This window comes from Meleagris gallopavo, chromosome 22 (genome assembly GCF_905368555.1).
Source record: "Meleagris gallopavo chromosome 22, MGAL_WU_HG_1.1, whole genome shotgun sequence".
Lineage (NCBI taxonomy): Eukaryota > Metazoa > Chordata > Aves > Galliformes > Phasianidae > Meleagris > Meleagris gallopavo.
This window is the reverse complement of record NC_139425.1, coordinates 10,616,738-10,880,503: the sequence shown is the minus strand read 5'-3', so window position 1 is coordinate 10,880,503 and position 263,766 is coordinate 10,616,738. Positions and strand designations below refer to the sequence as shown.

At 56.2% G+C, this 263,766-nt stretch overlaps 25 protein-coding genes and 1 long non-coding RNA gene across 70 annotated transcripts in view; 13 read left to right on the top strand and 13 right to left on the bottom strand.

Annotated features, from left to right (window-relative positions):
- Positions 1-44,984, top strand: part of CDH22 (cadherin 22) — a 57,778-nt gene extending 12,794 nt beyond the window's left edge. Inside the window, exons 2-12 of the mRNA XM_085241701.1 lie at positions 8,281-9,239; positions 13,361-13,655; positions 17,279-17,398; positions 23,560-23,727; positions 24,229-24,416; positions 24,882-25,135; positions 29,671-29,807; positions 35,375-35,496; positions 35,674-35,791; positions 41,533-41,784; positions 42,627-44,984. Of these exons, the coding sequence (XP_085097827.1) occupies positions 9,015-9,239; positions 13,361-13,655; positions 17,279-17,398; positions 23,560-23,727; positions 24,229-24,416; positions 24,882-25,135; positions 29,671-29,807; positions 35,375-35,496; positions 35,674-35,791; positions 41,533-41,784; positions 42,627-43,156 (2,409 nt within the window). The 5' untranslated portion in view covers positions 8,281-9,014 and the 3' untranslated portion in view covers positions 43,157-44,984. The remainder of the gene's footprint in view (positions 1-8,280; positions 9,240-13,360; positions 13,656-17,278; positions 17,399-23,559; positions 23,728-24,228; positions 24,417-24,881; positions 25,136-29,670; positions 29,808-35,374; positions 35,497-35,673; positions 35,792-41,532; positions 41,785-42,626) is intronic.
- A 14,252-nt stretch (positions 44,985-59,236) lies between these two features.
- LOC146542980 (uncharacterized) lies at positions 59,237-62,104 on the top strand. Its single transcript, XR_014887665.1, has 2 exons — positions 59,237-59,477; positions 59,562-62,104. It is a non-coding gene; the product is annotated as an uncharacterized LOC146542980 (long non-coding RNA).
- Positions 62,105-65,019: 2,915 nt separating this feature from the next.
- Positions 65,020-71,138, bottom strand: CD40 (CD40 molecule). Of its 2 annotated transcripts, XM_085241266.1 has the most exons (9): positions 70,268-70,915; positions 69,076-69,157; positions 68,754-68,879; positions 68,521-68,664; positions 68,260-68,359; positions 67,515-67,576; positions 67,340-67,438; positions 67,146-67,171; positions 65,020-66,880 (listed from the first exon to the last, which is right to left on the bottom strand). In XM_085241266.1, the coding sequence occupies exons 1-9, from the start codon at positions 70,331-70,333 to the stop codon at positions 66,737-66,739; spliced, it is 849 nt and encodes a 282-aa protein (XP_085097392.1). In that variant the 5' UTR covers positions 70,334-70,915; the 3' UTR covers positions 65,020-66,736. The 2 variants fall into 2 exon arrangements, with proteins under 2 accessions (XP_085097392.1, XP_085097393.1); XM_085241267.1 differs by lacking the exon at positions 67,146-67,171 and having other exon boundaries at positions 66,743-66,880; positions 70,268-71,138.
- A 577-nt stretch (positions 71,139-71,715) lies between these two features.
- Positions 71,716-87,932, top strand: NCOA5 (nuclear receptor coactivator 5). 2 transcript variants are annotated; one of them, XM_085241264.1, is made up of 10 exons: positions 71,742-71,877; positions 73,942-74,128; positions 74,691-74,798; positions 78,473-78,539; positions 81,872-82,258; positions 82,468-82,583; positions 82,799-82,925; positions 83,900-84,099; positions 85,224-85,553; positions 85,974-87,932. In XM_085241264.1, the coding sequence occupies exons 2-10, from the start codon at positions 73,966-73,968 to the stop codon at positions 86,627-86,629; spliced, it is 2,154 nt and encodes a 717-aa protein (XP_085097390.1). In that variant the 5' UTR covers positions 71,742-71,877; positions 73,942-73,965; the 3' UTR covers positions 86,630-87,932. The 2 variants fall into 2 exon arrangements, with proteins under 2 accessions (XP_085097391.1, XP_085097390.1); XM_085241265.1 differs by lacking the exons at positions 73,942-74,128; positions 74,691-74,798 and having other exon boundaries at positions 71,716-71,877.
- A 753-nt stretch (positions 87,933-88,685) lies between these two features.
- Positions 88,686-114,999, bottom strand: SLC12A5 (solute carrier family 12 member 5). 3 transcript variants are annotated; one of them, XM_085241262.1, is made up of 27 exons: positions 114,744-114,999; positions 103,395-103,489; positions 103,014-103,145; positions 102,565-102,711; positions 101,951-102,005; positions 100,975-101,105; positions 100,592-100,833; positions 100,308-100,519; positions 98,783-98,950; positions 97,870-97,968; positions 97,650-97,707; positions 96,964-97,138; positions 96,268-96,386; positions 96,030-96,128; positions 95,842-95,961; positions 95,590-95,694; positions 95,350-95,518; positions 94,424-94,619; positions 94,176-94,345; positions 93,956-94,087; positions 93,703-93,810; positions 93,502-93,624; positions 93,219-93,406; positions 92,964-92,978; positions 92,617-92,750; positions 92,263-92,371; positions 88,686-92,128 (listed from the first exon to the last, which is right to left on the bottom strand). In XM_085241262.1, exons 1-26 carry the CDS (start codon positions 114,850-114,852, stop codon positions 92,280-92,282), a joined length of 3,393 nt encoding a protein of 1,130 aa, XP_085097388.1. In that variant the 5' UTR covers positions 114,853-114,999; the 3' UTR covers positions 88,686-92,128; positions 92,263-92,279. The 3 variants fall into 3 exon arrangements, with proteins under 3 accessions (XP_085097388.1, XP_085097387.1, XP_085097389.1); XM_085241261.1 differs by having other exon boundaries at positions 88,686-92,371; XM_085241263.1 differs by lacking the exon at positions 114,744-114,999 and adding an exon at positions 113,955-113,973 and having other exon boundaries at positions 88,686-92,371.
- Positions 115,000-115,431: 432 nt separating this feature from the next.
- On the bottom strand, positions 115,432-119,642 carry MMP9 (matrix metallopeptidase 9). Its single transcript, XM_003214158.5, has 13 exons — positions 119,432-119,642; positions 119,000-119,238; positions 118,537-118,685; positions 118,200-118,328; positions 117,938-118,111; positions 117,692-117,865; positions 117,404-117,577; positions 117,157-117,312; positions 116,775-117,006; positions 116,508-116,647; positions 116,265-116,415; positions 116,078-116,181; positions 115,432-115,933 (listed from the first exon to the last, which is right to left on the bottom strand). The coding sequence occupies exons 1-13, from the start codon at positions 119,567-119,569 to the stop codon at positions 115,824-115,826; spliced, it is 2,070 nt and encodes a 689-aa protein (XP_003214206.3). The 5' UTR covers positions 119,570-119,642; the 3' UTR covers positions 115,432-115,823.
- A 6,969-nt stretch (positions 119,643-126,611) lies between these two features.
- ZNF335 (zinc finger protein 335) lies at positions 126,612-136,299 on the top strand. Of its 17 annotated transcripts, none has more exons than XM_085241655.1 (28): positions 126,612-126,753; positions 127,157-127,379; positions 127,629-127,902; positions 128,263-128,340; positions 128,583-128,903; positions 129,059-129,193; positions 129,276-129,434; positions 129,517-129,775; positions 129,882-130,059; positions 130,144-130,256; positions 130,454-130,472; positions 130,683-130,799; positions 130,883-130,959; positions 131,068-131,228; positions 131,322-131,551; positions 131,611-131,734; positions 131,826-131,920; positions 132,053-132,333; positions 132,446-132,581; positions 132,653-133,042; positions 133,126-133,268; positions 133,607-133,746; positions 134,199-134,302; positions 134,416-134,517; positions 134,704-134,787; positions 134,949-135,014; positions 135,096-135,177; positions 135,413-136,299. In XM_085241655.1, the coding sequence occupies exons 2-28, from the start codon at positions 127,179-127,181 to the stop codon at positions 135,616-135,618; spliced, it is 4,275 nt and encodes a 1,424-aa protein (XP_085097781.1). In that variant the 5' UTR covers positions 126,612-126,753; positions 127,157-127,178; the 3' UTR covers positions 135,619-136,299. The 17 variants fall into 17 exon arrangements, 14 of the variants coding, with proteins under 14 accessions (XP_085097781.1, XP_085097774.1, XP_085097772.1 ...); XR_014887754.1 differs by lacking the exon at positions 126,612-126,753 and adding an exon at positions 126,788-126,904 and having other exon boundaries at positions 134,936-135,014; positions 135,481-135,543; XR_014887753.1 differs by lacking the exon at positions 126,612-126,753 and adding an exon at positions 126,788-126,904 and having other exon boundaries at positions 134,936-135,014; positions 135,478-135,542.
- A 3,023-nt stretch (positions 136,300-139,322) lies between these two features.
- On the bottom strand, positions 139,323-141,689 carry LOC146542979 (E3 ubiquitin-protein ligase RNF182-like). 2 transcript variants are annotated; one of them, XM_085242036.1, is made up of 3 exons: positions 141,348-141,689; positions 141,060-141,166; positions 139,323-140,453 (listed from the first exon to the last, which is right to left on the bottom strand). In XM_085242036.1, the coding sequence occupies exons 2-3, from the start codon at positions 141,118-141,120 to the stop codon at positions 139,771-139,773; spliced, it is 744 nt and encodes a 247-aa protein (XP_085098162.1). In that variant the 5' UTR covers positions 141,121-141,166; positions 141,348-141,689; the 3' UTR covers positions 139,323-139,770. The 2 variants fall into 2 exon arrangements, with proteins under 2 accessions (XP_085098162.1, XP_085098161.1); XM_085242035.1 differs by having other exon boundaries at positions 140,781-141,689.
- Positions 141,690-141,836: 147 nt separating this feature from the next.
- Positions 141,837-153,081, bottom strand: PCIF1 (phosphorylated CTD interacting factor 1). 2 transcript variants are annotated; one of them, XM_085242023.1, is made up of 17 exons: positions 153,053-153,081; positions 152,733-152,844; positions 150,165-150,303; positions 149,845-149,969; positions 149,288-149,425; positions 148,753-148,883; positions 148,364-148,518; positions 148,010-148,157; positions 147,725-147,808; positions 146,880-146,979; positions 146,520-146,682; positions 145,671-145,843; positions 145,082-145,168; positions 144,467-144,651; positions 143,888-143,981; positions 143,502-143,677; positions 141,837-142,908 (listed from the first exon to the last, which is right to left on the bottom strand). In XM_085242023.1, exons 3-17 carry the CDS (start codon positions 150,286-150,288, stop codon positions 142,668-142,670), a joined length of 2,124 nt encoding a protein of 707 aa, XP_085098149.1. In that variant the 5' UTR covers positions 150,289-150,303; positions 152,733-152,844; positions 153,053-153,081; the 3' UTR covers positions 141,837-142,667. The 2 variants fall into 2 exon arrangements, with proteins under 2 accessions (XP_085098149.1, XP_010720884.1); XM_010722582.2 differs by lacking the exons at positions 152,733-152,844; positions 153,053-153,081 and adding an exon at positions 152,311-152,441.
- Positions 153,082-154,713: 1,632 nt separating this feature from the next.
- On the top strand, positions 154,714-158,990 carry PLTP (phospholipid transfer protein). Of its 2 annotated transcripts, XM_010722584.4 has the most exons (17): positions 154,714-154,855; positions 155,541-155,659; positions 155,796-155,895; positions 155,962-156,090; positions 156,224-156,379; positions 156,515-156,578; positions 156,715-156,778; positions 156,887-156,978; positions 157,100-157,276; positions 157,448-157,507; positions 157,602-157,766; positions 157,941-158,008; positions 158,091-158,133; positions 158,318-158,381; positions 158,460-158,536; positions 158,646-158,819; positions 158,893-158,990. In XM_010722584.4, exons 2-16 carry the CDS (start codon positions 155,548-155,550, stop codon positions 158,784-158,786), a joined length of 1,512 nt encoding a protein of 503 aa, XP_010720886.1. In that variant the 5' UTR covers positions 154,714-154,855; positions 155,541-155,547; the 3' UTR covers positions 158,787-158,819; positions 158,893-158,990. The 2 variants fall into 2 exon arrangements, with proteins under 2 accessions (XP_010720886.1, XP_031412428.1); XM_031556568.2 differs by having other exon boundaries at positions 154,715-154,855; positions 158,646-158,990.
- A 287-nt stretch (positions 158,991-159,277) lies between these two features.
- On the bottom strand, positions 159,278-172,853 carry CTSA (cathepsin A). Of its 5 annotated transcripts, none has more exons than XM_085242027.1 (15): positions 163,123-163,252; positions 162,801-162,961; positions 162,598-162,709; positions 162,447-162,497; positions 162,121-162,207; positions 161,883-162,038; positions 161,534-161,625; positions 161,346-161,430; positions 161,121-161,212; positions 160,853-160,931; positions 160,582-160,730; positions 160,434-160,509; positions 160,250-160,339; positions 160,042-160,143; positions 159,278-159,917 (listed from the first exon to the last, which is right to left on the bottom strand). In XM_085242027.1, the coding sequence occupies exons 1-15, from the start codon at positions 163,168-163,170 to the stop codon at positions 159,834-159,836; spliced, it is 1,464 nt and encodes a 487-aa protein (XP_085098153.1). In that variant the 5' UTR covers positions 163,171-163,252; the 3' UTR covers positions 159,278-159,833. The 5 variants fall into 5 exon arrangements, with proteins under 5 accessions (XP_085098153.1, XP_085098152.1, XP_085098155.1 ...); XM_085242026.1 differs by having other exon boundaries at positions 163,114-163,220; XM_085242029.1 differs by having other exon boundaries at positions 163,050-163,143.
- On the top strand, positions 163,349-166,459 carry NEURL2 (neuralized E3 ubiquitin protein ligase 2). Its single transcript, XM_003212115.5, has 2 exons — positions 163,349-164,365; positions 166,113-166,459. Exons 1-2 carry the CDS (start codon positions 163,684-163,686, stop codon positions 166,226-166,228), a joined length of 798 nt encoding a protein of 265 aa, XP_003212163.2. The 5' UTR covers positions 163,349-163,683; the 3' UTR covers positions 166,229-166,459.
- On the bottom strand, positions 167,799-169,793 carry ZSWIM1 (zinc finger SWIM-type containing 1). Its single transcript, XM_010722656.3, has one exon. The coding sequence runs from the start codon at positions 169,787-169,789 to the stop codon at positions 168,173-168,175; it is 1,617 nt and encodes a 538-aa protein (XP_010720958.2). The 5' UTR covers positions 169,790-169,793; the 3' UTR covers positions 167,799-168,172.
- Positions 172,854-173,021: 168 nt separating the features above from the next.
- On the top strand, positions 173,022-175,332 carry ACOT8 (acyl-CoA thioesterase 8). The gene is made up of 6 exons (XM_085242034.1): positions 173,022-173,226; positions 173,299-173,435; positions 173,650-173,875; positions 174,116-174,273; positions 174,642-174,833; positions 174,920-175,332. Exons 1-6 carry the CDS (start codon positions 173,081-173,083, stop codon positions 175,036-175,038), a joined length of 978 nt encoding a protein of 325 aa, XP_085098160.1. The 5' UTR covers positions 173,022-173,080; the 3' UTR covers positions 175,039-175,332.
- Positions 175,333-175,735: 403 nt separating this feature from the next.
- Positions 175,736-178,055, bottom strand: SNX21 (sorting nexin family member 21). Of its 3 annotated transcripts, XM_085242031.1 has the most exons (4): positions 177,726-178,045; positions 177,270-177,535; positions 177,052-177,200; positions 175,736-176,775 (listed from the first exon to the last, which is right to left on the bottom strand). In XM_085242031.1, the coding sequence occupies exons 1-4, from the start codon at positions 177,992-177,994 to the stop codon at positions 176,104-176,106; spliced, it is 1,356 nt and encodes a 451-aa protein (XP_085098157.1). In that variant the 5' UTR covers positions 177,995-178,045; the 3' UTR covers positions 175,736-176,103. The 3 variants fall into 3 exon arrangements, with proteins under 3 accessions (XP_085098157.1, XP_085098156.1, XP_085098158.1); XM_085242030.1 differs by having other exon boundaries at positions 177,052-177,535; positions 177,726-178,055; XM_085242032.1 differs by having other exon boundaries at positions 177,052-177,535; positions 177,736-178,055.
- A 1,055-nt stretch (positions 178,056-179,110) lies between these two features.
- Positions 179,111-180,937, top strand: TNNC2 (troponin C2, fast skeletal type). The gene is made up of 6 exons (XM_010722586.4): positions 179,111-179,214; positions 179,944-179,995; positions 180,075-180,218; positions 180,292-180,406; positions 180,482-180,618; positions 180,709-180,937. Exons 1-6 carry the CDS (start codon positions 179,203-179,205, stop codon positions 180,738-180,740), a joined length of 492 nt encoding a protein of 163 aa, XP_010720888.1. The 5' UTR covers positions 179,111-179,202; the 3' UTR covers positions 180,741-180,937.
- A 144-nt stretch (positions 180,938-181,081) lies between these two features.
- On the top strand, positions 181,082-182,415 carry LOC104914081 (regulator of G-protein signaling 9-binding protein-like). Its single transcript, XM_010722585.3, has 2 exons — positions 181,082-181,826; positions 181,902-182,415. Exons 1-2 carry the CDS (start codon positions 181,637-181,639, stop codon positions 182,309-182,311), a joined length of 600 nt encoding a protein of 199 aa, XP_010720887.2. The 5' UTR covers positions 181,082-181,636; the 3' UTR covers positions 182,312-182,415.
- A 96-nt stretch (positions 182,416-182,511) lies between these two features.
- On the bottom strand, positions 182,512-183,765 carry UBE2C (ubiquitin conjugating enzyme E2 C). Its single transcript, XM_085241748.1, has 6 exons — positions 183,454-183,765; positions 183,343-183,370; positions 183,191-183,277; positions 182,905-183,109; positions 182,779-182,838; positions 182,512-182,695 (listed from the first exon to the last, which is right to left on the bottom strand). Exons 1-6 carry the CDS (start codon positions 183,552-183,554, stop codon positions 182,637-182,639), a joined length of 540 nt encoding a protein of 179 aa, XP_085097874.1. The 5' UTR covers positions 183,555-183,765; the 3' UTR covers positions 182,512-182,636.
- A 161-nt stretch (positions 183,766-183,926) lies between these two features.
- On the bottom strand, positions 183,927-188,065 carry DNTTIP1 (deoxynucleotidyltransferase terminal interacting protein 1). Of its 4 annotated transcripts, XM_085241744.1 has the most exons (13): positions 187,889-188,063; positions 187,743-187,813; positions 187,519-187,615; positions 187,282-187,380; positions 186,969-187,037; positions 186,577-186,633; positions 186,274-186,335; positions 185,811-185,856; positions 185,314-185,372; positions 185,064-185,124; positions 184,603-184,674; positions 184,262-184,317; positions 183,927-184,144 (listed from the first exon to the last, which is right to left on the bottom strand). In XM_085241744.1, exons 1-13 carry the CDS (start codon positions 187,973-187,975, stop codon positions 183,943-183,945), a joined length of 1,038 nt encoding a protein of 345 aa, XP_085097870.1. In that variant the 5' UTR covers positions 187,976-188,063; the 3' UTR covers positions 183,927-183,942. The 4 variants fall into 4 exon arrangements, with proteins under 4 accessions (XP_085097870.1, XP_085097871.1, XP_085097872.1 ...); XM_085241745.1 differs by lacking the exon at positions 187,743-187,813 and having other exon boundaries at positions 187,889-188,065; XM_085241746.1 differs by lacking the exon at positions 186,577-186,633 and having other exon boundaries at positions 187,889-188,064.
- Positions 188,066-190,126: 2,061 nt separating this feature from the next.
- Positions 190,127-192,540, top strand: LOC146542978 (uncharacterized). Its single transcript, XM_085241490.1, has 2 exons — positions 190,127-190,293; positions 191,472-192,540. Exons 1-2 carry the CDS (start codon positions 190,221-190,223, stop codon positions 192,278-192,280), a joined length of 882 nt encoding a protein of 293 aa, XP_085097616.1. The 5' UTR covers positions 190,127-190,220; the 3' UTR covers positions 192,281-192,540.
- A 3,175-nt stretch (positions 192,541-195,715) lies between these two features.
- Positions 195,716-197,065, top strand: SPINT4 (serine peptidase inhibitor, Kunitz type 4). 2 transcript variants are annotated; one of them, XM_085241485.1, is made up of 3 exons: positions 195,716-195,854; positions 195,994-196,167; positions 196,395-197,065. In XM_085241485.1, the coding sequence occupies exons 1-3, from the start codon at positions 195,749-195,751 to the stop codon at positions 197,048-197,050; spliced, it is 936 nt and encodes a 311-aa protein (XP_085097611.1). In that variant the 5' UTR covers positions 195,716-195,748; the 3' UTR covers positions 197,051-197,065. The 2 variants fall into 2 exon arrangements, with proteins under 2 accessions (XP_085097611.1, XP_019477648.2); XM_019622103.3 differs by having other exon boundaries at positions 196,412-196,919.
- A 197-nt stretch (positions 197,066-197,262) lies between these two features.
- LOC104914082 (uncharacterized) lies at positions 197,263-202,617 on the bottom strand. 3 transcript variants are annotated; one of them, XM_085241482.1, is made up of 13 exons: positions 202,420-202,614; positions 201,324-201,539; positions 200,986-201,135; positions 200,553-200,696; positions 200,069-200,473; positions 199,459-199,602; positions 199,233-199,373; positions 198,864-199,013; positions 198,605-198,751; positions 198,405-198,524; positions 198,117-198,254; positions 197,719-197,853; positions 197,263-197,395 (listed from the first exon to the last, which is right to left on the bottom strand). In XM_085241482.1, exons 1-13 carry the CDS (start codon positions 202,514-202,516, stop codon positions 197,385-197,387), a joined length of 1,998 nt encoding a protein of 665 aa, XP_085097608.1. In that variant the 5' UTR covers positions 202,517-202,614; the 3' UTR covers positions 197,263-197,384. The 3 variants fall into 3 exon arrangements, with proteins under 3 accessions (XP_085097608.1, XP_085097609.1, XP_085097607.1); XM_085241483.1 differs by lacking the exon at positions 197,719-197,853 and having other exon boundaries at positions 197,307-197,395; positions 202,420-202,615; XM_085241481.1 differs by lacking the exon at positions 197,263-197,395 and having other exon boundaries at positions 197,463-197,853; positions 202,420-202,617.
- A 560-nt stretch (positions 202,618-203,177) lies between these two features.
- LOC104914084 (uncharacterized) lies at positions 203,178-206,093 on the bottom strand. Of its 3 annotated transcripts, XM_010722599.4 has the most exons (6): positions 204,817-206,093; positions 204,616-204,723; positions 204,318-204,458; positions 203,913-204,053; positions 203,577-203,714; positions 203,178-203,483 (listed from the first exon to the last, which is right to left on the bottom strand). In XM_010722599.4, the coding sequence occupies exons 1-6, from the start codon at positions 205,286-205,288 to the stop codon at positions 203,473-203,475; spliced, it is 1,011 nt and encodes a 336-aa protein (XP_010720901.1). In that variant the 5' UTR covers positions 205,289-206,093; the 3' UTR covers positions 203,178-203,472. The 3 variants fall into 3 exon arrangements, with proteins under 3 accessions (XP_010720901.1, XP_031412432.1, XP_085097610.1); XM_031556572.2 differs by having other exon boundaries at positions 204,616-206,093; XM_085241484.1 differs by lacking the exon at positions 204,318-204,458.
- A 137-nt stretch (positions 206,094-206,230) lies between these two features.
- On the bottom strand, positions 206,231-212,504 carry LOC100538862 (WAP four-disulfide core domain protein 2-like). 2 transcript variants are annotated; one of them, XM_085241487.1, is made up of 6 exons: positions 212,110-212,504; positions 211,694-211,849; positions 210,473-210,942; positions 207,200-207,334; positions 206,513-206,665; positions 206,231-206,434 (listed from the first exon to the last, which is right to left on the bottom strand). In XM_085241487.1, the coding sequence occupies exons 3-5, from the start codon at positions 210,555-210,557 to the stop codon at positions 206,514-206,516; spliced, it is 372 nt and encodes a 123-aa protein (XP_085097613.1). In that variant the 5' UTR covers positions 210,558-210,942; positions 211,694-211,849; positions 212,110-212,504; the 3' UTR covers positions 206,231-206,434; position 206,513. The 2 variants fall into 2 exon arrangements, with proteins under 2 accessions (XP_085097613.1, XP_010720899.4); XM_010722597.4 differs by lacking the exons at positions 210,473-210,942; positions 211,694-211,849; positions 212,110-212,504 and adding an exon at positions 207,531-207,724.
- Positions 212,505-212,638: 134 nt separating this feature from the next.
- On the top strand, positions 212,639-214,999 carry LOC104914083 (uncharacterized). Of its 4 annotated transcripts, none has more exons than XM_031556569.2 (5): positions 212,701-212,913; positions 213,317-213,427; positions 213,752-213,871; positions 213,956-214,366; positions 214,893-214,999. In XM_031556569.2, the coding sequence occupies exons 1-5, from the start codon at positions 212,793-212,795 to the stop codon at positions 214,907-214,909; spliced, it is 780 nt and encodes a 259-aa protein (XP_031412429.1). In that variant the 5' UTR covers positions 212,701-212,792; the 3' UTR covers positions 214,910-214,999. The 4 variants fall into 4 exon arrangements, with proteins under 4 accessions (XP_031412431.1, XP_085097612.1, XP_031412429.1 ...); XM_010722593.4 differs by having other exon boundaries at positions 212,724-212,913; positions 213,731-213,871; XM_031556571.2 differs by lacking the exon at positions 213,317-213,427 and having other exon boundaries at positions 212,639-212,913.
- A 7,563-nt stretch (positions 215,000-222,562) lies between these two features.
- CTNNBL1 (catenin beta like 1) lies at positions 222,563-261,683 on the top strand. Of its 4 annotated transcripts, none has more exons than XM_085241285.1 (16): positions 222,563-222,720; positions 228,783-228,971; positions 230,966-231,072; positions 231,612-231,753; positions 234,824-234,919; positions 236,758-236,851; positions 237,741-237,832; positions 240,269-240,341; positions 240,617-240,675; positions 241,427-241,575; positions 245,193-245,374; positions 248,830-248,927; positions 250,023-250,103; positions 255,962-256,099; positions 256,766-256,838; positions 261,433-261,683. In XM_085241285.1, the coding sequence occupies exons 1-16, from the start codon at positions 222,691-222,693 to the stop codon at positions 261,519-261,521; spliced, it is 1,692 nt and encodes a 563-aa protein (XP_085097411.1). In that variant the 5' UTR covers positions 222,563-222,690; the 3' UTR covers positions 261,522-261,683. The 4 variants fall into 4 exon arrangements, with proteins under 4 accessions (XP_085097411.1, XP_085097413.1, XP_085097412.1 ...); XM_085241287.1 differs by lacking the exon at positions 222,563-222,720 and adding an exon at positions 222,780-222,985; XM_085241284.1 differs by lacking the exon at positions 222,563-222,720 and adding an exon at positions 228,576-228,710.
- Positions 261,684-263,766: the final 2,083 nt, after the last annotated feature.

The window sequence follows — 263,766 nt, the reverse complement described above, 5'->3', positions numbered from 1 at the left end:
GCTGTCAGCCTTGATTCCTCTCACCCTGCACTGGGCAGCCCAGCACTGGGGCTGTTCCTTGCTTCTCTCTGCTGGTTTGCAGTGGATGGAGGGACAGTGGGCAGGGAGGTGCTGGGTTAATGTCCAGTGCTACAGGTAGGAACAGCAATGTCACCTTGTTTGCCTTCCCGTCTAGAAACAAGCATCTCCTTCATGTACTCTCTTTCAGCTTCACCTCTGCATTAAAGCCAATTTGGCACCGCCTTTCAGTCGCAGTTTGGCCGGTTCCCTTGGCTCAGTCCAACCCTTCAGAAGTTCCTTGTGATAGCCCTGACTGGGATAATCTCCTCTCCTTTATGGATTTTGCTTCCTATGTGGGCCCCCTTGGCACTTTCTGGCAGGTCATGATTGAATTCACTGCTTGTTTTTTCCCTTTCTTTGTCAGATTTGTCAGATCTTTGTCAGATTTGGACTTGTGGCAGTGGGATGTGTCTTTTTGGGTTTTTTTCTTTTGTTGTTTTTGTTTGCCCTCTTGGTTTTGTCTCCCATCTGCTGCTGAGAGCAGATTCTTCTGCTCCACAGCCTTTGGGGACCTGCAATGGGACAAGAGGGAACAGCCTCAAGTGGTGCCGGGGAAGGTGCGGGTTGGATATCAGGAAGAATTTCTTCTCAGAGCAGTGATACACTGGACGGGCTGCCCAGGGAGTGGTGGGATCCCCGTCCCTGGGGTATTTAAGGAAAAGGTGGACGTGGGACTGAGGGATATGGATAGTGGACAACACTGGTGATAGGCGGATGGTTGGACTTGGCGGCATTAGAGATCTTTCCTAACCTTAACGGTTCTGTGATTCTCCCTCTGCCAAAGCAGTTGGTGGGTCCTAGCAGACAACCAGCCATGCCCTGCCCTGAGTGCACCAGTGCCTTGTTCTGCTTTTTTTGTTAGCGCTCCAGGCAATTTGTCAGTTTCATGGGAAGGAGCAACCAGGGGCTATCAGAGCTGTGTCCAACAGGTGGGCAGCGCAGGCGCTTGCAGGAGCCGTGCTGAATGGGGAGAACAAATCTGGATATGCACAGCAATCCTCACTGGAGCCGTGGTTTCTCCCATCCGACCCTTGGCGGTCAGTGCAGGGATGTCTGTGCTGAGCTGGGACAGCAGTTTGTCCAGGAGGTGCATTGCTTGCCCAGCTGAGCAGTGCTGCTGCTGACTGCTCACCTGCAGGGCGCTGGGGGGGCACGATGCCCAGCTGTGCTGCAGGCACACAGCCTCTCCATGCTTTCCTTCTGGCATGGAGTCGGTTCCTCTCAGACGTGGGCAGAGATTGTGTATGTAGTCAGGGCCGCGGGAAGCTGCCTTTGCTTTCACCTCCTCTGAGTTTGTTTTTAAAGGCAAATTAAAAGTATTGTATTCACGTAGACAAGGCATGAAAATTCCGTTTTGGAAAAGAATTGCTGCAGAGCGAAACCGTTATGGCTGTAAAACCCTCTTCCCTAAGGCGGACTTTGAGATTTTCTTTGCAATTAAAATTTCTTTGAAACTTGGACCAAAGATGATTTGGAGGAAAAGAAAAATAGAAAAAATAAATCCAGAACTTTGAAAATACGTTTTTCCAAACACTGCTTGTGTGAGTGCTTTAACAAATAACTGTTCCTCCCAGTGTGTCTGATAGCAGAAAGTGGCTGAGCATGAGAAGCCAAGAGGTTGTGAATAGCTCCTGCTCTGACAGTTGCTGCACTCTTTTATTGGAATTTCTCAAGGCAGCATCAAAGGGGACAATAATTAAACTGAACTTAAAAAGGAGGGAAAAAATGGATGCTTAGTCACCCAGTCCCAGGCATTGTTGAAGCAGAAATTCCTTCAGAAAAACAACTTAACCTGAACTGTGTGTGTGCAGATTCACCTGAGAAGAAAAGCAGAGGCTTGAGGCAGAAGATGTGCAGAAAGGCACCTTGTCATCCAACATTGCTTTGCACAGTCCTGCCTTCGGGATCAGTTCATCTGCTTTACAAAGGCCTTTCACTGCGTAAGTGAAAAGGCTTCTATGGTTTTGAATCCCTTGGCCGCTTATCTCTGGCATTTTTACGCACATTTATGCTGTGTGCCACCCAGATCAATATCTCCAGCCTTTTCTCTATTACTTGATTGGTAAAATGCATTGAGATTCTGGAAAGGGCACCGGATTAGAGTATGCCTCATGCATGAATGTATTTCAGCCGAGGGGTGCTATGGGGCATTCGTGAGCTTGCAGTGCTGACAGCCTCTCTAGCCTGCTGTTGCTTTCTGTGACACCACATCACTGAGATATATAATGCCCAGCTTTGTTTCACCAGAACACTGGACCTTAAATGGGATCTGATATGGAATAGGGACTTGCAGTACAGTGGTTATGACCATGGCCACTCTTGGTGTGGTTTGGCATCCCCCACCTTTGCTCATACCCGTGATGATGTTCCTTGTGGACTTTGCAATGAAGTAATATATTCCAGCCAAAGACACTTGCTCATTGTGGCAGTGGTACTGTAGTGGTACGGAGGGAATGGTGGTCCCCATTGTGCTCAACGTGCAGAGCACTCGTTCCCCATAGAGCTGAGGCCGTGCTGTTGTCCAGCTCACAGAGATGCTCTTAAAAAGCCTCTTGGAAGCCAGGAAGGAACCACAGGAAGATGTGGGCACGTCGGTGGGTGCTTGGGCCTGACACGTTTGTTATGGTTGGTGTGGCACTGAGGGGATTGTCAGAGGCAGTATGTGGGATGCTGGTATGGGAGGTTCTTGCCTTTTGGCCTGCTATGGAGTTGGCAATATCTCATGTATGGTGAAGTTGCCTCCTCCCTCTTCTCTGGGTTTTGAGAAGTTCATAAAAGGAGAAAGGAGGGGGAAAAAAAAAAAAAAAAAAAAAAAAACCAAACACTATTTGCCTCATTTTGTCTTACAATATCCAGTAGAGAAAGTGAGCTCCAGAGAGCCTGAATTCATATCTTAGCCCTAGGCCTGGAGATTATGAACCTTCTTAAAGCTTTGCAGCAAGCTTGCCGCACTTGTGTTGCCTCCATATTCCAGACAGCAGTGCTAGCTGGTTCTGTGTTCCAGGAAGGGCAGCGTTAAGGGGCTTTGTATCCTGTTTAACAGGAGGAGCTGTGGTTACATGGCACAGAGCTGCAGGCAGTACGAGACAAGAACTTGCTGGTAAATAACTGCAGACTTTTTGCTGCTCCATCTCCCAGAGAAGTCTGGCTGGACCAGCATGCTGCCTGCTTGTGCTCAGGGATGCTGCCTTGCTCTGAGCTGGCACAAGTGTGGTCCCCAGAGCTGCTGTGCTCCTACTTGCACGTGGCCTCAGCTATTCCCTTGTGACTGAAGCAGCTGGTGAGTGTAGGTGGTGCTGGGCCCCATGCTGGGCTCCTGTTCTCTGTTGTCATCTCTGCATGCAAGAAGAGATGGCAGAGCTGTCCCACCCAGCTCCTGAGTAAGGGCACACTTGGGCAGAGAGTGGAGAGCTCTGGGTGTTGCTGGAGGTTTGCCTGTTGGAGAGGACCTCCAGCCGTGCTCTGCTGCTGCAGTGCTGCTGCATGTCTGGCTGTGCATTGGGAGCCCTGCAGGAGCCTTTGTATCTGCTGTCCTGAGCTGCCTCCAGGGGCTGCAGGTCTGCCTGCCAGGAGCAGCACTGTGAGCTGTGTCTGAGCTTTGCATCCATATGCAGCCACCTCTTGGTGCAACTTCCAAGCTCTTCTCTCCACTTTCCCTGTATGGCAGCTATGTGATGCCAAAGTTAATAGAGCCCCAGGGGCCTGGGCTGGGCTGGGCTGAGCTTGCTGACTCGCTGCCTCTTGCTGAAGCTGCTGCTGTCTCACATCCTTTGGGCTGTGGAGAGACAAAGAAGCCCCAGGTTGCAAAGAGCTCCTGCCCTGTGCCTGGCAGCCCTGCCTTCCAAGGGTGGCACGAGCAGTGTCTGCCCTTGCAATGGAGCTGCAGCCGTGGGCACAGCAGGTGCAGTGGGTGATGCTCTGCCACGCGGGGTGAGGAGCTGAGTGCTGCTGGGTGCGCATTGCTCTGGCATGGGGGAAGGAAGATTTTCCTGCCTTGTTGCATCCTTTGTAGCTGACGGTCAACTCTGCGTTTTCTGCTGATCATAAGGTCTCATCTCGGGAGCGGTTCTGGTGTGGCAGTCCTCCCGACATGACTGTGGGCAAAGGCAGTGCTTGGAGCTCTGAGTAGTGTTTACCTGGTGCTGGCTGGGTCAGCGTGCTCTGCGCTGCTGTGGCACTGCTCCCCGGCTGCAGGGCTGTGATGGAGCAAGCAGTGCTGCCTCTGCCTGTTGTTGTCTGCCCATGCCTTCCCCCTCCCCTGCCTGCTTTCCCTTGCACCAGGCTGCATTTGTAAAATGAAATAAATATTGACACGGACGGGATGCTATTCAATTTGTCCTGATCACTGGGCTGCGGTGAGTCCTGACAGAGCAGAGTGTAAAACATAAGCTCAGGATGTAATTTCTACTGTCAACATGATGTACAGTACGGCTGTGCCAAATATACACCGACAAACGGTGCAAGCTTTTGCAGGGAGGAGAAGGGGAGCTGTGCTGATAATTGGGAAGTGGGGATGAGGGAGCAGCGGTAGGAGAAGGGGGTATGTTGGGGTGGTGTGAGAGCCTGCCTGGCAGAGCAGGACCTGGGCACACAGCCACGTGAGTGCATGCATGCTGTGCGGCTGCAGGCTGCTCAGGATGCTGTGCTGAGGCTGAGTGGCTGCAGAAAGTAGTAGTTCCCACTTTGCTGTTTGTGGCAGGAAGGAATGGCACCTCCAGCTTTGTGGCTGGATGCTCATCAGTGATTTGGGGAAATAAATGCTGGTCATGGTCCCTGTGTGTGGGACCTTCTGTGTTGCTGTGGGGTACCTCAAATCCTGCTGTGGTACAGACATGAGCTTGGGACAAGGGATGGCACACCTTCCATACAAGCACAGGCTGAGAGCTGGGGCTTTGCAGCCCAGAGGAGAGAGGGCTGTAGGGAGAGCTGAGAGCAGCCTGTAGGTATCTACAGAGGCTATGAGGGAGGGGACAGGCTTTTGAGCAGGGCCTGTGTGATAGGACAAGAGAAATGGCTTCAAACTGAAAGAGGCAACCTTTGGATATAAGGAAGAAGATTTTTATAATGAGGGCTGTGAGGCAGCAGTACAGGTCCAGAGATGAGGTGGATGCCCTGTCCCTGCAGGCACTCAGGCTGGAGAGGTGTCCCTGATAACTGCAGGGGTTTGGACCAGATGACCTTTAAGGGTTCTTTCCAACTCAACCCATTCTATGACTCTGTAATATGGGGCTCTCAGGTACTTTGTCCCTGGAAGAGCTCTGTGGTGTGATAGCCGGAAGGAAAAATGTGCACTGACACAATGCTGGCCCTAGGCATGGCCTGGAGCTGTGACAGAAGAGGAACAGATGAAAATTTTTGGGTAGAATGTGAAAATCTTGTCTGTGGCAATGAACCTTGCCAGAGATATGTCTCTGGGTATGTATTCTTAGGTGGCTCTGGGTACCAAGATCATAGGATCACAGAATGGCTTAGGTTGGATGGGACCTTGAAGATCACACAATTTCAATCCCCGCCATGAACTGGTTGCCCCCCACCACATCAGGCTGCCCAGGGCCCCATCCAACCTGGCCTTGAATGCCTCCAGGGATGGAGCATTCCATCCAGGGCTTCTCTGGGAAGCTGTGCCAGCGGCTCACTGCCCTAAGGTCTGGGGCTCACAGTGGGGTGAGTAGAATCTGGGATCTGAGTGTCTGGGAGGTGCACTGGGACTGGGATGTGCTGTGACCACACACAGCCTGCAGATCGCTCAGCCGAATGGAGCTGAACTTTGTCAGTGTGAGGTAGCCACTAGCAAACCACATTAGTTCAGGCATAGATGTAAGATGAGAAATCTGTTAAATGTAAAACACAGCATAATGGCTGGGACTCAGAGCACACTGTTGTGGTTCCCACAGCAACGGCAGCCCAGCCCATGCGCGCCCAGCAGGGCTCTCCTCGCCGTGCCAGAGCTGCTCTGTGGAGTGCTCAGATGCAACAGGGCTGAGCAAGTTGCCTTGGGAACTGTGGGCCAGCTCTGCTGGAGCCATGCTGGCCCACTGCAGCATCTCCTACCCTTGCATATTCTGCCTTGCTTCAGTATGTGCATTTAGCTTGTTCTTTTACTGCTTTGTGGATGCTGTTTTGGATTTAGTTGGTGAGGAGGTCTTCAGAACTGTTATGTCTGTACTGCTGTTGCTGCCTGGTAAGGCTTCTGCAGGGTATTATGAATCACACAGTGCAGCCTGGATGGCCTCAGGGCACAAGGGGAGATTGCTACAGCTGGTGATGGCCTCTCCCTAATGCTCTGCTTATGTGGCAGTCCTTGAGAACATGTACATACACAGTAGTTCTGCTTCTAGCAGCAGCTATGTTGATCAGGTACAGTCCATTAGTAGGAGGATTCTGGGCACATCTGGAGGCATTGTCTGGGGAGTAGCAAGAGCAGAGATGCTGGGTTGGGTGTTCTTCCCATGCATATTGCATGTACTGGGTGCTGACCCAAAGCTCTCACTCTGGCACAACTTCAGTCTGCTGACATCTCTCGCTGTCGGGGGAACTCGCTCAAAAATAACTACAGATTTCTCAGGTATGAGAAATTGGAGAGATGCTGTTTGTGGCAGTGAAGCTCTGTGTCTTGTTATTTGTATTTTCTCTGTATCCATGCAGGAATGATAAAAAGAGATTTGTATGCGTCCTGTTACTTTGTGAATCTCTGTTCTTGAAGCCTGCTGCAGGTGGGGCAGCTCCTTCACATCTGTGTTTGGCCCATGAAGGGAGCAGTCGCTTTATGCTGCCAGACTCCTAACAGTGGGAGGGAACAAGTCAGCCCATCACCCACCCACAGATCATCCTACTCCCCTAGATGTAGTCTGCTTTGTAAAATGCTTTGTGGTGTTTGTTTATAGGGATTCCTGCCCTTTACGTTGGCAGGAATAACCTGTCCTCGTGGGGCAGCGGCTGCGAGAGGGAGCTTTGCCATCACTGACGACCTTACGGGGCCACTGTGAATACGTCTGAATAACAAACAGCCTGGCAGGAATGTTAGAGCTTCTGCACCATGGCTCCTAACAAAAAAATGCACTGGGGACTCTGTGCTTCTTGGAGCATGAAGTGCACAGGGCTTGCACGTGTGAGAGCTGATATGTGCATGTGTGCGTGGAACGTGGCATGTGTACATTGAGGGGAACCTGGCACGTGTAGACCCAAATGAGGCACAGATATGGATAGAAAGGAGTGATGGCATGAGGACTCTTAGCTGTGTGCATGAAATATGAGTGAGCCCTTGTATGCAAATGTGTTCGTATACATTGCCTGACATGCTGTGCTCAAACCAGGAGTAGGCAGCTCTGAATGATGCCTGGCACTTCCTCGGGTCAGCAGCCCTGTGCTTCTCAGTGTTTGTCTGGACAGGGAACTGCGAAACTGACAGTTCTTGGATGCTGTAGGGAACCGACTTGCATTGTAGGTGCAGTCACAGGAGGGAAATGGCAAGGGCAAGGAAGGGCTACGGTGATATTTGCTGGCTGCCCCTTCTCTGGGCTGCTCGGGCTGTTTGGTGTCCTGCAGGGGGCTGTGCAGGGCATGGTCCAGGCAGCTGCTCAATGCCCTTCACTGGGAAGCAGATAGCTATACCTGGTGCCTCATACATGTGATCCAGGACTGACCCCCCTTTCTGTCCATCTACTTTCCCTCTGCTATTCAGAATAACAGGTGGCAAGAGATTAACTCCTCCAACCAGTGAAGATGAGCACGTTTTGTGCCTGGTGGGTGTTGTGGAGCTCTGGTGGAAGCTCAGGGTGTTGATGGAGGGAGGTATGGGTGCTGCATGCCTTTTCCCCACCCTTATTGAGTTCCCTCTCACCAAGTGCTCTCATATTTTCATCCTCACCACCTTATGAGTGGCTTGAAGCTTACTTCAGAGGTCTTTCTTTTTTTTTTAAAAAAAAAAAAAAGTGCTTTAAAGTCATCCAGGTGATGAGCCCTTGAACAGCTGCCTTTCTCTGAGCTCACTGGCAGAGAAATGAGGCGCCAGGAACACGGGACTGGTGGCAGGGGCTGGAGAGCCAGCAGCTCCTGCAGACAGAGCTCTGCCAGCCTCCCTCCTGCAGGACCAGTGGGGCCGGGCAATGCAGTGGGACACCCCGAGGCAGGGCGGGGGGGAGGTACCAACTGAGGGCGCAGGGGCAGCGGGAAGCATGGAGCCCCTCTCTTGCATCAGCACTGACACTTGGCCTTTTCCAGGCTCCCAGGAGTGCTGCTGGCTGCCCTACACCTCTCTGTGTGAGCCAGCAGAGGATGGAAGCGACCGGCATCAGCTGGGCCAAGGATCCTTCGGCAGGTGCTGGGATATCACCCCCTTGAAGACGGGATTTACAAATGGGCTCATGAGCAGAGCGTGCGACACGGGCCCTTGTGCTGCTGGACCCCTCATGCAGTGCTGCAGGGCCACCGTGGGACAAACAGAGGCTGCCTGCAGCACCTCGTCCACTTAACTCATCTGTGAACCTTTCCATGGAGAAGCTGTGCTGTGCTCCCTGCGGATGCTGGTCTGGGGCAGCGGCGTGCTGTGTGTGGCCGTGGAGCTGTCTGCCTGTGGGGTGGGCACTGAGCTGTGTGTGACCCCACTCCCAGGCACGGCTGCTGCAGCTGATCCTGGATCTGTGCAACCCTGTCCCCAAGAACAAATGCCAGCTGCCAGACTCTTCTCAGGAGACGCAGGAGCAGCCTCCAAGGCACCAGCGCTGACTGCTTTTGAACTAGCAGCAGGCAGCCCAGGACACCTGTAGTTGCAGACAAGACTGCAGCCAGCTGGAACAGGAGGTGTCCAGCTGCAGGATGTGGCATGCTGTAGGGATGGGGATGCTGCAGTGACCAGTGAGTCCCACGCTGCCAGTGTTGACTTTACTCCTCCTCTCCCCATAAGGATGCCAATTGCCTGTCCGAAATCTGCAGCTCATGCAGCCTCCTAGAGTGCGATGGCAAAGGGTCTGCAGGGCTGCTGCTGGACCATGCTGCTGCTGCTCTGTGCCATTCAGGAGCTGGGGGCCTGGGCAGTGCACACTGCGGCAGAGGGTCCTGACCTGGGGCAGCCGGGGGATCCCACACTGCTGGCCAGTGGGCGAGTGAAGCGTGGCTGGGTGTGGAACCAGTTCTTTGTGGTGGAGGAGTACACGGGCACGGAGCCACTGTATGTGGGGAAGGTAAGGCAACCCTGTGTCTCCCTGGGGATGGCCGAGCCTGTTCAGAACAGGGTGTGCTGCAGCATGGCTGAGCCTGGTGAGGTGAAGGGACACTGGCAGAGCAGCAGCCAGGGGATGGACTGGGATAGCGTGAGCCTGGCGATTTCCTGGGTGAGTTTAATGTTCTCCCATGGGCCTAGGGAAGGAACACACCCAAATCCATATCTGTCATCTCCCTCTTTTGCACAAAGCTCTCACAAGTGTGAGGAGGGATGCAGTGCTGGGTGTCACGAAGGCAGCAGGGAAAGCTCAGCCTCATCTCTAGGAGGCCAGGCCAGCGGGGTGAGCACCTGCTTACTCTACTCTGCTTTGTTGTCTGCATGCTGCAGTGCTGATGGAGCACCCAGGGCCTTCCTGCCCCAGAGACTGCTGCAAACAGCATAGCCTTGACCTGCTCAGGATGGTCAGTTCCCTGTCTTGCAGCTCTTTCAGTATGGGGGTGGTGTGCTGGGTGCGTTTCCTTGCCCCTCCCTGAGTCTCCTTGCTGGTTCTGGAAGGACTGTGTTTCTGGACCTGTGAGCTGCAGCTGTTTCCATGCTAATCATCTGAGCAGACCGGGGCTGGCAAAGTGGATGCCCCGCTGCGGTCATGGCATGGAAATCCCATGGTCAGGGTGAGGTTGGTGTGGGGCTGAGGCATCTCAGGCTGACCTGCAGAGTGCGGTGCAAAGGAGCTCAGTGCAGGTGTGTAGGGGCTCTGAGGGCCAGCACTGGGTACAGAGCTCACCAGAGGTGTGCCCAGCGTGCAGGTGCTGTGGGGCACTGTCTGGGATCTGCACTGTGCCACCGCACTTACCCCAGTGCCAGTCCTGCTGGGATGGGCACACACGTGGCCCTGGCTTCCTGAGGCTGTCTGCCTTGGGGTTGCTGTGCTTTGTCCTTCTCTGATAGCTGTGCATAGGGTGTCCCGTGGTGCTGGAAGGATGTCATCTGTGTACTAATGAAAGAGCAGCGCTGGCTGCTGGGCCCAACCCAGGGGAGAGCTGCTCCTATGGGGGCATGGACTCTCCCCAAAGGAAAACACCCAAGCAAGAGCTCATGCAGCAGGGCTGCCTGATGGCTTCGGCTGTCTGGTTATGAGTCTGGAGGAGTCTCGAAAATGGGCTTTTTGGCTGGAGGCCAGGTGGAATTTCAGCCGTGATTTGTGTCCATTTCAGCAGACACTCGAAAGCCGCACTCCTCCGCCGCGACGCTCGATGCGGTTACAGTTAATTCACAGCTCCCCTGGGAGGTGACTGGAAGCATCAGGCCCTGTCAAACTCCAGAGGTAGCCTAGCAACAGCCTCATCTCCAAAATGAACCCGGGAACCTAAAACTAACCCATTTTACAGCCCCTTTCACATCATTCGATGTGAAGCATCACCCACCCTGCTTAGAACAAGCAGCCGGGCTGTGAACAGTTCCCTTTTGGTGGTGCTCCCTGGGGCTGAAGGCAACCAGAACCCACAGATGGGAGTCACTGATGCCCAGTGGGGAGGCAGTGCAGGGAGCTCACGGTGCCCATGGGATGCGCCCTCCACAGATGCTCCTCGCACACCTCCGTGTGCTCTTCCAAAGGCCGATACCATTTCCCTGAAATCTGGGTTCTCCAGCTAATCCTTCCTCTGAACTGTAATTTCCCCTGAGGCCGCTGTCAGTTTGATGTGGATTTCTTTGTGTTTTTTTTTTTTTTTAAATAGAATTATGGGGTCAGCACTAGTTACAAACTTCTGCATGTGGACAGATCTATTTTAGATAGAGGGGAGGATTAAAGGGGGAAAAAAGCAGATTTAATTAAGTTGCTAATATTTAAAGAAAATTGATGAACTCGGGCTTTATGAGTTGGAGCAAACAAAGTGTGCCTTTATTACGGGCTAGTTTTTATTTGATTTTCTTTCTTTTCCAGCCCCAGAGTCATTTTTTATTTGTGTATCTGTGCTTTCTGTTTAATCGCTTTTAATAAGGAACGTGCACCTCTGTTCACATTTAATTTCGATTTAATTATTAGCAAGTAATTAATGGCTCTGTGAAATTCCTGGGTTTGGCTCTTCGGGACGAGGGAACTGTATTCCCGTAGAACAGATAGGAGCAATTGGACCCATGGATGCGCTGGCGGCTGTGGCACTGCTGTCCCTGCAATGAGCACAGGGGGGTCCCCTTGGTGGGGTCCCATTGCACACAGCACAGCCCAGAGCTCCCAGGAAAGGTGCAGCAATGCCGTGGGAGCGCCCTGGGATCCGCTCTGCGGCATTCCCCCTGATGTCTGCAGTCAGTTTTCCAGCCCTCCCCCATTAGTTGTTGTTTAGCCAAGCAGCACAGATTTAGGTCTTTTAATCTTCCCTTGTAAATCAATCTGTACGGCCCCTTGAGCCCAAGCTCCATTTTTCTTCCTTGCTCTCCCCTTTGCGGGGATGCTGGTGTCTGCTCCGAGCAGTTGGCGGTGAGCAAATATGTAAAGAGGGTGTGCTGGGAGCTCAGCGTGGTGCTGGGTGCTTGATCTCTGCCCTAATTATTAATCACCAGCCTGGTGTTCAGCAGGAAAGCGCAGCTTTCTGCTACCTGTGCTGAGCAGAACAGGTGCAACTTTGTCAGAAAAGCTCAACTGCTGATGGGGTAATCATGAACTTCAGGGATATTAATAACATGGACAGGTTGGTAAGCACCCCCCAGTTGGAGAGGTGTGTGGGTTTCTAGGGCAGGATGCTCTGCACACCATCCCCTAGGGTGCTCTGATCCATGTGGGGCTGTGATTGGATGGCGTGGGGCTCCCGTTGGTGCTGTGGGACCCCCATTGGCACTGGAAGACCCCCATTGATCCTGTGGGACCCCCATTGGTACTGGAAGACCCCCGTTGATGCTGTGGGACCCCCATTGGCACTGGAAGACCCCTGTTGATGCTGTGGGACCTCCATTGGTACTGTAGGGCCCCCAGTGGCACTGCAGGGCTCACAGCCATGCTCTAAGTGAAGGTCTGAGTGCTGGGGGGGCCTGGGAAGCTGCTTCAGATGCGAATTAATATGGTAATGTATGAAATGCATTGATTTGTCCAAAGTGCAGGCACCTCTCTCATGAAATAAATATATAAACTGTATCTAACAAGATAAATACAATGAAGGCATCATAAAAAAAAAAAAAAAAAAAAAAGGAAAGAAAAGAAAAAAGAGGCAGCTCTGATATAAATTCTTGCTGGTAGAGCTGTGTGTCTGAAAGGTGGATTATAGAACTGCAGTTTGGAAGATTGAATGGCCCATAAACATTTTCATATTTCATTAGCCGATTAATGGACAGCTTTTTTCTTCTTTTTTTTTTCCTTTTTTTTTTTTTTTTTGAGTTGGTGGGAGAACTTTGCTGATTCTAAGCAGAAATTGCAGGGAGCAAATGAAGACAGCTGATGAAACCTTGCGGGTCCCTGTCCTGTTATGGATTGTCCCAATTAACGCCCGTGCTGCTCTCTGTCAAGATGCATTCTGCCTGTCCAGTTACTGTTAATAGATTTCTCATAAGTGGCTAGATTGTAAAAACCTCATAACTCAGCTTAATGCCACCAATAAAATTATCTCTGGACGTCTGGCCTGGATTCCAGTCAGCTCCCGGTCCAGGAGGAGCTTCTGTTTACCCTTTCTTTTCCTAATTTCAAACGTTGCCTTAATTAGAAAATGAAACGGAGACTGGCTACAAAAAGCACCTTCCCCAGGGTCTGTTTTTCATTCGGCACAGCCCGTCTCGCCTCATTTCACTGCAGGCTTTGCTCAGGAGCGATGTCTGGCAGCGTCAGCTCTGCCACGGGCTCCATAACCCCAACCTGAGCTGCATTCCTACCCGGTTTGCTGCACAGCCTGGGAGAAACGGCCCCGCACTGGATCTTGAGTCCTTGCCATGGGGTAACCTCTTTTTAGGGGGCTGTTGGTGAGCTGTCCTTCCCATACATCTCCTGGCCTCACTGTGGCGAGATCTGCAGCTTGGTTCTTGGTATGAGTGGGTATTGGCAGCGTTTGGGACCTGCTAAGCCCAGAGTGGCAAAGGCAGAACTGATGGTGCTGTGTGTTGTGCCCTCCTATGTGCAGCATCCCCTGCCTGCTCCTACCTCTGCTCTTTCCCTGGCAGATCCATTCAGACTCGGATGAGGGGGACGGCTCCATCAAGTACACCATCTCCGGGGAGGGCGCGGGGACCATCTTCCTCATCGATGAGATCACAGGTGACATCCACGCCACCGAACGCCTGGACCGGGAGCAGAAAACCTTCTACACGCTGCGGGCTCAGGCCCGTGACAGGCAGACTGACCAGCTGCTGGAACCCGAGTCTGAGTTCATCATCAAGGTGCAGGACATCAACGACAGCGAGCCACGCTTCCTGGAGGGGCCCTACATCGGCAGCGTGGCTGAGCTGTCCCCCATCGGTAGGTGTCCTGGTGGGTGAGAAGCTTCCATCTCTGCCACTAAACCTTGAGCCTGCCGTACCCCACAAACCAGGCTGTAAATCATAGGGATTCCCACTGAGAGCAGAGCTGAGGAGCCGAGAGGGACAAATAAATAAGGTAGCTTAAGGAAAAACAAGTGGATAAATCCTCTGAGCCGATTGCCAGCCCGTGGCTGTGCGCTCAGCCCCAGCCCTAAGCTGTGCCCTGGGGATGGGTCAGGGAGGTGCCAGATGCCCGCTGTGCCTCAGCCCTGGCTTTGTTCAGCCCTCAGCTCCCAGGTGCTGTGGGCAGGGGTAGGAAGAGCCCTTACGTGCCAAGGAGCCCGTGGGTACCTGGATTAGCCCAAGTGCCATCTGTCCCCCTGTGTCTCAGTGCCTGCTCTCTGTCCCCTGATGCCCTCAAAGCCCTGTGGCTGCCTCTCCATCCCCTTCAGCATCCGTGGCAGTGCTGCTGCACCCTCTCGCCCACTTTCTGGCTTCCCTCCAAGAGGCCCGGTATTGCTGAGGTCAGGAAATTCATGCCTGATGTAATAGAAGTGGTTTCCTCCGTGCTACCGCTGGCCTGACCCCCCTCAACACACCACTGCCCGTCAGCCTGGTGCTGTGCTGAGCTGCAGGTGGGATGTGTGCCATAAGCATCCATTGCCAGGGATGGCAGTGGGGCACCGAGCTGCACTCCCCTGAGTGCTGGGAGGGACACAGGGAGAGGATGCAGCACTGTTTGAGCTGGGGGTGGCTGCAGATGTGCAGGAGCTGCTGCCTGGGTTCCTGTTGGTGGATGGGGAAGCAGACTCTCCCAAAGCACCCTGGGCTCTCCATCCTCTTCCATTTACCTGCACTAATCCTCTCCTGAGTCAGATGGTGACCCCTTGAACTGCAGCCACATGTTCCTGGAGCAATGAAAGGCAGCATGTGGGCAGCAGAGGAGGAGGCATCCCATTCCCAAGAGGAAGAAATAAATTAATCTATTTTGCTTGAACTACTTTTAAAAAACAAAGAATCTTCAACTCTGAGTATTAGACAAGGATCCTAATTCTTTAAAAAACGCTAACAATTATGGAGCTGCCTGATCACAGACTGATGTGAACAAGACATATCAAAGGAGACAGTTTCTATGCGAAATTGGAGATCAGAGCAAGAAAGAATCACGGTTTCACAACATGAAAGGAGGCGATTCCTGCAAATTAAAATACTCAGAAGTTAAAAGTAAAGAGAAGTGCTGTGAACGGCGTGGGATGTGCTTCCAAGCTGCATGCTCAGAGCGGGGGGAGCTGGAGCTGAGAGTTTACTGGGCTGTAGTCTGTCTGCCTGTGGCAGCCTCCGAGCCCTCTGCAGCCTGGCCAGCCCGGGAGGTGGAAGGGCTCCTGCACAGCAGCCCAGCTAACGAGCAGGGTTTGCTTCTCACAGCACCTTCACATGGTGCTGCTGCAAGCTCCTCCACTGGGCATGGAGCTGCAGAGAACCTTGCTGCCATTTTGGGTGTGGATGAAGGCAACCCCCTATAGTGGCAAAGCAGGGTCAGGAAGGCTGGGCAGCTGGAATTGGTTGTGACATCAAGGTCAAAGGCTGGGGACCTGCTGGCAGTGCTTGTCTGTTGCTCCATCTTCCTGGATGACCTGGATGAATGTCCCTGATTCAGCTATGCTCTTCTGGGATGGCTCGCTCAGGGAGCAGGGCTGCTCTCCATCTCAGGTGTGGTTTGCAGGGAGCTGCTCTTCGTTCCCCATCTGCCACTCTGCAACCTGAGCTGAGAAGTGAAGAGTGACCCCTGCTTGCTCTCCCAGACCTCCGTGGGGCTCGTGCTGAAGGCTGGCCATGTGGGTGGCTTTGCTGTCTCTGGTGGCAGCAATCAGCTGCAGCTCCCTGCCAGAAGCACAGTTCCAGCTCCCGGAGGTGGGTCCCTTCCTGGAGCATAAAGAGAAGTAAAACAAATACGGTCAGATCCGCTCTGTGACAGCAGGAACAGATCAAAGGACATTATTTGCATAATGAAGGAGTACTAATTGGGAGGGAAAGTCATTTGACTTCCCGGTGCCTAAGAGGGAATAACGAATAATGAGGGAATTGCACAAACTCCCACACGGTGGCTGGGAGTCTCACATTGGCCCTGTGCTCTGTTCCTGCACAGAGCTCAGCCCTGAGGCTGCAGCCCTTGCTGGGTGCCCACCCCACTGCCCATCACCCCCACAGGGCTGAGCTGAATCAAGTCAGTCTTGAAGGTCTCTGCAGACCCAGATCTGCAGAGATGGACCCAACCGACTGCTGGGGAACGGCAGGAGTTTCACCTTGTAACAGGAGATGCTAAAATTAGCTGTGTTCTCCCCGAGCTCCCTGGGGTCTGCTTAACAGCTGTCTGCCGCACACAGGCATGAGCCCAAATCCACACTACCTCCTGCAAAACATCTCCACTGCACAGAGCAGGTTGCATAGCCCAGAGCTGGCTTTTGGGCTGGGGAGCACGCAGAGCGACTGGTAGCTGGCATGGTGGTAAATGTGGATCCTTCTGTCAGAGCAGCTCTTCTCCCTCGATGCATTTTGCTTTCATTTCTCTGTGTAGCACCAAGATTAGAGATGATTTGGCTGTGCAGACAGGAACTCGGGGTCAAACCCTGGCTCCATCGCAAAGCTGGCTGAATGCAAAACTGATTACTGTGAAGAGAAATTGTTTAATCTCCACACTAGAAGCAGAGGAAAAGACTTTGTTTAACGTGCAGCCAGAACGCTTGCAGGCAGTCTGATGGGTTTTTCTTAATAGAAAATGCTCAAAACGCTCGTGTGCATCTGGCAGCGGCTGGGGCAGCAAGTGGGCATGTGCTGAGGATTGCACTGCCCTGAAAGCTGAATGGTATTGTTGGTACAGTCGGGGTTTCCCCTTCTGTAGCCTCCAGGTCGCTCGGATGGAACTGCTGCCCTTTGGCATCCATCCAGGGTACACGGCTCTGCAGGATGAGGTGCTTATCGTGGGGTCAGAAAACTGATATCATATGTGCTGTGCCTGGAGAGCAGGGCTGGGAGCAGCATCTGTGGGTTTGGCCCTTCAGGAGGCTGCTGCTGGAGGTGGACTTTCACAGGTCTTCTCCTTTCTCAGGGCTGTCTGTAGGTGGGATTAGCAGCTTCTTCCTCATTTCTGTCGCCTTTGAGGACCTCGGCTCTTTTGTTCCTGAGGCCGTTCTCATGTCCTGGGTCTTGCTTCAGTCGAATTGAACATGATGTCAAATTAAAGCCATCTCAGGGACAGCTGGAGTGAAGCACCCAGTTTAGTGAGGCAGCGTTGGAAATCGATAACTTAATTGCAGACATTTGATGGACTTTTATCCAATTTATGGTCCTTCTGCCCTGCTACGTGTGGAGCATGACGACATGGTGCAGTGCCTGGCTCTGGACAGGCAATAGCTCTTCCTCCCCTGCAGCTGCCCTAAAATGTGAGATGACTGCTGGGAGCAAAGCCACCTGCTGATCTAGAGAGCATGTCCTGCTCTGAGGTGGCCCACAGTCCCATCCTCCTGTTGCTCCGTGGGACGAAGGGGGCCGTATTTCTGGATGTCCTCTGGACACGCTCTAAGAGATCCACATCTCCTGTTTTTCTTCTCATCCCTGCTGCAGGCACCTCTGTGATGCAGGTGATGGCCTCCGATGCCGACGACCCCACATATGGGAGCAGCGCCCGCATCGTCTACAGCGTGCTGGAGGGCGAGCAGCACTTCACCGTGGACAGCAAAACGGGTGAGCAGCACCCAGGGAGCTGCAGGGGACCTCATCCTGGGGGTGCAATGCGTGTCTGCACAGTGAGCAGCAGGCTGAGCGCTGGGATGGGCAGCAGTGCTGGGGAGAAACTGCAGCTGCCAGAGCTGCACCCCCCCGCCCGCACCAACTGCAGAGTGAGTGCACCCCTGGGCACGTAAAATCTGGGAAAGGTTTAAGTACTACCAGAGGGGCTTTACCAAAGGCCACGTTGTTATCGCCAGGGCTTTGATTAAAGGTAACACTTCAAATTAAGGAGCGGTTTATAAATGCTCTATTAATATTTAATGAAAGAACAGTGGAAGCTGCTCCGTTCCTTAATAATGTGTAATAGAGCCCGTTGTAAAATGCATCACTAATAAATCCCTAGCAGATGATGCTCTGACATACTGGTTAGAGTAGACCATAACCGGGAGATGTTGGGGTATATATTCTCCTTGCCTCCCAGGAGTGTGACTCTCATTACCCTTAATGGGAACCTTGCAAGCTTTCTAAGGAGGGAAGACACTCAAATGCTAATAAGAGATATTTAAGGTACAAAGCATGCAGTAAAGTACCTTCAGTTTAATGAAAAATTGTCAAAAGACAAGAGCACCAAGCAGCTGCAGCTTTGGTTGGAAAGCTGGGCTGCAAAGTGCCCCCACCCTATTGCTGAACCAAAGGGAACCTTGGTGAGATCCGCCCCTGGCTGCCTTCTCTCCCACATTTGCTTGGTTTTCCTTTTATTTGCGAGGAGACAACGAGCTAAATACTGAAAACTCAAGTGTGTGTGGGATCCTGCTTGTCTGAGACAGCTTTGTGTGAGTGGAGGCTGAGAACGGGGCTGCTGGAATGGAGAGGGACCGCTGGGAGCAAAATGCACAAGCCGGGACGTGCAGAGGCTCAGCTCCCTGCAACAACATTAATGCTGCCGTATTAAGGCATAAAGTAAAATGCGCCCTGTGGGACTGTGGTGAGAATTAATGTCACTCCAGGAGACCAAGCTTCTGGATTCCTTGACTTTTTGTGTCTTAATTCTCAAGCTGGCTGTTCATACACTGGCTGTTTCGTACACCGCCGGGGTTGATTTACGGTTCTGCTTGCGATTCATAAGAGCAAAACTGCTGACAGTCTGCAGCAGCCATCCTCAGCTCCACAGCAGTGCAGCTGTATGCCCCTCTGCCAGCAGTGCCGTGTGTGGCTGTGCTGCTGGAGGAGGCAGGGACAGGGCTGGCCATGCTGAGCGGGGTGTGATCTCTGTGTCTGCCTTTGGCACCAGTCAGGAGCTGGAGCATCCCCCTGGTGAACCCCATCCTGCTCCCCCTCCAAACTTGGAAAGGTTTTATTGTTCCAATGGGAGTCCTGCCCTGCCTGCTATGGGTGGCCAGGCTTCTTCCCTGATCATAAGATTTAATTATCCATAACAGAAGCATCACTCTTCAAAGCCACCATTGTTATTAATGGCCATAAAAAGAACCATAAAAACCTGGAATGTTACATTTCTCATAATATACGATAATGAAGAGCAATTTGTTTTCCCTGTTTGGTTTCGACCTCCTTCTCCACCTTTCCTTGCAGGTCCACACACTCCTATGCTCCCTCATGCCCTGCCTGAGCCTGCGGTGCTGGCACTGCTGCCTGGACAGCTATGAGTGATCCAGGGGACAGGGGGCAACCAGCCCACAGCAGGGGGTTGGAGCTGGGTGGTCTTTATTGTCCCCTTTAACTTAAGCCATTCTATGACTCCTTCCAGCTCCAGTTCTCCTTTTCTTCTTTGTCTTTGCACTGTACTTCATACTGAGGGTGTTGTGTGTATGGGTGTGATTTGCACACTTGGATACAGGATGCACACTGTGTGTGCCCAGAGAGGTTGTGGATGCCTCATCCCTGGAGGTGTTCAAGGCCAGATTGGATGGGGCCCTGGGCAGCCTGGTCTAGCATCAAATGGGGAGGTTGGTGGCCCTGCATGTGGCAGGGGGGTTGGAGATTTGTGATCCTTGAGATCCCTTCCAACCCAGGCCATTCTGTGATTCTGTGATTCTGTATGTTGCTCGGTTTGTCTCTCATTCCTGGCTGTTACCAGTGTTAGCATTCAGCAGGTGTGTTGGATTTGACAGAGCTTTCAAAGGCAGGACCTAACCTGCCAGTATGCCAGCAGAGCATGCTATGCTCAGTCCTACAGCTCAGTAAGGCCTGAAATCCCATGTCTTGTCTTGGAAGGCTTTTTGGAGGGAGACGAGCAGGACCCTGCAGGCATTTGTTATATTGAGGCTTTGTGCTGCCTTCCTTCTTCACTCTCGGTGTGCCAATAGGGTGCAGCTGATCTTCACGTGCTCTTTGTCACTCAGAGCTGCGTTGCACTGCTCTGTGGCAGCAGGGTTCCTCTTGGAGGAAGCTGCAGTCAGTGCACACAGGGTGCTTTGCTGCTGCTGTTGGGACGTGGTCACTTCTGCTGTCACACTGGGGGTGCTGGCTCTCAGCATGCTGCAGTCTTTGCAGGGATATTGGCTGCTGTAGAACGATGCTCTGGGTGACATCCCCAGCCTCGTTGTGTTTGTTGCTTCCCTAAAAGCTCAGCTTAGGAGAGTGTATGTGCATCTTGTTCTTTACTGGAAGTAAGATGCCGTTCTTAAAATCTGTCATTCTGCTAGATGCAGAGAAAAAACAGAAGGACTCTGAAGGCTAATTGGAATGCAGTCTGGCATTTCTTATTACTTAAAACAACTCCTGAGTTAGAGCCTGTCTCCTGATTTGGAGGCTCAGCCAGCGAGGGCTCAGAGGTCCTCGAGCCAGGGAGAGCAGGACGAGAAATACTGTCCTGCTGGGAGGAAGTGTGTTTTATTGCATGTAGTCATGAGTTGTTTCATCCTTAGCTGCCAGCACTGTTGCTTGGAGACCTCTGGAGACCACAGGCTCAGTCCTGGGGTAGTGCTGGTGGGGTGGGAGCTGAGCTGCTGGGAGCACGGAGAGCTGTTCTGATGAGCTGTCACTGTGATGCAGTGGTGGGAGGCAGAATGTGTTTCTCTGCTGCTCTTGCCAGTTTGTTAACAATGCTTCTTGGTGCCTGGGAACACCAGATACCAGGATAGACCTGTCTCTGTGCTCTCATGGGTTCATGCCTCATCTCAGAAAATTATACACCGCAGCTCTGCAAAGGGACAAAGAACAGGTTTTTATGATAGAAGTGGTGAGGCAGTGGCACAGAGATGAGGTGGGTGGCAGGCACTCAGGTCAGGCTGGGGGTCTTTGAGCACTGGTGGAGCTGTGGGTGTCCCTGCTCACTGCAGGGGATTGGGCCGGATGGCCTTTAAGGGTCTCTTCCAACCCAAACCATCCTATGGCTGTGGTGGTGTGTCTGCAGAAGAGCCACCTGTGGGCTCAGTTGAGGCAATTGCTACCATTACTGAGACTGAATGTTGGCGGTCCCTGTCCGAAACTGGTGCTTCAAGGAACTTCCATTGGTTTGGACAAATGGTATGTTTGGTCTCAGGGAAACCAGGGTGTATTTACTAACGTGCAATGGGAATGAACGTGAAATGACCAGGGGGATTTGGCTGCTAAAGGAACAGTGAGAGTGCTGAGCCAGAGCTCTCTGTGGGGCCTCACTAATGTGAGCAGACTGAGCTAGTGGAAGGTGTCCTGCCTATGGCAGGGGGTTGGCAGTGGAAGGCACTTAACCTGCAGAGTGCTTTGTCGTGCTTTGTTTCTATCACCCAAATAGTGTCTGCTATTGAGTAGATTTGGTGCAATTTATGCGATGCTGCAAGTGTCCCCTTGCTTGGTAATTACACTGATTAATCTGGATCATGCTGGAAAGCCACATGTGCCTTGTACCGGAGGGTATGCCACCATGTGTCTGTATTATTCAACTATAACAGATGCTGACAAGAACTGGGGAGATGAAGCAAGCTGGAGGTTGTTCTTGCTGTGTTGGCAGAGTTTGGGAAGGAGAATGTTTGGCAGTTTCTCTGGCTGGAAAGAAGGTGAATTTGTGGATCTTAGGAGATGACAGCGAGGCTTTTCCGTGTTCTGTCTGCAGCAGCTGAGGTCCCTCTCTCTTCTGTCTGTGCACCCAGAGAAGGGCTCTGTTGCTGTCTCTTAGTGCTGCTCTGTGCATGGCAGGCAGCCCGGACTTGTTCTCCACTGGAACGAGCGACCTTGGTGGTGTTCTGGGAAGCCTGAGCACTTCCCTCCCGTCTTACACGGGGTTCTCTGGGCTGTGTCATTACAAGCAGCTCAGTTAAGTCATTACCGCCTTGGTGAATACATGAGCTTTTTCTCTCTCATCCCAATTCATCACCTTTGCGCTGACATGAATCATTTTCATTATAAAATGCTTCAGACCCCGTTAATTAACAGAATTGGTTAAAATTCAGTGAGATAGCGCTTGCCCAGAAATAACGGCTTTATATTCATAGCAGAGACATGGGAGGCCCATAAACATGACCAGCTGAGCTGGGCCTGTCAGAAGGTCTGGGATGTGCCCTGCCAGGAGCTGTGCTCCGTGCTTCTGACCCGTGTGCTGGCGTGGAGCGTGGGCCTTGGTGAGCAAGTGACGGGAGGGCTGAGGCTTACTCCTGTGTGGTAGTAGGCAGAAGCTGGAAGTGCCCAAGGAATAGAGGACAAGGAGGAGCCCCCTCTTTTTCATGGGGCTGAAGATGGTGACAGTTCAGGTAATGATAGAACTGAAATGACGGACTGGAGAGAACTGGGTGAGATTGTGTCTGTCCGTGAGAGCCGGGGAGCTGCAAGCATCTGAAATGGCAGTGATGCCTTTATAATAAATCCTAACAACGATAATTGTTGGAATAATTTTGAGAAATTTGAGAAAGCAAGGAGAGAGAAACATCTACAGAGCAGCGTTGCCAGCTACTGCTGCACCCATCATGTCACGCAGAGGAGGAAAAAAGATCCTTTCTTCCTTTCAGCTCAGTGACATCTGGCTGCCATTGTGCCACACCACCAGCAGCTCCTTCTTGTGACCTGTCAGGAGGTCGGACCCCGGAGCTGCAGGCTGCACAGGGCATGGCTGGGCATCTGCCATTCGGGCTTCGGTAAACCTGAGCAAAGGAGAGGATGTGCAGGGCTCGCAGTAATGGGAGGTAAAGCCAATAGTTAATCAGAAAAGCCTGGAAGAGAGCAATTACAAAAACAGAAAGCAGTGGCTAAATCTGTGGAATGTTACGAAACTGAGCTGGAGGGGATTTTAAGCTGCTCTGGGCTGCTGCTGGGATAGTGGGGCTGGGAATGCACCACTAATGACCTTGTACTCATGTTCACATGGCTGTGTGCCCCCAGTGCCACCCCAGGGCAGAGTCGGTTCTTTCTTTCTTTCATTCTCAAAATGTTTCTGTGTGCTTTGTTTCCATGTAAATGAAACATCTTGTCTGACATAGAAAGTCGTAACTTCTGCTTTAACAATGTTTTTTGGGCTTCGCTTCTCTTCCCTTCTTTTGCATTGCTGTATGTTTTAGTCCTGGTCATTTCTCCTTGCTCAGATGAATGAAAACCTGAAAAGACTTTTTACGCAATGAAATCTAGAAGGAAGAAGAAGCACCAGCATACCGTGCGTTTTGTTTGGCTTTGTCTCAAGTGCATTCTCAGCCCCCTGCCACTGGCAGCTTCCCTGGTCTCCTAATTTAGAGACACATTTTAAAGACACGTTTGAAAACAAGGGGGTCTGTGCACCAATGGGAACAGACACTGGGGTGGCAGAGGTTGGTGAGTAGGCAGCTCGGCCCCACATCTCTCCTGCACTGCTCTGTAGCAGCCGCTCCTCCCATGGCTGCAAGCTGTGCACATCCTCCTGTGGCTCCTGTCTGAGCAGATAAGGATAAGTGGACTGCTGCAGATTGGTGCCAAAGGGGCTTCGTGACTCAGCAGGGGCTTTTACACAGCATTCCTCCACACAGCGTGCAGCTGGCCCCCACCAATCCTTCACCTGCTCCTGGAAAACACAGACCTCCTCCAAATTTGGGGCTATGAGGGTTAGTTAAGTGTTAGAGTGCCTGCTGTATCAGCAGAGGCTGGGAGATCTAGCTGGTCCCATTTGGAACTCCAGCTTGCTTTAGGTACTTCCCAGCAACCTCTCCCAGCCTCATCTGTTCTGTGACTCCGCAGATGCTCTGCCATGTGCCTGCACTCACTCCACTGCCCATTTCCAGGTGTGATCCGGACAGCTGTGGCTGACCTGGACCGTGAGACACAGGACCGGTACGAGGTGGTGATCCGTGCCACGGACATGGCGGGACAGCTGGGAGGGCTGTCCGGCTCCACCACCGTCACCATCGTGGTCACTGATGTCAATGACAACCCACCACGCTTCCCACAGAGTAAGTCCTGCTCGTCTTGTTGGGCTCCTGGCACAGCCTGGTGTGTGGCTGCAGGCTCAGCCAGCCCTGCTGCTCGGGATGTTTGCGGGGCAGCAGCACAGCACTGCAGAACGCACAGCAGTGTGCCTGGGTCTGAGTGTGTCCTTGCCACTGAGGGCATTGCAGCTGAAGGTGGTTCAGCTCTTTAGCTGCTTCTCCTAGAAATTAGAATTGGTGAAGTTTGCCAAGAATTGGACAACACTGCTGTGCTGTGTCTGTGTAGAAAAACCATCCCTTTCTCTACCTGGCTCTTTAAAGCATTAGCTCTCCCCAGTTCGCTTCTTGCAGCCCCGGTTTTGGGCTGGGGTTTGTTTTTCTCAGGACATTCTGAACTACAGACACTGGCAGAGTTTGGACAGTACTTGTGGCCCAAGAGTTATCCCAAGGAGGTACACAAAGGAGTGCATCAGGCTGGGGATGGTACAGGCAGAGCTGTGATCTTGGTGCCTTTCTCTCCTCCAGAGATGTATCAGTTCAGCATCGTTGAAACTGCCCCTGTGGGTACTGCCATTGGGAGAGTGAAGGCAGAGGATTCTGACGTCGGGGAGAACACCGACATGACCTATCAGATGAAGGATGAGGAAGGGGTGGAGATGTTCAAAGTCACCACAGACAGCAATACCCAGGAGGCTGTCATCACCATTCGGAAGGTGAGGAGAAAAGCTGGCTGCGGGGAAGGCAGGCATCTCCAGGAGAGCCCTTTCCTTTGGGGGCTTCTATTGCATCTGAGTTGAAATAAATAAACACTCCTCTGAACGCAGCTCTAGCAGTAGCATTTCTGTGCTTGCAGATGCAGGAAGAGACCTGTTCTGCCTGGATAGCGCAGCACAGACCTGTTTCTGGGAGGAAAAACTGAAAAGGAGCAGGAGTGCAGTGCCTTCTGCTGCCTGCACGGCTCCTGGGAGTGAGCAGTGTACAGATGGAATGGTGCACAAAGTGATGGAGAGCAGTGCTTACAGCTCTTACTGATAGCACCTGTTAGGAGCAGAAGCATGCCCACTTAATTCCCACACCTGATCAGCAGCACCAGGTGTGGCTAATGGGGGTCCTGGGGCTGGGTGTGGCTAATGGGGGTACTTGGGGCAGTTGTGGCTAATTCTTTCCTATCGTCTCAGCCTCTGGACTACGAGTCAAAAAAAGTGCACACCGTGGTGGTGGAGGCCCTGAACAAGTTTGTGGATCCACGGTTTGTGGACCTGGGCACCTTTCGGGACCAGACCATCGTGCGGGTGTCTGTGCTGGACGTCGATGAGCCCCCTGAGTTCTGGCCCCCCTCCAACACAATGGAGGTCCAGGAGGACGCTCACGTTGGCTCTATCGTGGGGGTGGTCACCGCCCTCGATCCGGACACAGCGAACCACCCTGTGCGGTAAAGCACTGCTCCAACTCTGTGTCCCCTTCCTTCCCTTTTGGCGGTGGGTGTGGGGTCACAGCGGGGGGTTCGCATGGCCACCACGTGTGGCAGAGCAGGGGTGGAGAGGTGGTGCAGGTGTTGAGTGCTTCATGTGTGTGTGTGCTGCAGAGCAGGCAGCGAGCAGCAGTCTGTGCATGGGTACTGGCAAGCTAGAGCTACCATCTCACAGGTGACAGACGTGTCGTGGGCAAGTGACAGGCTTGTGAGTGGCAGGGGAGTGCCGGGGAAGGTGGCTGGGTGACGCCTGCGTGTCCTTGTGCTGACAGCCAGGCAGCCGCAGTGGAGCCTGACACGGGCCAGGCGAGCGAGCAGGAGTGACAAGCGGGCAGTGATGGGGAATGATAAATGAGGTGAGGCTTGGGAAGTGCGGAGCCAGAGCTCAGCTGTGTGTGCGCGTGCGTGCGTGCACGGGGATCAAAGATCAGAGGAGTTATATTTGGGCAGGGGACATAATCCAGGCAGCGGCTTATCTGCACAGGACATTTCCCATTTCCATTTAATTTGTGGCTAAAGAGATTGTTACCTTGTTAAATTGTTATTACCTAAGGCACAAAGCAGCCTTCTGGCTCTGCCAACTGGCCTGAGTCATGAGCAGTTGGGATGAAAAGCTGGTGTTCTGAAAACATCCTCAGCGTGTGGAGAATTTCCTTGAAATGTGTGTTCTTGTGCCAGGTGACGGCGGGGCTGCAGGCACCTTCCACACAGCCTCGCTTCAAGTGAGCAGCGTTGGCTCTGCATTGAGGGTTCTCTACAGAGCCCATCCCTGCCTGCAGTAGATGGGGCAGAGCCTTGGGATGGAGGGTAGAGACCTCAGTGTGTGCATACACAAGTACCTGTGCTTTGCACTGACACGTTTCTAGCAGTGCTATGGAATGGAGATTTTACTTTGTGATCTGCAGCTGTGGGGAAGGTGTCTCGGGGACAGAACTCTCCTCCTTATTTACTCTTGTTCTCCGTGCCCTTCCCCATGGAGCTTGTTGCAATATTTGCAGATAGAACAAAAGGAAGCAGAGGAAAGGCTTCCTACTGCTGTGCAGAAGATCCCGAGGACTTGGAGCAGAGAGAAGCAGATCCAACTGATCAGCAGGAGGGTTAGAGCCCAAACGTTACCATACAGCAAGCTCAGTGCCAGGTGTGGCAATGCCATGTGCTCAGGGACAGGGCACAGCCAGCAGGACTGCAGGCAGGGAACTGCAGTGTGGCTTAATAAAAGGCTTTGCTATGCCTGCGGCTTCAAAGCAGCACCCAAAGATGAAGGTGAGCATCCTGCCAGGGCGTGCCACACACCCGTCAGTGAGAGACAGCAGCACATCACCTCGCATCTCAAGTGTGCAGCTCAAAGCACAGTCACGAGGAGCCAGCACTTGTACTTCACCTCTGGTACATGAGAGAGCAGCCGGTCCTGACAGCGTGACCAGCATTTGATCCTCAGCCCCTTGAAGTCAGTGCGAAGCCTTTCAAGTTGGTGCAGTTCGGTGGATCCCTTTGACTTCCTGATCCTTGTCTGCTGGAGGTGGGAGCTGGAACGCGGCTCCTGGGCTCTGCTCCATCGGCTCTGCCATGTACAGAGAAGGCCAGCACCTTCTGCTGTGCCGAGACGCGTTGTCCCCTTGAGGCAGGGAAGAAGGACCGCCGGAGACAGCCCTGAAAAATCAGCATCGTCAGCGCTCCAACCCTGCTGACACCGAGCTGCTGGTAACGAGGTTTGGGAAGTATTTTAAGCCAAGTGGGACAGGAGGTGCCCTCGTCCTTCTGCATCCATTCCCAGGTGACACAGAAGGCTGTGCCACATCCCAGCTGCACGAGGATGCGGTGCCCACTGCAGCTCTCTCTGGGTGCCCACAGAGCACCAACCTCTCTGGGGGAGCAGCCCCCAATTGCAGCTGCACAGAAGGGCCACGGTGCTGCCAGGTGGATCTGGAGCTCAGCATGGGCTGTGGGGAGCGCAGGAACCCAGCAGGGGCAGCACTGTGTGAGAGAACGGTGCTCTTTTTTTTTTTTATTATTCTATCCTTATTTGTTGCTTGACAAAAGCTGGAAGCACTCTTTTTCAGAAAGCATTCAGTTCCCATTTGCCTTTCTGGCATTAGCTGTGTATTTCCTGAGCGTAGCACTGTTTCTCACCCAAACCATTGTATTAGGTAATACAGCGATGTGCTGTGTGTGTGTGAGGCTGTTTGGATGGAAGCCTTTTGTTTTTCTCTCTGCAGTGAGCCTGTGCTCTGATTGCTTGCATCCCAGGCTTTATCAGCACTGGGAAAACGTTGCTTGGGATTTAAGGTTCTCAGAGATATTCTCGTTTGGCATTCAGCAAATCCAGAGGCACGTGTTGGACATGGGCATTTCGCAGACTCCAGCAGCACAGCGAGAACTGCAACATGCTTCAATACAAAAGGGAGAGGAGGAAAAAACAAACATAACAAAAAGCTTTTCACCCAGTGGTTGAAAAGCTCGCTATTAACAAAACACATGGCATAAAATGTGCTCCTTGTTGCGTTCAGAGGGAGAAGTAAAACAAACTCCTCGAGAAATGCATTCACGGGAAAGATGAGCGCCGAGAAAGCTGTCTAAATTAAACAGTCGCTTGTAACATCCAGACCAACAGGCAGTGCCAGCAGGAGGAGGAGAAAATGGTTTACAAGGTCTGCATCCCAATCAGAGCTGGGCACTGCAGTTCCAGATATGGAGCAGCAGCAGCTGAGCAGGAATGCAGTGACATCCTCTCTCTGAGCACGGGGAGGACATAGGAATGATTAGAACATCAGTGGGACAATGAAGGGGAAGTGGGACTGCTGGAGGAGAGAGGCTTGTGGAGGGCAGCACAGACTTCGGTTGATACTCAACGTGACGTCAACTGAGCAGAACTGGATTCCTTCCCACTGGAAGCTCTGGTCTCCATGGGGTTGGCCATAACTCCTTGGGAAGGGAAGGCCCCGTGGAGCAGATGGAGGGCTGTAGGTCCACTTGGACTGGCCACATTCAAATCTCAGCCCCACATCAGTGGTAATGCAGGCAGCACCTAGAGCTCTGTTCTCCTGACAGCATTGCACTGAGAAGGTGTGCAGCAGCAATGACAAAGGGATCAGACTTCTGCTCTGGTTTGTGTTCTGCTGTAGGGTGTGGGCAGTCAGTCCTTCCCAGCCAGCTCTGAAGTGACAGAAGACAAGCTCAGCAGTGAAGCAATTAGAAGCACAAGAAGTGGTTACCGGTGACACCACGGTGCTCCCTGCACCCTCTGGCCATGCAGGCAGCTGCTGCCAGATGTGATCACGGAACAGGACGTGTTAGGGGTCAGCAGCTGTGGGAGAACAATCGGAGCAATTACACAAACATATCAATTATGCTATTGGAAGGATAGCAGATTTTGTCATCCCAGTTTCTGTTCCTCCTTCTAGCACAATGTTGGATCTGCCAGAACCCTCCTGTCCCTTCACAGTGGGTGAGAGAGGAGTGCATGAGAGGCTGTAGTATGTGCCACTGTCACTGTCCCTTGGCTCCATGTTCATAGATGCTCCATTTCCAGCTTGGAAGTGGGGCAGGAAATGCGGGAGGGCTGGGAAGTCCCTGGGATGTGGTTTGGTGATGCCTGGGCTTTGTGTGACAGATCCCCGTCACCTCCAGGGAAAGACAGATATGCAGGTGTGGAACATGATCATTTGTGCACGTGCACCAGTGAGATTTAGATAGCAATTTTCCCTTAACTACAAGCAAATGCTGTTGTACATTCTCACCCCCGTCTGCCTGAGAAGGAGGGAGCTGAGGAATGCAATCTGGTGCTGTGTCACAGTGAGGGCTCGTAGGCACGGAGCCATTGGTGTGCCGTTTGGGTCCCTCCATCAGGTAGGGATGCTCAGTTGTGTGGATGGCTGACCTGGGAGGTGATGACCTCCCTCCCCAGCTGTCTCCCTCCCAGACCTGGGTATGGGAGGCAGGAGGCTGCCCATGGCTCTGTGCAGCGTGGCCATGGAGTGCCAGGCACATGACCTGCACACCATGAGCTGCACACTGTGAGCCACAGGCGCTTGGAGCAGCCACCACGCAGTGTGCCCGTGTCACCCCTGAGCACGCTGCCAGCCTGGGGTTGCCCTGAGCCCTGTCCTGTCTGTCAGCTCTCCAGCTTGCTTTGTCCCTACATTTATCTTCCTCCTGTTGTTGGACATGTGACCGAAGGCTTTAATTTATTCCCAGCCCTCCTCTCGGTAATTTATCCTTTGTGCTCTTTGCTGTCTTGTATTATTTAATTCTGTAAAGCGCTCTGGGATGCAGCGCGTATGAAAGATGCCGTACACAATAGCATTATGCTGCATTGTTGTGATTTGTAGGCCTTCTGGATTTCTAATTCCGATCGCGGCGGTGGTTATTTGTGTTACGGCTGCACCTGATGGCCGTGGTTGGGTTGGGCTTCCCTTCCAGCCCTGCCTCCAAACAGGGCGCCAAGGCTCTCTTTGGCACATCCCATTTTTCACATTTTCCCCTCTTGCCTGTACCAGGTACGCCATTGACCGCAGCACAGACACAGAGAGGATCTTTGACATCGATGCCAACACAGGTGCCATTGTGACAGGAAAGGTCCTGGACCGGGAGACAGCGGGATGGCACAACATCACCGTCCTGGCAATGGAAGCAGGTGAGCAGAGGAGCAGCCGTCTGGGCTGGACCAGAGTTTGGTGGTCATTTCCTATGGCCATCTTCCCTATGGCTGTGCCACCACAGGGCCTGCGCTCGCATTAAGCACAGGATCTGCTCACACCCAGCTGGGAGAGGCAGGAGGGAGCTGAGAGGCTATGAGGGTTTTGTTGGTTGATCTTCCCTTCCTCTGCGTGATGCTGAGGCGATAGAGCCCAGCTTGGATGTTTCCAGCAGAAGTTCTGTTTGTCTTTTCTATTCCGGTAAAGAAAGAAAAGAACAAACCTGGGTCCTGCTGCTCAAAGAAGCTTTGAATAAACTCCTCTTGAGGAATGAAAAGAAAATAATAGAAGTGAAAGGAATTGATTCCCTGCAGGTGCTGTGCTGAGGGTAGGAAGATGGTGGGATTGCCCTGGGCATCCTGCTGTCCTGTAATGTTTGCACAGGGCTTTGGTGTAGGGTCTGTGTTGGGTCCCCAAGGACCTCGGGGAACACTCAGATTCTCCATGTGTTCCTTTTTCTGAGCCTTAAGATGGAGACTGACTTCCATCCAAGGCACTGTGCTGGGAAGCAGAAAGGCATTGCCAGGTTTTGTGCTTTGGCTGTACAACACCTCCCAGTTCCCACGGACATTTGCCAAGATCTGCTCATGGACTCCCAAGCCTTTCCTGGACTTTGCTCTGACACACCCCACAGGGTTCCTTGTTCCCTTTTCTTCGCTCATTCTGAATAGGAAGATTCCATTTGATGCACCAGGGCTTTGGCTGAGGGCCCAGCAGTTCCTTCTGGCTGCAGAATGGTCATCGCTGCAGTGGCAATGATCCACTCATTTAAGGCTGCCCCAACGAGGGCAGTCAGTGACCCCTCAGACCCCACTGCCCCAGTTGGGACCTCTGTGGCTCTGTCACTCCACGGGATGCTCTGTGCCCATGGGTGGGTGAGCTCTGCACGGCACTGCCCTGCTGCTGGGGGAGGAGGGCTGATGGGCTGATGGTGCTCAGCATCCAGAGGAAACGTGAGGTGACAAGAATCAGAAGGAAAATATTTATACGCGGCATCTAAGATTTCAGAGCAAGTCAGTAAATGCTGCAGCTCCCCTCAGGCAGGAGCGCCTGTCAGGCTGCATCGCTTCAAAGCCAGGGAGACTCCAGCGTTTCGACTTCTCCCATCAGTGGGCTCTGACTCATCCATTTTAACTGCCCAGACATTCCTCCCCGTGACATTATCCTTAACGTTTTGTAATCATGAAATATTAATGACTGATATTGAATTTAAAGCACAATTTATGTCTGAATCCTCAGGCAGAAAGGGCAGTTGTAAAGGTAAGGCCTTCAGAGTGACGGGGGGGACTAAGGAGCGGGGCATCACAGCACTGCCCTGGGGCAGCTGGGGGTCCTGTGCTGGCAGTGTGTGCCCCACAGCTTTGCAGCACTGCCCTGGGGCAGCTGGGGGCTCTGTGTTGGCAGTGTGTGCCCCACAGCTTTGCAGCACTGCCCTGGGGCAGCTGGGGGCCCTGTGCTGGCAGTGTGTGCCCCACAGCTTTGCAGCACTGCCCTGGGGCAGCTGGGGGCTCTGTGCTGGCAGTGTGTGCCCCACAGCTTTGCAGCACTGCCCTGGGGCAGCTGGGGGCTCTGTGCTGGCAGTGTGTGCCCCACAGCTTTGCAGCAGTGCTGCCTGGTGTGCGCTCAGCGGGGTGTGAATGCCCATCCTGAGGCTGGCATGGCACTGCCCAGGGGTGTGTAGCCATTCTCTGCAGCAGGTATCCGTCCACAACTGAGGTACAGTGTCAGCTTTGGTGGAGATGTGAGCCTTATAGAGCCGGGTGCCCAGCTCTGGATCTGCTTGGGGCTGGTGGGAAGCTGTGCCCTGGTGAGCAGCTGGGGTGCAGTGTCCTGAATCTTGCCTTCCCATCCCTGGCAGCACTGCCCTGCAGGGGTTTAACAAGCAGCAGCTGCTGGGAACGTGCCAGCTGGCAGCATGTGCTCTTGTGGCCAGGCTGGCTGCTTAGATTTGCATAAGACCTAGCAGCAGGTGCTCCTGCTACAGAGACCACATCCAGGGGGGTATGTCCCACCTGTAGATAACTTGAGAGGCTGTTTGCATCCGAGGAGCGGTAAGAGAAGCAGCAGAAGGCTCCTGGTGTGCCCGTGCAGGCTGCTGCTGAGCGCAGTATTTGGCCTTGCAGCAGTGCAGCCAGCGGGAAACATGGGAACCGTTCAGCAAATCTGGGCTGGGACCAGGCCAAGCACTCCCAGAGATAAATCTTCATCTCACTCACAAGCTGTTTACCTTCCTTGGGCTAATATTAGTGATTCTCTTCCTGTTTTCCTCTTTGCTCATGTAAAATGATGAGGCCTTGACTGCTGTGTCCACTGCTGGTAATTGAGATGATAAATCTTCCTGCTGGAGACTGGCTTTAATCAGAGCATTGTGTTTGGATGCGATTTAATGACTCTCATGCTGCTGAGTCTGGGCAGGGCTCAGGAGAGGTGAGAGCCATTTGTATGTTACTTGGCTGCTCTGTTGTTTCCACTTTGCTTCCCTGGAGCTGCGTCGTCGGCCCCAGCTGCTGGTGTTGGCCCTGTGTCTGAGGAGCTGTGCCCCAGCCAAGCCCCTGCAGTGTCCCTGCTATCTGTGCTCCATTCCACAGTCCACAGCTCTGCTGACAGCAATAGAGCTGCCCTGTGCTTCACAGCTGGAAAGCAGCAGTCCGTCCCAGTCTGCATTTTATTCTCCCAACTTGCTGAGATAGTGAGGATTAAAATTCCACCCCTGGCACTTCTGGCTTCTCCACTGATGTAAAAATTCTGAATTCAGTATTGTACCGATTTGGTCTTGATGCAGAAGAGAGCGGTTTGTGTGCTGTGCCCAGTGCAGAGACCCCGAGGAGTGCTGCAGCCACAATCACAGCCTGTGGCCCAGGGGGTTTTCCTGGAGCTGGGCTTTGGGCTCCAGGAACGCTGCAGAGCAGCTTTCTGTCTGTGTTGTGTCCACACAGCAGGGCAGTGCAAATGGTACAGCTGCTTTAGCACAGCTGGGTTTGGGGCTGCACAACAGAGGTTTGGTTGTGAAAGTCCAAAGCACTTTATCTCGAGTTTGCATGAAGGTCTGAAGAGGCACCAGCTGGATCCCAGCACAGTGTAACTGTCACTGCCCTCCTTTCTGCTGCAGAGGGGATGGTCGAGCATCTCTACAGCCTCTTCCCATCACTGACATCTTCATCCACACAGCTCCCAGTGCTTATGGAGCACTGGGGCATCCCCCTGGTAGTTGTCTGGGAGCCTCTGCCTAGGGCAGAGCCTGGGTCCCTTGCCCGATTGCTTTCCTGGCTAACTGAATCAAAGAAACCACTTGGGGCTGTAAGTTCAGCCAGGGCATTGGTCTCAGCCTCAGTGTCGCTGTGCAGTAGAGCCCTTGGATGACACCCAGCCCAGGGAGTGCTCCCATGGCAGCACAGGGAGTGGAGCTGTTGGGAGGTGCTGCAGCATGGAGCTGCCTGGCACAGCTCGTGATGCAGCATCTCCGACACCATCAGGCCCAGGTTGGCAGAGGCAGCTGCCAGCCATCCGCCCGCTGCGTTCCCAGCATCTCCCCTGTGTTCCACGTGTTTTCCATGTCTCTTTCCTCAGTCTTTTCAGATTAATAGCATTCCAACTCCTGGAGGAAATGCAGGAACCCGACATGTTTAATTTTAATTTAGGGAACCGTTTAGGTAGCAGCCTGGTTTCCTCGCTGCTGTCAATCAGGTTTTCTCAAGGCTGACATCAATTAGTTTAAAAATATTGAATGTAATTTTGCCTGACACAACATATTGCAGCCACTGCAAAATATAATTTATTTTAGAAGAAGAAATAATTAAACTAATTTGCATGTCAGTCAGCTGAGCTGGGAGAGAGACTGCCACGGAAAATGACTTTTTTCCTCCACGGTCGCGCTCGGTCCCTCTGCAGCACACAGTGCCCTGTTGTGCTCTGCCTGGCGGTGGTGAATGGGAGCATTGATGCGAGGGGTGGGAGCATTTCTGTGCACGTGGAGGTGCTGCACAGCTGTGCTTTGGGGCTGCAGCAGTGATGCTGGCAGTACTGCAGTGAGCTGTGCGCCTTCCATCACTGCCGTGCGCTCCTCATCGCGCTTCTAACAGTCATAAATCCACTTAACGCTGCGCCAGCCGTAGGAAGGGTGTTTCAAAGATGGTTTGGAGATATTTTTATCAAACGCATCCAAATATTTTTTGTGTGTTAATCCTGTAAATTCAGGTGCTGGCTGAAAGGAAGGTGAGGTTTGTAAGGAAAACGACTGAGGAGCCTTCACATAGATCATGGTACCGCTGGAATAAAGAGGAGTGAATTGCGCTGCTGAGCTCCTGGAGATGGCTGCATCAAAGGGGTCTGGGAGCTCTTGGCAGTGTTGGGATCTGCTCCTGCACTGGGGGAATGTGACTGGGGAGGGGAACAGGGGGACCTGGGCTGTTCCTGCTGCGCTCTGCCTCCTCTCTTCTCTGTCTCCTCTCCTTCTCTCAGCGGGGCAGTGCCAGATTCCTTGCACCATAGCATTGAAGTAAGGGCCTCCATCTTCATACAGTGAGCTGAGGATGGTGAAGCAGTGCTGTCACCCCTCTCCTTGCAGGAACTGAACTGATTTCCCCCTAGCTCCTTTGCAGCCCCAGTGGGTTACAGAACACTGCCCCCAGATCCCCGCTCCCTCCCGCCCCATTGCCTCCCACTGTCTCTACCCCTGGAAGTGATGGCAGTTTGTTTCATTGCACCAACATGCTTTTTAAAATAACACGGCGTTCCAGGCTTTTAGTCACGACTTCTGCCTCCCTCCCCCAAAAGCAACCATCTAATCACCAGAGCAGCTGCTCTGGGTGAGAGGGAGTGATAATGCACGAGTGAGGTGAAGGCAGCTCCAGGAGGAGGCTCAGGTTCCTGGCTAATTATGGAGCAGTGTTAAATCTCCTCTCCCTTGGGTCCTCCTCTACTGATACATGGGGGACAGCATTAATTTTGTAGACAAACAGACAGCAGAGCTCCTGCCTATGAGAGGAGAGGCATTGGGTCTGTCTGAGATGTAACCTCTGGGTGGAACAAAGGAGATGGAGAATGAGGGATTCCTCATTCCTGGAAGCATGTGAAGAGCTTCAGGAAACATCAGGCTCTCCACAGTGATTTGCTGATAGAGAGGGCACTCTGGGGCACATGCTATGATCAGAGCTGTGCGTGTGGCTCTGGGCTCTGTGTGTTTGCCCCAGAGCAGCTGCGGTACCCACAGCTCTGACCTGACCCTGGGGCCTTGCTCCCAGCTGGGCAGAATGAGCTAACAGCAGATTGCTGGGAGTCCTGGGCACACAGCCCAGCCATTGGGCTCATTTACTGGGAAACACAGGCGGTGAGGCCAGGCGGTGCTCTGCAGGAGCAGCCAAGCCGCAGAGGTCACCGGGCACAACCTCGGCGCTGGCAGCAGCTGCACGACCCACCGCACCCACAGGCAGATGGGATGAGGAGGGCTTGCTCCCTGCCAGCAGCAGATGGCACTTCCCACTGCAGCTTTGGTTCTCCTTTGTTTCAGATAATCATTCGCAGGTGTCGAGAGCCTCTCTGCGCATCCGCATCCTGGATGTGAATGACAACCCTCCCGAGCTCGCCACCCCCTATGAGGCTGCGGTGTGTGAGGACGCCAAGCCAGGCCAGGTAGTGAGCAGCCCCCAGCCCTTCTCCCAGGGCTCTGCCAGCTCTGTGCCACCAGCAGTGCATGCAGGGCAGGGGCTGTTTTGGTCCCTGTGGTTCTCCGCTGTTTCACACCCTCAAACATGACCCCCCTGGGGCTGTGGGGTGGCTCTGGTGCTCACCTCTGCTCTCTCCCCACAGCTGATCCAGACAATCAGCGTTGTGGACCGTGATGAGCCTCAGGGTGGTCATCGTTTCTACTTCACGCTGGCACCTGAAGCCACCAACAACCACCACTTTTCTCTGCTGGATGTTAAGGGTAAGCCCTGCTGACGGGTGTGAGGGGCTGGGGCTGTGCTGGGTGCAGCTCAGGAGCCCTTAGGTATCCCTACAGCTCCTGGTTCTGAGATGGACCCGTTGAGTGTTTGCATTTCCTTATAGTGGCTCCAGCAGATTCCTGCTTTGCTGCAGAGTGCTGTCTGCTCAGCCCACTGTGTTTTCAGGGCTTGTGGTGCCTTCTTTGATGTGAAATCTCCAACCTGCCTGCAGGCAAGGAGATGATGTGGGTTTACAGATGAACACTCGTTTGCAGCATTACCATTTATCCCTCTGCAAAGCATGCCCCAGAGCATGGGTCGGCCCCAGACTGCAGTGCAGGTAGCTGGGCAGTGCCCTGCAGATGGGCAGTGGCCATGGGAGCAGCCCCAGGGATGATGGAGGGAGCAGCAGTCAGGCTGTGTTTGCGTGGATGGAGGCAGTCCTGGAAGGCAGTGATCAGGCTGCTCCCTGTCTTTAGTGGGTGTTCTTGGTGAGTTTAGATGCTGATTTCAGGTAAGGACAACAAGGCCTCTTGCAGCTAGTGGGGTCTTCTCCAGCCAGATGTGTGTTTGCTACAGGGACCAGCCCAGGTGGGGGCCAGCAGACTGTGCTGCAAGGCTTTCTCCTTGTTTGGTATTATTAGGGTTGCTCAAACAGAGCTTGCAGCAGAACTTCCAGCATAATTATGGAAGAACCGATATCGCTCTGTGTCCTGAAAAGCACAGCTGTCTCTGACCCACGACCCCCCCTGCACTCATGGGGCAGCTGGTCACCAGACTTTTGCTTCTTAGCATGTAAGCAAGCTTTAATCCTCCACAAGATTTTGCCCCACGCCCAGCGATTAACTTCCTTCCCTGACCTCAGGAAAACATATGGAAGCTCTATTCCACGCTGGTGCATCCCTTCCTGCACCCTAATGTCAGCTCTGGGGCTGCAGTGCCTGCTCTGAGCCGGGCTGTGCTGGACCCAGGCTGGGATCTTGCTGGGATCGCTGCTGGAGGGACCTGGGACTCAGCAGGGGCTGCTCCACTGCCAGCAGCATCGGGGTCAGCCCTGCTCGTGCAGTGGGGCTCGTGGGCAGGGACCCCAGAGCCAGTGCTGCAGGGCAGAGCTGCAGGAGGGCCCAGGATATGGCCCCCCCCCGAGCTGCTGCTCTCATGAGTGGGACGACGCGCTCATCACGTGGGGTAATCCTCCGTGCTAAATGATCCCACAAACCTGCATGTGGTGCAACACTGCATAAAATGAGTAAAAGCTGGCGTCACCTCCCGCCTTCTGCTCTCGGTAAACAAATGCTGTTGCTGCAGGGTTATTCCCAGGGTGTTTGGAGACCCTCCCAGTTGCCAAGCGGTGCTTTCTGCCACAGCAGGAGGCGGTGGCTGCCTGTGCAGATGGAGGCATTCCTCACTTCTGCTGTGTGTGTGCTTTGCTTTCATCTCCCTTCGGTTTCCCCCCGCCCTGACTCCTCCGATCCATAGCGAGCCCTGGTCGTGCCCCTCCTCTCCCTGGTTCCCCCGCTGCACTCCTCGTTGCCCCCCGCCCTTGCCTCGCCCCTCTTCCACTTTTCTCTCCTCCTCCATATAAATATCAGTGGTGACAAACTGCTACCACCAGCCCATCTGTTTCTTTGTACAAATTTGTAGCCAGTTTTGAAACGTGATTTATAAATATTGCTTTTGCAGCCAAAGACTGACACTGATGGATGTCAGCACAGATGGATCCGCTAAGCTCTCGCTTAAATCCTTCTCATTTTTTGCTTTGCACCTACTTCCCTCGGCTCCCACCAGGCAGCAGAAAGCCGTCTCGGGAGGGTGGTGTCCCCAGGGACCAGCGTCCTCTTGGGAACACTCTTGTTGCAGTCCGTCTTGCAAAGTGCCTGCAGTTACCGCCTGCAGCCCCTCTCATCAGTGCCCAGCAGCACGCATTCCTGCCTGCGCTGCCAAGAGCTGCCTTGGTGCCAGGTCAGGGATGTAAGAGTGAAAGGTGACCCCGCAGGACGTTCTGCATTAGCTGAATTACCGCTGGAGCCGCGTGGAGGACTCGGGCTTTTAGAAACAGCGCTGTTTCCTATTGGCATCTCTCGTTTTCTGCTCTTGACCTGTCCAAGTGAGTGCTCGAGCACTTGCTAATTCGTCAGATGTGAACAAAAAGTCGTTTGTGATGACTGTGAACCCAATCTGGAATGCAGATGCTTAGCAAATAAAGTGTCCAAAAGAAGAGATAGTGCTGGGAAAGTTGACCTTGCCCAGGTCCAACTGGGTCCAAAGCCATTCACCATGCTGTGACTCCTAACTCACCTTTTGCTGGGCCTTTCTGGCCCTAGAAAATTGATTACGAAAGGATCAAAGGCAATTAAAGCCTGAAATCATGTTCTCCAAGAAATGCTAATTGTGTTGGAAGGGACAGTAGAGAGCATCTAAGCCCAGCAACCTGGAAGGGTGGTAGATAATATGGAGCGACACATGGAGCTATTGACTCCGGAGCTCAAGGGCTAGGCAAGCAGATGTCAGAACTCTCTGCAGGTCTCATTAAGAGCTTGTAATGGCTGATAGAAGATCTAAAAATCATTGCAATCAAAAGCAAAATGTTAGGATTTGGGGATTGCCTCAGGATAGACAAAGCCTCCTCCAGCCCTGTAGGGATGCCTCTCTCAGCATGAGCAGCACAGATGCTGATCGGATTTGGGGTGAAAAAGAGCATCGAACCTCTGCGAGGGCTGAGCCAAAGGCAAGGGAACAGCAGTGGTGCCGTGGCCTGGCATTCAGAGAACTGGGGAGCAGAAACAGGCCAAGGGGAAAAATGGATCCTTCTCATAGCAGCTGCACCCTCTGGGGCTGGAGAGGCTCCCAGCAGGGACTCTGCATCTCCCAGGAATGGGACATGGAGGCTGCAGAGCAGAAGCAGAGAAGGGAAAGGTGGGCACCCACTGGGATGTGGCAGAGGGCACAGATAGCAGCACCCAGGTCAGAGGTGATCACTGTCTTCTGCTGTGCTGGTGCTGATCAAGATTGAGTTATGAGAAGGATTTATTAGCTCAGTTTTTGAAGCTGCCAAGAGTCTCTTTGGAGAGGGAGTCTGAGAGACATAATTATTTCATTATTCCTAGTTGTGTTATGCCCCCGTCAGTGTATATTGCATTCCCAAGCACTCCTCTCTCCGTGCACTGACTGGTCCCTATGTTCTGCTCACGTTGGTTTCTGCCTTTTGTGACTGCTCCTCCAGAGGTGCTGCTTCCTGACCATTGATCAGGCATGAAGTAAAATCTCTGCGTGTTCCTGGACTCTGTGCTGCCTTTCTTCTGTCAGCAACTGGGAGGGTTGTGCAAGGAACAGGGAGCCAGAAGGTGCTGGGGAGGGGCACGTGGGTGGCAGCAGTCGGAGGAGTTGGATGCAGGCACTGCTGGGGCCTGGTGGGGGTCTGCCCATGGTGAGAAACATCCCTGGTGTGAACATGCAATTTCTATGGCTCTTCCTCCAGTAGGACGTGCTCACATCTCCCCATTAGAAAAGAAAGATGTTGTTTTGTGATGACTGAAATAGTTTGGTGCTTGTCATTTTTGTCTCTCCCATGCACCATTTTGAGTTGCACAGCCCCTTCCTGAGCAGAGGTTTCTCACGCAGAGCTGGCTGCTCTGCTGCTTTATTTTTACTTTGTGGGTTCAGCAATGAGAATATTTCTCCCTCCCGCACTGGGCGGTGCGGAGCTCGGTGGTGCAGCGCTGTCAGAGCGAGCTGAGGGTGGCAGCTGCCTCTGCAACTTGCATGTCTATTTCCCCTTCATTTCCACAGACCGTTTCTAAGGACACAGCATGCAGTGCTGCGTGGCAGGCCCTGCTCTCAGCAGGCTGCAGACTGAAGGGGACTCCTCGGCCCCCTGCTATGAGATTTGGAGATGCAGCTGGGGCTGCTCCCTCGGTCCCATGGGTGGATATGGAGCAGGGGACTGCTGGGCCAGATCTGGCCATGGTCTTGGAGTGGTGCCTTGTCTGAGCTGCCGTGACCGCATCTCCACCATCTCTGGGTGCCCGGTGCTTGCGATCGGCATGGACAGCTGGGAGCTAGTCCTGGCCTCTCGCTGAGATAGCACCATTAATGTTATTTATATCTCCCTGCTACGCTGCAGCAAGCTGAGGGAGCGGCACCGAATGAGATCGTGTTACCTTTGTGCAAACGATTAGCATAACAATTCAATTTTTCCCAGCTTAGTCTTGGTAGGGAATAGGAATCTGCTCTGCTCCTCCCTCCTACTCATTTCTGCACTGGGCTGTGCTGTGCTGGAGTCACAGCTGTGCTGCAGCCCGAGGGCAGGGACCCCAGGCAGCCTGCGGGCATAGAAGCAGCACACTCCTCTGCAGGCAGTCCCCTGCCCTGTGCAGGCTGCCCACACTGCAGCACTTGGATCTTTTCTGGTTTGGGAAGTGTGAGCCAGCGCTTCGTGCAGCAGCCCTGCAATATCTGAGTGCAATATCGCCTTATTGCTGCCTTGTGATCTGGGCTCTGGTGTGGTTGCCTTTCTGAAACGTGCTTTGTGAGCAGGGATGAATGAGGTTACCTGGAAAATTCCGTTGGTGGATGAAAGATGCTACATCCAAAGGAAGAATTCTGCTAGTGAAAACCGCAGCACAGCTCTGCATGGAGGGACAAGGTTTGGTTTTGAATCCTGGCTGTGTGCCATTCAGTGCAGCTCTGAATGTTGGTTGGTGTGGTCCTCTGCCCAGTGTCCACGCCTCTCCCCAGCTGCAGGCGAGCTGAGCTCTTCAGGGCAGACCCTGCATTCTCACGTGAACTGGAAGAGAGATGATGTTTTCCTGCCTCCTTTATGCCTAAATCCCAGCCATTCCCAGCAACACAGCCATGGCAGCTGAGCTCCATGCTCTGCTCTGCCCTGGCTGCAGCGCGGTGCCCCGGGACCTGCCCGCATCCTGCCCGCCCCATTGCCCTACATGTGGCTCCCGTCCCTCTGTGCCCCGGTGCTCCCAGGCTGCACCGATCCATACAGCAATTTCCGTGGTGGCAGTCGGCCCAAGAGCCACGATTAAAATAGATGTCTTTTCCGATCGAATTGCTGATTGATACAGAAAGGGGCCAGTCCAACATAAATCAGGAGCAATGAGGAGAGAGGCTGCAGACAGCAGCACCTTGCTGCAAACAGGCCAATCTACGTTTTATTAGATAAAGTCCGCAGACAGTCGGCAGCACCTCCTGACATCTGGCCGCAACTGTTCAGCCACTAATTCAGTCCTTTGCCATCCACCTGGTTCTACTGCTGGCCGGCTGTGAGCGGCACATGTGAGCAGGGAGCAGAGCTGATCCCAGGCCTTTTTCCTGTCCTCCATGTTCTGGGTGGTGCATGGCTGCCTGGGCTCATCCCTGGCCTTGGAGCCCTGGTGTGTCACACAGTGGCTGTGTTATGGTACTGAGTGGTGCTGCTGAGCCCTTGAAGCAGCCACGTTTGAGCAGATGGAGCTGCTGGCTCAGAGGAGCTCAGCCTGCTCCTGCAGAAGTTACAAAGGACCCAGAGAGTGCTGGGCTGGGCTCTTCCCCTCTGGCTGTTGGGCCTGGGGGCAGTAAGAGGCGCACAGCCCCTGCTTGGCTGAGCTGTGAGTGCTGGAGTTGGTGTCTGGACAAGAATTTGTGCCTCTCCGCACCCCGAGGGTTCATCCTATGAGCAGAGCAGCTCATACTGACCCTGCTGTTTCTACAATGAAAATGACTTTGCTGTGGCTTTACTTCTTCCCTGCAGACAACACAGCTGCGGTGCACACGCAGAGAGTGGGCTTCAATCGCCAGGAGCAGGACGTATACCTGCTGCCCATTTTGGTGGTGGACAGCGGCCCCCCGGCCCTCAGCAGCACAGGAACCCTGACCATCCGGGTCTGTGGCTGTGACAGCACCGGGGCCATCCAGTCCTGCAACAGCACTGCCTACGCCATGTCAGCAACGCTGAGCCCCGGCGCCCTCATCGCACTGCTGGTGTGCATCCTCATCCTGGCCGGTGAGTGCTGCCCTGGGCACACAGGATGCTGCATTGGCTCTGGCACTGCGTGTGCTGGAGCAACAGGGCACAGTGTGGAGAAGCAGAGAAGTGTGGACTTGTTTGTGCATGGGAATGCGAGGGGGCTGGAGAGATAATGCTGCAGTGCCCTCAGGTTCAGCGCAGGGCAGCTGGAAAGTTGAGAGCCCTTCAGCACCGAGGCTGGCCTGCAGCTGGCTGCTGAGGGCTGCCAGGGCTCCGGGGAGTCCCCTCTCCTTGGCATGGCATGGTTCCCCATCTCCCGTCACATCTCCATTTAGGAAACCCTTTCCCGTAGGGTGCACTTTACACTGGTTTCATTTTCCAGTGCAGTGCAAACAAATTTCTGCCTAATTGCCCAAAAGAATAAAGTGCACATCAGTGCTTAAAAGGTGATGGGCTGAATGGATGATGATCCGGGACACATCTGTGGCTTGCTGCTCGTGCCATGCCATCTGCTCCACAATTGCCCTCACAACATTTGGCTGCCGCCGTGATTCATGCACCCCCCCCTTTCCAATGCATCTTCCCCAGACTCCATCCGTTTGTCTGTCCAGCCGTGTGCTCATCCATCTGTCCCTCCTGTCTCAGTGGCTGTGCAGCATGGAAAAGGGATCTCCCGATCTGCACTGAGCCAGCATCTCTCACAGGTGGTGATGTGGCACAACTGTTGCTCTCGGGTGGGAGCCGCCCGGGCTGTGCTCTGTGCTGCCGGTGCACCCTGTGCCAGAGGGGTTCTGCCTTTGTGCCATGGTGCAGTGTGAGTGTGCTGCTGCTGCACGGCACGTTGCCTGCTCTGACAGTCTCTGTGCTTCCTCCCCCAGTGCTGGTGCTTCTGATCCTCACGCTGAAGCGACACCACAAGAGCCACCTGACATCCGAGGACGACGAGGACATGAGGGACAATGTCATCAAATACAACGACGAAGGAGGGGGCGAACAGGACACGGAGGCTTACGACATGTCCGCCCTGCGCAGCCTCTACGACTTCAGTGAGATCAAAGGCGGGGACGGGGGCGGGGGGCCGGGAGAGGGAGGAAACCCGGCCTCTGAGCGCCATGCCCTCCCGCAGTGGGTGCAGAGCCCGGACCTGGACTTCTCCGTGTTCAGAGACTACATCTGCAGGAAGGTGGAGCAGGCGGACGAGGACCTCTCCGTGCCGCCCTATGACTCGTTCCAGACCTACGCCTTCGAGGGCTCCGACTCTCCGGTTCCCTCGCTCAGCTCCATCAACACGTGGTCCAGCGGCTCGGAGCAGGACTTCTCCTACCTGGGGGGCTGGGGGCCGCGGTTCCGGCAGCTGGCAGCGCTCTACGCGGGGCGCCGGGGCGAGGAGGACAGCGAGGAGTCCTAACGGCACCGCCGGACCCGCCGGGGGCTGTGGGTCTTGGGGCTGCGACGCTGCCGGAGGAGCTGCGCCGTGGGACCGGGGGTCGGGGTGGGCGCTCCTTCGCGGTGCTCCCGGTCGGAGCTATGCCACAACAACCGCGCCGGGTGCCCGCGGGAGCGCTGTGACCGTCATAATCTCCTTAATGCTGATCTCCGTTAAAGCACTGCACATTAATTTAAGAAAGAAAAAATCTAATTCGAGAGCATTTGGAGGGGGGTTGTCCCCCACAAATTGTCATTTAAATAGATCTGTTCAGTGAGGCCCATTCAGGAGGAGAAGAGCAAACCGGGAGCCTTTTGTTGTTTAAATTGTTTTTGTCACTTGAGTCTTAGAGCATTTGGAGCGCTTTGATTCCTTTAAGAGCTTTCCTTGCAGAGGAAAACAAGCTTTTAATTCTGTTCTGCTTTTTTCGCTTACGTTTGCTCACTTTCTGGAGTCCTCTCCGTGCGCAGGGATGCTCACGCTGTGGCTCCGCGGGCTCATCCTGTGCAGAGCGACTGCTGCTCGGGAGCTCACTCCAAAGCGCACTTCTCTGCTGAGCTGCAATCCTTCTCCTCTCAGCTCTTACACTTTTCCTGTGGTTGACCAAATGGCGGTGACTGGATGGGTCTCTCCTGCCTTCCTGTTCTGTAGGCACTGGCTGCAACATCCCGGTGTGCCCCGTGGTGACAGATGGGGACGTCCTGCTGCTGTGGGGGCAGGGTGCTGTCCCAGCGGCAGTGCCCTGTGGGCGACCCGTATGGGCCCCTGCAGCACAGCCGCTTTGCACGAACCCTCTGGTTCTGACAGGTGCATTGGGAGGAGGCAGGAGGGATGTGTCGTTGTTCCTCAGCTGCAGATGATGCTGGAGGAAAACGCAATCTGTGGTTCCTTATCTGTTCATGTTGAAAACAATCAATGATATAATAGATAGGTAACTGATAAGGTCTACCAAGGTCTGACACATCTTGGGCTTGTCATTGGGTTTGTCCTTTTAGTTTAGCCACAGACAGTGTTTTCTATCCTTGGAGAGGGTTTAAACGTAAATGTAGATGCGTGTTTGTTTTATGCTGTTTTGCTTCCCGGCCGCTGGTGTCAACCCTCTGGCCTCAGCGTGACTCTCAGCAGTGGAGAGGTGCAGGGATGCCCCTTCCCCACAGCCCCCATCTGCACTGCTCCTCCCGTGGCCGCTGCGCTCAGCTTCCTGCAGGGCTGGGAACTGCTCACTGCTCAGGGTCCTCCGGTCCCTGCGAAGGAGGCTGCAGGCAGCCGCACTCGGCGTGCCACTGGTTCACTGTGATGATGCTGGAGAGGTAGCAGGGCTGATGGGAAGTGATGCCCTGATTCCCGGAGCAGGAGAATGGAGAAAGCCCTCTTTTTCCTCAGGAATGTGTACTTGTTTTCCTTCTGGGCTAAAGAGCTGTGTCCAAGCCTCTCCGGAGCCGGCCTTTCCTTTAGCAAAAGTGTTGTGCAATAGTAGGGCTCTGTCTGTAGGAGATGGGGTCTGACAGGGTACGTGTTTAGCCACCTTCCCCTTGGGTTTTCCCCCATCCTCAACCAGCCTGTCCTCCCACACGCATGCACGCACGCTTGCGTCTTCATTTCCATCCCCCATGTAAATACACGGGGAGAGCAGGGCCCAGCAAAGCACTGCTCCACTGCACCGCCCGCGCTCGGCCCTCCCGTGACTGCAGGAGGAGCTGTAGCTGCCACAGTTCTCTATCCAAACTAAATTAGGAGGTTGATTTTCTCACCCTTGTTATTTTTTTCAAGGTCTTTCATGGACCTGGAAATAAATTATTTCCTTGTCGTCTAGCCTGAGTCTTATTTCCTTCCTTGCCTGGTTCTGTTTCCTGGTACCAAGCTTCCAACATGGTCCTGATCGTGTGTCCAGAGGGCTAAGGGCAGGCTCTGCTTATCCCTCTTCCTGTTTTACAAAGAAATGCTCATCATAAAAAGCATCTTCATGGGAAAGGTCTATTTTTCTTGCTGAATTTGAAGGAAATGTTGAAAAACCAAAACACACTTGGCTTTCTCCATCTTTTGGACAGGAGAACGCCACCCTGCTCCCACCAGGACCCAGCCGGGACCCACCCAGCACCATCCCCGAAGCAAACTGCATGCCAGACAAGAGAAGAAAACCTGATAGAGCATCCTCACGGTCATCCTTCCTTAGCCAACAGCATTCCCGAATGCTCTTGAGAGCACCGGCCCTTAGCGCAGCTCTGCCGGCGCGGCCCGACGCCCCGGAGCTGTCCAAGCACAGGTGCTGATCGCGTTCTTCCCATCGTCACCAGCACCGGGCATCGATTGCTAGCAGGTTCTGTCACCGTGATCCATATTCATGTGTATTGCGGCAGCATTCCGTTACCAGCTGCAGAAAAAAAAAAAAAAAGAAAAAAAAAATTCTCCTTCAAAACCAGTTTTAATACTGAAATGATGTAAATAAACGACACTCTATCCTGACTGCGGACAAAACAATTGCTGGTGGTTTTCTTGATGGCAAGAGACTGGGAAATGAGCAATGTGACATTTGCCAATGATGTGAGATGCCCTGGCCCAGGGTGCTTCCAGGCTCTAGGTGCAGGGGAATGCACAGTTGGTGGTGGCATCAGTGTAGATCAGTAGATAACATGGGGAGAAAGTGAACCTTTCCATAAAGTAACGGTCATTTAAGTAGCATCTTGCAGCCTTGCTCTGGAAGAGGCTGTTGATCCCCAAGGTCTTGAAGTGTTCCATATCCATTGCCATCTCTGTGCCTCCGCTCCCATCCCACTCCCCTGAGCATTCACTTCATAGCAAGCAAGAGACATTGGTGACCTTTGATGGCAACTTTCAGTGAGATGCTGTACCAAAAGGGAGCATGGATGCTCAGACAGTGAAGGTGCGCTGCCCACTCCCGGTGTACAGCTGTTTCTCTTTTCACAGTCACAGTGGGTGCTGCCAACACTGAGGAGGCCTTTTTGCAAACATCGCCGTTAATTGCCCACACCAGCAAGTGTGTCAGCACTGCACTTCCAGCTGTGTGCTTCACAGCTTTGGATACATTGGCCCCAATGGCTGTTTGCAGAGAATTGTTGACAGTTGCTGTGCATTTGCACCTTGGGTTTCCAGCCCAGAGCTTTCCTGTTCAGCAGCAACAAGCAGAGACGGGGTCCTTGAGTCCTGCTGCCCACCAGGCACCAAGACAAGCATTGTAGTTATTGTGGAACATCCTGGGGGTCGGGGGCCTGGGCTGTCCCAGCAGCTCCCCTGACAAAGGGAGCAGCCTGCAGTTGGTGTGCTCCTAACCAATAAGTGCCCAATTCTGAGTGTGTTGGGTCTGGGCCATGTAGGAGGATTTGTGTCCCAGTACTGTGGGGGAATGGAGAGAACTCAAAGCAACGCGTTGCCAGCCAGAACCAGACCCTTCACTACAAGAGGATTATTGAGAGCGCTGATTGCAGAAGCACCTATGAAGATGTTTTGAGAGCTCTATGCAATGCCCTCTCAGCAGAGCCCCTTATGAAGAAATATTTCTATAGACATTCCTCTTTCCATAGGCACTCCTCTTTCTTCAACAGTTGCATGGCTGCTCTGTGGTGCTCCTGTGTCTGCTGCTTTTGTCAAAGTAGCTCTGCTCCTGGGGATGGCAGCGTTTGTCACCAGTTTGTTCTGAGTGTGTCCTGTAAAGTTTGTGCCCCTGTGCTTGCACACCACAGTGGCACTGGGCACTATGTCTCCTGGCAGTGCTGAGCAATGTTATTTTAGCAGTTTTTCTCCAGCAGGCGAGGTGGTAGAGCCTCCTCTGGGAGGAGGCAAAAGATGGATGTGATCTGCTGGGATTGTTTAGGGGAAATGAGAAAGGCAGTGATATCTGTACCCCCAGGAGAAAAATACATCTCTTGTACCCAAGAGCAAGCAAGGCCTCAAAGCCTCTGCCTCCCGCTTGCCTGGATAATTCGCTGCTTGTGAAAGTGATCAGCTTTCCCCAAAATCCTCCAAGTAGCTGCTCCATCACCAGCAAGTGGCTGCTTTAACTGTCTCTGCCACAACTGATAGCACGGCTCCCCATACCCTGCTGGTTACCAAGCCCTCAGCTTCCTCTAGGGCAGGATCAGATTCTCACTGCTCAGAATAATCTCAGTTTGGGATCTCTGCACTTCTTGCTTGGTGCAGACAGCAGCTGTGCCTTGTTTGGGGTTTCTCCTTGCAGCAGAGAGCTGAGGGGCTGCAGCTGGATAAAAAGCTGTGCTCTCTGCAAGCACCTGCTCTGTAATGTGAGCACTGCCCCTGGGGGACCCTGCTGGGCTCTCTGCTCACCCCAACAGCTGCAAAGTGCCCCGAGCTGCCCAAACCCCCAGCACAGTGCTGGAGGGAAGCCCAGGTCTGGGATGAGCCTGGTGATTCTCTTCCAGAGTGATGCGGGTTCAGTGACTATCCTTCCAGTTCTCAGGGAAAGATTTTTGGCTTTGCAGAATGGGATCCCACACAGTTGGGCAGAATCTGTTGCAATCAGGAGATGCAGCCATTGTACCAATACAGCGAAGCAGAAAGAAAGAGGGCTCGCTGCCCCAGCTGCAGGATGGCTCTCATGTTGTGAGTGGGCAGTAAGGAGGGGCAAAGCAGCAGCAGCAGCTGAGTCCCCAGCATTTGCTCCTCTGTTTTGTGCTGTTCGGCGCACTGCCATCGCCTCTCTGCTGCTGCCTCTGCCAGTTGGTGGTGGTGGGATGCCAAGCACTTGTTCTTAGACATCCCTCATCTCTTGCCAGGGACAGCGAGTGTTTGTAGCGCAGGGCTGTAGTCACACTGTGCTGCTGTGGATGTTTTCCATCTGTCTGTGTTGCTGCCATAGAGGGGCTGCTCAGGTGAGTCCGAGTTTTGTCTGCCAATGGCACCAGGCAACCTGTGCATCCCCGTAGCGACTGATTTAACCATGGTAATGGGAGAGGTTTTAATCCCTCCTCTGCTGGGGAAAGCACTGCTAACAGAGCCATCCATGGCCATTTCAGCCCCAGCAGCTCCATGCGGTCAGAGGCCACTTACCTTCAGCCAGGAGCGGGCAGCTGCCGAAATCCCTTCACACCACATGCAAATTAGGCATTGGAAATGCTCATTACAGCCAACATGACACACCTTCATTATTCCAAAATAATTGTCTGAAAGGCTCAGCTCGCTGCTCAAGCTTCACTTGGTGCAGAAATGTGATAAAAAGAAAACAGGAAGTGCAATCAATGCTTGTAATCCTTTTAAATAAAAAAGGTACTTGCTAGTAGCTGCCAACATCTTTAAAAAGCTGTGATTTCCCCAGAGAGAGCCCTTATCAGCCATGACTGCGTGTCATTCCGGCTGTCTGTCAATCCATCAGAATCCAGTGCCACTGACATTAAGAAGCCAGGCAATAAGATTATCACATTTAGTCATAATGTAGCACAGATTGTGTTGACATTTGGAAAATATTCCACCACAGGACCCATTTGACTTCTATACTTTCTACCTAAAGAAAAGAAATGCTTTGAAAAGTTGCTGTGGGACCCTGCCCTCTGCCTGAGAAGGGCTCAGCTCTGCCCACATTGGAGAGGGAATGAGCCAGGCATGGGCTGGGAGGTGCTTGGCCACGGAAACAATGGTAAATGACCTCAAATGAACTGATTAATCTCTTAAATAACTGTGAAACCATTTTCCAGAAAAAAGTTAATCTAGTCTAAATGGCTCTGGTGCTTTTCCTGGGCTCCAATCAATATGTGGTCGCTCGCTTTTCATGTGTAATTCACAGTAATTGCAAAAGAGCGTTTTCTGAAGAAAATGACATTCTGCAAGAAGAAATGCAAAGAGAGATGAGGGCCAATTAGCTTCAAATCCCAGACCGAGCCCTGCTCTTGGGAGCCTGGGAAAGATGGAGCAGCACTGCAGCTCTCTGTTCTGGATCCTCACCAGGATGGCTCCAGTGGTGCCAACACCAGAGGTAAAGGAGACGACGTGCAGAGCCATGTGGCCCAGCTGTGGGTCAGTGCAGTGCTGCCCTGTGCCCTCAGTCTCCTGCATGATGCCACATTTCCCTGCTTCTCCCCATCCTCTTCCAGCACATGGCTGCACAATCATCTCTTGCTGTCTCCAGCCTGAATATGGGGCAGGAGGAGCACTGATGTGGGGTGGTTGGAGAGGCAGCGGATGGGTAGAGGGTGGTAAAGCTCCCCATCAGCCAGGGCTGCCCTAGTACTGTGGTCTTGCCCAGGCCTGGCAGTCCGAAAGGAGAACAGGCACGAGGAAGCCATTGCTTTCTGTCATCTGCTGTAAAACCAAAACATAATTTTCCAGGATGTCATTCTAATTCTAGTGGGAAAGCTTATTACTTGTGATTTACCCATAAAACAGCCTGGTGACTTACGATCGTGTGTCCGTGGGTTTGCCCATCAATCCATCACGGGGCTGCGGGGTGGCAGGGCAGGGAAGCACGGTGCAGGACTGAGGTGAGCCTGCTGCTGTGATTGACATGCTGCTTTCACCATCCATAAAGCTTCTGACATATTCCTTTTGGCTCAGTGCAGATCCGCACTGCTGAGCTCCAGCACAAATGTCATTAAAACATGTTCTACCCATGGTACCTATAAATAATTGAGGCAGCAGGTCTGTGCTGAGCACTGTGTTGCAGCTCTGCTCCTGCACAGAGGGGGGCCGGGAAGATGACCTTTCCTTCTCCCATTTACCACCTTTGAATTCAGGAGGTGTGTGGGGACGGAGCATACTCACATCACTGCATTGTACCCCAGCACGCTCCCAGGGCATGGGGGATGTGCAACCTGCAGCAGAGTGGGTGCAGGCAGGATGCAATGTGGGATAATGAGGTCCTGTTTGCAGGATAGGTGGCCTCAGCCCTCCTGTACAGGGCAGGCATCGCTCCTGCAGGCTGCTGGTAGGTGGGTGAGCAACAAGCAGGGCAGCAGCGTGGGCATAGGTGTGCTGCTCAGCCCGGGGGCAGGTGCTGCTGCTGGCAACAGGGCTCCCCTCGCATCCCCATGCTGGCTCCCGCTGTGCCACGAGCAAATTGCTTCTTTTCCTCCTTCTCATGACAGTCACCAGCTGCCCCGTGTCAGTGGAGCCATCATCAAGCCTCACGCTGAAGGAAGGCGCGGTGCCAGCATCTCTCCCCTGCCACCCAGCAGAGCAACACAGGGCGGTTTGGGGATGGAGCAGCACACCTACGCCCAGTGATAGAGCTGCGGCTCTGTCTCCAAACTGTGCACAATGGGGTCCATCTGCCACTGCCGATGCCCACACAGATGCGGTACAGAGGTGTGCGGCCACACGTACCGTACACACCTCTGTACCACCTCTGTGTGGGCATCGGCAGCAGCAGAGCCACGTGGATGTGAGCACAGCCACTGCTCCACACAGCATGCAGATGCCCTGACAGATCATGAAGGTATATTAAATAGCAGCTGTCGGGCTCTTCCTGAACACAGCGGTAACACAGTTGGGACCGTTGTGACACCTTCTTAATTTCAACTCATGTTGTCTTCCAGCCACGTGCTAACAAGGGCTAATGAGGAGATCAGCTTGCTGTTTGGCCTCATGCTTTGCCACAGAGCTGCTGCTCTCCCCAGCCACAGGTGCCTGTCCCCTCCTTATGGCTCAGGACACAGGGAGGGATCAGGGGATGCTCCTCTGCGTGCGGAGGCAGAAAGACAAACACTCCAAAACGCTGCTGTTTGCTCACCTTTGTGTATCTGTGCATGCAAGCATAAAAAAAAAAAAAAAGAGGGATAGCCTCGCTGCACAGCAGCCATAAATGCTCCAAGATGCCTCAAACACTCACACCGGCGCTTACGCCATATTTGCATACTTGCTTAATAAAAAATTATGACTGTTCAAAGCCCGATCATTAATTACCCAGCATATTTTCTTTTAACTCCCTCCCTTTTTTTTTATTACAGACTAAGCTGTTTTCCTGCTTACTCAGCAAAAACTCCTCACAATTCCACCAGGATGAGACGTGCAATAAATATGTACTTATTAAGCGTGCATTACAACTACACAAGCTGGGAGAAGTAATAACGGGCCCAACATAAAGCTGAAGTATTTATGCACGTACCTAGGGCCACTTTAGCTATTTATTTTCACAAAGAAATTAAATTAGATAGTTTGATGGCTCTCAGTGTAATTACGGTGGGAATTTACATAGGCTCCTCCCGTCAGGAGGAGATGTGTGATGGAAGGAGGACAGGCTGGGGGCGTCCTGCTGAGCCCCACGCACACAGCGGTGCCACGGCCGCAGCGTGGGCTTCACGGGAAAAGCTGCCTTGCAGATAGACTGCCGGTAAATGACAGAGCACGGCCGTGGTGCCAGCTGGGCACAGCATCCCGCCGGTCCTCCCGCCGCAACTCCCAGCAGAGCCGTCAGCTCCCCGCAGGAAGCCCGGCAATTACTTCGCTCCCTGATTAGCGCTGATTGCACACCCGCCGTCCCAGGGCTGCCGACCCCCAGCCCCTGCGGGACTGAGCGCTGCCGGCTCCGAGCTCCCTTCCACCTCTTTCCCCTCCCCTCCGGCCCAGCCCCAGCAACCTCCGCAGCCCCCAGCAGCCGCCCCGGCCTCCAGGGACTGCTTCCCTTTGTGCTCGTCGTCCCACGTCCCCTTGGTGCTCTCCTATGCGTTCCGACGTCTCTGAGTTATTAAAGATGGGAATTTAAAATAGCACAGAGGATGTACAGGTTTTGTGGAGTCAGCACAGGGGGGTGACAGGGAGCTGCCGGGAGCCAGCCCAGCCCCTACAGCGACAGTGTCCTTTAATTACAATTGATAACCTGGCATTTCTCCACCAGCACTCAGCATCACCTTGCCGTGGGGCACTGGGCATCCCGAGCCCTGTCCTGCCCATCCCCACAGTTCGGGCAAGATCTGCTGTGCTCCTCTGTTTGCACAGCATTTATCTAATCCAAACGAAACCTTGGCAAGCTGCCTTCCCAGGGAGGCAGGGGCATCTCCTGGAGCGGTGCCCCGGCGCCCGCGCATCCCGCGGCACAGCGCTGCCTGCTCACCCTGCAGCAGCTGCTTCCAGCGGGGGCTCTCGCAGCTTCCAGACACTGGAGATGGTGTTTGCTGGCAGAGGGAGGGGTGGGAGAGCTGCCTCTGCCCAGAGCACAGCTGGGCTGGGAGCAGGCGGACGAGTGCTGGGGCCAACGGCGGGATGTCTGCTTGCCGAGGTGCGTGAGAATCGCTGCTCTCCGGTGAAACAGGAGGGAACGCAGCTCAGCAATTACAGCACAATTAGCTCAAACAGCAGGTTGATTGTAAATTGCAGCTCTGAGCCAGCTACAAGTACGGAGCGAGTTGCAAGCGGGAGCCCTTCTGCAGCCCTGCTGCTGCCCGAGCCAGGCTGGGGGTGGAGAGACCCGGCCCCAGGCACCCCCTGCTGGGTTTTCTGGTGCTACCCCACTGCATCGGGTGCTGAGGACCCACAGAGCTGGTGAGGAGCCCCACGGGCTGGTGGTGCAGCGCCTCCTTAATGCTCCTGCACCCAGCTTGGGGAGCAGCTCCTCAGGGGCAACCCAACCCAACCCACCCCAGTGGAGCCAGGGAGCGATGAGGCTCTGCGCGTGGGATTCGTGGGAGCTGCTGTAGCTGAGCAGAGCAGTACAAGTGTTTTGTGCTAAAGAGATGAGTGGCAATTAACTCCAGTTCCTTTTCTTGGAGTGATCCTGGGTCAAACAGCCCCTTTCCTCCCACCACCTCAGGCAGAGCTGTGGGCAGGCCTCAGTGCTGCTCTGCTGGGGGTAAAGGGGCAGCATTCACCCGGTGAGAAGGAGGAGACCTCTGCAGCACAGCAGTGGGATTGTGGTTCTCAGCTCTGCAGCAGGCTCCTGGGGAGCAGGGGGAGCAGGGCAGGAACCTCGCGTGCTGGGCTGCATTGGCAGTATGGAGCTGGGGGTTGGCAGGAGAGAACAGCTCATCACCCACCTGTGCCAGGCAGGGGGGGCTTCTCCTACCCAAGCTGCCCCTTCTGCCTGAACTGCTAAGCAGGCCAGGGGCTGGCAGCAGGCAGTGCCCTGTCAGCCTGCTGAAGCTGATGCCTTTCATCTCCAAGTTACTGGCTCGTGTCAGGGCAGAACTGGAAATGTCAGGGACCGCTGCAGGGTGACCGTGCAGAGTGGCAGATGGTCAATGATGGATTTGTCACTTCGGATTCAGGCAGTTTTTAAATATTCAGCAGAATCTGAGGTGACAGCTGATGGCAGCAGGCAGAATTTCTGTGCATCTCAGTGAGACCTCCTTCTCCCCCGGGAAGGGAGCATGGCAGGATGAGCCCTGGTGCCCGAGGGGGTGGCTGGGGACAACACAGCCTGGGATGCGGGGATGGGGCTCTCTGTGCTCCTCAGCTGTGCAGGCACAAGGCCGGTGAGGGGCCCGGCCTGGCCCTTGGTACAGCCCCCCTGCAGCCCCTGTGCTGCCCTGTTTCATGGTCACATCCATCCCAGCGTGCCTTTGGGGCACAGGAGACTCTCGCAGCACCACGCAGCAGTTTGGCACAGCCAAGCCCAGCAACGCTGCTGTGGCAGCCCTGTCACAAGAAGGAACCCAGAGCTGGGGCACGGGGCCGGTGCAGCACGGTGCAGCCTGCATGCAGAGCCTTCGAAGCTGCGCCATCCACCCGCCAGGGCGCAGACAGCTGCTCTGCAAATTCATGGTGGCAGCGGCATTATGCGGCAGCCGGCATTACTGCGGTGCTGTGCAGTCGGTGGGGCTGCTCGGGGCCAGCGAGGAGCAGGCTGTCAGAGAGATTCTCCTTCCAGAGCTGCTGGCAGCAGCCCCAGCCCCGCTGAGTGCTGCGTGGGAGCAGTCACAGCCGCTTCGCCCTCGAGCTGAGGAGGACCCGATGGCACACGCTGCCTCCTGCAAGTACGGCAGCGATGTGCTGGGGCAGGCAGACTGCTCCTAACCAGTTCCAGCCCACACTCGGAGCAATTTAACAGCAGCAGAAGGGGGTGGAGGATCAATATTGGCTGCTGCCATCCCTTCTGGGCACAGCCCTTCCGAGCACAGCTTTGGTGTGCCCGGTGCCACGCAGTGATGTGCTGGGGCAGTGCCTCCTCCCTCAAATGCGACCGCTTGAATTTCCTCACCCTGCCTTCATCACTCATTGCATCAACCCTTTCTCAGCTTTCAAACACCGAAGGAGCTGCAATTTACTCTGCCCAACAGCCTTTTGGAAAAAGCTTGACGATCTCATGAAAACCAGAGCTATAAATCAAGGGCAGCGGCAGCCTCCTGGCTCTGCAGGGCTCGCTGGCAGTGCGAGGTGCCGATGGTAATCCTCTTCCTGGGCACTCCCAGTCCTGAAGCGCTCAGAAGGAGCTGCTGTGGTGCAAACCCACGGCCTTACAGCAGAGCTGGGCAGCCTGAGGCAGCGCCAGGAGCTGTGCTGCAGGGGGGATGTCGGATGGGGCACGCAGCTCTGGCTGGCTCCGAAGAGGTTAAATCTTCCTAATCGCTCCGTAAGACCTTCTCTAAGAATTTATCTACTTTCTGCCTTCCAAGAACATATGGATAAAATCCCCCTGAGCGGGACTTACATTTATAGCATCTATTACTGAGATCAAGGTTAATCCAGAGTAATCTAATGGGGTGAAAAGGACTTTATATAAATCTGTTTTAATCTACGGGACATGATAGCCTGTCAGGGCCACCGGGGCAGGCAGGGGGCTGCGGGCAGCGCTGGGGCCGGGAGGAGCACACGGTGCTGCAGGGTCCATGGTGCCTTCAGCGTGATTTAGTGCCGCTGTCCCCGCGGGGTTGGAGTGCCACAGGACAGGGATGCTGTAAATGTTCTCCCACTAAGTTACGAGCCGTCCCCGCTGGGTGTGAATTACCGGCGCTCACAGAAGGATGCTCAGCCGGAGGAGCAGCGCCGAGATCTGCACGGCTCCATGCGCTGCAGCCCGGCTGCCGTGGCGGGGTGAGGAGTAGGGCTCCCAATGAGGCTGTGTCCCTGCGTCCCTGCAGTGTCCCGTGCCCTCCCCAGGCCGTGCAGCACTGCTGCCCTGCATGGATCCGCTCCTGCGGCCGGCAGGCACCGGGGTGAGTGCCAGCACCACGCGAGTCCGACCACGACTCTCCAGAGCACGGCACGTCGCTCTGCATCTGCTCAGAAGGAGATGGAGTTCTCCAGGTCCCCGAGTCCCAGACCCGCCAGAAGACAGTATCTCAGCTAAACGATGCAAAAATGATTTAATGGAGGGAACTAATCAAGGAATCCAAGAGAGACTGCTCACCAAGGGCTGATGCAAGATTCAATTAAACCACAGCCTTTGTGGGCTCACCATTTTAATTTTCCACAAATTAGCTTTAAAAAGGTATGGAAATGAAGATATTAGATTTTTTTTAATTTTTTTTTTAAGTCAAAAGGAAAAATCCTTTGAGGATTATGTTAGCAATTTCCCTTTAACAAACATTGTTTCTACACTCATTTTCTTGTTTTAATCTCAGCTGTTGAGATGCTGCTTCCATTCTGGCCCCGGTGTGAGCTGAGAGTTCCCGGAACAAGACGAGGAGTGCTGTTAGCTCTGCCAGGAGTGGGCACACAGCCTGAGGGGCACCGGCAATGCAGCAGCTCGACCTCAAAATGCATCTGGGTGCAGCATGGCACCGCAGTGGGATCAGCTCCTCATGGCTTCCAGTGCACGGCTGTGTTCTTGGCACTGCAGGGACAGCCTTGGGCTTGGTGGCTGCTGGGGGCCATGCCACCTCTTGGGGTCCTCTCACACTGCTGGGCTCCCGGTGACCTTCAGCTGCAGTTCCTGGCAGCAGCTCGCTGCCCCTTCCCGCTGTGCCTCGGCGAGCCGGAGCGGAGCATCATTTGTCACTGTCTCCTTTAAAAGGTCCGATCTCCTCCACAGGGTCACCTGGCGGCTCTGCCAGCAGCTCCTCGTGCTGGCACAGCTCTGCTGCAGGAGCGCAGCTGCCAGCCCTGTGTGTGTCATCCTCGTCCTTGGGTCCCCCACGCTCTCCCCGCAGCACACTGGGATGGAGGAGCAATGGGGCACGGGGTGCCGGTGGACTCCTGCTGTGCAGCCACTGAGGGCAGGTGGTGGGGGCTGGGGGTGGGGTCTGCTCCCATCCATCACATTGCACATCTCCACTTGGCCCCATTTTGTTGAGCGGCCGCTGGAGGCTGCAAATGGGGCTCAGCCGCTCCCACCGGCCCCTCCCCGCTGAATGGAGCTCAATGCAGAATTAATTTGTCATATTGACACTGATCATTTATTACGGAGCAGAGTGGAGCCCATTCATTTGAACAGAAAACATTTCATCTTATCTCCTGCCTTTTCATGCCTCAGCTCTCACTCTTTAACCTTGGACAACGAGACATTCATAATTTCCTCACTGGCTCTATGGCTCCTTTAGATAAGAAACTTATTTTTTAATCTTTCTTTCTATTGAATTTTAAACATGTTCTATCACAAAACCTGATGCACGTAACGACGCATTTCGCCCAGAATTAATGTGGCCACATTGTGCTGCCAGCTTGGGTCGGAGTAAGGCTCCAATCCCCACAGGAGCAATGAGCTGCATGGAGCTGCGTGGTCTGCATGAGGACCAACGCCATTCCCAGCCCGTGTGGCCACTGCCCTGGCAGCCAATAGCCCCACTGTGGCCCCTACAAGGAGATGCTGAGTCTGCTCTCTGCGTGCAGGAGAATGGCACAGATAAGGCTCTCACCTCCAAAGCTCTGTTGAGGAATTAGGGAAGGGAGGTGGGAGGGAGCAAATGGAGATAAATGAGCACGCCGCGTGGCACCCTGCCCACAGGATGCTGGAATAAAAAAATCAGTAAATAAAAAATCACCTGTCTTTATCTGGTCAGAGCCTGAATGGGCCGTGTGATAATGGTGAAGGATGAGCAACGCTGCAGAGATTTGGGGAGGGGCCCGATGTCCTCCTGCACCATATGGGGCCGCACTGCCAGGGAACCACTGCGTCATGGAACGGCTGTGTCAGGAGCTGCTGTGTCATGGAACTGCTGTGCCATAGAATGTCTGTGCCATGGAACTGCTGAGCCAGGAACCACTGTACCATGGGACTGCTGTGCCCAGAACAGCTATGCCATATAACGGCTGTGCCATGGAATTGCTGTGCCATAGAATGGCTGTGCCATAGGACAGCTGTGCCATGGAACTGCTGTGCCATGAAACTACTGTGCCATAGAAGCACTGTGCCATGGAACCACTGTGCCACGGAATTGCTGTGCCACGGAATTGCTGTGCCATGGAACCACTATTGCACAGAATTGCTGTGCCATGGAATCCATGTTCCACAGAACTGCTGTGCCATGGAACTGCTGTGCCACGGAACCTTTGTGCCAGGAACTGTGGCCTCACACCAGCACCACAGCGATGGCTCTCCCTCTCCTGTGCCGCATTGGCTGCTGGTCCTGGGAAGTGCTTGGCTCCTTCCTTGGCATGAAATGCACTTTTCCAAGTTGTCCTTCACAGCAAGGGAAAAGGCAGATCAGATTCCGAATTAGCCTGCAAGAGCTGTGTTCCCGTCTCCCTTATCTAACTCACTGTAACAAGCTCTTTGCATTTATTCCACCAAATGTGCTGCAGAATTGCGTTACAGCTCATGGCTGCGAGCCATCTGTGGAGAGAAATCCAGTTATACCTTGTATAATAAGTTCCTGACAATCTTACAGAGGACTCCGGGTCATAAAAGTCTCCCAGTTTTATCGCCAGTAACAGACACGGAGAGAAATTAAGTTGTCTTATCAAATTTAGATAATATATATCCCTCTGGAGTGGAAGGTTTCTGATGGATCTTTTACAGTATTGGAACATTTAGAGGGGCGAATCAAAATGCACAGCGAGGATGGGCGAGCAGCAGGGTCCCAGCTGCCCAAAAATGGATCTCCCCTACCCTATCACCCCGGTGCGGCCGCTCTGAGCCCTGCTGTCCCCTGGCTGTGGGTCCCATTGCTGTGGGGCCGTGGGCTGCCTGCGGGGCGGTGTGGGATCCCCCACGCACCGCTCTTTGTTCAATATTTAGTTTTCCATAGAAGCGGAGCGCAGTAGCCATGGCAATAAGGCAGGCAGTGCTGGTGCTGTGTGTGAGGAGCTGTGCAGCTCCGGCGCTGGGGACGTGGATGCGCTCCTCCCCTGAGATACCTCCACTTTTTATTAAAAAAGTGAATCCTCGCCTGCTGATCTCTGTGTTTTTAAAGGGCAGTCACTCTGTTCTTCTCCATCTTTATTCACTTTTTAAAGATCCACGTTGCCCTTCGGCACGAAATCATCTCTGTTCAACACCACCCTTTCTTCAATCGCAGCTTGCTTTCCCACTCCATTCGTACAGCTCCAAACAGTGCTGTGTTGTGGGATCATGGGATGGTGGGATGGTGGGGATGTGCTGTTGCAGCATCCTGGCTGCCAGGTGTGGAGCAACAGGGCTTCTTTTCCAGCACCCCAACGGGAGCAGAGCCCCATGGCTGTGCATGGACTGAGTGCTGCTCACAGGAGCAGGGATGCTGGGAATGAAGCACAGGAGCGGGTCAGGAGCCAGCCTCGCCTCCCCACGTCTTTTCTTTCTGTGCATTTGGTGAACAATGCATGCAGAAGGCTTTTTATTTTTGTGTAGAAATGTGTGTCTAATGAATTAGCCACGGATTGGAGCCTAACATGGGTAATTTACACTGAACATTCGCTCGCTCAGAATCATCCATCAATTTCTTACCACATTAAAATCGACAACCCGCTCTGGGAGTGCCTGCCTGGCCCTGCACCCCGCATCCCTCCCTGGGTTCTGCTTTGTGTCAGACCTCAAACCTCCATTGTGGGGACGCGGCTGCGGTCCCACAGGGATATGAATGGGGCCGGGCTGCCCCTGGGACCTGCAGGTATGGAAGGGCCTTGTGTACGGATGGGCACTGCTGCTGTGGAGGGCTGGGAGCAGTGCGGTGAGTACCCTCTCACCAGGAGCACGAGGTGGGTGGAGGCTCAGGGCGGGCTGACCCCAAAGCCAAGCACTGCTCCAGGATGATTCAGCCCCTGCCCATGTGCTCTCTCTGGAACGCAGCCTGTGGGCTGAAAGCTGCACCTTGCTGGGACTGCAGGCTGCACAGCACTGGTTTGCTCACTGGGGAAGCAGGGACGTGCTGGGGTGGCTCTGAGGACCTGATGGGGGCCGTGCACTGCTCAGAGCTCCCAGGGCCTCAGGGACACTGCAGGGAAAGGGTTATGCAGGGGATCATCAGCACCAACCTAATTGTGGAGATAACTGCTGATGGTGGAGTTTGTGGACAAAACAACACAACACAGTGGTCGGGGTCAGTCATAATTGGTAAATATTTGTCTAGCTAATCAAAAGGCCTTTTAATTAACAATTTTGTTCTTGCGACTGGTTTAATTTTTTTTTTTTTTTAAGAACTTCTGCAGGAAGTCAATTAGACCCAACAGATGGCGGAGAACATCCCGGCATCAGCACATCGTGCCATCTGCCGCCGCAGGAGAGCGGGGCGGCCCCGCCCGAGCCACGCACCGCAGCCCCAAAGCGGGGACCCACAGCACCGCCCCGGGACGCGGCCCGGGGATCCCCCGTGCGTTGAGAACGAGCAGGAGCCCGGCCGAGCCGGGCCGAGCCGCGCCGCACGCGGTGCCCGCACATCCCCGTGCGCAGCCCAGCGCTCGGCAGGTGAGCCGGCAGCTCCGCACCTGCTGCTCCGCGCAATCAGGAGATGCTCGCACAAGAGGCACTGACGCGGCTCTTCCTCAATCAGCGGCTCTTCACGCCCAGCTCCGCGCCACTCTCTGCTGATTGCCCTTTGTCTCCCGCAAGGCCGCGCGCTGCGCTGCTCCCGGCGCGGCTCTCCCCTCCTCTCCCCTCTTCTCCCCTCCTCTCCCCGTATCCCTGCGGATCCCGGCGGGGAGCGATGCTGGGAGCTCCCGGGGGTGCGGGGCCGTGTCCGGGCTGGGCTCCTGCGGGGCGTCGGGCACAGCGTGGGATGCGGCGGCTCGCTCCCATCCGCGGTGCTGGAGCGTGGCCGAGCGCCGAGGAGCGGCGCGCCTAAATCTCCCCTTCCTGTCCCTCCAGAGATGTCCCCCTTTATTCACAACTGCTTTTTAATTGCCTTTTGTCAATTACAGCAAGATGGATCGGGTTCCTCAGGGAGGCAGTAATTAGCGCGGGGATGAATGCCGAGGCAGCCAAGCTCCCTCTTCACGCGGCGGTGGTGATTTGTAAACCTGTCACCAAACCGCTGAACCCGGCTTGGCGTGAGCAGCTCCATCTCTGCAGCACGTGGGTGTGCAGCTCAGGTGCTGGGTGAGGCTCAGAGTGAGGGTGAGGGTCAGGGTTAGCAGCAGATGGGTCTGGATCCCAGGCGGGGTTGCCCTGCCCCACCTGAAGTGCCCAAACTTCTGCTCTACTGACTCCCTTCCACCCTCCCATCCTGCTTCATGGCTTTTGTCTAATTCCCCATGCCCCTCTCCTATTTTTCTTCTTGACAGAAGAAGCAGGCTCATGCATCTAGAAACTCTACGGCCTTTCTTGTAGCTGCAGATTAAATTTCCCTGCTCGGTGCCTGCTGGCCACAGGCTGAGCCACTATAGCTGGGTGTACGCCCCATCCCCAGCCCAGGGAGAGAGGCTCTGTGCAGGGCATGGGGCCATCCATGCACTGTGAAGAGCCACAGCTGTGGGGCAGAGCTCAGCACCAGTCTTCCCAGCTCCTTTGTCTCTTGTTCTACTCTGCCCTTGACCCTGGGGAGGGTACAGCACATGGAGGGAGCCCGGCTGTTCTAATTAAACCATGTTTGCCAACTCCCGTGGTAAGCGTTGCTAATTAATATTAGGGAGAACAGCACTGCCTTCCGTGCCTCCTGGAGACATGAGCAAATTCCTGTGTGTTGACCGAGCTCAGAGGGCGCTGGGGACTGCACAGCACTGCTGGCAGAGTGCATGGGGCAGCAGGCACAGCTCCACGGGGTGCCCGGCCCATAGGGTGCCATGGGACTGCTGGTGCTGACCCCTCCGTCCCCACGTGGCGTGACTGCGCCCCGCAGCCCAGACACGCTCTCTTCATGCTTGAACCATTGGCCTAACGATTTCACGTTTTTTCCCCATTTTCCTGTATTATTATTTGTCGTTGTTCCTGTTGCAGTTCAGTGACCATGAATTATTGAATGTCTGCTCGTTCAGTAACTCTTTACTTCCACCTCGGCACACTGCAGCCTCGCAGCTGCACAGGACGGCCGCCAGCACTGCTCCCAGCCTGAAGAATCTGCAGCCCCCATCCCACGGCCCCCCGTCCCGCTGCTCTCTGCCCCATGTGCCCTGTCCCACTGCCCCCCATTCCACTGCCCCCATCCCTTTGTTCCTCACTGCACTGCGCCCCGTGTTGCTGCCTCCCATCCTGCAGAATACATCCCATTGCTCCCCATCCTGCTGCCCCCAACCCTGCAGACCCCATCCCACCTCCCCCCATCCTGCAGACGCCAACCTGCTGCCCTCCACCCTACAGCCCCACATCCTGCTGCCCTGTAGCGCGTTCCCCTGGCTCTGCTCCCATCCATCAGCCTGGCTTCAATGGGATGGGGAGCACCAGGAGCTGGCTGCCTCGAGGAGCCCTGGAGGGTGTGAGGTGGCACTGGGACAACCAGGACCTGCAGGGCCTGCGAGCAGTAGGGAAGTGCTGGGTGGATGGGACACGCTGTGGCCAGGAGCAGGTTGGCACTTTGTCCCCAAAAAGCTGCTAATTTCTCCACGCTGCTTTTGTGCTTAGGGCAGAGCTGAGAAATCTCTGCTGGTATTGTGGGATTTCGCGGGAGTGAAGAATAAAGTCTCTGAACTCCCTACAGCTGCATTTTCTGAGCGCTGCAACACTCTGATACCTCCAAAACACTATTAAGCACCTGGTGCCAGGTTGTCTTTGCGACCGTGTGTCCTAAATAAATCCCTTTCCCATGCTGAGCTGTGCTAATGGCCTATTGTTAAGTGGCCAGCCAATGCAGAGTAATATGAAATCATTCTTCTTTTCCAGTTGTACCAGCAAAAAATAATCTGTCCGACATCTTTCTTGTAGGATGAGGCTGAAACTGGGGAGCAGCAAGTCCCAGCTTGCACGCCCTTGGCTCTGTGCAAGGTGCAGCCCGTGCCCCAGCCCCACTGCCTGGCACCCACGTGCTCGTCTGTCTCTGCCGCCGTCTTGCACATAAGTGGGCTCCTTGGGAGACTCGCTCCATTTTTTTTCCCTTTAACCTTGAAATGCAATTTCCTCCCCCAAAATACCCTTTTTCCTGTAAACAACATCTCTTTAGTGAGATTACAGCAGAAATCCCTGAGCTGCCGGGTCCCGGGCACTTTATCACCCGGTGAGCCCCATCCGTCACGGCCGTGCGTGTGTTCCCGCGTCCCGCCCCGGCTGCCGGGCGATGCTCTTTTCATCATTTTTACAGATTTATTTTACAATAATTTAATTTCATCCTCAGCCCTGGGAAGACGAATTGGCCTCTGATGTGACGGGGGGATTCAGCGCCAGTCTCATAAATTTGCTGCCTCTACGTGGAGCTCTTTCCGAAGACACCAATGAGAGTGGCTGAGCGCTGAGGGATGCGCCGTCAATCTCTGGGTGGCTGCAGGGCTCTGTGCTGGGCCGGGTGCTGAGTGCTGAGTGCTGGGTGTGTGCCTGCCTGCCCCCCATGCAGAGCTGTGCACGGGACACGCCGTGCCAGCTGCAGCAGCTTTGCCAATGTAATTAAACTCGAGTGACTCCCCTGCCCTCAGGCACAGCCCCTCATTTCCCTTTGATTTATTACGTCGTCTTAATTTATTTAAATGAGTCTCGGGTGTTTGCACAGGCGGAGGGTGCTGGCGGGAGCTCTAATTGCTGGAGCGATGGGAAGGCAGCAGGGGGGCCCTGGGCACGGCCCCGGGATGGCGGGGTGCCTCGCAGTCCCCCTGCTGTCCCTAGGCTGGTTGCTCTGCTGCCGGTTCCCGTCACCGCGCAGTACCTCGCACTCATCCCTGTTGAATTTCATCCTATTCTTTCCAGTCCATTTCTCCAATTTGTCAAGATCATTTTGAATTCTAATCCTGTCCTCCAAGATACTTGTAGTCCCTCCCAGCTTCGTGTCATCTGCAAATTTAATAAGCGCTTTCTCTATTCCATCACTCGGGTCTTTAATGAAAACATTGAGTGAAGCAGAAGTGGGGCGAGCCCTTGGCCAACCGAACAGCACGTCCAGATGTGCCTGGAGGAGGCAGAGCTTTGCCCCATGCTGTGTCCCTCAGCACAGGTAGAAGTGCTGTGGGTGCTGCCCCAGGGATGCTGGGGGCTGTGGTGTGACACGGGGGTGCAGGGCCCTGCCCCGACGGTGCCATCAGCCATCCCTTTAATTTGACGCAAAAAGCAATTTACAAAATGCAAACTGCTGCTGTGGTGAGCTGTGTGTGTCCAGGCATAGCTTAATTTCACAGTAAGGTTTCAGATGCCACAAATGGCCTTTCTCAGCATCAGTCCGCATCCAAGCCAAGAGCCTTGCTAGCTGCTGAGCAGTCCAGAAACAACTCTTGTGCTGCCTGCAGAGCACGCAGCTCCACAAGCCGTCCATGCACGGCCGGGCTGATGCTGCCCAGGTTTGGCACTGCCCAGCCAGCAGGGCTCTGCTCTCCTGCAGTGAGAGGGGCTATGGGCACCTCTGTGCAGCTGACAGCATCCTGGCAGTGCCGGCCCAGAGCTGGCTCTCCCATGCTGGCTCCTTCCACGTCAGAGTTATAATTTCATGGTCAGGGGCTAGGAGGTTTGTACACAGAGATGCATTAGTTCTGCATTTAGTGATACTTGAATAATTGGTGTCACATCAATTAGATCTGTTCTTGGATACTGCAGTGATAAGTGCTGCGTGGAAGCGCTGCGCTGCAGACGGGTGGGATGCAATGGGATCGGGGCTGGGGGCAGCAGGCAGAGTGCATTGCTAGGGCTGGATCTGTGTGCACAGTGCTGGCCCCATGAGGGGGCTCGGGTGGCACTGGGGCTGCATGGAGAACACAGTGCTTGTGATCCTGCCGTGCAGCTGGGAGCTGTCAGCCCTGCTCCTGCTGCAGGCTGTAGGCAGAGGTAATTTGCAGATGACAAATATCCCCGACAGTAAATATTTTTCCCACCCTCATCTTTCTACGAGCAGATAAGGTGGCAGCACCGTGGCAATACGGTTCCTGGAGGGAGACGAACTCTTTGGCAGTCTTAAAAGTCTATTGTGTCCCCGCAATTATTTATAGATAAACAGAAGAAAGCCAATAAGCACAGAATGGAGCTGCACAGCTGCATTTGTTATGATGATGATGATGTTATCACTCCCTCACACCCACACAGTGCATGGGAGCTTGCTGCCAGCAGCAGCCAGACCCCATCCAGCACAAGGCAAGACAGCCTGCAAGTTCCCTCAGCCCCCCCCACTTCTCTGCTGTCTGGCCATGGGGCTGCTTTGCCCCATAGAGACCCAACAGCATAACTCTGCCAATGCCTCCTCAGTGTGTGGCTGAGCCATGTGGGCCTGGGGATGGAGGGCTGGGGGGGCCGGGGCTGCTGGTGGCACGGCATTGGTGTGACCACAGCCCACCCACAGCACCCCACACGGAACCAGGCAGACGTGTGCCATACAGGGTCTGGGATCCCCCAGCTGCATCCACGTGGGCCGTGACCAGTGCCAAATGCTTGGCTCCACGTCTGTAGGGTCATCACCCCAACGCACACCGGGGCCGAGCTGCAGTGCCATGCAGAGAGCATCACACAGCGCCTGGGAGCCCTTAACTGGACTGCAGAGAGGGACGATTTTTCATTGCTTCCGTGTAATAAGAGGACAGAAGTAAGTGACTACTACAGTTCGTTCACTCGGTAAAGATTTATACAATCACTTCATCCGGTAATTGGTATTCTGGGGAGAGAGGGAGCTGCAGCTCCAGCACCCGCCTCTATTTGTTTTCTCTCTGTCTTTCTCTCTTTCTCTCCCCTTTTCAGAATGAGTAATTTTGTCCCTCACAATCCCATTTAAACAGCATTTGCAGAGTGAATAATTAGTTACATTCAATTAGGTCTCACGCTCTCTCCCTTCTCACTTTGGGGGACAGACACACTAATGAGATGGCACATGCCCTGCATGCAGGGGCAGGCGGGGAGAGGTCAGCATGGGTAGGGGGGGAGGGAGAGCACAGCTGGGGAGTCTGTTTGGGGCCAAAAGCACCGTGTTTGGGTCCGAGGGCTCCGTGCCCACATGATGCCAGCCCTCTGCTGGCAGTGCCACCAGGAGTGGGGTCAGTGCATCCCTGGGGTGGCTGTTGGTGGGGCTGTGCTGAGGGGATGCAGGGCCATCCACCAGCACCGCCGGCAGCGCGCAGCCGATGCAGGACAGCTGCTGGCATGCTTTTATCTCCCTTATTAAACCTAACATTAGGTTTTAAGAGCAGCCTTAAATAACGTGCCTCTGCCTTTATGGAAAAAGCTGCTCCGAGTTGCAGCTGCTCCGGGCTCTGGGATTTACTGCCTTCCTGATGCCACGCTGCACGTGTGCAGGTGATGGGTGGTGGGCTCCGACTGCTCCCCGCAGCCCCCGCTGGGCTCAGGGTGGGTGCTGGGTTCCTTCCATCCCTCCCCGGTGGGAGCACGATCCCGGGGTCACAGCTCGGTGCAGATGGAGCAGCGGGGAGGGGCTGCCGGGGCTGCGGGCCATGCTGCTCACGCACACCGAGAGAATAATTAAAGTTTAAATGCCATCTTTTTTGTCAACGGTGTGGTGGAGAATAATTGAGTGTAATTGTTCCCACTGTAACGGCGATGGCAGATCTCGGAGAGGAGCAATAACCGCGGAAATGTCAGCAGCCGGCAGCACCGCAGCTCGGGCCGGGCGGTGGGGGCCGCATGCGGCGCGGAGCGCTGCGGGGGCGACGGCGCGGGGCCGGGGGCGGCCGAAGGGAGCGGTGCTGAGCCGGGCCGCCCCCGGCAGAGCCTTCGCCTGGCGCTCACTACGGGATACGGGGCGCGGGGTCCCCGCAGAGCGCCGGGCTCGGCCGTGACCCCCCTGCCGCTCGCGCGGGGCTGTACCGGAGCGCTCCGCCCGCTCCGCGCCGCCGGCGGCCCAGCAGCGCCCCCTGCTGGCGCCGAAAAGGCCGCGCACCGCCTCGCGCAAAGCCGCGCTGCGGACACGCGTGGGTCGGGGACTGGGATGGGTTTGTTTGTTGTCTCCCACGCACCCCGTCCGCGCCGGGCCGGCACCGTCGTGCCCTGACACCGAGCCGCCGGGTCCCGCCGTGGCGGCTGCGCGTGGGTCCACCGAGGGTCCCCCGGGCAGAGCTGTGCTTCGGGTCGGCTCCTGCGTGGCACCCCGTCGGGCTCCGCCTCGGTCCCGCCGCGGGCTCTGCCCACCCGTGGCTCTGCTCGGCTCCTCCGCAGCACTCCGCTGGGTGCCCGGCCCGACTGCGCTGCCCACGTGCGGGCGGTCGTGCCCCGTGGCATCGCCGCGCTGGGGCCGATGCTCACCTCCCGCCCCATCTGCAGGGGGGTCAGTGCTGGCCCTGCCCGCTGCTCCTGTCGGGGCAGCTCCCGCACTCTCACAGCTGCTCCTGCTCTGCGATGCGGCTCTCCTTGCCGTCCTCTTGCGCCACGGGCTGCCCTCCCAGCAGGGTCTCCTGCACCGGGAAGTCCACCTCCTCCGGCTGCTGCGTCTCCAGCTCTCTGGGCACCTCGGTCTCAATCTGCGTGGGGGCAGGAGGTCAGGGCCAAGAGCGGGCTCAGGGGCAGGAGCAACAGTCATAGCCCCTGCCCACAGCCACGTATCTCCACGGGAGCCTCCTGTATTTGCTCCTGCTGCAGAACAGGGGCCTCACCCCATATAAGTTCCTTGCGTAGGTTCCTGGTGGCCCCGTCCCCACTGAGCAGCCCTAGGATAGCCCCTGCTCTGCAGCCCACACATCCCTACCATGTCAGCAGGGACCCAACCCAAGGCTGGAGACAACTCACCTGCCTCGGCCCACGGCGCCTGAGGTCTGCAGGAAAAGGAGAGAAGGCTACCATTGGGGGAGGTCCTGCCCTGCCTGGCCCCCAGCCCTCCAACAAGCGTGGAGCTGGAGAGGCTGGGTGCCACATTGCCACCCACTGAAGGGCCTCCCCATTGCTGGTAGAACTGCGACTGCCTTCCCCACTTGGCTCCTCACCTGTGTGCACCAGGCAGTAGATGCAGATGCCCACCAGGCAGGTGATGACCACAGCTGCGATGGGGATCAGCACCGACAGTGATGAGCGCCGGCTCGACTCTGCCAGGAGATGGGGACTCAGAGGGCTGCACAGAGCTCCAGCCCACATCCACTCTGCACCGGACAGAGCACTTACCACAGATCACATCTGAAGTGTTTGTCCCTTTCACCTTCACCACGAGCCCCTTTTCCTCACAGCTGCAGGCAAAGAATGAGACTGCGTCACCATAGTGGGAGCCCCACAGCCACGAGGCTGGGAGCCAAGCGTGTGCAGTCAGCATCCCCTGGGTCCTGGGGTGAGTGGTCGGGGCACAGCAGTGGGGCTCCTGGGGTGAGATGGGGACGGAGATGCCAGGGCCCTGTCAGAAGCTGCTGAAACTGCCAGAGGTGGGCATGTGCCTTGGGCTGAGGCACAGGAGGGGGACACTGGGGCTGGGGAACTTCAGCTGCTGCAGAACAGCTCAGAGATCACTCAATGGCATGCCACAAGTGACTCAGTGGGGAGGTAATTTCTGGCTATAGATAGGAGCAAAGTGAAATCCAATGGCTGGCAGCTGAGGCGAGACTAATGCAGTCCAGAGGTAATGCTCACATTTCTACCAGGGAACATGAGTAATTCTTCAGCTGCTTTTTACAGACAGGAGTGAGCTGGGGTCTGGACACTACCCCCCGAGGTCTCACATTCCACACACACTGAGGGAGTGCCACAACATCTGCCACCAGCTCAGCACCCTACTGCCCTCGCTCCTGCCCTGCACCAGTCTGGTGCTGTGCCCTGCAGGGGCCATCCCAGTGCCTTGTCCCAGTGCCACAGGGGAGGTGGCAGCAGGGGATGTGCAGAAAGGAACAAGGATGGGGCACAGGGTGCAGTTGACACTGACCTTGTCCAGAAGTGGCATGGCTCAGTTTTGGAAGATACATTGGAGAAGGTGCCTTCTGCACAGGGCTCACAGGGTGAGGTCATCCGGGCTTCAGCCATGGCTGGAAGAGAGTGGAGGTTGCAGGAAGGTCAGCAGCAGTGCAGCCCTCACAAAGCTCTAGTAGAGCTCCATGCAGAGGAAGCCTCCATCCCTGGGAGCACCTCCAGTTGATGCTGCCAGCACGTGGGGCCCATTGCAGGGATAGGAGCGGCTGGGTCTCACCTGCCACAAAGCCAAAGCCCTGCTTGCAGGGCTCATTCTCCACGCAAGTCTGGCAGCTGGCATCAGAGCAGTGCATGCCAGCCCGGCACTGACACACAATGTTGTGCGTTGCATTTCCGTGTCTCTTCACGATGAGCCCAGCATCTGTCAGAGGGAGTGGGGACACAGTGAGGGTGAGCCTGGGTGGAGCGCAGCTCCTGCAGCTCCACATGCTGGGGACATGGAGCACTTACTCTCCTCACAGATGTCATGGGGCATGCAGTGCTTCTCTTTAGTCCAGCTCTGCTGGTAGTGACCGTCGTCACAGGGTGTGCAGACAGAGCTTTCTGTGTCGTTGCATTCAGAGGCCAACTTCTTCCCTGCAAGAATGGCTGGTGAGGAGGGATAAGGGAGTTTTCCCCCACAGGCAGCAGATCTCTTCTATGATCTGTCAGCAGGACGTGGGAGCACTGAGGGCTGTAGTTGCTGGGGCCATTGTGGCATGCTGCTCAATTGCCAAATGCAGCCCCAGCAGCCATGGCTACAGGGCTCAGGGAGGAGAAGGTATTTCTGTACCTGGCGGGCATCGGTTGCAGCATTTGCCCTTGTGCTCATACTGCTTGTCAGAACAATTCACAGCATCACCAGGCTGCCCGCACTGGAAGAGATGAGATCCATGAAGAGATGCTGCTCTGCCACACTCATGCACAGCTGCACATCCTCCAAGCTGTGCCCCAAGGTGAGGTTTTCCTTGCACCACACTTCCCATGCCTGGGCTAACCACAGACCGCAGCAGATCTGCCTGCACTGCCTGGCACTGCCAGCGCTCTCTTTGAAGTGGGATGGCAGTGGCTCTTGTAGGGCGGCCCCGTGCTTTCCCAAGTTTCACTGGGTGGTGATTGCTCTTCACCTTGGGCCTCTGCCAGCGCCACCAGCGCTGCAGTGCTGGGCAGGGGGAGCAGTGCCAACTGTGCCACCAGCCCCTTCCCTGGGCAGGAACATCAAACCCACACAGGCTGCTGTCTCCTCTCGGTCACCCCCGACGTGGTCCTGTGGGCTGTCCTGATGTGAAGGGGCACTGCAAGGCCTGGCTCGTGATGCCTGACCCTGTAGAGGGGAACTGACCCCCCCACCATGCGTCTGTGACTTCAAGCAGGAAGGGGAACCGAAAGGGTGCTCAGACACCCCACCCTGCCTCTGCCACCCTCCCCAGGGCCCAGCCTTGCATCGAACCCACAAGACCCCACAACAGGGCTCAGACACAGGCTGCCACAGCCCCTCCAGCAAGGACAACACGCCCCATGCCTGTCCCATGCCTTGTCTCGACACGGGCCGGGACCCCTGCTGACAGGGACCTGCCCACATTGCCCTCTCCGCTCCTCAAATTCACGGCTGCGCCCCAAACACCGGCGATGGGGATTCCGGGGCAAGGGGAGGCACGATGGAGCGGGAAGGATAGGAAACGCCGAGCCCCTGCCGGGGAATCTCAGCCACGAGAACGAGGAACGACGAAGCTCTGCGCCCAGGAGCAGGAACCGCGCTCGGGGCACCCAGCCAGGGGCTCCCCGCATCCTTCCCGGCACCGCGCTGGATGACGGCCCCGGGCCGCTCCCGCCGGGACCGGAGCTCAGCGGCCCGACGGCGCCGGGCGCTTCCACCCGGAAAGCGTCGCCGCAGCCCGGCCGCCCTGCGGGCCCCGCGGCACGGAGCGCAGCGGCGCAGCTCCGGCCCGGCCCCGCTCCCCGGCCCCGCGGGACGCCGCACTTACGCCCAGGAGCAGCGCGCAGAGGAGCCCCAGCAGCCCGAGCCGCCCCATGGCCCGAGCCGCGCCCATCCGGTCCGATCCGAGCCGCGCCGTCCGTTCCGTCCCGTCCCGAGTCGACCCGAGCCGTGCGGGGCCGGGCAGCCGATATTAACGGCTCGACCCGTTTCCGCCCAGGAAGGGGCCGCAGGGGCCGCCCATCCTGCAGTCACCGGGCTTGCACTCCCGCGACGAAGTCCCCACCGGCAGCCCCCGCCGCCCCGGGACTTTCCCGGGCCGCAGAGCGTAGCCGAGAGCTGTGCGGGGCCGGGGCGCTTCCCGCAGTCCCCCTGCACGGTGCGACCGGCCCGGCACGGCCGAGCTACGGGTGGATGTCAGCATGCAGCTGCCTCCTGCTTCTTCCTGGGTGAAAGAGGTGCGGCCGCAGACAGGAATCTGCCATGGGAAGCAGAGGGAGATCTTTGTTCTGGCCCCAACAGCTCCTTCCTCAGGCAGAAGCGTGAGGTTTCACTTCACTTTTAAAAAGTCCAGAGAGCCCCTCAGTGTTCCCCACAGGCTCTGGCATCTGCGTAGAGTTCCCAGAAACACATCAACCTGATACGGGAAGAGGCAAAAGAGCAGCAGGGTTCTGAGCCTTCCCGCTGCCCCGGCTCCCTTCCCTCCGTCCCAAAGCAATCCCCGAGGAAGTTCCCAACCCCTCTGCTCTCCGGACACTTCCCCATACACAGGTCTGCAGCGTGCAGTGCGTGCTGCGGGGGGACTTTCAGAGTCTGCGCCATTCCAGCACAGCACTGCCGTCACAGCCTCGAGGACTCCGCGAATGGTGCCGCCATCCTCCCTCTGGGCACGGCCACGGGAATGGCCCTGCTCCCAGTGCTGCGGGAGTCCAGCCGTGTCCCACAGCCTGGCTCCGTCCCCAGGCCCGGCTGCAGCCCGCAGCCCTGACTCCCACTGTTGCCCCATGCTGTGTCCCGGCCGCAGGCCATGCGCTCCGCATTCCCCACCATGATGTCATTTCCCAGAACCAACGCAACTCAGGTGCACCCAAAGCCCCGGGGAGCTGTGAGGGCAGAGCCGAAGCCAACGGCACAGATGGGGATTTCTGGGCCTGTTACTCGCAGGCTTAGCCTGGGAAGTCCCAACGACATCTGGGCGCTGCTGCACATGGGGACGGGCGTCCGTGCCCTACCACCCCTGTGGTACCGGGCTCACCCCGCACCGGCACTCCTGGCCCAGCTCCCGGCGGCGCCCGCTCACCGCCCGGCGCAGCACGCAGCGCCCATCCGCTCCACGGCGGCCTGAACGCGGTGGGCTTCGAGAGCGCCACCCCGCGGCCGCGCCCCCCGCCGGACTACAAATCCCATGATGCTTTGCGGCGGCGCGGCCGCGGGGCACGCTGGGAGCCGTGCTCGGCTCGAGGCTTGCCCCCCTCCGCCGGCAGCCACGGCGGCGCGCCGTACGTCAGCGCGTCGTACCGCGCCGCGCCGTAAAGCGCGAGTCAGCGCCCTTCCGGCAGCTCTCACCTCTGCGCTTTGCGGCGGCGCCGTGCGGCAGCGGCGGTTGGCGCCTTTGTCCTGGCGGGCGGCGGCCTGAGGCGGAGCGGCCCCGGCGAGGCGGTAAGTGAGCGGCGGGCCGCAAGGAAGGCGAAGCGCAGCGCGGAGCTCCGTCCGTCTGGGGGCCGCGGGAAGGCGGCGGGTGGCGCCGGATGGACCCTGCGGCCGCCTGGGAAGGGCCGGGCCGGGCCGGGCGGCTCGGAGCCTCGCGGTGCGCTGTGGTTTCCGGGCGCCGCCCGTTTGCCGCCGGTGGGGTTTTATTCGTTTCGTTCTGCGTTGCCCGGGATCGCGGCGCTGGGTGCCGGGGCCGCGGTTCTCCTCTATGGGGTCAGTGAGCTGCGGGGCCCGCCGCAGCACCGCGGTCGCCCAGCGGGCACCGAGCGGCGGCTGGAGGCCCTGAGCGCTGTGTGACACCTCGGAGACGGGCCGTGCTTGGACAGCGAGCAGCCAGGCGGAGCGCTGGGGCTTCCTTCCTGCTGCCACCCCTCGAGGAAAGAGAAGGGAATATTCCTTAAGAATTTCCATGCAGAAAGGAAAACGTGCCCGTCACGCTGTGGGTGTCTGCGAGCAGCCCGAGCTGTGCTGTCGGAGCCCTTCCTGCACGGTGCCCACCTGGCTGCTGTGTCCCCATCCCGTCCTGCAGTGCTGGCTCCCTGGCTGACTCCAGCCTGCTCCCTGCCCTGCGCTTCCCTGCTGACCTTGGCAGAGCGTTGTGTTTCTTTCCCCTCAGCTGCAACTGTAGGACCCGAACCTAATGCCTGTGTGAGGAGAAATGGGGTGAGAGCTGCTGCTCCCGATGGGGTGGGTGAAGCTGTGTGTGTAGCAGGGAAGCAAACTCACAGGAGGACTGAAGCGAATAAGGTGTAAGCGCTGACCTTTCCTGCTGGTTTTGGGGTGTTTCTGCCCCCTTTCTGTTCTAGAAGTTCAGTTCACATTGAAACAAAGCATTGTAGTGGGAGATGTTCTCTGCCTTCCTGTTCTGCAGAGTTGTGGGAAGGAGGACAAGTGATACAAATGTAAATTTAATTGTCTTTTAAAATAAAAAAATCATAATCCAAGTGGTATGCCTAATCCTGAACATGCTCATTTCTCATGCCAAGTGTGGTAGAAGTACTCTTGTGACACCATTTTAAGCTTTTGGATGTTTGGCGTGTTTATTTAGGTAATGCTTTTAGGTTGCAGTGAATGCAGATTAGGGGCTGTGTTGGTTGGAGGCATCTCATGGCAGATACCAGAAGTTTCTGTTGATTTACTCAACTTCACAGTATTTTTCTTCCCTGAATTACTTCCTATTCTGTATTTCTGCAACGAATGCTCAGGGAGGGGCTACGCTTCACTCTTGAAATAGTTTTCAACCTTGTAGGTTCATCCTGTAACGGTGAATCCTGGGTGGGTTTTTTCTTTTGTTTGGGCTGACGGGTTTGGTCTGGATGTTGTGGTGGATTTGTTTCCTTCCCAGTGGTGTGCTGGAGCTGTTGGTGCAATGGATGTTGCTGAGTGCTCCAGCTGGGTGTGGGGGTGGTGATGTTCCCTGCTGTGGACCCGCCTTCAGTGGGAGGTGGTGGTGGTGGGGCTGCTCAGTGGCGGTATGAATGAGAAACTGCTTTCCCCTTTGGGAAAGGGATCCAAGTGTGGTCACTGAAGCGCATTTAAAAGTACTCTGTGACATCTCATTTAAAGCCCATCGAGAAATAATTGGATCCTGTTGAGTGATGTTGAGTGTTTCCTTTCTGCTTGTTAAAATACCGCTTAAACCTCAGCACTTCTGAACAGTGAACAGAAGAAACAGATAAAACAATGGGTGTATCGGAAAGCTGCGTTTTCTTCAGTAAGAAATGAGTTTAAATTCTATTTTAGCTTGGAGATAAATCACTAAAACGCATCCATGAAATAGATCAGGCTTCCTACCTCTCGGTATTACAGAAAGCTCACCCCAAATGCTGCAATGCACGTTTTCTTGCCCGCCTTCTGTGTCAGTTGTGTTAAGATTTCTCTGGAGCGAAGCTTGCGTCAAACAGACCCGGTTGGCTTCTAGTCTGCAAAGCTGTTAAGTTTAATCTTGTTCCAGTTTAATTTTAATGTCATGGATTGAAATTATATGCGTGGCCATTTCTCTTTTTTGCGAAGAGTTGGATTTGGAACGAAAGCAAAATGGCCCGAGGACGCAAGAGCAATAGCATCAAACAGAGCGACTTCACTAACAGCACCAACCCTCAGGATTTAGAGAGAAGACTTTTTGTCGGCAATTTGCCCACAGACCACATGACTCGTGAAGAAATGGAAGAGATATTTTCAAAATATGGCAAAATCAGGGGTTAGTATTTTATCTTATGCCTCTCTGTGGCTGGGAATTCAGTCAGAAATATAACTGTCATGCTTGTCAAATGCTGCTTGCTGCTGATGAGAGGAGTGACTAATGCTTTCCCTCAAAAGTGACCTTTTAACGATAACTTTATCTGCCTGCACTTTCTGAAAAAGTAATTCTTTGAGTACAGTTGAAACCTAGTGCGTATATACAAGCATGCTTTATCTTTGGGGCTGTGGTTTGATGTTATACCAAGCAAATCTGCTCTTTCGAGTGACTGCTTAGTCTCTTAATCATGTCTCGGTCACTTTGTGGGCTGATATTTTTGGTCACTGCCTTGTCAGAAGGAAGTTGATCTGTCTTTGCAGAACTGTCTAAGAAATACATTTCAGAGTTCTTAAGCTCTGCGTTTTGATCCTGGTAGATCTGGATCTCCCATAAAACCTGCCTGGGCGTTTCTGGGCAGAGCCCCTTTGCTTGTTCCAACTGCTGGGGTGATGTGAGGCCTGGGTGTGGGATCCTTGCTGTCCTGTTCTTGTAACTGGTCTTGCCCTGCTGTTAACTTTTGCAGCCCTCAGCATGTACCATGGCTATGGGTTCGTGCAGTATGACCGTCTAGAAGACGTGCAGGCCGCTCTGGACGGTGAGAAGGGCCGCCTTTATAAAGGGTATAGATTAGGTAAGGAAACTGATCCCTGCTCTCCTACCTTAGCATGCATTCTGGTAGAGAGAGTGCTTTTCTTCAAAAGCTCTCTGGAAAGATCATTATGTGAAACTTGCCTGGCATTAGTCTAAAGTCACTTTTACCAGGTATGTATTTTCTTTCTGAGTTATTTGCTGTTAAGTGCTGTGTGATTCGTCTGTAGCGTTTTCTCTTGCTACCCGGGTCCTGCTCTGAATTTGTTTTTGTGTTAGTGTTTGAATGGACCCATAGCTGATCAACGTGTAAGCCCTGGAAGGTACTGGGTGAGACTTCACCTGCTTAGTGCTAAAATTGGTTTGTAAACCATTACTGGGCTGCATCTTGATGGATCCGGAGGAACTGGTCACAGAATTCAGTGGCCTGTTAGATAAGTACACTTAACTTGGATTTTCTTGCACTTGGGACATAATCTGAGCAGCCCTATAAATACAAAGTGCTTTAAAAAGGCCTTTTCAGAAAGATGAAAATAGTCCTCCTGAATCTGCTGGCAGCAAACTGAAACAGAAATGAATGGTTGGAAGTCTGAGCCCGATCTGTTAAATGCAAGAGAAATGTTATTTCCATGATAACTTAAAGAAAAACTGTTTGATGTAGGGAGGAACGAAAGGAGCAATAAGATGGGGAAGTAACCACTGCAAGCCTGAAGGTGGAGATGGTGGCAAATGGACAGGGAGGGGAGAAAGCTGCAAGGAGACATCAGGGCTGGTAGTGTCCAGTCCAAAAGTTGTTACAGGAACAGCTGGGGATGTCTCAAATGCTAATATATATTTATTTGGAAATAATATTTCTAATTAGGAAAGACCACCCAGTCTGCAGTTAATGTTTCTTCATGCTCTTTTTGAAGAGTCAGGTGTTTTTCATACAGTTTCCACTTCAGCAGCAAGCTTTAAAAAAATAATAATAATAATTAAAAATGGCAGCTACCAAAACTGGTCCTCCAAAAAGATTAAATCTGAGATTGAGTGAAACAAAGATCTTCTGAAGCTCTTACTGTTGTCCTCCAAGCTCTGGATATTGGGGGAGTGCTGGGAGCACCCAGCCTGGCAGCAGCCCCAGCAGTGAGGTGTGATCCCTTCTTACCGAGTGCCAGGGGGGAGGACAGCCCCGGTCCAAGTTAGTCCTGTCAACCTCATATTCCTGGACTGTGAGTTTGCTGGATAAAAGTGGCAGTGTTGATGTAAAGTACTTTTGTAAGATGTTTGGTTTGATTAAGAAGCTAGTGCAATTAAAAGCAATGTAGCATTAAATGGAGTTGAAATGAATTTTGGTGCAGCACGGATGAAATTGCTCAGTGTTTTGAGTAGTGTTCTGGAAGAGCTGGTTCCTGGCCATGCTGTGTTTTTTTGAAGTGACTTGGAAAGAAAACACGTTTTTGTGGTTTAAAAGAGGGAATAAAATAATGAAGATTGAGTCACTGATGGTGGAATGATGTGGATTTCTTCCTAAGCCAAATGCAGGCAGAACTGAGCTTTTAATAATGGCAAATGTGAAGATCTGCACCCAGCAAGAGTGCCTTTGTCATCCTTCCCTGCACCACAGTTGTCTGGGAGTTGGGGGGGTGGTACTGTGGGATTTTGCTGTTGGAAGGCTGTGTTCTGGTCTGCCTCGTTCAAAGGGAAAATGCTAGACTGGAGAAGCCTCAGAAGAATCTGAAGGTTAAGGAGTGTGAAAAACGTGCCCCAGAGAGAGGCTCAGGGTGGTGTGATCTGTGTTCCAGGCAGACCTGGAGATAAGTGAGTTGTGGTCTGGTAGATGTAGATATGACAAGTCCATAAATGGAAATAAATAGCTTTTTTAAGTGCGAAATAAATGATAATTGGAATCATTTATTGGATCCTTGGTGCCTTCTGTGCTATGGAGATTCTTTGATCAGAATTTGATGCTTTGCCAAAAGATGAACTCTCGGTCAATGCACTGCTTGACTTGAGGTAGGAGTGCAGCTGAAGAACCTTGGCACCTGTGCTTGTGCAGAGGGCTGTGCTGTAGGGTAGCAGCGGCTCTGTCACCTCCAGCTCCTGCAAGATGGAAGATTTTCCCTTTTTTCCCCCTCAGAAGTTTTGTCAGAGTTCAAGTTCTTCATCTGTAAAGACTGTTGGCATGAAATAAAATGTTATGGAATCACTCCGTGTAAGAGAAGGAGCCCTGTCAGAGGTGGTTTTGTCTCCTGTGAAACTTTTTTGTCCAGATCTCAGTAATTCTTTTTAATTTGAAAGAAATTTATGGTATCGGGTGCAAAAAATCACAGGTTTCTACGATGGCATTTTAAACTGAATAATAAAAATCTTAAACTGAAAACGCAGATAGTGTCTTGCTTAAATATAAGAATACTTTACACTAAAGTCAAATGTTAAGTTAAAAATAAATGCAAGGAAGACAGTGACGTCATGTATGCAGTGTAACTGTGAGGTATAGCGGCTTATAGCTCCAAGGAAAAGGCTTTGAGAGAGTTTCTCTTCTTGGATCACGGTGAAAGATCCGTCAGTGCTGGAAAGTGCTTTCAGGTCTGCAGTGAATAGCACTGTGTGGGGATATGTGAGGGTTCAGCTTGTGGTGGCAGTTTGTTGTGCTTCCAGCCCTGTGAGTGCTGTCCTGCTGTGTGCCCGGCGTTCCGATGGCATTTGTACCTCTGATGAGAACAACCAGAGCAAAAAATGAAGTGATCCCTCTTGGAAGTATTGAAGGATAGTTTGGGAAGCTGCAGCCAGCGTTACAACTCGGCCTGCCTATGAGGCACTGTATGGTGTGTAGCTGCTTCTAAAGTTCTTGCAAGTCAGCAAAGTTTGAAAAACAAACCTAATTTAAAGTTGTAAATGTTAGGATCTAGGTTTGCTTTTTTCTTTCGGAAGTTCTCAGAATAAGCACCTGAAATCATTTCTGTTTGTCCTTGCCCCCTCTAGTACATTATTCCATCCTCACTCAGCTGTTACAGAGGGCTGTTTCTTCAGTGTGGTGATATCGGCTCCCACTGGTTTGGGGCAGCTTCACTTTGGTTTAAGGACAGAACACTTCAGCTCTCTTACTTCTGTATTTCATGGCGGTTTTTGTTGGAGATACTCAGAAGCCAACCAGGAGGAGCATCATGAGGAGCTCGTGCTTCAGGCTCCTTGCATCCTGCTTCCTCCTGCAGGAAGCTGCACAGTGTCATGCTGCAGCAGTCCCTCAGAAGGCAGTTGCATGTGCCATTTGAGAGCCCTTGCATTTACTAGCTACAAGGGTAGCAGCGTGTTCTGCTGAACAGGTCTGGCTGTGAATTTAAGACTGCTGGGCACCAGCTTCCTTTCTCAGAGGTCTTCAGACTCTGCTTTTTCTCCTAGAGTCCATGAGTTGTAATCTGTTTGCTCATAGACTGCAGAAGAAAGAGGTCCTCTTATGGAATGAAGAGTCTGGATGCAGACCTGAACTTAAAGCGGTAGAACTTCATTTGAGCTGTCCACCCTATTTTGAAATCAGAGCAATCCATGAAAATTTCATTGCATTGTACTATCTAAACTTAATAAAAAAAACTGTCAAAGTGACAATGTCTCTCTGCTGAATGAATTTTCTTGCACCATCTGGATGTTGTTAAGCTTAAGTTGCTTTCATTTGAATTGTGCTGATGATCTTTTTTTTGTTCCATAGCATTGAACAGATGGGTTGATTATTCTTTACAGATATTAATAAAGCAGCGGAAAGAAGAAATATGAATAAGGCTTCATCAAGGTCCAGTCCGGCACGAAGGTAAAGTACCTGGAAGCAGTGAGTTATGCTAGGAAGGTCAGGCTTCTGGGGCACGAGCCCGGCTGCCTGTGCTAAATGTCTGTCTCTCTTCCCTACTGCCACCTCCCCACTCAAATGGAAGCACTCAAGTGAGACAGTTGGGATGTGGCTGCTCCACCTTCTAAGAGCCCTTCTGGCGCTGGCACCTCAGGAGGCACGAGGGAGACCTCGTGTTTGCTGCTGTCACTACAACTAAGCGTTACGTTTTGCAGCACAGGTTGTGAGAGACTTGTGAGGAAGAATTAACTGGGTGTTTGCTCCTGACTCAAGCATCAGAATGTGAGGCACATGTATGTGAGCCACAACTGAGGGGCTGTGGTCTTCTCAATGAAGAGAGCTTCAGGATCTTGCCTCTTCTGATACCAAAAGCTTCCAGTACTGAAATGAGACTGGAGAAGTGCATGCAAGTAAAGTGCAAGGCAGTGTACGTGTCTCAATATTGCAATATTGTGTGTAGACTTCTCTGTCAGTATGTGGAACCAGCCCTCGTCTTTGCAGTTACACCCTGAGGGGTGCTTCTGCCTGCTTCTGGCTTCCCAGCCCTGGATGGGAATACAGCTCCCGCTCACCCCTCTGCATATGAAGTCACAGGCATGTGGATGAAGACCTCCTTTTCCTTTTGGTAGCACTGCTAGGGAGTGCTCGAAGACATGCTGTGGCCACCGTTTGGTATAAGGTGTGCATTTCCTCCAGTTATACTATAAAGCTTTGCACCCGAAGGAGTGTTGCATCTGGATTTGAAAATAATCAAACTCTCACATGCCCAATGTGTTCTACTAACTTGACCTGATTTAAAAAAAAAAAAAGTAACAACAAATGGAGAAGAAAGTGTGACTTGTGGCATCTACCACCAAAACTCAGAAGGAGCATCTGCAATCCTGGATGTTTTGTATGTGCTGCATTTCTCCTCCACAGGGCCAAGTGCATGGACAGCAGGCCCAGGAAATGCTTCATGCACGAGGCCAAGTGTTAAGTTATGGATGAGCAAGCCATGGGCCTGGGTACTGTCAGATGTGCTTGGCAGTGGCATGAAAACCCCAAGAATACCACAGATGCTGGTGACAGACCTTTGGCCTTGGTGATGCTGCAGTGTTTGACGACAAAGGTACCCAGGTTGCGCTGCAAGTGTGAGAAGTAGGTGCCAATGCCACAGATGTTGCACCTCAGGCCATGTTGCAGAGGGCACGTGGCAGGCACCAGTGCTGTGGGCCTTGGGATCTGTGTGATCCTGCACGCACATGAGTCTGTGCCCCTAAGGAGCACTGAACGCACGTGAGCACTGGGACTGGACCACCACCATGGCTGCCAAAGACGTAGGTGCACTGCCACAGGGACAGGACTCAGCTGGTGCTGTGGATGCCCTGGCCCTCCCATATTGCTGGCGCTTGGTTCCAAGCAGCAGCAGAGGCACAGACAATGATAAGGATGCAGGCACTGAGTCACGAGCAAGGCAGCAGAGACCGGACTCTGGACCACACTGCAGGTGTGTGAACAGCAGCTGCTGGGACGTGGGTTTCTGAGCCCTGCCACAGACCCAGGCAGTGGTGTGGGCACTGCAGGAGTTGGGCTGCGGTGGTGGAGGCAGGAGGCTGCTGTGCCTTCATGCCTCTGCTGGCAGCAGGTCAGAAAGCAGAGGGACCCAGCCCACTGCCACGTCTGTAGTTAAGCTGCAGTTGTGCACTGTTTGTTCTGGATCTTTGTCTCTGCAGATAATGTGGCCTCTTCTGGTCACCCCCTCCCCAGATGGAATAAATGTCATATTGCAAAACAATTATACTGCATCTGGCTGTTTTGCTACGTAGTCTTATAACTACAGAAAGGTCAGGTACTCAGTGTCCATCAGAGCAAATCCCAAGTTTTCCCTGGGCTTCTGCTGTCACTCATTGCAGGATGGGGGAGGAGGGGGTAGGGGAAGACAACGTACATCTCCTCTGGGCTGTGGTTTTGTACAGATCTCAAACAAAAAGTGGATTTGTGTGCCCAAGAGAGTGAAGGAGAATGCACTTGCTTTTTTCTGAGCACGATGTTTCTATAAGGGGAAAAGGCTATATATGCTTTCGGTGGCATCACAGTAGTACGTCCCAGTATTTGTTTTGTATATAAAATACAGAATGTCAACAATCCTGTGTATCTCTCCAAACAGCTGGGTGTATAAGCTACCCAAGTCTGCACTTGGCTCTGCACATCCTTCTCATTACTGTCTGCTCTGCCTCATGCTGAAATGTGAGTGCATCTGACTTGTTGCTCCTGCTGTCTTCTCCAACTGACTACAAAGTCAATACAGTGTAGTGGAAGTGGATTTATATTCTGCTCATCTCTCATAAACTAGATGAGTCTGATAGAAGACTTTCTATTTACAAAACAGACTTGAAAAAGCTTTTTTTTTTTTTTCCTTTCCCTATGGTTCCCTATCATGTGGAAAGACCATTCCAAGCATGTGAAGCTCAGTAGTTTCTTTGCAAGATTTTATTAGGTTTGGTTTAGACTAAAAGTTGTGTTTTCTTTGGAAAACAAATTATGGCCTGGAGAAAAACCTACTGCTGTGGCAAAGATGAAGCCTGGAACATCGCTCTCTCCTCTGAAGACAGCGTGGTACAAAGTCTGAATGAGATGGATCATTCAGATGTGACAGAGAATCCTGCTCTCAGTGTTGGTTGGGTTTGGTACCCTTTTAACATGGGGCATCGTAAGACTGACTTTCTACAGGACCTACCCGTTCCCTGTCGGGACGCATCGTTAGCTCATAGTTTCTGCTAACAGCCGACCACAGCACAGAGCCTATTGTGTCATTGCTGCCAGCCAGCTCTTTTTGAATCGTGCCAGTAACAAATTATTTCAGGTGTTCTGCTGTCAGTGACTTGTGAATTTAACGGATCCCTTGAATGCTCCTAGCTATTCCGTGTTTCTGGGTAGTAGGATGCAGCACCTTACATTTTCTCAAGGAATTTGCAAGTACACGTTTGCTAGATGATCCGTGGCTGACCATGGAGGCCGGAGGCCTTGAAATGGTGGTTTCTGCAGTGCCTGTTCACTCCTTCCACAGGTGTTCTACAGTTTTAGTGATGCTCCAGTAGGGAGCTTTCTCAGAGTCGTTTAACTGAGATAAATGTTGTAATTAAGATCTTCTCCGAATGTGTTTGCTTTGAGAAATATGTTTTGGGGCAGTTCTTGTTATGGGATCGGAGGGAGGATTCGGTTGCCGAGAGAAGGTTCACGTTGGTATCTCAGGTAAGAGATGCGGGGTGAGCTGTGTCGTCAGCAGTCTAACGGGGTTCCCCTGGTGTTTTCCTCAGAGAGCCCTATGCCTATGGGGATGGCCGCGATAACAGACGCGATCGCTCCCCTCTGCGGGGGAGCCCACGGAGAGACCCCAGAGATGGCAGGGATGGTAGAAACGGGCGAGATTCCAGAGACACTCGAGATATTCGAGCCAGAGACATTCGTGATGCCAGAGACCACAGAGACCCCCGGGACCTGCGAGACCTTCGAGACCCCCGGGATATCAGAGATCCAAGGGACTTGCGGGACCCTCGCGATGTTAGAGATTTTCGTGACCCGCGGGAGCCGCTGTACGATCGATACAGGGATCCGCGGGACATGAGGAATCCGAGAGACATGAGGGATCCGCGGGACGTGAGGGATCCACGGGATATGAGAGACCCTCGGGACCCTTTGTACAGGTAATGCCCTCATGTTTTCACAGCATTCTCGCCTTGTGGTTGTATCGGTTTGAGTGGTGCTAGTCCTTTAACATAGGAAAATTGCTCTAGTTGAGGGTGGTTTGTGTCTTGAGGGGAGCGGCTGGGTGTCTCAGTAATGGACTTTGAGGAAGGTTTGCATGTGGTACGTTGGAGCATGGGAACCATTGCTGCTTCTGTCAATGCTGCAGGCGAGACGAGCCTTACGAGCGTTACCTGCGCGTGGATGACTACTATCGGCGGAAGGACGACTCTTACTATGACCGCTACAAAGAGCACTTTGACAGAGCACCCGTGAATTCAGAAGGTTGGTACCTTGGAGACTGATGTTTTAACAGGCAGAACCGCGTTCTCCTCTGGGAGAATGTAGATGCCTGCAGTGCCGAGGATGGACGTATCCACAGCACGTTGCCTTCTGTGCCGTTAGGTGGCTTGGAGACTGAGCGCAGCTGTGTGCACCTCACTGCTCCAAGCAGATCCAGAGAGCATTGTTTGTTCTGTCTTTCTGTGGCTTGGTTTCAGACCGTCTGAAGCGTGAGGAGCGCCGCCGAGAGGAGCTGTACCGTCAGTACTATGAGGAAATCAAGAGACGTTTTGATGCTGAGAGACCTGTTGATTGTTCTGTGATAGTGGTGAATAAGCAGACAAAGTAAGAACGTAGTTATGACCACATTTTTTGTTGGGTGGTGGAAGATGATGGAATTAAGCTTAATCGTGCCTTGGAGCTATTTCTCTTACAGATTCCCTTGAGAAGAGTGGCTTTAGAGCCTTCAGAAAACCAGAGCCTCTATTGCTATTCTGGGAATGCTGAGTGGTTGAAGAGGAGGAGAAATATTGTTATATCTTGCACTTTACTTACATCCCCTTCTTGTCAGCTTACAGCATGTCTTCTCCCAAAACTTTACATACTCTTCATATAACCCTACTGTCATAACAAGCTGTAGCAGCCTGTACTTGTATCGTTCAGCCCATGAATAACAGAACTTGTTAACGTGCACAATCAGCAGGTAGCACAGAGATGTTGTCGATGTGGAGTCACGGGGTTGTCCAGAGCTCTGTCAGCTTGAAAGGAGCTAAAATTTGACTGTTTCAGCTTCATTCAGTCAATGGTTATCTGATCTAGATTACTAAGTCAGATACCACTCAATACTTTTAATACAATGTGCAAGACATAAAATCACTGCTGACAGTAGTCATGAACAAAATCAAAAGCATGTATATAATTAACAAGGAAAATCTCATGCAGCAGTCTGAATGCTCAAGCCTTTTTATCGCATTAAATATGGAATTGTTAATGTAGAAATAAAAGTGCAGACCGTGCCAATAGAAACACATGCTTGCTTTTGCTGAAAGCAATTTTAGGAGTCAAATAGACTTGTGTCAGAAATGCTGGCGTGTTCTGTGGTTTGGAGACAAGCACCGTGTTGGGAGCAAGGAGTTACTCGTGCACCTGGTAGTGCTGTAGTGCTGGCACTGGTCTGTTCATCTACAAATAGATGTATTGAAAAGTAGCAAGGATTAGCGAAGTAGGGAAAAACAAATCTGAGATGCAGCACACGAATGGGAAGGGTTTGTTTCTGTATATTTCTGACTTGTTAAACTGCTGGCTTTGCTTTGTGGTAGGGAGTACGCGGAGTCAGTGGGGCGGAAGGTGCGGGACCTGGGCATGGTGGTGGACCTGATCTTCCTCAACACAGAGATGTCACTGACACAAGCCCTGGACGATGTGAGCAGAGGAGGATCTCCTTTTGCTATTGTCATCACTCAGCAGCATCAAGTTCACCGTTCTTGCACTGTTAACATCATGTTTGGCACCCCACAAGGTACTGAGGTCTTAGTAGATCGCTTAGGTTTGCAGTCACACCAAACAGCATGGAGTACTGCTCTAGAATAATTTTTCTCCAGTAGTTCTCCTTCTGTGCTGTGACTTACAGCTCTAATGTATGACTTCATGGCATGCCATAAACGTGAATGTCATTATTTGCAGAATTCTATAATACCTTATTGTCAAAAGGACTGTTTAATTTCTACCAGGAGAGAATCTTGTCAGAGGGTTGTGCAGGCAAGCCAGTCTTATGCTGTGATCATAAGCCTAATGCATTGTTCACTGAGGTAGTTTTTTTTTTGGCTGCAGCTAAGCTTTCAAAAGTTACTTCTCCCTTATTGTATTCTCAAGTAATGCTTTGTCAGGTTCATCTGTGGTAGTGAACACCTGAATGCACACTCGTTGCTTTTTGTTTGCTTGCTTACTGAAGAAGCCTGGTTTCTTTTAACACTGATGTGGCTGTGGTGGGTTGTTTCTCTCAATTCCAGTAGACATGCAGTACAAGCACACTTTCAGTGGGCTTTCTGCTGCCTTTTGTTTTAGTTCTTAACTGCTTTAGTTTAACATCTGTTCCCCTGCTAAGGTTTCTCCTTCACTGGAGCAAGCAGTGTGTCGGAGCTGGTAAGAACTCTGGCAACTGATTGGTGCACAGATCTTTTCTAGGGATTAAATATTCTTCACTTGAACTTTAGCATATCCCCATGACTCTGGGAACCAGAGATGAGATGTGCCTTGAGAGTGCAATTCTGGAGCCTGTCCGTGGGCTCATCCAATGGAACAGCTGGAACTCTCTCTTCTCAGGGCACAGGGAATTTGTGTGAAAGGTAGAGGGAGCTGTTTCTCTTTTTATTTGAATGAGAGGCGTGAATGGCCTTTCTAGGCTGGTATGAAACCTTCTCAGAGCTCTCAGCTGAAGAAGGAAGGGTTGGCCTTGCTGGGTGATAGCTGTGAGACTTCTGTTGGCTTAGGAAATGGGACTCCTGCCATGTGCCAGGGGAGCTTCCCACATCTATGCTTACAAGGTGCCTGCCTGCTGAATGAGGTGTGTCGGTGTGAGTGAGGGAAGGCACCTCCAGCTAACGCCGCTTTGGTTTACTTACAGTGTTTCTTTTCCTCGTGCAGAACACCGTAACATGCCCCAGGCTGATGCCATGGTGCTAGTGGCCAGGAATTATGAGCGCTACAAAACAGAGTCACGGGAGAAGGAACGTGAGGAGATCGCCCGGCAGGCTGCCAAGATGGCAGATGAGGCTGTTCTGCAGGAGAGAGAGCGCCCGCCCCCCATGGAGGAGGGGGCCAGAGGGGGCCACCCCCACCCTCCGGGCATTCAGACTCTACTGAACCTTCTGGCAGACAATCGCTATCTCACTGCTGAGGAGACTGATAAAGTAATTAATTACTTGAGAGACCGGAAGGAAAGGTTACTGAGGGGGAGCACTGATTCTCTGCAGGGTGAGTATCTCATATCTCAGCCCTGAATGACACTAGTAGTCATACGGTTTTGTGGGACAGAGCAGCACTATAACTGTGGTTGTAGAGGAGTCCTAGTGTCGTAACATTCTTACACAGTGCCTTTTTTTATGGAGGTGGATGTGTATCCAGCAGTCCTGAGTCTATTCTGATCTTTCACGTGACAGAAGTTTTACATGGGATTCTCTCAGGGAAACCACAATGCTGCCTAACTGGCTTGGCAGCTACACAAAGGGCGACAGTTCTGTCGAGTGGTTTGGGTTCCCCAGAGCTGTGCAGCACTTCTGATTAGAGGGTGGCTGTTTCCTGAGAGTTATGTCCTTAGTAGCTATCTCACTAGTTTCCTTTAGGTGTCTCTTCAAGGACATCTGCAGAGCTTTAACTCTCTCTTTTCTTCCCCAGCACCCATGTCGAGACCATCTCTGGGAGCACCTTCAGCACCAACTCTGGGCAGTCAGTCCAGCCTTCCAAGCTCTCAGACTCATCAGGGTTCACAGCCTCTGGTTTCTGCTCCTTCTGTTCCAGCATCCTCTGCTAATCCTCAGCAGGAGCTCCAGGCAAAAATCCTCAGTCTCTTCAACAGTGGGGCGGCGGCGGCGGCAGCAGCTGTGGCAAACAGCAGTTCTGCACCCACTGTGGGCACGTCGGGTGGCACTCCCAGTCAGAACTTCACTAACATGACCAGCAATCAGGCCCGATCAGCACAGATGAGTGCTGGAAATTTAAACCAGGCTCAGCAGAGGTTGCAAACTCCAAACACACAGCTTCCTTCTCTCCAAGGCCCTTCAAGAAATGCGGGTCCGAGACCTGGAGCTCCTCCACCAGCTCAGTCGCTTTATGGTCAGCACCAGAATCGTCTCCCTGCGCCTGGCACTGTACCTGCCCAAAGGCCAGTATCGTCTGGTATCAACTTTGACAACCCTAGTGTACAGAAAGCCTTGGACACCCTTATCCAGAGTGGTCCTGCACTCTCCCACCTAGTGAGTCAAACAGTGGCCCAGGGGCGAGCGGGGTCCTCTACCCAGCAACCTATGGGTTCCTACCAGCGACACTATTAAAGCTGAGCTGTCAAACCCTTTTCCCTACCCTTTGTCATTCCATATTTCTAGCTGTTTAAAGAGTCTCCTGTCTTTGACATAGGACAAATGCCCCTGGATATGCATGTCCTCTCCACTTCGTTGAGAGTGTACTCCCAGTGGCGTTGCTGCTGAGTGTTACTAGTGCTGCCTTTCCTCACCTTGGTCTGGATAGCAGTGTTTGGAGAAGTCTCTTCTGTTTTCTCAGTGGCAGGATATGCAGAGAGCCACTTTGGGTATTCACTTGTTCTGTCCAAGCCCAGGAGTTGCTGCAATGGCAGTCCTGCATTTTCCTCACTGCTGTGAATGGGTGCACCTTCACATTGTGGTGCATTCTGGTCTTAGTATAGATTTGGGCCCGTTTTTGGGAAAATGACACCTTCTTGGGGTTGCAGGTTTTTGGAATGGACACTGTTTCTTTGCTTTTCTTTTTTTTTCTTTTATTTCTTTCAATGCCATGTAAGCCAGTTTCAGAGGGAAATGCAAAAGTAGCACTAGCAGCTGACCTCACGTGACGTGTGGCTGACTGCTGTTCTATAAACCAGGACAGTGCTGTGTAGTCCTGCAGCTGGGCTGTCCTGTCCTGGCACGGCGAGGCTGGCAAAAGCACCTTGCCTGGCATATGGGAGCTGACAATTTTGTTCTGACTGCAACGGGGGATCTGAAATGGGAGATCTTCCAGCCAAGGCAGAGATTTTACATGGTCTACTGATAAAACAAAATCAATCCTGCACCCAAGCAGTCAGTTTTAAGATCAGTCTATTAAATTTCATCTATAAACTTCCTTTCCTTATAATCTTGCTTTGGGACAGTTGGTTACGTTGCCCAGCAGCTCAGCCACAGCCACGCTGATGTGCTGCTGGACCTTCTGCAGCCAGTTCCCAGGTGGTCAGTGTCTGCTCTCTTAAACTTCATCTCGGTTGGTGTTTTGTCCATCTCAGGTGGGGAGGCAGTGCCAACATGCAATACTATAACTTTCTATGTTCTTTCAACACTTTGGTAGCTGCAGTGGGCAGTTGAGTGGATCAGGCAGTGATACTTCACCGTGTTTTTAACCAGTAACATACTTTGATACCAGAAAACAAAACTTCTCTAACCATGCGGTCCTTCTTTGCACAGCCTTCCTGGAGTCTGTAGGCTTCCTGCAGAACCAAAAGATGCTAAGAAAGCAATGTTCTTGGAGCGGAGGATTTTCTTGTCCAAGGTGGTTTGTGTTGTAGCATTTTTTTCTCTCTGTGCTGTTAACGAAAGGACGTTACTTTTTAATAAAAAGGCAGGAAAAACATTTTGTTGCATTTTTTTATGCTTAACAGTTTGAGTACTGCTGGAATGTGTTATTCCACTGCTTTGCTTATTCTGTGTTTGCTGTTACTCTCTTCCAGGTAAGTGCTTCAGACATTGCCCGGTGCTGGGTGCAAACCATACTGTGTCCTTCTGTGAGAGTATTTTAGTCTGTCTCAGTTCATCAGGCTTTGGTTTTAAAGTACTTCTCAGGTGCTTACTGTCATTCAGTGGACTCAGAACTTTGAGTTAGAAGTTTGTTGGCATGCTCACAAGTTTCAATGAGCTTCAGTGGGACAAAATCACTGCGGGTGACAGATATATTTTAGCAAAGCTTTTGATACTGCTTTGGATGAAAAGCACTGGTTGTATGCAGGACATAATAAGAAGGGTGAGCAGTCGGCTGACAACGTTGAGCTCAGAGGGTCACATCAGGCTGGCAGCCCTTGCTGGGGCACCACTGGGCTCTGTTTTAGGGCCAGCACTTTTCAGCATCTTCGTGGATGCACCGGCCCCAGCACCGTGCATACAAAGTGATGCTGAATCACTGACCAGGAGGAGCTGTTGCTGTCCTCAAGGGTGGAGAGTTCTTGCAGTGAGATCTGCTCAGTGAACGTGCTGGGCAGCTGCCAGCCAGGTGGGGAGCAGCAGGGGCAGCGCTGGGTCTGCAGACAGCAGCGAGAGCTGTGTTACTGAAACAGGAGGCCGAGTGCACAATAACCCCCTGCGAGCTAATGAGAGCTTCCCATGCAAGTAGTGAAGGGTGTAATAAAATCATTTATTGCATTTTGTGCAGACAGGAGTCTAGAAAAATGAATACAGGTAAAGCAGTAAAGCATTAACAGGGAGCATTCAACAGCTGAGGAGCCACTCCTCCATTAATATCTGCACAGAGAACACAGGGTCTGTACTGAGGCGGCCTAATGCACAATAATACTGAAACGGTCACAGAAATTAAATGCAAACCTAATATTCTTTTTTTTTTTCTTTTTGTTTGATGTTTTTTTTTTGTTGTTTTTTTGTTGTTTGTTTGTTTGCAACCTGTTTTATTTACAAGGTTTTAAACTGAATTGCATTGCTCTGCACACAGATATTTCTAAAACAAAGCATACTCGGTCACTACATGTCTATTGGAGTATTGCACTTGAATAAAAGTCACTTGAATGGACGCAGAACATCTAGCTACAGTGATTAAAAGATTATTGGATGAATGACCCGGTGATAACATTCATAACAAATATATTGCACATGTAGCACGGAAAGTGTTGTAACCAGCAACTTTCAGACCTGCCGGTCCTTCTGCCTTTCCCATCCTGCAGCTCTGGGAGGGGCCTGACCCCTCCTCACCTCGCTGTGCCCCCCAGCCCAGGCAGCAGTTTGGGGATGCGGGACCCCAAGAGCTGAAGCTGCTGCACGTGGGGCAGCTGGGAGCTCGTGTTCCTGCTGCAGGAGGACGCTGCCTTCACCACAGCGAACAGCGGAAGGATGCTCCTTGGGGAAACCGAACACTCACAGAGGCCAAACGTGCAGGGCTGGGTTTGTAAACTAACATGCAGTGCTGTCTGCTACAACTGGCCCTCTCCAGACCGAAGGCGAGCGCCATCTCGCCGGGGAAGCCAGTGCCTGTCCTGCTGCAGCCAGGTGCTGCCTGGCAGGGGTACGGAGGTGGCTGTGCCTGCAGCCGTGCCCTGCTCCTGCTGGAGGGCGAGGATGGGGGGATGCTTTTTTGCCTTTCTGCTCCCTGAAGGAGCCGGGGCTGCGGAGGTTGACACGGTGCTGGTTGGTGCTGCTGGGAAGCGATGGAGCTGACCTGCCCGCAGAGCGGCGTGCCCTGGCCTGGCTTCACGCCTGTGCCGCAGAGAACTCCATCCCTGCTGCCCAAGGAAGGCATCTGCCATGCCCTGGTGCTGCTGCTGAGGTCAGGCTTTCGCTGCTCTCTGCTCCGTAGAGAAGCGGGCTGAGGCTGCAGAGCAAAGCTGGGCTGAGGGCAGAGGGAGAGCGCACGGAGCGAAGCACCTTGTGCAGAGGCAGGGAGCAGCTGGAAGCATCGCAGGCAGAGCAAGCACGGTGTAGCGAGATGAGCGGGCGGGTGGGTGTGCGCACCTCCTCCTCGCCCAAGTGCTTCACATCATCCTGGGAGGCTGCAAACAGCTGTGTGTGGTGGTGTAGGGGCAGAGCTGAACCCTAAGCTAAACCCGGCCTCCCCACCCCCTAACGCTGGGCACACGGGGCTGTTCTTCTGGCTCTATCTGCTATCTATCATCTATCCATTCATCGCAGCGGTCTGTGACAGCCCCGATGCACCTGTGCGGATTGCTGAGCTGCCATGGCTGAGTGCTGCCTGCGGCCGGAGCTGCTGCTGGAGAGATGGAGGCACTTTGGGAGTGGTGCAGATGCAGGAGCAGGGTACGGACAGGCACAGAGGTGCAGCTGGGGCTTGGGTTTGGTCCGGGAGTGTGTCCAAGGAGTCTTAAAGCCAAAAAAAAAAAAAAAAAAAAAAAAAAAAACCAACAACAAAAAGAAAGCAAGCCAAGAAAAGCCAAAAAAAGCCCATAAACCACTTCTTTGCTATCTAAGCAGCCTCATATAGCTTTGGCCTGGAACTGGAGGAGTAGAGGAGCTCTGCAGAGGAAGAGGGGAAGGAGCTGTTCTGTGCGAGGGCAGGGGAGCAGCACTGTGCACGGGGCACAGAGCAGCCACAGCGCTGCCGGGAGAGGGCAACTCTTAGCGGGCTGCACTTGGAGTGGAAGCTCAAATCTGCTGTGAAACGAGTTCAGAAAAGTCCGTAATTTCTTTTCCCTGAAAACTTTTAAGAAGCTGAATTGAGAAGAGCACGAGCCCCTGACCTGGCCCTTCCCTGGACACTGTGCAGGGGTGGCCATCACACCTCCGTCCCCACAGCCCGGTGCTTGCAGAGCCCTGCATCTCTCAGTATAGATATAGATCTCTATATATAGACTTCATCTGGTTCTATTAACATAAATATGATCACTTTAAAAATACACGTACTGTATTATGTACACTATGTACATGGGCCCTCGGTGCCGCTTCCTGCACGGTTCCTGGAACCGTTCACATTTGTTGAGAGCTCCTCAGTTTCTCTGAATGAGAGTTACTGCGGGGGAGAGAGGGGCAGCCCTGCCACTGCTGCCGGGCTCAGGGCTGTTTGGGGGGCAGCTCTGGGGCCATGGTGGGATGGGGGGACCGGAACGGGCCGGGTGCTGCCCAGAAATAGGGCAGAGGGGTCCTCACTGCCATCCCGCACCACAGGGCCTGGCACAGGCGCTGCAGTGGGGCTGGGGCCGGTCGGATACATTGCATATGCTGAGAACCACCTGCAGAGCTGAGCGTTCCGGACCCCGTGGCAGCACCTGTGCCTGGGGCCAGGGATAAAGCCCCAGTGCACAGTGGGGTATGGGGCTGCCGGGACCGGCGGTTGGCCGAATTGGAGTCCACTCAGCCCCCAATGCTCCCAGCATGGCCATGGAGCTTCTCTGCCAGGCCCAGAGCCGGCGGTGTCTGGGGTTAGCAGCATCCACAGTCCCACAGCCCCGGGGCAGCTCAGGCTGACACTGCACACTGGTGGGACCTCTGCTCTGCTCCGGGCACCACAGCTCCGGGCAGCAGCTGCAGCACGAGCACAGAGCAATGCCTGGACAGAGGGGGCTGGGGCCAGCGGGAAGGGGACACACAGCTCCACCCAACCCAGCCAGGGCTGTGCTGCGGTGGCACCGCTGCTCTCCAGCATCCCGCCCCACTCTGCTGCCCCCCACCCTCACCCCCTCCAAACCATCACAGCTGCCTCTCGGTGAGCGTGGCCCGCGGCCTCCAGATGGGCGGTTGGGTCTGTCCAGGCCCAGCACGGTCCTTTCCGGGGCCATCGAGTGCTGACGGAGGTGGGGAGAGGAGCATCTGGCGAGGAAAGCATGCTGGTGGCCTCTCTCTTCTCCCAGCACCTCTGTGGGGTGCGAGCATCAGGCAGCGGTGCCCAGCCAAGCTCAGTGGGGCGGCAGTGGGGCCTGGGGCCCATTGGGACGCAGTGGGCTCCTGCCCGGCCGGGGGCTGCGGGGGCAGCGCTGGGCTCTGATGCTCAGTCCGCAGAACACTGTATATATTTATATATAAACAAAGACAGCAGTGCTGTGACGTTGCAATGAGGAACAGCTGCTCAGGTGCTGGATGCTCCCGGAAGATCTGGTGCTGCAGTTCGAATGGAGAGGTCAGGGGCACGGCTGAAGGCAGGTGAAGGTTCTGTGCACCGGCTGCCATCGGGCTTCTCTCCTCCCTCCAGGAGCACGGTGCGGGGTGGTGGGGCTCTCGGGGTGCAGACAAACCTCTCTCACGCCGTGTTTCAGGAGTAGATGGTGATGACCTCCCGGCCCCCGCCACGCACCAGCAGCACTCGGTCCAGGCGCTCTGTCAGCACCTCCAGGAACTCCATGTCTGTGCGGCCGTCAAGGAGGAACGAGGAGTGGATACAGGGAGCCCGCAGCACCCACAGCCCCGCACCACGGATGGAGGGACCATAACTCCATCAGTCTCAGCCAGGCCAGACTGCGGGGCAGGAGCTGCAGGAGTTATCCAGGCTGAACACTGGGCAGTGCCCTGCGATGCCTGCAAGGAAGCCCCGGCCCCACAGCCCCTGAGAAGGGACTCTCAGCCCACCCCCAGAGCAGTAGGAAGGATACAGTTTTCATCCCCTTTCCGGTTGCGGGGCGGCCCTGGCATGTTGAGCAGGACCAGCTTGGCCTTCTGGGACTTCTTCACAATCACCTCGTTGAGCTTCACAGCCGTGTGCATCCTCCGCACGTTGGACTGGTTCCTGGGGAGACAGCACACGTGGGGGGGGCTGGGCACAGGGATACACATGGGACCACAGGGAGCAAAGGGCAGGGCTGGAGCTGGGCTGCGGCACAGCAAACATCACTGGCATCATGGCACAAGCAACCACCAGTGGGTGCAAGGAACTGCCTTTACACATGGGGCCCACGAGTGCCACCCCCCACCCCTCCCGCTCCCAAAGCAACATACTTACAGGTTCTCCCACTCCCTGCCAGGATCACAGCGGGATTGGGAAAAAAGAGAGAGAGAAGAGGTGAGTGCCAGGCGTGCACCCAGTGTTCCCCAGCACCCAACCCCCACTCTGCACAGGGACCCCCCCGCCTCCCACCCTCCCCACTGTCAGGTGGGTGTGCAGGGACCCGGCTGCAGGCCCCTGCTCAGAGCAAGGAGGGACACGCGGGCCAGGGCCCGGGGCATGGTGACACAGCAGCAGCATGTGGGGCCGTACGGCTTCATGTTGAAGAAGTCCTTGATGCCCTCGGGGCTGACAGGGCTCTTGCTCTTGTTCTTCTCGGCCACGGACTTCTCCTTGGTCCAGGTGAGATGCACCTTCTCAGAACCCGACTCTGCCTCCTCAGCTGGGGACTGGGAGCTGCTGGAGAAGGTGGTGGTGTTTTTGTCATGGATGAGCTGGACCTGTGGCAGAGCAGAGGCGTGGTGGGCAGGGGCTGGTAGCAGCTGGTGACCCCATCCCCGCCCTCCCCGGCAGGACACAACACGTGGGGCCTCACCTCTTCCTCGGGCTTCTCCTCGCCGTCGCCCACCGGCTCGTCGGGGACGTTGAGGCGCAGGCGCGTGTTGGCCGGGTTCTTGCGCCGGATGGAGCCGCGGGACTCATCCGTGATGCTCTGGATCTGTGTGGGGTGGGGTCAGCGCACAGGCGGGGCAGGATGGGGGCACACAGCGAGGCCGGGTGTGGGGCTGTTCCTCACCTCCCGCTCCCGCTCGTTCTTGGTGAGGTGCATTTGCTTGAGGATCTGGGAGCGCTGCTCCATCACCAGCGTCTTTTCGTAGGTGTAGGCTGAGATGTCGCTCTCTTGCTGTGGGACAGAGGAGCGGGATGAGCTGCGGGGCCCAGCCTGCAGCACACCCCATCCCGGCCCCGTGCATCCCCACGGTGCTGTGCCTCCATGTCTGGATCCCCTGTATGCAGAACTCCGGGAACAGCCCCAGCCCAGCGCTCACCATCTCCACCACCTCCACCTCCGCCGTGATGCGCAGGTGGTACAGGAATGTCGTCAGGTCCTTCTTCATCTGGATGCTGTTGTCATCCATCTGAGCCACCGTGAAGATACGCATCTTGCACTTGCGCCAGACCTGTGAGGGGGGAAGGGAGGGAGCTGTGGACACCGTATGGTGAAGGCAGCCCCAGCCCCTGCCCCTGCCCGCCCTGGGGGCACAGTACCTTGTGGTGCCGCAGGAGGAAGGGCAGCAGCATGAGCATCCCTCCATCGTGCACGATCCACCAGACATCGATGTGGCCCTCCGAGAAGCGCTCCTGGTTGCCCGGGAACATGGCCACGTTCTTGGCCACCAGCAAGGCCAGGTGCCCAGCCGTGGTCTCCCGCACCAGCTCTGGAGGAAAAGGGCTGCGTCAGCCAGCACCGCTCACGTCAGCACCCTGTGGCACCCGGCCAGCTCGCGCAGCCCTACCGATGAAGTTCCTCCAGGTCTGGTGGTCCTCCTTCTGGCGCCAGCTGCGGGGCCAGCCCACCAGCACCGTGTTGTGCTGCAGCCCGCCCAGCCCACTGGACTGGATGAGGTGTGACATGCCGTCCCGCAGGTTGGAGGAGATCACCACCTGGCAGAAACCCTTCACCTTCTCCGCTTCCATCAGGCGGCGGATGGACTGGCAGCGGGAGAGAGGGCGTCAGGGACCGTGCATGGGATGTGGCCCCGCACAGCACCTGCTGCAGACAGCATCCAACGGGCTGGGGCAGCCAGCAAGTGGGTGGGGTGCAGGGAGCAGAACAGGGTGGGGTGTGGATCGTGGGGTGCAGAGCCCTGCAGCAGGACGGCAGCGTGGGATGGGGATGGGGGAGGCCCGGCTGTGAGCAGCACCGGCGCGTGGCTCTGTGCCGTGCCGAGCAGAGGGAGTCCCCGTGCCAGGGCTCTGACGGGCGGCAGAGCAGCAATTAGAGTTATTTACTCAGAGAAATTATAACATGTCTGCATGGGAGAGAAACTGTTTGCTTCTGAGGGTTTAATCTCATTAACGTGCCGCCTGGCTGGCGCGAGGTGCGAGGGGAATCTCGCTCCAGTTGGGAAGGCTCCTGCTCCACCTTCCCCTGCCTGCACTGCGGGGGCTGTGAGGAGCGCGGGGTGCTCAGCGGAGGGGCTGCACAGCCTGGCAGCACTGCGGCCCCTTGCTGGCACCGTGCTGTGCTGTGCAGCACCAGCCAGGAGCCAGGCCCGTGCCCTGCTGGTACCCGGCATCCCTGGTGCTCTGGGGAGTGGAGTGGGGGTCCCGCAGGTCCCACTGCCCGCACTGTGCAGTGCGTTCCCAGCAGCCCCGCAGCAGGGCTGGATGCACCCTGGGGCACAGCAGCTGCCGCTGGGAGGGCCTGGGAAGCTCTCACCTCCTCGGCTCTCTGCGCCTGCGGGTGGTTGTCCAGGAAGGTCCCTTCCAGCACAGAGGCCACAATGGTGAGGCCCTTGCCTGCTTTGAGCTGTGAAGTGAAGGACAGGAGCTGTGGGTGCACCACGTTCTGCTCCTGATCCACACGGACCAGAACCAGCAGCTGGGGCCTGGAAGGAAGGTCCTGCAGTCAGCGCCTGCCGCCCTGATGGCTCCCGCTCCCCCCAACACGCGGCCTCACCTCCAGTTCTTGGTGTGGGGGGGACCCTCCTCCAGCCGCAGCAGTGCGTAACGGGCGGCACTCAGCGACAGCCCCCGGATCCCATCACCCCATTCCTTCTCCGCCCTGCAGCACACAGCAGAGCATCAGAGCATGTCCACGGCTCCGGCCGCTGGGAGCCCCGGTGATGGAGCGCGGCCGTGGGCCCCCGGCACCTACAGCACCATGGGGATGTGGGGACCCCCAACCCCACAGCCCCTGCCGGGCCCTTACCCGCGGTATTCGATGTACTTGTAGATGAGGCCAGCAATCAGCATGGCGACGAGCGCGTAGTACCAGGAGCAGATGAACATCAGTGCCAGGCACAGGCTCATACCCAGGAAGGAGAGGGTCCTGCACAAGGCACCATGTCAGCACCCCGCAGCCCTGCAGCCCCAGGCCCTGCACCGCCCACTGCTCACCAATGGTAGTAGCGGAAACGGGGCCGCCAGTTGGGCGTCCGCAGCAGCGTCTGCACGGCACAGGCCAGGTTGACAAACATGTAGCACATGAGGAAGAACCTGCAGAGGGGAGCATGGGGCCGTGAGTGTGACACGGCACGGCCCCGTGGGGAGCAATGTGGGGCACAGGGGCGGTGGGAGGCCCCAACCTCCCCAGAGGCACCCGCCCAGCCACCGCCACACTGAAGGTGCTGCCTACATGGAGAGGATGGGAGCCACCTCGTCCAGGGATGCGATCAGGATCCCAATCTCGCAGATGCAGGCGGTGAGCAGCAGAGCCCATGTGGGCTCCCCGTTGGCTTTGCCGTGGCCAAAGACCTGGGGAGGGGGAGGAGAGGGGTGTTATGGACCCGGCAGCAGCTCCATGCGCTCCACACTGCCGACCTGGCCCCGTGCCTGGAGATGGGGGGCAAACACAGCCCAGCTGCTGCATTCACAGCCACGGTGCTGGGGAGCAGTCATCGAAGCCCCCCAGCCTGGCCACGTCGGCAGGCAGACCCCCATCTCCCAGGGGGTACCCAGGGGCAGGGGCCGGGCGGGGGGTGGGGGCCGCGTGTCCGGGAGCATCGCAGGGCGCAGGCTGCGGGTCCTCGTGCGAGCGCTCCGAATGTGGCTGGCAGGGCGGAGGCGCGCGGTTAAAATTAGCCTGCTCTTCCCCGGGGGGAGCTGTCGGTTCGGATTTGGAGAGACGCAGTTGTGAGAACGCGTCTTCGGAGAGCAGATAAAACATTAAGCAGCAGAAGCGGGGGGAGGGGGATCCTGACCTTTCCAGACACTCTCCTCCCACCGACAGGTCGCGGACGAACCCACCGCAGCCCCGGTGCCTGCGAGGTGGGGGTCAGCCGGCCCGCCCCATGGCTGCGGGGGGGCTCTGCGAGGGCTGGGGGCCGCTCACCCTGAGGAAGGGCACGATCCCGTCCCTGGAGATGGCTTGCAGGAGGCGCGGGGCGCCGGTGAGGCTCTGCAGCCCGGCTCCACACGTGGAGAAGAAGGAGCCGATAACGATGACCCACGGGGACGGCCACGCCAGGGTGCCCACCACCAGGTTCCCATTGACGGCTTCACCAAACCTGCAGGGCACGGGTATCACCCACGGCCACGGGCAGCACGCATCCAGCCCGGCCCTAACCTGTACAGCGTGGGGAGCGGGGGGACGTGGGATGGGGGCTTCCCACCCCCTCTGACAGGAGTGGGCCAATGAAGGCCGCGTGTGGCTCGGATCCAGTTTGTGTTGGTGCTGGCGACCCAGAAGTGTCACTGCCACGCAGCGAGCTGGGCTGCCCTACATACGCGGCGCTGCCTGTTGACAAACAAGAGCTGCGCACAGCCCGAGCCGAGCAGTGGGGGGAAGGGGCACCCACGAGCCCCCAGAGCCTGTTTTGAGCTCTGCATCTGCCCTGGTGCACAGCCAGGCATCCTCCCTGCAGGCACGCTGTCCCCACCAGACCCAGAACGCCACCGTGTTACCCCAACGGTTCCAGCTGCAGCATCCTGCTGCGTTCCCTACAGCTGTCCCTGTCCCTAACCTTCCCACAGCCCAACTTGCCCCACACCTGCCCCACACAGCCCAGTGGCACTCACTTGTCACGCAGAACAACACCCTCGATGCATGCCCCAAAGAGCACGACGGAGCTGATGTCTGTGGGGTGGTCAAGGACAGCCTGCAAGGTGCAGAGCCCCCACACTGCCCTGCCCAGCGCTGGAACCCATCTGCCCCACCAGACCCCAGCAGACCTCTCCCTGCCCTGCCGGCCCACCCGCCCATCCTCACCCAATCACCCGACCGAGCCCTGAAGGATACAGACTGCAGAGGTAGTGGCAATGGCCAGGATGGTGCCTGTGGGGATGGACTTCTGTGCATCCCGCAGGTCCCCAGAGCGATTGGAGCCAGCCATGATGCCTGGGAACAGAGGGCCATAATGTGGTGGCAGAGCCACAACCCTGCTGGTAGGACTGATCTAGCTCGACTGTGCCAGGACACAGACACTCACAGGGACCCCCACCCACCTCACGTCCCATCAGCACTTTCCCACCTGACCCGCAGGCTAAGGCTGCTGAAGGATTAGGTACAAAGCCCACTGTCTGACTTGTTTCATCAGCCCTTAATGAACTCTAGCAGGGTGGCAGTGGCTGCAGGGTCCGGTCACGGCTGGGACAAGACATGGTCTTTTCTGACCTTAATGCCTCTGATCCTCTGGTGCCGTGGATCCGGCACAGCCCTGGCGTGCGTCCCCATGAGCCCAGCTGCTGTGTGCACAGCAGGTCCCGCAGCGGGGACGCAGCTACCTGTGGCTCAGCCTACATTACTGATGTGACACAAATCCACGCACAATCACACCATGCTGCAAGCGCCAGGTGGGAGAGTACGAGGGGCAGCACACGGAGGGCAGCGGGGCGCACCCGGGGGGCCAGCACCACCAGACCCAGCAGCGAGCGCCGAGATGGGACAGCCCGCAGGGCTCCGGCTGAGCTCCCGCATCCCACAGGGGTCCCACAGGGCTCCGCAGCGGGACTGGGGCAGGGGAGGGCTCCTCCTCCCCGGGGAGCTATAAATACCGGCGCCGCGGGCACGTCAGCACACAGCGAGGCACCGGAGCTGCGTGGGAGGACGGGCTGTGATCCACCCCCACACCAGCACCAGCCCGGCGGCAGCGCACGTGGGCTCCGTGGGAGAGGCACAGCGGCACGTGTGAGCGGGGACCAGCAGCACCCACCTGTGACAGAGGGGAAGTAGATGCCCACGAGCAGCGTGAAGTAGGAGGTCATATCACTGAAGACGTAAGGTTGGTCCATGTCCACAGGGGTGTCCGGGGGGCTGACAGAAGGCAGCCCCCTCTTCTCCACGATCACACCCTTGGTCAGGTAGGAGCTCCAGAGGTTCTCTGTGAAGAGGTACAGCTACTGTGAGGACATGTCCGGAGCGCAGCCTGCACCCACAGCCACCTCCTTGAGCCCTGCACCACAGAGGTGCCTGGCACCGTCCCATCCCCACTATGCCACGCAGCCACAGGGCTGCTGGTGTCCAGAGGGTGAGCGGCCCCAGCCCCTGATGGACCTCAGAAACATGCAGGCCCCGGGGGTGGGTGGGCGACCAGAGCAGGTGTGTCCCACTGCTGGCACTGTCCCTGTAAGATACTGGAGCAGCTGACGTGGGATTCCCGGAGCAAATAATTAAGAGGGTAATATAATTAATACTGATCAACACAGGTTTAAGGAAAGTGGATCGTGTCAAAGTAACTTGATAATGTTTTTGATGGGATTATAAGTGTGGGGCTGATGTAACAGGCTTAATGTCCCTGTGCGTGCTGCCTTGGTCACAGATTGCAGCGAGAAACTGGAGCAGCAGAAAGCAGCCAGCACTGCTGGGCAGGGGCAGGCAGCATCACCACAGCACCACACCGGGGCTGCCACCTTGTGCTGTGCTCCTTGCCCACGTCCTCCAGACATCCCCAGGTGACCACTGGGGCTGATAGCCCCGCTGCCACTGCAGCCCGTCCTGCTGGGAAGGGCACATTGCCCGCAGACAGAGCTGGAGACCGGGCTGCAGCCTGCCCCTGCAGCACAGAAAGCCTCCAGCAGCCCCCAAGCATCCAGCAAACCCGCTGTGTTCCCTTGGTCCCTTGGCCTGGCAGCTGCCGCCCCAAAAGCTGTAACGCTGAGCACCGACACCCCGAGTATGGCACAGAGCATTGACTTCCAGCACTCAGCTGAGGAACGTGAGCACCTGGGAAACGCACCAGCAGCTCCTGAAAGCAGGTCAGCAGCAGCTTCTCCCCACGCTGCCGAGGTGCTCTGTGCCCTGGCTGCCCTCCCAGCCTGGCTGCAGAGCAGCTCCTGCTCCAGTGCCTGTGCTCCAGCAGTAGCAGCAGCACAGTACCCCCAAGGGGCGATTACTCCTCGCTAAACCTCAGATCGATATCCTGCCTTCCAATGGCTGAGAGGAAACAAAGGGAGGATTTATTCCTCCCCAGCCTTTGAGCATCACTCAGAGCTGTCGGGCTCGTACCAGCTGTAGCTCAGATGGCCACAGCACCGACCGAGTCCCGCAGTGCAGCCATTCCTGCCGCCTGGTGCACCGGAGGGCAGAGCAGCCCCAGGCAGGGCTCACCACGCTCCCTGTCAGTGCTGTATCAGGACTGGCTTTCTGCTCCACGCAGCAGTCTGCACACCAACCCTCTGCCAGCCCCACGCAGAGCTGCCACGGCCCTGCTCATGCCTCCATCCCCATCACACACCCACCTTGGATGAGGCCGCTGGCAGCTCCAGGGATGCCCTCAATCTCAGTCACATTGTTCATGGTGAAATACTCATCACAGGTGGCGTTGAGGAAGCGGGAGGTGCAGAAGAGCTCCCAGAGCTTGGAGCCCACTGTTTCGTTGCCCTCCACCACCACCTTGGTGCAGAGGTCAAAGCCGTGCCGTGAGAGGGTCCTGTTGCCCAGCAGGCAGATCCTGGCAGGGGGGTACAGACACTCAGCAGCACATCCTCAGCCCAGCCTCTATCCCATGGCATGCCGTACTCACGGGAAGCTCGGTGGGTCGAAGGCCGACTTGATGACACCAGCGTAGATGGCAAGGATGGAGAGGATGACGCAGCCCAGGAAGACCAGGGCAAACTTATTGACGTATTTGACCCCCACGAACACCACGGTAGCCATGCAGGTCAGGACGCAGGTGCCATAGACACGCATGTTGTTGAGCATCGCAGCCGCCTCCCCGCTGGCATCCTCTGCCTTGAAGATGGCCATGGCAGGGAAGATGTAGGCCTGGAGGAAAGATGTGCAATCACTGCTCGCTGAAGGCAGCACTCCTGGTCCCTGCCACACATTCGTGCCTCCCTAGCAGGTGAGGGCAGAGCTGCCAGGCCACGACACAAGCCCTCAGCACCACGTGGGCAAAGCACTCACCAGCAGGATCTCGATGGTGCCCAGGATGTACATGGCACCAGCAAAGGTGGTGCCCAGGTAGAAGCAGAGCCCCACAGCCCCACCAAACTCAGGGCCCAGGGAGCGTGAGATCATGTAGTAGGAGCCGCCCGCTGTTGGAGAGAGCAAAGGTTGGTCCCAGGCAGCCCCCAGTAAGCACCTCCACTCCTCCCAGTGCCCCGAATGGGGTCAGGACCCCCAGCACCCTGCTCCAGCCAGCAGCAGCTCAGCCGTCCTAAGCCTCGCACAGCTGAGCTGGCAGAGCTGTTCCCAGGAGCCGGGCAGCCGGGCATGACGGCCACAGGGACACCTGTCCCCTGCGAAGCCACACAGGCACTGCAGCCCCAGGGACACGGGCCATGCCCTGCTCCTTCCTCCCAGAGGAGCCCTTAGAGACAGGCGGCAGCGATCGATGGCCCTGCGGCCGGCGGCAGGATGATAAATAGCATTAATTACACCCTGCGCCGGGTTGCCAGCACTGTGCTGAGCCCCGGGAGCGGCAGGGAAGACACCACTCCGGCTCTGTGGAGCTGAACAGATGCTCGGGGGGCAGCCCCGGGCACCGCAGTGCTCAGCCCCCAGCAGCAGGCTCCCGCACCCCGGCACCCATCCTCCCCCTGCTCCTCGCCCGGCTCTGTTCGGGGAAGCGGATCCCCCGCGGCCGCCCCAGTCTGGCAGGAGGAGCTGTGTCTGACGGCTCCCGCTGCCATCTGCACCTCACAGCTCTGGGGACGGGGTGGAGGCTCCAGCTCCGTGCTCACCCCCGGAGAACCCTCTCAGGGCTGGTGGCGGAAGGCCGGGACACGGCTGGCAGTGACAGCTGCCATCCCCTGCACGGCATGGGGCAGCCTCGGGGTCTGGCACAGCACGTCTGGGGCACAAAACCTGGCAGGAGCCCACCCCTGAGGGAGCCAGCTCCCCATGCCCCGAGTACACACAGGCACAGCTTCAGGTCTACCTGGCACCACGCCGTTGGTGGCAATTGCACTCATGGAAATAGCTGTCAGCATCGTCTGCAGGAGGAAACACAGTGTCAGCATCGAGCAGAGTCTCATCCCAGCTCAGGCATGGGACAGGAGAGGGACCGGAGAGCAGAGGCCATGGGGCAGCACCAGGATTTGTCACAGGGTTGGGCCAGGAAGGCTGGGACATGGCACTGTGCTGGGACACTGCGATGCTGTCTGTGGGGGCTGAGCAGCTCAGAGGGTACACGGGCAATGGGGTCTCTGCCCACCCACATCCCTCCTACCCAGCACATGCTGCAGGGCACTGTCCCAGCAGGGCAGCCGGCTCCCAGGCACAGGGGTCTCAGGCAGTGGGCACCAACACCACATCCCATCCACACCCAAGTGCAATCTGGGTCACAGTTTGAACACTGTTCCACTCCCAGTTCCTCTGGGAAGCTGGGTGGATTCTCCTTGCTAAGTGGAGCAGGAGCACCTGAGCTTGCTGAGCAGCAGTGAGTGTTGGCACGGAGCACAAAGCCCAGCATGCAGGGGGGGGAGGCAGACACTCCTGGCCCAGCAGGAGCCCCTAGGATGAGGCTGAGGGGTGGAGGTTGGAGGCACTCACACAGGAGCAGCAAAGGAAGACCATGCAGAAAGATTCCATGATGCCAGCGATTCCCACCACCCAGGTGAGGCGCAGGAACAGGATGACCCCAAAGATGTTCTGCAGGCAGGGCAGGTAGACACCCATGAAGGTGCCCATCCGTGGAGCCTGTGGAGGAAGCAGGGAGCCATCAGAGTTCAGTGTGCATCTCTCATTCATACACACTGCTGCTGGCCAGAGGGACAGGGGGTGGCTCGACCATGAGCACCCTGCACACTTTGCAGTCGGATGAGAGCAGGCAGGGAGACAGTGGTCCCACTGCTGTACAGCCCTCATGGGGACTGGAGCAGAGAGGGATGTCAGGGCAGCAGTGCCTGCAGGGACCGAGGGACCTGGTGCCCTGAGACAGGCCACAGCTTGGGCTGAAGGGGATGGGAGGAAGGAGCAGTGACTGCCCCACAACCCCTCACCTGCACTGGCTTCTTCTTGCCCCCATCATTGTTCTCAGCTTCCTCATGCTCCCGGCTGCCCTGCGGCAGGTTGGTGTAGTTGGCCAGCCCGCTCAGCAGTGATGAGACCATCGGGCTGGTGTCCATCTCCTCCTGCAAAGAGTAGCACCCGAGAGCTGAGGTCCCACACCAGCCCTGCCCGGCACCCAGAGCACGGCACTGCGCTGCTCACAGCAGAACAACCGCTGTGACATGCTGTATTCTGCAGGCTGCATGCCCCTGGCCCGTGGCCACTGCTGGCCCTGCAGAGGTAGATCCTGCATGGGTTCTGCAGTGTCCCTGTCCCCATGGCCCCCTCCCCAGGTCCCATAAGGCCCTGGCCCAGCCACCTGCATGCCCTACCTCGAAGAGGGCCATGTTCTTGCCATCGTACTCTTTTCCTTTCTCCAGGTCTGTGCTGTTGATGAAGGGACTGCTCTCCTTGGGATTGCCATCGCCTGCAGGATAGGATGGGGGGGTGAACTGGTGTCGCTCAGCCCTTCACAGTCCCCAGAAGAGCCACCCCCCCCCCAGAGCAGCACAGCACTGACCATCTGGGCTCACCAGAGTGCATCTGCAGTGCCAGCACCAGGCAGAGTGACTGGTGTGGATCCAGGGGGAACCGGGCAACCCAGCATCCCACAGCAACTCACATGGTCCCCGATACAGCCCATGGCGGGGGGAAAACCTGGCACTGAGGGCTGTCCCACAGCACTACCCAAAGCCTGCAGAGCCTGCTGCTCCACCAGGATGGGGCTGCCGTGCTGCATAATGACCTCGCGCAGAAGACGCCCAGAGTCGAGCTTAATAGCAAAGAAAGCAGCAGAGAGCTGCAGAGCAGCAGAAATAAATCAGGCTGGAAATAAAGCGGCAGCTAGCATGGATGCCATTTGAGTGGCGCATTTCTCAGCACCGAGGCAGAGCCACCGAACAGTGAACGGAGAGGCCGGGCTGGGTGGGCAGTGTGTGGGGCCGGGAAATGCCCACGAACCAAACGGAGCAGAGCATGGTGTGAGTGCACCCATGCTGCACAGGAACCAGGGCAGGACAGCAGCGAGGCCGGGCAAGCTCTATGCATGGAGCATCCCAGAGCTGCCCTGTGCCCACAGGAGTTGTGCTTTCTGCTGGCACTGAAGACAGAGCCCAGGAAGGCCCAGAGCTGTGGGGCGGTGCATGGGCTGCCATCAGCCAGGGCGATGCAGCCACCCCCATGGCAGCAGCAGCCCGGGACAGAGCCGGCACACTGGGAGCAGAGCGCTGCTTTGAAGGCTGTCTGTCTCCTGACAGTTGACTCATTTTTGGGTTCGGAGGAGCAAGTTCTCCTGCGTGCGGCCGTGATTCACCACCTGCAGCCGCTCCTGGCTGGCTGGGGGGCAAAACCCCCGACACCACAGTGATGCTGACCCACATGCTCCCACTGCCCCCCCACACACAGCCAACAGAAGGGCTGGAGATGCGGTCTGCCTGGTACCACATCACAGAGTGCAGCCCCCACCCACTGCCCAGGCACTGCTCATGGGGCTGTCAGTGCAGGGCAGTGCTCCTGCCCAGTTAGTTCTGCCAAAAGCATTGTGTAAAGTGAACGTTACATAAGAGCCTCGTGCACAGGCAGACACCCTCCCGGCTCCCACCACTTCAAACCACAGCCCGGGCCCTGGGGAGCATGGAAATGCTATAAACATAATGCAAACAGGGACACCTTGGCCAGCTGTGGGACCCCGACCCCAGAACGGTCCCATGGTGGTGAGGGGCTGGGGTTGTCCATGCTCTCCTCTCCAGGGTGCACACAGCCCCACTGCACGGGGACACACGGGGGACACGCAGAGGGACACAAGGGGACACATGGGGGCACCAGGGTGGGGGTGGACAGCCCGGAGGGCCCTCGGGACCCCCACAGTGTGAGCAGAGCCGCGGGGCCTCGCCTCACCGCCTGGTACCCGGTCGACGACATCACCACGCTGGTTTCTATGGTAACAGCGAGCCACGGCTGCCTCTGCTCCTGCTCTTATGTAACAGCACAGCCGGACAGACGCCGGACCCCACGGCACCACACGGCACCGCACGGCACCACACGGCACCCCGGCACCATACCCCAGCCCGCCTGCATCCTGCAGGCACACAGCCAGGCCCTGTGACCCCACAACGTCACAGCCCCATGGGGCCAACACTGCCCGGCTCCTGGTGGTGGAGCACAGCTGCATCGTGGGGCACCCGCACTGCTCCACTGCCCTGACCTGCCAGCACCATCTCTGCACCCCAAGACCTTGCTGGTTGCCCCTCCCAGCCTTCAGCCCCATCCCAGTACAATGACAGCACCAGGGCAGCGCCCTGAGCCCAGGCTCTGGGGTTCAAGCTCCTGCTGCCCCACACACCTCAGTGCCCCCATTGTGGGCAGCGCCCCGTGGCCTCGCAGTCCCGAGCTGTCCCCCACAGCACCACAGGGGCCCCATGCTGGCTGCATTCTGGCTGCCAGGAGCCCCTCACCCGGTGGTGCCAACCAGCAGGACAAACACAGGGAGAGGCCCAGGGTGGCCAAGGGAGTGAGGGCACAGGGATGCTCAGCTTTGCTGTCCCCAGGGCACGGCCCAGACTCCCTCCCTTTCTCTGCAGGCTGGAAGGAGTTAAGTGCCACAGCTGCGGGGTCCCAGGTGACGGCTGTGCTCCCCGCTCCTGCCGGAGACCATTTTGCCGCAGAGGGGCTGGTGCAGCCTCTTCCAGGCAGCTGTCAGAGGATTTGTGGTCTGTGCAGAGCCGGGCAGGGGCACAGCAGCCCGTCCTGGGCAGGGCTGCCCCGTACCCCAGCACCAGCCGCCGCAGCCGGACCCTGCCCGAGGCACTGAGCGTGGCACCTCCTGGACACTGCAGGCTGCCAGGTGACCCTGACGCCCAGGGGCCCGACACGGCCCCCATCACCCAGCACCGCCCAGGGCCACGCAGCAGCGGAGCAGAGCCGAACCGTGCCAGGCTTCGATCCCGGCGCCGAGCCGCCCCCCTCCCCAGGGATCACTCAACATGAATCGGCCTTTTAATTTGCTGCGGCGGCTGGAAGGGCTCGCGGCTGGGTTGCTGGCAGGGAACCACGGCCCCGGCGTGGCGACCACGTAATGCTGCTCGCGGCAGGGCTTACCGCCTGCCCTGCGTGCTGGGGACATCCCAGTACCCAGCCCACGCCCTGCTGGGGACTCAGAGCTGTGGGACCGTCCCTGCACGCCCGCAGCCATCCCATGGGGCAGCACCTGCAGGGCTGCGGCACCCACCATGATGTGATCTTCTCGTGGCTTTTTATTCAGCCCTCAGTTGTGTTGGGAAGCATCATGTCCCTTATCCCAAATCCTCCCTAATCGTTTTACACAGCGCAGGGACTGAGCACTAACGAGGGGTGGGAGCGGGGGTGGGGGGCAGGCAGCCAAACCCCGAGGGCTAATTTAGCAGAGCTGCTGCCAGGGCTGCAGCCAGCCTGTCCCCCTGTGGCACGCTGCCACCATGTCCAGCCCTGGGGCTGGGGGCTGCAGCCCCTGGACAGGTGAAAGCAGCAGGCAAGAGGGGGATGCCGAAGGGGCAGTCCCAGCTCCATGCCACCACTTGCCCCTGGGTTTGTGCTACTGCAGTAAGCAGCATCACAGGGCCCAGCTGGATGCTTCTCCCACCCCAGCCCAGCTCCAGCTGGCGTCCCCTCCTGCACTGCCCCTCCGCAGGGTTGGCACTGCACGTCCCCCCTACCCCTGTTTTGGCACCAGACAGTGTCACTGGGACCTATGCCTGCAGGAGACACTTCCAGCCCTGCATTGTCACAGCCCCCAGCCCCAGGAGCAGGGCAGGAGCAGGGGGTGATACCTGCCTGCTTTGCGCATGCTGCCCGGGCCATGGGGCTGTGCTGGAGCTCCTCCCCAGGAGCACAGGGCACCTTGACTTTTGCCAGAGAGTTCGCTGGCACTGGCTGGCAGCAGCCTGCTCCAGCTCCCTGGGACTCTGCCCAGGGCTGTCTGCAAGGAGCAGCCCCCAGGTCACGCCAACACTCCTGTGCATCCTTGTGGGCCGGCAAGCACATGGGCAAGCACGTGTCCCGCAGCTGATGGCCCCAGCTGCTGCCATGTCACAGGAGCTCCTGCCCGGGGGCGGCCACAGCGCTGTTCTGTCCCCCTCTGGCCATCCAGGGCACTCGGCCATGCATGCACTGGTCCTGGCACTGACCCGCAGCCCTGGGGTGCTGCAAGGTCCCGCAGTGCCAGGATCACTGCAGCACAGGAGGGATGCAGTGCCCACCCCCCCCTGCCCTGGTGACACTGCTCCTGCAGCCGGCCAGCGCGCCGAGCGGCCGTTTGGGGTGGATTCTTTCACTGCCTGACCCAAATTAGACCAACTGCTACTTCAGACCTATCCTCTTCCTTCCTAAACCCAGGATTATCCTCTCTTTGATCAGCCGGCCCTGCAGGCTCAGGATTTCCAGCACAGGCGCTTTGGCTGGCTGCATTTAAACAGCTTCTCAGATTCTCCCATAGCCTGAGCCCTGCCATGGGAATGGCCACACAACGATGGTATAGCCAAGCTCCCCATCCCGATTCTCCTCTCCTCGGACAGCCAGGTGCCTCCAGCCCAGAGCACAGGCACCTGCGGCAGGGCTGCATCTGATATCCCCATGCCCAAAGCAGAGTGGTGCACACAGCCCTATGTCACACTGCAGCCCTGCCTGCTGCCCTGCTCCTGTCCCATCCCCAGGGCTGCTCCTGGCCCTGCTCTCGCTGGGCTGTCAGCGCTGGATGCCATCCAGCCCTTGTCACCAAAGCTCTCTCTCAGGCTGCCCAGAACAGGGACCTGCAGAAGGGCTGCTGTCTGGTCTTGGGACACAAATGGCAGAAGTGGAGGACCAGGGCTTCTGCAGCACTCATCTGCTTGTCTCAGTAGTCACCACGGGGCCTGAAACAACCGGAGGTGTCCCTCCTGGCAAGCATCAGCTCTGCTACCCTGAGATAGGACATCACCATCCCTAGACAGACCTGGGCAGGGAATGCTGTGGGGTCCCTGGCAAGGCGCAGGAGAAGCACAGCCCCCGCAGCAGCCGCCAGAGTCCTCCACCCCCACCACCCCTAATACAGGTGCGGGGGGGGAGGGCCCTGCAGTGCCTCTCCCCTGCACCCTCCTCTGCTCTCCAGCCCCACAGAGCCACACACCTCCTCCAGCCCCACATCCGCAGCCCCACAAGAACCACCTAGCTTGGCTCAGCTCCAGGGACAGTTTGCGTGGCCCATCTGTAGCAGCACCACATCCAACCTCACAGCCAGACCCCAGAAACGCACCCTGTGAGCAGCAAGGCAGACACACCTGCCTCCATGCAGCCCAGCATTGCCACAATGGAGACGCAATGAACAACACGGCCCCTGCTGCTGCATAGGGCAAAGGGTCAGAGCCAGGGAAGGGTTTTGCCAATGGGGCAGCGCAGCTCCACCTGGCTGGGCAAGGTGACCCCGAAAACTCCTGCCAGCCCTGACCTTGAGTGCAGCCGTGAATAAACAAGCAGATAAACAAGAGTCAGGCTGTGGAGCACATACCAAAAGCATTGTGTGAGGCAATGCCCGGAGCCCCGCTGCAGGCAGCCGGGAGCTCACACTGCAACTGTCAGCCCAGCTGCCCCCTCGAGGGCCCTCCTGGCCGGGGCTTTCGACAGACCCCGTGAGGGGACCCGGAGGGACTGGGGGCGGTCAGAGTGATACTGCAGGGCCCCGCGCGCACACGCCTGCATTCTCCTGGCCCGTTCCCGTGCCTGCCAGCAACACCCGTGAAGGAGGATGCCGCATTCGCCCCGCTGCCGGGAAGCCGGGGACTGCACTCGTGCAGCTCGGCTTTGCCGGGTGTCGGGGAACACGGGGGCCAGGGCTCCGCTTAGACAGCGAACGCTGCGGCCCGGGGGCCCTAGCGCCTCCCGGGGGGCTGCAGCCCCGGCCCCTCTCCGCGGCGGCCCCGGAGGCTGCACTGCGCACGGCTTCAGCACCGCGGACAGCGGCAGGGCCCGGGCGGGGGGGCGGGGGGTAAGAATGAGGACCGGGACCGAAAGCGGCAGCCGGGGGTGGGGGAAGCGAGGAGGGCCGGGGGCGGGGAGGGTCGGGGGGAGGCAGGTGAGGGTGCGGGGCGGCAGCGGGTGGGGAGCGCCGGGGGCGGCAGCCGGGATTGGGCCGTCGCAGAGGTCTCTGCGGCGGCACGGCCCGAGAGGGTTGGGGCAGCGCCGCCGGGAGCCGTCCGGGAAGGGACGGAGACCGGAGCGCAGCCCCGGCCCGGGGGGGGGAGACTCCGCGGGGAGCCCGATCCGGCCCGGCCGCTCCCCGGGACTGCGGCAGCTGCGGGCGCGGGGCCGGGCGGGCGGGCGGGCGGCGGGGGCGGCTCGGCGCGGGGGCGCCGCCGCGGGAAGCCGCAGCCGCCACCGGCAGCGGGAGCGGGACCGCCCGCACCGCCCGCACAGCCGCAGCCCCGCGGGGCCCGGCGCGGGCAGCGCCCGGACCCGCACCGCGGCGTCGCGTGGCCGCCCAGCAGCAGTCGCCGTCGCGGCCGGAGCCCACCCCCCCGAGCCTCTGCGGCCCCGCGCAGCTCCCGGCTCTGCCCGCGTCCCCTCGGCTGCGGCCCCGCAGCCCCCGCCCGCCGCTCCCCGACGCCCTCGGGCTGCCCCTTACCTTGGCTCGCCCCCCCGTCGCCGTCCTCGCAGTCCGTCAGGTTATTCAGCATGGCCGCTGCCCGCCGCCTCGCTCGGGGCTGCTCCGGTCGCGCCTAGGGCGGCTGCCAAGGATTTGCTTCTTCCCAGGGGCCAGTGCCTCGCACTGCAACAAGCCGCCTTCCCTCCGCGCCTTTCTCTGCCTCTCTGGCTGGATGTAGGAGGAGGCTGCAGTGCAGAGATGCCTCAATGCACAGACTCACACGCTCACTCACTCCCAGCAGCAGCGGCGGAGCCCAGCCTGACTACTCACTTCATCATGTATTCAGGAGGCATTATCCCCTGTCGGGTTTTTGGGGAGGGGAGCGGTGGCAGGCATAGGCGAAGGAGGGGGAAGGAGCTGTAGCAGAGCCGCCTGCCGCCTCCCCGCGCTCAGCCAGGGCTGGGGGAGGAATTAGGGCACTCGAGTGGCTGCAGGTGCCCCCCCCCCCAGCTGGCGCAGCACCGCGTCCCTTCCGCAGCCCGGGCACTGCCCGGGGACCCGACACTCCCCCACCAGGAGTGAGACAACCCTGCACCAGCAGGATCAACACCTGCCCAGGGGACACTGAAAGGAGTCAGGGCAGCTCCGGCCACGGCAGCCCCCAACCCGGTGGGAAGCAGGGGGCTCGGCAAGGACTCAGTTCTGGCAGCCCCCCCCCAAAGCCAGAACACTAACCCAGGGCTGTGACTTCCAGCTCAGCACCAACACCAGCCTGCAGCTGTCCTGCTACGCCTGCACCGGTGCCACCATCTGGGTGAACCCTGGCAAGCTGGGCACAGCTGGGCCACGAGGAGTGGGGCGAGCACCTTCCAAAGCTGCAGCAGGCAACACAGAGTGGGGAAAGCTGCCCCTCAGGGGCACAGGCTGGGAGTGAGCACACCTGCAAGGGTCCCAGGAATGCCCTCTCCTCCAGGAACATCCCCACACGGAGCCCCCTCCCTTGGGCACGCAGCACTGCGGACATGGAGCTGAGGGCTGCCCTGAAGGGCTGTGGCTGTGCTGACCCAGGGCCAGCACAGGATCCAGGTGGGACGATGGTTCTTGGCACAGTTTGGGCAGGGCTGTGACAGAGATGCTGCGCTGACCCCAGAGGTCATCCCACAGCCCCTTCTCCTCTCACTTGCTCAATGAGGGAGGATCCCAGAACCAGAGCTGGCTGCAGCTCCCGGCATCTCCTCAGGAGCGAGTTGAGATCATGACAGCCCGCTGGCGTTAGTTACTTCTTGACGGCTGTAATTAATTGTTTACTTTCTCCTGGTATGGAGCCAGCTGCTCTGCAGCGCGGATGCTCCCAGCCCTCACCTTGCAGGGGTTGGCTCCACCGCCCTTCTCCAGCCTTGCCCCTCTGTGGGGAAAGGACCCCGGGGAGGTGGGGCTCGGAATAGCCGCAGCCCTCACTGCCCAGCACAGTGGGGCACAGTGCAGCACTGCACAGCCCCAGGGAGCCCCGCAGCATGGGGGCACCCCTGGAGAGCATGGGCAGGGCACAGCCTCAGCACCCACAGCAGTGGTGCTTCATTCACCAAGCAGGAGCTGAGCAGGGCTGCCCTGAGCCCAGGGATAGAGCAGCTCAAGGCCAGTGGGATGGAGCGGGCAGAGCTCCAGCATGTTTGCGGGGTTGGGGTTGTGCAGGGCCATCCCACCACAGCAAGAGCCAAGCACTGAGGTGGCAGCTTTGCGCAGGAGGCCGCAGAACGTGGGCTCGACGCAAGAGGGATTTTCCTGCTAAAGCAGATGGGGGGAAGGGGGGGTGAGCACGTGAAAGACCACTAATCCCCTAATCCCTGGATTATGGCTCCATTTCAGGGGCTGGGATTTACCAGCAATGCGGGGGTTGAAGCATCGACCGCGCTCACTTCTCTCGTGCATGGGGTGCCTCTGGCATGGGGCAGGGCACAGGGCACACGGAGCATACCGGGAGCCCACTCCTGGGGAGCTGCAGCAGAGGGGTCTGATGTGGGCAGGGTATGGGGCTGGGACACGTGGCCCCCTGCATGCTGCACTCCACTGAGCCGTGGCCTTGATGCAGCTGTCAGCGTCCAGAAGCAGGGGCTGCAGCACGAAGCACGGGCAGGGAAGAGGGGACGGAGGGCGGCAGGTGGCTGTCCGCAGGCACAGGGCCTTCCATCAGCCGCAAGTGGCCCCCGCGCCCGGGCGCACGCAGGCGCCTGGCATTGGGCCAGGCATGGCATCAGTGCCCCACTTACGGCAAGCTGTTGGGGAGCGACAGGGGGAAGAATCTGCTGTGACACGGCCACACGGCCCCGTGGGCAGCCTGAAGCTGGCACGGCACGGCCACCTCACAAACGCCCTGTGTGTGGCCCTCAGTCACCCCACACCGAGCCTAAACTGTGTGAGACTCTGGCGTCAGAGCACAACAGCAGTCACAGCCAGGACCCACGGCACAGCCCCGCACCACTGACAGCCCCAGCTCTGTGACTGGGTGGGAGCGGGAAGAGACAGTGAGGAGCCTGCCAGGGGCACCAACCCATAGACACAGTTCAGCCCCCCAACTTGATGCGTGCTGGGGAGATGGAGCCACGGCAAACCCTGGCATTGCCTGGGCCAGGCACGGTGAGCAGCCCCCCACACATAGCATAACCCCTTGACTGTTTTAATAACACCTCCCCCAGACCCCAGGCCCTGTGTCTTTGCTCTCCCTGTGGCTCTGTGCTGGGGCAGTGAGAAGGGGCTCCACACAGAACTGCTCCTTGCACTGAGCCATGTCTGCCCCACACCCGGTGCCTTAAGGAGGGGGAAGATGGGAAATTGTTTGGCTGCTCTGTGGGACTGGGAGTCTCTGCCTTGCTGCATCCAAGCACCCCCAGGTCTGCAGATGGGTCCGTGGCTGGGTGTCCCCATCAGTTAGGATGCCACAAGGGCTGTGGGTGCCCCAGCACAGCACAACCACCCCACAACCCCTGCCCACAGCAGGGCTGGGAGAATGGCTACAACCATCCCCAAAGCATCATGGAACAGCGAAAAGAGATTACATCGGGTCCAGTTTCCATGGCAACGAGAGAGGCTCCTTAACCAGTTGGTTGCCATAGCGACTTCCATGGAGCCCGGCTGCCTGAGGACACAGGGGGGCTCACCCAAGGATGCCCCTTCACTCTCCAAGTCAGATGTCCCCCACACCGCCAGCTGCCCCCACTTGGCCCCGCGCTTCCACCCCATAGCCCGCAGGGTGGGGAGTCGATCGTAGAGCCAGCACAACGATGAGGAGGACCGTAGGGAGCCCCCCCCAGGACAGCACCCTCCTGGGGAGGCCGACCCCATGGCAACAGAGCTCAACGCCACGGCCCCGGCTGCTTGAGGACCCCGCAAAGCACCGCATCGCGCTGCGCTGCGCTGCGCTACGGGGGGCGGCCCGCCGTGGGTTGCGGCCGCTCCAGGGCCCCGGGAGCGCCCCCGGCCCTCCGCATCCCGGGGTTGCCACGGCAACCGGGCCCGGGGATGGAGCCGGCCCCCGACCGCGCTCGGGGCTATTTCGGGAACGGCCGCAGGGCGGGGCCGGGAGGGGCGGGGCGGGGCCGGGAGGGGCGGCGTCACGTCCATCAACCCCCTCCCATCGCGGCCCCTCCCCGCCCCCGCCTCTCCGGAGCCGGCAGCGGCCTCTGGCGGCCAGCGAGCGCTGCGCTGAGCGACTCCTCCCGCACCCCACGGCCCCCCGAGACCCCGCGGCCGCGCGCAGCCCCACTCGACAACGCACGGCCCCGCTAACGCCCCGCAGCCCCACACACGCTGCCGACTCCTCCACGTGGAGCACCGCACCCAGGCCCCATTTCCCGTCGGGGCTCACTGGCAAAAGCGGGGGGCAGACGGAGTTTCCCCAAACGGCCCCCAGCCCGTCAGCTCACGTACCCCCGCGCAGCATTTCCTGCAGACGGCTGGGACCCCACCTGAGACCCACACTGATGTTCCCGGGCCCCACCATCCCGCTACAAGTTGCCAGCAGGGCCAGCGGTGCCGGGGGGCTGCTCAGACCGCCCCAACCTGGTGTGGGGCAGCAGCGCGGCCGGGTGCAGCCCCCACAGCCCCCGCGGGCCCCGGCACTCCTGGCCCTGCCCGGGTCGGGGGCTGCAGGCCGGTCCCAAGCGGTTGCTGGCGGCGCTGGGCTGCGCTGTCCTCTGCGAGGGCACAAGGTCACGGCCCTGCTGGAACTCAGCGGAGGCCTCTGGGGGTCCCCAGCCCCACGCTTCCCCCACATCCCCACACGCTTTCACCTCCGCCCGCCCTGCACCTGGTCCTCAGCTGCCCGCCCACCAGCTCCCGGTTCAGCGCCCGTTGCTGCGTTCCCTCTCAGGGCCCATCCGCCCAGGAGCTGCGGGATAGATGGCGGTCCTCGACCAGCAGCTGTGGGATGAGGCCGGAGTGCGGCGCACGGCACAGCCTGGCTTGGGCATCCCGCTGCCCACCCGCTCCCACCCACGTTCGCCCTTTGCCAAGGCCGCAAGGTCACAGCCCCGCGCTGCCCTCGGTTGGGTTTCAGGGATCGATATGGTTCCGGTGACAGCTGCGGTGACGGCGCAGTCTCAGCGGTGTCCCCTGGGCACCACGAGGCGACAGTTGACCGCAGCACCAGCGCCCACCCCACGGCCCGGCACTGTGGGGCTCACAGCATCCCAGGCCCCTCGCCCCATCGCCACGGGCCTCCCCTGAGTGAGGGGCAGGCAGCCCGTGTCCCCCCGCCCATTACGTCCCCCCGCCACGCACCCCCGTTCCAACCCGCACGCCCCGATGCTGCCCGGTGCATCACCCCCAATGGTCCCACGGTCCCCCGGATGGAAATGGGCACGAAGCTCACCCCTGGGGGAGGCCTTGCCCACGTTCCGAGCTCTGCGCTCCGCACCCCTCTCCCCCAGCTCTTCAGTCCCACTCTGAGCCTGCCGGGGACCCCGGGCCCGGAGCCGCTGCCTCGAGTTGCCCCGACGACCCCGCCCCGCGCACCCCTTTGTGCCGGCCCTGCCTCGCGATCCCTCCCCGCCGACCCTCCCCATCGGCCGTGCCCCGCAGCCGCCGCCGCGCTCACCTCTACCATCGCGGCCGTGCGGACGGCTCTCCCCCGCCCCGCGGGACGCGCCCCGAGCCGCCGCCGGGCCCTCGCGGGGCAGCGCGGTGACGGTGAAGCGCCGGCTCATGGCCCCGCCGCCACAAGTGGCTCCGGGCTCCGGCTGCCGCGGGTGCGCGGCCGCCGCCGGGCGCTGACCGGGGTCCTAGTGCCCGCAGCACCGCCCGCCGCGCCGCCCCGCTCGGCGAGGCGCTGCCCGGCGCGGCCCGACGGGACGGACTGGGGGCCGCCCCGCCCCGCCCCGCCCCGTCCCGCCCGACCCCGCGCTGCCCCGCAGCTGCCGCCGCACGGGGGTGCTGGGACCGGGCCTCGGTGCCGGGCGGCCGACGGGACGGGACGGGGTCCGCACTCCACCAGATTTTTTTGCCCGCCGCTTCTGCGGAACCACGGCCTCTAATTACAGCCCTGATGCTGCGGCCGCCCCGCCCTGCCACGGACCCGGGCAGCCCGCGCGCCGCCGGGCTCGAAGGGGCGGGCGGGGCCAGGCTGCACTTGGGGGCGCGGGGAACGGGACGGGAGCCGGGCACGGGAGGTTGGGGATGGAGGCGCATCCTCCGCTGGGGTATGGCTGCAGCACCGCTCGCAGCCCCCTTTCTCTCCGCAGCCCCCCAGGGCCGCTCCCCGCGCTGACTGAGCACTCGGAGGCCGCTTCCAAAGGACGGTTTTTATTACAAAGGTGCAGGTGGCGGCTGGCAGAGCCGGCGATAGGCGGGGGCGGCACAGAGCTCCGTGTCCCTGCCCGCCGAGGCCGGCCCAGTGTTACTGGCTCAGGAGAAGACAAAGTCATTACAAATCCGTGTGCAGTTTGCACCGGGCAAACGTCTCTGGGCAGCAGAACTGGCTCGAGTCGCACTCCCCAGACGGACAGCCCCTGGTGGGAGCCAGGAGCACTTGCCCCATCCTGCCAGGGAGACTACAAGCCCTGGCACGGTGGGGGCAATCCCACAGCTGACCCACGGCTGCCCCACAGCACTCTTGGGCTGCAGGGGGACCGACTGGAGCAGCAGGCAGGAGCGTGGCACCAGAGCAGCTGCTCTGCCCCTAGTGCTGGGGGCACTGCAGGAGGTCATATTTGACGTAGCCCACGCGGTCCACCTGGTAACGTGGGGTCATCCTCCAGTAGAAGCTGTCCCGGCAGAAGTGGTACTTGTCTGGGGGAAGGAGGCAGAGAGGTGAGATAGTGGGAAAGTGTGAATGATACAGCTGCTGCCCAGACGAGGAATGGGGGAGCCCAGCCTGCGGGGGGCTGAGGGCAGCATGGGGGTGACAGCACCGCCATGTGGGTCCCTGCTCACCTTGGTACAGGAAGACGTTACGTGCATCAAGGGGGACACCAGTAAAGACATCATCAGTGGCGCGGGGATAGCCCTTATCCACCGTCTGGACCTTCACGTCCAGCCTGCAGGGAAAGCAAAGCACCCAGAGCTGCATTGAGCCACCTGCTGCAGTGCAGGGCTGGGGCTGCTGGCCTGAGCCACTCACCTCCAGTAATGCTCCCCACTGAAGAGCAGCACTTTGCCACGTCCCCGCTGCAGGGCCCCTGTGATGCGCCCGGCCTCCTTCCCAATGCCCAGCTTCTCAATCCCACGGGGGCCCACTGCATTCTTGCCAGAGAACACCCAGAACTGCCGCCCTGTGTGGAGCACGTAGGTGTCAGCTGGCCCTGGATGCCCCAGGCAGCACCCCACATGCGGTGCTGAGACATGGGGTTAGGGCAGGGCTCACCTGCAAAGAAGAAGACCCTCTTGGTGAGCACATCTTGGAATGCAGCATCGATGACAGCCGGGAGGCCGGGCCAGGAGTCAGCAATGGAGAAGGCACCCTGAGTGCCTGATTTCCAGAAGGACGAGTGGATCCAGTATTTCCTGGAGGGAAAAACCACTGCCCTGACAACCTCGACAAGGCAGAGTCTTGTGCCCCCCTGGCAGCTCTGGAGAAATGCTGCCCATCACCCTGGCACTTGCTGAGGATGAGCCAGGAGCTTCTACTCACCCATTCTTGAAGAAGTGCAGCTCTCCATTGATTTCAGTGATGGCATCGAAGTTCTTCTCTATGCAGGCATCCCGGCTGGGGTCCACAGGGCTGGGCTCAGCTGTGGGCTCCGGCGTCTCCTCCTCCTCCTCCTCCTCTGTGGTAGAGGCACTGCCAGCTTCAGTGGGCATGGGCTGGGGCTCCTCGGTGGGCAAGGGTGCCGGGGGAGTGGGCTCAGGGCCAGAGCCACGACCTGAGTGGGCAGGAGGGAGCGTGAGGGTGCAGAGAGCACCTTGCAGGACCCATCCCAGGAACATACTCAGGGCACTGCCAGCCGGGTGCCCTATGGCACTGCGCCACAGATCCACGCCCACGGTGTGCCAGCTACAGAGGGACCACTCACCATAGAGGTACTGGATGCCCTGGACATCATCCTCATGCAGCTGGAAGTCCTGGACGTAGCTGTACATGGGGTACATCAATGCCTCGCGCACACTGGAGTGGTCCAGCCCCAGTGAGTGCCCAAACTCGTGGGCAGCTACCAGGAAGATGCTGTAACCTGGGAGGAAGCAGCATCCTCAGTTCCCGGACAGATGGACACGCTGCTGGGGACTGCAGCCACACAAGGCCCTCAGCACACAGGCCAGTACCTCTGTCCGGGCAGAAGCCCCACTTCTTGTCGGTGTCGTAGTTGCTGGTGGTGGCACACCAGAGCTTCCCATCCTGCCGGCCCTCACTGGTGCACGCGCTGTAGGACTGCCCCAGGAAGGTGAAGGGGAAGACACACGGGTCCCCTTGGGAGTTGCCACCGATCACTGCCGTGTCTGCAGCACAGCATCAGTAGGGTTGCCCCTATGCCTTTGCACCCACCCTGCGCCACGGCTGGGACCCCACCAGCTCCACGCACCACAGGACTCCACCACCCACCCCACTCGCACCTCGGTTGGGGCAGAAGCCATATTTCTTGTCCTGGTCAAAGTTGGCTGTGGTGGCACACCAGCGGTAGCCGTCAGAGCGCCCGTCCGTGGTGCAGGTGTCATAGGAGGTGCCATCAAAGATGAAGGGGAAGACGCAGGGAGACCCATCGCTGTTGCCACCATTGGTGTAGAGCACTGCAGGGGGAGAAGGGGTGAGAAAAGCCGCAGTCCCACGGGGCTGTGCAGCCTCCAGCCGGTGCTACTCACGCTCGCTGGGGCAGAAGCCGTAAGTCTTGTCAGCATCATAGCTGGCGGTGGTGGCACACCACAGCATCCCGTCCGTGCGGCCTTCTGTGATGCACCGGGAGTAGGAGTGGCCCTCAAAGATGAAAGGGAAGTGGCAGCTGGCCCCGTTGGCATTCCCATAGCGGGTCTTCACCTCTGCAGGGAGAGGATGTACTCAGTGGAACAGGGACAGGGCGAGACAGGTGCCGTGAGCCCCCATGAGCCCACTGCGCCCTCCTCTTACCTAAGCCAGTTCCCAGAGTCCAGAACTCATCATCGTCGAAGTGGGCATCGCCCTGAATCCCGCGGCCCGGGGGAAAGGCGTGGGCCAGGAGCCCGTCCTTGCCATCAAAGGGGTACCCATCACCATGCTCTGCAGGGACAAGTGCCATCAGAGCCACATCACCCCTCAGGTACACGGACCCCAGGCAATGTGTGCCGCCTTTACCTGTGGGTGCCCGGAGGCAGAGCCCTGTCTAGGGAGAGCCCTGCAGGCACCACGGGGGGATGGGCATATTTCCAGCCCCTTCCTTCCAGCAGGCTGTGCCTGCTCCCACCCCCACACAGCCCCGGGACATCACCTTGGCTGCCGAACATGATCATGATGTCTGCCTCGCCGCTGTAAATCTGGGTGAAGGTGAGGGGAGTGACATCACTCCACACCTTGAACGCCCGCTGGAAGGCATCATCTATCACAGCACGGTCCAGGTCGGGGGAGTAGTTCATCACCCTGCAGGTGAAGGCTGCAGCTCAGCACTGTGCCAGTGGGGTAGGAGTGACCTGGCTCTAAGCACATGGTGGGAATCTGTCCCAGCCCACAGGGGACAGCAGTGCCACGCAACCCGGCAAGGCAGCTGACCAGGGCCCTGGGGATGGCTTGGGTATAGTCTTGAGCACTGCAGAGCAGATGCTGCCAGCTGTGCTGCACCGTGCTGATCCCAGCTGGCTGGCAGCACAGGGTGAGAGCGCTCCTGCCTGTCTCCATCCCCTGCTGTCCATCACCCTCTAGGCACATGGCTCCCATCTCCCAGGGCAGAGACTCACCGATACGTGAGGTCCATATGGTCCCATTTGAGGTCCCCTTCGAAGGTGAGGAAACCCCCCACGTCAGGCACCCCACAGCGGGGGGCTCGCATGGCCTCCAGGGTGCTGGCATCCAGCTCCCCCGTCTCCTCCAGCCCCAGTTGCTTCTGCATCTTGCGCAGCGCTTTGGCCAGGGACACGTGCTTGCTGCTCCTCCTCGCCTCTGCCTCCTGGATGTAGCCGAAGCGCAGCAGATAGCTCTGGGGAGGAAAGGCAGCCGGAGGGGCTCAGCAAGGCAAGAAGGGCTCTGGAGCAGCTCCCCACACCGCATCGCCACTCGGTCCCAGCCCTTGCACCTCCAGGCAGACGGCGGCCCCCAGCCCAGCCTGCAGCCCCGCAATGTCTCAGGCTGGACAGTGGAAAGGGGCCGCACTGGGGCCACACTGCCCTCACCTCCGCCAGCTCCACATCTGATGGGGCGCTGAGCAGCTCCCCTGGGAAGGTGATGACCGCTTGAGGCTTGCTGTGCAGCGGGGCGGCGCGGCAGAGAGCCAGCAGTGCCAGGGCGAGCGGGGCCAGGAGCAGCCCCATGGTGCAGCAGAGGAGGGTGAAGCTGTGCCCGGTGCTGCTGTTCCGCACCTATTTATGCTGTGGAGAGGGCAGTGAGTCACCCTCAGACCCTCAGCCCTGAGGACTCACACTCCCTTCCCACAGTGACGAAACGCACACTCAGGCTTCTCCGTTTGCTGCTTTAACTGTTTCATCACCTTGTTTACTAAACACGCCGGTTCCGGTGGTCATGCAGGGTATGAGAATGGCACAAGGATGGTGGAGGGGCAGCCATGCTTGCATGGCTTGGTGCAGCTGTGATGGGCAATGCCCTGTGTCCCATGTCCATGGTCAGCACCAGGAGTGTGCCAGGGCTGGAGGTAGTTGGGTATGGGGTGCCCCACAGCCGCATCACCACACACCACAGTGCTGAGCTCATCTGGCCAAGGGCAGATGCTGCCAGGGACAGAGCCATGGGGACCTGGGCTGGCAGAAGAGCCCTGGCACCTGCAGCCTCCTGCCTGCTAGCCCAATGCCCACCGTGAGGTGGAACAAATATGGGCTGAGCTGAGATTTGGCCAGACTGCAGCCCTTCAGCAGGATGCAGCCTCCACCCCCACACTCACACCACGACCGTGTCTCCCCAGTGAGCTGAGCATTCCTGGCACAGCAGCTCCCTGTGGTTCCTTGCCCCACAGGTGCCCAGCAGAGTCCTGCAGGATGGGCACACGCTTGCCCGGCACACGGACACTGCAGTGGTGCCCATGGGACATGGGCCTGCCCCATCCTCCCAGGCACTGCCTGCAGGGCACCGCTGAGTCAGGCTCCCAAGGCAGCACAAACCTCACCACCGGATGGTGTTTTCCTGCTTCTTCCAAATTGCCGACGCTTGTGGGAATAGGAGTGGGGAAGGGGAAAGCAAACAGGGACAGGAGGGAGAGGAAAACAGATGGCACAGAGGAGAGAAAGGCGCAGCGTCAGCTGGGGAGCCGGGAGGCTCAGAACAGCCCCGTGATGCTGCTCAGGGCACAGACGGGCTCCCGCCACCGCTCTCACTGCCCTGGGCTGCCCTATGGGACTGCAGCTGGAGGACAGACCCATCCTGTGTTCCCTGCTCCCCAGCACCCCCAGGCTTCCCCTCTGCCTTGCTCCAGGCTCAGCTGATCTGCACAAACTGCTCTGGGCCTGGCCCGAGGTGCCGGAGACCTGCAGGACTGGATGGAGGGAGCAGAGCGGCCTTGGGGAGCATCACCCACACAAGGATACAGCCTCCAACACCTCCTACCCAGCACCTGCATCCTATGCTCACAACCAGCCCCGTGCAGCCAGGCTGTGGTGCTTGGTGTTATCAGGACGTGGTGCCCGGGCTGTGGGAGCCCACAGGCAGAGCTCTGGGCTCAAGGGGAACCACGTCCCCCTCCTGCAGAACGGCACGGAGAAACCGCCAGGTTGCCTCACTGCACCCACAGCCCCTGCAAGAGCAACACCCGGTGACACGGCAAGGAAGTTGCCACACAGGGCAGCCCCATCCTGGAGCCCGGCATGACACACGTGCGCAGCCCGCCGTGCCCCCGCAGCAGCCCCTCCCTGGCACTGGGAACAGCAGGGCTCAAAGCAGAGCTGAAGCACAAGGGGATGCTGCCATGGCGTGTGCCCGGAGGGGCTGGGTCCTGGCCCGGCCTTCCAGCACCGCGGGAGATCCCTGGGCCTTTCCCACATTATTCCCATCCCCAGTTCCCACAGCTCCCACAGCCCAGGCACACAGCCACGGCACCACCTGCACGGCACCGCCTGGGCACTGCAGCCCTTCCAAGGGCTGAGCCGTGGCACGGCACAGGGCACAGAACTGGAGGGGCTGAGAGCTGCAGCCTGACCCAGCTGGCTCCAGGATGCCCGACGGGCACACATGGTGACAGCCCTGAGCATCCTCACATTGTCAGCCAGGTATCCACAGCACAGGCGGCCCCGACTCTGGCCTCTCCCACTGACTCACAGCCCCACTACCCAGCTTCCTCACAGGGATTTTCTGGTGACTCTCTGGGGCTCTGTGAGGAGAAGGGGCAGGGAAACCCCCGTGTCTGGGTGCACCGGGAGCCTGAGGGTGGGGCAGGGGAACTCCACAGGCAGCCCCAGACTAAGTGGGGCAACTCAGGGAGCTGGAACAGGCAGCGTAGAGTACGTGTGAGCAGAAGGACGCTGGGGAGGGCTGGAGCTGGGACTGCCAGTGGGTGAGGAGGGAGTGGCAGAGAACGTGGCCTGGGCGAAGAGGGCTATGGGGATGCCAAGTGACCCCAGGAGCAGCTGGGAGACGTCACAGCCCATGCAATGCTGGCAGCACCCTCCACACCCAAAGCCCTGGTCAGGATGAACGACACGGAAAATCCCTAGCAGACGTCCCCTGTTCCTGCTGGCCGCCAAGCCACGAGGCTGTCTGTCACCACCACTTCCATCAAAAGGGGAAGGAAGAGGCAGCTGCAGCCCGTTCCCATGTCCTTACTCACAGATGTGCACCCCTTGCTGACAGGTGCTGCGTAAAGACCTCCCATGGGAAGGTGCCCTGGTGTCCAGGACAGGGCTGCTGTAAATTGGGCACAGGCTGGTGGGACACAGCTGCTCCTCACAGGCTGCAGGTCTGTAGCTAGGTGCTGGATGGAGCCAGGGATCCCAGGGCAGTGCCCAGACCCTGCCTAACTCTGTCCCAGGGGCATGGACCCAGGGCAATGCACTCACAGCCGTTGCTGTGGGATGCTCCAGGGTGGGAGACAGGACACCCGGCTGTGAGAGCACTGCAGTGCGCTGGGAACCCCACGGAGCTGGATATGGGGACAGGGGGTGGAAGAGAGAGGACCAGACCCACGCACGAGGCCGGCACCAGACACCCTCCTGACGTGCACAGACTGGGGAAGCAACACAGCAGAGCACCGTGACGGCAAGAGGAAGCAGTATGGGGGAGTCAGCGCCTTGTGCCGGTGACAAAGCACGCGGGAGCACCATGGTTATGGTGCGGCTGTGGTGTGCCAGGCATGGGGTGTTTGGCACAGAGCGGGACTGAGGGCATAGGAGCAGCTCTGTGTCAGCTGTTGGAAGCCCCATTACTCCTCATCCAGCAGCTCCAGACAGAAACAACATTCCTGCACACACTCCCATATCTCCTGCCTGACGCCAGCCCTGCGTAGGCTGCAGCACATCCTCCAGCTGGGTCCAGGACCCTCCTTTGCAGACTGTGCTGGGGTGGCACTATTCCCCCTATGGTATGTCTGTAACCCCACACATTAGCTTGGTGCTATGTGGCCCCTAACCAGGACCCCACATAGCTCCTCATCCCCTGCCCTCTTATCACCCCAAGATCTTCCCACCTCACCACAGACCTCTGGTGCATTCTTTGCCATTACCCGGGCAGGAGCAGGGGCAGGAGCCATGCCAGCTCTCAGCTCTCTGCCCGCAGGTGCTGCACAGGATGACACAGCCCGTATCAGCTGGCAGCTCACCACCCCCCTGGAGGCACCGAAACCAGCACCGCCTGTCACTGCTGGCTGCGCCCAGCCCACTCCCAGTTGCACAGGATGGATTCCCCAAACTGTCCCTCCAAGACCCTGAGGAGATGTGAGCAGTAAGGAGGCTGAGCTCAGCACAGCGACGCTCAGAGCTCCTGGGAACACGGGTGCCACCGCGGGGCTCTGCATGCTGGACATCCATCAGCACAGCGTGGGTGGCAGCGCTTTGTTCCCTGGCACTGATGGGCACAGCAGCTGCTTTCTAAAAAGGGAAGAGCTGCAATGGTGACAATGACACGCACCTGCCTGCTGTGTCCCGTGAGTTAAAGGAACAATGCGGCATGAGAAACCCGCTGGCTGGTGGCAATGAAACAGCTCCAGGAATAAGGAGCGGGGGTTTATGGAAGGTGAAATATGGGCAGAACTGGTGGTATTTAATTGTAAACTACAAGAAACAGAAGGAAAAGTGGTAGATGCAACATGCTCGGGTTTCAGCAAAACATTTGACAACTGTTCTAAACGGCTGCTGCCAAATTAACTCAGACCAGCTCCGCTGTCAGCGTCGGCATATGGACAAATGCAGGCAGCCCCCGGAGCAGCGAGCGGCCCGGCCCGTGCTGGGGAGCTGCTTTGAGACCTCAGAGCCTGCATGGCCACACAGTGCTGAGCGTGGAGTTGGGGCAGCGAGGCACCGCTGGGGCCCTGCAGCACGCACGCCTCCTGCCCACCTTGTTTATCTTACTTATATTTCAGTAATTTGCTGATTACCCCTTTTTAACTGACCAGCAGTGATGAATCAGCAGCAGAGGGGAGGGTGGGATCCGGCGGCCTTGGACCGTGGCTCCGAGGTCTCAGGTTCTGGGAAGGAAGCCACAGGAGCACTCCAGAAGAGAAAGAAAACAACCGGCAGCAGCAGCACGAGGAGGGGCAGAGAGGCACAGCACACTGCTGTCTGCATTTTGCAGCCCCCAGTGTGCCCCAGCCGGGGTGACAACGTGCCAAACCCTGCGGAGCGGCGGCTGCAGCACTGATGTAGACAAAGCTGAGTGGCAGCACCATGGGAACCTGTGGGGTGTGCGGGGCACCAAGAGGGCTCAGCCCCACCGAGTAAATCCTGGAGGGCTGAGCAGCCTCATCCCAAGGCTTTTGTTGGTTTCTCCGGGCCCTGGACCAAGGCTCGCTCAGCCACAGCCCCACTGGCCATGGGAAACACAGAGTCAGTGCAGAGCACGGCTGCTGTTTGCCTAGGAGTGCAGCACTGCGGTGCTCAGGAGCTGGCCCGGCCTGTGCCCCAGCTGTCCCCTGGACAGCCCCAGGTGCGTTCTGCTGCTGCTGGGAAAGAGCCGAGCGGTGAAGCAATTCAGTGTGAAGAAAAACCCATTTCCTGCAGCCAGGGCTGTTTTGCTCAACGTTTTACAAAATGTGCTGATGCAACCGCCCTCCCCAGGTGGGATATAAATACGAAGCTGGTTGATGTGGATTAATGCCCTACAGCTACACAAACACTGCTAGCAATGTTTTCTTTAGAAAGCAAAAAGGAACACAGGAGGAACAAACAGCAGTGACTACAAAATCACTGACTGTGGCCGTGCGGAGGCTCGGGTTGCAGGCGGCTGGGAAGGCTCTGCCCTGGGCACTCAGCACAAGCCACCACCTATTCTGGGACGCTGACCCAAAAGATTAGGTCACGGAGAAGCTATTGTGGTAGTGCAGCAGAGCCACAGGCCAGCGCAGACAGCGAGCTGCTGCTTGGGGACAGGGCACAGCACAACCCTGGGTCACAGTACGGCACTCCCAGCTTCATGCCCACAGCTCAGCTGGTGGAGCTCCTTCCAACACCTGCCCAGGATGGGAAGCACAGAGCTGGGACACCGACAGCCCATGACGGGTCAGACCATCTCCTGCTGATGTTGTATGGCTCTGTCTGCAGGCACAAGTGTGTGCTGTTGTCCCAGCCAGTTCCCAAAGGGCCTTTAACCCAGCACTCCCCAGCAGCACTTGGGCACGTGCTGCAGGCCACCTATGCTTTTGGATTCCCAAAGCTTCTTTTCTGCCCCGGAGCTGTCACTCATCAGGGCGATCCTCCATTAGTCCAAAAATGTGGGTGCGTGAAGGCAAAGAGACCCCTGCTGGTCCGACCCCAACCCGCCCCGCTTCCTCAACCGCGGTTCCTGCAGCCCGAGCCCTTCGGACAGAGCCCGGTGTGCGTCCCGCAGATGCAAAGAGCCGCTGCCGCGGGTCGGACGATGAACCACGAGGAGCGGCATCGACCACCGGAGCGCTCCACACCCTCCCGACTCCTCGGGCTGGCAGCCACTTCCTTCGCAGTAACTGCAGAGCTACGCAGCAGGGCTGCTTTAAAGGGAAATGGAATAAGCACTTCATTGTCTGCCAGCTCCCGGCGTGGCAGTGACCCCGGCACCGCGCACGCAGCAGTTTGGCACCAGGGCTCGGGAGCAGGCAGTGCGGCTGCAGCAGTAGCATTGGTGCAGCACTCCCTTATCTCAGCCCGGGGATGGATTTCAGCGATGTCGTCACACAGAGACAGATGAGGGCATAAACCTTTCAAGGATGTATTTAATTAGCTTGAAAAGGAGCTGGAATGCAAGCAGACGCAGCATGCCAATGGCACAGCAGCAGCTCCATCACTGCCTCTGCAGCACACAGGGCAGGGGCACCACATGGGACCTGCACTGCCCCGCAGAAGGTAACAGCTCCGGATGGGACAGAACCTACTGCCCATCACCCGGGGCTGGGAACATCGCAGATGGCACAGCACTGAGCTGGTGCGTGCCGTGCACCCAACCCAGCCATTGGGATTCTGGCAGGCTGACTCCTTGCAGGTACTGTGCCAGATGAGGCACTGCACTGTCTGTCCTTCTGCAGCTGGCAGACAGCATCACCTCCTGTCAACTGCCAAGGCCAAGAGCGGATGTGATCCCTGCTCACACCCGGGCTGGGCAGGGCTGTGTGCAGGGAGACACGGTGCTACTGGCTGTAGCTTTGGGGGCTCGGCAGGGAGCTGAGCTTTGCTCCCATGGCTCAGCGACTGCATCCCTGATGTGGGGACAGAGCCTGGAGGAGCAACTAACAGAAGGCCGCTTTGGTCACGGAAAAGAACACCGGAGATAGACGTTCAGAGCACAGTACTGCAACGTGAAAGAGCAGCTGTGGGCGAGGAGCTGCACGGCACGGCTCTGCCAGAGCTGCCGGCATGTCAGCTGGAGCAGGGGCCGGCCAGACCAGGCAGGGCCGGAGCGATGGCACGGCGCGGGCAGCCTTCGGGCAGCGCAGCCCCAGTCCCGGGGCACGGCTGGGACCAGCGGAGCTCGGACACAACGGGCGTGGGCCGCCCGTGGAGAAGCAGCCCAAAGCCCAGGGGTCAGGGAGAGCCGCGGCAGTGCGAGCACAGAAATGCCACGGGAGCGGCGGGGCGGCGCCGCGGCCCGGGAACGGCGGGAGGGCGGGGAGCGGTGCGGGGCCGAGACCCGGCGCTGCCACTTCCGCCCCGCGTCACGTGACGGGCACCACCCGGCGCGACGCCGACGCTCAGGGCCCGGGCGCCGCTTCGTGACGTCACGCGCGTCACGCATCGCGCCGCCCAGATCCCTCCGCGGAGAAAGTAGTCCCTCCGGGGCGCCGGACCCCCCCGCCCGGGGGCCGCGAGCGGCGCCGCGAGGCGCCGAGGGGCGGCGCGGCGGCGGCGGGAGCGAAGGGCGAGGCTCCTCGGCGGTGAGCGGGCGGCGGGGCGGGGTCGGGCGGCGGAAGTAGTTCCGGCGCGGGACCGCGGGCGGAACGCCCCGCGTCGCGGCGCGGGGCGGGGGGATGGCGGCCGCCGCGGTGCCGGGCTCGGGGGCGGCGCGGCGGCGGCGCGGCGAGACGGGTGAGAGATCGCGGGCGCCGCCGCGAGGGGCGGTGCGGGTACGGCCCGGCCCACGCCGCGTCCCGGCCCCGCCGCGCTCCCGGCGCCCCGCGGCCGCCCCGCGCTGTGCGCGCGCGCGGAGGCGGCGCGGGGAGGGGGGACCCCGCGGCAAAGATGGCGGCGGCGGCGGCGGGACCGGGGCGCGGCGGGGCGGGGGGCGCGCGGGGCGCGGCGTTCCGCGGGCGCGGGACTGACGGCGCGATCCTCGTGCAGGCCGGGCATAGGCGGGGCGGGCATGGAGGAGAGCGAGGTGCCGAGCAGCAGCGACGCGGCCCCGCAGGCGGCGCGGGAGGAACCGTCCGAGAGCGGCGTGGGCACCTCCGAGGCCGTGTCCGTATCCGCCGACAGCAGCGACGCTGCCGCGGGCGCCGCGCTCCCGTCCCGGGCGGACGACTCCGGAGTGGGGCAGAGCTCCGACCGCAGCGCCGTGTGTCTGGTACGGAAACGGGCGGCGGGGCCGGCTCTGCCCGCGGCCGTACGGGCGCTCCGGTGCCGCCGTTCGGGGGGGGTGGGAGCGGCCCCGCGGGTCGGGGTGTCAGTGACGGCCGAAGAAGCCGACCCGACCCCATCCCTGTAGCGGAACGAAGCGCCGTGCCGGTGGCGTTGGTGCGTGGCGGTTCCCCGAGAGCCCGGCCCGGAAGGCATCTCTGAGCTGAGCTCTTCTGCCTCTGCTGGTTTTGCTTAGGAAGAGGTGTCTGAGAGCAGCTCCAGCACAGATGTGGTTCCCCGGATTTACCTGCCCGATTCATCCTCCATCGCGCAGTCCACTTTGGTCTCCAGCGTCTCCACCGTGAGCCAATCCATCATGGTGTCGGAGTCCCCGCAGGTCCTGGTCCACTCCAGTGTCATCAGCGACGGAGCCACGGTTGTGTCAGACTCCACCGCATCCACCTCCTCGGACCTGGGTTCTGCCATAGACAAAATCATTGAGTCCACCATTGGGCCGGACATTATCCAGAGTGAGTGCGTGCTGTGCTGCTGCTGCTGGCGGTGGATCTGTGCCTGCGTGGGGTGGGTTGAGTGGTGGGGGAAGGGAGCTGCTAAAGACTTGGGAGGTAAGGGGAGATATGCGTCTGCGTATGCTTACACCTCGTCCTTGTTTGGCAAGGTTTCTCATCTCACTTTGCCTTAGCAGCTGGTGGTTTTCTGAGCTGCTTGCTGGGTAGTAGCTCAGCCTCACAGGGTCACAGCAACTCTGTGCAGACTCTAAGCTGAGCCAGAGCTCCTGCACCCTTTCCTACTCCTGTGGGAACTTGGGAGCACCACTTCAGCCCCTGCCCCTGCTGGGTAACCTGATTTCCTCTCCTTTCCCTCCCCAGGCTGCATAGCTGTGACCAGTGCTGAAGATGGGGGAGCAGAGACTACTCAGTACCTCATTCTACAAGGGCCCGATGATGGTAAGGGTGCACTCGGGGCATTTCAGTGGTGGCTTTCTCCATCTTTGAGCCTGTTCCCATTCTGGTAGTGAAAAATAAAACCTGTAGGGGATGGTTTGTGTGTAAGCATGAGCTGCAGGGAGAAAACTCCCAGGACACGGGGCAGCAGCGGATGCCAAGTTCAGCTCTGTGCTCAAGGTTTACATGCAGCCTGGGTGCAGGTGAAGATTTGCCCCTCTGCTAATCCAGTATTGTTGTTTCAGGTGCCCCCATTGTGTCCCAGATGTCCACTTCTGCTCTGGCCAATAGCTTGGCAATAGAAGCTATTGCTGATGGGCCGACCTCCACGTGCCTTGACCAGCCAGGCCCTTCGGAGCAGTCAGAAGTGCTGGAACTGCCTGCACAGCCAGACCAGGTTCGGGAGGCAGACGGTGGGGAGGAGATGGACCAGCCGGACTTGGAGACCCTGGAGGAGATGATGGAAGTGGTGGTGGTGCAGCAGTTCAAGTGCAAGATGTGTCAGTACAAGAGCGTCTCCAAGAAAACATTGATCAACCACATGAAAGAGCGACATTTCCAGCCAGGTGTGTGTGGTGCTGCCACTGCTGAGCACTGAGAAAAATACATCTTACTGCAGATGGGGTCGTTGTCGTCTCTGGGAAGTTACGAGGAATTTGAGTGTGAATACCTGTGCTTTGTACAGGTAAGTAAAGAGATGTTCTTCTGTGTTTTGTGTTAGCGGGTTCAGCTTTGACTTTTAAGAAAGGACGTCCACGAAAGGGGGGTTCTGCTCCAAAGTCTGCAGAAGAAGAGGTTGCAGAGGAAGAAGAAGATGATGATATTATGGATGCTGGTGCTATCGATGACCCTGAAGGTAAGCTTCATTCTCACGGCATCATACATAGCTTAGTCTTTCCCCTCATCTCTGTCTGATGTTTTGGGCCGCTTGCCTGCAGAGGACAGTGACTATAATCCAGCTGAGGATGAGCCCCGTGGACGACAGCCCAAGAACAACCGCACAGTCCCCACATCCAGCGAGGAGAGGCCACGGAGACGCCCAGGGAGGCCCCGCAAGTTTCCTCGCCTGGGGGACGCGCCCCTGGACGTGCCTGAAGGTGGGTCAGCACAGCGTGGTATGCAAGCTCCTGGGAGCTCACGGGGAGCGTGTGTGATGATGTGCTGCGTCCTATCAAGTAGGAGAGGAGGTGGAGCCCCTGGTGACGTCCCAGAGCACACCCAGCTGTGAGCTGCAGAATTCGGAAGCAGCCAGTTCCTCTGGCCTGGAGAACGGGACCGGCGAGAGCTTGGCAGAGCCCAGCATCAGCCAGTCTGACTCTGAGAATAAGGACCCTTCCTCCAACACTGGCCCTGAGGAAGCAGATGTCGTCCCCAGGAGGCGAGGCCGGCCCTCCCGCCGCTTCCTGGGCAAAAAATACCGCAAGTACATGGGGCGCAGGTGAGGGGTGTGTGCCGAGCCAGTGCTGGGCCCTCTGGCCTGTGCCCAGGGCCGGTCCAGCCTCTGTTCGTCACCACATCTCTGAGTCCTGGCTCTGTGTGTGTAGGTATTACTACAAGTCACCCAAGCCCTTGATGAGGCCGTACCTGTGTCGGATCTGCGGCTCGCGTTTCCTCACGCATGAAGATCTGCGTTTCCACGTCAACTCACACGAGGCCAATGACCCACAGCTCTTCAAGTGTCTCCAGTGCAGCTACCGCTCCCGACGCTGGTCCTCCCTCAAGGTGAGCACTGTCTGTCCTGTTCCCATCCCCACGGAGGGTGGCTGATAGCCCCAGCCTCATGGCACCCATTCCCTCTCCTTGCAGGAACACATGTTCAACCACGTAGGCAGCAAGCCCTACAAGTGCGAGGAGTGCAATTACACCAGTGTGTACAAGAAGGACGTCATCCGACACTCCACAGTGCACAGTCGGGACAGGTAAGTGGGGTGAGTTACTGAAGCCTGTCCTGCAGCCTGGCTGAACGTCATTAATATCACTTCTCCTGACCTGGAAGTGCAGCCGTGGCTGCTACTTCACCTGAACTCTTGTGCTTTCCAAAATGGATAGTTGTGATGTACAGGGGGGTTCAAACTTGGGATTTGGCTGACAAGGGATTTTTTTGTCTCTTTTTCAGGAAAAAAAGGGCTGATCCGGTGAGTTCGAGTTCCCTGTTGGCTTGTCTCTCAGCACTGTTATATGGGAAGAGGCATGTCTGTGTTTTCCACAAATTCCTTGTGCCTAATTGAAGTCAGTGTTTCTGGATCAGCTGAGGAAAGGCAGCCCAGGTCCTGTGTGGGGAGAGAGGCAAGGAAACTGGTGACCTCTCCTTGGCCTTTGAGCTCATCTTTCTGCTCTTCCTTCAGCCCCCAAAGCTGAACTCCTTCCCATGCCCCGTGTGCAATCGTATCTACCCCATGCAGAAGAGGCTTACTCAGCACATGAAGACACACAGCACAGAGAAGCCGCACATGTGTGACAAGGTGAGAGGCTGGGGCCTGGGGGAGAGCTGGCAGCAGCAGGGCTGTGCAGGAGACAAACGCCGCTTTGCTTTCTTCTGCTGCAGTGTGGGAAGTCCTTTAAGAAGCGTTACACATTCAAGATGCACCTGCTGACACATATCCAGGCCATTGCTAACCGCAGGTAGGAACCCGGCCGCAGCCTGCTGGGAGAACCAGTGTCCGGGCTGCCATTCAAAGGGAGGGCAGAAGGTCCCTGCTGTCTGTGTGACAGATGGCATTGTCCTGGCAGGTTCAAATGTGAGTTCTGTGACTACGTCTGCGAGGACAAAAAGGTCCTGCTGAACCACCAGCTGTCACATATGAGCGACAAGCCCTACAAGTGCAGCTTCTGCAAGTATTCCACCTTCCGGGAGGACTTCCTGGTCTCACACATGGCCGTCAAGCACACGGGTGAGAGAAGCTGCCGCTGCCCTTCGACACCGCTTTGCCTCCCAGCCGTCCTCTGGGCATCCCTTCTTGACTTCTGCCTCCCACGTCCCACAGGAGGGAAGCCCTTTGCCTGTGAGTTCTGTCACTTCACCACCAAGCACAAGAAGAACCTGCGCCTCCACGTGCACTGCCGCCATGCCGACTCCTTTGAGGAGTGGGCACAGAGGCACCCCGAGGAGCCGCCCTGCCGCCGCCGCCCCTTCTTCACCCTGCAGCAGATCGAGGAGCTGAAGCAGCAGCACCGCCAAGTGCAGGCATCGGCTGAGCCGGAGGCCAACCCGCCAGTGAGTGCCACCACCAGCGCCCCGGCTCCTCCCTGCTCCTCACCCCTGGCTCCCTGCAGCTCTCTGTCTTACAGGCCCCTCTCGGCCCTGTCACCTACCAGGCGGTGCAGGCAGTGCCCGGGTCGGAGCCTCCCATCCTTTCGCAGGATTCTCTGGAGGGGGCCACAATTATCTATGAACAAGGTGAGCTCCCGGAGAAGGGGAGGAGATGAGGAGGTGGTTGAGTGCTGTGCTTAACCCTTTTCTGTGCTTAACTCTTTTTCTGACCTGCCAGGTGTGGATGGATCGGCAGAACTGGCCACGCAGACCGCCCTGGATCTTTTGCTGAACATGAGTACTCAGCGAGAGCTTGCTGCAGGCTCCCTACAGGTGAGCAGGAGGTGGCTGTGCCTGCTGCAAGGAGAGACTTCCAGGGCCTCTGGAGAAGTGCCTGGCCCTGTTCCCTTTGGAGGGAGCATCTGCAGAGCCTTCCTCCCGCTGACCTCTTGCCCTCCACTCCAGGTGGCAGTAGTGAAACCAGATGATTCAGGAGAGGTGCCGGCCTCTTGTGAACCACAGGCACAGGAGGAAGGGGCGGAGTTGGATTCCTCTGAGCAGCAGCAGAAGTTGGTAACGCTGCACATGGCAGACCGTGGGGAGACGTTGGTGCGGGAGGCTTACGAGGAGGCAGCGCTGGGTGGCTCAGAGCTGCAGCAGATCACTATTCCCTTTGGTGGGACAACGGAGTACAGCATCATTACACCCATCAGCGAGGAGATTCAGGCTCCGGGCACGCTTTACAGGTCAGCTTTGTGGGAGTAACGGGAGTCAGAGGCACCTCTGCCCTCAAAGAGGAGACCTTGAGTGGGGAGGGGGATGCGATAGTTCCGCTCTGACCGTGTCTTCTGCCGGCAGTGAGGAGGAGGGCTCTGCAGAGACTTCACATGCAGTCGTGGTGAGCGAAGCTGTGATGACAGAGGTTCTGAAGGACCATAACAATCACTACATCATGTCATCCAGCGTCCCAGCGAATCAGTTCCAACACATGGAGGTGAGGAGGCTGGGCTTTCTCTCTTTTCCAGGCAGCAGGGTGAGCAGGTGTGACCGATGTTTCTCTCTTAGCCCCTCAATGGAGATGCTGCCTTCCCTTTGCCGACAGAGGGCCAGGAGGCACAGCCAACTGGTGTCAAGTGGCCTCTGGTGCAGTGTGTTACCCAGCAGCTCCAGAAGGACTCAAATTTGTCCCCCACCTCTGAAGGGCAAGAAGTCACATCCCCCAAGGTCAAATGGCCTGCACTCCAAGGCATAGCCAAGAAGCTCTCGTGCAAGGTTTCTGCAGCCAAGAAGCTCTCATGCAAGATTTCCACAGCCAAAAAATTTTCCTGCAAGATTTGCACAGCCATGTTTACAGGGAGAGCAGAAATGGAGAGTCACAAGAGAGCCCACATTGGGCCCAGCACCTTCAAGTGTCCTGACTGTCCATTCACTGCAGCCCTCTGGCCGGAGGTTCGGGTAGGTGCCCTGGAACAGCCCTGGAAGTAAATGATTTGTAGAAACGGGGCTTCCTGACCCTGTCCTTGTCCTTCTGCTCCCAGAGCCACATGGTCCAGCATGCCAGCCTTCGGCCACACAAGTGCACCCACTGCAGCTTTGCCTCCAAGAACAAGAAGGACCTGCGCAGACACATGCTAACACACACCAATGAGAAGCCCTTTGCCTGCCAGATTTGTGGGCAAAGGTGAGTTCTGATGGGCCGTTGCTGCTTCTAGAGATCCATTGCAGCTCCAGGTTTGAGAGGATGTGGGATATTAGCAAAGAGCTGGCTGCCCTGACTCCAAGAGCAGTCTGTTAGAGAGACTGTGCTCTTCTGAGAACAGTTCCTGCTGCTGGTAGACCCAGCTTAGTCTTCAAAGAAGTTGTATGGGTGGGGGGAGTTGGTATTTGTGAGCCAATGGGAAAGCTTAGGAGCTGGGGCAGACCATATCCTAGAGTGATGTGTTTGTGATACCTGCGGGTAAGCTCTGCAAATACATGAAGGTCATGTGCAGCTCCACCTCACTCTTGTTCCTCCTGAAGGTTCAACCGCAATGGACACCTCAAGTTCCACATGCAGCGTTTGCACAGCTCAAAGGGGAAGAAGCCAGAGGCACCTGCAGCTGCTGCCCAGCAGACCATCATACTGAACAGTGATGAGGACACACTGGCCACCCTGCAGAGTAAGGTTTCTCCCTGCTCTGATAAAGTTCCCCTGCACTTTTCCAAGGGCTGGAAATGGTCTGGGCTGGGAACTTCCTGCTGGAGGTTAGGGTTGCCAGTGAAGCAGGACCCGGTGGGTGCAGAAACCACGGCGGTGTCCGTGTGCCATTGGCGGCTGCAGGGGCTCGGTGCTGGGAGCAGTCCTGCACAGGCACTGGTTGCAGTGGTTCTGTGTCAGACAGGGGACCCTAATAGATGGGGTGCGTTCAGACAGCAGCTGTGCTGTAAACGACTTGTGGCTGGGATGGGAAGTGGAGTTCACCTTCTGATGTAGAGCTCTGGGTTTTACCCATGGTGATCTCTAGGTTCCTTCGAGTTGAGAGAGAGCTAGGTTTAACTTCTGACCTTTGGTGAGCAGAGCTGAGGGCCTGTCCAGGCCTGCAGTGCCCCACCAGCTTTCTCCCCCTTCCAGCGGCTCTGCAGTCCGGGCAGGCAGTGCTGGCCCCTGAGCGGCTGCAGCAGGCACTGGGACAGGAGCACATCATTGTTGCTCAGGAACAGAGCATCACGAGCCAGGTGAGTCACGCTGGTTGGCCTCATCGTGCTGCCCCGTGTGGCTGCTCCCCGTGCTCTGTGCTGGCTCTGTCCTGCCGGAGGGCTCGCGGTCAGATCTGCCCACTCTAAAACAGCACCCGGCTCTCGCTGGCTTGCAGGAGGAGGCAGCGTACATCCAGGAGATCACGACTGCCGATGGACAGACAGTACAGCACTTAGTGACATCCGACAACCAGGTGAGGGCGCATTGCACGCGTCCCAGGAATGCGAGGAACTGAAAGATTGAAGCAGGGACAGCAGGGAGACCTGGGGAGAAGTGGGGTGGAAAAGCGCCCCGAAGCCAGACAAGGAGCTGCCCTCTTGCAGTGCAGGGAGCGGGTGGTGGTGAACAGTTTTTTGGATCTGAATCCCTGTGTTTGCAGGTTCAATACATCATTGCCCAGGATGGCGTACAGCACTTGCTTCCCCACGAGTACGTTGTTGTCCCAGAAGGACATCACATCCAGGTAAGCTTCAGGCTGGCTCTTCCAGTGGGTGAGGTCAGTGTGGGTGCTGTGTGTTGGGGTCACCTCCTCATCCCTGTGGCTTGCTCTGTTTGAGTCACAACTTTGGGAGGCAGGGAAGCTTACTGGCCCTAACACAGCCTTACTGCAGCTCTTGTCTTCAGGTTCAGGATGGTCAGATCACTCACATTCAGTATGAACAAGGTAGCCAGTTTCTCCAGGAGCCACAGGTAAGGAGGCAGGGACTTACTGCAGCAACCAGGAGGAACCCTGTGCAGTCTTGGATTCTCCTTATTCTCTCCTCCCTGTAGATCCAGTACATGCCTGTCTCACCTGAGCAGCAGCTTGTCACCCAGGCTCAGCTGGAAGCAGCTGCACACTCAGCAGTCTCAGGTATGTCAGGGCCACACTCTGGCATTCTATCTTCCTGCTGCTTGCAGGATGCCAGTCTTGGGTGAGAGTTGCTGATACCCATTAGCAGCTGCTGCTATGGTGCCTCAGTCCAGCTCTGCCTGCAGAGGCTGCTCGCTCACTGCAGCTGGTAGGGCTGCCCTGCTGCAGTCCTCAGCAGAAGGGCTGGGCTGGCTGCCCACCTGACAGCCCATGTCCCTGTAATTCTGGGAAGCAGCTGACGGTCTGTGGGAGGAGATCTTCGCTGAGCCCCACATCGTCACTGATGCCTCTTCTCTGCAGCAGTGGCTGATGCTGCCATGGCTCAGGCACAGAGCGTGTTCACCACGGAGGCAACGGCTGAGCAGATCCAGCAGTTGCAGCAGGGAATCCACTACAATGTCATCACGCTGGCAGATTAGCACTGGTGACAGGCCTGGCTGATGCTCAGGGACATCCGTGCTGAGCAGGACAGCGGCAGCCAGCAGGAGCCTCTACAGCCAGCAGTTGCCTTATTGCTTTGGGGCTAAGAGGGACGTGCCTGAGTGCATGCCAGCAAGGGTGTGCTGCCACTCTGCTGTGCACAGCAAGGGTCCTTCAAATCCTGCCTGGCACAGGAGGCTGTCTTGAGCAGAGACTGCACCACAGCCCAAGGGCCGGGACACTGAGCAGTGGCAGCACTCACGTGGCCCATCTCTGCCTGTTGCACTTGATGATGGTCTGAAATCCCTTTTCCCTGAATCATGTCTGTGCAGGCCAAACTCAGCATCTGCTTGGGTGCAGGGATCCCGGGGGAGCTGTAGGGCCAAGCACAGCCACGTGGTACAGCGTGAGATGCTGAGGTCGTTCAGCCTCAGCCCCCACTCCTCGCTCCCGTGGGGCCGGGCTGAGGGCAGCCTCCCTCCCTTGGCTCCTCCGGCCTGCGGGCGGGCGGCAGTAGGGCTTTGGACTGGAGGAACCTGACAGAGGATGAGGCCATGCAGGTGGTGGAAGGAGTTCTATTTTTTCTTTGGAAGAGGGATGGACGCTGTGGCAAAGTTGGTTTGTAAGTTGTTATGGGAGGGGTTCGATTCTGATGTTCTCAAGCTTTGAATATGCTTACGAATAAAAAAAGATTGAAAAGTGGGTGTGTGCTGCCTGGAGGCCGGGATCCGCCTGCCTGGTGCTGCACAGCACCTGGGCTCTGTGCTATGGCTTCCTTCCATTGCGGTCACCTTGACTTCTGTGCAGCTGGAAGCAGGGTGGGCTGGAGGCATGAAATTAATCAAGTGGTAAACAGCCTAAATCCCATGTAACTCTGTCCCAAACTACACACACTGCCCCTCCCTGAGCGGATTGTCTGGAAGTATTTACATGTGATTATAACAGCTAATCTCGGAGTTTTAGTTCTGTGCTTTTGCATTAAACTGATTAGAGGGGAAGAAGGCCTGGAACCACCCAAGCACCGAGAGCATCCCAGGGCTGGGATGGCTGTGCTGCTGGCCTCTATGCACAGCTCTGGAGGAATGAGAACAACACATGGGCTTGAACCTTGGCAAGGGCTCTGGGCAGTGCTCAAGGTCTGTTGCTGCTCCATTATCCCTGGGCAGCCCGTCTGCATGCACGTGCCCCCTGCCCAGCCGGGATGAGGGCCATTGGTGGCCACCAGCCTCAGCATCTGCTGGCTGTTCTGCACTGCTCTGTACCCGTCTGGCTGTACCAGGCTCCTGCTCCAGCTGTGTCCCTCCCTGTCCAGCTGTGCCACACCGGGTTAACAGGCGCTTTCCTAGATTACGGCCCCATTATCTAATAAAGCAGATCTGCTCCACAGCCGCTGCACTGATTGGGGCTGGCAGAGTCCTGCGGGGACAAGGTTATGGGGCTGCAAGTCGGTCCTGTCTGCCCCAGCTGTCTACTCCCATCCAGCCCTGTCCTCCCCAGCTGTGCTGCCCCACTATCCCCTCCTGGCATGCAGAAGTCCTGGCAGCCTCGTGATTTCTGGTGTATGGGGCAGATGGAGGTGGGGATGGGATGGGGTGGGTGGCAGCGGGACGTTGGGCTGCTGCTCATGGGGGCTGTGGAGCCACAGGGCTCAGGTGGGCGTCTCAGCTGGAGGCTGCCACTGCCTGCAGGGAGCCCAGGGATGCCGTGGGTGAGCCCAGGGATGCTGCAGGGCTCATTAGCTCCGGTGACCTTCCCCTTCCCGTCCCTGGCCAGCACTAAGCGGGTTTGTTACATATTTAATATCCTGAGAGCGTTATTAGTCGGTATTTAACGACAGATACAACCTGGGGGATAATCCTGCTCTGGGCGGGTGGTGTGCAGGCAGGAGATGGATGGGGGGCACAGGGACCACATTACTGCCTGGCCCCCACCTCTGGGCCTCAGGTCTACACCGCACAAAGGGTCCCGGGGCCCCTCCTCCCCCGTGGCCTCTGCAGACGAGGATCCAGCTGTGGCCTCCTGGACATGGCCAGGACAGGGTGGCTTCAGCTGCTTCCTAACACGGGTGGCTGGGATAGCACAGGTGGCTGAGAACTGCCCCACACTGTGCGGGGGACTCCAGGGCTGAGAATGGGTCTGACAGGGCCCATAGAGTTCTGCGTGCTACATCCCTGTGCGCAGTGTTCCTGTGTGTGTCACATCCCATCACCACTCACGGGGGGGCACTCAGCCCCCCAGTGCCCCCACTCCATGCGCAGGTGAGGAGTGCGGGTCCTGGCACACCGCTGCTCCCATCCCAGTGGTTCTGCTCCCATCCCAGCAGGGCTACTCCCCCTCTGGCAGTGCCCATCAGAGGGGCACCACTGTCCCAGATCAGCACTGTGGCTTTAAGGGACACTGCCAGGGCACTAATACGCCAATCAGCCGCCCGCCACCATGGACCCCACCCCGATATAAAGCCCCGGAGCATCTCCCAGCTGCACTCCAGCAGCATGGCAACGCCTCAGAGTAAGGGGAGCCCCAGCCAGGAGCTGAGGAGCTGCGGGGGACCATGGGGAGCACTACAGGGCTCCTCGCCCACCCTGTTGGCCTGCCCCGTGCTGCCCGGGTACCACCTGCTGCCACCACCCCTCCGCCTCTTGACGCCCATGGTAAGTGATGCCCAACAGCTCTCGGGGGCCTGCGAACCCCTCCAAGCCTGGGGAGCTGCAGCCCCCACCACCCCCAACCCCTCTGTGCCCACAGGTCCCTCCACCCTGCGCAGTGCCCACGGGGCTGTGCCCGCCCTGCTGCCAACAGCCCTTGCCCGCTGAGCCAGGGCGGGTGAAGGCAGGAGCAGCACGGGAGAGCAGTGCAGCACTGAAGGCCTGGCTGGCCCGGCACCCCCGCAATCCTTACCCCAGCAAGGGTGAGAAAGTGATGCTGGCCGTGCTCAGCCACATGAGCCTGACGCAGGTCTCCACTTGGTTTGCCAACGCGCGCCGGCGCCTCAAGAAGGAGAACCGAGCAGGCTGGGCGACACGTGGCATGGAGGACAGCGAGGGGACCTTGTCACAGCCCCCCCCCAGCCCCAGCCCCCAGCAGAATGGGAGCAGCCTCATAGGGGTAACAGGTCCTGGGAAGGATGAGCAGCTGCACAAACCCAAGATCTGGAGCGTGGCAGCAATGGTGGCACCTGGCCCTGAAGAGAGTGGGGGGATAGAGGGAACACTGGAGCAGAAGTAGGGCCCAGAACCCGACCAACCCCCCACCGCTCCCATGAAGCCCCCAGAGCCTCACCAGAAATAACTGCTTTGGTGCCCACCCATCATCCGCCCCATCCCAAGTCCACCACCACTCAGGGCTGAGGTGGTGCAGAGAGCACACAGCACTGTGTGATGGGGACAAACAGGGGGACAGGGACACAGAGGGATGGGGACGGGGGGGAAGGGGAATGTGTACAGAAGGGACATGGGAGGGAGAGGGTGACAAAGGGCATCAGGAGGTCGTGGCAAGGGGAGGGAGAAGGGAGCGCAGGATGTGGAAGGTGAAGGGTACGGGGCAGAGCTGAATGCTGGTTTTTAATGTTCCTAAGAACTAGGAAACAGAAATCAAAAATAGACTTTGCTCTTCCTGATAAAAGTAATAAAGTGATTAGCGGTGTTAAATTAATCCTTAAAAAACAAAACCCACGGAGGTTAAATACAACCCAGAGGCTCTGCATAAAAACCACAATGACTACAAAACAGCTGCAAAGACGTCTTTACACACCAAAGGAATTTCTCTCCTCCGCTCCTCTGCGGTACGGTACACAGCGTCGGCCAACACGGGACTCACACACGTGGGAAGGGAGCGCGGTGCGACGGGCACAGCCCTGCCGGGAGCTCAGGAACACAGACAGAACTATTTACACTGCGGACACGGCGGTGCTGGTGCCAGTCCGGCCGCAGGACCCCGGGCTCTGCCCGCGCTTCTCCTGCACGTGCCGGGCCGCGGCCGCCGCTGGGGCCCTTCCAGGTGAGCACCGAGCATCGCGCCGCCCTCATCTGCAGAGCAGGAGGAGCTGAGACCCGGCTGAATGCTTGCAGGCTGCAAGGAGTCGAGGACGGCAGCGCCGCGCTCGGCTGGCGCTCAGCACCAGGACAACGCGCTCCGACGTGTCCCCAGCACGGGCGCAGGGCTCGGCCGCGCGGGTCAGGGTGAGGGGAAGGCGCAGAGCTCCCGGCACAGGCACTGGCAGAGGCTGCAGGAGACGCAGAGCAGGAGGGCGGCGGGCAGGAGGCTGACGAGCGCGATGCCCAGACCGTGGTGCCGGCTGAGCAGCAGGTAGATGCCGAGGGGCAGCGAGCTGCAGCACAGCAGGCACAGCGCGCCCAGCAGGCAGCGCGGGGCGGCTCGGCACCTCCGGGCGCGGCTCTTCCGCCGGCCCTGCAGCCGGACCACCTCCAGCGCGCCCAGCGCCTCCGTGGGCACCGCGCCCGCGGGCACCTCCAGGATGGTGAGCACCAGGCAGTCCGGGCCGGGCGAGGGCTGCAGCACGCCGGGGGACAGCAGGACCTCGGGGGGCGACGGGGGGTCCCCCTCACGGCTCGTCGGCGGCGCCGGCCCCTCGCCGTCGTCCCGCGGCCGTCGCGCGTCCCCGCCGGGCACCGGGCTCTGCCGGCGGCAGAAGGGGCAGCGGAGCCGTCGGGGCGACGCGTCCCCCAGGGCCACCATCCGGCGCAGGCATCGGGCGCAGAGGCGGTGGCCGCAGAGGAGCACCGTGGGTCGGCGGGCGCGGGCGTCGTAGCGGCTGTAGCAGATCTGGCACTCCGGCTCCTGGGCGGCGAGCTGACAGCCGCCCCGCGCCTCGTCCTCGCGGGCCATGGGGACGGGACCTGGGGACGGGAAGCCCCCGATCACAGCGCTGCGGCCCGCGGGCAGCGCCCGGCTCAGCGCCGCGGAGCCCCCGCACCGTGGCGGCCCCCTCCCCGGCCGCGGCTCGGCCCGGTTCCCACCGCCGCCGGCACCGCTCGGCCGCTCTGCGGCCCCCGCGCCTGGGCAGGGGGCGGGGGATTTCCCGAAGGCGGGGAGCTGCTCCGCACCGCACGGCGTGGAGCCCGGGCTCCTCGGTGCGACTCACCCCCATCGCACCCGGCTCCCCGCGTTCCCATGGCGCGGCGCCGCACTCCTACGGCCCCCCCGGCTCCCGCTCCCTCCCGTACCTGCGGGGGCTCCTGGGGGACACGCGGCGGGGGGTGGGCCGTCCCATAGGGAGGCGAGGGAAGCGCTGCGGGGCCGGCACAGCCGCAGGGACCGCCGGCATCCGCCGCGCCGTTGGCGTGGCAACGCGGAGCGGGGGGGAGGGGGAGTGGACGGATGCTCGGCTTCTTGGCTGAGCACAGCACCGCAGCTCGCGGGCTGCTGCAGCACCGACGGGCAGCTCCCTCGTTTGACCATCGTGACACGGCAATTAAATACTTAATGAGGTAATTGGCCATCACCTGAGGGAGAAAGACAAAGGACTCCCCCTCCTCTTCCTTCAGTAATGACACTTCCAAGCATCAGCGTGTGCCGGCGGTCAGCTGCATTTCAGGAACAGCTTGCCCTGCTTCGGTATAATGAGAAGGGGAAAAGTGCTTTGTAAGCTGCTCCCTTCGCTGCTGGAGTTCTCCGGTCTCCCTCGAATGTCACTGAAGGAGGTCAACTACCTCACCGTAGTGGGAAGCATCCCTGGAGAACCTCCTCCTCTTTTTTAACTAACAGACCATACATACCCCTGCAGCTGTTACCTGATTCTGCTGCCTCCAATTGCTTCCCTGCCTCAGGTCACCATGGAATTCCTTATGCTGTCCTTAGTCAGGTCTTTCAGCCTCTCCTCTCTTCTGTAGCATTAGTCCCCTTCCCCAGGACCGAAGCTTTTTATACACTGTACAAAGCCCACCGCCCTTTTTGTAGGCATACAAAGACATGAGGCATCTCAGCAACGTTCCAGCAAAGCCACCCATGCTTCCATGGCCAACATCTTTTCTTGATGTTGTGTACCTTCTATCACTCCACATTTCAGGTAAAATATCACTCCACACTCTGGGTAAAATACTACAGTTGGCAGAGAACTTCCTCAATAACTTCCCAGTGTTGTGCCATGGAGATTCAAAGTGTCGGTTATGCCAAACTAAGAACCAAAACCATTTTTCTTCTATTCAGAGGAAGACAGAGGTGAGGGCATGGGATGACTGCAGGCCCCTGGCCAACAGATGAGGAAAGGCACTGACACGGGGCAGAGCTGAATGCTGGTTTTTAATGTTCCTAAGAACTAGGAAACAGAAATCAAAAATAGACTTTGCTCTTCTTGATAAAAGTAATAAAATGATTAGCGGTGTTAAATTAATCCTTAAAAAACAAAACCCACGGAGGTTAAATACAACCCAGAGGCTCTGCATAAAAACCACAATGACTACAAAACAGCTGCAAAGACGTCTTTACACACCAAAGGAATTTCTCTCCTCCGCTCCTCTGCGGTACGGTACACAGCGTCGGCCAACACGGGACTCACACACGTGGGAAGGGAGCGCGGTGCGACGGGCACAGCCCTGCCGGGAGCTCAGGAACACAGACAGAACTATTTACACTGTGGACACGGCGGTGCTGGTGCCAGTCCGGCCGCAGGACCCCGGGCTCTGCCCGCGCTTCTTCTGCACGTGCCGGGCCGCGGCCGCCGCTGGGGCCCTTCCAGCCACAGCGCTGCGCACTGAGCCTCGTGCCGGCCGTCCCTCTCGCCGTCCTTCCACCCTTAGAGCGCGTCCCGGCTCCGGCCGCCCCTTCCATCCACGTATGGGCACCCGCGGGGCCGCCCGCTCCTCCTGCCGCCCACACGTGGGTCCCTGGCCCTCCAGCCGGGCCGTGGCCCAGCTCCTCTCCCTGCCGGCAGCCGGGCGCTCCTGGCGCTGCTGGGCGCGGGCGGCGTGCGGTTCGCAGGGGAAGGCTGGTGCCGTGAGCTGCTGGGCAAGAGTTCCCCGGGCCGGTGCTGCACAGCCAGCAGTCTCTCCGCCCGCCCGGCGAGCCTCCTCGGGGCCGCCGGCACCTCCCCTGCTGCCTCTCACCTCTGCGCCTCAGTTAGCATTGGGCTCCCGGCTGCTGCTTTGCTCGCGGCCCAGCTCTCGCTCCTTGTCTGTGGAGGAGGTGGACGAGGAGGAGGAGGACGACGAGGAGCTGAGGGTCCGGCCTGAATGCTTGTAGGCCGCAACGAGTTCCTGCAGCCGCTCTGGCGTGGGCTCCCACTTGGCAAAGCCTGCGCTGTTCTGCAGGAAGAGGACGGCGGTGTTGTGCACAGCCTTGTAGTACATCTCCTCCCTGCAAGGAAAGACAGCAGGCACTCAGCATCTCCCGGCAGCCCGCCTGCCAGTAAGTCACACTACTACAGGCAAATTCCTTCCCTGCCACCTGCTCTTCCTCTTCCCGCATGTAGGTTTTAGGACAAGTATTCCTCTCTGCCCTTTTCACTCATTATTATGTGGAAAAGAGGAAGGAGAGTGCCTTCCTTCTGAACAATACGAAATTGCTGAGCCACTCTGGCATTTGGCAGCCCAGGAAACGCTGCTCAGCTGTGGCTTGCCAAATGATAGAGCTGGCAGAGGGACACAGAGCATCACCACAGCACTACATGAGATAAACAGTTCATACTGGACTTGTACCCAAGAAATATGTCACTCAAATCTTTTAATTAGTGAAATACCTCAGCAGTCATTAAATGAATGTGAAAATCCACAACACTGTGGATTCTACAACACTTCTTAAAAACCCAGGACGATTTCACGCTGCACAATCTTTCCTTTTCCCTTCCTTCCATCGATTTCCACTCGGGATAAGATATCTCAGTCACACAGCTTCCCTAAGAGGCAGCTCATCAGAAAGGCACCCTGGAAGGACCCACAGGGAACGCCTACTTTTTGCAGACATGCTGAGACCCGCTGCGGTATTCGTGATCGAAGGCTGACAGGATGAGCTGGTGCCTCTTGAACTTGCTCTGCTCCATGCGGGTCAGGGCGGGTGTGGGAGGGTCCCTCCACTCAGGGATGAAGACAATAAAGGACAGGGGCTCACTGGAGCTCTCCAGCAGTTTCTAGTCCAAAAAGAAAACAATCTTAATCTTGGCTGAGCAATGACACACTTACTGCCTTCTATGAAAAGGAAACAGTTCTGCTTCCAGAGCAGTACAGCAGCAGTGATTACCCTCTACTTTTTGAATGACAGCCTTGTTATGAGCATATAAGAGCAGTGGGGAGCAGACGACCACACTGCTCCATTCAGAACAACACAGGAGTGAACATACCTCAAAGTGAGAGACCATGGCATCCATCAGCTCCTCACAGAACGGAGGATTTGCCTCAAAAGACCCACTTATAGGGAAAAAATCCAGGCACGGGCTAGAGGAAAAAAGATCACTATCAGGGAGGCTAGACATCTGACTGCTGGACCTTAAAAAACATTCATTTCCTCACAGAAGACACTCATGCTCAGAAGGACTGAATTCTCAGCAGTACAGGGCCTGCCACTTCTCCATAGCAGAAACGATCACTGGGACACACTCCATCTGTGGTCACTGAAGGCTGACTGCTGATGCAAGCTGACTGCTTGAGGGCCTCGTTCCTCCTTTCCTCAGAACAAGGGCAAACACTGACAGACCTATAAACCGCATCAGACAGCTCTGGCTGGACTAATGGCACACTGCTGGATGCTTCACGGCCAATCTGTGTCCACTCATTGCTTTCAGTGGGCCTGAAGCACACATCCTTCTGCTCAGCTACTGCCATGAGCTGCCAACACGTCAGCCTGTCCTGAATCACTGCTCTGCACACGTGCACGCACCCACACAGACACATGGCAAAGGGCACCAGAACAGAAGACTCACCCCCTGGATCCAAAATACCCGTCTGTATCCAAGAAGGCCGAACAGTACTGTTTAAAATAGCAATTCAGTGGCGAGGCAAAGCATTCAAAACTCACTCCAAAGAGCTTGTGGAGGGCTTCAAAGACGTGCACGGGAAGTGCCCCCTGCAGGCCAGTTCCTTCATACAGACCCACACCGAACATCATCTGAGGAGAGCAAACCCCGGTGAGTGGTGCCTGCACTTGCTCTTCCTGCTGCTCCCTTCACAGAATATGGACCAAGGCCTACATGTCCACACACTCGCTCGTCTAGGTATGCAGGGCCCCCTCGTCCTCTCTCAAATCTCTCAAATTCATGTAGGTCCCCTGAATGTACCTAGGAACACTCTTTAGATACTTTCTCCAGCTCAGGTCCTGTCAAACTGTCAATTTTTACATATATTCCCCAGGAACCTTCAGTTAGGCTTCACAAAAATGTCAATAACTACTGAAAGCTCTTCATCACAATTTATCCCCACCACTGACTCACTTAAAGCCCCTATTTTGCACCAGGCTCCGAGAGCTGTGGACCTCCCAGAGCAATGACAGTAAGTTCAGTTCCCCAGGTTTTTTGATGCACAACAGCAACAAGAAGTACCTGGTATCGACGGAGAAGGCACCAAACCCTGGGTAGGAACTTTTCAAAGCCAGAGTCATCAATGCAACTGTACCGATAGAGAAGCCACTGGAAGAGAAGGCCCAGCCATTAAAAACAAACAGTATCAACAAAGGCAAAGCAGCCAGAACTCAAACATATCGTGACATGAGAAGAAACACCGATGAACAAAAGGAGCAGGCAGGGTTCTGCATGAAGGCCTTTTAGCTCATCTGCTCTTACTGTGGGAATGAACTGCAAGTTATTCATTAGCATGAATGAGTGTAACAGATCAGCAAGTCTCTCTCAGCAAGGGCTGCCTTCTTGTGAGTACAACCATTCTTGCAGCACAGCACGTACCAAAGCATACACACAACACCTCCTAAGAACTCCCAGCAGAAGGCTGACCCTGACTAAGGAAAATGAAGCTGTCCTGATTTGTGCTACTATTAGGGCAACACCAGACAGCCTCCACCAGGTCAGTGCTCTGTCCCACTGCACGGCCCCTTCTTGGAGGAAAAGGAGAAACGAAAGCTCTCGTGAAAGAGCAATTTGCAACAGCAGTCATGCAGGCATGGCAGTCAGCTCTTACCAGCTTGCTGAAGTAGTTGCGGCTCACTTTCACCATCTCCCCCTTGTACCGCACACATGCCACATTGTTTTCCATGTGCATTTCCACACTGGGGAGTGGTGGGGAGGGGATGGCCAGTCTCACTGGGTAACAGTACACGAGCCTGTCCTGGACTTCAGGAGCTTCTACCTCAGCTATGGAGAATAAAGAGCAAGGCAGCCCATTAGAATCCAGGGACATCTGGGATAGATCTTCCTTCCACCTCGGAACGTGCACGGACAGGAATACGGCTGAAGAGCAAAGTAATCTCTCCAAACCACAGGGGTGGTCCTTCACAGATCATGTAGGCAGCTATCTAAGTTCAGAACTGATTCCCAAAATTCCATCACCCGCAGACAGAGCACGGAGAGGAACCATAGCACAGTACTTCTCCAACTGTAACACAGTCAACCTGTAGACTTCATGCAACCATTCCAACACCATAAGGCATGCTCTGGGTGAGTAAAACAATTTCCTTGTTGTCACTGTTATTTCAGTTTGCTCCAAAGTTATTCAAAAGCCAGCTAATACTCCCAGGCTGTTAAATGCAGGAGGCAAAGGAACCTTTCTGCCACTTTGTGGTCACCTATCTTGGACAGAACCTTACCCTCAGCTTAGGCAGAAAAAAAAAGAGAGCTAAAATTAAAGATCAGCCAGAAGGAATCATGAACACATCACTGGGTGTAAACACAGGCAGCAAAAACAAGCAGCAAAAGGCAGACACTGGAATCTGGAGGGAGAATGTCTGAGGAGGGCTAGGACCCAAAAGGCTAAAGAATGGTAGCGATGAAAGAAGCAGAGACCAAGGAAGAAGGAAAAGGTTAACTGTACCAGATATATTGTTTTCTTTGAGGATGGCAAGATGCTTCTCCCGGATCCGCTTGACATATTCAAGGGATATGTAGTAAATCTTACTGCAGATGCCTTCAACAGAGTCCTTTGCTGCAGCAGACACGTGGGGCCCACACTGCTTGCGTAGGTGCTCCAGGCGGTCCTGCAGAATCAGAGAACCAGAGTCCCTCACACAGCCCACCACCTGACCCCCAGAGGTGTGCAGAGTCTCTGAACCTTTGTTGCTTCCATTTCACAAAGCGGAGGAAATGCAATCACAGCCTTTTGAGGAAGGATCTTTATCTGGCCCTGAACACCCCATCCTTTCACAGCCCCACTGCACTCAGCTGCACAACTGACCATGTAGTCCTCCTTAGAAGCAGAATGGTCCCGTCGCAGCCAGCTGAAGGTGTCCTCCACATTCCATTTCACCACCTTCCTGCTGTCTGGTGATGCACTCCTGCATAAAACAGGCAAGTGGGATTAAACCCACAGCTGCAGGGCAGTATATTCCATACCACCACAACAGTCTTTTGTTAGCGGGGGAGCAGTGCTGACCCCTCAAGGCCCTAGCTGTCACTCCCCTCCAGGCATCCTGTGCAAAGTGCTTCCAGACATTTTAATGACATGAGACTGCCATGCTCTCGCCAAAACACAGTGTAACTGTCTGCTGTCCTCTCCTGTGACAGGAAAAGCAGATGAAGGGTTTATCTATTAGGAGAACGGCTCATTTTGATCTTGCCTCCCATTATCAAATGCAGCCATTGCCAGGAACTTGCAACTCTGAGAAAACTGCCCTGTTAACAAGTGTCAGTTTAAATTCTGTCCTGTGGCAGAGCTCTTCAGAAAAAATACACGTGGCTAAATAAAATACCATTTTAAGTTTGTTCTTCTTTAATATCAGTGAGTGTCCAAGCACTCTTCTACTATCTGAGGGATAAATGACAAAGGCATTCCATATTCAGAATTTCAGATTCTTGCTTGTCTCCGCGTGCATTCAGCTTCCCAGTGTTTGATTTCACTATAACATTACCATTAAAAGACAGCTCCAGAACTACTGTTTTTCCCTCATGTGTTCCTAACTTTGCTTCTCCTCAGTAAGATGACCAATACTGAATAAAGAGTGATATGATAGCTCCTCTTAAAAGTTGCCATGAACTCCTTCTCATTTCTGAAACTGGCAGCACTGCAAGAGGAACTCCTACCTGGATTCAATGAGCCGTTTTGCAGCCTCAGCATACTTGAAGAGCAGTCTCTTGGCTTCTTCACGGAACTTAATTCTGGATAGCCTGAGGTAAGTATAAATTCACACGCATCAGTTTCACAGCTGCCACGAAGGCCAGGTCCAGTTCCCAAAATTGTACACCACCAGCACCTCACCACTTTATCAGCAAAAGTAAAACACAAAAGCAGAAAACTAAAGCAGGTAAATCACTGGACTAGCCCAAGACATAAACAAGTCCAAAATTTGTCCTGTTTTTCAACAGTACCTGATGGGAATGTCATTCATGATTTCTCTGAACATGGAAGGAGACACTACTGGCTCGCAGTCACTCGGTAAAAGAGGATCTGTCCCTTTATCCACCACCTTCCTCTCCAACATCCAGCGGTTAAAAGACTCCCTTGGGGGATCAATCCCTGGAGAAGCACAAAAAAAGGGTGAAATTGCATGACAAAGAGACGTCCAGAAGCTCGGACAAGAATCATTACATTGGAGGTCAGCTTAATGAGAATATAATTATCAAGTAAAGAAACCACAGGGAGGAGAGACAAGAACCAGAAGGAAGAACAGTGCAGTACTGCAGGATTGAGAACACAAAAAGGGGAGCACAAGAGCAGCTTACCTTCTCGCTGCTGGCAGAGCTCACGATAATGTTGCCGCAACTTGAGAATGAGCTGGGATCGAAGCAGCTCTACTTCAGGGTGTGGAGAAAGCACTTCAGATGGTGCCCTCTGCTTAATCACTGCATTTGTTTGAATATCCAGGTCCCAGTATACTCTATGACAGAAAGAAATGTCATCAGGACGATCGGATCATTAGCTAATTAGCGGATATCATTTTTAAAGATGTCTCCTGGGGCTGTTTTACCAGCCAAAAAATTGAACTATCAAAGACTGCTTGCAAAGACAGACAAGCCTGCTATGTCCCCCAGGTTATTCTTCAAAGACACTTGGAAAACCAGCTGTATCTACCCTATCCCCCCCAGAACAGAAATAAGTGGATACAACTCACTCAGTTGGTCGTAGAAGAGCTGCCTGCTGCTTATCTTCAGGTGAAACACACCACGCCTTCAAAACAGAGGATCCTGGAATACTGGGAGAGCTGGGGACTGGTTGAGTGGCTGGGGTCCCCGGAACATCCGACTGAGAGAGTAAAAGATGAATTACTGCCCTCACAGAGAAAGGCAGAACGGAGGAATCACAGTATAGCTAACAGCCCTGTGCCAGAGCTTCACTTAGGATAACCACTGAATCGCTACAGCATGTTTTGTTTGCACTTAAGTTAATGTGGACACGTGAGCTACCACGTTTCTGTCATAATTTGTTCTCTCTCAGCTCTCATGATCCACCTAAGGCTGTAAGAGAAATGGCAAATCGGCAGGATGTGAGCATGCTTCCACCTTTGTATTTTTGGTGTGAGCCGTTAGAACTTGAGCTGTTTGAACTGATCTTGCACAGTTTAAAAAAAAAAAAATAGGTCCAAGCTCTGGACCCTCTAGGTTTGAATTCTGACGACATCTTTAAGACTATTTTAACACTCAACTCACCTTGGGCTTTTTCACACTGTTGCCACTTGAGGGAACCTCCTCAGAGAATCTCCTCTTCCTTTGCTTGCTCTCCACTGAGGTCTCTACCATTCCACCTTCCAGTGGCATAGGAGCTGCATTCAATCCCAGAGGGTCTGACTAAGAGCATCCAAACAACAGTACTCATTAGTTCATCAGCTGCTACTGCAGAGTACCAAAGGCAGTAAGTCCTTTTAATTTTCCTTTGCACCACCCCCAGCTCCCAAGTGGACAAAAGTAATGACACTAACACACCTGCAGAAAGCTAAACTTATCTTCTAGACTTGTATCTGAACCATTTATTTGGCCTGTTAGTTTGAGACTTAGATGAGAAAAATGCAACACAGCTCCCCCATGGCAAGTTTGTTTAAGCAGTGCACCTGAATGAGGAACTTCATTGTGTTTCACCAGATCCCAGCCACACACTGGATGGGAAGAGGAGTTCTGCAGATACAGAAGACCCTCCCACACAGGCAATGTCATGTCCCATAAGAATATCCCAGTGTTAGCACAGCCCCTTGAGATACGTGCTTACTTACAATGACATCATGCTGTCCCAGAACAGGCATTTCCCACAGGGACTGGTTGGTGAAGCGATTGAAGTAATACGGACGATTCTCCCTCTTGCTCCAGCACTTCTCCCAGCCAGCCTGCACCAGCTCATCTGAGCACACAGTCAGAGAGTCAGGATAAGATCAGTACTGGAAAGCTCTACCATTCAGGTCCCCATTACCATCAGTGCACACTTCAACAAGCATCGTTCCTCAACTTTCTCAGTAGCCCCATTCCACCTTCCCTTCCTGGCTACTGGGGCCCATCAGAACCCTGTGCTGGGCTTTGTCAGAAGCAGAATCAGTACCTGGGAGGTCCTGTACCAGTCGCATAGGTTTGGGGGAGCTGGGCTGGTTCTGGTTGGAGGTGCCAGGTGAGTGACTCATTAGAGATGCCTCCTCCGCAGGGCTTCCGTGATTCTCATTGGCCATTTCTCAGCAACCACACTAGAAAAATCAGACAAAAAATCCATGTCACGGCAGGAAAGATCCCAGACCCACTTGGCCTATTCAAAGTACAAGTTAACTGCCAATAAAATGGGCTTGAACCAGTACATACAAAATAAGACCTAAGTCCTGAAAAACACCAGTTATCCCAGATGCACCTAGAACAGTACATCAGGGAGTTCTTATGGCCAGCACTCAAAATACTCACTTTTCAGCTACATCTCTCTCCTAGGACTGCAGTGTCTCATCCCACACAGCAGTGCTGAGAGCACAGAAAATAAAACATGCTTCACTGTGAACATTTACCATCCCCTACCATACTAGCATTATGAGCCATATCTGGTCTGTTATCCCTGGTGTCAGTTTAAATTAGTATTTACACACATATAACCATATGCAATTTAAACAAAAAGCAGTTATTAAAAAACTTCTGCTATACAAAATAGCCCTGCTGCTCCACTAATAACAGCTTTGGTGGCTCACAGGACCACAGGCTAGGAATGAGCAACTATGGAATTATTTTCCTGATTATGTTCCAGACATGGACTAACTGTCAGGACCTTCAGGCTGTTTAAGCCTCTGGTATTTTTGCATTTACATAACAACAGTTATGCAAAAGAAAGTCTGTTCAAAATGTAACGCTCCTCTTAATCATCATTTAATATTATCAGCTGCAGAAGAACAGCCAGGTTTTTCCTCTCATTCACTCTTCTTCCCCCAGGGAAGTTTCTGAAATAGCACTGTTGAGCCAATTACTACAGATTGCTGCAACCAAACTGGGAGAAACGAGGCGTTTTAAATAATTACTGTCTACCTCCGTTATTTAACTCTATTCAGGCCTTTGGAGATGCCCTATGCAATGTCAGAGCTGCATGCACACAATGCTGTTGCGTACACATAATCCTGTATTAAGTGTTTCTAACTGATCTGAACTCCCCGTCCTGTCCATAGAAACATCACCAGGCTTTTCAAAGGAAGAGAACGGTGAGAGCTCAGTTCAAGAATGAGCAGGTAGGTTCTTGCCAGGCTGTCTGCAGCACTGACAGTGAATCGGTGTGATGCAGGGCAGGACTGAGGAACACCTGCTCCTGCCAACTCCTGGGAAGATGTTTCCATCCTTCCCTTGGGGTAAGCATGGAAAGGTGCAGGGTACTGCAGAAACCTGGAGTAATGGCCTCTGCTCACAGCTACGGAGATAACATCTGCACCCACAGGCAAAAGCACCTGCTACAAAGACTGCACCAATGCAATCTGTACATTTAATCACTCCAGCATTGAGTGTTGTGTAATATTTGTTTACTGACACTTCCTCCTGAACTCCAGCCCTGCTGTGACCTCTGCAGTCACACTCCAGGCAGCTGCTACCTGAGCAGCACCTCAGTACGGGCATTCTCTGCCAGAAAGCTGAGCTGAGGCCATGGGCTGCACATCAGGAACCTCATCAATATTTCATCTGGCAGGAACTTTCTAAAAATGTTCAGCCTCCTCTTCTTAAAAAGGGAAAGTTTACGTGCATTTGCTGGTGTGTCACGCAGGTTACATAGACGACATTGTAACTGTTACACAAGGATGGGAGCAGACCTCTCGGGGAGAGCCACACATGGATTTTAATAATTACAGCTTACACCAGGTGTCAGATGGGCAGCAGCTCCCAGCACCTCTTACCACTGGCAGCTCTAACCAGTGATCAGATGGGGCTTCTTGTTTTTTCTCTCTCCAGTTCATGGGTAAACTAGGACGGGGGAAGTACATAAGCAGTTCTATCACTTTATCAGTTTGGGTGAGTATCAAATCCCAGCAACCTTCAACTCCGCCAAAAGAAAAGAAACAAACTAGCAGGAATCCTGACAGAAGGAACTCCATCTTTATGTGCCTAGTGTTGTGACTCAGACAGTGAAAGGGACCCAGAGCAATGGTTTTACAGCGATTACAGTACTGCTTTATACACCACACGACGCATACAGTGCTTCACAGATACAGAACGCCGTCCCTGCCCAGAGAGCTTACAGCCTATAGGAGCAGCAGCACGAACAGAGAGCGCAGCCAGGCGGCAACGGACACGGAGCGCAGAACAGCCAGCGTCTGTCAAGGCGGGATTTCGCACGGGACGACGGCAAACGCGGACAAAAGGGCGCAGCGACGGCCCCGGGGACACGGCGGGGTTTTCCCTCGGCCCCGAACCGCGGCGGAGCGGAGGGCACCGCCTTTCCCCGTGATGCGCTCTGGTGTCGGGGCCGAGCAGCGCACGGAGCTCCCGGGGCGGCCCGCGGCGCGGGGAGCGCGGCCGGACGGCGTGCGATGCCGCGGGCGGAGCTCCCGGCGCGGAGGGCCGGGACCGAGCGAGCGCGGAGAGGAGCGGCGGCGGCTCCGCGGGCGGCCGGGAGCGGTGCGGGGCGCGGCCGCTGGGGGCGGCGCCGGGCGGTACTTACGGGGCCGCGCTGCTGCCGGGCGGGACGCGGGGCCGTCGCTCGGTGCTCGCCGCTGGCGCGCCGTGGCCGCATCCTCATAGCGGGGCGTCCCGCGCCGGGCCCGCGGGGGCCGCTGCGGAGACAGGAGCCGTTACCGGGGAGGGCCGCGGGGATCGGCGGCGGCACGAGCGCCACGGAGCGGGCCGGGTGCGGCGGCCGGCGCGTTCTAAGATGGCGGCCGCGGGCCTACGCCGCCTCACCCCGACCTGCCGCCGCACCGCCCGCCCGCCGGCCTCCCTCTCCGGCGCGGAGACCCCCGGCCGCGGGGGAGCGCCGCTTACCTGGGCGTGAGGCCGGGGGCTGTGGGCACCGCGCACCGTCGCGCTTCCCGCCGCCGCCCCACCTCCGCCTCGCCCGCCCCGCCGCCGCCATCTTGCGCCGGGACCGCGGGCCGGCAGCGCGCAGGCGCGGGCCGCCCCGCCCTAGGTACTGCGCAGGCGCCGCCGCCAGGACGCCCGCTCGCGCACGCGCGTTGTCCTCTGTGCCCGGGCGTGTGGGCGGTGCGCTTGCGCGGAGCGCGGCCCGCGCTTTTGTAGACGGAGCGGCGCGTGCGCTCCCCGCGACAGCGCCGTCTGCCCCGGCGCCATCTTAAGTGTGGCGCGCCGGCACCGCCCCTCTATGGGCAGGGCAGGGCCGGGCCCGGCTTCGTGGCCACGTCCGCCCGCCGCGGGCGGTTCCCGTCAGGCGGGGCGAGGCCGCCGGCGGAGCGGCTTTGAAGTGCGGCGAGGCCCAGGGCGGGGCCCGCTGGCGGCGAGCCGCGGCCGCCCGCTGGGTTCTGTCCGGCCGCAGCGCCGCCCGTCCGGCACTTAGCGGTGCGGCTCCGCCGCGTGTGGCCGCGGGGCGCTGGGCAGGGCGGGGCCGGGCGGGGCCGCGGGCGCGCAGCCAGGAGCCTGGAGCCGCAGCCTCAGCCTCGCCTGGCGGCCGCGGCTGCCCAGAAAGCGCGGCGCGACACCTTCCGCCGTGGGGTGATTCTTCCCATCCGCGGCCCCGACGCCCCGCCCGCCCTTTGCCTCCCCCTGCCCGGCCGTGGGCTCGCACGGCTTTCCTCCTGGCCGGCAGCCGCCCGACCCGCTCGCTCCCGCTGGAGGCCTGCCCTCTGCACCCGGAGCACTGGGGTCAGTGTAATTAGTTAATGCTGGCGAAGCAGTTTGGAAGGGATAAGTGCTGTGTAAGCACCCGGTCTCCTAAGTCTCTCTGTTTCCAGAGCGTGAGCCCCCGCAGCCTGGCTGTGTGTGCGCAGATAATCACCCCGACCACAAAGTGCTGGCTCAGACCGGGCGCCTGGAGGAGGGGGAAGAAAGGGGCTCAGCAGGATTTGTCCGAGGTTCCACGGACGGAAAGCGTAAAGCTTCGTCCTTTGGAATGCAGAGGGGTTTGCAGCAAAATGTGGGCAGCGCTTTGTCTTTCCTGGGCTGAGCGGTGCCGCTGTGCTACACAATGCTGGCAGTGCCACCCATCCTGGCCTCTTGGCTGTGGGCACTTGCTGGATCAGAAAGGGAATGTGGGCTGCTGGATCACTTCTGCAGCGCCTCTCCCAGAACTGAGCACATCTGTGTCTGCTCAGCTGCTGTAAGCAGGCTGGGGATGAGCTTTGGTGGCTGTGAGCCCTGGAGACCCTGATATGTGCCAGGCTATTTGAGTGGCTCTGTGGCTCCAGCAACCACAGCAGCTTCCCTGTCTGATGCTCACCTCATAGATGGGCACAAAGCAGTTCCCGTTGTACCTCTGGTCCAAGGGACTTGTGTTCCGCTGCAGCCGTGGCACAGAGCCCACTGGGCAGTGCTGGAGCTGGCAGAGCACGGTGGGGAGTTTAGCACCAGCAGGACTGGGGGTCGGCACTTCCCCGAAATGATGAAGCCACCATGCACTGTGCGGCTGGCGTCCCCGAGCCCTTCATCCTCCTGTCTGCTGTGTCTCCTCCCAGCTGTGGGCTCACAAGGGGTGGCGGCTGGTGGGATATATAAACGCAGGAGAGCCTGAGCCAGCTCAGAAGAAACTCCTGGAGCTGCTGGTGTTCTCCCTCCCTCCCTCCCTTCACGTGATTCAGTTTCCCCAGAGCAGAGAAGCCGAAGACAAGTCACACTGTAAGTATACAAACTTAGCCAGCATTGTGTAGGTGAGCTGCCCCAGTCTATGCATGGCCTCTGGGAAGGATGGAGGCTCTGGATCCCGAGCAGAAGGGGTTCTGTTCTCTCCCTTGCAGAGAACTAAGCAGAAACATGGTGGAGAAGCCCTGTGCTGTCCCTGCCATCCTGAAGGCAACTCTGCCTTTTCCTGCTGGATGAGGAATCTCTGGCTCTGTCCCAGCCCAGCTGTAGGGCATGGGACACGGACAGGCAGTGCTCATCCTTGGGGAGCACTTGGGGCTGCTCCTAGGGCTGGAGAGCCCATGGGAGAGGAATCCTTCCCTGTGTGGTGTTGTGGCTCACCTCACCCTGCAATCTGGGGAGCTGGCTGTGCTGGGGAAGGGCAGGATGCTGCTGGTACTGAGGGCAGTGGCTGTTCCCGGGTGGGGCTGATCTTGCAAGCCCGCAGAGACCGTGCTGGGGGCTTGCACACTCAGGTGATGGGAACCAGGATACTGTTGTGGGATTTCAGGGTGTGGGGTACAGCAGGGCCATGGGATGGTCCTCTCCTTGGGATCAGCCTCTGTCCAGGCTCCTGTGCTGAGAGCAGGTTGGGCAGCAGCCACAACCCTGCCAGGATGGCTGGGCTTCTGCCGTGCGCCCTGCTAGCCCGGTGCGTGCTGATCCCGTGCTCTGCCCCCAGGCGCGAGATGGCTGCCGGCAGCCGCCTCCTCCTCCTGCTCCTGCTGCCCTGGCTGGCCGCAGCCTCGCACAGCCCTCCCGGCTGCAAGATCCGGATTACCTCCAAGGGGCTGGACCTCGGTAAGGGGCTGGCCAGGACCCTGCTCCCAGGCAGGGCGGGGAGCCAGCTTGCACGGTGGGACCGGCAGGGTGGGCTATGTTGGTAGAGTGCGGTACAGCCAGGCTGTGGGCAGCCCAGGCTCATTTTGCATTGCAGTGAAGCATGAGGGTCTGCGCTTCGTGGAGCAGGAGCTGGAGAACATCACAGTGTCAGACCTGCACGGGAAGGAGGGGCAGTTCCACTACAACATCAGCCAGTGAGTGCTGCCTGCTCCCTGCGCGCAGCAGCCCCTGGGTCGGCCTTACCGTCCCCTCCCTGGCAGGGTCAAGGTGATGGACCTGCAGCTGCCGTTTTCCAACCTGCACTTCCAGCCACAGCAGCACCTCGCCTTCAATATCAACAACGCTTCCATCAGCCTGCGCTTCAGGCGGCAGCTGCTCTACTGGTTCTTGTGAGTTACTCTCCCCTGCCCGCCAGCCTGTCGCACAGCTGGGCCATGGCCCCAGGAGTGTCACAAGTGCCATGCTGCCCGGTCCTGGAGCTGGTAGGATCTGTGTCCTCCTGTCTGTTCCCTTGGCTTCCAGCTACGACATTGGATCCATCAATGCTTCCGCTGATGGTGTCCACATCCATACTGTGCTGCAGCTGGCCAAGGATGAGGTTGGACGCCTCAAGATTTCCAACATGTCCTGCAATGCCTCCATTGCCAGAATGCATGCAGGATTTTCTGGCACACTCAGGTACACCTGATGCCATGGTTGCAGCCATGCCCCTGTGCCAGGCAAGATCTGCTGAGGCCATGCCTTGTGTTTTTGTGGGAATGGAGGTAGAGGGACAGGGCTGGAAGGCTACTGCAAAGCTGTTCTGTCCTGCAGGAAGGTCTATGAGTTCCTGAGCACCTTCATTGTCACAGGGATGCGCTTCCTCCTCAGCCAGCAGGTAGGGCTGTGAGCAGAAACGGGCATAGAGCTCCCCTGACTGCAGTCAGGAGGGGCTGACTCAGGGATGCTGGAGGCAGCCTGGGTCCTCCTCCAGGCCAGGAGTTCTGGCCCCACTGCTGAGTGATTCCCCACAGATCTGCCCGTCCCTGGAGCATGCCAGCCTGGTGCTGCTGAACTCCTTACTAGATACAGTGCCAGGTAAGTAGGATAAGACCAAACCCTGCTCACTGCAGCCTATGCAGAGCTGAGAAAAGGACTGCGGGCCACCCTGTAGGCTTTCTTCTCACAGCACCTCTTCCTTGGCAGTAAGGAACTACGTGGATGAGCACGTTGGGATTGACTACTCCCTACTACGTGATCCAGCTGTCTCCCCAGAAACCCTCGACCTGGACTTCAAGGTGTGGCACCAAATCCTGCCCTGCCTCTCCTAGCCCTGTTGGCACAGCTCTGCATCAACGCACGCAATGGGCACAGCAAGCTGTGCTGCAGCTGCAGAAACAGTCACTATTCTTGGCCCAGGGCATGTTCTTCTACCGTGCGAGGGAGGACCAGGAGCTGGAGAACCACGCGGTGGAGCCGGTGATCAAGGAGACTGAGCGCATGGTTTATGTTGCCTTCTCTGAGTACTTCTTTGACTCAGCCATGCACGCGTACTTCCAGGCGGGTGTGCTGGCCATAGAGCTTGAGGGGGAGAAGGTGAGCAGCAGAGTTTGACACTGCACACAGGCCTGCGTGGAGAAGGGGTGCTGCTGGGGGAGGCAGGGTGGGCTTCACACACACCGATTTCAGGATGTGCTGCATGGGCAGAAGCTCTGCAGGGGGCAGCAGTGCCAGCTCTATTACCCGTGAGGTTTGTCCTCCCTGCAGGTACCCAAGGACCTGGAGGTTCTGCTGAGAGCCACCTTTTTTGGGACCATCTTCATGCTGGTGAGAGGAGGTCTCCACTGGGGCAGGAGAGGTACAGGACCCCCCCCGGGTTGGAGCAGCTCTGCCCAGACTGGTTCCCCTGCCCTCTCCCCAGAACCCTGCTGTGGTGGATGCTCCCTTGCGGCTGGTGCTTCAGGTGTCAGCTCCCCCCCGCTGTGTGATCAAACCCTCGGGGACCTCCGTCTCTGTCTCTGCCTTCCTCAACATCTCGCTGGTACCCGCAGACCGCCCTGCTGTCCAGCTTTCCAGCATGGCCATGGTGAGTGCTGCTGCAGCCAGGTTGCCTGTGCCCGCTCAAGTACACAGGGCAGGAGCACTGCACCCTACCCAGGAAGTCTCTTATATCCCAAAGCTGGGAGCGGCACCCAGGCCGTCCCGCTGCCTCCCGATGCTGGCTGCAGCAGGGTTTCCATGCAGCTCACTCTCCCCCTAGGAATCAAAACTAAGTGCCAAGGTGTACCTGCAAGGGAAGGCACTGCGTGTGCAGCTGGACCTGCGAAGGTATGGCCCACACTGAGGTCCCACCAGGGCTCCAGGGACCGTTCCCTCTGCCCCAGCTCACAGCTGCTTTCCCTCCCTGCAGGTTTCGCATCTATTCCAAGCAGTCAGCACTGGAGTCTCTGGCGGTGAGCAGACCGTGTACCAGCCTGGAGTATGGGAGGGTCCAACAGTCCTGGGTAGCTCCCAGCCACAGCAGGGAGCAGCTCTGGGAGGGCTGTGCAGGATCCCCCTTCTTAACCCTTAAGAAACACAAGCAAGGCCCTACCTTGCCCAGCAGCTCTGGGCTCATTCTCCCTCCCCTCCCCACAGCTGTTCTCACTGCAGGCCCCGCTGAAAACTCTGCTGCAGCTGACAATCATGCCCATCATTAACGGTAAGCATCATCACTGCCTCTGCATGGCAAGGCTTGAGGCAGTGTCATGGAGCTTACTGCATCTCCTCCTCCCTGCAGAGAGGACAAAGAAGGGTGTGCAGATTCCCCTGCCAGAAGGCATGGACTTCACCAGGGAGGTGGTCACCAATCACGCGGTGCGTGAGCAGGACAAGGACAACTCCAGCCCCTCCAGCAGACACAGGCACCGTGTCCTGGCAGCTGCAGACACAGTTAGTCCTGTGCCAATACTTCTTTCCTTTGCAGGGATTTCTCACAGTGGGAGCTGATCTCCACTTCTCCAAGGGGCTGCGGGAAGTGATCGAGAAGTACCGCTCCACCCCTGCAGTCCCTGCTGAGCCCACGGTGCAGCCCACAACAGCCAGCACAGATCCCCACCAGCTGTAGCTCTGCTTACTTGCTCCTTCACCCTGGACAAAGGTCAGATCCCGGGCTGGACCCGTAGGTTGTAGGTAGGAAGCAACATACCCAATACCACTCACACATCCTGCAGGGCATCTGCACCCAGGTGGGCAGCAGCAAGGTGGAGACAGCTGCTCTGGGAATCCCTGCTGCACCCCTTCTCGTACACTAATAAACCACTGAATGCTGGCTTGCACTGCCTGGTTGCTTGGAGGATGAGCCCAGTTCAGACCACACAGCTGCCGGCTCTGGGGGAGAGCTCTCTGCCTGCTTTTGGGATGGTTTGTTTTCAGGAAGCCCCAGTACCCTCTGCAGAAAGGGAAACACAAGCTCTGGCTCCCAAGGACACCGTGCACAGCACATTAGCACTTACTGCTGCTGGATCCTCTGTTAGGAACCATTCTTGAGACAGCAAAAGAAAGCAAAGCAGGGGGGTAGCAGAGAGGTGGAAGGAGTTCATTAATGAGGAGCAGGACCACCTTATTCAGAGTTTATTGTGGGTTCCCAAGAGCAGTGTGTGACCTAGGCAATGAAATCGTCTTCACTGTAAATTGCCTTTCACTGAGGTCAGGTTGGGAGTGGTTTCAAAGGGAGCAGAAAGCCCCTGCAGGGCAGCCCATGGCCACCACATCAACTGTGCTTAGCAGAGAACAGCTGGCTCAGAGCCTGCCCAGGCCATGTGCGTGCAGAGGCCACAGAACAGAGGGAAGTGGTGAGGACTGCTCCCTCCCAAGAGGGAAGTAGTTGCCTCCAGAAACAGGGAGGAGGTGAGACAGGAAGCCACAGCAAAGAGACAGCTGCAGTGCCCGGCAGAGATGGAATCTCAGGGACTCCTCTCCCCGCAGCCTGCAGAAAGCCCACCTCCAGGCTGAGCATAGTCATTGGAGCCCGGGGAATCCCCACCAGCTGCGGTAGTGACTTTGTTCATGACACAGGGGAGCCCTGGTGCAGCTGAGTGGCAGTGATGAGCTGTGCAGGAGGTGACTGGTGTATGCAGGCAGCCCGAGGCCCTGGGCACAGCCTCCCCAGCTCCTAGTACGGCTCATTCTTAATGAAACGGCTGAACATGGTGAAGGCAGCGAGGGGCTGGTCTGTAGGCACCATGTGGCCGGCTCCCTGCAGGAAACAGGTGCCAGCACTCAGTGCCCTCTGTGGGTCCACTACTGCCTGGCCCACGGCTCCAGTGTTAGCCATGTCTGACCACAGTGGGACCAGCTGCAAGGCACCACCTCAGCCTTACCTTAACAGTGAGGAAAGCAATATTGGTGAACTCTTTCACAAAGCCCCCGATCTGGTTCTCACCTCCTTCAGTGTAGAGCCAAGGCCGGCGAGCCACCTGCACCTGGGAATAGAGACAGCACCCTCAGTGCCCAGCTCCACAGACACCACTGCTTCCCCCTGTGCCTGACTGATCCAGGCACATCCCAGATCTCACTCTGCCCATTTACCTTCTGGCACAGGGAGTCCACGAACCACTCATCCCCAAGGAAATTGCAGGCCATGTCGACATCCCCATTGTACACCAGGATTCTGTATTTCTGCAGAGCAGGAAGAGCATGAGCACCACACAGGGCACGGCCCTGTCTGGGAGAGCTGCTTCCATGGGCTGTGTGCTCCCACACACATACACACCATGGCTCCAAGAAGTTTGAGGTACTGGTCATTCATCTGCATGTACAGGCGCTTGTAGCTGCGATTCACCTCGAAGCTGCAGAAGAAGCAGCAGTGGGCTCAGCAGCTGCTTGTGCCACACACTCAACCCCACCTGTTGCTTGCTCACCTGCACACCTGCCACTCTGGGGCATTGGGGGAGATGTGGAGAGCCTTCCTCACTTCTGGGGAGTTCAGATACATGGTCGGTGCTGTGGAGTTGGTGCACGGTGGGTCCATCCGCACCTTATTGCGAGCTACAGGCATCCGGAACAGGTTCTGGGAGAGTCGAGATAGCCCTGCAGCAGCACCTCAGCACCACCCACAGGGAGAGCTGCCCCATCCCCTACTGTGCAGGTGGAGGGTGCTGGCAGCACACTGTGACAGGGACCCACGCTCACCTGGCGCCAGGAGAACCTCATTGGCATCCGGATGAAGGAGTTTCCCAGGTCATGTGTGACGAGATAGTCACCCTCATACCTGCAGGCAGACCAAGCACGGCCACAGGGTGAGAGCTCTGGAGGAGCTAGGGCTTGGGATAACAGCCCAGGGCCCACCACCAAGAAGAAGTGGCCACAGAAGCAGTGTCTCTGCCAGCCCCCTGCTGCTGGTGGGGATCTGCATGCTGCTTGTGCTTGGGGATAGCGCTGCTGCCGCCGCCACTCTCACCTCATGCTTCCAGGAACACCGCCAGCACATGGGGCGTAGAGATTGTAGATATTGAGCCCAGACTCCTCTACAATCTCAATCATCTCTGCCATCTGCAATGAGCCACAAGCAGGGCTCAGGACTCAGCAGAGTGCTTGAAGGACCACAGCACACACCCAACACCAAGCACAGTGCTGCTGCTCACAGAAGTTGGAGCAGGGCTCGGGGATTCCAGCCTTCCCTCACCTTAAGTGTGCAGTTCAGGTTGGAGTTGTCATGGAAGTTGCACTTCCCTTCGGAGCAGCAGAAGGCCTGCAAGTCCTTCCACAGCCTGTACACAAAAACCAAGAGTTGGAGTGATCCACCAGAGCCCACCCTGCTCTGTGCCACAGGGACCAGCAGCGCTCCCCCCCAGCAGTGCTCCCTGCTCTCACTGGGTGCCCAGCAGGCCGTGGTAATAGGCGAAGTACACCAAGGAGTTGTCATTGATCTCATAGGAGGAGAGGCCATTTCCCACAGCGATTCCCTGCGGGGCAATAAGAAAACAACTCTGTGGTGTGGCAGCTCCTCACAGGGCAGCCACAGAGCATCGGCGTCAGGCAGGAAGCAGATGTGGCCCTGTTTACTTCATGGGGGGAAGAGGAAAGGCCATGGGCGCCTGGGAGCACTGCTCAGTCTCACGCAGCAGAACACGTTCACCACCGGCACCCAGGGAGATGAAAGGCTGTGGGGCCGGGGCTGCCCCATGCAGCATGTTGGGCCCCAGCAAGGCCATGCCCTCACCTTGAGGTTAAGGCTGGGGTCCTGCATCACCCACTCTGCCAGTGTGGGGATGTAGATGCCGCCGTAGCTCTCCCCTGTGAGGAAGAGGTCGTTCTTGGAGTACTCAGGGAAGAGCCGCAGGAACTCCTTCAGCGCCAGGTAGTTGTTGTGTGCAACCTGCAGGGACAGCAGGTGGCATCAGCGGGGTGGCACTGGGCCAGCAGCTCCAGGCTGGGCCTGCCACAGCCTCACCACTCACCTCCGTGTCGTTGGTAGCGTACTTCTTGTCCTCGGAGTAGGAGAAGCCAACGCCTGCAGGGGACTCCAGGTAGAGCATGTTGGCAATCTGTGGGGACAGCAGAGGGGCAGGGGAGCATGGAAGTCCAGGGAGCTCCCAGCAGAGAGGGCCAACAGCCTTCACCTATGGCACCATTTGTGTGCGGCCCACCCCGGTGTTGCAATGAGAACCTCATCCCTGCTCTGCAGTGAGCTGGAGGGGGGGGCAGTGCAGTGCAGTTCAGAGCCACAGTTCCACACAGCTTGGGTGCGGCAGGAGCCGCTCCCTGCCTGCGGCATGGCCCATACCTTGTTCCAGGCGTAGTCATTGTACTTCAGCGTGACCCCATCGGGCTGCACCTGAGGAGGGAGTGGAGACTGATAAGTGGCACACCACAGGGCCCGAGACACTGCCTGCATCATGGAGCCCTGCAGACCCCAGGTGGCTGTGCCTACTGACCAGGAAAGGGCCATGCTCTTTCAAGAAGCCTTCCATGGAGCTGCAGCCAGGGCCCCCGTTCAGCCATAATACCAGAGGGCTGCTCTGCGGGTTGTTCTGGGCCTCCACGAACCTGCGGGGTGTGCGACGTGAGTACTCAGTGCCCAGCCAGCACCAGCACCGGTCCCAGCACCAGTACCACATCCCAGCCCGGCCCTACATACCAGTAGTGCAGGCGTTGTGTCGGCCCGATGCACAGGTGCCCCGAGAAGTGGCGGAAGGACGGCTGCTTGGGCAGCCCGGGCAGGAACGTCACCTCATGGCCCGCGGGCGCGGCGTGGGCCGGCCCCAGCCCCAGCAGCAGCGCGCACAGCAGCGGCAGCATCTGCGGGAGGCACAGAAACGGCGATGCAGAGGGCCCGGACACGCGCTACGAACCGCACCGAGCTCCATCGCCCCTCGTCGGTCCCGACCCTGCCGGCACAGTCCCAGTGGGATCGCTCCCTTCTACCACGCCCGGTGCCGCACGCCGCTCACCCCGCTTACCCCGCACCCCGATCCCGCAGCGCCCCGCAGCACATGACCCGCGCCCATATGACCTCCGAGCGGTCACGTGCCGTCGGGCGGGGCTTCGATGAGGGGGGCGGGGACAGCCTTAGCCAATCGGCGCGCCGTTTGCAGCAGCTGGCCACGCCCCTCCACGCCGCGCGCGCACGTGGGAACGAACCGGCCGGTCGCGCCACGCACCGCATTCAGGCGCGGCGGCAGCACCGCCCGGGCGCGGATCCTGCGCGTGGGCCCGGACCGCCCCGGGGCTGTCGCAGTGCCCCGCATTCCCCCGCGCCTCGCGGACACCGCGGGGCATTACGAACGGGCACGGTGTGAGGGTCCCCCGACGTAGGGCAGGGAGCGGGGAGCAGCGGGGAGCCCAGCACCCCGTCCCTGTACGGCCCCGTCCCGCACAGCCCCGTCCCGCACAGCCCCGTGGGCAGCACCGGACACCCCGCGCCGCCGCCCTCCCGCGGGGCCCCGTGCGCTAGGACCGGCCCCAGCCGCCGCCTGCCAGCAGCTGCCCGGCGCCGCGCGGTTAAAAATAGCGGCGCGGCCATGGCGGCTCCGGGCCACCCTCCCACCCGCTTCCACCGCGTGCACGGCGCCAATGTGCGCCTGGACGCCTCGCGCACACGGGCCACGCGGGTCGAGAGCTTCGCCAACGCGCTGTGCTTCAGCCACGAGCCGCTGGCACCCGGACAGATCTTCCTGGTGGAGATCGAGGAGAAGGAGCTGGGTTGGTGCGGGCACCTGCGCGTGGGGCTGACGGCGCACGACCCGCAGAGCCTGGGCACCGTGCCCGAGTATTCGCTGCCTGACCTGGTCGGCCTGGGGGACACCTGGGTGTTCGCCATCACCCGCAGTCACAACCGCGTGTCGGCCGACGGGCAGGAGGAGCCGGCCCCGGCCCCGGCCCCGCTCTGGGAGCCCGAGCTGCGCATCGAGGGCGTGAGGATCCCCCGCGACAAACTGGTGGGGCGCAGCCGCCCCGGACGCTACAGCCATCTCCTGGATGAGCTGTACCGCACCAACGTGCTGCCTCCCACCGCCCTGCGCAGCCGCATCGGCGTGCTGTACGCCCCGCGGCCCGACGGCACCGCCGACATGCACATCGTCATCAACGGGGAGGACATGGGGCCGAGCGCCCGGAGCCTGCCCACCGCGCGGCCGCTCTACGCTGTGGTTGACGTCTTCGCCTCTACCAAAAGCGTCCGAGTGATCCAGGTGGAATACGGCTGTGGGTATCTGCGTGGTGACCCCGCGGTCCGGTGGGCAGCATTTGAGTGGGACGGGACGTGGGGCACAGAGATACAGGGTGGGGGGCGTGGCAGAGCATCCCGAGTCCCCATAGAGTGCGGTGAGGCCCCACTAGCAGCGGTGCCCCCCAGAAGCCGTGCCGTGGCAGGGATGTGGTTTGGCTCCCGCACCCCTCACTGTGGAGCTGGCAGCAGCTCCAGCACTGGCTCGGCCCGGCCCGGCCCGAGGTCCCCCTCCAGCCCTGTGCTGGCTGCTCAGTGCCCCAGCCTCACCCCACCCGGAGCCAGGGCTGCAGCAGCAGATCCAGGGCAGACCCCCGCGGTGCTGCAGCCGTTGGGTAACATCCAGGTGTCCCCAGGCAGGGTGGGGCTGGAATAGGCAGCCCAGCACAGCCACGAGCTCCTGCGAGCAGTCAGCTAATAGGTGCTAATTAGAAGCGTATTGGAAAAATGAGCACGTGCTCAGGATGATGAAGGATGTGAACCAGAAGAAGAAATAGTCCTGGGTACCGATGGCTGGGCCACCATCATGCTGCTGTGCCACCTGTGTTTTACATAATTGGGAGATAATGAGGTCTTGGCATAGCAGGCACAAGGCCAAAGACAAAGCAAACAAGATACCAGGACCCACAGCAGAGTGACTCCTGCAGAGGGAACCTCAGCCCCGAGTTCAGCCTCTCAAGGTCTGGCATTCCCTGTGCTGGCTGCTTCCTTCTAGAAGCAGTGGGGGGAGGGGGTGAGCAGCAAGGACTCCCAGCAGGACACAGTGCGAAGTGAGGACCAGGCCAGCAGTGCACCAGAGGCAGTGAGCAACCCAGTGCCAGCTGCCCACAGATTTCAGCAGCTGCTCTTTCTGCAGCATTTCCCATAGTTTTACAAATCAGCCGTGGTGTAGTTCTGCTTTTGCTGGGGTGTGGGTAGTCAAGTGAAACCCTGCAGCTGAAGGGCAGGAGACGAGACACTGTGCGGGGGGGGGGCCACACTGCTGCTCACCGAACACTCAGGGCTGCGAGCCCCGGCCTACGATAAGCATTGCAGACATCCAGGAGCAGCCCAAGGCCGGGGCCGTGCTGGGCACAACGCTGCTTTGTCTGGCACTGCCCCGAGGCCTCGTGCTGGAGGCCGTGTGAGAGCGGAGCAGCTGGCCCACCACCCAGGGCCCAGCTCTGCAGCGTGACACCACAGTCAGCCCCCCCGCCCCGCGCTGCTGGGGGCTTCCCACAGCTCATAGAGGAGGAATCCGCCCACAGCGTGTGTCACAGGGGTCAGGGGGCCGATGGAAGACGTGTCCCGGGAGCATCATGTGAGTCCTCCCTGCAGAGGAAGGCTTATGGTGCAGTGTGGGGATGATCCACCGAGGGGATGAGGATGAAAGGAAAACAGTGTGTGGGCACGTGGATCCCTGGAGGAACCACGTAGCAGCCCCGAGAGGAAACAAATGCAAAACACCGCAGTAACGCACTGTGTAGGCACATGACTGCAGGGCCGCCACGCGCAGCCTGGCTGCAGACTCAGCCTGTTAAAGGAGCTCCAGCCTGGGCAGAGCATGAGGACCCCACAGGGTGAAGCTCTCCCCCAGCACAGCCCTGCAGGAGGACGAGCGCTGCCTGCAGCAGAAAATTCCCCAAATGCTGCCCAAAAGCGAGGAGCCAGCAGGGAGCCCTGCACACCACTCTCCCAACATCACTGTCCCAGCCACCCCAGCTCCTTCTGTTTGCTCTCTTGCAGTCCCTTCCCTGCAGACACTCTGCCGGCTGGTCATCCAGAAGCACGTTGTGCACCGCCTGGCCATCGACGGCTTGGATCTACCCCCCATGCTGAAGCACTTCTGCCAACACGAGTGAGGAACTGAGTGCTGCATGGCCTGACAGCCCCCGGCCCCCACAGCACGCCAGAGAGACTTTCCTCTGTGTGAACGGGTACGGTTGGAGCTCTGAGCACCCGATGTAGCTGTAGGTGCCCCTGTTCATTGCACGGCCTAGATGGCCTTCAAGGGTCCCTTTCAACTCAAATTGTATGGTTGGGCTCGTGCCCGCTCACAGAAAAGAGTGAGTAATAAAGCACTTCAAGGCACAGCCTGAGCTCTCTGTGTGGTGCCGGTGCACAGAGCCCAGGAAGAAAGCTACAATTTCCTGGGTCCACAGCGGGGGCACTGAGCACTGCCTGCGGGTCCTCCTGGTCTGCCTGCCTGAGCAGCAGCCCCGAGACTGCGGGATAGAGGCCTGTGATATGGGATGCTACGTGCTGGGGCACTGCTACTCAGTGCTGTGGCAAGCTCAGAGCACTGCCAGAGGCGAGTGCAGGGCCAGCAGCCCCAGCCCAGGCTCCTTTCTGGCTGGAAGCAGCCTGCAGCAGTGAGAGGGCGGCCTGGGAGGCTGCGCTGCCAGCAATGGGCCCTCACAAAGGGCTGCAGGGCTCCCTGCTCACGTGGAGGGTAAATTGCAGCTGGGCCCTGTCCCAGCCACGCAGTTTCGCTCTTGGGAAACATGTTTACTGAGAAAGGGATGACTTATTTCCTGTGCTCTCCGTGAAGAGGCGGAAGGGTCGGACTGCTGTCTATACACCACGTGCAGGGAGCAGCTCCTCGTGCCTGTGGCCATGAAGCCAGTCACAGCAAGCTGGGGGAGGTCTGGCAGTCCCTGTGCAGCCCCTGGTCCCAGCCTTGGCTCACTGTATGCCTGTGCTGTGTTTCCCTGGGGAGACTGCTTCAGGAGCAGCCAGAACACACAGCTCTAAGCTCATAGAAAGGTGTTTTAGGAAACACTATATTTAGACAGAGGGATTTGATATTATCATACAACATGACAAAACCCTCAAGTGAGAGGAAATTCCCAACCACACTGCAGTTCTACTGCAACAGGCCAACTCTAAAATCCGAGCGTTACTGAAGCACCAACTGTGGGAATGAATTACAGAGATCAATAGAGGTCTGTGGTGCTTTCTGCTCCTCACCAGATGTCCCCAGCACATTCCCCAGGACACAGCCAAGGGGCTGGAGGAGGGCTGGCAGCTCACCAACTGCACAACAGCTTCTGCAGGCTTGGGTGAACGCGTGTTTGTTCTTCTTCGTGTTTTTTCCTCCCCCACCCCACACACCCAAAGTATTTGCTCTGTGCTTTGCAGAAGCCTTGTTTGTACTGCCGTGACCCCCAGCAGGCAGGAGGGAGGGCAGTTCCATTTTCTGAATAATTAAGAGCAGCTGCCACAGCCAGATAAACAAACGCCCCAACCCGGGCAGCACTGCCAGCAGCAGAGATCGCCACCCTCAGGTTCTGCTGCTCCTTAACACACAGGCTCACTCGCCTAATGAGCGGGCAATGAAATTAAAACTGAAAACCAAGGAAAGATGTTAAAAACCCTGCCCAGCCTCACTGCCCTCTGGCAGGGAACGATTGCCTCAGAAACACACTCAGCTCCAAAGTGACAAAGGCCCATTTATTGGCTTTGTTGCACAATACCCTCACAGCCGGACGCTGGAAGGACCTGAAGGTGCTGGCCAAAGATCAAATAATTTTATCACATTATTAAACTATCACTTCCTACCCCACACCACCCTCAGCTCACCCCATGCATTTCCTGCTTGTTAGGTCAGCAGCTTGTTACCCATTACAGTTCAGTTGGGAATTTGTAAACCAGCTCCACAGCTCCCCCATGCAGGAGTGGATGCTCACTCATGAAGCGGCCCAGCCAGCCCCTAACTCCTGTGGGGTACAGTCTGAATAAAGAGAGCAATGAAAGCAGGAGGGATGCAGCAGAGCTGCAAGCAGTGCCAGCCTCACTGTCCCACACTAGAGTTTCACCTGCATGTAGGGCCCGATCCAGCTGTCAGCCAGCGCTCGCAGGGTGCTGCACCGGAGCTCAAACTCCTCTGTGCTACAACAGGTGAGGAGCTGGCTGATCTCTTCTGTGAGTGAGGACACAGCCAGGAATTTGTCTCGAGACTCATCCCAAGGGCTCTCCAGGTCCTCCAGAAGGTGGTCAGCACTGCCTCGCACGCTCTTGATGATGACGTCACGTCCCTTCTGCCACTGCCTCCCCAGCATCTCAGGCTGCAAGGTCTTTCTCTCTGAGTTCAGCACAGCCTGGATGTGCCGGCAGGGCAACTGGAACGTCTGGTTGAAGTGGCATGTACAGTGGCACAGCCCTTCCTGAGTCACTTTGTGAGCATCTTCAAGGATCTGTACGTTGACAGCATCTGTGCTGGTGCCTATCAGCTGCACAGATTTCTGAACCACTGCAAGCTCGCTCAGGCACAGCCTGGCAGCAAACTCCGTGCAAATATCAGACAAAGATTGCACGATACGTTCTTCAGCCCTTTGGTTCATCCCCTCATCGCTGTCCCCCTCTGGATATTCTGTAGCCTCCTCTTTAATTGCAGGAGATGAAGGAATGTACAAGGAGCAAGTGCTCACAGACCCACTCTGGAGGAGAGGCTGGGGAGGTGCAGGCTGGCTGCGGAGGGCCATTGGGAGTTGAGGAGCTGCTGCGGTTGCCATGGGAAAGTCCGGGACAGAGCACTGGGATGACTGATCCTGACAGCCATCCAGGGGCTGGAGAGGGGAATTCGAGGTGGGTGGGGTTTGGGAAGCTGCACGGTGATCAGGACAGGCAGCGGAGCACACAGTGTTACTGGGAGGGCTCTCAGAAACACATTTCTGGTAGTACTTTGCAAACGAGGCAATGCAAGTTTCCAGGAAGAGCTCAGCACTGAAAACCTGGCTTAAGCCCTGAGTGACTGTCTCCAGCTCCATAAAATAGTCAGAGCTCTTCTTGCAGCTTCTGTCCCCGTGCGTGGCCCAGATCTTATTGGTGAGCAGCCAGTGAGCGTGGAGGCGCGGCAGCAGGTCCGGCGGTACCGTCTCACTCAGGACGCGGTGCATCTCCCTCCGTTTGCTCTCCGTGGCCCTGCACATGGTGCCGTGCAGGGTGCTGAGGAGCAGCTGCTCGGCCCGGCGCTCCAGGCCCAGCCGCTGGATCTGCTCCTGCAGGTGCTTGCACACGTGGAAGGCTGAGAGGCGCACCTCGGCCCCGGGGAAGGCCTGGCCCAGCGCCACGGGCTCGGGGAGGTCGGGGCCCACCAGCAGCACGCGGGTGCGCCACCAGGCGGGGTTGAACGCCCGGAAGGCCTCGCACATGCGGGCCAAGCCGCGTGCCGACTCGTCGCGGGGCACGGCGAGGTGCACCACCCTGCCCGCGGCCCCGCGCACCGCCAGCCACGGCCCGTCCGCCAGGAAGACGTACAGCGCCCGGCCGCTCGGGGCGCAGGCTCGGTGCACCAGCAGGGCCTGGGGGAAGCGGGCGAACAGCGCGCCCATCGCGGCGCTCTGGAAGCTGACGGAGGCCATGCGGCCCTCGGCGTCCAGCTCGTAGGACACCAAGCAGCCGCGCCCCGCGCCCTCCGCCATGGCCGCACCGCCATGCGCGCCACGCCCGCCCCCGCCCCCGCGACGCAACCAATCAGCGCCGGGCGCGCAAATGACGTCACGACGCACGCACCGCCACAGCGCCCCCGCGCGGCGAAGGCGGCACCGCGCGCCCGGGAACGCGCCCGGCCCCAGCGGTCCCTCACGGCGCGCCCGCCGCCTCCTGCTTCACCCCCGGGTCCGGGCCCGCCGCCGCGCCGCGCTCCTTGTCCCCACCTGCCTCGGCCCACGCGTCCACGATGGCCCTGAGCGCGGAGCTGCGCTCCTCCAGCAGCTCCCCGTCGCTCTGCAGCAGCAGGTTGGCCAGCTCCTTGCTGAGCGCCTGGATCCGGTCCCCCCGGCCCTCCGCCTCCACCGGGATATCCGCGTGCTCCGGCAGCCCCGCGGGCACGGCGCGCTGCTCGTATTTCCGCCGCCAGCGGTGCCCCACCATGCCGCTCTCCACGCTGCTGCGTTCGGCGTGCAGCACGGCCAGCACGTGGCGGCAGGGCAGGCGGTAGCGGTGCTGGAAGTAGCAGCTGCAGCTCCGGCGGTCGGCGCTCACCCGGTGCGCGTCCTCCAGCAGCCGCACCTCCACGCCGCCCGGCACGGCGCTGATCAGCTGCGTGGACATCTGCACCACCTCCCACTCGTTGGCACACAGCTGGTAGCCCTGCGCCGTGCAGCTGTCCCGCAGCTCCTCCAGCATGCAGGCCTGCCCCTCCACCACCACGCTGGGCACCGTCTGCCTGGGAGGCTCGGGGTGCTCAGTTGGAACCTGTGAGTCAAAAGGAGGGTCTGGTTCTGTGGTGGCACGCACCTGCGCTTCAGGTTTCTCCTGGAAGCCTCTCTGACAGTCCTTGGTGCACGAGGGACTCCAGTTGGAGCTTTCCAGAGGTTTGGAATCGAGACACTCTGCACACTCCAGTAAATGGAGAACACTTGCCTCCAAGGAGGAGTGCTGGCGAAAGAGAGCAGATAGCCGGTGTGTGACGAGATCCAGACTGTCAATGTGTGCACTGCATGAATGAAGACCTTTCTTGGTATGCATGTACCACAGCAGCTCACAGGAGAACCAGTTGGCCTGGAGGTAGTCATACAGCTCTGCGTTAACCACACTCTTCATCATCTGAGACAGGGTGTCCAGACTGTCAGCCGAAGTGGAAAATACTGCATTCTTCAATGCCAGCTTCATTTCTTGCTTGGTACAATGTGGCATTTCTGCTGCATTCACATTCTCCTCAAGCAGTCGGACAGTGTGGTAGACAGAAAGGAGCACCTGAGCCAAAGGAAAGAGCTCCTGAAGGACAGCTCTGTGAGGGAAGGACACGTCCACAAAAACAACCTTCACCTTTTGCCACTCAGGATTGAACTCCTTGAAAACAGCCAGCATTTTGCTGATGCTCTGTGCCGTGTCAGTCTTCAGGACTGACCAGTGCACAATCTTCCCCACTCGCTCTTTACTCTCTACTAAGAGCACGTAGAGAACATGTTCTCCCTGGCTCTGTACCCTGTGCAACAGAAGGCTGGTAGGAAACTTTGTAAATAAGCTCTTCATCTTGCTGGTCTGGAAGTTGAGTCTCTCTAGCTCCTGCTCACTGCCTACATCAAGTGAAGCCAGTGCCCCGCTGTCTGCATTCAGGCAGTTTTTCACTACTTCAGTGACTCTGTCTGCTGCTGAGGGAGAGTCATTTTCCTTCCCTGCCTCTGAGAGTGCAGGAACTTTGCACAAAGTGGATGCTCCATCCACAACTTGCTCAGCCTCGGGCAAGTTCTCATCCACCTCATTGCAGCTTTCAGTCCCATCTGCCTGCTGCCTGCACAGCTTGACTGCAGGGCTGTCATCTGCTGTGGTGTTGGCTCTTCTGGTTATGCCAACACCGGTCAGGAAAAACTCCGTGTCCACATGTACATGGTCACTACATAGCTCACTGATCACGAGTTGATCTATGTCCTCATTATATTGCAAAACAAAGTAAGCTGGACACAGATTGGGCTGCTTCTTCCTTTTCTTATTGTACTTTTGGGTCCGGGTACAACCAAACTTCACCTGCATGAACCTGAAATGTTGAGGAAAAGTTAATGGAGGGAGCAATGATGCTGTTAGTTTTTCAACATTTAGTTTTGACTTCTCTAGCATGTCAGCTCTACATTCAATTAGCAAACATTAAAAAAACCCCATACATCCACCAGATGCGCAAGGCTGGTCTACTCGGAAATCTTGGGATAAACACAAACAGTGGGAACAAAGGAGCTAAGAGTTACACCACCATCACCAAGCACCCCTGTATCCAAAGGAGCAGGGCAAGACATGCTTTAAGACATGAGGTTAAGTTCTATTCTAGGGAGGGCTGAGCACATCCTTGGGCCCAGTCCCAGCAAAGACAACGAAGGCCCGCAGAACTCAGCACTATGAATGGGAATCCTGATAAATCCTTTCCAACACATTGGCTAAAAGCAGCCAGGGAACACTATTGGATGCCAACACTTAAGATACCACTTCAGTGGAAAAAGGCTGCAGTGAAAGTTAGCAACACCACAACAGCATCATCTCAAATATCAGAAAGGCAGGTTTCACTACAAGGGGCAGAGAGAACAACCACGAGGCAGCAGAGCTGCACGGGGGACAGCACGGAGAGCGCATGCGGGCATGAGAACATCAACACAGCTCCGCCTCACGGCAGCAGGGCCGTGACAGCACCAGCACCGCGACGCTGCCTCCGTGACCTGGCCTGCAGGCAGGCTGCCCTGCCACGTGCACGTGGGACCTCAGCCTGGGGACAGGCGAGGGCGAAGAGGCTCAGCAGCACGTGCCGCTGCCGGCGGGCCGAGGCCTACACGACGCCGGGAGACGGCGGCCTTACATTACATCCTCACGAACGGCCGTGCCGTGCTCCCGGTTGTGGAAGCGCACCGAGGTGCAGCTGCGCAGGCTATAGTGAGAGCCGTGGGCCTGCTGGTAGGCGCACAGGGACTCCTTGAACTCCCGGTACGTCCGGAAACGCGCCCCGAGCTCCATGGCGAAATGTGAGGGCCGGGCTGCCTGCCGGCCCTTATCAACCCGATGGGGCACCGCCCCTCCCGCCGTCCGACCAATCACAGCAGTTTCTTCCCAACTGGCGGGAGGCCGACCAACCAGCACAACGTTTTCTACCGCCTGTCCAGCGATTGACGATTCGAGAACCCAATCAGCTGGTGGCTCCCGCCTCCAGCCGTGTGGGCGGAACTTCCTGCTGCTCCGAGCCGGCTGCCGGATGTGGCTGCAGGAGGTGCCGGTTCCGGGTCGCGGCGGAGATGGCGGAGCCGGGCGATAGCGGAGCTACGGGCTCGGGCCCGGGCTCGGGCCCGGGCCTGAAGCGGCTGGCAGCGGCCGGGGACCTGCGGAGCGTGCTGATCACCAGTGTGCTCAACCTGGAGCGCCTCGAGGTCGACCTCTTCAGGTGCGCGGTGCTCCGCCCGCCCGTCCCGCCGCGCTGTCCGCCGCGCTGACCGCCGCCGCGTTCTCCCGTTAGGGGTCAGCACCACTGGGTGCCCGCGACGAGGCGCCTTTTCGGCGGGCAGATCGTGGGCCAGGCCCTGGTAGCAGCCGCCCGCGCCGTCAGCCGTGACCTTCAGGCCCACTCGCTGCACTGCTACTTCGTGCGGGCAGGTGGGACCGCGCCGCGGGGCTCGGGCGGCTCACGGATACCGGGGCCGGGCGGGCGGATCTGGGGGATCGGGGGGGGCAAGGACTGGGGCCGCCGTTCCGTGCCTGCCGCAGCAAAGCACTGCTTCCTCTGCCCGGCCCCGGCTTTCCACCAGCGCAGATCGGGGCCCTCTGTGGTGCGTGGCTGCCCCGCGGCCAAAGGCTCCCATCCACCCAGGGGACCCCAAGGTGCCGGTGTTGTACGAGGTGGAGCGGACCCGTACTGGAAAGAGCTTCTCCGTCCGCTCTGTGAAGGCCATTCAGCATGGGAAGCCTATCTTCATCTGCCAGGCCTCCTTCCAGCTGGCCCAGCAGAGTCCTGTGCAACACCAGTTCACCATGCCCACCGTGCCGCCCCCCGAGGAGCTGCTGACACAGGAGGAGCTCATTGAGAAGTTCCTGCAGTGAGTGGAGAGGAAAGGGCACACCCTGGGGGCTCCCTGCTCTGTGCTGGGGCTTAGAGAGGCACAGGGACAGAAGCAGATGGGAAAGGATTGCAGTGATAACCCAAGGAGTCCCCACATGCACTTGCAAGGGAAGTAAAGGCAGAAGAAAAGCCCTCCTGCTTTTCCCTATGGCCCTGGGCTGACACTGCCTTCCATGGGTACTGGGCATTGACTTTGCTTCTCCGTATTGGTCCCAAGGAATCCTAACTTGGCAGAGAGATACAGAAAGCATCTCAACAAGATCCAAGCTGAAGATGTGCCAATTGATATCAAACCCGTGAACCCACCAGATATACTCTGCAAAGAGCCACAGGAGCCAAAGCAGTTCTTCTGGGTGCGAGCCCGAGGCTACATAGGTGGGTACTGCCTGGAGGGGCCTCTGGATGCCACACAAATCCAGGACTGGGGCTCAAGCTCTCACACTCATGACAGAGGGCTGGGAGAGTTGTGGTCCCTATGCCCTAAGGCTGGGGGAAATTTGGGGGTTTCAGAACTGAAGTAAGGGCAGGGGGCCAGGGTGTGAGGCAATGCCCATTTGCTGTATTCAGTCCTGCAGCCTTCAGCCTGGGCCATAGCAAGGGCTAAAGGTCTGAAGTAGTGCCACAGTGCTGCTGGGCTCACAGCTGGCCTTGGGGACGCACAGCTGTTGGAGCTTTACATCACCTACTGTGTCCAGACGTGTCCCACAGTCACCTGGCACTGAGCAAACACTGGGTTTTTGCAGGAGAGACTGACATGAAGGTGCACTGCTGCGTGGCCGCTTACATCTCTGACTATGCCTTTCTGGGCACGGCCCTACTGCCCCATCGTCAGTACAACATCAAATTCATGGTGTCCCTCGACCACTCCATGTGGTTCCATGCGCCCTTCCGATCTGACCACTGGATGCTGTATGAGTGCGAGAGTCCCTGGGCTGGTGAGTCCTGGTTGGTTGCCTGAACACCACATGGCAAAGGCTGATGCAACCCACACCGGGCTGCGGTCTCATGCCATTCTCTGCAGGTGGATGCAGAGGGCTGGTGCACGGACGCTTGTGGCGCAGGGATGGGGTCCTGGCTGTCACCTGCACACAGGAAGGAGTCATCCGGGTGGAGCAGAACCCAAACCAGAGTAAACTCTAGCCAAGGAAGCCAGATGCAGCAGTTGGACCAAGCTCCGCGTGCTGGGGTTGAAGCCTGCACCAGAATGGCTGTGGCGGAGGCAGGACCCCGCGCAGCAGCAGAAGGAGAGCAGCAGAAGAGAAGGGACTGAGTCCCACGGATGGAAGTGTTGGTGCCAGCACTTCAACACTGAAGTGGTTCTGTACGGGCTGCAGTGTTACTGCTGTTGTTGATTGCCAGCTGCGCAGCGTAATGGCGCGCTATGCTGAGCCACTCTTCACCCACTGTAAATAAAGCTATCACGTGAGCAGCTGAGCTCTGTGCCATGGAGTTTGTCCCCTCAACTCTGGGTGACTGTATGTAACTCAGGGAGCTTCTGGTGACAGGGGAGGAGAGGGCAGCATCAGGACACTTGGGGCTGGCTGTGCCCTGCAGCACACAGTTCACAGGGGAGGAAAGTGCTACTGCAACGCTCACGTGGCTTCCTCTTCTCACTTCTGCTGATCTCCTCGTGCCCTTATGGGTGAGCTGCTGCTGCTGCTAGCACCTTGGTGTCCTCTTTGGAGCTGAGCTGGAGAGGGGAGCACAGCAGCCACAAAGAAAGGGAAGAACACGGACGTTCCCCCTTGTGGTTTGGGAAGTGCAAGGGTTTCCTGCTGGTGGGTGTCTCTGTGCGGTGCCTGAGGGAGAAGTGAAGCTACATTGACAGGAACCCCTGTTCTTTCTCCTATCACGACTTTATTAAAGTCCTTTTTATTTTCTGTTATTGGAAGCTCCTGGCTGGAAGCCTTCCTGTCCCTTAAATGCAGTGTCAATGTGTCTCAGCTAAAGTCCTGTCTGTCTTGAGAACCCCAAGGAGCAAGTGGCTCCTGACAGGTAGTGCGGGCAGCAAGCACCCAGCACCGGTGGAAAAACTGATATAGAAAGTGCATTTTCAAGAGATAGCTCCAGAGGGGCCAACCCTGATCCCAGCCACCACGTGCAGGCTGTGCCATCACAACTCTGCCTCTGTGCCCCATCCCAACCTTCTCTGCTCCCTCTCCCGCCCCAGAGCGCAAACTGTCCTGCACCCCACGGCCCCTAGCCTCACTCCAGAGGTTCCTTGATGAGACACTCCTTCAGGCTGGGCTGCTGCTGCAATGGCACGCCGGCCTCCTGCAGGCCCTGCAGCCGGGCTTCCGACTGCCGCTTGTCCTTGCCCACTTTCCAGGCCAGGTGGACGTGAGCCTGGAGGAAGGGCCCCAGCAGCGGGTGGCTGTCCTGGGCCTCCAGCAGCTGCAGCGCCTGCTCGCAGCAGCCGTGGGCTTCACCCAGCTGGTCCAGCTCCTGGTGGCAGACGACCAACCCGGCCAGCGTCAGGAGGAAGCGGCCAGAGCCGCAGACCCCCAGGCGGTCCTGCAGGCGGTAGGCGTTGGCCCAGGTGGCCAGAGCCTCGCGGTACATGCCGGTGCAGGTGAGGCGCTGGGCGGCGCGCAGGTCCTGCAGGAAGAAGAATTCAAGGAACTCGGGGGAGCGGCGGATCTCGGCGATGGAGTGCAGGTGGGACAGGAACTGCTCGAAGGCTCGACTCCGCTTGGCGATGGTCTCGGCCGTAAAGTTGCGCCGCAGCCTCTTCCTGGGGAAGGCGATGCCCGCCATGTCGCAGCCAAAGCGGCCGCGCAGGTGGCGGTTCAGCCGCTCGAAGTCCGAGTAGCGACGGGAGATGGCGGCGGGAGCCTTGTCCAAGTGCCCGGAGCGGATCAGGTAGATGGTGTAGAGCTGCGGGCAGGGAACGGGGGTCGGGAGGTGCCGTGCTGGGGGACGCGGCCCCTCGCGGGGCCGGGGCTGAACCGAGTGCACAGCAGCAAAGGAGATGAAGGGACGGGCACGCCGTGCCCCAAGGGCGGCATTCACACGGCGGAGCTGCCGGCCGTAGTTACCTGAGGCTCATCTGAGCCGCGGCACCATCAGAGCAGCACAGGGAGAGACAGAGAGAAGTGAGCGCCCACCCGCCCGGACCCTCACCCGCCGCTGCGGCCCCGCGGGCGCACTCACCACGTACTTGGAGGAGCGCTCGCTGACCACGCTGGCGCTGGTGACCTCGAAGAGCAGCCGCTGCGGTACGAAGCTGCTCCGCGACCGCCGCCACAGCTCCTGCAGCTGCCGGGTCAGCAGGCTGCCGGGCCGCGCCGCCGGGCCCCACTCTGTGCGGGGAGAAGGGCTCAGCGGGCGCGGGGGCGGCGGGAGCCCAGGGTACCCATCCCAGCACCTGCCTCCGTCCTGCGCAGCATCCCCCGCCTGCAGCTCCTCGCCGCCGCCGTCCTCCTCCTCCTCCTCCTCTTCGTTCTCCTCGTGTCCGCTGAAGCTCAGGGTGCCGCTGAGGCGGGTGGACAGCCCTTCGGTGTCGTCCTCCAGCTCCGAGCTCTCGGGACAGTCCTCGGCCTCAACGCCGTCGTGTGTCCGCTCCTCCCGGGCGCCCTCCGCGCCCAACGCGTGCCGCAGGCGGTGCAGGATGCGGGCGGCCATCCCCGCGGCGCGGCTGCGGCGACGGGTCAGCCCCGGCCGCCCCGACAACGGCACGGGCACGGGAGAGGGGGAGGGGGCAGCGCGGGACCCCGCACCTGGACGGCCCCGCTCCCGGCCGGGACCCTCCTGCCCCCCCGAGCCGGGCGCACCCTCAGCCCCGCTCCCCCCGGAGCAGCCCCGCTGCCGCTGTGGGCGGTACGCACCGTACCGTACCGCGCTGTGCCGGGCCGCGCCGCGCCGGGCGGTGCCGAGCGATGGCCGCTCCGCCGCTGCTCGTCCCGGGATCCTCCCTGCGCGGCTCCGCCTCCGCTGGGAACCCGGATCGCGGCGGGGCTGTCACGTCCCGGCACGGCATAGCGCGGCTCGGCACGGCGCGTTCCGGCTCTCTCGGTGCTGGCGCAGCCCCTGCCCTATTCCTGGGCACAGTTCCCTGATTGTCACCAGCCTGCGCTGCCGCGGCACTCTGACACATCGGTACCCCAACACCGCAGCACCCCAACACCACGACATCCCGACAACCGGCACCCTCACCCACCACCCCTGCCCTCCTCAGCTTCGCCACACGCCCCTGCTCCTGGGCTGCAGCCATGGCCGGTGCCGGGCACTCACCGCCCTTATTTAGTGCCATACCCACTCTGTACTCGCTGCTTTCTTGGGAATGTCTATTAATATCGAGGAATGGTCCAGCTGCTGCCATCACTCTGTCCTTGCTCCTCGCTGTGCTGTGCTGCCCCATCCGTGGGGTGCCTCAGATCTGCCCCAGCACAGGGTCCTGCGGGACCGACAGCCCTGCTGCAGCCCCAAAGCTCTTACGGAGAGCCGTGGGCCACGGGCCACTTGGCCAGCCAGTCCCAGGGCCATGGGCCTGGCAGAGGCACAGCTGTCCCACGCCTTTGAGGAGGCCATGGGCATCATTCCCACTCTCCCAGAGTCACGGAGCAGCCGTGCCACTTCTGGCCCTGCCAGGCCCAGGCAGCGGCTGCCAGCAAAGTGGGAACCCACTGCAGGGCCGGGACCTACTGCAGGACCCTGCTCCTCACCCACCTGCAGCTCACAGCCAGTGCTGGTCTGGGGCTGGGGGATGCAGCTTTGCTTCAGCCCCTCCAGAGCAGAAATAAGGGGTGAAAGGAGGGACCGATGGTTTGGGCACAGCCAAAGCAGTTGGGGTACTGCGGGATGAGGGAGGGGGCACGGCCCCAGTGCTGCCTGCCTGCCCCAGTCTGTGCTGTGGGGTTAGCAGTGGTGCAGGCAGTGCTGTCCTGCCCTGTCCGTACTGCCAGCCCGACATGGGGGAAGCCCAGTCCTGGTGTTGGGGATGCCGCTCTTTGGGGCTATTTTTAACCCTCTCCGTGCCGAGCTGTTCTGGGGCAAGGAGGTGTAGGTGAAGGGGCCATGCTCCTGCCAGGATGCCATGTCCCTCCCTCAGGGCTTGAATTTCTATCCCGACTTCAGATCCACGTTTAATCCCCCGCTCTTGGCCAATATCGCTTTGGCTAAATTAGGTAAAATGAGCCCGGTGCCAATGAGCGGGGCCGGATTTCCACCAGGGAGCTGATAGGCTGCTGGGACTGGGGGCCAACGGCTGGGGGCACGGGGACACTACAAATTGGGGAGCCAAGGAGTGTCTGGGGATTGCTGGTACAGGAGGTGGTGACTCCCTGCGGGAGGAGAGCAGCAGAGATGCCGTCAATGGTAAGTGCTCCAGTGGTGCTGGGGTGAGCCGTGGCTGGGCCAGAGGTGTTGGGCACCGTGGTGTGGGGCTGCCAGGCACCTCTATGGGGTGATGGCAGAGGGACGGTTCCTGCAGGCTGGCCATGGCAGGAGGCAGCAGGGACATGGGGGCAGCGGGACATGTTCCCCGTGGCGTATATCCCCCTATGGGACATGTACCCCTATGAGACATGCCTCAGGGAGGGAGTGCACGGCTGCCTGGGGGTAACTGGTGCATGGGGCGATCGGAGCTGGATCTGGGCTATGCAAAGGCGCTGAAAGCCGAGCGCTGGGTCATGCGACACCTCTGTGGCCCGACAGCCCTCGCCTCCAGGAGAAACTCGATCTGGGGCAGACAGGTGCCCGCTGAGCACTGCTCCCTATAAGGGGAATTGAGGAGAGTTCAAAAATAGTGTCGCATGCCTGGGATGCCAAGGCAGCATGGTGGCCCCTGCGTCATGGACCCCCGGTGGGCGGCTGCATGGGGCTTGGGGCAGCTGAGCTGCAGGGCTGCCTGGGGCCTTGGCTCACTCGGGGAACAGCCACGTGCTGTAGGGCTGAGCTGGACGAAGACTTTGGGGAGGCTGAGACTTTGCACTGTACCAGACACTGCTGCAGACTCCTTTATGTTGCTGATCCCGGGCAGGGGCTCTGCTGGCAAGGCAGGGGTGCATGGGGCAGGAACTGACCCCTTCTCCCTGTGCCTTACAGACAGACCAGCAGGCGGAGGCCCGTGCCTTCCTCAGCGAGGAGATGATCGCTGGTGAGCAGGGAGAGGAGCGGGGCCCCATCCTGACCCACACCATTGCCTGAGCCCCAGCACTGACCAGTCTTCCCTGCAGAGTTCAAAGCTGCCTTCGACATGTTTGATGCGGACGGTGGTGGGGACATCAGCACCAAGGAGTTGGGCACAGTGATGAGGATGCTGGGTCAAAACCCCACCAAGGAGGAGCTGGATGCCATCATTGAGGAGGTGGACGAGGATGGTGAGCAGCTTCCATGGGGGTGGTGGGTGGCTTGAGTGCACAGCCTGACCCGCATCACGCTCCTTCCCCACAGGCAGCGGCACCATCGACTTTGAGGAGTTCCTGGTGATGATGGTGCGCCAGATGAAAGAGGACGCCAAGGGCAAGTCTGAGGAGGAGCTGGCCAACTGCTTCCGCATCTTCGACAAGTGAGTGGGGCAGTGCCTGTTGGCACCTGTTCTTGGTGGCGAGCAGGGCCACATCCTGCCCTTACTTTCCCACAGGAACGCTGATGGGTTCATCGACATTGAGGAGCTGGGTGAGATTCTCAGGGCCACTGGGGAGCACGTCACCGAGGAGGAAATAGAAGACCTCATGAAGGATTCAGACAAGAACAACGATGGCCGCATTGACTTTGATGGTGAGCGACAGCCCTGACCCTGCAGTTTGCTCAGCCCCTTTGGGCTGCATGTCTGCCACAGCTGGGTCTGATGGTGCCACTTTCTTGCAGAGTTCCTGAAGATGATGGAGGGTGTGCAGTAAGGGATCAGACATTCCTTGGGCCGGCTGCGGCAGCCAGCCTTGCTCTGCCCAGGAGTGGCCCCGCTGCAGCACCTGGCCTCACTGCTCACCCGCTGGAGCCCTGCAGCAGCTTGTGCCCCTCGGCCGGTGGCTGAGCTTTTCCTTGACTCTGACAGATGTGGTTTATGGATGAGCCTCATTAAAAGGGGAAAGGCTGAGCTGCCAGTATGGGAGTGCCTGGGGGGGCTGTGGCACTGTGCCCCATGCAGGGGGACATGGGGGAGTGTGCAATGCCATGCCATACCCTGTACCAAGCAGCCTGACGTGCGAGTGTGTGAGCAGCGGTTCCCATGGGCTGCTGGGTGGGCGCCAGCCAGCGCTGAACTCAGAGTTTCCATCAGAAGCACTCGCTTCCCACGACAGCAACAGCAGGGAGCACAGCCCTGTCCTCCCATGGTCCCAACAGGCAGCACTGGGAGGTTGCTTCTGCTCACTCTTGGCAGGATGTGTGACGACACTGGATTTTGGAAAGGGAAAGGGGGGAAAAGGGGGACAAGCATTGCTGCAGGGTTCTGATGGAAAGGATGAGGTATCCTATCAAATAAAGTAGGGGGGCTGCTGCCCCCCCCCCCAAGACAGCAGCCACCCCTCTGCGCATGGATTAAGGCAATGCTAGAAAAGCCAGCCTGGTCCGTGCCAGCTCTCCCTGGGGACCTGTGTCTCTGTGCAGCCTCTGCAGCTGGGGAGGAGCACAGCCTCAGGGGTGCCAAGAGCAGGACATGCCTTGGGCAGGGCTCACAGGTCCAGGGAACACCAGTGCCTGTGGAAGCAACGGGACAAGCACTGTGCAGGACCCCAGCTCAGGACCCATCCCTGTCCTGCAGAGCTAGCAAGAAGCTGAGTCTTTATGGCACAGGATGGCACCGGGGCGAGGGGCTGCTTCTGGCTGCAGGGCACGGGGGGTGTGCATGGCCACCCAGACTGTGCTCTGCAAGGCAGCGGCGGGGCACCGACAACTGGTGCTACAATTGGGGGGCAGCGCTGATGGCCCCCAGCTGCGCGAGGAGCGGCACAGGAGGAGCGCGGAGGTGCGGGAGCTCAGTGTCGGTAAGGGCCCGTGCAGTGGGCAGAACAGGGACCGAACAGAGGGGCTGCAGCCCACTCAGCGCCTCCATCCTGCAGGGCTGCAGAGTGCACTGTTGGCGTGGCTGCGGCAGTCAATGGGCCCCCAGGAGCGGCGAGAGCTGGAGCGGCTGTGGGTGCTCTTCCTCTCTGCCCTGGAGCTGTTCCTGCAGGACCTGTGCTGCGCCCACCACCTGTGCAGCATCTTTTCCCCTGGGGTGGGTGGTGTGACCCCACTGCACACTGGGCTGGGGGGGTGGCGAGGTGGGGGTCCTGAGCTGTCCCCAGTCCACCCATGCCTGGAGGAGGAGATGGAGCAAGTGAGGGCAATGCTGGTGGAGATGGAGAGCACGGCCAACATCCCACTATGGACAGTGGAATCCATGCATGTGGTGGGGCCAGGGGAGGGCACAGCCCCTGCGTCCCACAGCTCGGGGCCTGGAACTGGGTCTTGCTGCAGGGTGCTGTGAGCTGGGGGCATGAAACGCAGGGCTGACTTGGCTCAGGAGGATGGGAGCCCACGTGCCCTATGAGCTCCTCCTGCAGGGCGGTAATAAAGCCCCACATTATTTGATGTGTATTTGCATCCTTCCATCCCTCCCATCTACCCTGTAGCCCCCCTACCACAGCACTGCACGTAACCCAGGTGTGCAATGCATGTAAGCAGATGGAAGAACCTATAGATGTGTATTTATTTATACATTAACCGTAGCTCGCACTCCAGAATTAAGTTAAAAACAGCCTATAATACAGAAAGGCGCAGCAGACAGGGGCAAGGGGGTGGTGTGGTGGGGGTCAGGTCTCCTGGCTCTTAGCCTGCTTGCTGTACATCTCTCGCAGGTACTTCTTGTAGGCTGTAGGGAGAGGGGATGCAGGCTGAGGTTGGAGCCGGGGCTGTGCTACTGCACAGCTCGAGGAGGATCCTTGGGACACTCACCAGCCTGGTTCTTCCACAGCTCAGCAGCGTGCGTGTTCAGCGGGCTGTCAATGTTGGGCTCTGGGGATAAGGGCAGGGTCAGGATGGGTCAAAGGTGCCCACAGCCCCCACACCCAGCACACCCACCTGCCAGCAGGCTCTGGATGGACAGCAGGATGGTGCGCACGTCATACAGCGCCGACCACTTCTCCTTCAGGATGTCGAGGCAGATGTTGCCCTGAGCATCCACGTTGGGGTGGTAGCAGGGCGTGAGGAAGCGCACCGTGGGCGCGGTGTAGGGATATCCGCTGGGGAACTCCAGGGACAGTTTATAGCGCAGATCCTCGTAGGCCTGCGGACGGCAGTTAGCGGGGTGGGGGGCCGGGGGAAGGGGCGAGGGGGCCGGGTCGTGCGGTGCCGCGCGGAGTCTCACCGTGCCCGCCGCGCCGTCGATGGTGCCGATCCAGCGGAAGAGGTTATCGGACTCGGGGAAGGCGGAGATGCCTTTGTCGCCGGACATCTGCGAGGCAGCGCCGTCAGCGCCGGCCCGGCCCTCACCGCCCCTCTGCCCCCGGCCCCACTCACCATCAGCGCCACCAGCTCCTGCTGCAGCCTGCGGGGACAACTCGTTACGGGCCGCACCGGCAACCGCGGGCGGGGCAGCCCAACCGCCTCCGGCGCCCGGCCCGGCCTCACCTCTTCCCCACGGAGCCGCGGGCGGCCGTGGCTCCCGCCTCAGTCCCTTTGCGGGCGGCGGCGCTGGGCACGGCGGCGGGGTCGGCGTTCTGCGAGGCCATGGCGGTTCCGGGCGGCTCCCTCGTGCTCGGCGGTTTGCTGGGCTGGACTCGGCTCGGCCCGCTCCCGGTGCGGCTCGCTCCGATCCCGGGTCCCGGCCCCGTTTCCCCTGCCTTCCGTTCCGCCCCCGCTCCCGCACTCCGTTTGAATGTTTCAAACTCGCGACGCCTCCACCAACCAGCGCGCAGTTCCGCTCCCGCCAACCAATCGGACACCGCCGAGAACGCGGCTGCTACGGAAACGGCGGGTGGACCCGGAAGAGGCGGGACGGCGCATGCGCAGAAGGTCCCCACCCCTCCCCCCCGTCGCCGTGAGCCTTTAAAGGGACAGCCCCACCCCGCCCCGCCCTCCCCGCCAGCAGGCGTGGAAACGGGTGCGAAGCAGCGGCTTTTATTGCGGGGCCGGGGGCGGGTCTGAGGGCTCGGGCTGGCCTTCGGGAGGACCCTCAGGAAGGGCCTCGGGGGGGATCTCGGGGGGCGGCGGTGGGTCCCCCCCATTGCGAAGCGTCTCCATGTACTTCTGCATCTTCTCCGTCATCCAGGCAGGTGGGACGAAGGGCTTCAGCTCCTCCAGCCGCAGGTCCACCGAGTCCCTGCGGGAGAGCGGGGTGAGTGCAGCTCACGGGCTCTTGGGGCGAGCGAGGCCTCACGGGGTCCCCGGCACGGGGATCCATCCGAGTGACCCACCGTTTGCAGTGCCAGGGCCTCACCTGTAGTCATCGGTGGCCGCCAAGTCACGGATGTCCTCTTCCAGCAGGAGGTAGGCCTGCAGCAAGGCGAGACACGCGCTGTGCTTCTGCTGGGGTCTGCGGTGCCCGCAAGGCAGCTCTACCACCCCGTCCCTGCATTCCTGGCTTTTGCGCCTGCCCGAGCCCCGGGAGCAGCGAACGTCTCTTGGCCGAGGTGCCCGAGCCCTGCCTCTGCCTGTCCTGCCACATGGCCCTGCCCGTGGCGTGCTGCCTGCCTCTCTGCTCCTCCGCCCCTGTCCGACCTGAGCGGGTTTCCGCTTGGGTTCTTGGGCTGCAGCGGGCACAAGCCCGGGCGTACTCACCATCTTGCCCCCAGTGGCCCTCATGTGCTGTTGCTCTGCCAGCCATTGCTTATCCTGCGGGTCGGCTGCGTACTGCAATAAAGCAGCAAGGACCTGGCTGAACACAGGACACAGACCTCCCACCTGGACCACCCTCCTGAGGGGCACAGCCCATTCCAGTGCTCTGCTGCCAGCATCTCACCCCCACGGCGCAGTGCTGGGGGCTCCCAGAGGGAGGGCTTAGCCCTGCCTGCTCTCCTCTCAAATAAAAACCCTGACTCTAGGCAAAACCAGCACCTGAGATGCTGTGCTACCATTAACTTGTTTTAGTGTGCTGGCCAGGTTGTGTGTACGTGTTCTAAGACAACAAATGGGGTGTGGGGAGGAAAAACCAAGCGAGCCAAAGCACACGCTCCCAGTTCCCATCACAAACTGCTTCTGAGCAAACCCCAAGGAGGAGGCATCCTGCTGCGGTATCTGACCTTAAAGAGGTGGGGATGCTTGATGTAGAGTCGCCCTCTTGTTCCTCCCATCCCGAGAGCTCTGAAAAAAGAACACAAGGAGGTGTTACACTGGGGCAGAGGGGCCCTGCAGCAGCACGGGGCACCTCCTCTCCTCCCAAGACCCCAGCCCTTCCTACTGCTTTCGAGGCAGAGAAGTGAAGTGATGGGAGGAGTCTTACGGGCTCCTGCCTGGGAGACACCACCCTCCATCAACAGGGCCATTCCTTACTTGTTTGCTCGAGATCCCAGCACAAAGGTTGTGGTTTCAGTCAGTCGGGATGGATCCCACTACAGAGCAATTGGAAAAGGGGCAACATTAGAAATGAAGCTGGTGCCAGCCAATGCTCCACGAGCCTCAGCTCTCTGATGGGGAACCTAAGAACTGCCCCCTGATTTGGGAAGGAGGGAGGTAGCCACAAACCTCTGGATTGCCACAGAGGAAGGAGACTGCATCACCTTGGGCTGATCTAAGCTGTTTCCCTTGTGGGAAACACTTGTGGGATCCTCCTGGCTACTACTAAGGCTCTCCCCATGTCTCCTAACAGCTGTACCACACCACAGAGCTACAGTGTCTGGAGGAAGCAAGCAAAGGCTTCCAGGCACTGTAAAGACTCAGCAGGGTAGGGCACAACCTAGGACTGTCCTGTGCTGCCGCTGCAGGCAGGGCTCTGCTAGCGGAAGGGAAGGGAGGAGAGGGTGAGTCCAGCAGCAGCAGCCAGCCAATACCTTTGGTCCATCCCTTCTCACAGGCTCAGAGACTTTGAGCTTCCACCTGAAGGGAAAGAAAGTGAAATAAGAATAGGTCCTAGAAAAATCAATGCAGACAGAAACCACAAGCTCCCAGTGGCATGAATCTGAGCTTGAACCCTTCCAGATCCACCCTCTCACCCTTTCCACCTCGCTCTGGATCCCCATCTTGCTGTGTTCCCTGTTACCATCTGTGTCACACACAGCTCACTCATCCACCTGGTTCTGTGCATCCCGTGGCCCTGTTTAAAACTGTTTCCTGGAAGGCCTTCGCCTCCTGCGACTCAACCTCAGCCAAAACTTTCTTCCCCTATGACATCTCTCCCTGCACCTCTCTTGTGCAGGGGGAAGGACACCACAGGTTTTGGTGCCCCTTACTTCAGTCAGTTTTGCTTCCCGCTGCCCACTGAAGCACAGGCAGCAGCTTGAGGCCAATACTCACGCAGACATGCCTGAGACCCCACGATCATTTGACAGGCTCTGTCCTGGAGGCCGTCCCTTTCTCTGCATGAAAGAAATCCTTCAGTCATTCAGTAGTGCAGTTAGAGAGGACCCTTTTGATTATCTGTTCCCTCCTACAGAAGCAGCTGTTTTTACCAGGAGCCCAATACCAGCATGAGAACAAGCAACTGTGAACCTTCACAAAAGTCATTTACACTTGCACACGCTCATACTGTGGTAATAACTAGGAGCAAGGAACAGGTCTCCCAAAACATAAAATCTCTCATGTGGAAAACCCTCCTACCTTTTTAGGAAGGGGGCTTCCTCGACGATTCAATTCCTCATCCATCAGTCGGGCACGCTGGAAGAGGAATGGTGGGAGGATGGAGACGAGCCCTTCTCCCATCCCAGTCAGGCAGGACCCCATGCACTCTGCCCACAGCTCTCATTTGCTGACTCAAGGCAGAGAGCACAAGGGCACAGAGAAACTCTGCAGCCACCCCATAGCAGTGTGAAGCACTCAGATGCTATGCCTGTGGTCTGCATTGATCTGTAGGTTACTTTTTCCCACAAGACTAACATTTCCCAGGTCCACCTCCTCACTTGCACAGTTAATGGATAATCCCAACCCCGTCATTCTATTTCTCCCAGCTCTTACAAATCATTTAATCCTCTGGGAACAATAACAATTTTTACCTTTGGTCCCATCTGCTCATGGGGCAACCTGGACACAACTTTTTTGCCATCAGAGAACAGCAGCTTGGCCTGCAGGAAGAAAAGGAAGGTTACCTAATTCTGGGTGGAAAGGGGGACTACCAGCAACCCCTGCTTCACCCTGTGACAGAGGATCTGTGTGCAAAGCCACGTGTGCTGATAGGAAAGCCCCAGGCCACATGAAACGTATAAGCCACTTCTAAGGATCAAACTCTTTGTTGACAGCTGGCCACTACAGACTCTAAAGATTTGGGTATATCTGCCCCCAAGCCTTGTCCCAGAAATAGTTTCAGACCTGTTCCAGGCAGCTCCGACACGTCTCCTGGATGAGCTGCTCTGGGTCCACCTCCTCCCCAACGTTGTCACGCACATTGAGTGCTGCCTTCTGGAAAAACTGGGGAAGGAGCAGTAAGGTGTCAGCAGCCAGGTGAGCTCTGGCCTGGGTGCAACACCCAGCTCCCCTGCTGCACCCAGAGCCGGGCTCTGGCTCCCAGTCCTCTGAGGCGCTGTGGCTGTGCCCTGTACAGCTCACCTTCATGTACTTATTGAAGACGCCCCGGATCTCCTCGTTGATGCTGGGTTGCAGCACGGCTCGCAACAGGTCCATGGACACGACCGGGTCAGTGAAGCTGTGGAAGCAGACGGGGAGTCAGGCGCGGTGCTGGCACCGGCCCGGCAGCCCCACTTCGCTCTCCGCAGGCCCGGCCCGGTTCCACCCCTGTGCAGCCCGCTCCCGGGGTCCCGGCCCGCCCCTACCTGGTGGTCATCTGGGAGCGCCGGCCGCGCCGCTGCACCTGCCGATGCTTGATCATGATGTTCCAGGGGCTCTGCGGGACACAGCCGTCAGCCCCGAGCCCGCCGCCCGCCCACTCGCCCGCGCCGCCGCCTCCCGCCCGCCTCACCGTGCCGCCCGGCTGCTCCTCGCCGCCGCCCGGACCTTCCTCGCCCGGCGGCCCCGACTGCTGCTCCCCGTCACGGGCGGCGCCCATCGCGCCCCGCTCCCGGCCCGCGGCGCTGCTTCCGGAAGCGCCGTGCTCATTACGTCATCGGAACGCGACCCGCGGCGCGCGCCGGAAGCGGTAGCGGCTTCCGGTGCGGGCTGCGGCCCGGGGCAGCTTCCGGCGGGTGGGGCCGGCGGGGCGATCCTGGCCGCTTCCTGCCCTGCCGTCGGGCTGCACCGCCGTCGCTTCCTGCCGGCCTCCTCCTCACCGTGCTCCCCGCGGCCCAGCGCGGAGTACCGAAGCCCGGTTTCTCACCCCGTATTCCCACTCGAAGTGTGGCGGAGTCACAGTGACTTCCCCACGCCTTGCTGGGCCCCAGTAGCGCTGCACAGCAGTGGAGATTTTTCTATTGGAATGACAGTTGTAGGTTTCTTTGGTAGGGAAATCTGTTGTGTTGGTACTTGGATGCTTCCAAGCCTGTTATAAAATAAAACTAAAAGAACTGGAATTCAGAAGGATGGGAAGCATCAGGTGTCTGTGACAGTCTTCCATTTCAAAAACCCAAACCAGTGATGCTCTCAGCAGCAGCACACAAACAGCAGCGTGACATTGCCCTGCTGAGCTCCTGTGAGCAGCTGGTGCTGCTGGGTTTGACCAAACCAGTCTCCATGTGCTGCTCATCCCTGTGCTCCAGTGCCAGGGGCATGGAGTCGCTTCCTGTTCACTGTTCCTGCACTGTAGTAGAACCCACAGCCATGTATGGAGGTGCAAACTGGGGACTCAAATCTGTGCAGAGCAGGACCTGTGAAATTCTCCTTACCAAAATGCTTATTTCTGTACACAAACATGCTTGTAAAACACTTGACTTCCTAATTCTCTAAATTGTGACCAACATTGGGATCTACAGAAATGTAAATGTGACGTAGTGACAGTTCTGTTCCAAAGGAGCCTGGGGTCTCAGCAGAGCAGTGTGGCAGTGCCATTGGAACTGCATGGTGGTGCCCCTGGGAGCTCCCAGTGGCTCTGGGAGCTGTGCTGTGCTGCTCCTTGGGCCGTGCCCTGAATCACTGCCACGCGCACCAGCTGAATTCGTCCCGTGCCTTCGTCAATTTTGAGATAGAAAGGAAGTAGATAGTAATCTGTGGTTAAAGACTAATGGAGATAATTGCACAGTTATCATCACTAGTGCCAGCAACACCTCACCTGTGGGGTGTTTGGAGGACAACATCAGTGCCACCAGCAGTAAGTGCACCGCTGGGTACCGGTGTCTGCTCTTGCACTGAGCAGAGACCCACGAGTGGCAGTACCCAACACTGTGCAGAGCTGCTCTACATGCTGGGGCTTGGAGGGCTCTGGACAGCACAGCAGGTGGCAGGGAACCACGGCGAGGGGGCTCCTGGTGGAGCTCTCACAGTGACACCACTGTGGTGAGATGTGGGGCACAGGGATTTCAGCGGGTAGGGGCGGTTCACAGGGAAATAGCTTCAGAATTGAGTCATAGCCACGAGGAGTGGAAGAAACCTGTACTTCGAGCTCATTTCTTGCAGTAAGCCTTCTTCCCACGCAGGTTCGGTGGCATGCAGGCCCTGCACCTTCCCACTGCCGAGCACATGGCCCCAGTGCTGCCCATGTGTGGCCTTTGCCACCATTTGGATGAAGCTTTCTGGAGCAGGAGCTTTGCCTTCTGAGTTTTCAGAGTGGCGTGCACTTGCTTACAGTGGTAGAGATGCTCTTTATACCTTGGTGCAGAGCAAAGAGACACAAACATGGTGGCACACTGAATTCTTTGTTCACTCTCAATGCAAGCCCAGGACAGGGGCTGGCAGCGTGGAGCTGAGCTGCAGTGCCTGCCTTGGGCAGCTCTCCTCCATGTAGCACTGTAGCACTCTGCATTCTGTCTGCCAGGAGACATTTATTCCTGCTGGTTTTAAAGCATAACAAGCTACAACACTGACATTCAACCCTGCACAGGTGGAGCCGAGCTCCTCCAGGGCGATGGAGGGAGGGGATCTCTCTTTGCAGCTCCTTCACAAGCTCCTGGAACTCGGAAAGTGCCCCCGGGGGTGAACGACGCTCTTTGACGTCACGAGCGCCCATTAAGAGTTTATGGGCCGAGAAGCAGAGCGAAGGGTGCCTCGAGGAGGGCTGACCGCAGTCCGGTGTTCCGGTGCTCCTCCTGTCCCGCTGCTGCGGGTGTCCCACGGTGCACGCAGGACGTGGGAGGTGCCCGGGGCCGCCTCTCTGCAGAACCTTAAATCCCGGCGCGGCGCTGGGCGGGCAGGGTGCTGGCAGCATGCGGGCGGGTGCTTGGCTCCTGCTGGGGCTGCTGGCCCTCGGTGCCCCGCTGCACGCCGCGCCCGCTGCAGGTGAGCACGGCCCCGCGGCCAGGGCAGCGCTGCGAGGTCGGTGAGGTGCGCTGTGCGGATGGCTCTGCTTTGCTCTTTGTGTCTGAGCACTTTGTGTCTGAGAGCTGCGGCCCTTGCGAGCTCTAGCCCTGCTTAAGTCTCCTAACCTTTGAGTTCTACAAAACGCTAAATGTCATGCAAGGTTCAGAGCACTCCGGCTGCAGACGCTTCTCTTGCTTTCTGTTACTTCCTTCTGATGCTGCTTTTCTGGTGCTGTTGGCTGGGACCGGGGCTCCCCATACTCCGAATACTGGAGGATGCAGCCCGGCTCTGCCCGGATGGGGCTGGTGCCAGGGGGGTTCTTTGCTTGGAGGTGAGGATAGAACCCGCAGTGGCACCGGCACGCAGCCGCAGTGCTGGGGAGGTGCTTCCTTCACCCCGACCTGTGTCCTGGTGCACTGTATGCACGCTCCAACCGTGCTCCCAGCAACCCCTCCGAGGCTCTCAATCTGGGAGTGCATTTGCAAGAGGGGAAATTCCCATGAAAGAGTCATTTTTCCTCCTTACTTTTCTTTTTCCCTCAAGAAAAATGGCCAACTTTCAAAGAAATGTAAATTACATTTCTTTCTGAACGAGCAGCAAGCTGGTTTTAGAGCAGTGTTTAAAATTCTGCTCGTCTCCTCTTCCAGAGCACTCAGTGCTCACTACAAGTTGGGCTGTTTGATGTTTAAGCTCAGACTAGCAGGCAGTAACTGCTCAGTGTCAGCCAGACGTGCTGCTGCTCTGCAAAGAGGTGCTGGGGCCGTTGCACTCCGATGAAAATGTGTCTGCAGAAATACCTTTATCATCTCCTAAATGTTCTCCTTTAGAAACTTGAATTTCTTTAGGTCTTAGATAAGTAATGACTTGAAGCCTTATGGTTTGCCAGCTGTCAGTGGCTGTGATGCCTTCCTTCCTAACGTTTTGGTCCCATTCCATTTTAGAAAGGAGCTGTGAGGCAGCAATGTATGTCAGCAGTGTGTTGTGCTATTTCTGTGCGTTTGCTTGCTATTGCTTAACAAAAAAGCGTGTGCCCTTGCTTTGCAGCTACGCTCAGCGCCGTATTTCTGCCCTGGTTAAATAATATGCAGCATCTTCATTTCATTTTGCTAAGAGCTTGCTGCCATCGGTGTTTCATCTTTCTCCATTTCCTCCATCAGGAAGGTGTAGCCCAGGGCTGCACGGAGCAGCAACCATCCTCCCCGTGACCCAGCCGCAGGTGGCGGTGCCAGCAGACACCCGATGCCGATGCTGGCAGCAGGGCGGCACCCAGAGCTCATCTGTGCAGCAGCAGCCGGGGGCAGAGCAGGGCAGTGCAGAGCAGCACCTGCATGGGGAGCGGCCGGCGGTGAGACCTGAGCCTGAGAATGGAGAAGGGAGCAGGGAGAAGCCTACAGCGGGCAGCACAGCTGCACTGAGGGAAAAGCAAGAGATCACAAAGAAACCCAGCGTGGGGAAGAAGCCAGGGTGTGAGGGGAAGGGTGGGGCTGGGGAAAAGCCAAAGATAACGCCGGGAGCAATGGCAAAACCAGGGAGTGGGGGTGGAGGGAAATTGGAGAGTGGAGGGAAAACTGAGAGTGGGAAAAAGCCAGGGACTGGGGAGAAGCCAGAGGGTGGAGAGAAACCCGTGCTGGGGGAGAAGCCGGCGGGGGGGGGGAAACCGGGGGCTGGCGGGAAACAGGAGAGTGGAGAGAAACCTGAGTCGGGAGAGAAACCGAAGTCCGAGCAGGGAGGCGGTGAGGAGGGTGATGACAGTGATGACGACGATGACAATGATGACGATGTTGATGAGAAAAAAGGGGATGAGGATGATGAGGACGATGACCATGATTATTACTATGGCTACAATGATGATGAGGGCTATGATGATGGCGATAATGGTGATGGTAACAATGGCAGTGATGACTACGGTGGAAATGATGAGAATGACTATGGAGATGACAATGGATACGGTGACAGTGATGACTGAAGATTACAGTGGTGGAGATGGCAGCGATGTTGGCAGCAGTTACCACAATGATGCTCGGTGACCAGAACTGTGGAATGTGTGCAGGGCACAAGGTGCGAGGACAGCCCAGGGCAGGTGGGCACACAGAGCTGCCCCCAACCTTTCCTCACCTCACTCTGCCAAGGCCAGCGCTGTCAGCATCCTGAACACCAGTGCTGTTTTGGACATGATGTTCTATTTCCTAATAAATCCCACAATGGGCCACTTGTTCAACACTACAAGCTGTCCCTTGTCACAGTGCCTGGCATCTCCAAGCCATCTGGGAGCTTGCATGGATGTACAAGCTTCTTCCACAAATCCAGAGATGGCCCTGACACATCACAGCCTGGGTGAGCAGCCTGGCGTGAGGGCTGCAGGCAGGACGTGTGTGCTGGCCTCGGGACCAGCTGGCTGCCATGGCACTTTCCTCCCACAGGGGCTGGGGATACAACCAGGGTTCACCAGGAGATTGACACCACAGGAACCAACATTGCAGATGGGCTTTAATAGTAAGGAAGAAGCACAGAGACCCCCATGCCCAGTTCTGAGCTGAGGGTGGAGGGGTGGATTTGGGATGGGGGATGATGGGTGCTCGCTCTGCAGTCAATGGATGAGTCCATGTCCAGCTGCCCGGCTGTCTGGCACGAGACTGCACAAGTGGGGTCCTTGTCCAGGTCCAAACAGAGGCTAGGTGAATCCTGGGGAGAGATAGGAGCACCCTAACCCTTTGGCACACTGGGCCCTCCCCGAGTTTGCTGGTCATGGTACAAGGGTGTTCTCTGCTGTGGGGACACAGCATCCCAAGCCCTCCCTGTAGCCCCATCCCATGCTCACCTGCAGCCACCAGCCGGGCCCAGAGGCAGCAGAGCCCCAGCAGCAGCAGAAGCGACAGCACCCGCATGATGCAGGGGTGGCAGTGTTGGGGCCACGTCAAGTACAGGCAGGGCTTTAAGTCCTCCCCAGGACAGAGGCTGGTGCCAATGACCGTGTCCCTGCCACTGCTTCATCCAAGCGTAACACTCACATCCCTCCCTCCCTCCCTGGTGCTGCTGGACACAGCATGCAGGGAGCATGGAGGTAGGGGATAAGGGGTGGCTGCTTGGCTTTGGGCTCTCAGCAACCCCGAGAACTGTGCCGTGATTTGCTGCAGCACCCAGCATGCCAGTGTTGAGTATGGGGCCAGGTGGGCAGCGGGGGCTGGGGACCCCACTTGGGGCTGGGCACTCCAGGGCAGGTGGAGGAGGCTCCTGGGCCAGGTGGTGTGGAGCAGCCCGTGGTGCCCTGGCAGCTCTCAGGGCATTGTTCTGCCACCAGGAACAATTGCTGGCTCCTGAGGGACGTCCTGTGACCGGACATGGTCCATAGCCTCGTTTTGCCCAAGCCTGGCTGTGTGGCTGGGGGCTGAGCTCAGCTGGTGGCCACCAGCCCCCCACTCTGGGTGCCGGAGGGTCCCAGTGCTGAGGATGGGGAGTGGAAACGATGTGGGAAGCCGGGATAGGTGTCTGAATGCCCATCACACTGTGCTGCAGCTGCCTCTCACCTCCCACTCCATCCTCAGCCACAGCTCTGACTGTTCCCCAAGCCCTGCAGTGACAGCTCCGGTTCCAGCTCTTCCCACTAAAGCCCCCCAGCACTGCAGCCATGCTGTCCCAGGAGCTGCTGCTCTACCATATACAGGACAGAAAGTGTGGGCATGGCAGTGCTGGGGCTTCCCCTGCAGCAACAGGTGCTGGCAGCAGGATTGCTGTGTCAGGCCGTTCAGGAAGGCTGCTGGCACGTGTGTGTGTGCGTGTGTGATGGCAGCTGGGCACGTGTGTGAGCGTGCAAGCCACGCTCTGTAAGCACATACACGCATGTGCACAGCCCGAGCTGCTTATGTGCTGTGTGCCCAACGAACCATGCACACACGTGTCTGTGTGTGTGCTGTCTGAGCTGCCTGCATGCAGAACTGCATGTTTGCAGTGGGAAGGGGAACAGCCAGGAGCAATGACACTGCTCCTTGCCCCTGCCCAGCGTGGGCTATGGGGACAGACCCTCCCCACTTGTGCCCTCCCCAGGGAGAGTTGGTGCTGATGGGCTCTGTGCGGGGCCAGCGGGCGTTGCTGCACCGCAGCACCCACTCTGCCCTTGGCTGTGCCCTGCCATGCCCGGGGTGGCACAGCCGGGCCCGTTCCCACCACCCTGGGAGGTGCCACATTCCTGGGTGCTCTCTGAGCTGGCCCGGTCGCTGTTTCTGCTAAGGTGGAGGTCTGCCCAGCACTGCTGTGAGTCAGGCTGAGTGTCTCCAGGGCAGGGCAGGATGGGGCTGTCCGTGCAGCTCTGCAGCACTGGGCATTCCCCTGTGTGGTTCCTGACTTTTCCCTGCCCGCAGCCCCCCGGTGCTGTGAGCCCCAACAACCCCCACTCAGCCCACTGGACAGAGGGGGCCATTCTGGAATACGATGTCAGTGGTTGTAAGGACTGCCTGGGTAGGTGAGGTACTGCAGAGAGATAGTGGTGGAAAATTGTAGCCCAGTGGATTTTGGCTCTGTGGCCCTGCCCTCCTGCTGGGTGCTGGGCTGGAAGGTCCTGTGCAGCTGGAGGATTTCCTGGACAGCCCAGGATAGTGGGAGAGGCGTGCACTGAGCTGTAGTGGTGGGGAGGTGGGGGCCATCCCATCCCAGCCACACCCCCAGCTTGTGCCACTTCTCTGGTGTCCTGTGCCCAGACATTGCTGGGGGTCTCAGTCCTCTGAGATTTGGGGGAAAGCTGCTGTGGGGCAGAGGCAGGTGGGTGGCACCTCCCTCTGGACCTCACCTGGGTCCAACTTTCCTGCCTCTCCCTGCAGAGCTTTCCTCTTCCTTGAATTCCCTATGGGACAGTAATTACAACAGTAATTAGGAAGACAATTATTCCTGCTGAATGGGAAGAACTTAATCTGCTTCTCTCTGCCTCTGCTGGTTTCACCTCACGCACATCCACGTGCACCAGGTGCTGCTGGGTGCTGGGGAGTGTGCACTGCCCCAGGTCTGTCCTGTTGGTGTCTGTACCAGGGCTGCAAGGAGCTGCAAGCAGGTGGGGGGCAGCGTCCCCATCCCCATTCCATCCCAATCTCCATTCTCATACCCATTCCCACCCCCTTCCCCATTCCCACCGCCCTTCCCATTCCCATTCCCATTCCCATTCCCATTCCCATCCCCATCCCCATCCCCATCCCCACCACAGCCCCGGCGTGCTGCCGGACACCCCGAGGGCTGCACTAGGGCATCCTTCCCGTCCTACCAGTCCCCCCGGCTTTAGGGCTGTGGCCGAGATGTCGCCGAGGAAGCTGGGCCCGCTGGGTGCGGCTCGTTACCCGCACGGCAGGAATTAGCAGTGCTCCGGCGCCAGCCCCATAGCCTCCGCCCTGCCGACGCACCTTAAATCCCAGCCCACCACACCCGGGGCGCAGAGCCGGCAGCCGTGGGCACCATGGAGCAGCAAGCCTGTCTCCTCCTCCTCCTCCTCTTGCTCCCCATTTCTGCACGGTCAGTCCCGGCCCCACACGTGCCTGGAAGAGAGGAGCAGATGGGGACAGGTGAGTGTGTGGGGGCACTTCCTGAGGAGGGGATGCTCAGGGAGCCCAGTCGTGGTGCAAGCAGCCGTGGGGCTGTGGGGGTGGGGGCTGTGAGGTCTGACCTATGAGGCTGCTCAGCCCTGGTCACTGTGTCCCTCAGCAAAGCCTGGGTATTGTCACCACATCTCGGAAGTGGAGAGCTCTCTGGACCAGGACTGCAGCTCGTGCCACAAGAACACCTCCTGCTCCCACTGTGCCGGCGACGCTGACTGTCCTGGTGCCACCAAGTGCTGCCCCGGCAAATGCGGCCACACGTGCCAGGAGCCAGTGCTCGGTGAGGGCCAGCAGTGTGCAGTGTGTGGGGGTCTCGATGAGGGGGCGTGAGCTTGGAGCAGTGGGAGGGGGCTCACGGATGCCATCCCTGAGCTCCGCCTGTGCCAGGGATGAGGGATATGGTTTCCGGGGAGGTGGGTGCAGACCTGGCTCCGGGCAGGGAGGGGATCGGTGCCACGGGGGCCCCGGAGCGCTCTCCCCTTGAGCCTTGTCCTCGGCTCACTTCAGCCCTTGGGACTGCCCAGACTTCTGCTACCTGCCCTCGGTCTGCGGGAACTGCAAGGCGCTCTTCATCCGCTTCTTCTACAACGCGTCCAGCCAGCAGTGCGAGGAGTTCATTTACGGCGGCTGCGGTGGGAACAGGAACAACTTTGAGACCGAGCGGGAGTGCTCCCAGGCCTGCTCCCACCTGCGCTCCCAGCCACGCCAGCGGGGCTCCCCCCGGCCCCTGCCCCATGGGGAGACGCTCCCTGCAGCCCTGCTCCCAGCCCCTCACCTCTCAGCTCCGGGTGCCCGGTAACACCTCCCCGCCGTGCACAACCCCACAGCCTGGGCAGATATCCCTGTCCCCATGGCTGGGTGGTGGTGGTGGTCATGGTGGCCGTGCTGGGGCCGTGGCTTGCCCGGGAAGCATGGCGCAGGGCTGCGGTGCCTGCAACAACCTGGCTGCCCCTCTGTGCTGTGCCCTGCCTGGAGGAGTCCAGCCCTGCCAGCGGCCGTGCAGCTGTCAATACAAGGACGGGTCATTGAGCAGGTCTGGCTCCTGTCCTTCCTGCCCCAGGTCTCGGATCCAGCCATCCCAGTACAGCTCCTGCTTACATCTAAATTGGTTTCCGTTCCCAGTTCTGCCCTCAAGCTGCAGATGTGACCTGGTCAGGTCCTAAAGCGATGGCGAAACATCCCCACTTCGATGGGGATCCCAGAGCTGCCCCCAGCCTCAGGGCTGTGCTCACCCTGCATTGCTGAACCCCTGCAGCCCCACGCGTGCTGCTCAGACCCCCTGATTGGTGCTGGTGAGGGGGACCCCAGCCTGTGTTCTCCATGGGCAGTATGGGAGCTGGCCCTGCAACACAGAGACTCAGAGGCAGCTGGAGATGGCATGCACTCGCTTTATTGCTGGTGATGGCTAGAAGGGGACAGGTCAGCTCAGGACTGTCAATGCCCTGTGTCCCCACATGAAGGAAGGCACCTTCCTGCCATAGAGCTGCTGTTCTCCCATCATGCAGTATCTGGAAGGGAAATGTGCTTTTAGGAAGGTCTGACTGATGGGGATGAAGAGCAGTGGCCAAGGTTGTGGACAAGTGCTGCTGGTTTGGCATGGCCAGGTCTGGTGAGAGATCCCTTCTGCTCCTCATCCCTTTGGGTGCCACAATTGGGTGCCATTGCTGCAGCACTTCTGGCCCTAGGGACACTCCTTGTCAGAGCTGCACAGGTCCAAGCACGTCCCGCCGCCCCTGGGGATGGGGCACTCTCCTTCCCTCCCTGCAAGGCTGTGCCCGTCTGTGGGCACCCACCTGCCACCTCCAGGACAGGGCTGGACCGTGGTTCTCACCTCTGGGCATGTCCATGCAGACATGGCCACAGCTGGTGCGGGTGCATCTCTGTCCCCTGGGGCACTGCGAGTCAGCATCACACTGCTCTGGGCACCGCCTGGCACCGTGCTGTGGCACAACAGCAGCATCGGGCTCTGTGGCAGGAGAGAACACTCACCTGGTACTGAGCTGGGGCTGGGCATGCTTGTTACTTGGGTAGAAAGAGGGGAAGGCACTATGGACAAGGGGGTGAGTGGATACAGGGCCATAGCAGGCACAGCCTTGGCATCCCCAGCACACAGCTCTGTTGTGAAGTCCCTATTGGTGCAGGACGGCCACGGTGCTGCTGTGGGCTCAGAGCACAGCAGACCCCATCTCTGTCCCTGCTGCTCACTGACATCCCAGCCCAGGGGCTCACCTTCGAGAGAGGCAGGCATGCAGACATGGCTACAGCCATTGCTGCAGCACTTCTGGCCCCAGGGACACTCTTCATCCAAGCTACACAGGTCCATGCATGTGCTGGCATCCCTGGAGATGGGGCACACTCCCACTCTCCCTGCAAGGCAGAGCATGTGCTGCGGGACTCCCACCTGTGGGCACTCAGCTGTAGGCACCCATCCATGGGACACCCACCCATGGGACACCCACCCATGGGCCCTGCCGCACGGGACGCCCTGTAGTTCCCGGACGCTTAGATAGTGCTCACCCCCAGGGATGTCCACGCAGACATGGCTACAACCCATGTGGGTGCACCGCTGCCCCTGGAGGCACTGTGCATCAGTCTCACACTCCTCTGCGCACTGTCTGGAGGCACCACCGCTGCTCTCTGCAGGCACAGCCACCTGCGGTCACCAGCTGTCCCCAGGGAAGGTGGCTGCTCCCCTCTGCCTAGCTGCTCCCCACTACCTCTGGGTACAGCCACGCAGCCCCAAGTGCAGCCTGTGTTGCAGCACTTCTCATCCCGCCTGCACACGCTGTCATCTAGGCACTGGTTCCTGCGTCGGCGCCGAGGGTCCCAGCACGGCTCTGCCCGGGGGCACTGCCCAGGGTGTTCTGTGGAAGGAGGGGCTGCGGCTGAGTGCGAGGGGTCCCCCACACTGCCAGCACTGCTGGTACTGCTGCTCTTTGCGCGTGGTGCAGCTGGGGCCCAACCGCTTGCCCTCACCTCTGGCTGGGCGGGAGCAGCGCATGGCGCAGCCAGAAAAGCAGCACTTCTCCTGCCTGGGGCAGTCCCGGTCGTGCAGGCAGTCATCCTCCTCCGTGCATGGCTCTGATGTCAGCTGCGGCCTCACCTTTGGGCACTGCCCAGGTTTGTCTGAGAAAAGGAAGGGAAGGAGGTAGCAGGGCCACGGGCTTGCCCGCAGGGACTGGGCTGCGGGCATGGCAGTCTTGGCACTTTGGGGCCACTCTGGTAGCATCCTATGTGCCCTCTGTGCACCAGGCTGTGGCTGTGCCTTCCACAAGCTGCAAAAGGGTGGGCACTGTGCCCGGCTGCGTGAGGCACTGCTGGCACAGCCCCATCCTGCCCCCTCACCTGGCTCTGGGGCCATGCAGACGTGGCCGCATCGGCTGCTGCAGCACTTCTCATCCCCTGGGCACTGCCCGTCTCCTGCACAGGGGTCCTGGCACTGGGACCCCGCTGCCTGCTCGCTCAGGGGGCAGATCCCTGGTTTCTCTGGAAGGCAGGAGATGTGCAGCGGGGGGTGGCTGGGCATGACCACAGATACCCTGGGGAGGGGGGGGGGCTCAGTGGCTCCAACCTTGGGCCGGGCGCAGGCACACGTAGTCACAGCCCTGCAGGCAACACTTCTCTTCACCGGGGCAGTCGGCGTCACGCCGGCACCACTCTCTGCAGTCGTAGCTGGGGAACAGCCCGGTGCTGGCCGGGCAGAATCCATCCTTCCCTGCAGGTCATGGTGTGGGGTGGAGCGGGTCCCACTCTGCAGTGCAGCGGTGCCACGGGGACACAGCCCAGTGCACAAGGGCAGGGTGCGTTGCCTGATCCACCACTGCACCCCTCCATGTTTGGGGCCCCCTGTCCTGCAAGGTGATCCCCATCCATCCCCTCGCTCCCAGCTGCACTCTGCGCCCAGGCTGGCAGCTCTGCTGTTGGTGTGACTCCAGGTGGCAGGGGCAGGGCAGTATCTGAACTGCAGAGCAGAGCTTGGATGGTGGGGTCATTGTGTTGGAGGTGAGAGCGGGATGACCAACTGTAGGCTGCCTTCAGTGTCCCCACCACATCCTTGCTGCTGTGTGCGCTGCTCCCAGCCCAGCCCCTCTCTGCCTGCGGTGGGTACCGCGGGCACCCCTGGTCCCCAAGCCGTGGCCCCGCCTGTGATCCACGTCCCACCCCGTCCCACCCCGTCTCACGGGCTGGCGCTGCAGGCAGGCACTGGAGGCCGCAGCTGCTGTTGCAGCACTTCAGCGCGTTGGGGCAGTCGCTGTCACCATCGCACTCCTCCCGGCACGGCCCATCCAGCTCCGGCAGCTCCACGGGACACTCCCCGGTTTTGGGTTTCTCTGGTGGAGCAGAGCAATCAGAAGCAGCCCTGAGCACCGCTGGAGACTGGGGGACGTTGCGTTCCCCCCGCAGCTCCGTGCCCTCACCGTGGCCCAGGCACGCCCGGCGGCACGCTGCCCGCGTCCCGAAGCGGTTGGCGTTGCCCCCGCAGCCGCCGTAGGGGAATGTCTCGCAGCGCCCGGAGGTGACATTGTAGAAGAAACTCAGCTCGTGGCCGCCGCAGGGCCCCGGCACGGCGGGGAGATGGCAGATGTCTGCAGCACAACCCTGAGCGCCCCGCGGAGCCGTGGCTGTCCCCGTGCACGTGGCTCCAGTGGTACCCGGAGACCTTACCCTGCGCCGGCTCCACGCAGGCTGGGCCGCAGCCCAGCGGGCAGCACTTCTGGCTGCCCAGGCAGTCTTTGTCCTCCTGACACCGAAAGGAGCAGGGGTAAAAGAGCCCCTCCGGGGCCGCAGCGGGGCAGGCACCGGGCTTCTCTGCAACACCGAGTGGCATGGCTGGGGGTGAGGTGCGCCCCGAGGGCACCAATGGCAGCACCCGCAAATCTGCCCTTGTGGCCTTCCTTGTGTCACGTCCCACATCTCCCTCTGCTGTGTCTCGGACCCCCCATGATGCCCTCACCTGCCCCATCCCAGCCTTGGGAGATGGGGGCCACAAGTGATGCTGGAGCTGCTCTGGGTAATGGGGACAGGACAAGTACAGGGATGGGGCCGGTGGACAAGGGGTGCTGGTGGTGGTGCTGGGGCTCTGCCAGTGGGGCCATACCTTCTGCCGGGGGTGTGCAGCGGAGGCGGCACTCGTGGGAACAGCACTTGAGCCAACCGGGACACGCTGAGTCGTTGGTGCAGAGAGGGGGCTCCTGGTGGAGGCAGCGTGTGAAGTCCCGGGGACACAGACCTGGTTTTTGCAGCTCCCCTGTAGCAGGATGTGGAGTCAGGGCAGCGCCCAGCATAGCCCTGCTTGTGGAGGGGATGGCTGCAGCCTCTGCAACCCACTGCACCCCTCCCTGCCACGTGCACCCCAATGCTATGTGCACCCCTTCCCTACGGCCTCTCCCCTCCCGGTGCAGCCCCCTGGCAAGAAGCTCATCCTCTTTGCATCACCCTGGTGCGTGTTCTCAGCCTGGCTGAGGGTCCAGTCCATCACTCCAGGAGGAGGGAGGTCACTGCTGCCGTTCCCCAGCGGTGTCACACAGATGAAGCCGCAGGCAGTGAAGCAGCACTTCTGGTCCTGCAGGCACCCTCTGTCATCATCACAGGCATTGGGACACGGCATGCGCTGGGGTTGAGATGAGGGTTGGGGGCAGACGCCGGCGTGGGCTGGGGAATGGGAACATCTGAGTGGGGAGCTCGGGGCACTGCACCCTCCCTGCAGCTGGGAATCCCCCTGGCCCACAGCTGAGGCTGCTGTTCCTGTGCTGAGCCGAGGGATGCCGTGGGAGCACCCCTTCTGCAAACACCCCTTGTCAGCTCTTGGCAGCGCTCTGCTGTTTGAGTTGCAAACAGAGACACTGCTGGGAAGGTTTCACTGCAAACAGCAGCTGTTCCACTCAAACAAAGGAAAGCTCCCATTGCTGCGGAGGTGGCAGTAGTGCAGAGCTGGGGTGCTCTGGTGCAGCTTTGTCCCACGCAGGGTGGGACCGCGGCACTCGATGGTGTGTACCCACTGCGTTACCCACAGCCCCATTGGGTCAGGGGGGTTGGATCAGAGGATCACAGAATCACAGAATTGTAGGGGTTGGAAGGGAACTCTAGAGGTCATCGAGCCCAACCTGCTGTTAAAACAAGTTCCCTACAGGAGGTCACAGTGATAGGTGTTCAGATGGATCTTGGATATCTTGGATATCTCCAGAGAAGGAGAATCCAGCACCTCTCTGGGCAGCACCCACCTGGATGGATGCTACATGCAGGGCTGAGGAAGGGAGGTATGGTCTGAGGAGAAAACTGATCCAAGACTGCAAGGGAGTGGCTGAGAGCAGCTGTCAGCCCTGAGACCCCACAGCAGCATTGTGTGCACAGCACCCAACTCACAGCCCCCGCACAACCCCTGGCCCTGCCCAGCTTCCCTGGTGCTGGGCCCTGTGAGAGCAGCAGAGGATCGCAATGTCCCAGCTCAGAAGTGCCAGCACTGAGGGATCCGGAGCAGGAGGTGCACCCCGTGTGGGACAGAGCTGGCTCAGACCCCCCTGCTGGTACTCACCATCTTCCTCCCCCAGTGCAGTGCTCTGCTCCGTCTGTAGGAGCAGCCCCAGGAGGAGGCAAAGTCCCAGGCACATGGTGCTGAGGGGATGCTGCATCCCACAGCTGAGGCAGTACTGGGTTTAAAGGCTCCGGCAGAGCTGCCAGGGGTGCTGCAGCACAGCTGGCGGGGAGTAGGGCAGAGAACAGGAGGAGGGATCGTTCCCAGAACCACAGGCGCCCTGCCAGCCAGCTGCTTATCTCTGGCCTCACCATGCTTTTGGGTCAGGATGACCCTTGGGGATGGGGCAGGGACAGGGCAGCTGAGGTCACACAGGTTCCATCCCTGCATTATTGAACAGCACAGCCTGGACAGCCCCCGGGACGGAGCACAGTAACGGGTTCAGTCAGGGCAGAAATGAGTGGAGCTGCATGGCTCCCAGCATGCAGGTGCTGCTCCTCTCCCTGTCCTCAGGCTGAGTGCTCCATCCACCTCTGACTGTGCTTCCAACCTATGTTTCACACTTTGGGATGCAAATAAAGCCTTTCTTGGTGCAAGGAATCTGAGTCAACAGGTTTCTGGCACTCCTGCTGGGACAGCAGCAGTGTTTCCCCAGGACCCTAACAATGGGGTGGGGTGCCTGGGGGGCACAACATGGAAACGGGGCCTCCTCTCCCTTCCCTGGGGCTGCCTGCAGCCATGTGTCCACCCACAGTGCCTGTGCCATGGAAAACCCCCAGCACACCGCAGGCAAAAGAAAGCACTCACGGCAGCCCGACTGCCACATGCTGGTTTATTCTGGGTCCACATTTCCAGGCAGACTGGGGGTGTCCGTGCCATGCACAGGCTGGCTCGTGCAGAAGGGTGGATGTAGGGGTTTGCCTTTGTCCCTGGAGCACAGCTGTGGGAGGTGGGGGTGGCAGAGACTTCAGCCAGAGTGGGTCAAACATTGCTTGTCCCCCCAGCCAGAAGTGCTGCCAGAGGGATGGGAGCAGCGGGGCAGTGGGTGCTGCGATGGCGGTGGAGTGGAATGGCCCTAAAATGGCAGGTCCCAGTGCCACCCCCATAGCAGGGCTAGGCTGTGCCTGGAAGAGATAGATGTGGTGGTCAGAGCAGGACGAGTGCCCCATCGTGTCCCTATCCTGTCCCTTGCAGACAGGGTGTGGGGTTGGTCTTACCCTGCAGTGGGGGAACGCATGTGCGGCCGCAGTCCTGCATGCAGCACTTCTGGCTGGGTGGACAGTCCTTGTCCTCCAGGCATAGGATGAGGCACTCACCAGCCCTGGTGGTGGTGGGAGGACAGAGCCCCGGGCGCACTGTGCACGTGCAGAGAGAGGGAATGGTGTGGTGAACCCCTGGCCTTGGCTGCTGCCACCTCCCCAAGCCCCCATCGGCCCCCAGAGGGGCACAGTGCTCCAGGGCAAAGGGACACTGGCCCTGCAGAGAGGGTGCTCAGCCAGGGAGGGGATGGGGGAACGTGGCACGGTCTCTGCCCCATGGCACAAAGCTTTTACCCTCGGTGGGCAGTTTGCAGACGTGGCCGCAGCCAGTGGTGCAGCACTTCTTGGCCCCGGGACAGTCAGCATCGCTGTCACACCGATCCAGGCAGGGGCCCAGGGAGCCCCGCAGCACCACAGGGCACGCGCCGGACTTTGCTGCAAGAGAGCAGCCGTGAGCATCACAGCCCTGAGCATCACAGCCCCACTGTGCCCATGGGAGCTTGGCTGCATCGGGAACTTGTGCCTTGTGCATGGCTTAGGGTTGCAGTGTGCCCCTGCCCCAATTCCCCTCTGGCCTCCATCCTGCCCTCATCCTGCCCCTGTGGCATGCATGGGGAGTGCACAGGTGTGCAGGAGGTGTGCATGCCCATGCAGGAGGATGCACACCCAGAGAGGAGTTAGGATGGGGGCAGCAGGTACCTGTGTACGGGGTGGTGCAGGTCAGCCCACAGCCTGAGAAACAGCACTTCTGGTCCCCGGGGCAGTCCCTGTCATCCGTGCACAGGTTGGGGCAGGCAGCATCACGCCGGGCTCGCTTCCGTGGGCAAAGGCCGGATTTGGCTGGAGGGGACAGGGGACTCGGGGTGCAGCTCAGAGCCAGCCTGCCCCTGCAGCACTGATGCATTGCTCTCACAGTGACAAAACTGCCAACCCACGGCTCTGACCCACTGCACCTCCAGCCCAGCACAAGCACAGCCCCCTGACTCGGCAACCTTACCTGGCTCAACTCGCAGGCAGCGGGCGCAGCACCTCTCCCCATGGCCACAGGCAGTCTCATTGCAGCAGCTCACCCCGCAGCTCACCCCCACAGGGCTGCCCAGGCTCTCTGTGAGGGAAGAAGTGCTGTGTGCTGGGGAGCACGGCTCGTCCCGTGGCACCCATTCCCTGTCAGCACCAGCAGCTCCACAGCTCCCCATACCTGCAGTAGGGAGCAGGCAGACGCGCACATCCCGGAGAAGGCAGCACTTCTCAGCGCCGGGGCAGCTGTGGTCAGACAGGCAGTATCTCCTGGTGGGGCGTGTGGGGCTGCTCCCCACTGCTGGGCACACGCCTGCTTTGCTGGGGGCAGGGAGGGCGGCCGGCGGCCGCTGGCCCCTCTGTGCCCGGTGTGGTGGGGGGCTGGCAGCGGGGCCATTGCCGCGATCCCCACGGTGCTGCTGGGCTGGGGCAGGCGGCAGCTCGGTGCACAGGGCCAGGAGCAGCAGCACGAGGGCACAGGTGCTGGGCATCGTGCTGCTGGGGCTGCTGTGGCACTGCGACTGCCAGTCGGTATTTAAATCTGCTGGGGGGCACCAGCCCATGGCAGCGCGTTTCCAGGGCTGTGGGAGCACTGAACATGAACAATTCGTTTCGAGGGAGACTCCCAGAGCAGTGCTGGGCTCCCAGCCCATGGCTGGCGCATCCCCTGCAGCGCTCCCTTTCCAGGTCACCGGTGACCCGCAAACAGCCAGGCCAGGGGATGTGGGAGGTGCTCCCCAACCCTGCTCTCTGTGCTCCCCAATGTGGGCACCTGGGAGAGCCTGCTGAGCCTGTGCATCCCATCACTGCTTCCCAGAGCCCACCCCATTCTGCCTGGGGATCATCGGCATCACCTCCCAGCATGCATGGAGTGGGGAGCGATGCTGCAGAGCCATGGTGGGACGTGAGTGGGGACATATCCATGCTGCAGGCACCAGGCTGTGTGGGGCAGGCTGCAGGGTGGTTGTGTGTGCCTGGCTCAGCTCTATGCAATCCCCCAGCGGGGCCTTCAGAGGTCCATGGGACCGTTTGCTCCGGCCCTTGGGGTTCCTCAGTTCACGCTGTCTCTGGAAGCCTGGGGAGAGTGAAAGAGAAGCAACAGCAAGGGATGGGTCCGAGCAGGGTGGGCAGGGATGGGGCAGGGACATGCAGGCTTCAGGGCCCACGGCTCCCTCAAGCTGCTGCCATAGACGCTGTGCTGCTGGTGTGTGTAGTGCAAGGGGTGCTTTGAGAGATGCTGTGCCATTGCACGCAGCAGCAGAAGCATTGCTGTCCCCCTAGGCCATCACAGAACTCAGCTCCATGGATGCAGCTGCAACTGCATATCATGCCCCAGCTGGAGCACATCCCTTAACTAGCTGAGGAGCAAACGTCAGAGCAGCTGAGACTATGGGGCAACACTGAGCAGGAGCATGGGCTGGGGAATCTTGGGGAAAAGGGGCCTGGGATCAGCACTGCAGGAATGGTACTGGCTTGGGTGGGCATTTGTCTGGTGCAGACCCTTCTAGACACTGCCTGCTCCAGCACCCATTTGGGCACACTGAGTGCACTGCAGAGTGCAGCTGGAAGCGCATCAGGACGGAGACGCGGCCAAAAACAGGGCAGGGAGTGGCTGCTTTATTGGCGAGAGTGCAGGGGGCTGCGGCACACCCCAAGCGGGGCCTTCGGATGAGAGCTGAGGCTGAAGGCTACACGCTGGGATCCCGGCCAGGGCAGGGGCAGGAGGGCACCAGGGGCCTGGCCATGCAGTGTCGCATTGGGCAGCAGCTTCCCTGCAGCTGGAATGAAGGAGGCTGCACCTGCAAAGGGAGTAGAGGGCTGTGAGCAGGATGGGGCAAGTGGGACAGGAGCCTGGGGCTGGGTGGGTGCTGACTGACCTCAGTGCAGTGGAGTCACACAGGAGACCTTCCCGCAGCCATTCCTGCAGCACTTCAGGCTCCCAGAGCAGTTGGAGTCCATCTTGCACTGGTTAATGCAGAGCCCCAGCATGGGGATCCCTGGCTTCACAGACGGGCAGGTGCCAGGTTTCTCTGCAAGGCGAAGGACACGGCGTGAGACCCGCTGTCCCCAGCAAGGTGTGCAGGGCTGTGCTGCAGCTCCTGGAGCTGAGCATGGTGAGCACCCTGCAGCTGTGCGGCTGTGGGGCCATGCCTGGTGCAGAGCTGGGGAGGGCACTGCTCGGAGACCCTTCCCAAGCTCATTGCTGGATGCAGAACAGTGCTGGGGCTGATGCATTGTGCAGCTGGTGCTCCTTGAAGGATGTGAAGTGCAGTGGGTGCGTGCTCTCTGTCCCTGGCTGCGATCTCAGCAGCATCAGGGATGCTCAAAGCCAACCGAGCTGCAGGCAGGAGGAAGGGGTGAGTGTGGCCAGCAACCACCCAAGGCTGTGTGGGCAACTGCTCCATTGAAGCACAGCCCAATCCTGCGGGCTCCATGCAGAGCCCCATGACTGTGCTGCAGGCAGAGCACAGGGGATGCCCAGAACCACACCGTTACCGAGCGCCGGGAGCCCTGGAGGCATTGGCTCACGGGAGCAGGACTGGCACCGACCCTGGGAGCGTTACCGTTGGGCTCCTGGCAGGCCTTGCCACAGGCCGCCGGGCAGCACTTGAGGGTGCTCTCGCAGTCGCCATCGGACTGGCACCCCATCGTGCAGTTCGCTTCTTCTGCTGCTGGCTCCGGGCACACGCCGGCTTTTACTGAAAGGCAAAGGCACATGGTGTGGGTGGGAGGGCTGTCCGGAGGCAGGCGATGCTGTTCCCGGTCCCGGCGTGGGCTCAGGGATGCTGCAGAGCGCAGCCACGCTGCAGAACGTGTGCATGGAGCCCATCCCCAGCAGGCCCCAGGCCAGGAGTGATGCCGGCTGCTGCCGCGGGGCCGTGCGCTCATACTCACTCGTGACATTCAGGACGGATGCTGGCAGCAGCTCTGCCCAGAGAACCAGGAGCCCCGCGAGGAGGAGCGCGCTGCTGGCCTTGGGCATGGTGCAGGGGAGCTGTGCGTGTGCAAGGCCACCCGGCTGGGCTTTAAGCTCCTCTCCAGGTGGGGCGGGAGGGGACTGCCTTCCGGGTGGCTCATAAGGAACTGGCTGGGCCAGGCTCCCCCTTCGTGCCATTGCACAATCCCCAAGTATCAGGTATCTGCTCGCTGCTGGCAGCTGACCAGGAAGTGGGAGCCTCGAGGAGCCCAGGCGTCTACACAGAAAACTTGCCCGGCAGGAACAGCAGCCAAGCACCGCGCGCTGCACCGCCGTGCTCGGCATGCTGGGAGCCCCCAGCCCACAGCCTGTGGGGCACAGAGCCACGGCAGGCCCTCTGATGGTCAGCTCTGGGTTGGGGCCAGCAGTACATGTGGGGCACGTGACAACTGTGCTCGGCCCTGTCCCGTCCCGGGGCTGGCAGCCGTCGTGCATGTGAGCGCAGCCCCTGCCCTGCTGTGCTGCCTGGAGATGCAGTGGTGCTCGGGTGGGTGGCGGGCAGGGGGTGAGCTGCTGTGTGCTCTGGCTGTGTGCCCGCTGCACACCACCATGCAGTCCTTCAGCCTGTGCGTCGGGTGCCTGGCAGTGCTGGGCAGCGCCAAGCCGGGCTGTATTTGAGCAGACCAAGCAATCCTAATCACCCCACGTGGCTGCTGGCTCTCATCACTGTTTGCCGCTCCACCAGTTCTTGCTCATCTGCAGGTGCTATCAGCAGTGGTTTTCATTCCTTTGGGTTTGCTGACGGAAGCAGAGAGGCTCAGCACTGTGCTGGGGGACCCGAGGGGCCTCAGCCCTTCACTCACTGCTCCAGGTTTGGCTCAGTGCATTTGGTCACTGCGTGGGACCCAGTGCTCTGCATGGTGATGGTGTTGCCCAGCTGCAGGGCTGGGGCTGGATCCTCTCTGGTGGGCAGAGCCCAGAGCATCCCTGGCCCCAGCCCTATCCTGGATATATGCCTCGGCTGAGCCTCTCCTCTGTAGTGTGAGGTTGGAAATGGGGCCCTCCTTCATCGCTGAGCCCCCATCACTGCACCCACAGCCCCCGCAGCTTCTGGCTGCAGCATCCTGGAGCTGTCGGGCTGCATGGGCTCAGGGCAGGCGGTCCCCGCTCCGAGGTCACGAGCTGTTTGTCTGCTCGGCCAGCATCTATTTCCAGGTAATTTAAGCCCACAGTCAACAACGCAGTGAGGCACGGAGCAACAGTAAATCAGTAACTGTTTGCATTTGCCGCGGTCCCCTCCCCAGCGCGTGTGTTTATGCAGTAACAGGACCCGGTGCTGACACCCGCGGGACACTCACTGCATTTCATTGCTGCGCAGCACGGTGGGAACGGGGCAGCCCGGGATAGCGTTGGGATAGCATTGGGATCACCCCGCACCCTGCAGTGCCTGCTGTGTGCCGGGGACTGTGCTCTGTGCTGGGGAACTGCTCCAAGCTGGGGCTCCCGGCCCCAGGGCAAACAAAGGAACTCCTGCATAAAGGCAGCCTTGTCACACCAGGACATGCTCCTCCAGCACGGGCTGGGCTGAGCATCAGGCTGGGCTGGGTGCACGGTGCTGGGCTGAGCAACAACGTGTCCCCACTGTGTGCCGCACGGGGACAAAATCCATCCTAACCTAACGTTTGCAGCAGGGCTGGCACCTGGCAGTGGGGCAGTGCTGCCCACCCCACAGCTCCGGGATCAGCTCCGTGTCCCGCCACGATCTGTGCTGCTGCACCTGCGCTGGTGCTGCCAGCAGCACTTGCCTTTGAGGTTCATCACTCTGCTCGGATGGCTGATCCTCTAATTGCCCTTATCAGTCCCTTTGGCTTGTAAAATCTGTAGAGTGCAGCATTTCCTGAGCACCGGTGTGAGTGGGATGGGGCCGGGGGGGCTGCGGACGTGCGGATTCCCGCAGCCAAGCTGCGCCACAGCAGCCAGCAGCAGAGAAACTGCAGAGGGTGGGAGCCCAGAAAGCCCTCCAAGGAGAGCACTCATGGAGGGAGCAGTGCAGAGCAGGGCAAGGTGCCGGGCTTTGCCCAGGGGTGACACCGTGACCCCCATGGGACACTGCTCAGCTCCTGTTCTGCCTGGATCTGCCTGCAGCCAGCAGGAGCAGCTGGGGAGGCACAGAACCTGCCGGCTGCAGGGCCCGCAGCTGTGCCTGGCTCAGCCCCCGCGCCCAGCATCGCTTCCCAGAAAATGCTTTGGCTCCTGTCGCCCACACACTGCATTCAGGTGCTTCCCTGCCAGAGGACAGGGACAGCCATGGCTCTGTGAGCCGCGGCAGCCAGCTCTGTGCTAAGGTATGTCACGGGCAGAACCCTGGCTCAGGAGCCCAAACTGATGGGCGCCCTTCCCCCAGCAGAGGAACAGTGCGTGCACTGTGCCTGGTGACCACAGCTGACCCACAGGTGACAAGAAAGGAGCTGAGGTCACAGCCCCTCCATCGGGAGCACAGCAAATGCCCAACAGGCAGTGTGGCCGTGCCAGGTGAGGCACCCCGGCAGGCAGGGACACTGGGAGACAGGGTGAAACGGGAACACCTCTTCCTTCAGGCTCAGGCGCTTTCTGAGCTCAAATCATGACAGACAGCCTCATTCATGGGCTGATGTTCTGGGAATTCTGACCCCTCTGGGGGCTGTCCCAGCCCTCCAGGTGTGCCCCATGTAGGCGGAAATGCTCTGCTGCTGTCCCCTCTTCTTGCCCCCGTGCTGCCTGCGTGGCACGGATCTCAGTGGCCCCACTCAGGGCTGAGGAGCTGTCAGGCAGTGCCTGGCCCTGTGCTGCTGCAATGTGTCCCACCGAGGGACCGCAGCTCATGCCACCCCTGCAGTGCCCTGGGAGCTGCTGTGACCCTGTGCCCACCTCATGCACTCACCTACGATTACAGCGGCCGTGGCAGCTGGCTGCAGCTGTGTGCACAGCGCAAGGATACCCACAAGCAGAACACCGACGGCCTTCATGGTGCTCCCGAGGATTCCGACAGCTGGTGTGGGTCAGCGGGGGTTTATATCCATATGAGGCTGGGGAGGGGCCACCACATACATAACCTTTGGGTGCTGAAACTCCTGCTGCATTTCAAGGCTGTGCCCGAGGCAGCAGCAGCCCTGTATGATGTCATTAACTGAGAAATCATTTACCATGGCCCTCTCCCACTCCCAACAGCCAGGCTGGGTGGGGATCTGAGCACTGTACCCGGGTGGTGGCAACGTGGGCAACAGGCCAGGGAGCACGAAGGAAGGAGCTGGAGATCCCTGGCTTGAGGACAGCAGAGTGGCCAACGAAGGGGTGACAATTTTCTCTCCATAGCCATGGGACTCATCACCATACGTCAGATGCTGCCCAGGCCTGGAGAGAGATGGGACAAGCTGTGGGTCAGGGAGCAAGGGTGGGAGGCGGGAGGACATCTGCCTACTGTGCTGTGCCCACACCTCATGTTGGCTCCTGCCTGCCCCGTCCCCATGTCACACCCTGGTCCCCATGGGTGAGCATGGCCTCAGGGGGTGCAGAGTGTGGGAAGGCGCTGTGCTGTGCCCCCACCCGCCTTGCACTGCACGCCATTCCTCTGCAGGGCCAGGCAGGCTGGGTGCGTCACGTCGGCGGGGTCAGTGTGGGGCTGCCTCCTGCCCGCCCCATGCCCTACTGCACCCGATCCCTGTGAGTGCTGCAACCCCCAGACGGGGTGGGGAGCTCATAGGGAGCGAAGGGTGAGCAATGCCACAATGTGCCGCTCTGTGCCACGTGGCCCTAAGGTGGGTGACGCAGCCAAGATGACCTGGACATTTAGCAGTGCCTTTGTGTCCCCACGGGGCTGTGCATGTTGTGCCATGACCCATCTGCTCCAGCTGCCTCGTGGGCACTGGGCTCAATGGGCTCAGCAGAGCCACGTGGTGGAAGCGAGATGCCCCGAGCAGTGTCTGTGGCTGTGGGTGGTGGGTGGTGGATGCGGTGCAGGGCTAGGTGTGGGGTAGGGGACTGCAGGGTGGGAGCTGCATGGTGCTGGGGCTGGTGGGGAGGAGCGGAGCAGGGAATGGGGAGAGGCCATGGCTGAGCACCAGGCGGGCAGGGACTGCTCCTGGCGGGGCTCCTCTCAGCCCACCTGCAATTGGGCATCATCGTTCTGGGCTGACAGAACCGCTGCTGCCTCAGAGAGGGGATTGTACACCTCGCCGATCGTATTTCCCTGCTCGGAAATGCTTGTTGCATCATCCATGCTCCCACTAGCCAAACGCGCTTGTTGCTAGAGAAACTGCACCTGAAACAAAGGGAACCTTCAGCAAGAGAAACAAAAGGCCGCAGAACCATCCCATCCCATCCCCGCAGGGCCGCTCAGTGACGCCCCGACGTGAAGATGAGCAGCGCCGCGGCGGCAGCGTGGAGATCCATAGAGCCACCGCATCACAGCATGGCTGGGTTGGAAGGAACCCCAGAGCCCCCCCAGACCTCCCACCCCGTGCCGTGGGCTGTCTGTCCCACCTCCCACCCCACATCAGACTGTTCCATGGCCTTAGGCACCTCCAGGGATGGGGCACGCACAGCTATCGCCGGGTCCCCTCGGCCGTGGGGACCTCCTGCTCGGTGCGCGCAGCCCCCTCCTCTCAGTGCTCCGTCCCGGTCGTGCCGTGCCGTGCCGTGCCGTGCCGTGCCGTGCCGTGCCGTGCCGTGCCGGGCCGTGCCGTGCCGTGCCGTGCCGTGCCGTGCCGGGCCGGGCCGTGCCGTGCCGTGCCACCAAGGGTGCGTGTTGGCCGGCAGGGGAGGCTGTTGCTCCGCCGAAGCACGGAGCTGAGGGAGCGGCTGGGCGCTGCCCGACACTGAACGGAGCCGAGCCGAGCCGAGCCGTGCTGTGCTGTGCCCAGCCGAGCCGAGCCGAGCCATGCTGTGCCGTCCAGAGCCGTGCCGTGCCGTGCCGAGCCGTGCCGTGCAGAGCCGTGCCGTGCAGAGCCGTGCCGTGCCGTGCCGTGCTGTGCCCAGCCAAGCCGAGTCGTGCCGTCCCGAGCCCTGCCGTGCAGAGCCCTGCCGTGCAGAGCCGTGCCAAGTCAAGCCAAGCTGTGCCGAGTCGAGCTGTATAGTGGTTAGCCAAGCCGTATCGAACCGTGCTGAACCGAGCCGGGAGGAGCCCCGACGTTGCGCAAGGCCCGGGGCAGGGCACAGGACCGTACATAAGGTCGCCAGGGTGTGAGCGTTGCGAGGGCAGTGCCATGGAGCCGGGTTTGCTGCTGCTGCTGCTGCTAACGGCCCCGTGGGGCCGGGGCTGGGCGGCTTCGAGGCACGCATCGGAGGATGAGATGACACGGACAGACGGCTCCTCCGTGCAACCCGGTGAGTGCCAGTGTGTCCCGGTTAGGGCATGGTCACAGAGCCATGGGATTCGAGGCCAGACATCACACTGCGAGGGGAATAGGAAGAAAATCCAGCGCAGTCCCAGGGCCAGGATGCAGATTTGATGCACGCAGAGCTGGGTGCGGTGGCAGGAAAGCGTTCCTTCTGTCCCAGGTTCAGTGCATCCCAACAGCAGTGACGCTCCTGTGGGCACTGCGATGCTCCATGTGCCCACACTGCTGCTGGGCTGTGCTGGAGGAAGGGGCACTGGGGATGGGGCGGTGGGTGTGAGGGTGGCATGGGACCTGCAGGGAGGCTCAGCAGCTCTGGGATCTGCTGCCCATGCTGAGCTGCAGGAACCATGGTGGTGACTCTGTCACTCCTTTACTGTTCTGCTTTCCAGGGGAGCCTGGTAAGTACCATGATACCAGCACGACAACCATGAGCCCCTATAGCAACATCTGCTCCTCAAAGTGCACGGGGAGCACGGGATGCAGACAAGAGTGCCAGCAAGGTGAGGGATCCCATCCTCCCAGCAGCTCCACAGGCCGCACAGAAGCCTGTGCTCTGCTGTCTGGGGGTGAGCTGTGTCCTGCGTCCCATCCTGGCACAAGGATGGGATGCTCTGGTCTGGGCAGGTCTGATCACTGCACTCTCCCTGTGGGTGCATCATGCAGGGCCCCTGCATTCCACCTCTCCTACCTTTCAGTCCCTCTGGTGCAGGGTCTTGTTGTGCCCCCTGCTCCCCACCTGACAGATAGGACAGGGATGGGCATGGGAAGGGGCTGGCAGGGCCCTGACCCCCTGTCACCCCCAGCGAAGCAAGATTTCCACCCAGGGATTGACGCTGACTCAACGACCAACTGTGTGAACAAATGCAGAGATGACAGCAACTGCAGGGGCAGCAGGAAGTCCTGCCACAACAGTTGCCGGTTCCGCTGCCTGCAGCCGGTACCAGGTAAGGGCGGTCAGAACTCTGGGCTTGGTACCATGGCTGGGACATACCCCATGGGCATGAGCCCTTCTCCTTCCCCATCCGCAGCCAGACCGGACACCTACCCCAAGAAGAAGGTGCCGCACACCATCGACTGCTGCAACAGCACCTGCAGTGGTAACACCGAGTGCCCCAACCACCTGCCGTGCTGCCCACCCCTGCGCAGGAGCTCCAGGCTCAGTGTCCTCAGGCAGCTGTGTGCTGCCCACCCTGCACAGGGGCTCCAGGCTCAGTGTCCTCCAGGCTCACTGTCCCTGCTGGGCTTGGGCTGCCACTGGTGCTCTGGCCCCAGGCAGCTGTGCCACCTGGCTCCAGAGCGCGGCCGGTGCAGGAGGCGCATCTATCACTACGCCTACAACCCTGCCTTGAGGTCGTGCTGGCTGTTTGTGTACGGCGGCCGCAGGGGGAATGCCAACAATTTCCTCACCATCGAGGAGTGCCGGCAGGTCTGCCAGTACGGTGAGAGCCGGGCACGGGTGGGAGCACGGAGCGGGGTGAAGGATGCGCAGGCAGCACAGTGCGTGCCAAGGGAAAGCACCCGGTGCTGCTGGGGCTGCTGCTGGCAGCTCTGCCCGGAGCCCTCCCACACAGAGCTGTGCTGCAGCGGCCAGGCAGCAGCAGCCATGGTTGCTCGGCCGCTGTGCATGTGGGTGCCACGCGGGGACTGGAAGCGTTCCTGCTCGGTGATTCCAATCAGCACACAGCTCCATCCTGGGAGCTGGGCTTGTCTTCGGCATGAAGCAGGCGATGCTCTTAGCAATAATAATTGCGCCTGATTATCAAAATATTAATCCTGCCAATCCTACGCTCTCAGCCTGCACGGGAAGAAATGGCTCTCTTTGCAGGCGGCTTCCCTTTCTGTGTGCGCACTTAGGAGAGCAGGCTGGGGGGACTGGCAGTGCCGCCGCAGCCCTGCGGTGGGCAGCAGCAGCCGGCGGAGCCCACCCGGGTGCAGCCCTGCTCACCGCTCTGCCTTTCTCCCCAGGGCTGGATAAGCGCTGACCTCAGGACACCGCAGCCCGCCCAGATCTGCAGAGCCGATCGTTCTGCCCCACACAATAAAGCCGCCAGGACGCCTGGCTTGGAGCAGCACCACTGCCTCTGTCTTGCCTTCCCAACACATCTGCGGGGACGCTGGGGCAGGGACGGGGCCGGGGCCACAAGGCGGCAGTGGGAGAGCTGGGCATCGCTCGTGGATGCCGGGCTGATGACAGCAGCACTGTGGCCATCTCCGCAGCGCGGCTCAATACAGCTCTAATAGCCCCATCCGTAATGGCCCCAGCCCGGTGGCACGGAGCCGGGGGGATGGGGCAGCTCTGGCTGCAGCTCCGGACCGTGGCACAGCCTGGCTGGCGGCATAGGAAGGCGGCCTCCCAAAATGGGGTTTTTATTACAGCCATACATCACAGCAGCGGCCCGATGTGGGCAGACGGAGGTGATTTTTCTTCATGGTTTACAGACAAATGAGGGGAAGGAGAATTGATGCGAACTTTGCTATAGCAAGAGGTTGGCCATGCGGGCAGGGCGATGGCTGTGCTTGTGTTGGGCACTGTGTAAAGGGGCTCTGCCCCAGCCCACTAGCACAGCCTGGTGTGCCCCTGCCCCAGGAGCAGCCCCACAAGTTCTCACAGCCACCAGCCCCTCTGCAGTCCCAGTAACTGCCCATCTCCTGCACAGGTGGATGGGAGCATCACATCTGACCTGAGCAGCGGCTGTGATCCTCCTCCTGGGGTGATGCTCAGTGGCTCTGAGCAGGGTTATTAATTGCAACTGATGTTCATTAGCACTGCAAATGTGGTGTGGATGTGCAGCTCCAGGCTGGCTGTTGTTTGGTGAGATCTTGATTGCCCTCGCCACGATTAGAGTTGCCTCCAAACACCACAGTCCTGCCTGGTGTAAGATAACAGTTAATACCCTCAAATAGTGACTATCAGCTTCTCCATAAGGTCCATAAATATTAATGCAATTCTAATTAGTTCCTTTAAGTGCATTGCCTAAATTAAGCGTTTCCTCAGCAATAAATCAGCAGTGCTTTGGCATTCTGCTCATGCCCATTCAGCTGCTCACAAGCTCAGGGCTCCCACTGACTGCCTGCATGGGGGTCAGACCCGCAGCCACCTGGGGCTGTGCTGTGCCGAGCAGTGCCATGCTATGCTGTGCTGTGCCACGCTGAGCCATGCCAAGCTGTGCCGTGCTGTGCCCAGGTGGAAGGCTGACAGCCCGGCTGGCGACACTCCTTGCTGGCTGTTCCAAGGCTGCTGGGTGAGTGTCTGCAGAGCTATGCAGGGCCCCATGGTTGTAGAGGTGCCACCTGCCATCCCTGGTGCAGCGTCTCTTGGTGATTCCCAGGCTGCCACCAGCAAAGTCTCTGATCCTGGCGCTGGAGCCAGGAGCCCCACGCTGAAGCCAGAGCTTTGGCACGTGGTTGTGAGAGAGTTTTCAGTGATAAAATATCTCCTAAGGACTCCAACGTCATTGATATAGAAATAAACCCAGTATTAGATTCAGAAGAGGAAAGGGAGCCCAGACACCACTGAATAAGCAGACAGTGCCCTGTGACCTTAATCACAAGTAATATTATTAATACATTTTTCCCCAGGTGCACCCAGAGATTTGCATTTCCAGCAATTTGCACAATAATGAGGCAAGCTGACCACGCATCACCTCTGCAGCAATCACCTCTGAATCAACGGCAGTGTGCCGGCAGCTCGTCATCTCCAACTGCAGCTGTGCGTCCTGCACTGCCCCACTGCCTCCAGTGCAGCTCCTGCTTCTCCTGGCAGCAGAGAAGAGGGTGTGGGATGGGATGGGATGGGATGGGATGGGATGGGATGGGATGGGATGGGGTGGGATGGAGTGGGATGGGATGGGATGGGATGGGATGGGATGGGATGGGATGGGATGGGATGGGATGGCATGGGATGGGATGGCATGGCATGGGATAGGATGGGATGGGATGGCATGGCATGGCATGGCATGGCATGGCATGGCATGGGATAGGATGGGATGGGATGGGATGGGGTGGGGTGGGATGGGATGGGATGGGGTGGGGTGGGGTGGGGTGGGATGGGATGAAATCAAGTGGGATGGGATGGAGTGGGATGGGATGGAATTAAGGGGGATGGAATGGGACGGGATGGAGGGGATGGCTCTCCTGGTGCTGCTTTTCCCTTTCCAGCTCTCAGAAGGAGGTGCATGTGTCATACTCAGTTTTGAGCAGAGGGGCAGAAACACCGTGCATCTGCTGTGCTCTCTGGTGCTGATGCTACTGGAAAAGAGAAAATACCAAACTCATTTGCTTGAGGAGAAATTAATACAGTGTGAAGCCTGTAGTGGGTGATTTAAGGACTGAGTTTAAAATCACAACACAAATAGATTTTTTTTATAAGGTCAGAAGAAAGATTAAATGCTACAGACAAGCACAGCGATTGCCATTTCGAGCATCACTTTTCCATAACTATTTGGGACTAGCTGTGTCCTGGTGCTGCCCACGTGGCTCAGAACCCCCTGGCATGGGGCTGTCCCCAGGCTGCATCACAGGGAGGGGACACGGAAGTGCAGGTGGTGGCAGCAGGCACTTTGTCACCCCATGGGGCAGAGCCATGAGTCCTGCACAGTGCCCAGGCTGTGGGTACCTGCATGCAGGAGCTGGGGCTGGAGGGGGATCACATCCCCCAGCAGGAAGAATTGATGCCAGGAGACATGATGATGTGAGGTTGCAGTAGGAAGATGCCCCCATCCATCACGAGGTGCTCGTTATTGGGTAACACCCCACACGCCGAGCTGATTTCACACCTTATCTGAACCCAGCAGCTGTGCCCTAAATCCTGAATGCCGTGCCTGTCTGGAGGAATTCGGCGGCCTGTGTTTAAAATTAGTGTTAGCATCTATCATCTCCCCACACCAAATGGCTTCTGTGTCGGCGCTTGGCAGCGCTCATCCGTCACTGGGCACGGCGCTGCCCGGCTCAATACCCTCTCCATCACTGTCACAAGACCCCTCATTGGCAAAATGTCACCCAAAGGACACGTGTGACAGCCTGGCTTCTCCCTCTGCTGGCACTGCTGGTGGTGATGGGCCCCCAAACCCCCAGCTCTGCATTGCCATGGCCTTACAGCTTCAGCATTGTGGGTGCAGCTTGCTCCCTGTGTGCCATCCCTGTATCATTCCCGGTTTCAGAACCACAGCTCCACTGCCTGCCCCAACTCCTGCCCCCTCCTGTGCCATGCGGTGTAGGGCACTGGGGGCAATGCCTGGCAGTGGGATGCACTGAGCTCCCGCACCGTCAGGGAAGTGCCATAAATAACGTCCCGTTAACGCAGTGCCGCCACTGTGCCTGGTGACTGATTTTGCTGGCTCCATTATGGGCTTCATAAACAGAGTCGTTTATTCCCAGCCTTTGCTCCAGTGCCTCCGGGGATGGGAGCTGTGCCTGCTGCTGCTCCGAGGTGCTGCGGCCCCGGTGCTGAGCTGTGTGCTGGGTTCTACCCAACACCACGTGTGTTGGCAAGGCATAGCCGCAGGGACTTCCCAGCACAGGGAACGATGGGTGTCTGTGCCCAGGAATGGGTGGCGTTTGTGCCCAGGGATGGATGGGCGCTGTGCCTGGAATCAGAGGCAGCCCTGCACAGACACTGCGTCTCCTGATGCTCTGCGGCCCAGGGCTGGCTTCTCCCCACGACATGGGCACGGCTGGCTGCTCCCCACGGCCCATACAGAGGAGATGGAAGTGCAGGTGGTGATGCCATCCTAGCTGGGCATATGGAACAGCCTTCTCACACTGCAGCTCACCGAATCCTGTCTGGTGCTGTGGTGGCACCGCAGCTGCGTGGCTGCTGCCCAGCGAGGAGCTCTGCCAGGCAGGTGATGGCGGAGCTGTCGGCGTGATGAAAAGCCTCCTGCAGCAATGCAGATAACATACAAGCACAGGTCAGCTGAGGCCCGTGTAGCCCATCCATCAGCCGCAGCAGCTACAGGCGCTTCCCGTGCCACCATCTGATGCATGCTATCCGCCACAAATGTGTTTCTTCCCCCAAGGTTAAACGGATGAGTGAGGTTCAGGCAATGACAGCTCTGCTTGCCCTGTGCAGGCGATAAACGAGCTGAAAGAGCCAGAGGGAAAAAAATGGTTTGTTTGCTGTCAAATGCTCCTTCTGATGGTGCTGGGCCAGGTGCTCCCTGCAGAATGCCAGCGGCATGGAGTCGTGCGTGAGGATGGGAGCTGTGCTGGGGATTGCCCCCAGCTCAGCAGCGGCACAGCCGCCAATGGGGACAGCCAATGCTGCACTGGGCGCTGCATGTGGGTGAGTGCAGTCGTGGCTGAGCTGCTCAGCTCTGTGCAGCGGGGCATGTGGGATGATGGTGCAGACGGAGACATCCCTGAGGTCTGGAGATGAGACCTCCGGAATGCTGCGCTAAGGGCTCAGGGCTGCACCTCGCATGCTTTGAGCTGTTCCAGTTCTCTGCAATGCGATATAGAGGGGTGGCCCTGCCAAACTATGCGGGCACCATGGGACCCCCATACCCCAGGCACTGCTGCCCCCACCCTGGCTCAATGTCACACCCCTGGGCCTGTCAATGTGAGAAAGGTTTGCAGCCGATAAGCGATCGGGCTGTCAGCCGTGCCGTGCCTCTTGCTCGTGATTTACTGCAACGCCACTAACGGAGCACAGATTTTTCTTAATCTAAATTGAAAACTACTCAAGTAGAAAAATAATTTCATTGCCTCATCTGGAAGGATCGGGGGAGGCAGACGCGTTGTTCCGGGGCCGGCTGCACCGCGTTCCTGGCCCGGCCCCTTGTGCCATGCTGGAGCCACAGCAGCAGCATGATGGTCCCTGCGGGGTCAGCGGTGCCCGATGTGGGGCAGAAGTCTGTCACTGCAGCAGTAGGCTGTGAGGGATGTGGGGACATGGACATGAGTGGAGGGTGGTTTGGTATGAGTGCATTCCGGGAGGGTTTGCTGAGCCGGATAATAACGCGCCCAGTGAGCTGCATCCCAAGCATGCTGCCAAATTAAAGAATTTTTTTCCCCTTTAATTTAAAAGTCACCGCTGGGAAATCTCCACCGTCCTCACCAGCTATTTCCCCTAGGCTGACGTTCTGGAGAAATCCTTAATTTTGATTGTCACACTTGGTGGAGTTTAACTCGGGGAAGCAGAGCCATAAATAAGGTGCCACTACAGCACTGCAGCTCCAGCTGTGCCAGGGCTGTGAGCAGTGCTGTGGGGGCTGTGGTGGGAGCACAGCGCTGCTTGGCCGTGGCACTCCCAGCACCTCTCCTGCACACCCATGCTGCCCGGCCCTGCACAGCCAGCATGATTCCATGGCTTTGCTCTGCTCCACCATATGCTGTCCAGCTCCAGGGAGCCCCGTGGCAGAGCTGCCTGTGCCCCACGCAGGGCTCTTCCTCTCCTTGGCACTGGATGGTTCCCAACTCCACCAGCCTTTAGGAAAGAGGAAAAATCCATCCACACCTCCCTGCCAGTGCTGAGTCCCGCGCAGTGCTGAGCTGCAGAAAGGTTACAGCCCATCTGCATTTTACCCTTCAGTAATTTCAACACTTATGGGTGCAATTAAGAGGCAAGTCTGGAGTTATGAAGCCATCAGCGTGGAGAGACCTGAATACTAACAAACTCCTGCGTGCAGTTGCCATCCAGGGCCGCCTGATTTATCCGTGATAAAGTGGCAGTGATGCTGGCGGATGGCATCAGCCACAGCATGGCTGCGTTAAGCAGGCATTTTTGAGCTGCTCGCTGGCACAACCTTCCTCCAGCACTGGAGGGGTGGGATTGGTACAGGACTGGCTGCAGGCCTGTGGCATTTGGACACCACACGCCTTGACCTGACCGTGGCTGCAGGGAAAAGCGTTGGGATGGGGCTGAGAGGCTGAGACCCCCATGCCCTCCCCGCGTGGGGCTGGGCCTCCGCAAAACCCCAGGCCCGTGTCCCTCCTGTGCATCATGGCAGGCTAGGGGAAGGGCAGGCTTTGCCTTAAAGCTTCATCCCCATTTAATTGGATACCTTTGAGCTCAGGCTCACGATTCCTGCAGCAATTTGGTGTGAGATTTCTTTCTTTCCCTCCATTATCCACTCTGATTAACTCAGCTGCACCTGTCAGCTTTTATTCCACGGTGTGGGGAGTGCTTCAGAGAGCCTGTTAAAATGCATGAGCTTTGGCACACTCACTCTGCCCCGGCCAGTGGTCACAAACCGGCACAGGGCAGGCTGGGCTCGGCCCAGAGGGTCAGAACCCTACACCCCCCACCCCACAGAGCCCCCACCTCACCCCAGAGCTGCTCGGCGCCAGCGGATTTTCTGCTTTGCAAATGCTAATTTAACATTCCAGTTATGACTTGTTCTCTTTTTCTCATTTTAATAAAAACGAAAACATCCGGAAACGCCGCTGCACCCAAGAAAGAGCAAGATCTGACATAATTAAAAAGTGGCTTCAATCAGGCTGTTTTCCTAATGGTTTGTCATATCAACCCACGCTGCCCTGAACCCCCCTGCACTCCCAACCCCCTGAGGCATCATTTACATTTCTTAATAACCCCTCATTAATATGCATGATGTGGGGAGGGCAATAACGGCTGAGCGCACACCACTAATTCAATTTCAGCAAGCCTCCGTGTGTTTAGTTAATCACCGGGGGACCTGGGTTACTCAGTACAATTATTTATTCGGAATTAGATCTGGAGGCATCTGGATTGAAAACCAAACCAGGAATCAAACGAAGAAAGGGATTCTCTCCGCAGTGCCATGGGGCCACGGGGCCGTGATCCCTGGGTGAGGGGTGCAGCACAGCCCTCCTGCAGCTCTGGGTGCTGGACCTGCTCCATGCCCTGTGCCAAGGGCTTCTGTTCCTGTCTGTTCTTTTGTTTATCAGAGTTGGTTGGGTGATTTTTTTGTTGTTGTTGTATTTTTTTTTTGCTTCTGGTTTTGCTTTTTAATTCAATATTTTGTCCCTGTGCTCCCGCTGCCCTTACTGGATGAAAACACTGTGTTATTGAATCCTGCCCTGCAGCAGCTCGGTGAGAATTGGGTTTCCTGGGCTGCAATAAGGCTGCGTCGGAGCTGAGGCGGGAGCACATCCAGGAGGAGCCGGCAGCAGCTGAAGGCTGTTCCAATGGCAGCTGCATTGCACGGCCCTGCGCTGTGCTCACTGCCAGCCTCTGGGGCCTCTGCTGCTGCTCCTCAGAGCCCCCCCAAGACCCCCAGAGCCCCCCAGAGCCCCTCAGAGCCCTCAGCCATTTTCCCAGCGCTCGGCGAAGGGAAGCCAACAGAGCCAAGAATTATCTGCTATTTATCTCCACCCCAAAGCACAGATTTGTCGCTGTAATTTCGCAGGCCGGCAGCTCCAGTGCTTCTCGCTGTCGGCGGGGCGCTGGGCCCCCCTCACACGTTATGGATGTCTTTAATTCCTCCCCGCGCCCTCCCGCTGAGGTAACGCCGCAGCCGCCGTTGGGCCACGAATAACGATTTTGGCTCAAAGGCGCTCAGGCACAGTTGAAAAACATTCCGTGAGGTTTGTGCCGAGCTGAGCCGCCCCAGTCCCCTCTATCAGTCACATCGCCAGCGGGACTCGGATCCCGCAGGTGTAGGGGCAGCGCTTTGCGACGAAGCGGCGCTTTGCGACTCGCTTTCCGGCAGCGCTCGTCCCGCCTCGCTTTCCGGCAGAGTGGCGCCCTCGCGGTGCGCCTGCGCCGCTCGCTTTACGGCACGGTGTCGCGCTCCCTCGGTGGTTGGCGACAGTTTGGCGGCGGCGGGGCCCGGTCGGCGCTATGGATGTCGGGGAGCTGTTGAGCTACCAGGTGCGGCGGGCGGGGCGGGATGGCACCGGGGAGGCCCCGACCCCGCTGACACTGAGCTGCGGCTGCCGCTCCGGCTGCCTCGGGGCTGGGACCGGGCGGGGTGGAGCTGCGTGGCGGTGCGGCCGCTCCCCGGCTGGCTGGGCTCCCTGAAGGCCTCGCGGTGTGCGCGGCGCTGCGCTGCTTTGCTCGGCTGCGGGAAAGCCGTGTTGCTGCTGTAACTTCGGAGCGTGGTATTTTGGGAGGAGAAAGGTTAAACTACGTTTAGGTCTGAGAAACTTTTCCTTCTCTTTTCTTTCTCCATGATATCTTAATGTCTTTATCTAAGAACTCCGCCAGATTTCCACTTGTGGCAGCTCCAGGGCGATGTTTTCTTTCTCCCTTAAAGTTTGGGGTTTGCCGTGGCTGCCCTCTGTCTGCGCTCTGTCTCTCCTGCTGTGTGCACACAGTGCTGGCCGTGCTGCCCTGCTCTTCTGAGCTCTGTTCACATTTGGGTTCTCCCTGCTTTTTTTCCCGTGCTTTTTAAGTACTGAGTTAGAATGATCACTTCTTGTGTTCCCATAAAGGTAAACCTGCATTGAACTTCTGTTCATTATAAATTTTTAATGAAGTTCTAGTTTGGATTTTTCTTGGTTTTCTCTTGCTTTGAAAATATTGAAGTCCTCTGAGTTCCATTCTCCTGTGAAGCAAAGTGCATGCTTGTGTTTTGATCTCTTTGGTTTCCCTACAGCTGTGTTGGGCTCCTTTCCTGCCCTTGGATCGCTGCTCATGGCAGCATGGTGTGGGTGCTGTGGAAGCTGGAGGTGGAAATCTGCTTTGTGGATGCCAGGTGTTGCAGCAGCAGCTTCTCTTGCTGCTAAGGTTATTCCTTAGATTTCAACTGACATTGTTCCTGAAGGCGTTGTCCTGGCTTTGTGTTCTTCAGGTCTCTTCCCAGGACACAAATGTTTTTCTGTCAGGAGATGAGGTGGTGCATTAGAGTAAGAGCTGAACTTCATGTGTCCCTGGATTCAGATCTCTGGAATTAGGTGGAAAGGTGAACAGAGGTGAGAGGGATGGGGAGCAGGAAGCAGTGCAAAAGGTCTGTTTCTGGGGAGACGCAGTCCCCTTCTATGGGGTATCTGTGGCTGAAACATTGGAATGGAAGTGGGGAGTGATGGGTTTTGCCTGCAGCTGCTGTCCCACAGGCAGCACAGCAGGGCTGCCCTGCATACGTTCTCATAAAATTCAGAGCTACCAGAGCTGTGCTGTGCCTGTGTCCATGCTGCTGTGTGATGGGACAGAGTCGGGTCAGTGACAGAGCTGCTGCTACCAAGACAAGGCTGATGGATGGCTTGTGAAGCAGCTCCTGCCCTGCTCTGGTTCTGCCTGCATGAAGATTAACCAGTGTGAGGTCTGATGCTCTCCTCGCATGGAGCAGCATGCTGCTTTGGGAGAGCTTGCTGCAGGGCAGCAGTGGCTGTCAAGGGAGGGCTGGGTGATGGCTGCTGTCTGATTTTAATCTTCTGTTGCAAATGAGTTGGTCTTCTCAGCTTCCCTCAGCAAAAAAGCTCAATTTTGTATTGTTTCAAAATTTTCTCCTCTAAACACTTAATCCGTGCCCTTGCTTAATCAAGATGTTCTCCCTCAGTGCCAGATTTGGCATGGAAGATTTCAGGCTCTGTGCTGCCAGCTGGGCACTCAGTGTCTGTCAGAATGAGAAAAGGAACCTCCTGCAGGAAAAAAAAAAAAAAAAAGAAAAAAAAAAAGGATAAATAAACAGACCCAGCACCTGGCAGCTTACACAGAGCTCAGAAATCCATAAACTTTATGTGTTGCTGCAAAACAGTTGCAGATGGTCTAAACTGATGATTAAATATTGCTGCTGTTCTGCCCAGAAAGACTGTGCCCAGATCCTCCGTGTCTGGTTTCTGATTACAGCGGGTAATTACAGGGACAAAGCCAGCTCTGGTTATTTTCAGGCATCTCTTTCAATCGGCGTGGGAGGGAATAAGGGAGATTATTTCAATTCTCGTTAAATGCAGATTTCAGCACTGAGTGATGATTACGCACTGCTAATTTTTTAATGAAATATTTGTGAAATGGAATAACAAAAGGGGAAGCAGTAGTGGGGTGCGCTTTGTCCTGCTGTTAGAACTGGTGGAACACTGCCTGTGGTGGGATGGATCTCAGCGTGTTGGAGGGGCACAGTGATTTCAGCTGCTTCCCCAGGCAGTTTGCTGAGGATTGGTGACATAATGGATGTGTCTGATGGCGGAGGCAACAGAGCTGGGCTGGCTGCTCTCACTGTGCCTCCCTGTCAGAGCATGATGGCTTCCTGCCTGTGACCCCATGCTGGGAGTTCCTTTGGTGCGGTTTCTGCAGCTGCGTGCAGACCTTTTGCTCTATTTTCCACCTGTATCTTTGGCCACCAAACTGGGAAGTATGAAAAAGTCAGCCAAAGAAACCTGCGTGCCTCCCTGCCCTGCTGCTGGGGCTGCCAGCTGTGCTGGGGCTGTGTGGCACATCAGGCTCTGTCTTCACAGAGGTGGCTGCAGCTGAGAGCTGAGCTGGGACACGTCACTCCTGTGTTGAGCTTTCAAAGGTATCCTGGTGGGCAGCTGCAGGGCTGGTAGTTTTAGCAGCTGCTGCTTCTGGATACAGCTTATACTTTGTATTGTAGGGGGCAAGTTTTCAGTTTTGAGGGTTGCCGATGAACGTTTGCTCCTATAGAGACTGAGAGGAGGCAGTGAGGGAGGTGTGCAGTGGCCATGTATGTGGCACAGCACAGAGGTGTTTATTCCTCTGATGCTTTCCATTAGAGTCCTTTTGCAGCTTGTAGTGGCTGCCATATCTCTCCTCATCTCTTTTTGCGTTAGTTAAGAACAAATAAGCACCTGCAGGACCAGGGATGGGGTAGTCTTTGTACTCTCCAAACAAACGTGCAGCTTTTGGTCATTGCATATATTTTTGTTTGTGCCATATTTTCACAGTAGCTGTAATTCAGAACAAGGAGGTGAAACTTCATGTTTTGTCTTCGTGTCTTTTCCTTCTCATAGTAGCACCCTGCCTCGAGGGCTTGTGTGCCTCACGGTGTGGAAAGGTAGAGAGGAAAGGGATCCGTTCTCTTAAATTAGTAAACTGCCCACGCAGCTCTGTTCTTCCTGTCTTTCATTTGGAGTTCTTGGGATTCCTGAGGCTACCACGTTGTCCTGGTTCCAGTTCTCTCAGTCTGTAATGGGTCACCGAGAGCTGCTGTGCTTCGGTGCCGAGTGAGATTGGCAGCAGCCTGGTTGGAAGCAAAATCCAGAAGGTGGCTGTGGAGGTGTGAGGTGTGCTTTTGGAGCCCCAACCCAACAGCTGCTCTCTGCAGTGCTTCACTGTGTGCGTTGCAGTTGGCTGACGTGGCCACACAGCAGCTGTGTCACTGACGAAGATTTATTTCAGATTTTGTGAACTAATACCTTCAGAGCTTCACAATAACAAGGTTACTCACGAAGTAGATGCCTTGGTAATATGAAACTCCTTTGGCAAGGCTTCTCCAAAGCTCCCTGATGCTGAAGGTGAGCTCTAGAGAAGGAGATATTTTACCTCCATGCAGCCACAGCTCCAAGGATGGCGAGGCAGATCCTCACTCTGAGGTTTGGGGCATCACCCTCTTCACCTCTGCAGCACACAAAGGGAGTGCGTGTTTGTGCTGCGTGGGCTGGGGGAGCCCCGGGTGTGGTGGTGCAGCACAGACACAGGAGGAGAATTCTTCTGTACCACTCAGCAGCTGTTGTTTCACTGCTTTTGATAAACATCAGCTTTCTTATTAAAAACCTTTTGTATTCGTGTGTGTGTGTGTGTGTGTGTGTGCTGATCTCAGTGTTGGATTTAAATGGAAGCGCCTTCTGAATAAATTACTGTGAACGCACTGCATTCAGTAGGAACAAAATTAAGCTTAACTAATAAAGCAATTTAAAAATTGTTTTCTTGTGCGCTTTCCACTGCACTCCAGCTTCGTGCCAAACGCACCTCAGCACAACCGAGTAAAAAAAAAAAACAACAAAAAAAATCCACTATTTTATTTATTAAACAATTAACTTTCCCTTTTGTGCCAGAAAGCTGAAAGTTGGGTGCGTGCAGCTCAGCAATGATTTAAACAAATGTGTTTAAGCTCAGTGCTGCTTAGCAAAACGCTGCGGTCTGAGCACAGCGCTGCGCTGCTTCGTTCTTGTTGGTTGCTAACAGTCCTTTAGGAAGTAGCAGTGCAAAACAAAGCTGAAAATCAATGAGCAGAAGTTTAATGCTTGCCTTAAATCAGCTGCTCGTGGCTGTGCATCTCTGGTGTATTGGGCAGGAACGCAGGTGCTTCACTTCTGCCTTGATTTCTTAGTGGTAATAGCACCGGGTGGAGAAATTGCAATGTTCTCAGTAAGGTTTAGCATAACATCAATAACAAAAGGAAAAACCTTAATGCCTGCTTAATAACACTTGCCTGGGAATTCAATTACTGTCTATTGCCAGTGTGTTGGCAGCATTAATAATTGCATGCTGGGCACTTCCATAATTTATCATAATGACTTCTGTTATGTATTATAGAAGATTCCCCCCCCCAACAATGCATAAATACAAAAAAGGATAAAAATAATTGAGATTGAAACAGGATGTAAATGCTGCTGCTGTGGATTGTGTACTCAGAGGAAATGGGGTTGGTTTCATGATGGAGTTTTAATTTAGGTTTTGTTCTGTTGATGTAGTCCCTGCCCGTGGTACATTACTTTGCATCTGACAAAGCACAGCTCCCTTGGTCCCTCATTACTGCTCCGGTCTCATTGGATTTTCCCTTTTTAACGTTTAGAAATGAGAACGAGGAATGATTTTCTGGAACTTTAACTGAGGAACATGGAAGGTGAATGTTTTAGGGCTTTCTTCTGTGGCTGCCAGCACTCCTCCTCTTTGTGAGCCTTTGGATTCCTCTCTGATTTGATTCCAGCTCGTTTAAAGGCTGGCCTTGCACTCACGTGAGTGTGCTGTGACTGCAGTGTGTCAGAGACCCACAGTAGAGGGGTTGGTATTTCTGCCTGATGGCACCTTAGGAAATAGGTTGGACAAATGTTAGGCCAGATTAAATAAGAAACCATCTTCCAGGCAACTTGAGTGGCTGACAGAAAGCGTGAATGTGTTTGCGTTCTGCTTTCAATGTTCTTAATGCACATACTGCCGTTAAATAATAATGAATTAAATTCTGTTTTCCTGTAGCTACAGAGCATAAAGTACTTGGTTGTCCTTCAAAAAGTGTGAGCAAGACTAAATGTAATATCCTTATCGTTTTTGGAGAGAGTTTTTCCTTCTCTTGCAAATACTTTCATCCCCTCTAGTCTAAATTAAAACATGGGATTAGGGTTAATGGATGTTTTCTTGTCCTTGGCAAATTACGTTTAATTTTGCCAATTAAATGGAAATTGTAGAATAAAATGATAGGTTGTTCCAAGTAAACCACTGCTTAATCCGGTGCCAGAGCCCTGCAGAGTTGCAGCAACAGTGCTCCTGTCCTGCATTCCACAAATTGGGCTTTGATCTCCACGCAGCACTCGCCAGCTTCAGACAAAGGGATGGGGAAAATCAAGGGGAATCAAGCTGCGTGCAAGCATTCACCATGAGCTCACGTACTAGGTGGGTGAAAAAGTTGTACTTCGCTCCTGTAAGCTTCAGCATATCACTCTGCTGTCCCTCAGAGGCTCTCTGCTGTCCCAGCTGATTCTGGAGCCTTCAGGCTGCCCAGCCACGGAGCGGTGCCTGTTGGCACTTCTCATCTGTAAGTACCAGTCTGTTCCCTATGGAGATATTTTCCCACGAATCGCATTCATAGATCAAACAAGGCAGGGTGTTGACACAGCTGTTGGCAGAGCCATCCATCTCATCGTATGATCTTCCCCTTAACTAAATTCATTTCCTTTCTGGTTTTCAGAGTTTGGCGTTGTGTAAGGAAGTGCTTTAAACGACTCGTCCGAATTTCCTCAGCACTCCTGGTAGTGTTGGTGCTGTGGTTTGTGAGGGTCACGGGAGGGCTGTACTCACTCACGTTGTTTCTCTGACTGTAGCCCAACCGAGGGACGAAGCGGCCCCGCGATGAAGAGGAGGAAGAAATCAAAGCACGTCGGAAACAAGTGAGCACACGGGAGCACGGGCGTCACAGGGAAGAGGAGTCTGCTGTGCAGGAAGAGACCGATGACGAGAAGAAGAAACTTCTTCAGATAATTGAAAGGGATGGAGAAGAGGAGGACGAGGAGGTAAATCATGGGTGTTCTGTGGGAAACGAGCAAAAACCAAACTGCTTGTCTGAGATGTCTGTTTTGTGCCGTGTAGACGATGAACTGGCTGGTCACGTGCCATGTGCAGCCTAAGGTGGGGTTATTCTTCCAACATAAGGATATCTTCTTAAAGGAGGGGGAGTGTGAGGAGAGAGAGCAAAGATTTCAGTCTGTTTTAGGCGAGGAGATGCAAATTACTTCTTAAATTGTATTTTTAGAAAATATTTTCTGGATTCTGTATAGTTTTCTAACTCTGTTATTCTCGTCAGTACTCCCAAGCATGCAGCTGCTCCCCATCTCCTTCTGTTTCTAACTGTGCAGCAGCTGCAAATAAACATTCTCTTATACAAGAAAGGTCTTGGGTCAGCGGAGGGGGGTAGCAGCTGTCAGGGGCAAATGACTTCAAGCCTTGGAGACAGAAATCCAATGCAGCACTGGCCTTTCTGCCAAGGGCCGGGGAAGAGATCACTATAAGCGTGACACGTGGATTGGTCTGAATCGAAAAGATATTCCCTTCCTGATGTCTGTGTCCTGTTTGATTTTATTTTTTTAATTTGAAATAAATATACCACTGCAGAATCTTGGAGGTTTGTATAATATCACCCTCCTTTGCGAGTGGTGCTGCTAGCGTTCATCTCTGAAAATCTCCCTTGTGTTGAGCTATTGCCATAGCAGTTAGCTGCTGGTAGTTGGTAGCTGAGGAAGATAATGCTGGATTTCTGTAGTGTTTGAGCTCCAGGATGAATGGTTGCAGGCAGGAGCCCCGCTGAGCAGCTCGAGTCGTGTGGATTCCTGCACTGTGTGAGTCTTTGTCAGGTGCAGCTCTCCCACCCAGCCGTTGGAAGGGCTGGGAGTCCAGTGTTCCTTTAGAACTCCCATCTCTTTCTTATTATCTTGGAACACAGTTAATCCAAGCACCATCAAAAGGCTCTTTGTATCAGTAAATGTGATGGAGGCAAGCTAATCTGTAGGGCACTGTAATATGGCATGCATAAAAAGCAGATTCTAATGGAGACATTACAGTAATAAGTATCAGAGAAAGCAGAGTCAAATGAAATAAAGGGAAGCAATGTCAGCACCTGTGATAGTGCCGTTGTGGATTGAAATTGTGCCATTGGAGGAAGAATGTGGTTTGGGTGTTGCAGTATTGATTATCAGAATGGGGTGCTGGCATAACCCTGAAGTGCTGTGGCAGGTTGGACTTGAGACAGTAGAAAATCCAGTAATAATGGAGGACTTTAACTATCTTCCCACGGACTGCTGTTGTTATTGTAATGGAGTTTGAAATTGAAATTCTTTATCTGGTTTAAGATTGCTGCCTCAAGTCATTCCGTACGGAATCCTTAATACCAGGAGCGAGTCTTGATTGAACCACGAGCAGGATATAAAGCATGGCGTAAGGGCTGCAGAGGCCTGGTTTGTTTTGTTTTGAGGACTTTTCTGTAGTAGTGATTGTGATAAAAGAAGTGCCTTAAAATCTGGAAACAAGGAAAATAACAGGATTGTATTTGTAGGTATCAGGTAGGGAGCTGAAGATGTTCTACTGATGTAACACTGCCAATTGAGAAATGCTTTAGAAGACTTTCCAAAATGAAAGGGAAGTAGTAGAGTAAAATATTGATTTTTTTTTTTTTTTTTCTTTTGAAAAAGACTTTAAAATAGAAGTGAAGGCTTATCCAAGTGAGAAAAATACAAAAAGAACATAAACTCAGGGCAGTTAAATGTAGATCTGCAGAAAGACATGGCACAATGAACTTCTGGAAAGAAATTGCCCATGGGCTTAAGCTGCTAATGTAAATTTACTATGTTCTGTCAGAAGCAGAAAGCTTCACTAGGGCTGATGGTGCCAGATAGGGCCATTGCTGTTTTTCTCACTGATGCTTCATCTCAGCATGGTCTCACCTAGCTGCTGTGTGTACCCCTTGAAGGTTACCTTGCTAAGCTCTGTTTTCTGCCCTTTCCAATGTGGTTAGGAGGAACCTCTGGATGAAAGCTCGGTGAAAAAGATGATTCTCACCTTTGAGAAGAGATCTTACAAAAACCAGGAGCTGCGGATCAAGTTTCCTGACAATCCGGAGAAGTAAGATTGTGCTTGGCCCCCCTGCACCATCACTGTGGCCTTGGCTTTTCTTCCAGCCCTAAATTGACTTCTTGATACGTAATTGTGTTCGTTTACATGAGACTTATGTAACAAATCATTGCCATTTAGTTCCCAGAAACTGCATTTGAAGCTAAGTTTGTTAATTAAAAATGACGTTATTGAGACTTCTGATGGAGACCCGTAGATGGGTGGGGAAAAAAAAGTCACTTCCAACTCTGACGTGAAAAAAGTAATTTGCAACCAAGGGAAATGTTCTGATTTATTAAATTCTTGCTGTTTGTACAAAAGACTGTGAAATTAAAATTCTAGTTCATGTTGTTTTTATTTTGGGAGCACAGAAAGGAAACGAGGTTTCATGATTTCCCTTCTAGGTATCTAAAGAAGTCGCTTTGTTTTCAGAGGTGTAGCTTTGGGCTGACTGAGGCTTATGTGGGATCTTATGAGAGGCTGTTGCTCTCTTTTTGAGAAGGGCTGTGTCTGTAGAGCACAAACGATGTGCTTTTCTTGTCTTGCCTCAGGTTCATGGAATCCGAACTGGATTTAAATGACATCATTCAGGAGATGCATGTGATTGCGACAATGCCGGACCTGTACCACCTGCTGGTGGAACTGAATGCTGTGCAGTCTCTCCTCGGGCTGCTTGGACACGACAACACAGATATCCTCCAGTGGTTAAAGCAGCTCTCCTGTGAGAGGCTTTCTGCACTTCTCTGTAATCTCTTATAGCCTGCTTTCACAGGCTGCTGCTATGTGTTTTTTCTCTTCTTTTCCACTGCACTGAATTTATGCCTTCTTTTTTATTTTTCCAACAAGGCCTTCTTTGTTCAAGTAATATTGATTCTGATTTTTTTTACAGTGTTTTTGTTCTCCTTTCTTGTTTTATGAACCTTTCATCTAAGTTTGGGTGGCTGTGCTCGAGTACAAACAGACAAATGGTGTGGCTGAGGCAACGCAGCAAAACAACACAGCAAAAACTGAAGCATGGGCTTAACAGCATATAACCTTGAACTGTGTGCAGCCTTTGTCTGGAACAATCCCTATTAAAAATGAGACTGATTTACCCGTTTTTATAGAGGGCTGAGCTCATGCTTTCAGCTCTTTGCCATGGACTATCTCACTACAGTGCAACGCCCTAATTTATACATGTGAAAAGTCTTTCATGTGCCCCTAGCTTTGGTGTGATGTTCTCAAAGCTGGAATTTGTGGGTAGCTCCTCTGATGGTATAAATATCAGTGACAGTTCCACGAGCAGTTATTGCTTGTGTCACTGAACCTGACCCCTGTGTGTCCTCTGAGAATGTCTCAGAATTTTCTCTCTATACTGCTGAAGTTTTAGTAGTCCGGTATAAAAACTGTTGTTTTCCGAATATCCTTGTGCCTTCATGCTTAGCCTTCAGCTGATAAATAGAACTGTGCTTTGCCTACCATTGTGCAGCCTTTTAAATAGGGCTCAATCTGCATTGCTTGTAAAATGCTCTACGGTAGATTAAACTGAAATGTTGTGACATGATTTAAGAGGTCTTCTGTTGACAAACGTTGGTGAATGGAAGGAGCACTGAAGCTGAGTGGGAAGGGCACTGGACTTTGACTTGGGACCACAGGAGGTTTGTGTTTTTTCTTTTTGTTGTTCATGGCCTTGGGAAAGTCATTAATTCTTGACTTTTCTTTATCTGTAAAGAAGTAGACAGTACTCATCAGTCTTTCTGAGGTGTTTTGAAATACACAATTTTAAAAGGACCGTTAAGAAGAAAATGTTGTGGTCTGAGGTAGAGATGTTGGTTCTTTTTTTTTCTAGCACTTTTCCTTGTAGTACTACATAGTAAAGAAGTCATAATTCATTCCTTCTAAGTGGGTGCAGTGATCAGAATGTAAAAACAGAACATCGATATTTTTTTTGCATATCCATTGGAGAACACTGTTTCCATTAGAAAGCACATTTGAGTTTTTAAATCTTTTTCTGTGTTTGGTTGTTTTGTTTTGAGTCTGGCTTAACCTTGACCTGGTAGAGTACTGGTCCCTGACAAACAGCACCCACCACTGCTTTCCTTATCTGCCATCTGTAATGAGAATTACTTCCAATTAAAATGGTTGTTAACAATTTACTCTGTACAGTAGGAAATGCCTACCATGCATAACCAGTTTCATGGCCACCATAGTTTAATTACTTTTTTTTTCTTGCCAGCAATGTAGTCTTTTGGTGTACCATGTGTATGGCATTAACACGATATCCTAAATTTCATGTTCACGTGGCAGTGATTGTGGCTGGGATTGCTGGGCTGGTTCTTAGCTGGGATGCACAGGAGCACAGTTTTTGTCCCCTCAGCCATGAAAAGCTGTCCTAGAGTCACAGCTGCAGGTGAGGACTTGTCAGTTTTGCCATTGAATTTTTTAAATGGGTTTGCAAGTTGCCTGTCAGTTAATGGAGGGGTAGGAGTTTGCCCTGTGGTTAGCAATTTTAGGAGGAAAAGGGATTGATGAACTTCATGAGGTTCCTAATGGCCCGTTTCTTCAGCTTTTGTTGCTTAGAAGTTGATTCCTTGCAGCATAAATGCAAGGCAGATTATTCTCACTCAACCTGCTTATTGAGACGTGCTTTAGCTTGCTTTCAAAACTTATACTCTGCCATTTTTGAGCCTGTTTTTGTGTAAGTGCAGCTGACTGCCTGCCCAGGAAGTCACAGCCGCCCTTCTGTTTGGTTCCTGATGGCAGCTGCAACTGGAAGCGGCATCTTCCTACCATGAAAATGTCCAGATAGCTTTGGCTTGTCTGAGGATTGCTGTGGAGTATGATGAGAGCAGTAATTGTACTGGTAAGCATCTTCAGCAGTGCCCAACACAGGCTAGCTCGGCAGTGGGACAGGCAGCTCTCTTACAGTCTTTCCTGGTAAGTCACGGCTGTAACCTTGCTGTAAAAGATGTTTTAAAGTACTCTTCCTGTCACTGCATGTATGCCTGAGCAAGTGCACAAACAGGAGAACTGGGAGGCTGGGTTGTTAGCCTATGAATTTTAAAGAGATTCATCACAAAGTTGTTATATAGGACATGTGGAAAACTGCGTACCCTGCTCTGCCCTAGTGGGAATCGGGCAAGATTGATCGGAGTGTCTGAGAGAATAGGAAAGTGGCTCTAATGAGGTGGAATACGTCTCCTAGTACCAGAGAGCTGGGTAGCAGTCAGGGGAACCATGTGTTATGCAGTCCAGTGTTAATGAGTAAAAATTGGGCTGGCAGAAGCTCTGCTGCTCCTGAGAGGTACGTGGTTAGAGGAGTGTGCTGTCCTAATTGGGCCAGGCAGAAGGGGGTTGGTGCTTCTGCTTCGTGCTGTGGCCTTGTTAGGTGTCTGCTGAATCGGGTTAGCTGGGTAGCGTTGAGAGCATCGTACCCTAATCAGGTTATTATAATGCCTTTCTTCTGGGTTGTGTTCAATCTCAGCAGTGCAAGATGGTGCAAACTATAGACATTTTTTACTTAAAAATATCAAAAATTTAGTACTATCAAGTCCAGCAAAATGTCCTGGCACAGTATGCACGCAGTTACGTTCATTTTTGTCACTTCTGGTCGTTAGATTCCCTGATTCTGGTGTTTTGGTGTTCCTGTGCCCTGCCTATTTAATGAGTTAACTGTTATGTGTCATATCATGAGCTCACTGGCCTAAAAGCAATGTGTTGTTTTTTTTTTTTTTTTAATATTGAATGTGTTTGCTGGGTTGATTGTCCTTAACATCTAGCACATGTTTCCATAGCTGTGGTAGACTTGCTCCAAGAGCTGACTGATATAGATACTCTCCATGAGAGTGAAGAAGGAGCTGAAGTCCTCATAGATGCTCTGGTAAGTAGTAAACTCCACATTATTTTAATGACTGAACAGTGAATCCTTTGAACTGCCACGCTTGCCATGGCTGTGCATACACAATGCCATGCACAATGCCAGCACCGTGCTGGAGTTACCTGGCTCAGGTGTATGTTCAGGCCTAGTTGTAGTTGAACTGGAACACGTCATTATATTGAGGTTATGCTTTTTTTTTTTTTTTTCTTCTTAACAAGAAGTAAAAGCTTGAAAGTTTTCATGTAGCAGAACTAATGCATTTTAAGGGTGGCAGAGGTTTAATGGTCCTTGTGCTGTAGGGATTAAGTGACCCCAGAAGATGACCTACACGTAATAGAAGATGCATTGCTCGGTCTTAAGAGAGTTTGCCAGGCAGAGAGCATCTGAGCACCTTGTGTTGTGCTGGTGGGCTTCCCTGCAGCTTGGTGTTTGTGCTGGTTGCCTCCTTGGCAGTGGGAGGGGGATGCCAAGCTGAGAGAAGCAATGCCCAGCAAGGATTGAGATTCCCATGTCTGTTCTACCTTCAGGCAGCTGTTGGTGAATTGCTGCAATTGTTAAAAGTTGTGACTCTGTCTTGTTCTGTAACTGTTAGGTTGAAATTGAAAGGCAGGAAATTATTGTTTTCTTCTGATTGTTTTGTTTGGTGACAGTGTTTTCTCCTACGGTCCCTCTTGTCCAGTCACTGCTACCTCCAGAGGTTAATGACATTGGCCTGGAGCTGGGTTCCTCCAGCTGGCTCTGGGCTGTTCTTAATTATTCTGCCTTTGTGGAAAGGTTTCTGGGTGAATGAAATGGCAGAGAGGAGCTGGTAGAGAAGATGTTTTCTGTAAAATGTATGGGGAGAGAGTAAATCAAGCATAGTTCTTCCTCTGTGTGCCTTGTTGCCAACCCACGGGTAATGGCCAAGTTTTAGTTGTTTTATTGTTCTCTCTGAAAGAACCAGGTCAGGCATCTCTTGGGAGAAGTGTTTAGATATCTACTTTTTTGATTACTTAAAAAAAAAATAAAAATAGTAGATCTAGTGTTTTAGGGTACTTTGTATTTTTTTTCCATGCTTTCACTGAAGACAAAACCAGTTAAGTGTTTTGAATTGCAAATGTTACTTTGTCGTACTTTTCCAAGCTCACATCCACAATGGGAAGGTAGCCAAAGTCAATCTGGCCTCTGTCCAATTGCAGCTGTAAGTGCAGACTGCTTGTGGTGAGGGGCTGCAACCCCAGCTGCAGGTGTGGGTTTCTGCTCCTGTTCTGCTGTCAGGGTTTCGTTAACTCACTGAAGTCAGCTTGGTGCATTCATCTTAGCAGGATTTAAATGTCAGGCTTCAGCTGGCGATCCTTCATCTTTCACATTTGAATCTGCATGTGTGAGCATTGTTCCTTCAGCTTTTTGTGCCAGTAAGGTGGAGGATGTAACAAAGTGCAGGCAGACCAGCTGCAAGCTGCTGAAGGTGGAACTGCTCGTGGAGCTGACAGCCAGAGTGTGGTGGTTTGTGGTGCCTTAAGAATTCTGTGGGATTATAAATCAATTAGGGCTGATGCAGGAAATAAGACTGACAGGGTTCATGTTTTCCCTCCAGATGTTTTTCTATTTAATCTGAAACCTAAAACCTGTTTAATTAATTAGGACAAACATGGTGTCAGATTTGCTTGGTGAATCCTTTTGCTACCTTTGAGATTTTAGAGCAGGATTGTTAATGTCACCTGATCAGAATCATGTCTGGCAGGATGTTTCAGCAGGGCTTACTGATATTTATTTATTGTCTATTAGACCTTCCTTTGTCATCTTCCTTTTCTCACTTTGCTCTCATGTTTTTTATCTTGCCTGTGACCGTGGCAATGCAGGTGGAGGGTCAGGTCGTGGCCTTGTTGGTGCAGAATTTAGAGCGCCTGGATGAAAGTGTGAAGGAGGAAGCTGATGGTGTCCACAACACACTTGGCAAGTGGCTGTTGCACAGCCTCTCTCTTCTTTGTGTTTTGTACAAAGGCTGGGTGGGTTATCCCTCCCCTTTCTTTCTTTCTCACATGCTTTGCCCTTGAGCTGCCAACACTGAGGTGGAGAACCTGTGGTGAATTTCTTTCAAGCACAATTGTAAATCGCTGTAAAGTGTAATCTTTTCAGCTAACGTTTGTTGCATGTGTGCTGGTAGGATGCCTCTTCCCAAAGCTGTGCTGATACACAGATGGATTTCTGTGCCTTGTGCTGACCTTGTATTTCCTACGTACTTGTATGTGAGCTCTGCTTACCCAGTTGAGAGCTGTATATGTCTTAGCAATATATTTGACTTTTAGATAATAAAACTTTTGTAATTCATACAAGTACATCCTTACCCCTCTGTTCACCAGCCTTTGCACAGCACAGTAACTATTTTGCAGTGTGTTTCTGTTGTTAGCACACCAGCATCCACACCTTCCAGTCATTCAGGACTGGAATCTCTCTGGTTCCTTGCTGTTGCTGGGAACTGGAAGAATGAGTTAGGGACTGGAAGCAAGGGGCTTGGACTTGTGTTCCTGCATAGCAGCAGCAGTAAAATCTTGTTAAAATTGTTCTCTGCAATGAGAGTTGCTCCTTCAGTAAAAGGAAGGTATCTCAGGCATCTTCCAGCAGGAGCTGGTGTCATGTTGTCTGAAGGTGGACTGTGTTGGCAGTGTAAAAACTGAAACAGTATTATTTACCTGAGCTTAAGACTCACTCAAAAAAGATGATTTTGCAAATATGCTATTTTGACAAGAGCAGGGAAGGACCTGCCAAAGCTGTGTTGATAAAGGTCTGAGCTGATATGCAGGTGGGGGGAAAAAATGGATGTTTTCTGTGCCTTTCTTCTTAGCAATTGTTGAGAACATGGCAGAGTTCCGACCGGAGATGTGCACAGAAGCTGCGCAGCAGGGCCTCATGCAGTGGCTGCTCAAGAGGCTGAAGGTGAGCTTATTTTCTTGTTGTCACTTGGGAGACACACAATGAAAACTGACAAGCCACTGGACCGGGAGCTGATGTGCTGGAGGAGGTGTTTGGCATAATATTAGAAGCCTGGGATGTTATTGGCTCGTTCAGTTTATACGGGGTGTCTTTGTGACAAGTTCTAACATCTGTGAATATGCTGAATTCAGAACTCTCTTCCAACTGTAAAGTAGGTTGCATTTGGCTTTGCATTTATGTATTGATATTTTTAGCATCCTATGGCAGTGAGTTGTACAGTTGAACTCTGTCTTTTGGGAAGAGGCACCTAAACATTCCATAGAAGAATGTAGGAAAGGAATTGATAGTTTAACTCTCTTGCAGAGCTAGTGAAGAAAAGACAGCAAATAGATTCTGAGCCTTCTGCTAACTCTGCTAGCAAGGCAATGCTACCTCCACATTTAAATGTCTGTACAGCTAGTGTGCCCTCTGTATCACAGAAATACAGCTTTGTGGTCATGCATAGACTCCTGTGTGCCCCTCATATACTTGTTAGCAGGAGTAACCCATAATTTCTCACTACAGGTAGTAACATAATTATGTTCCTTCTGCTTAAATACAAAAGGCAAAGTTAATTTTATTCCAGGCAGGTATGTACTGAGTGCAGGTCTGCTGCCTGCCTTATAATTACTCTTGCAGCTGAAAGACTTAGAAACTTGGGAAAGCAAAATAATCACAATTTGGATTCCCCTGCTTGTTGCACCAGAACATGAATGTTAAAGGCTTGCGAAACTCGGTGCTGAATGCGTGCGTTCCCTTCACCCTGGCATGTGTTAACTCCCTCTGGGCTCAGGGAAGTGTGATCAGGCAGCACTTTTTCTTGCTTACAAGCTGTCGTAGTGGGGAGATGCATGCTAATAAAACCCTTGCCCGGAAGCCTTTGCTGTTGGCAGTGCTTGGTCCTGAATCTCTCGCCCTGACAGATGTGTTTAGGATTAAACCGGTATCTCAGCATCTGGGCAGAGCACCGTGCTGCTGAAGGCCGTCTTAGGGTGATTCTTAAAATGAAGGCTCTGTCTGGAAGTTGATAAGGACATCTGGCACACGGTGCAGGGTGTGAATTTCTGTTTGCTGACAACATTTCAAGTTGCATGATTGTATTCTGATGGTCGGAATTGCCTCAGAAAGCTCAGCTGCAGAGCGTAATGGCTCGCTTCTCCAAACACAAGCAGGGCTTGATGGTGCTTTGTGCAGCCTTGAAAGAACAGGACGTTATTTCCTAATGCTTGTTGTATGACAGCAGTTGGTGTGTGCTGTAATGGGAGCTGGTGGCCACCGAGTGCCTGCTGCAATGCCCAACCTGTGCCAGCAGCTGCTTGGAAGGGCTGCGTGGTTGCTATAAACACCATCAGCTTGGTGTGATTAGGGATTGTTCCAAGGAAAAGCTTTATTTAAAGTCAATACTTGTGACACTTGGGATCCTCCTGCTTCTCATGTTTCCTGTTGCAGGCATTTGGATCGTGCCCTTTCTTTTGGTTGCAGGCTGAGATAATTGCCCATGGTAGCCCCGTGCAGCCAGGGTTGCTCAATCAAGCTGCAGGTAGTTGTGTGCTGGAGGGAAAAATTGTGGGTGACAAATGGTATGTGTAAGCCTTGCACTCATTACTTTGTACTTTTTTTTCTGGAACAGCGAATCCAAATGGCTGGTTACTGACAATTTTTAGAAGGCATTTTTATTTTTTAAATTTTACAGTAGCAGCAGACCAGTGGCAATTATTATCTGATTGACTAAAGCTCAGTCTCTTTCTGTAGATGAAGCATCTTGGGCAGCACACAACAACACTGGCTCCTGTTCAGAGCCTCACTTCAAGGATTTTACTTTTTTTTTTTTCTTCCAGGAGAAGCAATAATCACTGTTTTTTCATTTGCTTTTTTTTTTTTTTGCATATGGAGGGGACGTATGAAATGGATGTTATGTGACTGTGCAGGCTAAACCCAACTATGATATTTGGTTTTCATATCCAACTGGCAGCTCCTATTTAACATTACTGGGATGTGTTTTCTTGGTGCCAGGTGCAGACATCAGAATAGGGATAAGCCATATGTACAACATGTAATAATGCCATGGAAGTCTTATCACAGGAGGGAACCTCTGTGTTGCCCACAACTGGAGAACGTTCTGAGGTTTTTTTGAGCAGACTGAGACAAAGCTAATGATGTAGGATGGTGTGAAGGATTGGAGGTGACTTTCTACACATGCACATACATGCACACAGCCTACTGCTCCTGAATCAGAAAGGTTCATTACTGTTTTGTCATTGGTTCTTACTACAAAATTACTGCTGTTATGTTTTGCTTGAGCACTGCTTATACATTCAGCGATTTGATCAGTGCATTGCCCAGTTCAATGGAGCACAGAGCAGTCCCTGATGAGTCTTTTGTTCACTCTTCCCCCAACAGGCTAAGATGCCCTTTGATGCCAACAAGCTGTACTGCAGTGAGGTGCTGGCTATTCTGCTCCAGAATAATGACGGTGAGAGCTGCCTCTGGCATTGATGTGCTGTTAGGATGGGCCCTGGGCTGGTTTCAGATCACAGCAGCACCCTTCTGCCTTTGGCTTCCCTTTGCTTATGCTATCACTCCCATGCGTGCTTTTGTGTGCGCATGCGCCCACGGTTTCTCTGCAGCTTTTGTACTCTGTCAAGCCATATCGATTTTGTTTGCTGATGTATCAGTGTTAGATGGCAGTAAAATCTGACAGTTAGCTTCATTTTTCTCTGTTTTCTCCCTTCCCCCACTCCCGTCTAGACAACAGAGAATTGCTTGGGGAGCTGGATGGGATCGATGTGCTGCTTCAGCAGTTATCTGTGAGTAATCCTCCTTGCTGCCAGGAGACCCGCAGGCTGGGGGTGGGCGGGTGGGACAGAGCTGGAGTGCAGTGCTGTCCCAGCAGTCTGTGGGTACCAAAATGGGAGAGCACATTATCTTAGTGGTGACACAATTCCTGAGAAACTGCCAAATAAATGTGGTGTCTATGGTAAGTGAGGACAATCTCTGTTTCACAGGCAATGATGTTAAATTACATAGAAATTAAATTATTTTGTTGCAGTTGTGAGGAGAGTGGGAGGGATGGCTCAAGTTTGGCCATTTTGAGCACTCCAGGTGCTGTGCTGCATTGCTTCTAGCACTGAGCTAGCTGAAGGTAACGTGTTCTTAGTTTGCTTACATTTCTTAATCAGGCAGTGGCACTGTTGGTGGAGCAGGGTGCTGCAGAGCAGATCCTTCAGGTATGCATTGGCCTGGGAGTTGTCTTGTAACAAACTTATCCACATAGTTTTGTGAATTATGTTCTTAGTGAGTTTGTGTTTCTCTTCAGAGGCCATGCATCATCTTTCAAGTCACGCATTAGGCTGTTGCTCATTTGTTGGTATACAGTCAGGACAGCAGAAAGGGCAGTGGAGCTCAAGAGAGTGCATCAGTCAGGTGTATGGTTGCTGTTTGGATGACTGCAGGCTTATGCATGTCAGATGCTTAGAACTTGTGATGCAAAACACACTGCAACAGTGTGGGTCAAACCGAGCCCTGCACTGCGATGAAATCATTTTCTTTGTCATGCAGGTGTTTAAACGACATAACCCCAGTACAGCAGAAGAACAGGAAATGATGGAGAACCTCTTTGACTCTCTTTGTTCCTGCCTGATGCTCAGTTCCAACCGGGATCGGTTCCTAAAAGGCGAGGGTCTCCAGCTGATGAATCTGATGCTTAGGTACTGTGTCACTGGGTGATTTTTTTTTGCCTGCTTTTGACCCACCAGCATGTGTTCTAGCAAGATGCTTGTACTTTCCTGTTTATAAAATTTGTGTTTTAGTATGCTTGACTTCTTCTAGCACGTTACTTGTACCTTTCTCAGAGATGCAAACTCTACTTTTTAAATTTTCATAAGAAGTGGATTTAACAGCTGCTGTAAGCTACCAGTACAGGTCTGCAGCAGACACCCAGATGAGAGAATGTTATAGATTAGGCCACTAATCCTGTCAGGATTCAAAAGACCTTTATAAGGTAAGAGAGAACCTCTGGATGTCTGTAGGAGGAATGTTTTTTCCTTTTGTTCCCCGGTTCAGGTCTCACTGTGCTGTGTGTCATCCAAGCTGAGAAGTTTTTGTGGACACTGATACAAAAATTGCTTTTGTGAAATAGGCATAAATATTCATTTCTTCTTGTGATGTGTTTTGTCACACCTTGAATCTCTAGAGTTCTCTGCTGTGTCAACTTTTGCTTCCTGGCCTGGATCTGTGTCTTCTGAGACGAGACTTCTCAGGACTGGGCACAGCAGGGCTCTGTCTCGCTTTCCTCGGTGTGCTGAGCTGCATGCAGTGGCTGGTTAGCAAACACCAACGAGAACTGATGTATTCCTGCAGCGCATGGCTGGGTAATGTGCAGCAGCAGGGAGCTGAATAAATAACCAAGTGTGGATTATTCAAATAGGAACACTGAGTTTTCCTGAGGCTAATTAAAGAAAAGCTCCAAAACTAAGGATGAGAGGGAAGCCTCCCTCTGCCTCAAGTACTAAGCTGCTGAGCTAGCCTTGCAGAACTAATTACTTGGAGTTCTCGTGCCATGTGGGTGGGACTCCACACTTGGAAAAACTCATCTAGACAGAGCAGGGCCTAGCAGGACATACTAAGCTTCTTGCTCCTAATGGTGTTTTTAGATTGGAGTTGAAAGTGTTAATCTGGTATTTTTGTTGCTGATTCAGACAAAGAACTGATGCTGCAGGCGTTTGGTGTGCGTTTGTGTTTTTTCTTACATATTTAGTGTCTGCTGGTTATGAAGATGACAGTTGATTCTGTTAATTTCTGTCGCTGGGAGTCTGTGTGTGCTGCAGGTGCTCCCATTTCCTTGGACAGTGTGGCTGTGGAGCCTGCAGGCTACTTTGTACGTGCAGAGAACACTTTGATGGCTGTTATCTGGAGAGCTGCCTGAGAGTATCACACTTCTGTACCTTTATATGTTCATGATAAACAACAAAGAATAGAGATGTCATTCAGCTGTGATTCACCACCTTACCCACAACAGGGCAGAGTATTTTTCTCTCCTTCTGAAGGCTGGGGGGAAAGATCTGTTATTTTTGTATTTCCTCTAAAGACGGTTAATCATTGTTCCATAGTCTGTGCAGATGAAAGGACAAAGAGTTGAAAGTTTATTGACAACGATTCGAGATAGATAAGCTGTGTGAGAATAAAGATATCAGGCCTGAATCTCCATTACTGTCTTAGAGAACACAGGATCCTATATCTGCTGTGACCAAATACATCTCACCACGTTGTTCTGCTGATGGCCGCGTGCGCAGAACTGTGGGCAAGCACAGCCTCCTTCAGCCAAACATTTAACGTGCTCAGGAGATTCTTCCAGACAGTAATGAAAGCAGCACCACTGCCCATTATGCTGAGACTTCAAACGTGTGGCCATCAGCATGATGTGCTGCTGCACTGTGGGCTCCTGGGCAGGCAGTGGTGGCACCTGAATGCAGCCCTGTGTGGGTCTGCAATGCCAGGTGGCTGAATGCGATGCAGGGGGTGCTGAGGGGTCTGTGAGGATGGAGCTGTGGCAGCAGGAGGCAAGCAGCAGCTTGGGGTTGGGGTGAGAGCTGAGATACCTCCCGTTATTTGCTTGCATCTCTGCTGCCATGGAGGCAGGGTGTTGGTTACCAAAAACAGGAGGGTTTGGTGGGGGCTAGGCAGCAGTGGAAAGTTTGTAAATGTCGTGTAGAATTAATTTCAGTACTATTTTGGGAGTTAGGAAACACTTTTTAGCACACAGTCCTCCAGCCTTGCCTTAGTAACCTAGAAGCAGTTTGCCTTACAAAGCCAGAAGAGAGAAGAGCAGGCTTTTAGTGTCAGTTCTGTGCATGCTGACAAGAGGCTTTTACTGCTTCTGCTGTAAAATTGTGTTAGGGTTTGGAGGGGATGCAGCCTCCGGATTCCCTAGGGGGATGTGTCAAGAAGATTCTCTGTTGCCTAGGGAAAATGCATGGCTCTCTCTGTTACTGTCTGAAGCTCACGGGAATGTGCATCGCTTGGGCAACGTGACCTCCTGCTCTGAAGCTCTGCTGTGACCCTCACAAAAACATTTGCTCTTGTATAGCAAAAATGAGGTGAAAATGGACAGCTCTGTGCAGTTCCTCAAAGCTCAGCAATAATTATTTCAGGGTATATTTTTCATGATTATTAAAATGCTTTAATGTTTTCTTGTCCTGCTGTTCCTAATGACCCTCTGGAAACTTGGACCGTCTCTTTTTGAAGTCTTGTGGTTAATTAAACAGAGCCAATTTATACAGAGCTTTCCCATGAAATGTGGTAATTTTTGCTAGTATGTTGGTGAGAGATTGTGCTAATATGGGAAGTCCAAATAATGTTAGCACCTCTTCTTTTTAGAGTAATAAATTCCCTGAGACGTGGAGGTATTAAAGGAGGAAACAATGGTTGTAAATAAAGCTGTAATTCAGGGTTCTCTATTAGAAGTCACTCTCTGTTCGGTGATACTTGTGTGCTTGTCTCTGAATTAGTGTTCAGCTGAAAGTTACCTCAATAAACCGAGATGAGACTAAGATAAACGACTTGCCCTCCAGCAGAATAAATATTTCAAATAAAATCAACTCTAGACAGTCCAGTCAAGCAACTATTGATCTCTAAAAGCCTGAACTTAAACCCAATGAATATTCCAGAGATCAGCTCTGTGCAACCTTCCTAAATGCTGATCAATATGCAATTACTTCCCCTGAAAACATTTCTTGTATTATCTAGCCTGAGAAGTACTTTATTTTCAGCTTTCTGTACAGGGCAGGCGGGGGTTTCTTCCTTCCAGCTGACCACCAGGCTGCGCTCATCAGGCACACTGCTTTATTAAAGTGAATTATTGCCAACTCTAAATCCTGGTCCTTGTGGAGGGACAGTATTTGTTTGGTGTACCCACCGAGGCTTCCCTGCCTGTTCTGTGCTAATGTTTGTAAGGTAGTAAAGCAGTAACTTCCTCAGTAGTTGAGAGAGAATGAATATATGTGTGTGTGTGTTTTGTGTGTGTGTGTGTGTATATATATAATATAAAATGAAATAAAAAGAAAATAGGAAATAGAAATAAAAATAATGAAAAGAAATGAAAAGGTAATAGTTTGTCGTCAGCTGCAGTTCTGAAAAGAGCATCTGTCGGTGTAATGTTTTTGTTCCTTGAAGGAAATCTGCTCAGACCTTGTTCTCTGGCTCTCTGTGACTTCCCTTGTCACATTAATTTCCCTTTTCATGCCGTCTCTTTGAAGTAGTGTAGTCCAAAGCTCTTCATGTCCCTGAGAAGTTTAAGTTGCACCTTTTCTTTTTTTTTCTTTCATAGAGAAAAGAAGATTTCCCGCAGCAGTGCCCTGAAGGTGCTGGATCATGCCATGATTGGACCCGAGGGCACAGATAACTGCCACAAATTTGTTGACATTCTTGGCCTGAGGACCATCTTTCCACTCTTCATGAAATCACCCAAGAAGATCAAGAAGGTCGGAACCACTGAAAAAGAGCATGAAGGTACGTCTGTTGCCAGCCCCATCGCTGCTCCTGCAGCTCCCAGCCCCGTGCAGCCTGCCTGTTCACTGCTGCTGTGCTGGCTGCTGATGACACACTTGCCCTGCTTGTTTTGGTATCAGCAGTTCCTGGCAATTCCATTTCATGTGCTGTTAATAAGTTATTTTACTCCTGTAGGGTCTGTTGTTTGAAGCTCTTAACTCTTTGATGCAAAACTCTTTTGAAAAGAGTAATGAGGCAACTACAAATGTCACCTCAAAAGCAGTGTTTTCGTGGCTCTGGGCACTGAAGTGTGACTCGATGAACATCAAGCATTGCAGAAATAAACTGCACGCTTTTGAAGTAGCTTTTTTTTCTATTCTTCCCTCTCTCTCCTGAAAAATTCTGTCTAAACAGAAATATGCTCTGAAATATTACTGCGAGACCCTGTGAATCTGGGGTCAGAGCCAGCCTGCTTCTGGTAACGCTGCCATTTCCATTTTGTTAATACTTGACTACTTTTTGGAAGAAGCTGTAAATACTTCCAGTGATGCCTGAGATGTTGTGCCTGTTCATTACTCCCAGTGCTGTAAGAGATGAATACTGTCAAGAGCTCATGAGGTGTGAGTGGGTCTCAGGCTTGCCCAGTATCCATCCTTAACTGCTGCAGCAAGTGGGAAAGCAGCTGGGAAACAGCAACAAAGAGGGAGCTCTGAACCTGGGCACCAGCTCAGTGCAGTTGGAATCAGATACCCAGTGTCCCTAGGAGGAGAGGTGGGAGGAGATGCCTCCTGCTGCCCTGCCACACGGAGCTTGTTGCCTGGGGCAGGTTGGGCAGGCTGCAGCGGGTTGTTCCTTCCTGGCAGGCAGAGTGGTGAGGAGAAGTGACAGATTCAGCAAGCAGCTGTTTTCTTCTTGAAAAATGTGCCAGTGGTGAGCTGGTAACAGTATGTTTGTTTTGGAGCACCAGCATTACACTAACGAGGGTAATGGCTTGGCAAGGCAGCTCTTGGAAGGCAGTGCTGAGGGGATGGTTGTGTGGTTGCGTTTAAGTGATGGAGGCTGGGGGTGCTTTGAAATCTTCATCTGTTGTATGAAAATACAATTATTTAATTCTTACCCAGAGAAGGCTCGAGCTAGAATATGGGCTGCTAAGTAGTGAGATCTGGATCTGCAGCCTGCGTCACCGACTTAACTTTTCATTTTGCTTCATCTGCAGATGGCATCCATGTGCAGCACTGGCTGCTGCGAGCATCAGGTAGCAGCTTGGGGAGCCCTAAAGAGATGGGAATAGTTCCCTGAAGGGACCTATTTCTGTAATAGAGAAAATTATTATTAAAATAAACTCTCAAATGCTGTGGTGCCAAATCCGGTGTTTTTTGTAAGAATAAGACTGATCTTCTGCTGGGATAGCACTTGTGTATGTGTCAGTGTGTCTGATGAAGAAGCATCCCCCCCCTTAGAGGATTAACTGGGGTCGCTTTGTAGTGGAGGCATTGGTGGTTGCTATGAAGCAGCTCTGAGGGATCAGTGCTGTGTGCAGCACAGCAGGGCTGTGTTGGGATGTGGACACCCTGAGGGCAGGGACTCCCCAGCAGTGCTGTGTGCATAGGCTCTGGGTAATTCTTCAGGTGCATTTGGGGGTGAGATTTGAAATAATTCCTCTGTATTGCAGACTTTGGAATGCAGATGATGTGGTATTGAATGCTGTGTTTCAAAACCACTCAGAGCCGAGGGTCAGCATATCTCAGCTGTCCATAAATGCAGAAGGATTTGGGGCTCTGGACTTCCCAAGCCAACTGTCAGATCCAAGTGCTGGATTCCAACTTGAAATTCTTGAGCAGACTCAGTGAGCTAAAAATAGAGAGCACCAATTCCTTCTGAATTAGAGAGGCTGTGGCGAAGCAATCAGAGCTTGTTTGATGGGCTGCATGTTCTGCTCTTTCTCTATACAGTTATTGCAGTCTAGTTTTGCTCACTTGGAGAGTCTAATGAAGTATAAAAGGATGTTTGTTCAATTCATCTTAATTTAAATGCCTTCTCTTGACTTAGATGTCAGTTTTACTTAGGAATACTTAATTTGATAACCTGAGAAATTAGTTCAGCCAATTTCCAAATGAGAATTCCTATCGCTGTGGGTTTTTTGCTTGTTCACCCTCCAGCAGAAAGGAAGCCTCCCTTGGAGCCTGTCAGCTGTACACAACCTTTAAAAACAACAGCAGCAGAACCTGTTCCTTAGTCAGTATGCTCTTACTCTTGTGACACGCGTTGAAAGTTGGCAAAGCCTTTGGAATGAATACCTGCATAGATAAGTTCCCTAAGCATGGAGAACAGAATGGGCAGCAACGGAACAGCAACCTGATAGCAAATGTCTTTGGTGAAAGGAAGACCTTCAGTCAGAAGGCAGGAGGTATCTTTGTTTGATGGTCTACTGAAATGAACACCCAGGGTGTGCATCAGTCTGCTTAAACAGACCTTTATTGTGCCAATTTGTTACTTTTGCCGTCAGCTTTTCCAAACAGGACAGGAATTTGTTATTTGAATGAGCCATGATGCTGAGTGCAGTGTTGTATGTGCATCAGTTAAAGGTAACATTCTTTGTTACAAGAAATCACAAAAATGAACTTTTCTCAGTCATTGGAATTTTGTCCTACACAAAGCACTGTGTTCTGATTGCTGCTCGCTGGACTCTGCCTTCGGGCTTGGACCTTTCCAGGCCCCACTTGCAGATTGGTAACATCACTATTTCATGCCACAGTCAGTGTTTCTAAATAAGATTTTTCTTTGCAAAACATTTTGGGATACCTAGAGGGCTTCTCCTTACAGATGCGAGTTACTAGGGCATGTGAAAGCAGGTAAGGCTGCAGGGTGCTCCAGCACTTGAGCAGCATGTCCTGGTTCTGCAGTAATGCTGTAAAGGAGCACCAGGAGAGCATGGGAGTGGAATCTCCTGCGATTCCACTGTGCAGCCTCCATCTGTGTGGTGTATGCAGCTGGCACCTGTGCAGCAGCTCAGGCTCACCCCCATGGTCCCATAGGGGGTGCACTGAGCCACCTGTGCCAGAGCTCTGGAATTGTCAGTAGCAAATGTCCCTGAGGTCTTGGTTAGGTTATACGTAGGTGGTACTTCTTATATCATGCTCTTGGGTTGCACACCAGCCTGGGTGCTTGCACTGATTCAGATCTGTGCTCCATGTAAGTCACTTTTTCCAGGTCGGCTGAGGAAAAGCAGAATTGGCGCAGCAGAAGCAGTGCAGCAGGGCTGGGGAAGCCTTCCTGGCTTGCTTGTGGATGGGAGCTGCCCACAAACACAGTTTGCTGCTTGCACTGCTGCGCTGCCCCCGCTCACTGTGCTGGAAAGGAAACCCAGCTCATCGAGGCTATGTGTGGGAGTGGTGATAGTAAATTGATGGCATGTTACAGAGAAAATAAGTTCCTACTTCTGATCTCAGCATGCAATTTTCATTTCGTTTCTCTAGAACATGTCTGCTCCATCCTGGCCTCCCTCCTGCGAAACCTCAGAGGGCAGCAGAGGACGCGGCTGCTGAATAAGTTTACAGAGAATGACAGTGAGAAGGTGAGTGAGTGAGTGTGCTGCTGTGTGCCTGCTGCCCTGCCTGCAGCCAATGGGCAGCAGTGCTGGGAGGGTGCCTGGTAAGGCCGGGTGCCTGCAGGCACGTGCTGGGTTACTAAAAAGCAGTCCCTGCTCCTGCATGTGGAGACCTGTACACTCATATGCCATTGTTCTCTTGTTCATGTTGCTGCCTGCAAACTGGAGAACTGGCAGTGCCTCTAGTGCTTGGCCTCCTGCATCATAAGCACTCTTGTTTCCTGATGTGTGTGGAAGTAGGGGTTCCCAGTGCTGTGCTGTGTCTCTCTGCTGATGGCTGACCCTGTAACGTGTTGTGCTGCCTCTGACAGGACCAGGCAGGGAAAGGTGCCTGTTTTATCTAGTGAAGCTCTTTTGTAGGAGTTCCAATAGTACACACTTAGCATTCTCCATTCCTCTTCTAAAATGTATTGCTTTGCTGATGTTTAGGCTGGGAAATTCTTTCCAAGTATTTACATGATAGTGGATGGATCAAATAGCTGTGAAACAGTAACAGCAGCTTTTGTAAACCAGTAGTTCTCAGGGGATTTGTAAATTCTGCCACTGGGGAAAAACTGGTTCTTCTGTATTTCTCATCAGTGTGTTTTAAAGGTGTTTTTTCATAACTCATTCTACCAATTGCAGAAAATTTCCTGTCACTAGAAATGGTTTCAGTTGCCTGATACAGGGAGCAGGAAAGCCAAAGTATCTCATGCATTTAACAAAAGTTTGACAATTGCATTCATTTTAGACAGAAGAGTTCATTTAAGAAAGCAGGAGAGCTGGAGAACCAGAACGCAGAGAGAGAAAGAGAGAGTCAGGAACACGTCTGTTTGCTTCCTTTTAGCTGGAGCTGATGAGGCTGTATAGTGATATGGGATTACATTCAGATGCTCACAGACTCAGCATGCTCATCTGTCCAGTGCTTGCAGCAGCCTTCCAGTGCATTCCTTCCTGTGAGTGACAGAATTACCTGTTATTTTGCAAAGGCTGCAGCTGGGAGGAAAACAGCATAGCATTAAGGATAAGATGATTGCATTGTTCTTTTTCTCTTGCTTAGGTCTATCTCTTCTGCCCTTGCAGGTTGATAGGCTGATGGAACTGTATTTTAAGTACCTGGATGCAATGCAGGCAGCTGATAAGAAGATTGATGGAGAGAAACATGTATGTATTGCATAAGTTGTACTATCACATGTCTTTGATGCTTCTGCATGGGCACAGCACTGCTGCTGATCTGCCAGCTGCCCTCCCAGATTCATCCCCATGCTGTTACCCCTCAGCTCTTATTCCCCCTCCCCCCCAGTTTCTCGATCCCTCAGATGAGATGGGTTGGGAACTCACTCTCAGCAATGTTTCTGGCCATTTCTTAGAGTGAATTTTACTAGGAGGGCTTAAGTCTGTGCTTTGGTGTGCCTTCGCTTTTCCTTGGCTGAGATGTTGCTTGTTTTGGCAGATGGAGAGTAAGTGAAATGCAGAGAGACAATTACATGGTAATGTGTGAGGATTCCTACCCTGGTCTGCAGCATTCTGATCGCCTGCAAGGAAAGCTCTATTTTGATTAGCTAGATGAGGCCAGAGCCAAAGCCTGGTGCTCTCTGAGCACACCAGCAGCAAATCGTTTCGAATGACACGAGCTTGGGTATCGCACAGTACTTTCTTGGAACTGGGTCTGGAACAGACTTTGTGAAAGAGAACGAGCTGTCGGAGTCAGGAAGCAGCTTGCAGAGCCGTTAGCGAGCTTGGCACGCTTCCCACAAGATTATCTGTATCAGCACAGAGGAGGGCATGAGATTGATTAGTGCTGACGGAGATAATCACCGCAGCGCCGTCCCCGTGTGGGCACTCGCCGTGCCCCGGCTGCAGCCCCCAGCAGCCTCACAGACAGCCATCCCCACGCTGCCAAGGCTGCTGCTCTGAGCACCAGCAGACATGCTGGGGGGCACTGGAGCTCAGCAGCAAAAGGCACGGGGCTGAGAGATGAGTGGAGCTGCTGCTGCCAGCGTCTGGGCTCCATATGGACAGCTGCAGCCTCGCAAACGGACGGTGGCCTGAAGACAAACGGCCTTTACCCTCTTCTGCTATCCCTCTGCTCTCCATCCATCCACCTCAAAACAGAAGAAATTATTTATTCTCTGTGTTTCGATGTTGGTGTGTGGGTTTTAGAACTCAAAAAGCAGAGCTATTTTTTTTTTTCTGGCTGAAATCTCACAGCGTTTGGGCAGCTGCTGTACAGAGCTCTTAAAGGCAGCACGCAGAGCCAGTGTATGTGTGCTCTGTATCCAAGGAAGTCCTGAAGTAGGCTGCAGATGTTAACACCTGTAGCAAACAGCACAGAGCAGGGAGTTTGGGTTGAAGGGAGCTGTTTGGGTGTGAAGCAGCTTGTATAGAAGCTATTTGATTAATAATAATGTTCCATTCATGTTTTGTGGTACACAGGAGAAGAGAAAAGATAAGCATTCAGGTTTTCCTCTCGTATCCAGAAGCCAGTGTGCTTTTGCCCTGCTGCAGGGCTCTGCGGGCTGGCCTGGCTGCAATAAATGGGTCTCAGTTCTTCACTCCTATTAGTGCTAGTAATAGGATTTGGCAGAAACATCCCATACGTGCTTTGACCTTCTGCAGTATATTTCAACAGGAAATATCCAAGTGTTGTACTGAGATTTACTCATGCTGCATGTCACCCCTGAGAAGCAGATTTGTACTCCACGTGTGAAGGACGTTGGTTTTCAAAGCAGTGTTCAGAGCCTGGTGATAAAGATTAGAAGGCTTGGAGGCTGGGCTGGACTAGGCTGGAAGTTTGTCCAGTTCCAATCCCAATCATCTCTAAGCACCACAGATGATAGTTTGTCACCAAGCTATTATTTTTACTTGTATCCCCACTCCACAGCTGGGAAATAAAATGTTTTCCTATTTCTCAGAGTAGTTGTGAGATTAAATGCCCTAAAATACGTGCACTGTGTTGTTTGTGTTCTGGTGACAGGTCCATAAACTTGAATTACATCCAGTACTATCATCACACATCCCACAGCTCCACTTTTCCCCAGACGAAGTAATTCCCAGCAGAACTAACATCTTCGTCTATTCCAGCATGGAACAGAGCCACGAGGTGTCTTTCAAAGTTTGTTATTATTGTTAGAGCTGCTTTGTGAGGTCTTTTAAGCAGGGAGTGCATCAGCACAAATGTTCTCTGGGCTCTCCGACGCACAGGTCCCCAGTGACAGAGAAATGCCAAAGCAGCATTAGATTTTTATTATTATTATTATTCTGTTTTGTGTGCACTGGCAGGGCAGTAAACAGCAGGTGAATAAGCTGCTCTCTGAATAGTACAGAATAAGGTCTATCTAAATATTACCTGATAACTCTTATCCTCTGTAAGACAATAACATAAAGTACCAGGAACTTAGAATCGCCCTGTTCTGGTAGCTGCTGCTGAACTCCTTCATCAGAAGGGGTCAGAAATGCATCTGCTCTGCTTTGTGTGCCTTCCAATTCTGATTGGGGCCCAGGGTTTCAGAGTGCATTAATGGTTATTTGCAGTCATTATGAGGTACGTTTCTGCTTTCCAGAAATAAATTGCTTTTTTTTTTCCCAGCATCCTGAGTGGGGTTAGAATATTGGGCACGGTGTTTATGAAGTATGATGTTGAGCTTCACTTCTCACTTGGAACACTCCTGGGGGGGTTATGGATTTCTTTGGTTCTCAGCATTCTAAAATGGTCAGTGGGAAATGGTCTGCTGAGATTTGAAGAGGCTCCGGTGGATTCCTCAGGCAGAGGCGGGCAGAAGCTGTCATTCTGCCCATCAGCCCAGGGAGCTGTCTGCCTCTGATAGGATTTATGGGCTGCTTTAGCGTTTGTAGTTGTTGCTCATGAATCATTGAAGTGGATGTGTGAACACAGTCCTGCAGAAGCTATGCTTTGTCACTTGGGGGGCTTTTGACCTTCCTCTTGTGGTTGAGGACATTGTTAGTACTCCAGAAGCCTGGAATGCAGATCCTTTCCTGCCCCAAAGGGGAAAAAAAAAAAAAAAAAAAAAAAAGACTCAATGAGATTTTACAGGTTCAGCCTATCCTGAGGAGAGAGAGAAAGAGAGATTTGAGTCTGATGGACAGAGTATCCTGGTGTAAGTCTTGCATTACAAGAAGTGGAAACCTGATTATACAAAGAATGATTGAAGGTATCATACCTGGAGTTTTATCTTCAGTAGTGCAGCCGGCATAAGAAGCTCCTGCCCTCGCAGTTCTCTTCCCTTTCCTTTCTTTTAGTGATCTGGTTTATAGCTCAGCCCTTCAGACTGGCAGTGAAGGCGTGGGAATTGCTGAGAGTAGGAGGGAGGGGAGGAATTTTTTAAGCCAGCTTTTTGCAAAGAACAGTTGTTATAAAACTGCAGCATGAATCTGGACGACGAATCGGAACGTGGTCCAGCAGGAGAGCATCCCTTCATCTCCTGTTACCCAGCTGTTTGCTTCTGTGGGATCTGTTCGGAAGCGATCAGAGGAGATAACGCCACGATTAGCCTAATTGCTATGAGAAGGATTGCTTTGCTCCGAGCAAAGTCTGCTCTCAGCCTTGCTGAGGAATGGTGGATGATGCGTGAGGAAGGAGGAGGATGCAGAGAATGCTTTGGGCCCCGATGCGTTGGCTGCCAGGAGCAGATGTGATCCCTGGTGTAGCAGCGGCTGATCCATTGTATCTTCAGTTTTTGAGGCTTTACCTGACACCCTGAGGCCCGTCAGTCCTGCCTCATTAGTGCGAGAGAAGCTCATTTTAGCTTCACAGAAGCCCATCTCATTGCTGTCTTCTCCCATCAGCAAGGGGCATCTCAGCACATATTGCTGGCAGATTAGAAATGGCATCTGAGTGCTCATTTGGAGGTTAGCGACTTGACAGCTTTGAAAGAGAGACAAAGTGGAAAGGTGGCTATTTGGTACTGTACGGAGGCAGATTAGCATTTAAAGGCTGCTGGTGGTTTTTTATTGTTTTTAATAATAGAAAGGATGTGGAAAAAAGCACCTAAGACTGTACCTGTTTTCTAATTCGTATCTGCTTATTTCACTGGCACAAAATTATTTTGCTTCTCTTTGGAGAGGGGCTCTTAAGGCTGCTCACTTCCCTGCGTAATCAAATCGACAGTTGTCTGGATTCTGCTCCTGTGATCACCGGGTTGGGATCAGAATACAGAGCAGAAATGGCCTTTGTTTCCTGCTCTGGCGATTCAGAATCCTTGGTGCCTCTTGATGTTTTCCTGTTCAGGAATGTAGTGCTGTTGAGAAGAACAGCCATTTAAGCCTGTGTGCACTGAGAGCGTAAGCACTGGTTTTGGGAGTGAGTGCCTTGTCTTTTTCCTTGAACGAGGTTTTTGGATGCTTCATTGAATAGCTGCCTACCTCTGGTTGCCAGTCCCAACGTTCTTCAGCTTTAGAGCCCAGATTTGATCAGATTCGTTCAGTTTGGCATTGATGTGGGGTGAGGAAAGTTGCTGCTTGCAGAAAATTGGATTTCTTCTTTTCTGGCAGGAGCTCGCCTGCAGGTTTTGCCCAGTCACACCCATGTCTGTGATTTTGAGAGTCTGGAGTAACTGGCAGTTATGCAGACACCAGTGTTGAGGCATCCTGAGGTGCAGCCCATGCAGTTGGCTTTACAACACTGGTAACTGGGCATCGTTTCTTAAACTTACCTCGTTCTCTCATTGGCAAACTGGGTTCTTAGGAGGAATGGGAAAGCATTTCATCACCTGTGCTTTCTATTTTCAATTCTGGGAGGCAGCAATAAAAACTGCAGCTCGAAGTCACTTAATCAGATGTGCGTATGCTGAGTGTTCCCTGTGCTGTCCGGTGTGCAGGGTTAATATTCCTTCCCATGCCTGGAAGACTCTCCCTGTGATTAGACAGAAGGGTTTGGTTTGACGAAACAAGAAGATGTGGTGGCTGAAATCAGCTCTGGTGCTGGTGACCTTGTGTGTGTTTGCCTGGAGCGTGTGTGCGTGAAGGAAGCGCTCTGTGAGCATTACAGGTACAGAGCTCTCTCTGGTGATGGCTCTAATGAGAAAATATTGCTCTGCTGGTGCGTGCCCACCTGCCAGCCTGCTGCATAATAAATCACACGGGCTGCAGCGAGCTCGCAGGGTGTGACAAGCTGCTTCCTTTTCCTAAAGGCAAAAACAAAAAAACAAACCCCTAAATGCAAAAGGTCGTATGTGACATCAGCGATTGCACTCTGTTGGTCGCTGAGGAAAGTCGGGCTGGGCTCACCCTGTGACGTGGAGGGCCTCTCTGTGCAGGGAGCTGCTCAGGGCTCATTGCTGGGCTGCTTTGCTGCTGTTTGAACCGGCAAGCGCTCGTGTGAGCCAGGAGGACGGAGCAGCCTCCTGCATTCTGCCTTTGGGCTCTGTGTGGGCCTCTAGCAAAGCACCCTCTGTGCAGGGAAAGGAACAACCATCCCGTGGAAGCAGAGCTCTTGTGCTGGCTGCAGCTGGAGGCTCAGCCCCATCGCTCTGCCCAGCCAATGGCTTTGGAAGAGAATGGCTGCGAGCAGTGAAACTGCACTCGTGCACAAGTTGAGACCTGATTTCTTATCCAGCGGTCAGTGATAAAGTTAAGAGGTCTGTATGCTTTGAGCTGCTGGAGTCGTGTTCTGCACTGCTGAACAGCACCCTCAGATGGCCAGTAAAAGAGCACGGGTTTTGTTCCACCTTGACAAAGAGCTGGTTTGTTTCCTATTCGCAGCCTCTGATCATTCCAGTTAGAAACATAACTTCTGTGTTGAAATTAAAATGTCAGTTTGCGGATGGACGCACTTCACACCAGCAGAGACAAGACCGTGTTCTAAATTGAGTGAAGTGTTTTATGGATTTAAATACATTATCAAAAGAAGTACTTCTTTGGTAAGAAGCGTATGGGTGTTAATGTTTTGAGAACAAAGCATTCCTTAAGAAACTGCAAATATCACCAGCATCACTCATCACCGTGAGTAATGGGAAGTTCTCTGAGAGACAGCCTTGACCCCTTTTCCGTGCGTTGCTTTCCAGGACATGGTGCGCCGAGGAGAGATAATAGATGATGACATGGAAGACGAATTCTATCTCCGCCGCCTGGATGCTGGTCTCTTTGTTCTGCAGCTCATTTCCTACATCATGGCAGAAATCTGTAATGCCAATGTTCCCCAGGTAAAGCTATATAGAGAGCTGATGAGTCGCCATGTTTCCGTCTGTAATACAAATAAGACTAATCCTTGCAAATATTGCAATGGTTGCATGATATAATAATGAAAAATAGTGCAAATACTGCATGATACAAGCAAGACTATTTTTGCAAATATTGCCTGTTAGTCTTTTCTTAATTCCTTCTGTTGGGAGGAATCTTGCTTGTCGGCCTGTGTCCATGCAGCTTTGTGGAGTTACAGCAGTGAGGAGGGCAGTAGTAGGGATAGGAGCTGATGGTTATCACTGAGTTCATGCAGACTGCCATGAGCAAGGCCACACTTAGAAACTGGAAGGTCCTGTTTATACCTCTGCTAGGAGTGCTGAAAGGGAATATCTCTTGCAGGGCCTCTCAGAGACACAGACTGCAGATGGGGACTTTTCCTGACCTCTGTGAAATACTGCATTTTTTTCTGGCAGAGGTGTGTTGGGGTTTGTGACTGTATCTTGTGATTACTTATATGTATGCCATATACCTTCCTGAATGTTTTAAGTGCTCTGAGACTGTAGACTAGCAAAGTTTAACTTGGTTTTGTGGTTCTTGTGGTTTCCACTCAAAAAGAGTGGGAAAAAGTGGGGTTGTGCATGGCTTTGTGTTCTAATGAAGATTCCTTCCTTCTCTTTCCTGGTCAGATTCGTCAGAGAGTCCATCAGATTCTGAACATGAGAGGCAGCTCCATTAAAATTGTTCGACACATACTGAAGGGTGAGTTGAGATATTCCTGTTTCATTCTGTACCGGGACAGTTTGGTCATGGCTTTGTAGGATGAGCCTTCACACATCATTCTCCCCGATTTCAGGAGCATCTCTGAGCAGCAGTTATGTTGTGAGATCTGACCAGGGCTGAAATCCTTGATAAGAGGCAAGCCTTGCCTTGGAGTTAAAATGCTTGCTGTTGTCTGCTGTCACGTAATGCTACAGCACTTGATGCTGCTGTCAGCTGCAGGCTGACTGGCCCACGCTAGAATGCTAGAGTAAATATTTAAGGGAAGTGTATACACATGCTAGAGGAAAGAATAGTGGAGTCTCATCTTTCATTAACATGGCCCTGCTCTTTACCATCTGCACCATATTGGTATCCATGGTGTATTTGTCTTGTTCTTAGTGTCAGATTAATATGGATTATAGCATTAAAGTATCCTCTGTAGCTTTAAAATGTAGCTGTTGTGATTTGCAGTCCTGATTCTAAAGTACTGCTTGTTATTTTGAATGCTTATGTTGAATTAGAGCAGTGCTTATTTGAGCTGTGTCTCTCATCCGTCGCCTGCTGTCCTTCAGCAGAAGCAGACAGACTGAGGGGGAGGGGACAGGGATCAGGGCTCTCTCTGCAGCCCAACCTGAGCTGCCAGCACTGATCCATCGCCCCTGGGAGTGCCTCTCCTTGTGTAGCAGAGGTCTGTGCTTCTGAGAGGCTGTGCAGGTCTTGGACAGGAGGATTTCTCTCATGAAGAGAAAGAAAAGTTGTCAGCGTCCCTGGGATTCTGGGCTTGGGGCTGTGTTGTTTCAGTGTCTCTGCTTTCTTTGGGAATAGCAATGATAGCAGGTATATAAAAAAAAAAAAGTAATTTTCTGACAGCATGAGATTACCTGGAGCTACAGGCAAGCTCTTTGGCCCTTATCCTTCCCCAGAAGCAGTATTTGCTGCTTCCTGCCTCCAAATGCCCATTTTCACCTTAGAACATGGTACATTTCTACTTCCATACGTGACCTGGACCGCAGCTGCTTGAGAGCCTTACCTGCACTGCAGCTCGTGTGCCAGCACACCCCGTGTTCCCCTCTGTGCCTCTTGGTCCACCTGCTGACTGGGGGAGCTGCGTGAACTCCTCGTCCGGTTCCTTCTTTCACAGACACTGACTTGCATTGTGAAACTTTTGTAATGGTTTTATCGTGTCTGGTGAGCTGCTTAGAGAAAGTACACATTGTACAGCAGTCTCAGCAGGGATGTGTTCCCTTTCTAAAGAGACCTTAAATGGCATGTTAATAACAGGAGTGATGGGTGCAATATTTGGGGCTTTCTCTTCAGCTCTTCCCCAGCTGTCACACTTGGCAGAGCTTGAGATTTGTGCCGTCACAGTTGTCAGTAACTTTAGAAAGGAACTTCTTGGTGGGTCCCTGGGAAGCGCAGGGCTGGAGTGCCCTAAGGTTCCTGCCAGGCAGGGGCTGACAGAGCTCATCTGCCGTCTTTGCTGGTGACATTTAGATTTTGTTAGTAGTCATACCCCTGTTATCAAGCACCTTGTCAGCAAAGACTGGGCTAGCTGTAAGTGAGGTTACACCACAATCAAAGCCCTGCTCTCCAGAAGAGCTGATCCATCGGACACAGCTTGGCTGGGGGCTCCGAGCACATCCTGCTGGGGGCTCTGAGCAGCTTCTGGAACTGAAACAGGAGGCTCTGTTCTGAACGAGTGAGGTGCTGGGAGCCTGCCCCAGCTGAAGCATTTCTGAGCTGGTTTGCAGCTTGCTCTCAGGACAGATGAGGACCAGTTTATTTTTACTTCTCGTTCAGTGTTTTGCTCCCGTTCAGGTTTTATTTTCTATTTTTTGCATACTAATTAGGTGCTTGGTTTTTAGTTTGATTTTATGGCCTACATATTCTCCATGTTTCTCTGGCAACCTGACAGCTGATGGATCCCCTGGGGTTGCTCAGAATTACTTATGATGCAGGCGAGGAAGCAGGACTGTTTCTGTATGGTAGGACTTCAGGGGGAGGAGCAGGCAGGGAGTGCTGGAGGCTCATTAGCTGCACTCCTGCAGGCTGACCACTTGCCCTGCAGTTTCCTTCCCTTGAAGATCAGCATTCCTGCAGCGGGACAGTTAGCTCATCCTCTGGAGACGTGGCTGGAAGGGGTGCTTGGGGCAGGGAGCAGTCTCTGCCAACCCCAGGGCACCTCTGGGGCCTCTTGAGCGCAGAGCCAACCTGTTAGTGTGTGTAACCAACAAGGGGTGGCAGGGATGTTGTAAGGACGATGCTCAATTTGGCCTGCGGTCCCTCTGTATGTGCAGGCTTTATGGCTTCCAATATCCATTACAAGCTTCAATATTTCCTTATTGATTTTTACTGTTCTGTAACCATTGTATTTTGTCTAATGAAGCAGAAACCGATCTCAGGTCCTTTCCCTTTGTGTAGCTACAGCAGTGTGTAAGCTCTGTTTAACTGTAGGCAAAGGGAGCTGATGTCTGATTTTTGCTGTCTCACTGAAGTGATGGAATTTTAAATAAGCAAGTAAATACAGAAAACCTCAATGGTGATGTTTTTGGTTTTGTTTGTTTTTTAAGCCCAGTTCTGAGGGTTTTATCTGCTCTTTTCAAATCAGTATCAGCCATTGTTGGTACCCCCATAACAGCCTGCCCCAGGAGTCACTGGGCTCGTGGTCCTGTGAAACCAAAATGCTTGGGAGGAAAAATGCGGAGCTTCTGGAGAAGGCAAAGGGAATCTGAGTCCTGCTTTTGCCTGCTTCACTGGGGCAGCAGCAGAGCGCTGATGTTGGGGGCACACAGCAGCCCCATTGCCAGGTGTGCCGTGCCCCCACATCTGGTGGCTGTCACTCTGCAGGCAGCCACACCATCCTTGCTGCCACCCAGTGCTCAGCCACCGAGAGCAGCAGCGGCCAGGAAAGCGTTGCCCTTGGGCTGCAATAAACAAAGGCAGTTGCGGCTGCTGCATCTGTTTCAGAGGCACTTACTGTGACAAAGCACAGAACGGCCTCAGCTCGTTTGTGGACAGTGGCTGTTCCTCCTGGGGGAACTGTGTGACACAAAGCGCTCTGATTCCGCCCGAAGGGGACAGGAGAGCCTGAGCCGAGCGCTCACCTCCATCTCGTAGGCTCCTAATCCTGTGCCACGCTGGAGTTCAGCTCCCACCTGCGCTGTGCAGCCAAACTTCTGCCCCCGGGTTGCCCTGCAGGCAGCTGAGCAGGTGGTTGCAGGGAGCACAGCCAGCAGCTTGCTGCTGCCTTCATTAGTGAGATGGCGAGCTGCTCCGTCACCTGGAGGCAGAGTTCCCTGCGCTCATCCCCTTCTCCAGGACTGAGAAGAAGCAGGATTCACCTGCAGCAAGCTGTAGTGCTGCTGCCTGCTCTTGTTACAGGTACTGTAGCAGTTGATAAATATTAAAAGGACTTCTTCCTGAGGCGCTGGCAAAGAATTCTGCTTTTTGTGTGTGGAGAGAGAGAGAGAGAGAGAGAATGCACACATGAGGGAAGTCTCCCACATCAGCTAACTTCTCCCTGTCCTCACTCCTTTCAGTGCTCCTATAATAAAGGCTTTGATAGAGCTCAGAGGCATGTAGCAGTGCTGAACGTATAAATATTAAAGCAAACTTTCTCCAGCAACTTACCATTCAGATGCTGAATACAAGCTGTTCTGTTTGTTTAGGAAGAAGGGAAAGAATGAGAGAAGGCGGAGGCTGGAAAACACCACCTAACCAGGCAGGCTGCACCTGATTCACTGAGATTTGTGCAGATCCCTGCTTTTTTACAGCTCCAAACCTGCTGTTCGTTTTTTTCTTTTTAAGCCATCTTTGAATATGTAGGTTCTGGTGACGGAAAGGAGCAAGCTGGTGAGGGAATGAGAGCTACGAGCTTTAGGTGGATGTCAGGAGAGAGCTGCAGGGGAATTCCTGTTGTACTGTGTTTGGCCGTGTGGGCTGGCAAAGCCTTGATCAGGATCTAGCTGAAGGCAAGGAGTTTGCTTTGTAGTTGAATCTTAATTGGTGTGTTTCCTTCCATAGGTTTAAAAACGCTCATAGACTGGGGAATTGATCTCCTTTGGACCTGTCTTACAGAACTCCTCCTTCAGGTTGCTTGGAAAATGGACACATTAAACCTAAAGTTAGGGGAGTTTAACAAATGTGTAACAGCCTGACCTCCCCAGGGACTGCTGTGGTGGCAGAGGAGACCAGATGTGTGCTGGGCTTCTTGGGCTGAAAGCAGCCAGCTCTACGGCTCTGCACTTCCACCGAGTGCTGGTGACTGCTCCTCCTGGGATGGTGGGGTGGCCTCGTGGCCTGGCCTTAGGGAGCACTGCGTGTCCAAGTGCTCCTGTCTGCGCGTGCTGCTGAATGACGAGAGCGTCGCGTTCCTGTTTAAGTCTCTCTTTGCTATGAAAGTTTTAACGAGGGTCAGCAGATGTTTGTTAGGCGAAGCTTTAACCCTGGAGATGGGGAAAGGAAATCATCAGCGCTCCTTACATAAATTCCCATCCGGTTGTTTGCAGTGCACACAGATCTCACAGGAGAGGTTGGCCATCGCTGCCTGGTATGTCGCTCACAGCCTGTGTTTGTGCTGCTTTCTCTCCTGCAGAGTATGCAGAGAACATCGGGGATGGGAAGAACCAGGAGTTCCGGGAGAGTGAGCAGAAGCGGATCGTGGACCTGCTGGAGAACTTCTGAGGCCTCAGGGCTGAGTTCTGTGGTTTCCAGGGCGATGCGGCGTCTGTTTCCCCTCCTTCTGCTGCTCTCTTCCAGCCTTGATTGCACGATAAAAGTGATGTTTCTATGAAACTATTCTAAATGAGATGTTAGAGATATTAAAGATTAGTTTGCTTTTTTTTATTTCCTTGTTCATTATGGAAGGAGTCCGCTGTGTGTTGGATTACAGCTGCTTACCTTGCTGTAGGGCAGCTTAGGACTTTTTTCCTTCAAGTCAGACTGCTGTGATCGGAGCGTGAAGGAACACAACCATTTGCTTGTTAGAGGAATGGTAAGGGGTGTGATACCCATCCAGGGTGCTGGGAGCTGTGCTGGTGTGAAATGGGGAGGCTGAGGGGTTGGGTCTGCATGCAGTTTGGCTGCTCCCCTGCGGGCTGCCAGAGCACAGACCAGGAGCAGCTCCCAGCTCCCCTGGGCCTCATCTGTGTGTGCTCTATAGAAAGTCGGTGTTCTGAATCTGGAAGTGGGAGTCTGACTTCTTACAGCAGCAGAAACTGAAGAGCCCCACCAGCACCAGGGGGAGCTGGGGGAGGACCAAGTGATCTGACTGATTGCACTCAGCAGACCACAGCTCGTTTTTGCGTTGCCCTTCTGCACTTGCAGTGTAATCCCAGATGTTGGCCTGCCAGCTCCCACCACTCCCCGAGCAGCAGCTCCCAGCTGGGATGAGAAGTGGCTGAGACTATTTTCCTGCATCTTTTTTTTCCTTCTGCTAAAGTTAATGACTGTCATCACAAAACATCGCTGCTCCAGCAAGCTGGGCCCTGCCTAATTTAGGGAGATTTGCATGCTGGCAGCATTCATTTTTTATCTCCAAGAAAAATGCATTGTCAGGGAAGCTTAAAGGCTGCCTTCAATCATGACTGTAGCAGGCACTGCTGGCCCGGGTGGCATCAAATGCTGTTATTCAGGGGATCAGCATGGAAATAGTGGCTTCAGCAGCCACGGGGAGCTGCAGAACACATTTTTGGTGCCGAACTTGTTTGAATTCTTCATTTTTTTTTTTTTCATTCCTTGTTTTTTAAAATCATTTTCATCCCTCACCCCTTCCTTAAAAAGTTTTTTTTTATTATTTTTTTTTTCCTTCTACCCTTTAGCTTTGTTTAGTTTTTGACTTTGCACGACTCCTGGAATTCCTCCCTCCCATGCAGTGTGTGCTGGCTGAGCTGCTGTGTTCCCTGCTGGAAGGCACTGCGTGGCCCTCATCGTTGTACCACCACACCTGAAAGGCAGAGGAGAAGGGAAGGGAGGTGAGGAGGCACTTCTGAGGCAGAACAGCAGATGTGAAGCAACGTGGAAAAGCAGGGGACGTACCTTGGGTGAAGAAAAAGTGGGGAGTTCCTGAAAGTAGTAATGAGGGTGCCTGAGTGCCAGATGAGGTTTTGGGGGTTTGCTTTCGGTTTGGATCTAAGCACACTGTGAGGTGCCATCCCTCTGTGTCTGCCCACGTCAGCCTGGCTCACAGGGCTGTGCAGGAGCGTGGCTGCCTCTCCCCTCGCTGCTCTGCTGGGGTTCTGCTTTCAGAAAGCTCATTTCCCTTCCCTCAGTGTTTTCCATTCTAGATGCATTAGCTGAGTTACTTAATATGGAGGCTGGACTGGAAATAATTCCCTGCTCTAATGGCCGGGCTGCCAGCTCTCCAGCACTGCTGGAGGAAGTGAGGCTGCCATGGTGCTCCTGCTTTGTAAGGCAGCATTTCTGTCATTGCTTTTTTTTTCCCCTTTTTGCCATTTGTTAGCTCTTCAATCCACCCCACCTGAGCCTCTTGGTCTCTGGGTGGTTCACAGGAGGAGTCATTGTGCTCCATCAGGCTTCTATAGAACAGACAATAAATTATTCTCCCTCTCTCCATAGTGTTTAAGAGGCACGGACCCCCTGCACACACACTGGGATCCTCTGCAGTCTCTGTATATTGACTTCTTGCTCTGCCTGCTTGGAACCCCAGTCATGTGCAAGGCCCCTGTAAGGCAAAAGCCCCACGCATGGACCGCAGCCTCAGGCACGCAGGACTGGGGCTGGGTTGGCTCACAGCAGGGAAACAGGCATGGGATGGAGGCAGCAGAGCGTGAGGGCAGAGAGCCCCATCTGCACTGCACCTCTCCTTGGGCCGTGTTTTCTTGTCTCTGATTGTAAACAGATTTGACTAAAGAGGTAAATTAGAAGTTAATTAGAAAGAACATGATTGATGAGGCACTCTGCAAGTTTC

Coding starts and splice junctions, on each gene's coding strand:
- CD40 (XM_085241266.1), bottom strand. CDS start 70,333: ATGGGCGCGGCTCGGGCCATGGGGCGGCTCGGGCTGCTGGGGCTCCTC. Junction 69,158..70,267: donor TCTGCGCGCTGCTCCTGGGC/GTAAGTGCGGCG, acceptor CATCTCTTCCAG/TGCGGGCAGCCTGGTGATGC. Junction 68,360..68,520: donor GGGCTTTGGCTTTGTGGCAG/GTGAGACCCAGC, acceptor ACTCTCTTCCAG/CCATGGCTGAAGCCCGGATG.
- NCOA5 (XM_085241264.1), top strand. CDS start 73,966: ATGGCCCGAGGACGCAAGAGCAATAGCATCAAACAGAGCGACTTCACT. Junction 82,584..82,798: donor AGCACCCGTGAATTCAGAAG/GTTGGTACCTTG, acceptor GCTTGGTTTCAG/ACCGTCTGAAGCGTGAGGAG. Junction 82,926..83,899: donor GTGGTGAATAAGCAGACAAA/GTAAGAACGTAG, acceptor GCTTTGTGGTAG/GGAGTACGCGGAGTCAGTGG.
- SLC12A5 (XM_085241261.1), bottom strand. CDS start 114,852: ATGAGCCGGCGCTTCACCGTCACCGCGCTGCCCCGCGAGGGCCCGGCG. Junction 98,951..100,307: donor TGCCAGCGGCCTCATCCAAG/GTGGGTGTGTGA, acceptor ACCTCTTCACAG/AGAACCTCTGGAGCTCCTAC. Junction 94,346..94,423: donor GACCTGGAGGAACTTCATCG/GTAGGGCTGCGC, acceptor CTTTTCCTCCAG/AGCTGGTGCGGGAGACCACG.
- MMP9 (XM_003214158.5), bottom strand. CDS start 119,569: ATGGGGCTGCTCCTGGCCCCGCTCGCCCTGGCACTGCTGGCTCTCTGC. Junction 118,112..118,199: donor GACTCTGGGAACTGGCTTAG/GTAAGAGGAGGG, acceptor CTCTCCCTGCAG/AGGTGAAGACCCGCTATGGG. Junction 117,578..117,691: donor TGGCTTCTGCCCCAACCGAG/GTGCGAGTGGGG, acceptor GCTGTGCTGCAG/ACACGGCAGTGATCGGTGGC.
- ZNF335 (XM_085241655.1), top strand. CDS start 127,179: ATGGAGGAGAGCGAGGTGCCGAGCAGCAGCGACGCGGCCCCGCAGGCG. Junction 131,552..131,610: donor AGCCGGAGGCCAACCCGCCA/GTGAGTGCCACC, acceptor GGCTCCCTGCAG/CTCTCTGTCTTACAGGCCCC. Junction 135,178..135,412: donor TGCACACTCAGCAGTCTCAG/GTATGTCAGGGC, acceptor TCTGGGAAGCAG/CTGACGGTCTGTGGGAGGAG.
- LOC146542979 (XM_085242035.1), bottom strand. CDS start 141,015: ATGGTCAAACGAGGGAGCTGCCCGTCGGTGCTGCAGCAGCCCGCGAGC. Junction 140,454..140,780: donor TCCCCCAGGAGCCCCCGCAG/GTACGGGAGGGA, acceptor TCCCGTCCCCAG/GTCCCGTCCCCATGGCCCGC.
- PCIF1 (XM_085242023.1), bottom strand. CDS start 150,288: ATGGCCAATGAGAATCACGGAAGCCCTGCGGAGGAGGCATCTCTAATG. Junction 149,426..149,844: donor TGGGACAGCATGATGTCATT/GTAAGTAAGCAC, acceptor GGATGCTCTTAG/TCAGACCCTCTGGGATTGAA. Junction 143,678..143,887: donor CCATGGTCTCTCACTTTGAG/GTATGTTCACTC, acceptor TTTTTGGACTAG/AAACTGCTGGAGAGCTCCAG.
- PLTP (XM_010722584.4), top strand. CDS start 155,548: ATGGCTGCCGGCAGCCGCCTCCTCCTCCTGCTCCTGCTGCCCTGGCTG. Junction 156,579..156,714: donor GCTTCCTCCTCAGCCAGCAG/GTAGGGCTGTGA, acceptor GATTCCCCACAG/ATCTGCCCGTCCCTGGAGCA. Junction 157,277..157,447: donor TAGAGCTTGAGGGGGAGAAG/GTGAGCAGCAGA, acceptor TCCTCCCTGCAG/GTACCCAAGGACCTGGAGGT.
- NEURL2 (XM_003212115.5), top strand. CDS start 163,684: ATGGCGGCTCCGGGCCACCCTCCCACCCGCTTCCACCGCGTGCACGGC. Junction 164,366..166,112: donor GATCCAGGTGGAATACGGCT/GTGGGTATCTGC, acceptor GCTCTCTTGCAG/TCCCTTCCCTGCAGACACTC.
- ZSWIM1 (XM_010722656.3), bottom strand. CDS start 169,789: ATGGCGGAGGGCGCGGGGCGCGGCTGCTTGGTGTCCTACGAGCTGGAC.
- CTSA (XM_085242024.1), bottom strand. CDS start 172,805: ATGGAGCTCGGGGCGCGTTTCCGGACGTACCGGGAGTTCAAGGAGTCC. Junction 171,847..172,650: donor GCCGTTCGTGAGGATGTAAT/GTAAGGCCGCCG, acceptor TCAACATTTCAG/GTTCATGCAGGTGAAGTTTG.
- ACOT8 (XM_085242034.1), top strand. CDS start 173,081: ATGGCGGAGCCGGGCGATAGCGGAGCTACGGGCTCGGGCCCGGGCTCG. Junction 173,227..173,298: donor CTCGAGGTCGACCTCTTCAG/GTGCGCGGTGCT, acceptor TTCTCCCGTTAG/GGGTCAGCACCACTGGGTGC. Junction 174,274..174,641: donor GCGAGCCCGAGGCTACATAG/GTGGGTACTGCC, acceptor GGGTTTTTGCAG/GAGAGACTGACATGAAGGTG.
- SNX21 (XM_085242030.1), bottom strand. CDS start 177,994: ATGTGTCAGAGTGCCGCGGCAGCGCAGGCTGGTGACAATCAGGGAACT. Junction 177,536..177,725: donor GCACAGCGCGGTACGGTACG/GTGCGTACCGCC, acceptor CCGTCGCCGCAG/CCGCGCCGCGGGGATGGCCG. Junction 176,776..177,051: donor AGCGCTCCTCCAAGTACGTG/GTGAGTGCGCCC, acceptor CCCTGCCCGCAG/CTCTACACCATCTACCTGAT.
- TNNC2 (XM_010722586.4), top strand. Junction 179,996..180,074: donor CAGCGAGGAGATGATCGCTG/GTGAGCAGGGAG, acceptor TCTTCCCTGCAG/AGTTCAAAGCTGCCTTCGAC. Junction 180,407..180,481: donor TGCTTCCGCATCTTCGACAA/GTGAGTGGGGCA, acceptor ACTTTCCCACAG/GAACGCTGATGGGTTCATCG.
- LOC104914081 (XM_010722585.3), top strand. CDS start 181,637: ATGGCACCGGGGCGAGGGGCTGCTTCTGGCTGCAGGGCACGGGGGGTG. Junction 181,827..181,901: donor GGTGCGGGAGCTCAGTGTCG/GTAAGGGCCCGT, acceptor TCCATCCTGCAG/GGCTGCAGAGTGCACTGTTG.
- UBE2C (XM_085241748.1), bottom strand. CDS start 183,554: ATGGCCTCGCAGAACGCCGACCCCGCCGCCGTGCCCAGCGCCGCCGCC. Junction 183,278..183,342: donor AGGAGCTGGTGGCGCTGATG/GTGAGTGGGGCC, acceptor GCTGCCTCGCAG/ATGTCCGGCGACAAAGGCAT. Junction 183,110..183,190: donor TCGACGGCGCGGCGGGCACG/GTGAGACTCCGC, acceptor TGCCGTCCGCAG/GCCTACGAGGATCTGCGCTA.
- DNTTIP1 (XM_085241744.1), bottom strand. CDS start 187,975: ATGGGCGCCGCCCGTGACGGGGAGCAGCAGTCGGGGCCGCCGGGCGAG. Junction 187,381..187,518: donor TCTTCAATAAGTACATGAAG/GTGAGCTGTACA, acceptor CTCCTTCCCCAG/TTTTTCCAGAAGGCAGCACT. Junction 184,675..185,063: donor AGCATCCCCACCTCTTTAAG/GTCAGATACCGC, acceptor GCTTTATTGCAG/TACGCAGCCGACCCGCAGGA.
- LOC146542978 (XM_085241490.1), top strand. CDS start 190,221: ATGCGGGCGGGTGCTTGGCTCCTGCTGGGGCTGCTGGCCCTCGGTGCC. Junction 190,294..191,471: donor GCACGCCGCGCCCGCTGCAG/GTGAGCACGGCC, acceptor TTCCTCCATCAG/GAAGGTGTAGCCCAGGGCTG.
- SPINT4 (XM_085241485.1), top strand. CDS start 195,749: ATGGAGCAGCAAGCCTGTCTCCTCCTCCTCCTCCTCTTGCTCCCCATT. Junction 195,855..195,993: donor AGAGGAGCAGATGGGGACAG/GTGAGTGTGTGG, acceptor TGTGTCCCTCAG/CAAAGCCTGGGTATTGTCAC. Junction 196,168..196,394: donor GTGCCAGGAGCCAGTGCTCG/GTGAGGGCCAGC, acceptor GGCTCACTTCAG/CCCTTGGGACTGCCCAGACT.
- LOC104914082 (XM_085241481.1), bottom strand. CDS start 202,516: ATGCAGCATCCCCTCAGCACCATGTGCCTGGGACTTTGCCTCCTCCTG. Junction 201,136..201,323: donor GGCTGAGAACACGCACCAGG/GTGATGCAAAGA, acceptor ATCCTGCTACAG/GGGAGCTGCAAAAACCAGGT. Junction 200,697..200,985: donor CTGCACACCCCCGGCAGAAG/GTATGGCCCCAC, acceptor TCGGTGTTGCAG/AGAAGCCCGGTGCCTGCCCC.
- LOC104914084 (XM_031556572.2), bottom strand. CDS start 205,288: ATGGGCTGGGAGCCCAGCACTGCTCTGGGAGTCTCCCTCGAAACGAAT. Junction 204,459..204,615: donor CTGCCTGCGAGTTGAGCCAG/GTAAGGTTGCCG, acceptor TGTCCCCTCCAG/CCAAATCCGGCCTTTGCCCA. Junction 204,054..204,317: donor CTGCACCACCCCGTACACAG/GTACCTGCTGCC, acceptor GCTCTCTTGCAG/CAAAGTCCGGCGCGTGCCCT.
- LOC100538862 (XM_010722597.4), bottom strand. CDS start 207,618: ATGCCCAAGGCCAGCAGCGCGCTCCTCCTCGCGGGGCTCCTGGTTCTC. Junction 207,335..207,530: donor ATCCGTCCTGAATGTCACGA/GTGAGTATGAGC, acceptor TTTGCCTTTCAG/TAAAAGCCGGCGTGTGCCCG. Junction 206,666..207,199: donor GGCCTGCCAGGAGCCCAACG/GTAACGCTCCCA, acceptor TTCGCCTTGCAG/AGAAACCTGGCACCTGCCCG.
- LOC104914083 (XM_010722593.4), top strand. CDS start 212,793: ATGGAGCCGGGTTTGCTGCTGCTGCTGCTGCTAACGGCCCCGTGGGGC. Junction 212,914..213,316: donor CGGCTCCTCCGTGCAACCCG/GTGAGTGCCAGT, acceptor TCTGCTTTCCAG/GGGAGCCTGGTAAGTACCAT. Junction 213,428..213,730: donor CAGACAAGAGTGCCAGCAAG/GTGAGGGATCCC, acceptor TGTCACCCCCAG/CGAAGCAAGATTTCCACCCA.
- CTNNBL1 (XM_085241284.1), top strand. CDS start 228,606: ATGATCTTCCCCTTAACTAAATTCATTTCCTTTCTGGTTTTCAGAGTT. Junction 234,920..236,757: donor AAGTCCTCATAGATGCTCTG/GTAAGTAGTAAA, acceptor GTGGCAATGCAG/GTGGAGGGTCAGGTCGTGGC. Junction 256,839..261,432: donor TGTTCGACACATACTGAAGG/GTGAGTTGAGAT, acceptor TCTCTCCTGCAG/AGTATGCAGAGAACATCGGG.